The sequence below is a fragment of the Sylvia atricapilla genome, chromosome 20 (genome assembly GCF_009819655.1).
Source record: "Sylvia atricapilla isolate bSylAtr1 chromosome 20, bSylAtr1.pri, whole genome shotgun sequence".
NCBI classification, from domain to species: domain Eukaryota; kingdom Metazoa; phylum Chordata; class Aves; order Passeriformes; family Sylviidae; genus Sylvia; species Sylvia atricapilla.
Window position 1 is genome coordinate 2,988,975 of NC_089159.1, and position 263,911 is coordinate 3,252,885.

A 263,911-nucleotide genomic window follows, 5' to 3' on the forward strand; every position below is an offset into this window, starting at 1 on the left:
TATTCTGAGAGAGACATAATGCTCTTGTCAAATGCCATCAGTTCTGCTTTCTGAGCCAACATGTTGGGGGTCAGAGCTTTCACCTCTGTTACCTTGTGCTGAGTTACCACATTCTCAGCTTTTTGGATTCCATTCTTCACAAAGCTGTTCTCATCCATGAGGAGTTCCCAATTGCATAGAAAATCACACTATGAAAACCCAGTGTTCATAAAGGAGACAGAGGAATCCTGAAACTTTATTCAAATAAAGGGAGAGAGGCCACCAGGGCACATGCTGGCGGGGTTTTCTCTTTTGGGGTGTTAGGGCTGCACCCTCCTTTTATCCTAAATTTCCAGCTGCGTGTTGCCCTCTTCCTTTCTCCATTGGCTAGAAAGGTGCAGCTTTCCCAAACAGCCTACCACACATCCCCCCTTCAACCTGGCATTTTACCCCAAAGTGCAGAAGCTGAAGCTTGTGCAGACCCACTTGTCTGTTTCAGGAGTCAGGCTCTCTGGGCTCTGCAACCAGGCAGCTGCTTGAAGTTAGTAGAGACATTAGGACCTATTTTCAAGACGTTAACACCCACACCTTCACCCATAGAATTGTTTGTATAGACATAAGCACACATCTTCCCTATCAATCCCTCCTCTTCCTACTTCTCAATTTGTCTTTACAAACCCTAGTTATTATTAACTTCATCTTTTTTAACAACCTAGCATGGTAAGTATAAAGATTTACATTTGAAACATCCCCTCCCAACTTTTTGCATCTGGCCCCTGCATGAGGTGTGGCAAGTAAATCCAGAGAAACAGAATACAGAAAATACAGTGAATAAAGTAGACAATAACAGTTCATATTAGCCCACTAATCACTAGAGGTCCTTGCAGGTGATCCATGGCTACTGATAGCCAAGGACTCCCATCCTTTTCCTCCCAGATCTTTGGGGTTTTAGAGACCTTGACTCAAATATGAAGGGCCTACCTGTGTTCAGTTCTCCTGACTGCTGTTCCTGCAGTCCTAGTTGGATGTTATGAACAGCAAAGTCCAAAGGCAGCATCTGTGCTAAATGGGTCCTGTCAAAGAGACTTCAAGAGACATAGTATCTGGCCACATACATCTTCCCTCTCCTCGCCACGTTGAAAATTAATTCAAAGGGGAATTTCCTCTGGGTTTAGCTCTTATTTTTACCACAGCTAATGGCAAAAGCTGTGCCCATGGAATCTTAGTTTCTGTCACCAGCTTCAAAGGTGTTTCTTTATTTGTCCATTCATCCTTTCTACTTGACCTGGATACTGAGGATGCCAGGGGGTATGGAGGGTTCCACTGAATTCTCAAAGCAGTCATAACCCCTTGAAGGATCCACCTGTAAAATTAGTTCCTCCAGCCCAGTCCACTGCCTCCACAAACCCATATCCTGGAATTATTTTTTCCAAAAGTACTTTAATAACTGATGCAGTAGTTGCTGATGAGACCAGAAACACCTCTGGTGAATCTGCCAGCCAGCATAACACTACCAGGAGATATTTAAGCCCTCTTGTCTGGGGCATCTCAGCAAAATACACCTGGCATCCTTGGAAAGGCCTCATAGCTCAAGGTCACTCCCACCTTGCACTCTCCTTTGTAGTCTGGCTATGGCTTTAGCCAGGCAGCCCTCAATAACTCATTTTGCTAAAACAAAAAGATCCAAGGCAGTACATCTTGAGAAAGGTCACTACCAATCTTCAAGAGCCCAAATTACTCCTCCTATGGAGTTGTTTTCATATTTATAGGGTCAAAGCTCCTGGCATCCACTGTTTACTATCCTTTGTAAATCAGTTCTTCCCTCTTTCTTCTGACCCAGATAACTTTCCATTATCTCCAACATCTCTGGTGGAAATGACAGCACCACTTCCCTCTCCTCCATCCCCTCCAGCAATGGCTGTGCCACAGGGAGCAAAGGGAGGATCCCAGACCCCTGGGGCAAAAGTCCTGCTTCTTGAACACCTCCATTGGGCAGCTGATTACCTAAACACCCAGAGAGCCTGACTCCTGAAACAGTCAAGTGGGTAGCACAAGCTTGAGCTTCTGCACTTTGGAGTAAAATGCCAGGTTCAAGGGGGCATACATGGTTCGGGAAGGCTGTACCTTCCTGTGCTCCAGCAGTGGGGAAAGGAAGAGGGGAACGTGCAGCCGGGAGTTTGGGATAAAAGGAGGCTGTGTCCTCCAAGAGCTCAGGAGAGAAAACCCCACAGTGCACCCAAGTGGCCTCTCTCCCTTTATTTGAATAAAGTTGCAGGACTCCTCTGTCTCCTTTGTCAGGAAAATTAATCCACAAGAAGTTTATGTCCAAAAAGGAGACAGAGGAGCCTCTAATTTTATTCAAATAAAGGGAGAGGTCATGGGGCATTCCCCATGGGGTCTCTCAAAATTTTAGAGGATGCAGCCTACTTTCTATCCTAAGTTCCCAGCCACAAGTCCCTCTCTTTCCTCATTGGCTGAGGTACTTGAGAGGTACAGACTCCCCGAGAAGCCTAAGACCCCCCTCTGATGTATAACCTCCCCCTTTGTCTTTTCCTTGTGTCTCTGTTCTTTTTCTCTAAATCCAGAGATGTAGCACAGTCTTGAGTAACAGTCTGTGCCAATTAGTGGAATTCCTATGGAATTTATGGTTCCCCCATTGCTCCTTTCACCCCTCCACATCTGGCCTTATCTACCTTCAGACCCACAGTTTGGAAAGACACCTCCTTCTCATTCCTTTCACTTTCATGGACACTGGCTTTTCATAGCTTGATTTTCCACAGCTAGAAGAAACTCTCCTGTCACCCCCTCTCAGCCCCTCATGGCTCCTCCTGGTCTCTCCAGCCCTTCTTGGCCCCTCTCTCTGGGCAAACCCATTATTCCAGGGCACCTGGCCCTTCACAGAGAAAATGAAGTGTCTCTGGGGCTCCTGCCAGCTTCTCTGGGATCAGAGATCTCTGGGTGCATCACTGCACTGGGTGCCCTGCAGTGCCTGTATCCCTGGGGTGCACCTGCCTTCTCCATGGTGCTGCTTGTACCTGCACTGCTCCTCTGCCCTCACCCACTGCCCCTCCTTTATCCACCCTGTCATGTGGCTGAAAATTTTCACAGCCATGGTCACTTTCTTCTTCCAGTTCCACATGTTCTTTCTTTGTACCCCCCATGCTCCTCCATCTCGATTCAGTCTCCCCTTATACACTAATAAATCAGTGTACTCTGTCCTCCTGTATTTGATATAACATTCACCTCTACTTGCAGGCAAAACAGTATCTTTTGAGTGTTTTTTAGATCCCTTTAACACCATGCATGTATTTCTTCTGCAACTTAGGATTATTCTGCAAATCAAAAAAACAAATCAACGTGCAACCCCATTCCACTCCTTCTACAAAACAGCATTAGTTGCAAAAGGGTCAGTCCCATTAACATGCCACTTTTTGCAATCGTTTAGCTGATACATCAGCCACCAAAGATAATATTCAACAAGTGGTTTTCATGTCAGGGATCACATACACCCCCCACCCCCCACCTTTTCCAGTTCCTTAAAACACAACTCAAGGGGAGATTTTGGGAATCTCTTCTTCTGGGAGCTGTGAAGACACCTTACAAAAAAAACCCAAAACCCTTCTACATTTTTAAAATATTTTTTAAATATCTTACAATTTTTTAATAACCTTTTACAACCCTTTTATAACTTTTTACAACCTTTTCTGAGACTGCAGTTGTGCTGTGGGCATTCCTGTGTTAGCTGGCACAGGATCTTCCATAAGCCAGCACAGTTACAAAAACCTCTGAGCCCTGCATTTCTTCTGTTAACCAGTTAGTTTTCCAATTAGCTGGGGACTTTTACTCCCTTAAAAATACACTTTTCTGATTAGCTGGGGACTTGAAACCTTTTTCAATCACTCAAAAATGATTGTAAAACTGTATAAGTCAGCCCAAGATACTCACTTATACAATTCTACAATATTTTTTAATAGACAATAACGAATTATATCATCACTTTTACAACCAAATTGTATTACAGAGCTCCATTTCTGGAGGGATTCTCTGCTGCAGCTTATGGTTAGATATAATTTTATACCCTCAATAATGCCTTAATAAAGCACAGAGGTTTAGCCTTGAATTCACTGGATTATAGGATCAAAGGATTTCCCTGAAAAAAGCCTTTGATGCACACCAGAGTCCTCCACCCCGTAAATCCATGGAGCATCAAAAGCATTGTCCCATCTGGGGTCGCAAGTAAATTGTTGCCAAAATCATCAGGATAAATAAGACTCTCTAACAGTGTCTTTTTAGTGTTAGGGAGCAAGGCATTACTTTATTCTTGGCCCAGAGGTGTGTGTGTGGCTGACAAAGTTCTGGCCTCCACACAGATGCCAATATGAATACTTTTCACTTGTTTTTAAACTTTTAGCAAACAAAGAAATTAATGTTCATGGGTTCTAAGTTACATTCGTTTTCATTAATTAGCATTTGAACCTCTATTGGTTATCGATTTCTTACTCTGCATGCTAATTTGATCCACATTCTTTAGTCCTCTTATCTTTTTCTCAGATGGGGGTGTCCAACTTTCCAGGCCTAAATCACTTCTGTATCTTCTGGTTACTCCAACATCCTAGAAAGGTTATAAATTTAAGATCCTATGTGTCCAATCTTCAGCTCCCTTTGGCTTTGTATACTGAAGCTTGTCAAGGTTAGTTTTAGCACACTTAACGTTTCAGTGATTTAATGATCAAAGTAACAAAAAGAGCCTGTAAGGAAACTTAATTAGTGCTGGCTAAAAGTGGGCACTGCTCACAATAAATTAAAGCAACTAATTAAAGTTAATAGTTAGGAAAGTTCTATCATTTCCAACAAAGCAAGCATAGGCACCAGGGCAGGAGTTTTCCACCCCAGCCACAGAAAATGGAAAGTGGATGTTGTGGCCCTGAAACTCCTCAAAATCACAGCAGGAGTTACTGCTATTCACTGCTCAAAACGTATCTGTTGCCAGAACCCAGCAGTGTCCAGCCCAGCCCTGCAGGTGCCAGGTGGATGCAGAACTTCCCAGCTAAGCAGATGGAGCAGGGCTCTAAAGCTGCCCTTTAGTGAGGGGGGCTCAGGGGCATTCAGAGCTCCAGACCATGGATTAGGAAACTCAGGGAAGAAAACTTGAGCCCAGAGTTTTGACTCAGCCCATGCTGTAGTGGCACAGCCAGCCTTCCCCTGCCCCATCTTGCTCACCAGGCTCTGAGCTGGGGATGCTGTGGGGGGAAGAGTCTCCTTGCTCAGTTTCCATACCCCCATCATTTACATCCTTTGTGATTACATTCAGCTCTCTGAACTAAGTCATTCGTCCCCAGCACAGTTCCCGTGTCCTCATTTAACTCCACTGCTTGCATTCACCTCTGCCTTTTGGCAGCACCATCAGGGCCTGTGTGGGTGCAGCACTGCAGCCCCTCACCCTGCCACAGCCTCCATCAGCAGCCTCAAACAACCCTATAATTATTAAACCATTACTAAACCATGCTAATGCCCTTTTTTTGTGTGTTAAGGACATGAAAGTTTTTTTTTGTCTTAAGGACTTTTATGTCCTTAACACACACACAAAAAATTAATAATGTGCCCTCTTTATGAGACATCTACTTGGTGGGGAATAACCTGCAAATAAGCCCCTTCCAGACATTTGGGAAGAGAAAATGAGTTTGTTACCTTTGAATCATGTTTCCTAATTGGAGATGCCACAGGTTTGAGTATCAGGCAGAAACAAGAAGGACTCAGATTTTGATGCAAACTGCTCAGATGTTAAACTGTATTCCTAACTGGGGTCACTGATACAGACTTGGCCAGTTTTGTGCCGTATCCTACCTTTACTTGGGATTTTGGTATCTTGTGTGACCATTTACATCTAACTCCAGAGCAAAGTCCAAATCCAGGAAACTGCAGCTGCCTCGAAACACGTCTACTCACCACCAAATAACATTTCTGTGCACTGTCCAAAATCTTCTCATGGCCTGAAGAGACAGACTCAAGCAGAGCGAAAACATGTAAAACAAATAAAGCAGCAGATTCTACTCAGAAAAACCATCAGGAGTGACTTTGATCCTCTGTCTGCCACCATCTACCCACCAGCAGACCACAGCAACTGCTGTTGGGGCAGGTTTGCTGTGACAGGCCTGTGGTGACCCATCCTGCAGTCCTGGAGGGACACAGCAATAGCCATATCACCGTGCTCCCAACTATCCTATTTATAATGACTCCAAAGCTACAAATCCCAGGGCTCTTGTTCACTGTGGCTCCTGCTGGGCTGCATTTCCCTACACACAAGCCAGGATGTTTCTTCTTGGTTTCTCACACTGACCTCAGTTCCCGCCGTGTCTCACCCGCGCACGGCTCTCAGCAGCACAAAGCACGAGTTAAACACGTGCAGAGGAAACTAACAGCAGCCATGGCCATTTGCTTCTGCTGCCAAACTCCAGGAATGGAATAGGAATATAAGGGCAGGAATTTCAAATTATATCCCTCAGTTTATTGGTTTATTACGTGGGGGAAACTCGTCCAGGGTACATGGAGGAGTCTAGGGCCGTCCCTGGATGCATCCAGCACTGCCACTTGCAGTGGCCCAGTGTGACAGAACCTGTGTAGCATCAGAGTGAGCAGCCTGCAGAACAGGAGCTCAGGGAGGACCTTCTTGCTTACAACTACTGAAAGGATGCTGCAGCCAGGCAGGCAGAGGTCTCTTCTTGCAGGTAACAAGTGACAGAACAAGAGAGAATGGCCCCGAGTTTTGCCAGGGGATGTTTAGTCTGGTATCAGGGAAAATGTCTTCAACAAAAGGGAGGTCAGGCATTGAAATAAACCGTCCAGGAAAGGGCAAGCATCACCATCACCCTGCCACCATTCCAGGAACATGTGGATGTGGTCTTTAGGCATGTGGTTTTGTGGTGACCATGGCAGTGCTGGGTTAATGGCTGCACTCAGTCTTACAGATCTTTTCCAAATTAAACATGTCCACGATTCTATTGTGGGAACCTCCTCCCTGAAAAGGCTTCAAAGCCTCCCATAAAATCATAGAATGATAATCATAAAACCATAAATCGTGAAGGAATTCAGTGGCTGAAAATTTTTCCTGGTTCAGATGCCAGTTAAATGCACGCAATCTAATCTTTCTGTGCCTTTCCAAGCCTGGGATGGCAGGAGGCTGGACACGGGAGGGCTTGGGGGGAATCTCACCTCTTGGGGGGCCTGAAACCTCCTTCCCCCTCAATCCAAAGGCACTTTGGCTTTGGAGCCACCAGAACTCATGGGTGAAGGTGACAGATGCTTGGGGCTCATGCTTGCTTCAGTACCACTCCTCTGGCAGCTCTGCACCTAAATTCTTACACCTTTGAGCTAAATTAAATGAAGCATCAAAACATTTCAGACCTCTTGGCTTCAGACACTGGTGACACTAAGGGTTTACTGATCAGCCAAAGCCCAACAAGGTCTGTCCAAGGGGTGCCCTTCTGCCCTTATTCTTACCTATAAATGTTATTTATCAATACTATATGTAATAAAATAAGTACTTTTAAGAGCAAGGCAACACTTTTTATTTTTATTTAAAAAGGCCTTGATGGCAGGAATATAGTGTAAAAATCATTGGAAAAACTAAAAGGCATCGATACATATTGGAATATACACTTTTTACATAAATTACATTTATTTATTTTTTCTTTTCATTTGAGGTTCTTATTTGATATTGAGGTCTAATAGTTAATAGGTCCTGGGATCTGGACGTTTAGACCACCATAGTCTAACATGTACATGTTCATGGGCCATTGCTGAAAGAGAGGAAGAGAAAAAGAAGGCAAAAGTCTCTGTTAGGACACAACACAAAACCATGCATACATCAAATCTCTGACATGTTCCAACAACTGGCTGTTGCTCCCACTTTCCAAGTAAGAGAAAAGAACCAACCCCAAACCAAAACACCACTAGCAAACTTGAGAAAAATCCTTTTAAGTTTATATTTCTCTTGTGCATTTTTGGGGGAGTTTTATTTGGTATCATCCACAACTGAAGCCAAGCCCTGAAGGAGTGCAGTTGTATGCATCCCCCTGACTTTATCTCATATTTTACCCATTTTGTGGCATTCTAGAGCTCTGCACTGCTCCCAGAACTGAGCTAGAGCTACACCCAGCACAGCTTGGACTGTGGGGAACCACCAGGTTCTGCTGAGAGGCACCACGGACCTGAGGTGATGTCAGCAGCACTCGTGTTTTTACCCACTGGGATGGAGGGATTTGCTTGAGCCTGTCTCATAGGCAGCACCCACTAAAGCTGAGCACCCCCGAGGCACACTGCAGGAATGCAGGAGAGCCCCAGGGGGTGTCACTTCACTCTGCTGACCTCCCCCAGACAAACCCTGCAGAAAAAGACAGCCCCACGGGTGTGAACCCTCCTTCACCAAACCTGCTTGTGCCATTTTACATCATATTTTACAGTGTTTGTCAGGTAGAGGGAGGTGGTGACAGCTCGAGGAGAACAGAGAGCAGCATCCTGAAGCAGAAAGATAGGTAGGCAGTAACCCCCCTAATATCTGGAAGGCTTTACCACAAGCGAGATCTGATTTGTTGATGATGTAGACTCCATATTGGAAGAAGAGGAAGAGGAAGAAGAGGAAGAGGAAGATACCGAGTTCCCTTCGGAGATCCTCTTCCGCTTCCGTTTGGGAACACTGATGTCTTTCTCTGCAAGGAGAGAGGGAAGGCATGAGGTGTCTGAGCCCTGAGAGTGCTCCCTAAACGTGGGGACTCATCCTGCCACTCTGACCTGGCCTTCCACAGAGCATCCCCCTGCAGGGTTCTGCTGTGCTGTGACACAGAGCTGTCAGCTTCCCTCACACTGCAGGCATTGCCAGATCTCCCTTCCCTTCTGATCCACCTCTTTACATAAAACTTACAGGACTGTAGTTATCTCTAGGACTGCTGATTCTGACACATTTGATTAAAACTGCCTGAGATTTATCGGGATGATGGGACAGAGAGAGAAACACATTCCTGGTGGTGACAGAAACCTTGTTGCCTTAGAAATTCAACTGCTAAACGATGGCTCAAATTAAGGTCTTTAACCAGGGAATAAATTGGCTCATGGTGAGTAAATTGCTAATGGCAGAGGGATAATCATATCCTCCAGAATATGCTGGAAATTTAAGCCAAACAGCCCAGTCTTCCCACAGCTCACAGAAGTGGAATCCTCCAAGAGGATAATTTACTCTGGAACATAGTAAATTTTTGTTGGTGTTTTTCTAACTTTTTGTAGGTAGGACCATCTCCCCATCCTCCCTGGGGATGTGGGAAGCTCAAAATGCCACCTCACAACTCCCATTCATTTTCTCTCCCACAGTGCCAGGAAAGCCACAGTCATGTCCTACCTAGCCCTTCCCTTACCTGTTTGTTTGGCCTCGGTGCAGATTTCAGCAAATGGCCTGTGGAAGAGACAAGGGATGAGTCAGTTGTTTCAGCCTGTGTGCCTGCCTGTGCTGGGACACTGCCCAGCCCCTGACCCTGAGCTCCAACACCCCTTTGTGTGGAGAGGGACTTGGAGAGAAGCAACCTGAAAGAACTCAACTGGGTCTCTGAGTTACCAGCCTCATGTCACTACCCTACCCAGCATCATCACCCCAAACTGCACAAGAAAGGGGGTACAAATCAGCCCTGCTAACCTCCCACTGTGCCCACCCATGGACAAGTACCTCCCTGCAGGACAGTGGATGCCAGGGATGGAGCAGCTCCTCCACAGATACGTGGTAGCTCTGGTGGGCTCATGGTGAGTTGCTCTACTTATGGCTAAAGAAGTGAGGACAACACTTAACAAACAGAAACCTCCCCCATCACAAAGCTGGGAAAACTCACTGGAGCTGGTTTATAACCACTATTCGGATGCTCTCCCGTGCCTTCAGGATCTTCTCCAGCCGATGGATGTCGTAGGTATTGGGATTTCTGAAAGGGATATCATCTGGCAAGCCAGTAACCTCCACAGAGTCAGGACTGTCCCTGATGAGTTTATAGGGCACCATGACGGGCCGGTTCAAGCCCAGAGCCTCTCCTGTAATGGCAGAGCAGAGGACAGCACAACAGCTTTACCCTACAGAGCTCCAGAACCAACCAGCTGAAGGATCAAGAGCCCTGGGGGGCTTTGGGATGCCACAGCTGCTGTGATGCCCAATTTTTGCTGCAGTCATTTTACATGCACCTGCCCAATTTACTGTCTGCTCTGTTATTCTCCATGTAGAATTCTGCCAGGAGCCTCAGGTGAGTTCAGAGCACACACACAGCCACACTTGCCCAAGCCCATGGCTGGACCAGCAGCAGCAGCAGCATGCAAGACAGCCCAGGACAGAGGGGAAATGGAAGAGATTTGCCCATTTCCTCTTGCCTCTGTACATCAGCAGGTCTGGGGGTCACTGGGGTGGAGATCAAACCCATTCTCATCACATCACATCACATCACATCACATCACATCACATCACTCCTGCCCATTTCTTGAATCAATTTCTCTTTGGCCTCCACAACATCCTATGGCAATGATACACCTCAGTTAAATTCCTTGCTGCACTAAAAGCCCTTCCTTCTGTAAAATTAAACCTGCTGCTCATCTCTCTGGGTACCCCTTCATTTCCTGCTCACTGGGGAGCAGAGAGCATCCCTCACTCCTGCACTGTTTCTGACTGTAAGAGCCTGGTCCCACCTTGCTTTTCTGCAGCCCCAAAACCTGAAGCTGGCCACATTTCTAACTTTGCTCCCAGAGAGTTTGTCCCATCAAAGGCTGACATCAGACTGAACAAATCCTGCTTCTGTACTGCATTTTGCCATACCCCTTCCCCTCTCCAAGCATGAGCTGTGAACAAGAAGGTAATGGTCCCACCTTCCATGAGTGAGACACAGGGACATCCCTGGAGACAAGCTGTAACATGGAGCAGCAGGACAATGTCTGTTCTGCAGTGCTTGGGCTATAAATAGAGGTCTTTGTGGAAATACTTTTAACTGTGCCTGCTCTCAGCAAAACCAACCTCACCCTATGATGTGTGCAAGCAGAGGCTCACCATATTTTTCATTGAAAAGCTCTTTCACTTGCTCTCGGAGAATCACCTTCTCTCCAAGCCTGTTGGCATCGTCCTCATCTGCAAAAGCAAGAAAGAACAGGGGTGAACTTAACTTGTTTCCTTCTGAGCCCCTGCAGAACCAATCTCACTGACATAATGCATATCCCTGTCCCTCTGCCCCAGCATGGCCTGGGACACCTCAGAGGTGCTGCTCTGTGCCTGCACCCTGTGACACCTTTCAGAACTGTCAAAGCAGCTCTAAAGTGCTGCCAGATCTCCATTTACCATGTGCTGCCACAGCTAGAAGCATTTTGTATCTATTTTGTGGGGCTGTAAATGACTAGAAAAAATGCAAAGCAATGAAGACTCAAGCCCTCCGTGCCATGAATGCTCCCATAAGTGACATCAAGGAATGAGAAAGCACTTTTTTAGCTAAGCTCCTAAGTGTTGTTTTATAATATGCCATATAATCAGCTTGGCTTTACTAGCTTTTAAAATGATCCTCATTGTGCTAAACAGTTTCTCTTTCATCCTGTCGTTTCAAACGATGTGCCTAAGTCAGTAGATTTTTACACTCAGCTATTTAGCATCCTCAGGAGGCTTCAGGACAAATGACTGGGGTCATGACCCTAACCCTTGACCTAGGATCAAATGACCCTAACCCTAACCTCTCCCTTTCAATGCCTTTTTTTGTCCCACAGGTATAAAGTACCAAGTGAACACACCTCATCTGCTTCTTGCTGTGGACACCCCTCCAGCTCCCAGCAAGCTGGGATGCACAATGCAGGACCAGCTCAGAGGAGTGGACTCCCCACCTTGTCTCCTCCCAAAGGAGATCCTCACTGCACCCAAGGCAGGCACTGTCACCCAGGCAAGCTACTGCGTAAAAATAATGGAATCACTGATTGCTTTGGGTTGAAAAGGACCTTCTAAGACCATCCAGTTCCAACTTCCTGCCATGGGCAGGGACAGCTTCCACTATCCCAGGTTGCTCCAAGCCCTGTCCAGCCTGGCCTTGGACACTTCCAGGGATGGGACAGCCACAGCTTCTCTGGGCAGCTGGTGGCAGTGCCTCACCACCCTCACACGGTAGAAATTCTTCCCAACATCCCACCTAGCCCTGCCCTTTGTCAGTGTAAAGCCATTCCCCTCTGTCCTTTCACTCCGGGCTCTTGTTCAAAGTCCCTTTTCCAGCTCCCTTAGATCCTCTTTGGGCACTGAAAGGGGCTCTAAGGTCTCCCTAGAGCCTTCTCTTCTTCAGGTGAACACCTCCAGCTGTCCCAGCCAGTCTCCACAGCACAGGGGCTCCAGCTCTTGCGTAAGTTTGAAGTCTCCTTTGAACTCATTCCAACAGGTTCAGATCTTTCTTGTGTTGGAGGCCTCAGCAAGATGCAACGCTTCATGTGGGGTCTCACAAGAGCAGATGGCTATTCATGGTGGGTTTTCACAGCACCAAGATGATCCCTACAAACCCTGGCATGAGGGATCAAGGCATGCTCTACCCCCAGTCTGCAGCTGTTTATTTTCATTTTGAGCAATCACATGATTATGATTTTTTAGTATTTTAAGCAATCATATGATTTTTGTTTTGGTTTCAAGCAAACACGTCTGGAAGTTCTGTTTTAAATGCAAGATGAAAATCCACTGCATGTCCCTGCCCCCTGCATGGGACTGATTACAGTGCTCAGCACTCCAGGCATAAAGACCCTCAGCCACATCTCAGCCACTCTGCTGCTGTGGGTGCTGGAGAGAAGCTGACAACCTCAAACCTCTGCACCCTGCTACTGCAGGGTACAGCCTCAAAAAAGCCTCTTCTCCACCTGGAAAACACTTGCTTTGCCTGGATATTACACACGCACAAAAAAAAAACCAACCAATCAAAAAAACCCCAAGAACTTTCTGCAAAGAGAGCTCAGTGGCAAGTTGTGCTTCAAATCCAGAAATGGCAACAAAGCAGCTTGAATGGCATGGAGCAAAACATAAATACAATAGATGAAGATATCTAAGTGATGCCTTGTGGTGCCACTCTGGAGGTCATGGAGGACCAGAGGGGACAGCTCCCTCTGTGACTTCCTTGTCATCAATGCTCAGTTTCTGGGCTGTATCTACGTCCCCATATGGATGTGTAGATGGTAGCAGACAAAGACACACCAAAATTCAGTGTTCTCACTCTTTTAATTCTCTGGGACTGAAAACCACAGCAGATCTTTCCTTTCCACTCATGCCCCAAGTGACCCAAGACCAAGAACCAAGATCCCAAGAGATCTTGATTTTTCTACCTTGAGGTGGGCACTACTCCTGAATTCCCATTCAAGGACAGAAACAACTGTCATGAAAATCCTGGAACTGAGCATGCACAACAGCGAAGCCAAAGAGGAGCCTCTGGCCACTGGCACTGCTTCCCAGGGACTTACCCTCCGTGCCCAGGCCAGAGGGATCTCCATCTCCCTTTGACTTTAACCATTTGGGTCTGGGAATTTATCAGCTCAAAGAGTAAATGAAGGAAGGAGTAAATCAAGGAAGCCACTAGAGTGCTCCTGAAACGTGTGGAGTCCTTCCCATAAAGCAGGTTTATCCATGCTGTTGGCTTCAGGTCTGTGTTTTTTTGGTGTTTTTTTTGTTTTTTTAAATTAAAATAGTAGCTAGTTGTTTAATTTTTTTCCTCAATTCTGCTTGCCTGAAGTCAACACCTCTGCATTCCACAGACATTTACATAAAAATGGTCATATTTTTAAAGTACCACTTGCTTTTCTTCTATAGGACTTGTCAGAGCTTAACATTTCTTTGAGAGACACCAAGCTACTTTAAGTAATTATTAAAACTGAGGTTTAGGTGCCTGCTGCTGGGCAACAGAATCCAAACTACTGCTTATACTTCTAATGACTCAAAAACCCCACACAAAACCCAATCCAAGGCAACCCATGGATAAATAATGGTTCTGTCTGTGTTCATGATGTCATGTGCAGAACCTTGATCTCAGTGGTGAAGCCACACATAGTTGGGCAGGATACCCAGTGGAGCCTTCTTCCCTCCCTGTACCTTCAAACGCTGCTCAAGGGGATGCCTGTCCTCTGCTCAGCCACTCCCATGGAGTAACAACCTCCTGTTACCCAAAGACTTGCTGCAAAGCCCTTTCCATCAGGAAAACTGCCACTGCCCAACAAATCCCACTGAGAATATGGCTCAGGTCCCTTCTGCAGGCAATCCCAGACTCATCAAAGAGATACTCAGCCAGCAGGCTGAGGGCAGGTTCCTTACAGCAGCCTGGGATCTGGCCCTGAATCCTAAGAGGATCCTTTCCCTTTCCAGCTTCCATGGCTGCAATTCAGTAATACCCCAGTAAATCTGGAATAAACGTGCTGACTTTACTGAGGCTATTCTGCAGTAACTCAGGTTTAAATGCAGTTTGAATTATGTTAACATATATATGTTTTTAAAGCAGAGCTACAAACTTGTGGGAGCAGCAATTAACACCTATACCCACAGCCAAAATCCCAGGGGATGGCACTAAGGCTGGATCTGCTGTAGCTATGCCATGCTCTTCCTTACTCCTGTACATCAGTCTGTATCTTACATCCCTGGAGCCTTCATGGCTACACACCAACCCTGACCCAGAGTATGTGTTAAAGCAAAGCAAAACCCCAACCCAAATCCATGGAAGCTCTCCTTATGAATGACAAGTGGATTTGTAACAAATTAATTGCTGGACACATGGATGAAGGATGAGAAGAACATGGCAGGTTCATTTGGCTGGAGTGATGGCATCGATGCTCAGGGACTACAGCAACGGTGCTTAGAAATGCAGAAAGGATTAACAACAACAATAAAACACTGTATCATTCTCTTCTGGATATCACAGGGAAACAGAGCAGCGGGGAAAAAACAATACCTGAAATTTGGGTGGGGGGAGTTTAGACATTTTCATTCCCATATTAAATCACAAGTGCATTTCTTGTCTGCTACCACCTACGATGCATCAACTGAGCTACGTACCATTCAAAGCAGCATAGGCTTTTTCCAAAGATGTTATCCGTCTAGGGGCTACAGCACAGGTTAATGGAAGACAAAAAAAAAAAAAAAAAAAAAAAAGAGAAAGAAAAAGAGATCCATGAGTGCTGCAGCTTGGTTTCTTGGTCACAAACAAAAGCAAAACCCAGGATTAAAATTCCTCTGGTCCCTTGGCACAAAGACATTTTGGTAGCTAATAACTGCTGGGTAGCTAGTAATTTACTGGTGAGCTGGGCTCTCCACCTCATACCAGGACCTGCTTTGCTGGAATGTGTTTAAGCCTGCAAGCATCCCTTTGGCTATGCCACTCTCCTGAGCAGCTCAAGGTCCACATGTGCATAAGGATGCATGGCCAAATGGCAGCATTTATGGCATGTGCCAGAGCAGCAGCAGCTGTGTTACACAGCTGTTCCAGTGCCAGAGGAGAAAAAAAAATCTCAGGTTAAAGCAGATGAAAAGCAAACAGGGAAATTGTGTCAGTTCTGCATCAACAGGAGAAACAGGAGAAAAAGGAATCCCTAAGGAGAGGCTGGTGCTTGCCACTGACTCCAAAGTGATGAGTGACAGAAAAAAGGAAATTAACTTCCTGTGGGAAAACAAGCAGGGATGGGACTATGGCCAGGATTTGCATGATGGGCAAAAGGAAGAATGAAGTGGCTCATCCTGCTGAAGTCACTGCCACAGGGAGAGCTGGTGGGGAGGTCAGGGCTGCAGGACCAGGGCAAGGAAGGGGCTCAGAGGGGAGGCTCTTGATGCCAAACTGCACTGAGCTGACACCGGCAAACTGAAGAGGATTTGGGAGACAGCAGGAGCATGTGTCCAAATTCCCTAAGCAGAGGCATAAGCAACCTGAAGTAGCTCCAAATACCTAGCTCAAAATACGTGTTCCCCATTTCAAGCAGGCTCAGGAGAGCTGCCACTGCAGCACAGAGCTCTGCTGATGTCCTGCATGTGGGAGGAGACCCCTTCAGTCCAGGGGCACAAAGGAACAGAAAAAACATGTGGTTCTGCCCAGGACAGCTGCAGGCACTGAGATTTGGGTGTAGACTCACATGAGCTGGGGCTCTTCACCCCGAGCTACAGGAAGACAAATTCTGCCATCAGTAGTTCCAGCAGTGCCACTCACTGGCATGCTGCAGGATCCCACCCCAAAATAGGAGATGATCTCTGCAGCTTGGTCCCCTAAATCGCTGGTGACACCCTGTGGGCAACACTGCACTAAATGCTTTATGCAAAGGGGAAGAGATACAGATGGGTCATGATGGTGCTGGGAAAGCCAAGCTAGAGCCCAAGCCAAGAGGGAGCAAGGTCCTGGCATGGCTTCTGTCAAGGAGGAATGCAGGCAGGAGCACAAGCAGACTGCAGGCAGCAAGGGAGAGCAGCATATGGCAGGATCTTTCCAACATGGCTCAGAGCTGGTTTAGGAAAGGCAGCATGGCATTTCCTTTGGTTGGCAGCAACTCAAAGGCTTTTGCAGCATTTCAAGGTGCTGTTATGAAATTACCTTAAGAAAGGTAATTCAAATTTCTTGTCGTGCTAACTCAAAGGTGGCATTCAGCCTTAGGCATAGGAAGCATCCCACCAGGTTCAGGGCAACTGTCCTGCAAGGCATGGCATGCATCCCAACATGCTGCACCACAGCCAGGATGGAATGGCACCCCTCTCACTGTTTGATAAGCACCCTGAAAAATGAGGGGGCTTGGGGTCTCTGAAGGACACAACAGGACATGAGGGTGGTGGAGAGCAGGAGGAAGGAAAGAGCAAAGTGAACACAAGGGATTGGATGAGCTGAGTGATGGTGCTGCCCTCTTGACAGCGAGGATGCCACACACAGAGGCAAATGGGAAAAGGAGACCAAAGCTAGGGAAAGAAAAAGGTGATTGGAATCACAAACATGCTTATAAACAGGCTTTGAAGCTCCACAGCTATTCAGACCTCCTTGAATTTTAACCCTCATAATTATACATATATAAAAAATATATTTTTATACACACACATATATTCAACCTGCCTGAATTTTCACCTTAGACTAGAGACAGTGACCAGTTGAACACTCAAAAATAATCACCCCAGGCCTGACTGGTCGGTTAAAAAGGGTTGGGGAGTGAATGGAGATGAATATGGACTTTGAAAAGCAACCTGCTGATGGAGCAAGATGTGCTCAGCCCTCATCACAGCTTTCCTCTTTTCTATTTTTCTTGCTAGGAGTTTCCAATGCAAGCCACATCTCATCAAAGTCTTGAGGAGGATTGTGCTCTTGTGATTAAAAAAAAAAGTATATATATATATATAAAGGATGCCTGGATGTGTGGGCTTTTTAATTAAATAACACTGCCTGCCCTACTTTATTAATTGGAATATGGAAAATAATCTATCATGGTGGTAGGGAGCTTGGGGAATAGGACAGATGGAGCTGGTCTACATTTTCAATCAAAGCACATAAAAATTAACATACAGAAAGATTTTTTGTGTGTGTGCTAGATTACTTATGCTTGATAGTATTTTCCAAAGGCTCATATTAAGCCAGTTTTGTATCTGTGCCTCAGGAAAGAAAAAACAAAAGGAGAAGCGTACTGTTTATAGCACTAGAGCTTCACCCCTGCTTGCTCACTCCTGTTTAATGCTGAAAGATCATGCTGCTTTCAAAAAGGGGGTTTGAAGATGTCTTTTGCAGGGCAGAGACCAACAGTGTGGAGAAGAGGCACTGGAAATCAAAAGGAAAACTTCTGGATGCCAGGAGGGTTGTGCTCCTGGGTTAAGGGGCCTGGGGAAGGCATCCAGGTGAAGTGCTGGCACTGGTGGCCTCAGGGCCACCCTCCCATCTTTGAGAGGCTGCAAAACTACACTGCAGAAGGGGTATTTTTTCCCAAAAAGAGCCTCATTCCCTGCAAAATCCACCTTCTGCAAACAGCATCCCTGCAGGCACACAGCCCCCAGCTGCTTCTGCACTAGCAACTCCCCCACCTCCCATTCCAGGAAAAATACCATCTCAACATACAAATTACAGATTATCTTGAGAAAAAAGCATGAGACGTTCAGATTATATGGAAATCATTTTACCTGTTTCTGTTACACTTAAAAAATGGGTGTGCCCAAAAGAAAGAGATCTGTGCTCCTGCAGTTATGGGGAATGCTCTTTGCAATGTAGGAGCTGCACAACTTTAAAGCATATGAAACCCCATAAAGGTTTAACCTAAAAGGTTAAAGGTTTAACCTAAAGGCAATTAAAATCACTCCAAAGTGATTTTTTTTTTTTAGAATTACATTAAATTTCTCTTTTTCCTAAACACATGCACTCTTCATGTAATATTTTAGCCAAAATGATCCACAAAACCCATTAGCTTCCCTTACATTTATGATGTTACCTCCTGAGCTTTCCAGCTTTTAGAGACCTCTGCAATGCCATACTTGGGAGTATCTATCACTTTCATTTAATCCTCCTCTATGAAATAAAAGTGATTTTCATTGACTTTATTTTAATAACAAGCATGCTGCTGTTCTTCATTTTACATGACAGGGCTTCACTACACAATAGTAAAAAGGTAGGTAAAAAGAGGTAAAAAGAAGAGGTAAAAAGAAGACTCCTCAATTTAGATTTTTAGTGACCTATGGCTAGTTGGAAATAATTCATTTTGTTAAGGCGGATGAAAAGCAAAGTCAAGGCAGTGACTGCATCACTGTATTGCCATCAACCACTTTGGTGTAGTGGGGTGGAAAAGCAAATAATGGGTTAATTGCTGCCCATGGGGATTAGGGAGGGGCAAAATACAATCAGCTCTTTTCTGGAAGAGACATTTCAGTGGTAATCTGACTACTAGGAAATACTTATGAGTCCTGACACTGTCTCTGAAGACTTGGCAAATATGGGAAATTGTCTATAACAAATTGAGATGTCAAGTAAGAAAAACCCCTCACCTGTATCTGCTCTCATTTATTTAAAACCTCAGTGGGAGGAGGGGGAGTGAAGCACCCAGCCTTGCAGGGACGCTGTGACCTGCTAAGCCCACTCTACTGAAATACACATGAAATATGTCTTGGGGGTTGTGCTAGAAGGCCAGTCTGCAAGGGGAGCATTCAGCTGGAGAAGGAGGGAAAAAATGTAGTGCATTGAAAAGAAAATCAATTTCCTCTACATCTCTATTTCTAAGGCTGTGTCTCCCAGCCAAGGTAGCAGCATGAAGTATTTGCCTTCTGATGTGTCCTTTGTTCATAGTGTGATTTGTGTCAGATCAACGTCTCTTAAAGTAATTACACCATTTAGAGTGGGGAATGGAAAGACAAGATGTGGCTGGAGGAGTGTATACACAGCCATGTCATTCCATGGAAAGCCAGGGTTCTGCAGAACCTGTGCTTCAGTGAGGGCTCATTTTAGGTCCAGCTGATGCCAACTGGCACATTACTGCTTAGGACCAAAAGACAGAAGTCTAAAGCCACAGAGGTCCTGGGGGACCTCCCTGTCATTGGCTGGGCCCTACACAGGGACACAGAAGTGAGCACATGGACCATGTCTACATTCTCCTAGAACTGAATACATGGACCATGCCTAAATTTTACTGACAGCTCACCTTTTGTTAGAGCTCTAACACCTTTCTGCTGTTCCCAATAAGGGCATATAAATGTTTTCCTGTCTGTCATATTTGTCTTTCCTAAATTGTGTCATTGCCATGGAGGCTGGCCAAGGAAATGGGAAGCCATGAATAAAGCTGACAAGGTTCTTTGCACCCATCTGTGCTCTTCCAACAGTTGTAATTACAGACATTTAAAGTTGAGACAGGTTTTTACCCGCGTTTCTGACAGCAGCTCTCTTTTCAGCAGCCAAGAAATGAGAGACAGCTACTGCAGGGACTCATGGTGAAGGACACTGCTCTGGGATGAAGATTTGAGCAGCTGGGTATGGAGCTCACCCTGCATACCCTGTCCTCTCCTCTGCCATGTCTTCCCTGGTATATCTGCCTGTGGAATGTTCACGAGCTGGAGTGGACCTTCACTGCCAGGCTACTGCAGCCCAACACGGACCCTTGTGGTTAATCACTCCTTTCCACAACCTTCTCTTGCCACCCAACCCACCAGCTCATTACAACACAGATTCATTTTAAGAAAACACTTAAGAAAGTGGGTGATTTCTTAAATACAGAAAACAGATCCCTGCCCTAGATTAGCTCATGAAAAATGCCATCATTTCAAGGCAACAGCAGCAGTGCTGATGGGTGACACTGAGGCCAGCTGTCTCAGGCAAGAAATGCACCAAACAACAAAACCAAAGTGGGACGCCCAGGAAAGCCAGAGCAACCTTCCTCCAGCTGATAAAATTATTGCTTGCCATCCACTGTTACAACTCCCTGACCACCACTAAACATCTAGCCAATGCATTGCTTAGGCAAAAAGGTATCATCTCTTACCGGGTTTGGGGATGAGTCCTTGAAAAGGCCTGTGAAAAATAAGGAAAAAAAGAGACTTAAAACAGTACCAGGAAGCAAGCATGCCTGGGCTGAACACCCTCCTGTGGCCCATGGAAGGCTGGGGATCAGCCTGTCCTTCACAAAACTCATGTAGGACCTACAGAACCTCTGTGGGGATGAGGCCCCTGCTCAGGACAGCATGATGTACCTCATGCTGCATTGATACGAAGACAAACAACATGGTCCAGCAAAAGGGTGACAGAGCCACTCTTAAGCCCATTTTTTTCCTGACTCAGCTTATTGTGATACATAGCTGAAGTGCTTTTACCCTCCCTTCCCACTTGTGTCCGTCCCCTCTGGCTGTGAAATGCACAGGACTATGCCATGAACAGAGGATGCTAAAGCACAGCAGGGCTCTGAGCACTGCCATGCATCAGTGATAATCTGTCTCAAGCCTCCTAAAAAAGGAGCTGGGATTTCTCTGCCTGGAGATCAATCACACCAAGCACCTTTTTCTACTGCCACTGCCTTCCCCTTGATCTCCTCAGGCAGTGGATGGGAAGAAAGCAGGAGTGTCTGTTTTATGGTCCCCTCCTTTCTGATGAACCATTACTTGCCACCTTAATTGCTGTCTTGGGGGACTGGAGGCATTTACAGACCTGCCCCAGTGGGGCTGCAGAGCAGGGAGTGCATTGAGGTGGGCTCCCTCCTCTGCCCCTCTCCAGCTGCAGAGGATGGCTGACCCCTCTCACCACATACCGTGTCACAGTGAACTTGATTTTATCAGCGACGGCCAGGATCCTCTCCAGGTTTTGGGAGCCAAAGGTGCAGGGCTTCCTGAAAGGGATCCCAGGAGGCAGTCCCTCTATAATCACCGACCCTGGATTGCTCTTAATGCGCTTGTATGGCACTTGCACAGGGTATTTAATCCCCAAGGCCTCACCTAGGAGAGAAGTGAGTGGTAATTAAGTAGTGAGTGTGCAGGATTCCAGGGATGCCATTTCTGTTGCAGCTCTGGCTTTATCCCCAGCCCTACCAAGGCACAACACAGCGTGGGCAGACTGCCTGTGGCACCAGGTCAGCACGAGATCAAGGACCAACATTTTCAGGCTGCCTCCATGGATATAGGGAGATGTGTGCAGCAGAGCTCATGGGGCAGAGGAGATGGACCATCCTTCATGATGATGTCCATGGACTGTAGTGGAAGAGATGGAAAGCTGCTGCTCTTTGCTTTGGGATGTTATTTGGAGATAACTCCACAGGTTAGGCTCCCTCTCTTAGGCCTTGCTGCAGGATTGAGGGTACATCAAGGGGCAAGTCTTACCCCTGCCTAAAAAATGTCATGTCCTGACTGTGCCCAGGACAGGGTTAATTTTTGCAGTAGCCTGGAGGGGGTATGGCTAGCACCCAGAGGTTATTAGGTACAGAACCACTGGTACCTAATCCTGTATATGCTCCCATATATGAACCATTGTGCTCCTCATGGTGCTCTTTTTTAGAGCAGGGAGGAGGGTCAGGATTGCTTTATTGCTGTACTGAGGGATGTCAGTTTTGTAACATGATAACATCAAGGGCAATGAGGGTTATTTAGGATATGTGCTCAGTGTTGTTCCTCTGCCCTGACCTTGAGTGCTGCCTCTGGGAATTCATTAATAATTGTACCTGTGGAGGGAAACAGTGCAGGGTGATTCTCCCCAGCTTTCTACCTCCTTTTTCTCCTTCAGGCCTGTTACAATTGGATGTTAAGGAAACCATGCACTTGTTGCTGTCTGCCAGGCCTCCTCAGCGTGGTCCACACCATGGTTAGAATCAAGAAAGAGATTTCTAGGAAAGTTATTTAGAGATCTGCCCCAAGGATGGAGAGTCATGAGTCACGGAATGTGGTAGAAAATGGACCAAGTCTGAGGGAAATTCTTGGCTCCAATGGTTTGGAAGTTCACACTTGGACAACTACAGGATCCTGATGAAGTGACAGACTATTTGCAAGAAGAGTGTTGTGGCACCTCTGGAGAGGAGCAACTTCTTGCAGTGTGCTAGGCCCTTTCAGACACTGCTTGTCTTTAGACAGCACCCTCGGGGAAAAGAGGAGGACAGCAGAGCAGCAGGCACTGTGACCACTCAAACTGCAGCTGAACCACACCAACCATGTGGAGGTCTGGAGGAAAGGGACAGTTGGATCTCTTGGACTGTGTGGATCCATGGCACACCAGACCCACGAGCACATAAGGCATTAGCTGACACTGCTGCACAATGTACCCTGATTCCATCAAGACCTGTAGGGGCAGATTCCAGCTCCATTTCTGCAGTGACAGGAGGATCCCAACAGCTGACTGTACTGGAAGCTGAAGTGAGCCTGACTGGACATGAGTGGCAAAACCAGCCCACTGTGACTGGCCCAGAGACCTCATGTATCCTTGGCATAGATGACCTCAGGACAGGGTATTTCAAGGACCCAAAAGGGTATTGTTGGGCTTTTGGGAGAGCTGCTGTGGAGACAGAGGAAGTTAGACAGCTGAATACCTTGCCTGGTCTCTCAGAGGACCCTTGTGCAGTAGGACTGCTGAGGGTGGAGGAACAACAGGTAACAATCTCTGCCACAACAGTGCCCTGACAGCAACACTGCAGAAACCAGCACTGTGGGACCCCATCCATGGCATGAGTCAAGGACTGGGGAGCCAGGGAGTGCTCAGCAGGACTTGCTCACCCTTCAGCAGCCCCACACGGCCTGTGCCTCAGTCCAGCAGAGAGTGGAGACTGGCAGGGGACCAGCATGGCCTGAATGAAGCCACGCCAGCTCTGAGTGCTGCTGTGCTGGACGTGCTGGACCTTCAGCACGAGCTGGAGTCCAGGGCAGCAAAGTGCTGCCACCACTGACATTGCAAATGTGTTTTTCTACATTCCTCTGGCAGCAGAGTGCAGGTTACAGTTTGCTTTCACCTGGAGGGGCATCCAGCACACCTGGAAATGACTGCCCCAGGGGTGGAAGTACAGCCTTAACATTTGCCATGGAGTGATCCAGAGTGCACTGGAAAAGGGTGAGGCTCCAAAACCCTTGCAGTATGGGAATACAGCTGGAGAGCAGGACTCAGAGCACTGCTCAACTTGTCACTGAAGTGGATGTGCTAAGTCTAGTGGGCTGCAAGCCCTGCCAAGACAAGGCAGAACCCTGAGTGAGGAAGCAAAAGGTGTGTTTGGTATGATTTGTTTGAGGGAAATCATGCAGGATTGTATACATGCCCATGCAGGTTTGTGCAAAGCTATGATTTAGCAATGTTACTAAGAAATGTGATTGTTGCTAATTTTAGCTACAGCTGAAAAGGTATATATATTGAGCTCTGTAATCAATAAATTGGCTTCATGCATGCAAACCATGGAGACTCCATCTCTTCAATCACCGACAGTGCAGTACATTGGTGACATCAGTGTGTGGGGCAACACAGCAGAAGAAGGTTTTGAGAAAGGGGAGAAGGTAATCCAAGTCTTCCCGAGGCCAGCTTTGCTATAAAGCAAACTAAGGTCAAGAGACCTGCCTGGGAAATTCAGTTTTCCAACGGATATGGTCAACAAAACATCTCTGTCCTCAGCTAATAGCAAAAAGGAAACAGTCTTTTCCTTGGGTGCTGTTGTGTTTTGGAGGATACATATTCCAGATTACAGTCAGATTGTAAACCTTCCCTATCATGTAACCTGGAAGAAGAACAATTTTAGGTGGGGTCCTGAACAACAGCAAGTTTTTGAATAAATTAAACAGAAGATTTTTCAGGCAGTAGCCCTTGGGCCAGTCAGGATGTGCTCTACAGAATGTGCTCTACACCACAGCTGGGGAGAACAGTCCTTCCTGGAAGGAAGGTTTAAAATTCCTAAACCACAACATGGGGATAATAGCATTTCCCTGCTCAAGGAACAGGAGGAGCAGCATCTTCCTGTCCCCCAGCACTCACTATGGCCTGTTCCTATTCGCTTAACTTCCACCACTCCCTGTGAACCCACAGCTCCTGCAGCAAACAGCGCCAAATCCCAGATCTGCTATTCCCTCCTGGCCCTCCTAAGGACCAGCAGCTCAAGGGAGAGATGAGAGAAAGTACCTGGCAAGAAGGAATTGGGAGCAGGAGGGAGAAATAAAGAGCAAAAATTAGGAGGGAGTAAGGGGGGGGAATAAAACAAGCCTGGTTTCTCACCATATTTCTTATTGAACAGGTCCTGGACTTGTTCCCGCAGCGTGTTAGCAATGTCTATTCTGGAAAGCCTGGCATCATAATTTTCTGTAAAATAAAGAAACAATTATAGATTTCTGCTGGTATATTAAAAGGCACTCTATGACTTTTAAGTAATGCCATTTTCTAATTATAGGAAAGCCCTTATCTTGCAATTAGCTAATCTGTGGAGTGGGTCATTCAAAGTCCTTAAAAATAATCTAAACAGAAATATGTTGGGTTATTTTTCCCTTGCCTGTTTGCTAAGAATAAAAGCCACGTGAAATTGAAGATTCAGTTGTGATAATTACTGGCATTAAAATATAACACACTCCAAAGCCTCTCAGATAAGCCAAAGGCTTTGAAAAAGCTCCCCATCTTTGTGCAAACCCTCACAGGCCCCCAGGGCCCCAGAAGAAATTCCTGAACAGGGTAGCACTTGCCTGTCCAACCCACAGGCTTCTCACCATCACTCTGTCCCCCAAGGGAGCCACCATGCTGCTGCCAGCTAAATTCGAGTGGCATTTACACAAACATCACACAGGTGGAAAAAGCCCCAGAAAAGGCAAACCCCTAGGCTTGGAAACTTAATTATACATCTCACAAGGTCAGAGAGGGAGATAAGCCATGTTGGTTAATTAGGGCACCATGCAGAGCACTTCAAGCCTCTTCTTGGACCTGTGGGACTGCCTGTCCTGGCTGTGCATCTTGTCTTCTAGTTGCCTGGTGCTTTCCATCCTCTCATCCCACCTCCTTCTCTCCTTCCCAGCCTTGTCTTGTTCCTCTGCCAACCCACCAAGCCCCAACACCCAGGTCTGTGGGCCAGGGGCTCTGCCTCAGCGCCCACATTTGCCTCCAGCCCCACACCTTGAAAGCCCTGTCTCTTCACAGCGTCCTCCAGCAGCACTTCGCTCGAGTCCCTCTCGTCGGCGGCTGAGACAGGGGACATAAGAGGAATTAGGATTCACAGTGCTGCCAAGGGGGATGCATGGGAGGGGGTTTCCAGCCAAAAACACAAGGTGGGGAGGGAAGGCTGTAGGAAACCATTCTCACTCCTCTCCTACCTAGACCTTAAGAGCCCAGCTGCCAGGTGTCTTTCAGCCTACCTTTGGCTGCCGAGCTGTCTGACACCGACTCCTTTACGCCCTCTGCCAGCAGCTCCGGTCTGCAAAACAGGGAGAGGCAGAGGGCATGTCAGTGACCTCCCTGCCAGTGACAACCTGCTGCTCCAGCATCCTCAGGACACCACTCCTACAGCCACAAACCATTCACTCTGTCTGCCTAATGCCATTTAAAAGCTCCTGCAACACAGCGGGAGAACTTTGGACATAGTTTTCATGCTGACAAACTCTTTAATGAGCTGATGTGTCACTCCTTGGGATGAGATTAAGCAGGTGATGACTGAGCAGCTCAAGTCAGCAGCCACAGACTTTTAGTGGATATGGTCCTGAGCATTTCTTAGGGATAGGAGAAGCTGTGCATGGCTTCTTTCCACATAAAATCGACCATCAAAATTGCCATTTACATTGCCTAATACTAAAGCTGCATAGTGAGGTGATAGTAGGGCTTGTTAACAAGGTGCACTGAAGCTGTGTCACAAAGGAATGGATCTGAGATCAGGACAGGAGGAAACCCCAAAATATGGTTGGGCTGACCTGAGAGCTGCTATGCTGACACCACGAAATCTCCATGCTTCCAATATTTATTTTCTGTTTCAGTCACCTGCAGCATTGGTTGTGCCAGCATTTGGGTGAAAAACTGCCCCTAAAATACCTAAGACATCTTAAAATCCATCTCTGCTGGATCTTTTCCCTCTTTCAGGGCAATGCTATTGCATTACACTGGTTGTGGCTTTTCACAGCTCTCCCACAGTTCTTATCCCTCGCTCCCCAGCATAGGGTCAGCATCTTTCCTCATGTCTGCAGCATCCCATGTATATATATGCACATCTGGACCTTAGCTGGAGCTACTTTCTGCAGGAAAACCCCCCAGGGCTCCCAGCCCCTGTCCTTGCTCCCACATCAGGGCACCCTGAAGTTTAAAGCCCTCTTCACCCACCCTGCTGAGGCAGCCAAACGTTTGCAGAAGCAGGTTAAAAACCCAAAAGACATGAAGGGACAGATGACAACACCATTGCTGCCTCCCACAGATGCCTCCAGCAAGGCAACAACCCTTGTCTGCTTCTAATCAAGCAAATTTATTGAAGTGATGGGTGCCCCCCAGGACAATGCACAGCAGCAGGAGCTCTGAGCAAAAACACCCTCCCCAAGGGACAGCCACCCCACCTGCCTTACCTTTTAATAACAAACTGGATGTTGTTGCTCGCTTGCAGGATCTTCTTCAGCTTCGCAATGCCGAAGCAGTTGGGGCGGCGCAGCAGGATGCCTTCTGGCAAGCCCACAACAAACAGGTCCTCAGGGTACATCAGGAACTTGGAGTAGGGGACTTTGACTGGCTCTGATATTCCTATGGCTTTCGCTGCATGGGGACCCAATCTCATTAGTTTGCTGGACCTCCACGTCATGTCTAAGCAACAGCAACATGGTATATTGCTGGAGGGACTGAAGAGGATTTTGGGGAGATTGTGGTCGCTCTGTGCTTCATGGGGATGTTCCTGACACTGGCAAACATGAGATGAGGGACAGAGCTATGCAGCCACCTGGAGCTGGCTTTTGCATTTGCTGCATTATTACAGCCTGCCTTCCTAGAAAGGCTGCAAGCATCCCTCCACAACACAATGGAAACACATCCCTCAAACTCCAGACCCCCATGGAAACCCCTCTGCTAAGTGAGGGGACAGGGAATGTGCCTGGGGGTGCCCCATCAGCCTGTGCAGCCCAGCATGGTGAGGACTCCCCTTGCTCTGCTAAATACTGCCAAAAGCAACCAAACAGCCAATGCTAAGCAGTGCTATTTGGATAGATGAAAAAACAGGTTTGTGTTGATTTGGCACAGCCCAGTTTCTGGTAGCAGGGGCAGGCCACAGAAGTGGCTTCTTTAAGAAGCTGCTAGAAGCTTCCACCATGTCAGACAGAGCCAATCTCTGGTGGAAGATGGATATGCTATGGGGTCAATTAGAGCAGTTTTTCTTCTAGTCAGATGAAAGGAGGAAGTGAGGACATGTGAGGGAAAACATGGTGGCACCAAGGTCAGTGGAAAAGAAACAGGGGGATGAGGTGCTCAAAGCATCAGAGCCAAGATTCCTCTGCAAGCCATGGTGAGGACCATGGTAAAACAAACTGTGCCCCTGTGAGGCATGAAGTCCACAGGGGATGCAGAGATCCACTCAGAGCCCATGGGAGAAGTGCTCACACCAGAGCAGGTGGATGCCAGAGAAAGCTGGAATCTAGTGGGAGACCCAAACACGGAGAGAGGGCACTTGCTTCCAAGCTAGAGCAGCCTAACCTTGAAAGACTGCACCCCGTGGATGAGTGCCCCATGCCACAACAGCTTTGGGAAGACTGTTTGCCCATGGGAGACACCCCATGGCATAGCAGAAAAAAGACTCCTCTCCCTGAGTGAACAGAAAAAGAGTCTGAATGACAAACTGACCAAGATCCCCACATCCTGTCTCCCTGCACTGTTGGTGAGAAAGAGGGAGGGGCTGAGGGGGAAAAAAGGTGTTTTAAAGGCTTATTTTACTTCTCATTATCTTCCTCTGACTCTGTTAATAATAAATTTACTTTATACTTTTAAATTTGAATCTGTTTTGCCCTTAGACTGTTTTCTCCCAGTTCTTATCTCAACTCATCAGCCCTTTGTTAATATTTTCCCCTCTCCTCTGCCCAACTGTAACAGAAAAAAGTAAGTGAACAACTTTTGTGGGTATGAGGTGTTTGGCCAGTGTCAAACCACAAGAAGGTTAAAACCCCACCTCATCAGTGTGGATGATGACTCCCAGACTGTCAATACAGTAACATGGGGAGCAGTGAGAGCCACTGATCCAAAGGCTGTTCCAGCTGCATCCCCAGTGCCCAGCCCTGCTCCAGAGCATTCTGGCTCATCTCCTTTCTCTGGTCACAACGGGCTCTACCAGCTCAGCTATGAACCCAGCTTTTGAGGATTGTCAGGCAGAGCCACATCTCCTGGTCCTAAAAGTGGCAAAAAACTGTCTGTCATCTCTCAAAATGCACGTGTGACCTCACTTGTATTTCTTCTCAGGTAAATAACCTCTCTAAGTAGAGGTGAGCAGAGCATGCTGAATGCCAGCCCCCACCACCAAGGTGCCACCAGCCTTCCTGAGCCACGCAATGATCACCACAGGTGGAAAGTACTCTCTGAGACTTCAAACAAGTGATGGGGGAACCACTTTGGGCCTTCCCTCTGCAGGATAAAGGCTGAATGCCATGGCAGCAATTCCTGGGCTGCAGCCAGTGAAACAATGTCAAGGTAATCAAGGGGAAGAGCTGCAATAACAAGGCTGGAGGAGGTTTCAAATGCATTTGTGAGCCCAGTAGACAGCTGATGAATAAATCACATTCACTCTGGGCTGCTGGTTTGGAAATGGCTGGTGACAAGGTCAGCACCTGGCATGATGAACGTGTGTTAATGACCATCTTACCGTATCGAGAGTTGAATAAAATTTCAACTTGTTTCCTCAAATGACTTAAAATGTCCCCTATGCCATCTGCAAAAAAAACCAAAAAAACAAACAACAATACAGAGAAATGCTCTGAGCAACCAGCTGCTTCCAAGGCAAGCACTGCACAGGTGAGCAGCCTCTGCCTGACTTCTGGCAGAGGCAGCCATTCACTCTCCAGGGTCTCAAAAAGTGCTAGTCCTCTGACAGTGGCCTCCAAACTGATCTAACAGGGAAGGGCAAGGATGCACCTGCTACAGAGCTATGCTAGCAGTCAGAGGGAAAAAAAAAAAAAAAAAAAAAAAAAAGAAGGAAAAGTAAATTCAAGCACAAAAGGAGGGGACAGAGCCCAGGAACACAATGGAGCCCTTCTGTGGGCAGAGGTTTTGGAGGCTAAATGCTAAAAGCTAAAGGCTTTGCTGATAACATAGGAAATTCCCAAAACCCAATCTAAAATACATCTGTGTGCATCCATCCTTCCAAAAACCTGCAAGGACAGGCGATGCTCAGAGCTCACCATACACTCACCTGATCCTTCCATCTGCTTTTCTTCATGTCGAGACTCCTCACTGGACCCCTTCTCTGTCTCTGCCGAGGAAGAAGAGGGTTAGCAGCAGCAGGCACCAGCAAAACCAGACAAGACATAAGCAGGAGTTCTCCAGGTGCCTTGCAGCCACTCAACTGCTCCCTCCCCTCACTAAGCTCTGAGCACGTGTCCCAGCAGAGGCTGGGCTGGTACCAGCATGCCAAGAGCTGCATTGGCAGAACAAACCCAGTGCTTCCACAAAAGAGGGCTGCCCACCCTTCAGCATGGGCTCCCTGGGAGAGGAGAGACCCAGCAGGAGCAAGGGCAGCCACAGGGCCAGCATACATCCCACAGGTAAACTCCAGGTGTTCACTGGGCAAAGGGGCTTACATGCTGGAGCTGAAGAGAGGATAGGGAGGAGCAGCAGTGCCAGGAAACCCAGCAGTTAAGTCTATCAGAGCTCCTAACTGGCCTCATTGAGGCCAAGACTCTGGAACTGGGTCTTGAGCTCCACCACTTTGGATCATAAATAGTATTCACTCATTTTTGACATATGCACAAATGTCCTACCGTGCAGTCTCCCAGCTGCTTCACTTCTGGTACCTGCTACAGTCTCCAGGATGTATCTTGATTCATCTGAGGCCACCTGCGTGGGCACTGGGTCATGCATTTCAACTGGACCAGGTGATCGGTCTGTGGACAAAAACCCATGGGCACCTCTTGTTCTGATGTCAGCGGGACACTGTCCCTAAACACAGTGTTCAGAGGGTCCTGGACATCAGCAAGGACTGAGTGAAGGGCCCCCCACTCCCAGAAGTCCCACAAACCACCAGATAATGCTCTAGGGATGCATCTGCCTTCTTCCTCCCAGAACCACCCAGACCTCATCCCTGACACAAGACCTGAACTTTCAGTCTGAGCAAAAGAAGCAAAAATCTCTTCCTAACCTACACAGAAGGTGAAGAGCAAAATTAGTTCAAATTATTTACTTGGTTTAATTCCATCTAGACACTCAATTTTGACTTTAAAAGCTAATGCTGCTTTGATTTAGCTACTGCATGGGGGAAATGGTTCCATTAATGCTGCCTTCCTCAAGAAAATCAACCCTCTTTTCGTTTCCCTTACATTAAACCTGTCTCCCCAAGTGCTGGGCTGTCCAGTGCCCTCAAAGACCCATCCAAATTCAGCTTTAAATTAGGTTTCAGCTAGTTTATATATACTTCTGACCTCACAGGCTAAATAATCCCAATTTCACCAATTTGTCCCTGTAGGTGAGCACCTCTTTTCTATTAATCCTTCTCCTCGCCTTCAGCTGTACTCCCTCTGACTGAACTCGATCTTCAAATAAGGCAAGAAAAGGTGGACTCTGGGCTTGAGGTATGATCTCCCTGGCACTGGACAAGTGGTAATTCTTCCCACTCCTCCCATGGACCTCCAGCTTACCACGTATCAACTTTCTTCTCTTCCATTAGCTGCCAAGTTGAAAAAGAAAATGTTTGATCTACCACTATACCTTGTTCCTTCTCCTTCTCTATAGTAACCATAGATAAGTCTATTCTACAGCAATCCTGGAGTGATTCCTCAGCTGTCACCTTACTAAGGGGACTGCTACAATCTGAGTGCCTCAGAGATTGCACTGGTGTGGTGAGGCCTGGTGGCACTGCTGTCCCCAGAATCACTCAGCCTCATGCATGTTAAAGGTCTGCGGCTGCCCTCATTCTGTGGAGCTTATTAATTAATGGTTGTAAAGCACACTGAAAATGCAAACTGCTAACAATCCATTCGTTAAACCCTAAGGATCAGCCTACCATTTGCTGCACTGTCCAGGACAGGTAAGTGGAAAACTGACTCTCCCAGCTGCCCCTCAAGGATGTCATCTCCATCACAACCCATTGTCACTGACCTCTCTGGGCAGAAATGTGGGCAATTTCCCTCATCAGTGTCAACAAATCCAACACCTTTTTAGCACAGTGCTTAATACTAAACCTGCCTACTATTAGACATGTTTTTATGAACTCTTCAAAACCAGGCTGGTTTTCTAAATGAAGGACCTCTTCAAAAGCATCCTGTACTCAATACCTGAGAGCCTCCACAGGAAGAAAGCAGCAAACCAGGCTCACTTTCTACAGGGGGAAGGCAAGATAGGAAAGCAATGAAGGAGAGAGAAAAACAACAAAGAGCCCTAAAACACCTTCTGATGCCCCCAGGAAACCTCAATACGTTCCTCAATATGTTCCTTCCAGCTAAGGAAGACCATTGCAGGTACGTGGGGGAACCTCACATGCTGGGAAACACCCTGCAAGCACCTCTTCTCCAAGAAACACCATGCGGCAAGCCCTGCCTGCGCAGCCACCCCTGCGCACGGATGGTTCCCCAGCAGCTACCTGGTACGGTGATCTGGATGATGTTCAGCTCGTCTGGTTCGACTTTGATCTGCCTGATCCCACCTAGCTCTCCTGAGGTACCTATGGGGAAAGGCAAGGGAAGGCAGTCCCAACGGGATCCGGCAATGCCACACCTGCCCAGTGCAGCCCCGGTGCAGGGACAGCGTGACCGGCCAGCGCGTCACCACCAGCCGAGCTTGCCACAACAACAAGGCTTCAGTCAAGTGGCCCGGCAGCATCGAGCCCACGGCATGCAGGGACCCAAAGGGACACCTGTGGGCATGGTTTCTGCAAACAGCTCGGCTGGCAGGAGCTGTTGGTGCCCTCAAACTGGTAGCTGGACTTTGTTAAATGCTTGTTTCCTGGCTTTCTTCACTTAAAATGAACTGGGCCACCAATGGGTGTTGGTGGAGACACCAGAGGAGCTGTCTCCAGTGGGCAGCTCCTAGCAATTTTAATGCTCCCAAACTCATGCCTGGAACTTGCCCCTATTCTGAGAGGGCTGACTGAAGCTGCATCACACCAAGATGAGACCAGCTGAACCCTGGCAAAACTCAGTGTGGTTTCAACCCCAGCTGTTCCAGGAGGAGGCCGTCCCAGGAACAGGCTGCCCACAGTCCTCAGCCCAGCTTCCTCTTCTCTCAAGGTAAATTTCCTCACTTAAGGTGGGATAGATCCACTGCAAGGTGCTGAACCCCAACTTGCAGCTTGGAAAGGCAAGACAGCAAGGTGTGCTGTTTCAATGGGTCCAAGCCCCTAAATCTGTGGAAAAGCTTTTCATCGATGGTGCTCAGAATACCAACACTGATGACTTCTCTGTGGTGGCTTTTAAAGGAACTCAGGAAACAGAGAACTTCCCTTAGCTTTGCATTTAAGCACATGCTTAAGTGTCACTTAATTTATGCATTTTTAGGCCCCAGCTGGAGGGTCAGAGGGTAAGAGCTTTCATCTCTGCATCAAATAGGGATGAAGTCCTTAGAGAACTGCACTGTGGTGCAGTCATGCAATGTCACACATTCAAGTTACTTTGCAGGCATGTTTCTCTAATGTGCCCCCAATAACACTGTTTTGCAATAGGAAATGAGTTATTCCTCACCTGGTTCACAGCCTTCAGAAACATTACACTTCTCAGACCTGAAAGGGAAAGGCACACAACAAAGGTGGTCATGGTGTAAGAAAAGAGAGAGCTTAAAATGCAGTGGGGTGTGGCCTGATCCTGGCAAGAGGGAGAAATGCTGCCTGGTATCACAGAGGGCTGCAAGAGCCACAGAGGGGTCCCCAGGGTCACCACACCCATGGTCCCATGCAGTGGCAGAGCATCCATGGCTGCAGGGTCTGTGAGTTTCTCTGCAAATAAGTCCTGATCTCAAACCCACCCTGGTCCTGGAGCCTTGCTGATGGCAGCCCTGCCTCTAGACAGCCATGGATGGAACTGCAGCAGAGAGCTCCTGAAAACAAGAGAGGCTGTTTTTAAGCCCAAAATTTGGTTGGCTCCATCCCTTTCCGACAGAGAGCAGTGCATAAGTATTACTACAATGTGGCTGCTCATGGAGGTAAAAAAATAGGGAGAAAGGAAAAATCAATTGATTCGGTAAATATTTATTCTGTTCAAAGCTTTTCTTCACTGAAAACTGGGCACTATCCCAAATTCCCATCTACAGTTAACTTCACATGCTCAGGAATTTACACAAGTTGTTCTGCATCCAAATGAGATTATTTTGCATGCTCAGGATGCATGTGCTTTCTTGTCTCTCTCTTGAATAAGGACAACCATGGATCTTTGGCAGTAAGGGACCCAAGGAACCACTCAGGAAAACTCACTCCTGCACAGTGTTGGTCCTTCAGGGGAAGGAAAACCCTTCTGAGCCAGCGCCTGTTGGCTCAGGAGGGATGTTCAAAAGCACTTTACATTTGCCTAAATCCACTCAGGAGCATCAACAGAAAAAAACCACAAAACAAGCCAGGAGTGCTCCTGAAATATTCTTCCTAATTGTGGAAAAGCCAAAAGGATCATTGGTCTAAAAGGTACTGTATAGATTACCTGGGAGCCTTGGGAAGGGTTTTAAACTCTCCTGCTTCAGGTCAAAGTAAACCTTTCCCCAAGGAAATTTGGGGGGAAGGCTTCCCTGGGGAGTGCATTACACCTCACAGTGTCTGGCCCTTCTCCTGGGGTATTGAACTATGCACTTTCCCTGGAGTAGGACTCTGACATGGGGAGACCATTCCTATGGAAACACTCCTATCAAAGCATGGAGGTTCCTCATTTGCAGAAAAAAACCCAAAAAAACCCAACCCAAATCTCCCACAAACCCTCCTTTGAAGCTGAAGATACCCAGAAAGCTGGAGCCAAATGCCAACACTGCAGACTGGGCAGCTCAAGAAGTCTCTGCCCACTAAAGTTGTGATATTTCAGTACTGGCCATATTTCCAGGCTCACTCATTGCCTGCTCTAACACTACAGGTTCTGCTGTCCTCGACATGCTTTAGGTGCATGCAGCAGCCACATCCAAGGGGACAAACCTGAAACAGCACTGGGGAGAACCAAAAGAGACTCCAACCTGTCACAGGTTCATGTCACTGAAGAAAGGGAAGGAACCCAAGGGATGTCATGGATGGGACAAAGACAAGTTGCCTTATTTCCCCATCCTAAGCTGCACAGATTAGCAACCACACAGCACTGTCTGAGGCACCACCTGGTGGAGCTGTCAGTGCTGGGCACAGAGGCTTTGTGCCAGAGAAGCTGAGGAGCATTCTTCACTCCATTTGTGTGAAGCAAGGCTGGTAAAAGGTTCCTTGTCTTATAGCAGTTCCTAATGCTATAAAGTGCTGCCCTGCCTCTCTTCCTTAAAGTGATTTTAAAGGCTAAATTACACCTTGCTTCCACTGAATTAAGAATGAAGGAAACTGGGGCTAAAAAGAGAAAACCACCTCCTGGATCTCCCAGTCTGGGTTGGAAAGCTGTATGCTATGTGATATATGCTCCACAGGTGCTGCCAGCATGTTTTGGACCTGTCTAGCTCATGGCACAGTTGTAACAGAAACAAGTACTCTCATAAAAAACCTCCTGCCCTGCTGCAATGTAGAACCCCCCCTCCCTTTATTAAATGCACTGTTAGGCTCCCTGTGAGCTTTCTAAACAAGCAACACTTAATTAGCAGGATGCTGCTACAGTGTGGGCTGAGGGTAAATCCTTTAGGTCATGCATTAACACCAGAGATGGCTCCAGCAGATAATCCCAGGCATGGCCCTCATTTCATCAGTTTTGCTCACAATTAATGATTCCAAACTTTTGGCCTGCAAAAAGAGGGGTCTGCTTGGCCTCCTCCTGTGCTGACTAGCTGTACCATTGCAGTGGCATTTTAGGGAGGCAGGAAAGCAACACCAGTTTAGCCCCTCACCTTCCCATTATGGACTTACAACGCCTTCCTGATGTTCCAGCTTACTCATGGCACCCTCCTGCACCCACTGGACACTGCTGATGAACACATCAGTAACCTGCTGTACAGGTTCATAGCCCCAAAAGAACTCTCTGAGGGATGTTCCTTTTCAGGGAACAGGGAGAGAAGTCCCACTTACCTGCTGTTGGCCTGAGAGGTCCCCACCAGTTCCAGCATGGCCCCACGGTGAGGCTCGGGGGAGATCTCCCGGGGAGGGCTGGAAGGCTCCAGCTTGGTTGGATCTTTGGTAAATTTGCTTCCTGTTGCCAGGCGTGCATGGTGGGTTTTGGGAGAAAAGCAAAACCAGGATTAGCAACTGGAGACGCCAATGTTGCAGCTTGTTCCCCCTCCTAGTCCCAGAGCTGAGGTCAGGGCGGGAGATTAGGTTTTCAAGTGTCACCTGCTTGCAAAGACAAAGATGCTGATTCCATTGGGTTCAAATGTTAAAATATTAGCAAGACATCTGCTTAAACCTTTCCATAACTATGTGTGTGCTGGGAAGGCCTGCCAGGAAAGATCATCTCCAGAAAGGCCTGGCTGACAAGACAAGGGTTCCAAGAGGTAGGGACTAAGGTCAGAAAACCCACGGCCATGGATCACTACTGTAGGAGCAAGCCCTGAAGTGGGAAGAGCCTTGTCCCAAGGGAGGGGATGTGCTGCACTGGATGGAGCTTGGCAAAACACTGAGTAGCAGAGAAACAGGCAGCCCTGTGTCACAGCTCCAAGCCCACCAGGCAGCAGGAGAAATCTGTCACAGCAACACAGAGAGGGACAGATGGATCCTGCCACCATGAAAAACTTCCTCTCTCCCTTCCCTGCTCCTCAGCAGCCTGAAAGGAGCTGAAATGAAGCCTCAACAATGACCTTGGAGATAGAAAGAGTAATCTGAAGGTGGAGTAGGAAATAAAATCAGGCAAGGAAGGTGAGCAAAGAGCTGAAGAATGAGGGCTGGGGGAAGGAGGGAGTGAGACTACATTGTGAGGCTGCAGAAACCACACCGTGTCTTGTTAAATAGATGCTGTCAAAGACCCTTTGCTGGTCTCAAAGAACCATCACAACATCCTCACTCTTCTAAAACACATTCCATCTATGGGAACCTGATGCCACTTTCCTTTTGGTTCCAGCCTGCGAGAAAGGGCAGAGCTCTGGCAATAGGATCAGTAGAAATATAGAACCTTAAAGATACTATTTATCTACTGACAGTCCAAAAGGCTCCTTTTAATTTGTGCTTTCTATGAACCAAATCTTGTTCTTGCACCAGCAGAGCCTGCCTGAAGCTGCTACCCAGGGGAGTAACAAAAATAGGTTTCCGAGCAGTGGTGGGTATTTTAATTAAAGGGTGAGCAAAACTTTCTGGGGAAGCTTTGGGATACTTCGCAAATGGCAACTTAAAATACAGCTCCACTCAGAAAATAATGTCTTTGCAGAAATGGCACCTCCTGACTCAGCAGATGCAGGGTTTTTTTGCACAAGCTGATGTGCTGACGCAAACCACAGCGAGCCAGGTTTAATGGGTTTTGCTTCTGGTAGCCCTGCAGGGACCTGTCAGGAGAGTGGGACCTGTCACCTACCTCAGCTGTGCTGGGCTTGCTTCCTCATCTTTTAATATCCACTTGCACCTCCCTACCATGTAATCCACAAGCTCATAGCACTGTGGTCTCCATCAGCAGGATCTACCTGATGCCTCCCCCAGACTCCATGCAGCCATTATCCAAGGAAAATCCAAGCATCCCAAAACACAGCTCAGTGCTCCACCCCTTAGGGATGAGCTAAAGCTTAAAGAAATCCTTTTCTTGAGAAACAAAAAGCCTTTAACGGCTTTAGACAAAGAAATCCCCCATGCAGGTGGGACCCCCTCCAGGTTCTGCTGGAGGTCCCCTTTGGGTGGCTCCAGCATCATCACACTCAGGAAGGACTCGTAGGGCTGGGGCTGTCGTGGGGCAGAGTGATAATTTGGCTGGCAGAGATATCTGGGAAGAAGGGAGCTCTGGAGAGCTACCAGCATGTGTGGTTGGCAGCTCAGGGGAAAAAACCAAAAAACAAAACACCAGCCCAAAACATGTCTTTACTTGTGAGCCAAGCCCAGGCAATCCAGGAGCTGGGTGTGATAGATTTGGATGCAATGCCATATTCCAGGGGTGTATGGGGGCAGTGGGATGAGGGCATTGCTGGAGTGCAGGTTGAGTCTGACAGCATGGGTACCTGTCTCCTATCTGCCAAGAAGCACTTGAATCATGTAATCACAGAAGGGTTTGGGTTGAAAGAGACCTTAAAGCTCATCTTGTTCCATCCCCTGCCTTGGGCAGGGACACCTTCCACTATCCCAGATCGCTCCAAGCCCCGTCCAACCTGGCCTGGGACACTTCCAGGGATGGGGCAGCCACAGCTTCTCTGGGCAACCTGTGCCAGGGCCTCTCCACTCTCCCAGTAAAGAATTATTCTGGCTTCTCCAGCTCAGAGAAAAAAGGAGTAAAAACACAGAGCAAAGAAAGCCAAAGAACTCCCTCCCCACCATTTTGTCACTGAAAAAATGAACCTTTGGGATTTTTTGGGGGGGGGGGTTATTTGGTTTTTTAAAGTGTTAGCAGCTGGATGATGCCAGCACTTCCCAGTCCAAAAAAAAAAAAAATTCCAGTGAGGAACACAGCAGTGATTTTTCTCCTCTTGAAAGTACAGATATACACCATGTACTGCCTGTACTGTGGCTCAGCCTGATTCAGGAGGCAGCCCAGCCTCACACACCAGGAATTCTCGCTTAAACCTTCAAAACTCAATTTTTAAGGGGAGTACAGAGATTGTACTGATACCAGGCAAAGGCAGTCTCAGCATGTCCTGGTGTGGGGCACAGACAAAGCTTCTCCTTACTATGCATAACTGCATGTGTCCTACACTTCCTCTGCTTACAGGTGACATTATCTCAACTCTGCTTCTCTGGATAACCTTTCAATTTTGTGGGCAATAAATCAAAGGATTTAGAGAACATACCTGTAAAAATTCTTTCGTCAAACATCCTAGGAGAAAAGAAAAAAAAAAAAAAAGAATTAGAAATAGATGCTGCTAATGACTGAAATGGAGGTTTAATAAATGAATAACATTAAACCAAGTCAAACGAGTAGGTTTTTTCATTCTCTAAATTACTTTTTCAGCTAAAAAAGGCCTTTTAGCCTGTTGTGCAGCCCAGCAACCTTATGGCATGAGCTTTTTAACTAAAGCACCTCTAAATCTGCTTATAAGTCATTCTTGTAATTTAACTTATTAAATGAGGCTGCAATAGGCTGGCTTTACAAAAAGAAACAGTGGGACCAAAGTAGCTGTTTCAATTTCCAGGGCAGACCATTGACTATGATGTCACCTGTCTCCTGAATATTGTATTTTGGAGTTACCTGCAACTTTGCTCATAGGAGCAAACCCTGTCCAGGGCAGAGGATGTGCACAAGTGATCAGTGAAAAACAGGGTGGATGGGAATCCCTGTGAGAATATGGATATTCCTCCCTCCACCCAGGGGCATCGCTCTCATCCACCAAATGTCACTGAGGGTGCTGTAACCACCTTCAAATGTTTGGGGTAGCATCAGCAAAGTTTGGTGCCCATGATCACTTAAAACAGGGTGGCAGAACTTGGGGGTGATCATGGTACAGCCAACTCTGCCACATCCTTGCAAAAAGAGAGAGATGAAAACCAGAGATTTGCAGGGGGAAAGAGCTTTCAACTGTCTTTTATGAAAGAGGGTGAAAAGAGTTTTTCGTGTCAAAACAACCCCTGTGAGCATGGAGGGAGCACAGCTCAAATCCCTGACACCCTTGAGCCATATGCTTCCTTTTGCTTTCCTTGCCACCCACCTTTTGATGACAAAATGGATGTTGTGCCTCTCCTCCAGTATCCGTTTGAGTTTGGGGACACCATAGGTGCAAGGCCTTTTGAAAGGAATTTTGTCCGGGATGCCGATGATCTCCACTGCCTCAGGGTCACAGGCAATCTTCCGGTATGGGACAGGGACCATGTGGTCTAACCCCAAGGCTTCAGCTGAAAGGTGAACACGTGGTTTTTCATTTACACGAGTGCTTTGTCTTTTACAGATGCTGAAGCAAAGGTGTTAAATGCTGGAACTGAAGCGGAGCAAATGCCTTCTGCCCTCTTCTCTGCTTGTCCCAGAAAGTGAGCCCCAGGAGCAGCCCTCCCATGGGAAATGGGACAAAAAGGAAAGCAGCAGTAAACACAGCTAAGTGTCTTCCAAAACCCCCAAACATGCCCAGTTATGCTCAAACCAGGAGTGAACTGGCCAAAATATCATTCCCAAACTCCTTGTGACCCACCACAGCAGGTTTCTGAGCTCTGTGATGAACACGTGGAATCATAAAATTGTTAATGTTGGAAAAACCCTCTAAGATTGATTCCAGCTGTTAACTCAGCAGCACCATGTTCAACAAACCACATCCCCAAGTACCACATCCATATGCTTTTTTGAACATTTCAAGGTATAGTGACTCCATCACAACCCTGGACAGCCTGTGCCAGGGCCTGACCATCCTTTCAGGGAAGAAATTTTCCCCAGTGTCCAATCTAAACCTTCCCCGGAGCAGCTTGAAGCAATTTCCTCTAATTCTATCACTTGTCACCTGGGAGAAGAAACTGAGTCTCACCTGGGTACAACCTCCTTCAGCTAACTGTAGGGAGTGGGAATGTGCCCCCTGAGCCTCCTTTTCTCTGGGCTGAGCCCCCACAGCTCCCTCAGCTGCTCCTCATCAGATCGTGCTCCAGATTCTTCCTAAGCTCTGTTACCTTTTGGACACACTCCAGCACCACACATATAAATCACAAGTTAAAGGGCTTGTCTCAAGCCCATATACAACTCACAGGTGACACTGCACACATCTACAGCCCATCTGTAACTCAGAATTATACAGCCTGATTGGGATGGCACAGTTGAAGAGCCCACATGCCCCAAGTGGTTTCCCAAGCTTCCACCTGCCCAGATGCCCAGGAGCTACACCAAAAGCACTGCCCATGGCAAAGGGAGCACCAACAACATATGCAAGCTGTGCAGATGGAGAAAAAAGCAGCTGCAACAACCACCTTCTTTTTACCTGCTACATGTATGTAGAAGGGCCAAATTGCCACCACTCCTGGTGCCCCAGTGCTATGATCCAACATGCCACATTCCCAGACAGGGCTGCTTTACAGCCCAGTTATAAATTCCTTGACAGTGGTGAGGGGTTCCAAACAGAAATATTGACATAACCTTCAGGAGACTGGGATCTGCTGAGCTAAATGTGTTAGGAAGAGCAGGGAGCTCTAGCATATGGCTTCTGCTGCTGTGTTAGGGAACAAAAATGATTGCTATATAATGATATGCAATCCACAAGCACTGCAGATGCATAATGGGATATTAACTCCTACTCACCATATCTGCTGTTAAAAAGAATTTGCACGCACTCCCTAAGGGTGTTGATGTCTTCAGTTTCTTTTATAAAACTGTCCCACTTATCTATCAAAACAAAATACAAGAAATAAGAAACTTCCATATGGTTCATACACAGCAGATGCACTTTTTTCCTGCAAAGTGCTGCGAAGCAGGAACAAGACTTTAAAAATTATTTCCCTGTTCCTGAGCAAATTCTGCCAGGCTGGCAGACAAGGTCTGGGCCTCTCCAACCCTAGACCTAAGCACTCTCCTTGGCACGTGCCAAGCAGATTCCTAAGAAATGACCCCATAAAATCTCTCAGCCCTGGAATGAAAGACCCTCTTGGACAGAGCCAACTCCACCTGGAATGAACCCTTGAAAGGTACAGCCCTTTCACAAGTGTATCTTTTCAATCTTCTCCTCTTTCCCAACCTTCCCACCCGTATTTTTTCTCCTCTTTAAGGCAGGCATGGGTTTTTAGGCTGCATTGCCCTTGGGTGCCATGGAGGTGGGGAAATGGCAGTCTCCTTCCCACTGCTGATCCCCCCTGGCACTGCTGCAGAATCCCACCGAGATTAGTGGGTTTCAACCATTTTGAAATAATGCCAAGTTTTCAGCAGGTATGTGCTGCTTGCAGCTGGGGCAAACAGCCCCTGCCAAAGCCATGCCTTGGTTCCCTGTGCAGGAAGCAGAAATGGGAACTCCCAGCCAGCCAGCAGTGCTCAGGGACCACTAGAAGCATCTTGGAATGGCAGGGATGGACCAGAGCAGAGAAAGGCCTTGGCTCCAATGCGAGATGCATCGCCTCCAGCACTGCCAGGTCCCTGCAGAGCGTGGAGAAGGCTGGGAGACTGCTGGGGAGAGATGTGGTGAGGGGAAACCTTTCCCTAAGGCTGCCAGCTGCCTTTAATGCTGCAGCAGGACACAGACCTGTCTTGTCATGGACGATGGAGAAGAGGATGCGCTTGGATGAGTGCACATTCTGGATGAGGGGACCTCCGGAGACTGATGATTTCTGTCCTGGACAAGAGGGGAGACAAGAAGAAAGGGCTGATGAGAGCCTGACCAGTGCTCCAAGCACCACAACAAGACCCTGGATGCTGTCCCGTATCAACCCTTCTGTCTCTCCTCCATGCACCCTGGCCTGTGACACCTGCTGCGGTGCTGGCCGGACCATCCCCTGCCATCCCCACTCCTGCTGCCTTTCTGGCCAGGTGGTGCAGCACCCGTCATTCTGGGGCAAAGACAGAGGTGTGCCCTGTCAGCACCTTGCAGGCACCCAGGGAAGGGCTGGAGCAGCGCAGTGTGGCAAGGGCTCTACTCATTTCCACAAAGGCCTGGTGGTGCAGCACCCGTCATTTTGGGGCAAAAATATACTTGTGTCCTGTCAGCACCTTACAAGCACCTAGGGAAGGGCTGGAGCAGTGCAGCATGGCACTGCTCTACTCATTTCCATACAGATCTGGTGGTGCAGAACCTGTCATTCTGGGGCAAAGACAGAGGTGTGCCCTGTCAGCACCTTGCAGCATGGCACTGCTCTACTCATCTCCACACAGGCCAAGCTCTACACTACTTTTCACCCAAAAAACCCCCACATCAACCCCCCCAGCCTGCCCGCAGGGGCGGGCTGTGCACTGGTTTGGGAGCGAAGGGCAGGCTATTACCACAGCAGTCGCTGTAGTCCTGTGAGGAAGGCACCTTCAGCTCCCCCGTGGGCCGGGCCAGCAGCGCCTCGGCCGTGGGCCCGGGCAGCCCCGGGGACGCCTCCTGCTTCAGGTCCACGGCGGCGGGGCCGGGCAGCGAGACGCCGTAGAGGAAGTTGGTGATGGCAATGGCCGAGGGCGCGTCCTGGGCGGCGGCTTTGGCCACGGGGCCGTTGGCACCAGAGTCTCGGCTGCCCTTGGAGGCGAGGGAGGAACAAGTTAACTCGATGTTGGGGTTGGGCTCTCGGCTGGGCTCATCTGCTGGCCTGAGGGGAAGGAAGGGAGAAGAGGAGGGAAAAAACAGGTTCCTTCGGGCCCGCGGTGGCACCGCTAAGCTGCAACAAGCGAGGATGTGGACAGGGAAGAGGGGCCGTGCCTGGGAGGGTGGGACATGCTGCACCACCAGCTGCCAGGCTTCCTGATGAGGAGAGCCATGGAGACAGTTCCAGGGTTAGAGCACCTCTCCTATGTGGAAAGGCTTGACAGAGCTGAGATTGTCCAGCCTGGAGAAGAGAAGGCTCTGGGGAGAACATTCTCTGGCCTTCTTTTACCCAAAGGTACTGGAGAGCTGGAAAGGGACTTTTGACAAAGGCAGGGAGTTACAGGACAATAGGGAACAGCATCAAACTGAAAACGGGTTGGTTTGAATTGGATGTTAGGAAGAAATTCTTCCCTGTGTGGGTGGTGAGGCCCTGCCATGTTTCCCAGAGAAGCTGTGCTGCCCCATCCCTGGAAGTGTTCAAGGCAATGTTGGATGGGGCTTGGAGCAACCTGGGATAGTGGAAGGTGTCCTTGCCCATGGCAGGGGCTTGGAATGAGATGGTCTTTAAGGTCCCTTCCAATACAAACCAGTCTGTACTTCTGTTCTATGATTCAGAAGTTACATCCATCACTCAAACTCCTGAGCATCTTCAGGCACATAAATGGTTCTCGTCTTTTTTAAGTGGAGCTGGTTACTCTTACAGTAGCTCAAAGCATTTTTATTACCTAGGACCAAGCTGCCCAGCTCCATGCCTAGAGCATTTAAGGGGTAAAACTTTTAATGACCACAATCACTTGGCTCCATTGCCTATGCCAGCCCCCAGCACCCATGGCACATTCAAGGGGGAGATCAGTCAGCCCACAAATGAGTTTCAGCCTGAAGAAACCAACCTGCTCCACGTGAGACAGGGAGCCACAAGCTCACAGACAGCTCAGATTCTGCGTGCCCTACTTTTAGCTGTCTCAGCCTGATTTTCCAGAAGCATCAAGCCTTTAGAGGAGGTATTTGGTCATGCTCAGCATTTTTCTGAATGGATCTGAGGTGCTGCCAGCCAGGCAAATGCAGGGGAAATGCACCTAAAACTACTGAACCCCTTGTGTAAATGTGGCCAAAAGGGGGAGTTTGCTCTGCTGCAGTCCCCCACTTCCCTCCTTGCCTGGCATTAAAAAACCCATTTCAGCCTGCGAAGACACTTGCAGCATTTACCCTGGAAATCCCTCTGGAGATAGAAAAGCACTTAGCTTACCGCAGTGGAAATTTTGGCAGAGACACATAAAAAGATGCAGTTAATGTGCATGTTTACACACACTTTTTATAGAAACGAGTCTGAAATGGACTCTAGCCCCCCAGCACGAACAAATCTCTGTGCAAGGCTGGATTTGGCATGGCTGGGCCCAGGTTTATGGGTCTCGAGGAGAATCTGGGACATGGGAGGGACCCTCCTGCCTGTGCCACACAAAATCATCATCTGCCAGTGTTGTATGACACACCATCCCAAGGGCTCACTGCTCTCTTGCTCCTTGGAGGTCCCCAGAATTACCTTTTTAGCCTGAAGCGGATGCTGTGGCTGTGCTCCAGGATGGCCATCAGGGATTTCACATCGTACTCCAGGGGTTTCTTAAAGCTGATCCCCTCGGGCAGGCCGGTGACTGCCAGCGAGCTCGGCTCTTTCAGGAACCTCTCGTACGGCAGAGGGACCACGCTGCTCTTCCCCATGGCTTCACCTGGGGAGGGGACAGAGTTACACTCTACTGACAAACACCCTGTGCCCCTGACCATGGCTGGGCTGGGTAAATGCAGGAGCAAGAAATACCAACAGAATCATTCGGAGAAAAAAAAAACCCATTCCTACCTTCGCACTTAGCATGCAAGGCATTCCAATTCCCTTCTAAAAGCACTAATTAATAAAAAGCTCATAAAAAGCCAATAAGCAGATGTCTCATCATTCAGGTTTCACAGCAGAATCCTCGGTTGGGGTCACTTGGCACAAGCCCACCCCTGGGAGTGCCCAGCCATATGCCAGTGAGGTACATGGCCATCAGCAAGGTGGGAGGGAGCCAAGGGCTGACAAAGGAGGCAGAGGAGCTCGCAATGATTTTTATCTCATGCTTACTGAGATATTCTGGGAACCTCATTTCTAGTCAGTTTTCTTATTTTACCTCCTGGAAGAACGGAAAGCAGTTTGATTGCTGTTGCTGTCAAGCAGCTTTGACTCACTTTGACAGACAAGGGAAAAACCCCAAACCAATAATCTCCCTCCATCCCACTATTCACAGACAGCGTGAACATCAACACATTTGACTGCACAATCACCTCCAGCAGCCCAGAACTCTCACCAGCTCCCCTCAACATTGGCAAGTTAGTTCCACCATGTCCCCACCATGGGCCTCTGGCTCCATTTCACACCAAATGACACCAAAATTTCCCTAAGGAGTCAGGTACAAATTGCTTTCTCTTCCCTGGCAAGCAGGGAGCATTGCCATTATATAGGGATTTTCTAAACCAGATAAAGAGCTTGTGTGCCCAAACCAGGGCTGCCTCACTATGCTCTGCAGGCAAAACACCATCAGAAAAACAGCCTGCTCTGAAAGATTTCAACGAATGGCCAAAAAACCCTCAAGCTATTCTCTGGGGAAAAATTACTTTGGAAACCCACTCAAGCCACTGTGGTCAATAAACATGGTGCTGAAAGCATGAAGCACAAGAAACAGCCATCCAGGCATGCAACCTGTCTGGCAAAGCAGTGTGCAGATGGAGAACACCTGGTGGCATGATACAGTGCCTGCACCTTCATCTCCAGGCTGAGGGGCAGACAGAGAAGATTATGAGACCTTTAAGTTGTTGAGGGATTTTATACTGTGGATCTCCTTTTCCATTTCTATTTTTCTTCTCTTCTTAAAAGAAACCAAAAAAAAACCACACCCAGTACCAAAAGATCCTACAGAAACACTACAAATCTTGTGACACTTTGTGAAGAAAGTGATTTCTTCAACATATCCTTTGAAGGAATGTGTTATAACTAACAATGTGCAACTTGCACGAGCCATTAAGGCTTCTTATAGGGAGGGTTGGTAATATTTTAATTGAGCAAATAATGAAACATTTAAAATAAGCCTTTGAACCATGACACCATGAGTTTACTTTCTGCAAGCTGACAGTTTCCCTGCCCCAATGTGCTGCCTCTAGCAGCTCTCCACCTCCCCTCATCACCTCTCTTCATGATTGGGAGAAGCTCTCAATGTCCTCAGTGGCTCCTTATCAACCCAATACTCAAGAAATCCCTGAACATATTTTTATGGAGACCATGTTATTGTCAAGGTGACCTCCAGAAGTCTTGTGCTGCTGTGCAGAGACTCGTGGTTTAGCTAAAGAGACAATAATCATCATTAATGTCTGTTTAATATAAGCCATTGGTAATCAGTCATCCTGTTGGTGCAGAGATTACCCAGCTCTGGAGGGAATCTTTTTGACTGAGCATTTTAAAAGATTTTTTGCTTCCAATCCTTATTGATGAAAGGATAAAAAAAAAAAGCCCTAAGAATCATAATTGTTAAACTCTCAGAGTCCTCTCAGTGTTACAAACAGAATCACCCTGGGGCATCTACTGTCTCCTGTGTATTTGTCCCCACTCAACCAGGAGAGGCTCTTCCCAGTGGGAATGAAGAGAGGGCAGCAAGCATCTTTGTCAGATTTCACCACAGAGCGGTTCAAGGATGGAAACAGCTGATATTACTGAAGCACCAGCAAAGGCAGAATTACACCCAGTAATGGCCAAAGCCAAAACTACTGTCCTAGAGATGCCCAACCTTCTTCTGCTATGGTGATGCTGGCCATGCTGGCTGGAGGACGTGGCCAGTGTGTCCCCATGCACCTCCATACACTTGAAACTGTAAAGAGCTTTACTAATCATCCAATGGATGGGCTGCCTGGCTCATGAACCCCATGCAGATGCACCCTGATCAAGATTTTCTAATGCAATTATATATTTATTGTATGTCAGATTTTAGTAATTCACATATTCCCAAGAGGACAGCAAAGTTTGGCACTGTCCCAGCGGCAGGACAATGAGACCTGCAGCTTGGAGAGGGAATTCACCAGCAAAAAACACCTTCTCCATTCTGTTCCCTTGGTTCTTCTGCATCATCCCTTCCTTCATTCTTGGGCCCAGCCTTTGGAAGGCAGAAATAAGATCTGATTGCTCCCATTAATGGGAATATTGCCTCTAAGTCCTTTAAGTGGCTTCAGAAAATTTCAGTGACTGTCTGTCCCAGGGGAGAAGGGATGCCATCTCCCTTTTCTGTCTGTGAAGCCTGTGGAAGACACTAACAACAGCCAGCAGCAGCAACTCCTGCATGTGAGCCCAGAGTAGCTGGTGGTAGCTCCCGTTACCCCCGTTCTGTTGTGTGGGAATGCCCATTCCCAAATCACATACACAAACAGGGACAAAGCCTGCACTTTGCTCTCAGGGAGAACTGCATAACCCCAGCAGGGCTCTAGCAGGCCCTGAATCTCAGATGGTGATGGGGAGCTGCAGCCAGAAAAGCCAAACACCCAGTTCTGCAGCTGGTCCAGCCACAGGGCCTGAACTCCCCCAAAGCATCATGCAGAACCAACACAACTCACTCAGCAACATGGGGGAATAATTTGGGCTCGTTTTCCCAAGCCAGTATTGCTTTTCCTACCCTGACTAGCTCTAGAGGTGCTGCCAGAGGATGAGCCAGCAGCACAGCCACTGCTGCCAGCCACTCCATGGGGGTTCCAGTGGGTCCTTGTGAGCAAGAAGGTGCTGCTGCTGCTCACTGCAGATTGGGCCTGGAAGGAGCTTTGCAACCCACTGGGTTCCATACCAACAGCCATATGGTCATCTATATTTAATTGCAGAAGCTTTACTGCTGGGGATGATGCATGTGCTGGAATGGCACCACCTCATCTCTTGAAGTTGGGGCTGCAGGGCCACGTGCTAGAAAATCATCTGTTTTCTTTTTAAATAGACTTGCCAGGGAAAAGAGGGAGCAAATCTGCAGAGCTCCAACACAGTGCTATGAAAGAGGTGTTGTGGATGCAGTGGGAGGGACAAAGCTGTGCTTGGAAATCCCATTCAGGGCATCACAGAGGCTTCCCCTGGTCAGGAGAGACAAAGGATGCTTCATCCAGCACAGGGAATTTTTTGTCTCAGTTTGAGGCACTGGAAAACTAAGAAGCAGTGGCCAAATCCCATCTCAATGCAGTGCTAACTCCATACAGGAGCACATTTCACCATGCTGCCCCTGCCAGGCACCTGCTCCCACGCCAAGGAGCCGGGCTGGTGATGAAAGCCACAGCTGGTGGCAGTGCTGGGCAGCTCAGTGAGCCCCAGGGACATTCCATATCCCCAAAGGGAAGCATGAAGGTTCTTACTATAAAGCACATCAAACACTTCCTCTACCATCTTCCTGAGGAGGTACACATCTGATCCCTGGTCCGGGGAGACCCTGAGCACCCTTTGCCCGCACTCCTTTGCCTTCTTCTGCACCTCTGCGTCCTGCTCCTTCCTCTGCTGGATTCCTGCGGGGGGAGAGGAGAAAACAGGAGTCACTGTGGTGAGAAGGGGTGACCCCTCTGGCTGCAGGCAGCTGTCCCAGGTCTCCCACCCACCTCAGGCCCCAGCTTGGATGAGATCACACTGGGTTGATCCCAGCAGCCCACAACGTACAGGGAAAGGCACTGGCAATAGGCAGTGGTGCCAGCAGCAGGGTCAGTCATCTGCTGCCTGCCCTCTTTTCCCTGGCTTTTCCCACTCAGCCAGACTGAAACAGTTATGACTAATTGGGCAGCTCATTTCTAGTCTCTGGTTTCAATCTGCTTAGCCTTCAATCTCTCAGGAAAAGAAAATCCGCCTTTCTTGGAGGCTTTTTTTACCCTTCAGCATCATGTAGCTCAGTAATACCAGCTATTTCCTGCTAATTTCCCCCATTAAACTTCAAATAAAGCATATCTTCAACACTGACTTCTTTGCATCTCTAAATGCACAGAAAATCAAACACTACAAATGCATTATTGCTGTTCTATCCACAGTAATTTGCAAGGGATTTTCGGTGACAAAGGACTAATTCCTTCATCATCCTCAACAGACTCCTACTGGCAAACCTGGATGCTGCTGGGGTGCTCAAGAAGGAGCTCAAAGATCCTTCTGTGGAAAAAGTCCATGGCTGGGACACCACAGAAAATGGGTCAAGAGCAACATGGGATACAGAGAGAACTAGACACAGGAAAGTAAACAGTCACCATGCCACCCCCTGTAAGGCTCCACATGCCTCCCACAGCATGGTGAAACAGGCCCTGAGAAACTTTTCTGGGGTGTTTTACCAAGGTTGTGAAATGCATTTGCATCTGCATCTTCCAAGTGTTGCCTCTCCCTCCTCCCCTGACATGAATTCTGATCACTGTCAATTCCCTCCGAGCAACAAGAAAGGCAGAACCAGAGGTTCAAATAAAGGAGGGTGTTCAAGCAAGGTCTGTGTCCCAAAGAGATAAGAGGCTTCTTACATCTCCAAGTGATGTCTGCTTTAGATTAATTCAGATCTTTCTAAGAGGGCAGCAAGAAATCAGAGGCACTTCCTGGGACACTCTCCACTGTGTGCCAGTTTTAAGGGCTTTATGGAGTGGAGTTGAGCCTGGGCCTGTACCACTCAAGACAGTTACCACATTTCACCCTGTCTGCAGCATCATCCACTTTACTCAAACCCCACGCTCAAGATTTCTGTTTTCAACCAGACATGACTGTTTCTTTTTGACAAAAAATGAAACCAAAGAGAGGGGAATCAGGATCTAGTGCCAGGTGCTTTGCCCCTGGACAGTGGTAGGTCATCAACCAGGATATATCACAGAATCAGAGAACAGTTTGGGTCAAAAGAGACCATAAAGACCATCTGATTCCAATCCCCTGCCATGGGTAGGGACACCTTCCACTAGACCAGGTTGCTCCAAGCCCTGTTCAACCTGGCCTTGAACACTTCCAGAGATGGAACAGCTGCAGCTTTTCTGGGCAACCTATCCCAGTAGCCCATAACACTCAAAAGAAGAATTTCCTACTAACATCTAATTTAAATCTCTCCCCTTTTAGTTGAAAACCATTGTCCCTTGTTCTATCATTACCTGCCTGGGCAAAAAGTCACTCTCCCTCTTTTATATAAGTCCCCTTTAGTTACTGGAAGGGGCTCTCAGGATTCTCCAGACTCTTCTCCAGACTGAACAACCTCTCTCAGCCTGAGGAAACACAAGGGAGTTCCCTCCCTTTGGCCACCCCACTACCATCCATATCTTGTGGGTGGTGGGAAGGCAGAATTCCCCATGAACACAGGAAACATCCCCCCAATGTCTCCTGTCCTGCAGAATACAGTGGAGGATAACTACAGTGTCTGTTGTGAGAGGATGCAATAGTGGAGTTGGGCAGCAGCTGCCCAGGGCAGCAGGAGGAGGGGCTGGGCAGAGCCATGGCAGAGACCTGCTCCTGCAGAGCCATGCAGTGAACAACTCAATCAGACAGTGACCTGGGCGGCTTCATAGCACAGCTACTACCAGAGCAAACCCTTCCTGAACAATCTCTCCAATGGATTAAGCACCTACGTGGTTTCTGTCAACACCATGTATTTCTCTCCACTGACATCCCACTGTAGAACAGATCTGGGTCTGGTGTCCTCAGCACCACCAAAACCAAATCCCATTCCAGCTCCTGCACTGAATGAGGAAAGCAGCAGCTTGCATGATGGGGATGATGCTGTCCAAGAAACAAAGTCTCCATTCACAGAATGGCTCCCACCTCCCTTCAGCTCCCAGAGTGTTTTTTGGAAACTGGCAGAGGTACAGAACTGGGACAGAAGGCTTGCAACACACAGGTATCCCTCAGATACTTGGTGAATCTGATCTGAGACTGGAGGAACACAGCTCCTGCTCAAGGTATCCTGCTACTAATTTTCATCCCTCAAAAATATAAGCAACTCCACAACCAACACTTCTAGCTACCAAATCCATTCCTATTTTTCCAAAAACCAGGAAAAAAGCCTTGGACCAAGAAAGCCCTTCTGCTTCTGGGAAGATCACTAGGAGAAACTATTTCTGCTAAGTCCTCAAAGAATACTCCAGTGCTCTGGCAGCACTGCCGTAGGCTAAGAGCAGCAGGGCAGCAGAGCAGCATTCCAGCCCTGAGCCACCTCAGGGATGGACGAGAGAAGAGTCAGGGCATGCAAAGCCCTCCCTGGCAGTGAAGAGGCTCTGGCTGCAGTTCCCTCCCAACTTCTCCATCCCTTCAAACACCACCCAGCCCCATGCACTGACAGACAGCACCGTGCTGCCCCCAAACCACAACCCCTCCATGCAGGAGCTGGCACGACCGGAGCACCAACCTTGGCACGGACGTGGGTGTTGGTGAGGATACTCACTGCAAAACTTCTGGAAGTCAGCCTGCAGCTCCTTGCGGGCGCTGAGGAAGACCCTTCCCTTCTCAGTGCCCAGCACGAAGGCGCTCTCCTCGTGGACGGCGATGCAGGCCACCTCTGCGTTCAGCTTGGAGAGCGCCGAGCACTGCGGGCGGCACCGGGTCAGCACAGCACGGAACACATCCCTGCTTCCCACCTCTCACCATTTCCCAGTGGGGTTTGGGTTTTATTTCTCCCTTCCCATCACACCAGCGTTCTGGTTTATGTCAGAATTTCACTGTGGGTTTATGACAATCCTCTAAAAATTTCAGTGACTTTACAGCTCTACAAAAATACCCAGCTGGAAAACAAGAACTATTTACCCATCGTTTTATTTCACTTTTTCCTATCCTAAAAATAAACATTTTATTGCATTTCTTTAAAAGAAAACGTTCCTGTAAAAAAAAATCTAACAAAAAACCCACACCACAACCGATAACAATTTGCATTTTTCCACCAGCTCTAATGGAATAAGGAACACAGGAATCTTATTTCAGCTGCAGAACACTAATATGGTCAAAGTCCAGATTAGTTGAACGATTCTTCTTGTACAGTTATGCAAAACAATAAAGAGATGGAAAAAACTTCTTCCATTAATCCATTTTATGTAACATGCCCTTCCTGCTCTACATAATACACATGTATATGCATTTTTATTAGTATTTTTTCTATTATAATAGTTACTCAGTGCCAGCAGCCTGAGTCATATTCCGACAGTTACAGCACTGGTGCTAGGAAGATGCTATCCCCAGGTCATGATTTAAATGGGTAAAAAAGGGGTTTTTTTCTCATCATCAGCCCTGGTCAGACACATCAACAACCCCACAGAGGAGTTGGAGGATGCTGGCAGCCAAGGAGAGAGCAGGATAGCAGAGGGGTTACATGGACCAACCCCCCTGAGCTCCCTGCACACAAATACAATGAGCTTCACTGGTGTGGGCTTAAACCAGCTTCCAATACTAGGTCATTTTACCTCCTGCTCACTTCTTCAAGGAGACATTGAATCAAATCCCACAAAACAGATATTTTAAAGAAACCTCCTTTCAAAACCCAGTCGAAAAGACGAGTACTTTGCTCAAAAAGTACAACACTCAAAAAATAAACACAAAAACTAAGATATGTGAGATTTGGATGCAGAAAAAATCCAAACCCTAAGCCTGCTTGGAGACATGCACATGGCCCTGTGGTTTATTTACTAGGGCACACAGGCAGCTAGGTTTCAGTGAGCACAGAGCCTGCCATTGGTGAAGGGCTGGAATAAAGGCTGAATTTCAGGAGCAGCTTGGCTCCCTGGCCTCAGTGTAAGCACCTAATAAGGACTGCATAATAATGTATATTCGTTAAGAAGCCAAACTATGGTAACATAATTTGCTGTACAGGATGGCATGTATATAAATCATCAAAGCTGCTTGGGGTGCGTAGGCTCCAGGGAACCTGCTCCTTAGTGGGGTGGTGATGTCAAAGAGAAGGCAATTGGTATTAATGAAAAAACCTCTCCCCGCATAGAGAGGAAAACATATCCTAGATAAATACATTACATATGACTTGACTTTAAAAAGAGAGAGCTATTTAGCACATCTCATTGCATTAGACATTTGTTACTACACATCCGCTTTCCCTTCTTGATCACATTCACAGTTAAAAATAAGATTAGCTCTGGTCCACGAGACTTAATCCAGACAGTTATCTTGTTTATGTAAGCACGGCTGACTTAGGCAAGGTTTCCACTGGGAATTCTACGTCAAAAGATATGAAAGTTCTTTTCTTTGTTCTCAGAGATAAAAAGCCATTGTTCTGCTGTTGTGTAAATGCTCACGGTAACATCGGTAAAACAGCAAGAAAAAAAAGCGCCAACCACCCTTCAGCCAGTTGATACCAACATAAATATTAATAGGAAAACAATACACATCTGAGATTAACTTGTGCTGACTTTATGATCCTTATGGCTGTCAGGGCAGGAAAGGGTTCTTATTTCTCAGCAGTTCCCTGGGCTTTCCAGCAGCAGAGGAGAGCGGAATGAGCTCACCAGGCATCCTGTGCCAGCCCTGCACCCAGACAGCCTCGCTAAATGGAGGCCAAAAGGAGGGAGGGGGATGGGGACTGGGGTGCCACTGGCCTCTTACCATGGAGTCTAAGGCAGACACTAAGCTGGTGATGATTTCATCTCTCTGGGGAAAAACCATATTCCATTGGTCAGCTCTGGAGGTGGTGAGTGTCACATCTAAAGGCTTCCCTGCCAAGGCCATATTCACCTGAAAATAGAAAAAAATAAAAGAGCTATGCATCACTGTTACTAACAGAGCTGGAGCTGGGCTTCACCACAGAAGCCCCAGTACCATTGTGTGCTACGGGAGCAACGTGCCACAGGTACACAGGGGAAACTGAGGCATGCAGAGAGGCCAGAGCAGCCTGAGCCCCACAGTCCCCATGAGTCCTCTGCTAAAGGCAGACAGCCTCAGAAGCTGTTGAGCTGTGATCAAACCCTGGAGCCGATGCTGCGTGTACCAGTGGTAGCCAGATCATCTCTGCATTTGGAGCTCACCCTCGAGGAGATGCCACCATCGTGCAGGGGCCACTGGACAGCATGGTGGGACACCCCAGATGTCCAGCCTGTGGCCATGCAAGTCAGAGGATGTGGTGCTGAAGTGGACACAGAGCACTCCTGTGCCCAGGGTCTGTGCAGGGGGTGATGGCTCTGCCCCCACAAAGACACTGTGCTAACCATCCTTGCACCTCCCACTCCAAATCCTGGGCAAGAGGAGAGCCTGCCACCCAAAAAACATCCCTGAAACAGGTCAAAGTCACAAGGTGCTCTGCTTTCACCCCAAGGGAGAGATGCAGCTCATGGCAAGAGGTTCCCTAATCAAATCACCCAACTTTGCAGTCCTTGGTGGCAGGGAACAGGACAAGGTGGCGTGTAGGGACCACATATCTGAAAAGAGGCTCAGCCCCAGAATCTCCATCCCTCACAGCCAAATAGGGAAAAATGCTGTGACCCTGCTACAAGTGCAGCAACAGCATCAGGTTTCTGCACCTCAGTGTTCATGTCTCATCTCGACTCACAGTAAAGCAAATGCTGCAGGAACTAAGGCAAGGTCTCACCCTGCTCAAAACACCCATGCTGGGACACCCACACTCCAGACAGCATCACCCCCAACACCCAACACAGCCCTCCCAGCCATCCCCTCCATCTGGAGGGCAGTGTCACACCACCCAGCTTTAATCCTGCAAATAAAGGGCAGCAAGTTAGCTCATAAGCCACTTGAACCCAGATCATAAATCATGTGCTTGCAAATGGATGAAAGAGCCTGGAGAATCCCTAACAAGGCCGGATGGGCAGAAGGTGGGGAATATGAATGGAGCTGCCTGCACATAACTCAATTTGCCACTCAGTCGATAACCACAGCTGCCCAGCCTCACTGAAAACATGGGTTAAAGGCAACAGCAAATCCCCAAATTCACCTTCCTGCCCTAGTTTGCACCTGTGTCCAAGCAGAAGGAATTTGAATGCAAAGTAGAGCTGTGCTGCCCCATGAAACTGGGGAAATGCTGGATTTTAGCCCAAAATAACAAGCTCCCCCACACTGGCATCTCTGCAGGTGCCTGAGCGCACACATGTTAAGAAAGAATCACAGAACAGTTTGGGTTGCAAAGGACCTTAAAGATCATCTCATTCCAACCCCCTGCCATGGGCAGGGACACCTTCCACTATCCCAGGTGCTGGGACAGCCATAGCTTTTCTGGGCAAACTTTTATAAGGATCTGCAACAAGCTAATGAAAAGGGGAGATAAATCCCATTAAAGAGTAATGACTGAATTTCAGGAATTGCTCTGGATGAGCCCTCCAGGATTTTCCCCACGTTGCCAGCTCTTGAAAGCAGCCAAGCAGTGCTGAGGCTCCACTGGCATCTCCAGACAGCAGAGCTGGAACCTCAGCCACACCAACAGTCGCCCAGGAAAATCCTTTTCCCACCATCTGACACTTTTTAACAAAGCTGACGGACATCTCCTCCATGATGATCTTGGGGGAAAGAACCTGGCTTAACTAGGCATCAGTTTGGAAAATAAAGCAGGAAACTGAACATATGGTCCTGCAGCTGGGCACAGACCCCAGGTGTCCCCATGCTGGGGACAGATCTCTGCCAGGCACCTCCAGCTTTATCATCACAAGAAGCTGCAGCAACACCAGGAAGCAATCTGCCTTGCTCCAGCCCTGCAGTTTGTGCATGCATGGATGGACAGACAGACAGACAAGAGCACATTTCATCTGCAAGCTCCTGAGCAGCTTCCTGAGCACAGCTCTGCAGGAGCAGGGAACTTGAGATTCCATATTCTCATGGATGCTGTGTTGTAGGAGAGGCTTTGTTGCAATTGGCAGGAAACAGCAAGGTGCTGGTGGTGCCAGTGCTGGGCACCAGCCATTGCCTTGCTCCAGGGAGCATCACTCCCTTCTGAACTCCCCCAAGCACTTGCTTAGAAAACAGCTTTACTTTGATGCCCACACATGTTTCTGAGAGCCCTATTCATTATTAAATATGGCTGCTATGGCATGGACATTCTGCTGCCTTCTAGCAGCATTTTGGAGAACCAGTCCCTGCCTTGGTGGGGCTGGTTGCATCCACTCAAGGAGCTCTAGCTGCACCAACCTGCTCAGCCACGGCCTCCCACAGGAATCAGCACTTCCAGGGAAGAGTTGCTCCTCTCTTGGCTGCAAAAAGCAAAGCCACAAGCTGGATCTGGCTGCAGAGAGGGAACCAATAGGAAAGATGGGGTAACATCAAGGGGAAGTGGGGCAGGGTCCCTGCATCCCCTTCCTATACTGCAAGAGATTGGGACAAAAAAAATCCCTTTCCCCTGGCTCACTGTTTTGCAAGCAAAAGCAAGAATCACTCAACAAGAAAAAAGACATAACAAAAAGATGGCCCAAGTAACACAATGAGATTTTAAGGGGTGTGGGGGGGACAATATTCCAGTAAAGCTTTTAATCATTTGTGGTCACAAATAGCATTACAGTGGATTTACAAAAGGGTGGAATAAAAGGGGAGAAAGAAAACTTCGCTAGCAAGTGCTAGGCTTATTTAAATCAAATTAAGACATAGGGCTTGAAGTTGTTTGTCTAATTAAAGGGAAAGTACTCTTCAGGAAAACTAGGGTAAACCATTCTTACAGCAGTTGGGGCTGGCCACAAAGAGCAAGGTGGGTAGGATGGGTGCAGAGCAGTCTGCCCCACTTCCTGGGGCTCCACGTGCCTGTCCTACTGAAATCTCTCCCTGAGACACTACCAAAGGGTCAATGTCACCTTCCACAGGGGTCCTGCTCCAGGTACAGTCCCATCACACCTCTGCAAACTGAGTCTCACCCCCAGGAGCAAAGGCTGGCTCAGGGACCATCACACCACTGTCGTGGGGACAAAGCAAACATTTGCAGACTGTTTTTATGGGGTTTAGGGATTTAAAAAAAAATTTTGACAAATTTTATTATTTTCTTAATTATTTCTCATCCACAAAGTAATCTCAGGAGAGCAGGGTGCTGTGTAACAGCTGGCACAGGATGTCATCTCCTGCTTGGCTCTTACAACATGTCCCTTGATAATCCTGGGAAAGATTAGAAACTTGGCTCCGGGGCAGTTTCACTCATGAATCACCTGTGCTGCAGCAAAGGAAAAACCAGGCACTGGGGAGGCTCATGAATTTCTGTGGAATGGGCCAGGGGCTCCCCAGCCCTGCACCCACAGGAGGCACATCCTCTCACCAGTCCCTCTAACATTTCCATGGGGCAGCATCTCACCAAGATAAACATCCTCCAGCCGGGCATCCCACATCACCGTTTCCAAATCCTATGGAGCTAACAAAACAGTACAAAGAACCCCACCAGTAAGCCAATGACAACCCTCCAAAGGAAATTTCATGTCAGAAAGCTGTTATTATACCCCTCAAATTATGAACATGTCCCATTAGGAGAAGTAGAGGGGGTTTATGTGATCCAGCAGCTTGCACAGTTTTCCTCTGGCCCATGCAAAGACTGAACTGGCAGGGTAACTCCTGGTGTTAAGAATGGAAGAGTTTTCATCCTCCTCCTTCCATATCTTCTGAAGTCTTACAATGATTTTCAACCCCATGTCACACCCAGAAGCAACAGCATCTTATTTATTAAGCTAAGCTGGTGTTTCCACACTGCCACAGTCCTTGAATCACACCCTCCACCACCATCCTCCCCTTGCCCCTCACCTTGCTGTGCATGAAAGCCTTATACAGCATAAATCCCCAAAACCTCATTCCTCAAGGGAAGCTGAATGTTTCCAGGACCTGCAAATCTGGACTGAATTACTGGCTGTCCCAATACTTCCACTTCTCTGGGCCACCCTGGTCAGCAAAAAAGGGCAAAGCAATGACCCCTTTTTTGGGAATTACCCAGGACCAAACCCAGGGCAGAGTGGGAGACGCTGTGAGATGGGAACAACTAAATGCCCAGGAGGGATGGAGCACATCCCACTATTGCTACTTGTTACACTGACTTCTACCAACACTGGGGTTTTGGTACCAATACTGAATCACAGAATCATGGAATGGTTTGGTTTGTAAGGGACCTTAAAAGTCCATCACTTTCCAGTACCCTGCCATGGGCAGAGCCACTTTCTGCAAGACCAGCTGCTTAAAGCCCTGTCCAAACTGGCCTAGAACATACTGGGTTTAAACTAATTAATTTGGTTTTTTTCCTGCTGGTATACTGTGTCTTACAAATATAATTCTGTCCATTCCCACCATGTGAAGCATCTCTTGTACTGAGGACCAGGGAAGGGCATCAGATCTCAAAAACATCTCGGGGAAAAGCATCCTCAGTCTGGGGCCCTGACCCAAACCCATTGGTGCATGTCAAGGTCACATATTTCAGCTCAACCCTTAAACTACCAACTACACCCAAGGGCAACAGGTTGAAGAGCACTGGCTCAGACCCAGCACCCAGCGAGGGAGAAGAAAAAAGGTAGGAAACATCACAGAGAGCCCTAAAAGACCTGCTGCCACTGCTGCCTGCTTGCCCTGTGGAGATCCCAACATCCCCATGAAAATCCCCCATCCCTGCCCACCCAGACTGCACAAAGCCTCCGATGGTGTGGACAAGTTCCCTGTTCAGGGAGCTAAACAGGAATAGGAATTAACGAGAGCTTTGGCTATTCAGCATGCTGGGGGTTAAAAAAAAGAAAAAAAGAAGAAAGAAAAAAAAATCAGCATTGCACTGGGCCTGCCCACAGTTCCACACAATAGTGGCAGGAAATTATCCTTATTCATTTTTCCAGGAAAATTCTACCTGTTGCCTCTGTGATTCTGATGAGATGGTGGGAGGCCCAAATGAACCAAACCCACTTCAAGAAAAAAAATATAGATAGATAGATAGATTTATACATATATATATCTTTTACAAGTCAGTCTTCACATGGATTGCAGGCCCTTGACCCTCCTGGGGCAGCCTGGGGGTACATTAGAACAGAGGAAAGCACAGCTGGGGGTGGGAGACTTTTAGAGGTACTTGGGTTTCTTGGCCACCTGACAGACTACAGGATGTTGGGCACCACATTCAGGCATCTCCATCCTCCCAGGACCAAGGAGCAGGACCAGTACCCTCAAGCTCATCTGCTGGGAGGACACCACCAACCCATGAACATACTGATGAGATGACAATGATTTTATTTTTAATTGCCTATTACTCCAAGAGGGAGTATTTAAAGGAATTTTTAAAGCTTACACTCTGGAAGATACTTAGGCAATTTGCCCTGGCTATCATTAAACATGTTTTAAAATGGATCAGGAGTCATCCTGATTGGAGCCAACGGGAGAAATAATGTCCTTTTAGTACCAGGACAGGTGTCCCTGCTCCAAGTGAGGGGCCCATCCCCGTGTCCCATCCAGGGACATCACTTTGAGGCAGAACCCACAATAAGGGTTATCCCACCAATGAGGAAGGGGCAGTGACTCAGAGGGTATTTCCCTGTCCCACTCCATCTCAGGGACTTTGGAGGTCCCTTTTTTGCAGGTAGTTGTGATCAGTGAGGTGCCTGGTGAGCTGGAGCCATTTGAGCAAAGAGCCCTGGAAACCACATCAGCCACAGCAAGGGCAAAAGCTAGGGTAGGGACCTGCCTTGAATTGCCATTTGTGGGGTTTTTCTAATTGCTAAAGGTAAAACAGGTATCTGTGGAGCAGCTGTGATCAAAGCCATCTTGGATGCAGAAGCACTGTGACACGGTCCCCTGCTTGTCAAAGAGCTGTCCTTGGGGTTTTGCTGCAGCAGTGGAGATACCTGCTCCACATGGGCAATTTGCTTTAACTCACCTGTCCTGCCCAGCTAAACCCTAATCCCTTACCCCTAATTCAGTGCCAGCCTTCAGCCTCTGTGCCACATCATCTCCATCTCAAACCATGCAACTCATGCCCATGCCAGGATGGTTTACGGTGTCCCTAACAGATGGTTGGTGAGCGGCTCCATTAGCACCAATGCAGTGGTACAGCAGATGTTACTGTGCTCCAGGGCACTCACAAAAAGCCCAGAAATACCCTCAGCTGTCTAAACAACCTAAACATCCCTAATCCATGCCCTGTGTGGGTGCCCCTGCACCACAGCCCTCTTGGGACAAGCAAGGAGCTCTGGGTTTTCAGGGACCCCAGGTGCCATGCTGCCACACACCCCCAGTGTGATAAGCATCTGCTGAGGACATATCTGGTTCCCTAAACAAGGGTGTCCATGCAACCCTAGCCCCAAACCTGGTCCAACTGTTGCCCCATAACTGCTGCCATATCTCTCCACACATCCAAGAATTCCTCTTCATCAACTAAAGCATGGCACTGAGTGCCACATCCAGTCCTTTTTTAAACTCATTCAGGGATGGTGACTCCATCCCCTCTCTGGGCAGAGGATTCCAGCACCCAGTCACTCTTTCAGTGAAGGAGCTTTTCCTGATGTCTAACCTAAACTTCCCCTGGCACAGCTTAAGGCTGTGTCCTCTCATTCTGTCAGTGGTTGCCTGGGAAAAGAGACAAACCTGGCCACAGCCACCGTTCAGGGAGTTGTAGGGAGTGATAAGGTCACCTCTGAGTCTCCTTTTCTCCAGGCTGAACAACCCCAGCTCCCTCAGCCATTCCTTACAGGGTTTGTGTTCCCAGCCCCTCAGCAGCCTCGTGGCCTCCTCTGGACGTGCTCAAGGGTCTCAATGTCCTTCCTGAACTGAGATCCCAGAGCTGGACACAGCACTCAGTGTCCATCCTAAACTGAGATCCCAGAGCTGGACACAGCACTCAGTGTCCTCCCTAAACTGAGACACCCAGAGCTGGACACAGCACTCAGTGTCCATCCTAAACTGAGATCCCAGAGCTGGACACAGCACTCAGTGTCCATCCTAAACTGAGATCCCAGAGCTGGACACAGCACTCAGTGTCCTCCCTAAACTGAGACACCCAGAGCTGGACACAGCACTCAGTGTCCATCCTAAACTGAGATCCCAGAGCTGGACACAGCACTCCAGGTGTGGCCTCACCAGTGCAGAGCACAGGGGCAGAATGACCTCCCTGCTCCTGCTGGCCACACCATTCCTGATCCAGGCCAGGAGCCATTGGCCTTCTTGGCCACCTGGGCACACTGCTGCCTCATGTCCAGCTGGTGTTATTAGTGCCCCCAGGTCTCTTTGTGCCTGACACTCTGTCCCCAGCCTGTTTGTTGGGGGTTGTTGTGGCCAAAGTGCAGAACTCAGCACTTGGACTTGTTAAATTTCATATTGTTGGACCCATGATTTCGTCCAGATCCCTTTGCAGGACCCTCCTATCCTCCAACAGATGGACACACACTCCCAGCTTAGTGTCATCTACAAATTTACTGGTGGTGGACTCAATCCAGAGTCAATATCAGTGAAGATATTAAACAGGACTGGCCCCAGCACAGACCCCTGAGGGACACCACTGGTGACTGTCCCCAGCTGGATGCAGCACCATTCACCTCCACTCTGGCCCATGCAGCCAGTTCCTAACCCAGCAAAGAGAGCTCCTGTCCAAGCCCTGGGCTGCCAGCTTTTCCAGGACTGAAAGGTTTCAAGCTGATACCAGCTTTTCAAGGTGATACCTTTCTCCAAAGACTGAAAGCAGCAGAGCTGGGGGGGAAAACACCCTCTGGTGCAGTCTGGACCACAGTGCTACCAGCACAGTGAGGATGCAGGCACTGCTTTGTGTCCCCACTGTGCTACCAGCTCATACCTCACTGCCTCTGTTGGCTCCCCCAAACCCTCTATCTCCCCTGCCTGTTTCCTTCCAAGTGGGTAGCACAGAGCAGAGCAAGTTCTCATGACCAAATACCTCATTCCTTGTTTAATTTTATCTACAAATCCCAAGGCACGTGCTGGAAAACCCCCTCACACAGACACTGGCACCACAACATTCACCAGCATCACTGCCTCAGCTCTGCTCTCCTGGATAGTCTGGCACCTGCTGTGGTTTAGTCCCACTTATAAAAGAAGCAAAGAGCAAAGTGGGGGGCTCCCAAAGGGAAAAGTGTCTACCATAGGAATTTTCACTTTCTGTCTCCAACCAGGGCATTGCATTCTGCTGCCACCTTGATTTCCTTAAGCCTATCCTAGATGCATACCTTAATATAATATAGTAAAATCATAGTAGGCTTCTGTCTAGTGCAAAGAGAGATAGAAGAGGATCAAGTGCCCTTCAGAAGCTGTATCTCATCTCCCCCAGGATAAACACTTCCATGGCATGGCAGCTGCTGGGGGATCACTGTGCCTGTGGAGCTCCAGCAGCACTGCTTTCAGCTCCAGACAAGTTTCCACGCTGCAATCTCACGGCAGGCAGGCACAGAAGCTCTTGCTTCCAGCAACTGCTCCTTCATTTATTAAAGAAATTTTAAAGAAAAACAAGGAGGCGGGGGGGGGGGGGTGGGGGGAAGAGTGTTAATTGGAGCATTCCCACCATAGCAGGGAGGGATGCTGATGGAAAGCTGGATCCTGCCCCAGCAACCCCACTGGCTGGGGTCAGTGAGGCCACAATGAGCTTCATGGTGGCTGCTGGGGGAGCAGAACTAGCCAGCCACAGGGACCTGGGTGCCTGCACGGCTCTCAGAGCTGAGCCTCCCTCCCCAGGGAGATGCTCAGCCCCAGAACTCAGCCTGCAATCAGGGAGCTCAGCACCCCTTCCCATACAAAAGCACGCTGCCTGGCAGTTCCTAGAAGGAGATGCAGATCCGGCACCTCAAACGCCAGGGCTCAGGTTGCACTTCCCAGAAGCAAATGGCATGGGGAAGCCAAAATTAGCAGGCTGATAATTCTACCCCTTGGTACATCCCACTGGTCTAGTGGAAGGTGTCCTTGCCCATGTCAGGGGTGGGGGTGGAACTAGATGACCTTTAAGGTCCCTTTCAAACCACATGATTCCATGAATCTATGATGATCCCTAGCTCCTGCACCATCATGACTGCTGGTTACTGCAAGATGATGCTGGCAATCCCTTGCTCAGTGGAAAAAATGAGGTGAAATGAGCTCAGAAGCCATAGGATAACCTGCAAGGCAAGTCCTGGGATTGCACCAACCTGGGCTCCCAGCCCTGTACCCCCTTGCACCCCTCCACCAGCACTTGGGTCCCAGCTTGCATGGCTGAGTGGGTGCTGGAGCAGGAGGAAGGCAGGCAGACTCTCTTCCCTGGCTCTGGTTTGGCAGTGCATACACTCACACTGGGGTTATTTAAAGCCCAGTTTTAACAGCATTCAGCTACTGGTTGCGTGATCAGGATAAAAAATCGCAATCCTAATTCCTGGCCCCCGGTGCCTATGGCAACTGGTATCCGTCTCCTTGGAAACTAATCTCGTGGTATTTGAACAATGTACCAAGGGCCTTTAATCTCCCAAAGACTGTAAATCTTTATTCTAGCCTGCTCTCCTCCTACCCCAAGAGCCAATATAAAAAGCCTGTTGTTTTCCATGAAATCACCAAGAGCCTAACTTGAATTTTATATTACGCAGACATGTGCTTTTTTGCTTTTGGAAAATATTTTTTCTCCCCACTAAATTAAGGAAAAATCCCATATATATGATGCCCCTGGTGTTGCAGCCCTAGCCCCACACCCTGGTAAGGGGTTTGCTTTCTCTGAACCACCAATGCCCTATCCTGGCTCTTGCCTCAACTGGCATGTTCACCTTGTCCTTCTAACCAGACACTGCTCCAGATTATTATTATTATTATTATTATTATTATTATTAATTAATTTCAATTATTATCTAGCAAAAGGCTACTCAAACTGCAAATATACAAAAACCTAGCAGCAGCAACTCATTGCTGGGGACAATAAGTCCACAAGGGCTGAGCAGAGGATGCTCCATCCCAGTCCCCCAAATGCTGTTGGGCTCCTCATCTTGCTCCTCAGCACTCAACTCCAACGCTTTTTTCTTTTGCAAAGCTGCTGTTGATGGCACCAGCCCCTCCCTAGCTCCCAGACACTGCTCATCACCCACTTTCTGCTCTGCACAGGCAATTAGTTTGCTCTGCATAAGGTGGTCCCTGACAGAGAGATACCACATAATCTCATTATGTTTAATTTTATCTCTAGTATTTCTCTCTGGTTACTGGCATCTCAGTACTGAGTATTCCATGTGTTACAAGACGGGCTGTTTGCTAATCCAGGCTGGCTACATAAATAAACTCATTAAAAAAAAATAAAATGGCTTTTTAAAGGGATGAAAAAAGGCTCAGAGATGGGAGCATCCCATGTCCTGAATTTCCCACTCCTGTCAGCTCCCTGCTCCCTTCTCCCTTATTTTATCTTATGGGATGAGTCACAAAGGTGAGAGCAGGTCCTGGGTCATCCCAGCCCCACAGCTGGGAGCATGTGTGTAGAGAGATAATGCCAGCAGCTGCCTGCCACCCACAGCCTCAATGCCTGCCTAGAACTGGGCATCCTGCACAGGGCAGGTGACTCACACTGGCAGTGGAGGAGTCCTGGGTGAAGCCAAGCATGCACCCGCCCTGGTATGACCTGTCAAGTGAGGCAGGTATTGACAGAGGCACAGCCAGCCAGGATCCCCATTTCCTCCCCAGGCAGCCTCTGGCCATGACACCAGCCCCAAAACCTGCAAACTCTGCCAGTGCTGAGTACTGTCAAGGCCCAATGTCACTGCTGCTGCAGACCCAAAGAGCTGTGGGTGTCACAGCTGCCACCATCCCCAGGTGGGGACACCAGGATGCAGCCCAGCATCCCAACTGTGGCAGAAACACTGAGTCCTGCTTTGCAGCTCAAGGGGCCCCACTGGCTGGTAGAGCCATGCCACCTCCAGCCAAGGTGTCCCCACCAGTGTGACCATCTCCAGAACTCCTGTGGGGAGATTCTCCAATGTCTAATACACCCTGGGCGTACACCACAAGGTTACCCCCACATCCACAAAGGCTTGGCTTTCTTAATACTGAGCCCTGAGCGCCATAAGCTGTGCTGATGGCAGCTCACCAGGGACAGGGACAGATGGATGGGACAGACCCACACACAGGGACAGTTGCTGGTTGCAACCCCCCAGCAACACCTCTGCCCCTGGGGGCTCAGAGGAACAGTGTGAAGACATGGGCACCTTCACCTGGCAGCACAGCGCAGCATCCTGAGGGCTTTGCCATGGTGCCAGGGTCTCACCTGGGGCTCCCAGAGGGACTTGGACTGCCGTGGAGTGGGAGGGGGGTGTGCCAGCCCAGGGCAGATGCCGTGGGAGTGGCTCTGATCACAGCCCTGACTCAAAGGCTGTCTGGGCTGGCCCCAGGGAGCCCTGTGAGGATGGCTGGGGGCTGGCCAGGACCTGGCCCGAAAACAAGGCAGGTCCTCTCCCACGTGTTTCTGCTCGGAGTCACGTCGGGACAAGGTGACGTGGCTGTTGATACCTCCTCCTTCCCAGGACTTGTCATCACTGAGGCTCAAACATGGCAGCTTGGGACAACATTTCCCTTCCCTGACACCTCGACCCACTCCACAGCACATGAGGCCTTTCTTTTTTTCTTCTTTCCCAGGAAGAAACTGGCCCAGATCAGCCCTGGCCCTAAACCCCCTGTATGGCAGTGGGTCAGCTCAGCTCCCTGAACCTGCAGCCACCCAGCCCTGCCCCTGTCCTGCTCACACTGTTTCAGAAAGGATTAGCCAGGGGAATCATTGGCAGAGGTGTCCCCCAACACCATGGGGCCAGCAGAGCCCAAGGTCTTGCAGAAACACATGTTCCCTCCTGCTAAATTCCAGCTTAATTCTCATTTCCATTGTGTTATGAAATACATTATCTATTGAAACTAAGTCAACAGTTGTTTGCATTTACATGTAAACACAGTGAATATTAGGAGCGGGGCCAGCATTATATTTGCATCCAAAATGCTGCCTGCACTGCTCTCTCTCCCTGGCTCTTCTCCATTTTTGCAGCTAAAGACACAAGGATGCAGGAGATGGTGAAACCCAAGACCACAGCAGCCCAGGAAGCAAGAACCCCCCTGTTTTTCTCTCTCTATTTCTATTTTTCTGCAGCAGGAGAAGACCCGTCCCTTTAAGCCCCCACACCACATCGACACGCACGCCCCTTCATCTCAGGGCCAAGTCGAAACTGCTTCAAATTCCCAATGACACACATATCTTATCAGAGCTGCTTTGCATAATGCATAAATATTTATTTGCTTTTAATCCTGCAAAGCAAACCTGCCTTGTGGCACGTTTCCCTTAATCGGCAGCTCTGGCGCCCGACAAAGCGCCAAGAGAAGCAGCGTCCCAAATTCTGAGCCTGCTTGAGATGCAAGGGCAGGGAAATAAGCACCCAAGGTCCAGTACCCACCACTTCCTGGGGTGCCCAGGGCAGGACTGGGGTGCCAAAGCAGCCATAAAGCACCCTGCTTCCTTGCCTCCAGGCAAATGAAGAGCTTGGCTCAGGCACCTCATAAATAACAGAAAATAAATATATCTGCATCGTGAAGCCATGAGGGTGTGTGCCTGTGAGTGGTGCCTTGATCCTGCTTAGCTCCTGGCTGGTGGTGCTTCCAGGAGACATTATACCAGGGTCTGGGCTCTCAGAGAAAGAGATTTGGGGGGCTGACTAAAGGAAGATCATCTTGTGACACGGAAGACAGTGGGGATATGGCTTATTTTTTGGGGTTCACAGCTTAGTTTTTGTACACGGGCTTGTTGCAAATGGGAACCCTCCATGGGATGGGCAAAGAAGGGATGTGCCACAGAGACCAACTCAGCCTCTCCATCACCCCAGTTCAGGACGTTGCTGAGCACAGACCCAAACCCTGTCAAGACCCACGCAGCCTCATATGCTACAAAACTTGTAGGAACCAATAAAAAGAGAGAATTTTCAAACATCAAATCACCCCAACACCAAAACCCCCTAATTATCTCTTGCTCCAGCCAAAAGTACAGCAAGCAGCACACTTACCCTCATACCTCCTCACTCCACAGCGATCACAGCATCTGCATTTGGACCCTTGGGACTGTGAATTCATTTCTCAATCAGTTCCTCTTAAATGGGTGGGAAGCAATTAGGCAAGGGGTGCAGCAAGGGTGTGAATGCTGTGCCAGGGAGCTGCTGAGCACTCAGCACAGCTCTTCACTGCACATACAGCCACAGCAGGTGAACACAGAACTACTTTATAGGGGGCAGGTAAATATTTAAATAGGATTTATTTCAGCCACTCTGCCTCATCCTCTGATAACCTGTTGACCCAGACAGAGCCCCCCAAACCGATTCAAAGCAAAATGCTATTTTTCCTCAAGATGGGAGGAATTACCTTAACCTCTACCCAAGGCCAGTGATTTGAAACTGGGAGAAGAAACAAGCCCAGCCACCCTGAAGAAGCTTTGCCCAGGAGCTGAGTGTGATCTTGCACCCCTCCAGCATCTTCAAGGAGTGCTTCTTACAGCCCCAAAACACCACCCCCCTGGATATCAGCACCTCCAAGGAGGGATACTGCTCCATCCCCATGAACACCTCCCCCAGCCCCCATGTCCATTGCCTTGCTACTGAGGACACAAAGCACCTCAAAGTGGCAGCCTGTCTCTCTACAGCATCCTTTAAGCTACTCCAAATACCAGTGGCACTGCACAGACTAAAGCAGAAAGCAAAATCCATACTGGGAAAGAGGGTTCTGGGCTTAAATGCCTGTCACAGCATCACTGGGAAAAGTGGGTTAGTAAAGGGGGGAGGACAGAAAACTCACTGGCACACCCACAGCACACAGGGCTGGGAGGAATGGTGTTTGCTGGAAGGTTTTCCATAGGTACCACAATGGCTTGCAGGGAGCACATGCTGGGGGTATAGACTCAGCTTGGCACTTCCTGAACCAGATCCAGGCACAAACAGTGTTATGGGGAAGAGGAAGAAGAGACAGACCCTAACAGTGTGTCCTGGCTCCCAGACAAGCAATGTTGTATGCACCTGTGGCTGCCATTTTAGTTTTTGGGAGCGTGGAGCCATGGGGACATGGGGCAGCACATGCAGACAAACAAGCCATCAGCCAGCACTAGGAAGAGTCACCCTCCTGCTGCTCTCCTCACCTGCAGCCCTGACAGGAGACATTTTCCCTTCTGCTCTTTTGGTCTTGCACCTCCAAAGTGCCAGTTCAAGCTGCCAACAGGCACCAGCTCCCATGCCCCATCGGGACAATGCCACAGCAAAGTCCATCCAGTCTGGGCATGGATGAGACCCCCATGACCTGTGAAAGCTGTATTCTGCAGCATCCACAGCAGCAGCTCCCCACAGCAGAGACAATTCCACATTATTTTGAATGATCACGTTTAAAATAATAAAAGACGCCTACGTGCTCAAGTGCATTGATGGCAACCCAGCACCAGCCCAGCAGTTAAAAATAGCTCTTTCCAGGAGTGCCCTGCAAACCTTGACCACAGGCACCCTGAGGGACACACAAACACACTCTGCTCTGTCCATTGGCATCACCACATTAGGTCCATGGTGCACCCAAAGGTCAGCAAGTGCTGAAATACGCAGGGAAAAAAAATTAACCAAATGGAGTAAAAATATATTCAAGGACTCTAAGCTGTTTGGGGAGAGAGAAATAAATCAAGAGGGGGAGAAGATTTATAGGGGTTCAAGGCCCAAGCCAAGCAGCTGGTGTTCAGAGAGCACTGAGGTGAGGTGCAGAGGAGAGTCAAGCATCACCCTTGCCTGATGTGAAAACAGAAGAAACGTTCACATTACAGCAGTAGTGCTGGAGTTGCCTTTGATCACAGAGCCTCGTGCAGGCAGCAATAGGGCTGGATTTCTGCAGGTGTAATTCCCACAGAGATAAAGACCTTGTTTTTCAACGAGCAGTGGTACTGTACACAAATTACAACAGAAAATGTGGGGAAACAAAGAAGTTTTCAATAGAGCACATCACCTTCAGATGGGTGGCATAGGGAAAGAGGGTGGGTGGCTGTGGGAAGACAGCACCAGTGAGAAGTGGACTGATCTCACTCTTCCAACCCTCCAAAGGAATAAACCTTTAGACAGGTGAGGGGGAAAAACAACCCACCCAACCAATAATTATTTGGGGGGCACAGATGAAGGTCAGGGCAATGGATGCAGCAGGATCCAGCAAGGAGCCATGGGAAGGGCACAGGTGGGCTGGGTGTGTCCCAGAGCCAGGTCTTCATTCTGAGAGCTCATATGGGAAGGGATGCATCAGGGAGATCAACTCATGACACCAGTCATGCTTGTCTCTTAAATGTCTTTTTTTCTCTCCTCTCATTTTAAACAAAAAACCCCCAAAAACAAAAACAAAAAAAACACCATTCCCCAAACAGCATGACACTAATTCTGACAGGTTTAATAAATGTTTAATGTCCTGTTAAAGGTCACCACCCACTTGCTTCTGCCTATGGATCTGCAGTAACAGCAGCAGGGCACTCTGCTTGGGCCGTGCTGTTTCATAAGGATCCTGATGCCCAGCATGCTCCTTTCCCAGCCTGGCATCTCCCAAGGAGCTGTGGGGCACATGCAGTGAACCCTTCACCTTTGATGGGACAGGCTGATGGCCAGATCAGCTGTGGCTGTCCCATCCCTGAAGTGTCCAAGGCCAGGCTGGACAGGGCTTGGAGCAACCTGGGACAGTGGGAGATGTCCCTGCCCATGGCAGGGGGCTGAAACAAGGTGAGCTTGTTCCAAGCCATTCTGTGGTTCCATGAATCAAGATCCTGGATGAACTTCATCTGAGGGTATGGAGGTAAATACATTTTAGGGGGCAAAAACACCAAACTCTACCTCAGGGTAAAATGCTGTAATTTCACATAAAGGGTTTCTGGGAATTTTTCCCTAGAAAGACAAGATGAAATTAGAGCCCAGCAATTCCCCTAAAGGGTGCAGAGCAATTTATTTCCAGTGATCCTCTTCTAATGAAGCCAATTTTTAACCTTGTCAGAAGGTGCATGCAGGCTCAGGGCACTGATGCAGCTCCCTTCCCCCCACTCCTGCCTTTCCCAGGATAAAAACCTCCAACCTAAACCCCAACCAGGATGTTTATTTAAGACCCAAACCCCAAAGGCATTTTAAACAAGCAAAGTTCCTCACATATTTTGCTGACCAAGTGCAATCCTTCATGCCAGTGACTGCAAGTTTGCACCCAGGGGGGTGTGGGGGGTCCCTGCTGGCACCAGGATGGTGTTGTCCCACTGCTCCCGTGGGAGCAAGGATGATTCTGTGGGACCCACGGACCTGGTGGCATCTTGTGGTGTCCTCACAGGCCAGAGCATTCCCACACATCTGGGTCCCCACAGCTCAGCAATGTGGTGGCCCAGTTTTTGGGAAACCTGCCAATGACCCTAGCAATCATCCCAACAGCCTCACTACACTCCAGTGGGAATTGGTCCTCCCAGTTGGAAGGGTTCAACAGCTCATAGCCCAGCTGATTAAGAGGAAGGAAGCCATAAGAAAAAGCCCTTCCTCCATCCATACCAGCCACTGGTGTTTCTCCTAGGACACATCTGACACCAGCCAGCAGGAAGTAGCAGGGGAGCAGCAGTACAGCAGGCAGCTCCCACTGCTCCCTGCAGCAGCTCTTCAGCAGATGGTGGCTCCTAACATCATTATGTTTACCTAACAAGATTGCTTTATTGTAGCCCTCCAACAATAAAGCCAGAGCACCTAAAAGCAGTGGCCAACGCCTGGGCCTTGACAATCCTGGTGCCAAATATATATAAAAATATGTATGTAATTTTAAATCTCTATATAAATCATGATTTTAGAGGTCACAGTAATACACTATATTTTTTCCCCCCATACTAAACCAGATGTGACTCACATGCAAGCAAAAAGACATACAATTCAATGCTTTAAATTCTTTTAAGTGCCGGGGTGGGGAGTTGCTGTAGCAATTTGGGTAATGCCACGGGCACACAGAGCTCAACCCCCAATCTACCCAGGCCAGGACGCCAGAGACAGCGTTCCTCCTGGCAAGGACTGTCATTGCCTGTCTGCACAGCAAACAGGGGCCCAGCCTTCTAAATAATAATGCAATACAAATAATAAAAGATAATTCCCACATATTTAATCATTACCAGAGCTCTGGGAAGAAATGATAATCAGGCCCCTACTAATTAGGGAGACATAATCCTGCCTTTCCTACAGGTTTTTCCATCCCTGGCTCCTACGCTGCAGTGAAACCAGCAGAAATCCAGCCCAGTGGGAAGGAGCGTAGCTTTGGTGGAAGCCTCAAACAGATCCCAAAGCACAGCCACAGTGGGCACAGCCCCATCCTGCCAGTGCCAGGGGAGACATGCCAAAATACCCATCCCACTGGACTCAGTATCCACCCTACCATGAATGTAACCCATCCTTTACGGTACCTCTTGTCAAAGTCCAAGCAGCAGCATCCGTCCAGGGAAAACCCTACCCTTGCCACCAGTGTCCCTCTGGGATCTCAGCCCTGCAGCAGGGTATGGACCAGCTTGTCTCAAACCTCATCCAAAACCTTTCAGCATCCTGCAGGATTCACATCACCTGGATTACTGACACTAGCCCTGGTGTCACTGTGCCACTGGTGCCATGCACACTTCCTGGCACTGAGTTCTTACGAGGTGGACAGGGTTAATATCTGCCATAAGGATTGCTGGTAATTAGGAGCAGGGCTGGGTTTGTCCCTTTCATCTGTGCATCCTGTCAGCGTGGGAGTTCTGCCACCTCCAGGGAGCCACCTCCAGCTTGGTGTGATGGCCAGAGCTGTCCCCACTGCCCAGGGCCAGTCCTCTGGTGCTCCCAGGCTGGAGCCCAAGAGCAAATGAGCAACCTGGCAGCCAGTGCCTCAAGGCAAGGTGACCTCTGGCAGGTACTGAGTAATAGGTGGCTTCCCAATCAGGAGACACATCCACACAGACACAGCTGGAGCTAAAGACAGAGTGTGATCTCTGCAAAACCTGGGCACAGAGAGGCACTCATCCCTTTAAAGGTGGGTGAAGGACCTTCCAGCACAGCAACCAGATAAAACCACGGAGATCCTTCTCACCCACTGCACTGTTTTCATTTTCCAGTATCATCTTGCTCTGGAAGACTCCCACTCTGTAAGTTTTCTCTAAGCCAGACCAACAGCCTCTATGTTCTTCCAAATAGTAGTTACCTGTTGAAAAACTTGGAAGGTTTTTTGCCTTTTTTGTTTGGTTTGGGTTTTTTTTAGCAAGGGAAGCCAAGGGCTCCTATATGGCCATGCCACTGGCACAACCCATGGCCAGGATCCCATGAATCCATCCTGCCTCATCCAGGGATTTGAAGTGGGACTGAAAAGTCTGCTGCTGGCCATCAAGACCCAGGCACCATGGTCTTCTCTCACAAGCACCCAAGTCTGTGCAACCTCTTTGTGCATCCATTGCAGGAGGAGGTTTCTCCTCCAGGGTACATCCAAGCCAGGCAGGACATACACCCCTGGCAGCGACCAGCATCCACACACATCACCAAAAAGTTCAAGAAATTATGCAAAAATTAAAAATGGTTAAAAACATCCTGCCCACCAGCTTTCTTCCCAGCCATCTCCAGAGGGATCTACACCTCAAAGCACTCTCTGGGCTCCCAGGTTTAATCAATCTGCCTGAGGGGCTGTGGGAACAGATCAATGACAGATCAACAAGCCTTTGCACCCACTTGGATGGCTCAGGAGCACTGCCAGACCCCAGCACACCCCATAGGGGATGTCACCCATGGGCAGGAGGCATCTGGGCTTGTCTCTTCAAAAGTCTCCTGGGGCAGAAGACTCAGGCACACAGGTGGGCACCAGAGGGCACCTGGACCACCATTTCCAGGGTCCACACCAACCTAGCACTGGCACTTGCTCTGTTTGAGGTTAGAGATTTAAAGAAAGTGAAGATGGACATCTCAGCCCTCGTGTGAGAGGTGGAGATTGGCTTTGAGGAGGGAGATGCTGACAAAGGACCATGACATCCACATGGCCATGCAGCAGCAGAGTGATGCTCCTCGCTGGTCCCCTACTCATTCCACTGAGATTAATTATCTTTTAAAACCAGCTAGACCAGCACAGAGCAGAGACAAGAGAAGCCAGAAAACTCCAACAGAAGCCGTTTGCATGGACAAATGCAAATACTGCTCAGCAGAGTCTGTTCCCGAGGACCCAGGGCTTTTCTCCACAGCATCTCACCCCAAGGGATGCTCTCCCTTGCTCCCACAGCAAGGAGAGCCTTGCTGTGTTCTAGGTAAGTTCCTAAGGTGGTGTTTGGCAGCAGCTCCTGGACCAGATGGGACATGAGATGGTCCTACTTGCCCCAGCTGATTTGGGGAGTCTCTCTAGCAGAAGCACCCCAGCCAGACCACAGCTCCGTCACTCTTGGGATTGAAGCAAATTTAACCAAGGGGGCTGCACCAGGAAAATGAGGCATCAAAATGGCAAGGCAGAAATCCTCATGGCCACAATTCCTAAAGCCCACCTGGGGCCACTGCAGTTTCCTGAAGCTCTTGACTACTTGTTCAAGACAAAATTTCAAGAAATATAAACTGTACATGCCCTGTGAAGGGAGAGGGCTGCCACAGGGCAGAGCAAAGTCCTGGGAAGCTTCAGTCTGCAAAGAGCTGCCACCTCCTCTGCAAACCTCCAGCTGGGGCTGCTCTCTACCCCCAGCCCCACTGCTCTGGCCACAATCCAGATGGACACCAGATGCCCTTCCCCATAGCTTCCAGCTGGGCTCTTCCCAATGAACGAGCCAAAAAAAGACATATTTAGCTCATAGATAGCTATCTCCAGCTTGGGAGGGGCTCCCAGTAGGTCCTTTCCTCTCCTCCTCCCTGTCCTCGAGGAGGTCTCTGGTGGTGGCAAACCTCTGCTCCCCCCTCAAAGCCCTGGAGAAGTTCTGTCACTACCAGTAAGGTGTTAACACAGCCACACATGGGGCTGGAGGAGCAAATAAAGAACAATAACACAGCCCCTCGCCTGCTCATCATCCCCCTTCCCCAAACCATCACATACCACTTGCACCTCAGCCCAGTCATTCTGGAGCAGCAGGATCCATTCACACGTTTTCTTCCACGACAAACCACCACCACCTCCACTCACCACAGGGATCTGCAAATGGGTGCTGGCAGCACACAGAATAACCGTGCCCCAACAAACTGCCCGAGATGGGGATAGCCAGCACCAAGCCCTGCACCCACCCCAGGGGTCAGCCCTGCAGCAAACATCCTGCTGGAGTCTCCATGCATTCCTCCAGCCTGGCTGCTGGGGTGCTGCTGACAAAATTCCTGAAGGAAGTACAGGGCATTGATAATTGCCAAAAAAAATCTGAGCTATTTCCTGTGGGAGAAGCAGACGGGAATCCCCCATTAACTCCAGTAGCCAAAGGTCATGTTTTGGCCTGAGACTTTGGGGGTTTGGTATTTTTCTCCTTCCTTTAGGCAGAGCATCACTCCAGTTACACGCAGTGTACACCATGTGGGACACCCAGACCTGCAGCCCCTGTGCTGGCCCCAAAGCCCACCTTTCCTGTCACCTCCTGCCCCGTGCAATGACGTGCAAGGTTCTTGTGGAAGGGCTGGGCTGCCAGTAAGTGCACTGTGTCTCACCCATGCAGATAGAGCCAGGTTGCTAAACATGTCCTTGAGCAGCTTCCTGCTCACCTGCCCCAGCTTCTCATTAGCAAACCTGAACAAGCAGCGACCAGTGGCAGTGCCAGCAGCTCCTCCAGAGATGGGGAAGCCCTCTCAGGAGGGACAGCAGAAGCAGGCAGCAGTGGCCACCACAGCATATCCATCATTCCCTGGCTGCTGCAAGCACCATGTGAGGGCAGCTGCCCAATCCCTTCTCCTGTCCAGAGAGTGGCAATACATCCCTAGCAGGTGTCACCCCAAAAATGTGGCTTTGAGAGGCCATGCCAGCTTGGAGAGGCAGGATGCATGGGAAAACCAGTGGCACATCCCCAAAGCAGGGCGCCCTGACCCTTAGTGGCTGCTGCTGGTCACAGGGACTCTGGCTCTGCAAGGCTGAAAGCGAAAAAGCAGGGGACCCACGGGTGTTCATAAACCACACTGCCCTGACACACGATCCTGACATGCTGCTGACACTGCTCCAATGGCAGCACGTGCTGCTGTGCCAGGGCTTGCTGCTCCTCCTGCAGGGGCTGCAGCAGCGACACTGGGACATGGCCTTCAGCACCCCAGCACCAGGACACGGCCTTCAGCAGCCCAGCCCCTTGGCTGCCAGCAGGGTCAGGCCTCATCCTGGTGGTCCTCGTACTCCTTTCTCATTTCAGAACGAATGTTGCAGCAGTTCCCACAGAAGGGGATTCTGTGGGCTCACATGGGCAACGACCAGCTTAATGGGTCTGGATGCACTGCTGGGGACTCTGTGGAATTAAATAATCCACAAGATTGTTCCCCAGCTGCAGCACTTCCGACAGCTCCTTCAGTGGGAGCAGCATGCAGAGCAGACACCCTGAAGCCGAGGGCTCCCGTTATGCAAGGCTACATGCTGATGTCCCCAGGCTGTTCCAGTGTCCACAGCCTGCACACTGACAGGTGATGGATGTGGCAGCAGGCTGGGTGACCAGCCCCAAAGTGCCCATAGCACCCAGTCCCGTGGCTCTGCCGTGGTGCTCAGTGGCACCATCACCTCCCAAAATGCCCAGAGCCCACCCAAACCCCCGGGATTACCTGCACAGCCCCACTGGCTCCAAGGCTCACTCCTGTACAAGATGCATTAATAGGATCACTCCAATTCACAGCTTATCCCAGATAAACCCACTGCCAGCCCCACAGGCTGGAACGACAAGGGCACCTGCTCCTCAGGGAGCAACTTTCTCCCCATCACAGTCATCCCTTGGCACTGAAAATCCTCCACTCGCCCCTGTAGAGGATTCCTGTTCCTTCAGGCCACGGGCCACAGTGCCAAGGCCAGTGACCAGTCCAGCCAGAGCCCCGAGCGCTTCATCAGCCCAACACCGTGTTTCTATTTCCAGCAGCACTGCTGCCAATCCCCACACCAGCAAAGGGGAGGCAAGCTCCAGCAGAGCCCTGCTTCCAGCTCCCCTTCCTGCCTGGCACTGTCCAACGCAGCCAGGGCAGGTGGTGGTCCCGGAGCTGCTCCCAGGATGTGGGGCACCACTGAGGGCCAGCCTGACATCCCCTATCCAACACTCCCAGCAAAGCCCCAGCTCTACTGCTCCCTGCAGCCCCCTCTGCAGCACTGTCACCCCCAACTCCTAAAAGCCCTCCCAGACTTACTGCTCCCTGGCTTCCCTTCACAGCCCCATGGATCCCACCAACCCCAAGGCCCATCATCACCCCCAGCATTCCCTCCACCAGCCCTAATGACCCCCTACCCCCAATGAGCTCAACACCCCCATCACCTCTAATATCCCCAGCATCTCCAAGCCCTACAGATCTTCAATATCCTTCCCAACCCTAATATCTCCAGAATTCCTCCCAAGCTCTTTTGCCCTGCAGCATCCCCCAACCCTAATGCCCTCCTCAGCCCTACTGCCCTGCAGCATCCCCCAACACTATCAGCTCCCAGTATTCCTATCACCCCCCTGAACTCTCCCACACTGATGAGCCTGGCATTCCTACCCCAGCATCCCTCCAGCCCTAATAATCTCATCACCCACTCCCAGCAACCCTACTGCTCCCCAGCATCCCCTATGCCACACTGCACCCCCACAGCCCTATCAACCCCCAGCAGCCCTAAAGTCCCCCTGAATCCCCCAGCCCCACCATCCCCCCAGCAGCCCTATTGCATCCCTTAGCCCTAAAGAGCCCAGCATGCCCTCCCGCCCTACTGCCCCCCCAAATCCCGCAGCCCTAGCATCTCCCCAGCAACCCTACTGACATCCCCTCTGCCTTGATGTGCTTTAGCACCCCTGCAGCCGTATCAGCCCTACAGCGGTCCTGCTGCCCCTCTGCATCTCCCAGCGCTCACCCTGAGCCCTAACGTCCTGTGCTGCATCCCTCAGCACCACCCTCCCCCGGGTGGTGCTCCCCTGCACACCTCCAGCCCTAAGACTCCCAATCGTCCCCCGAATCTCGATGTCCCCTCGCATCCCTTAGCCCGGCGCCCCCCACCCCCGGCACCAGCACTCCCCAGCACTCCCCCAGCCTCAATATCCCGCTGCGCCCCATCGCACCCACCACCCCCACACGCCCCCCGCCGCTGCTCCCCCAGGGCCGTGGCCGGGGGTGGAGAGGGGACCCGCGGAGAGGGGAGGGGAGGCCAAAACTTTTCCTTACCGCGGGCGGTTGGGGCGCGGCGCTGCTGCCTCCCCCGGCGAGGCTGCGCGGGAGCGGCGGGAGCGGCGGGGGCGGCGGGAGCGGGCGGGCGGGGGCCGGGATGGAGCCGCCTCCCGCCGCCTCCCGCCGCTTCCCGGGCGGAGCCGGTACAGCCCGACAGGGGCCTAAAGGAATGAAAAGGACCTGAGTGGGGGGGTGTTGTTTTGGTTTGGTTGGGGTTTTTTTCTCCCCCCCCCCCCAACACCCCCCAAATCGGGCAGGGAGAGCAGTTCTTTGTTCTGTAATCCCAGTAAAAGTGCCAGCCATTCGCCCCGCCGCTAATCCCAACCCCGCGCAACGGCCGCATCCATTGGCTGCCCTTTACACACGGGATTAACCAGCCCGAAAACGGAGAGGGGGGGCTTGTGAAGGCGGGGGTGAGCTCTGCGAAGTCCTTTCAGCCGCGCCGGGGACGCGCCGAGACGTTCCGGGGCCACGCGGGCGCGTCCCCGGCGCGGCCGGTTCTGGGGGTGCCGCGGGGACGTGTCGCCACCTGTTGGTGTTGGCACGGCTGGGTTGGACATGGCATCGTGTGGGCTGGCACCTCTTGGCACGGCTTGGCGTGGAATCGTAGCATCACTTCATGGGTTGGGTTGGAAGGGACCTCACGGACCATCCTGCTCCAGCCCCCCCGCCATGGGCAGGGACACCTTCCACTGGACCAGGTTGCTCCAAGCCACCATCCAAGCTGGCCTTGAGCACTTCTAGGGATGGGGCAGCCACAGCTTCCCTGGCCAACCTGTGCCAGGGCCCCACCACTCTCACAGGATGGAAATTCTTCCCTGCCCTCTGGCAGTGTGAAGCCATCCCCCTTTGTCCTTTCTCTCCAGGCCTTAGTTCAAAATCCCTCTCCAGCTCTCATGGAGCCCCTTTAGGCACTGGAAGGGTCTCTAAGGTCTCCCCAGAGCCTTCTCTTCTCCAGGCTGAACAACCCCAGCTCTCGCAGCCTGTCTGCATTGGCAGAGGTGCTTCAGAGGCACAGCACAGCTCAGCACAGTCCATCCCTGCTCAGCTCAGGTCTGCACATCTGGGCTTAGCACAGCCTAGCTTGGCGTGGGGAAAACAACCCACCAGGAGTGAGCCATGCTTTTCTGAGTTCCCTGCTGCATCTTGATGGATGACAAATTGAAATGAATGAAAAACTGCTAAAAATAACTGGACAATATTTTAAGCTCTGAAGTTTTAGAAGTACTGACACTTTTCCCTGGAAGTATGTGTTCAGCAGCTGCTCCATTATCTGCCCTCTCCAGGGCCATGGGGAGAAGAAAACATTTTAAGAGGAAACGTTCTTTTCCCAGTTTCAGAGGAGCATAGAAGGGGTTTTTTCTGTGCTGTTTAGCAACATGCACCTCATGTGTCACTCCCCATGTCATCAAGTCTGGCAAACTCATTGCACTCTGAGCCACAGGCTGAGGGCTTCACAGGGGCCCAACAAATCCCAGTAGGTTTCTAGTAGGAACACTCAGGGCAAGACAGATCCCACTGGGGTGGTCAGAGCAGTCCCTAATTCGTACCTGTGCTGCCTGGGACCATGAATGGTGCATAAGAACACACTAGCTGACAAATTAAACGACAGATCTTACTGTGAAGAAAGAAACCAGGGCATCTTTTGGCTAATTAACTTTAAGCCAGCACCCCTCCAGAAAAACAACCACCCACCAAAATTAATTTAACTAGGTCACCAGAAACAGTATGGGGGAGCTGCCTGTGCAGAACAGGAAGATTTCCATGTCCTGCTTTTTCTGGTGCCCTCTATCACTTCCCCCAGTACACTGCCCAAGCCTGTGGCCCGAGTGGGGAAACCTGCATGATTAATAAAAAGAGGGTGAAAAAAGTGAATTTTAATGCAACATCTCTGTGCTGTGGCTGTGCCCTCGAAGCACTGTGGCTCCACAGTGCTCATTGCAGCAAAGGTTTGGGCAGCATGGAGCTCCTGCCTGCAGCCTTGAGTCAGGTTAATGCCAGCATTTATGTGGAGCTTTATAGATCAGTCCAAGGAACATCATAGTGTCTGTGTTGGGAGAATTAAGTGTCCCCCAGCTTGAGTTCAACTCATCTCCACTGCAGATAGGCTGCAGGCAGCACTTTGGATCTTTTGAAAGGACACTGCCCCCTCAGACCTTGGCAAAGAGAGATTCCAAGGTTCTTTGGCCAAAGTTAAGCAGCTAGCTTGCTCTAACAGCCCAGGGAACTTTTCTGCCCTTTGCCTTGTTGCAGCAGAGCTGCTCCCAAGTCTGGGACCAGAATGCTGAGCATTCTGTAACAGTTGGCTTTGGGGTCTCATTTGTCTCCTCACCATTGGAGACCCTGAAATGAGTTTGGAGACCCATGGGTGCCACCTTTGGTCACCAATAGCTCAGTCCCAATAGCTCCCAGCAGAGCCTACTCCTACCTGAGTAGGGGTATGAGAGCTAGGGACAGGGAGAGGCCAAAATAATCCTGGGATTTAGAGAAGAACTCTGGGAGGATGGTGGCAAGGAGAGCAGGGCCACTTGAGGACATCTCCTGGGGCTGTGGACTTCAGTGAGGAGGTGGACCACCTGGTGGTACTACAGATGTTCCACTGAACCTGAATCCACTCAGGTTAGCTCAGCCCCCCACCCTCTGGGCATGCTCATACCTGGTCCAGCTGGGGGACAGATGCTCTGGCTCAAATGTACCCTTGCATCTCTTTCCCATCGAGGAAGAAACCTGTCACAACAGGGTAAAAATGGGGACAGGATGTTTTATTTGGGGACCAAAAGAATGATCCACACAAAGCCGTCCAGTGTGATAGGGATGGTTTAATCTGCTCTATCTCAGCAATAAAGAACTTCCTTGTCACAATGCCAACAAAAGAAAAGGCAACATCACCAGGAAACAATCCTATCTGCAGAACTCTTTTTTTTATATAATTTGTTAATTAATGACTGCTGGGCATCACAAGGATTGTTGTTTTCTCTGATATGCTGATTTCTTCTGTCTCGGTGGAATTGGAGATCACAAAAATATAATTAAAAAAAAAGAGAAAAGCTGCTTCTTCAGAAGAGGGAACAGGGGAAAAGTTTTAGTAAAGTCAGGAGAAATTTAATTGAAAGAATGAGTATATTTCTTCTTCCTGAAGGGGTATTGTGTTCTTTTGCTATAGCAAATTGCTGGTTAAAGCGACCAAGACAAAACAAAATGGTTTTTAAATTATAGATCAAAGAGCAGGACGTTTCTGGAAGCCTATCCCCCAACTCATATTCCCAGGCAGGTCTCTGGTGAGCAGTGTGGCTGCAGGGGGCTGGCATCACCCAGAGCAGGGCTGGGAGATGCAAAAACCACATGAGGAAAAGCCTAGAGGAGAAAGTACTGGGATCTGCATAACTGAGTGGGAGGCTTTAAGGTTTGTGGAGGGGCAAAGAGCTTCCCCAGCCATCATTTTCACTTGGAAGAGCAAGATTTTGCACTCAGAAATTGACCACCAGGTTTGGGGCTGGTTTTGTAGCAAATCCATCCTGTTCCAAAACAGCTCCTACAAGGAGAGTTGTACTTCAAGGCAGCCCAATGTAGTGTTAATTCTTTTGCAAGGTACTGAGCAAAAATCAGCCAGGATTCCCTGCCAAACCCAAGCTGATATTTGTTGGTCCCAAATATATTTGTGGAAAGACCAAAAAAATGCCCACCCTCTCTCCATCCCCTGGCCACTGGGGCTCAGTGGTGGCTTACAGTGACTATTTGCTCTGCCTCCTGCACCTCACACACCTCATTGCCCACCAAGTGCCCACAGCCCTGCTGTTTTTTCAAGCTGTACTGCTCAAAGGTGACAGAAAAAAGGCTTTTCTGGCTGTCTTGTAGTCCATTGAATTGTTTCCAAGCAGCTGAGAGACAGTGAAGTGCTATTGAACCAGAGGCTCTGAACAGTGTCCTGGAGAGCAGGGCAGGGAGATTTCCACGTTCTGGCTTCCCCTATCGTTCTGACCCTCATGTGATCTGGCAGGAGTAAAGGGCCCTTTCCTAAGCTGATGCCACTGGGGTTGGTTTTGGCTCAGGAGTTCAGGGGATGGAGAATCCTGCACACACCCACCCGAGTACCAGCAAAGTCCCCGGGGGACCCAACAACCCAGCCCTTGGTTCTGGCTTCCCCTCTGCAGATTTCAGGCATTGTAAAGGGACAATTGTAAGGTGAGGCCCCACCCATGGGAATCCCACTCTGTGAGGTGGAAAGGCAGGCATCAGGGTCATGCACACACCAGGTTTTGGCTGAGCATCACCTCCTCCTAAGGGTCTAGGAGGTGTGCCTGCCTGAGCCCTGCCCAAGGTCAGGCTGTTATTCATCCATTTTTAATGGAATCTGCAGCTGAGGTTACAGCCTCAGCCTTTGAAATCACTGCAGAATTTCGCAGTGTGGCTCCAGCTTTGCCTCTTGTCACTTTTCCCGTGGGACTGCAGCCCCAGCAAAGCTCCTTTCTCTCCCCTTCAAGGCTGCTTTCAGCCCTTGATTGCAACCCCCTGGCACTCGACCTGGCTGAGACATCACCACTGAAGGCCCCATGCCCTCTCCATCCACCTGCTCCCATGGGAATAAACTATGGGTGTCAGTTCTCTGCAGGCCTGGGGTCTTGGTGCTGGTACCCCCTTGGTGCTGCTGGGCTGGCACAGCCCCCTCAGGGCAGCTTGGGGCACCCACCTGCTCGTGCCCTTGCAGCAATGATGACAAGGGCAGGAGGCATTGACATTCCCCCGGGGTTCACACAGTGCAAAAATAAATTTAACAATGTTATCCACTGATCTGGTAATTAATACCCTGCATTCTTTTTATTGGAATGAGCAAGGGCCAGAACATGCTGGGGGTTTTAATTAAGAGATGGGCTGGAGAAGCACTTTCTCCCAATTTGCTCTGGGAGGGACTGTGCTGGGTGGGGGATTGAGGTCTGGTCTGCAGGGGGTGTCCAGTGCCTCAGGCTGGATTCCTCTGGAGTGGTCCCAGCCCTGCATCCACCATACCAACCCATACATCTGCTCTACCTACCCATGCTCTACATCTAAGTGCCATGCCAGACCCTGCTGGGTCTTTTTTTAAATGAAATGCTCTCAAGCTCTTTAAATATTAGGCACAAAATATTTTCCCTGTGCTGTGCTCTGCTCTGCAGCACCCATCCAGGGCAGGGAGCAGGCAGGAATGCTCTACCCAGCAGAACCAAGGATGCCAGGGTCGTTTTGCTCCAAAACTGCTGTATCTGTAGTTGATCCCGCTGCTATTTTTAATACAGATGCCTTATTGAGATTCAAATGAATGTTTCAAATCCTTGCTCCTTTGCATAATTCTTTTTAATTAACACTTCAAAGCTTTGAACACAAGATCCATACTATTTCCCTAACGAAGTTGACTGAGCCTCCTTTCCCCCTAAGCTTCCTCGACATATTTCTGAGGGATAAAGTTGGGTTTGGGGCTGTGTCCTGTGTCCCCTCTGCAGGGGCACAGTGGCATTTGGGATCAGCATCTGCAGAAACAGGAGCTAAAGGCGTAGAGGGTGTTGATGGCTGCAGTGGCCATCACTCACCCCTGCAGCCAGCTTGACATACACTGAGAAGCCAAAGACCTGAGCTTGGCACAGAAATCACGGTGTTTGAAGTGAAAATGGTCAAGCTCAGTGCTTCACCATTCCCTGCCCCAGCACCAACTGGTGCTCTAACACATTTTCACCCCACGTCAAATAACACTTCCCCAAAAGGAGCATCCCATCTCCAGGGTCACCTTTTGGTCACATTTTCAACCTTCCTGGCACTCAAAAAGACCCAGAGGCACCTTTCTTCCTTCTTAAACTGTACTTTGAAAATAAACCTGGAATTACAATTGCATTCACTGGGAAGAGCTGTAGCTTTTCCTCAGCTATCCCAAGAGCTGGGAATGATAAAAAGTCCCAAGTATGTAACAGAGACATAGGCACAAAAGAAGCAGACCAGGTCCCCATCCCACCTTTTCACCCTTTGCTGTACCCACGGGGTCTCCCTTTCTTGAGTGGGAGCATCCTCACTTTGCAGGATTGGGACTCCAAAGAACAGCATGGTTCAACACATAGGAAAATAAGCTTCAGCTTTAATTTCTGCAAGTGCAGAAATGATTAGACACAACAAATGGTATAATTAGCAGGATTTAATAAGAGACTGTCCCTGACATGCAAAGGAAGTGGGCCTTTGTTCATCTACAAAAGACATTAATTTGCAAATACTCTCAATAATAATTTTTTGTTATTTAGACTGATATTTTGAAAGTCTCCAATAAAATGAGAAATCTGGACTAAGCATTCCAGTTGCCTTTCCAAGTGCAGGAATCCAGCTTTGATGTTCTTCTTGATAACATCTTTTTAGAGCCTTGACTGCATCAAATTAAATTCTGATTACCCCGATAGTGCAGCACAACTTCCAAATGTATTCAGGTAACTTTGTTCTGGAATGAAATAAGCTATTTTGACAAGGATGCTTGCTAGGCAGGAAAGAGATGGAGAGGAATGAGCCCTGCCAGGTAAACAGCACATCCTCAGCCTCAATTTCAGCCCTGGGGCTGCTCACAGTGCCCCAGCAAGCCAGGAAGGGGGACACAGGCAGACTCTGCAAAAGCCAAATTACCCCTTTGGTGGCTCACCAATCTCCCAGTACCAGAGCCCTGGATCATTTGCCCCCTCCAGAGGGGTCATCCTAAAGGGACATGCCCTTGGGTGGTGGGTCCCCAGAGCATGGAGAATGGCTGGCACAGGATGTGCTGTTAGTGCAGGACAGACACATCCCTGCAAAGATATCACCTCTACATGCAGAAAGGCCACTTCATGTCTCTTCCCTACCTCAGTCCTGGTAAACTCAGCCTTAAATCACTGGTCTAGCTGTGGGCAGAGGCACAGCATCCCAAGCATGTCCAAGTGATGCCCAAGGCACAGGCTGGGATCCCTGTGTGATGCTCACCCAGTCCATTAGCAGTAGTGCTGCTCCCTGGCCCAAGCTTCACTCCATGGCTGGATGTTAGGATGAAAACAAAGTGCAAATATTATTGTTGGCAGAGATTATCAGCTCCCCCACTGTGATTTCAGCATCTTTAAACTTCATGTTTTATTAATCCTCACTATACAATTAACAGCATCAAAATGTGATGTCTGCAAACAAAGGGATGCACTGCAGCATTATCTGTGTAAAATACAGGACTTGGGCACTTGATTGTAAATAGGCATGTTAAGGCATTATATAGTGGGGCTACACAAAAGGTGGAGCTGGATTCACCTGCCCTCAGCAGGGATGTGGTTCTCATGGCCTTTGCTTCCTGCTTGTGCATATTCTCCCCAGGGGAGAGCTGGGCATGATGGAAAACCCTTTTTTCTTCCAGCTCTACTGGATAATGTCTCCTGTCCCCAAAACCTGCCTTGTCCCATTAAGTGCTCCTGGAGGAGTTTTGGCTGCAAAAGGGGACTTGCTTGACCTGGAAGCTGGTGTGGTGACAGCTCAACAGCTGCTGCTGGAGCTGTCCTCTCTCTCAGCAGCCAAGATGGGACAATGGAGCAGAGGGTCACAAACCTCCTCGAAGCCACTGTTCAGGGATGAGTTTTGTTAAGATCTGATAGATGCCAGATGCCTCTGCCCAAATTAAGATGCAAACGAGACCATATGTTACAGTCATTAATATGGATTTTATTAAACAATAATTGTGAGGTAAAGATAAAATTCTCTGGCAACAAGTGAATTGGGGGGGAAACACAGAAGAGTCAGTAGGACATAGCATCTTTGCCAGCAAGGTTCCCAAATGCTGTACCGAGCTTTAAACTCAGCACATCAGGGAGACAGTGCTGGGGCCATCTCTGAACCCCAAGCAACCCTAGCATTTAGGGATCACTGTGGCCCAGGGAACCCTCACAGCCAGTGTCATGTGGAAATGGGATCCAGCATTCAGCTGCATTTGCTGGCAGTACTTTGCTGGCAGTGTAACCAACCATACCTGGAGTAGGTGTGTATTTATATCAATACCATTATTTACATCAATGTATTTATATCAATACCACTATGTGTGACAGTCCCTGCATGTGTCATGCTACCATGGTGGGTCACAGTGTCAATTGCTTTATCTGATTGTGACTGCTTAATGGGAATGTATCTGTGAATGTGTGGCAAGGGAATTATTAGAAGTCATTGTTGTGGGGCTAACTAAAAGCATTTTATTAACGACCAAACAATGATCTAATGGTAATTAATCAATGACTGAATGAAAATCAGAGAGTAATCAAGTAGTGAGTAATCAAGAATTGAATATTTGTTATACAGGGATTTGACCATTATTTAAAGATAACTTAAATTATAGTGTAGACAACTATTTAAATTCTTGTTTACATGAAAATTTCGACAATTATTTAGGGCTCAAACACTCTGCTACTTACTCTACCTGTCATAATTAAGCTATAGCTGGTTATATAGAACTCTTGCTAGCACAAAATAGACTTTTTGGCCTCATGTACAACGTTGCTCACATCTTTATAGATCCTGGGTTCTGAGGAAGGTGTCTCAGCCTCAAGGAGCCACCTTGACTGCTGGGTCTGCTCAAGGGAGACCACTGCCATGCAGCCTGCTGCTGCAAAGGAGCTTGTGGGGGCTTGTGGGGGCTGCAGGGATCTATAGCAGACAGTGAGGGACTGAGGGACTCAGGGTCAGTCCCCCTTTGGGGCTGTGTGCATGTGTGTAGCTATGGCAGATTTAGCTCTGTCTTGTCCCAGCTCACGCTGCTGGTGTTGTCTCCTCATGAGAGATGACCAAGATTCCTTATCTGAGTACAAGGACCTTGATGAGCTACTTGAGTTCTGCAAATACTTGTTAGAAGGTGGCTGCCCCAAGGCGTAAGCAGTGGTGTTGGGGCTGAGGGATGGAATGACACTGCTCCTCATGTCCCCCACTTGACCACCTCCCTCAACAAGCTCCTGCACCTCTTGGAGTACAGGGAAGAGTGTGGCTGCAACAAGGAGGAAGTGGCAGCAGTGGATGCAGACACTGGTAGATGAAGAAAACACCTTCCCTGACACCCCTGATGACTGTGACAGCATCACATTGAGGGTCTGGTTCTTCAGTATGACTCTGTGTGAAGGGAGGTTATTCTCACCTTCACCAGACAGAAATATTGCATATTGTAACAGCTGACAAAAGCGTGAATAAAGGTCATGTGTGGGGAGAGAGAGCCAGAAAATGATGAACACCTGGTACTGACAGAACACTTGTAAATGCTACAGTGAGTTGGTATTCGTGGTTGTTTGAAAACCCTCCTGCAAGGAAAATATGCCTGCCCCAATGTAGTCTTTATTAGAATCGTGGCATTTTGGACATTGACTTTTTTGCTGTATTCTCAGAAAACATTTATTTGGAACTTCATTATGATGTAATATTTATTCCACTGCAATGGGGAACATTAATTTTTCTCCACATGCTTGTTTTTGGCATATGAAAGTCAGAAGCCTCAGAATATCAGAATGGGTAAGGCTGGAAAGGACTATAGAGGGTCATCTGGTCCAACTTCCTGGCTCAACACAGGTCATCCTTGGTACAACCCATTGGTTGGGGGCATGGTGCTCATTTTAAGTTCTTGTCAGGCTGAACAAAGACACCAGACATGTCAGGGATCTTCTGTGTTTTATTGTACAGTGCCCAGCAACCAGCCCACAGTTTAGACTCAAAAGGTGCTGGCTAACAAGCTCTTACATTTTAGAATCACTTCCAGAAGTGAGGGCTAACGATCCCTTAATTCTGTACAGAACGCTTCAATAAATTTTCAATTCCCTCAACAAACTCCTCAAAGGTGCTGCCTAACAAGCCACAACACAGTTCCACAATCTCCCCACTCCCACAACGAAGTTCAGCATGTGGGAGAATATGATAGCTGGGCTCTCCCAGGTGGGGAAATAAAGGCACAGAATAGAGAGAGAGGAATGGAAAAGAATATCACCAGTCTATAGATCTTGCCTTGGTCCTGCCACATGGCTTGTCCAGATCTGGGGTTCAGAGACAAAGAAGAGACAGAGGAACAATGAGACAGGGCAAGGGGAGGCAGGGGGAAGATCCACTTCCTTTTATAATTCACCTGGGTGCATGCCTCTTATAAAAACTAGATTTTTCACTGTTTTTTTCATGCATGCACAGCCATTCTCTGCGTTGTGACTTGAGGGTGGGACTGAGCATGATTCTCAAGGCAGAGCAAGAAGTTGGCTCAGGACAGCGTTGCCCCACCTCTGCAGGATTCTCACTTTCCATCAGAACCTTCCTGTTTTAGCAGTCAGAATATATGAGATAAAACATGTTCAGGCCTGGTCCTCCACAGTCCTGGAGCACATTGCTTAGGATTGCATCCAGATGGTTCTGGAATATTTCCAGTGAGGGAGACTCCACACCCTCTTCTGAGCAACCTGTTCAGTGCTTGGTCACTCACACAGTAAAGAAGTTCTGCCTCACTTACAGGTGTAACATCATGTGCATTGATTCCTGCCCATTGCCTTTCTTCTTATTGCTCAGCACCACTGAGCAGAGGCAGACTCCATCCATCCTCTTTTCTTATCACAAAAAACTTGCTCAAGATTAATTTCCTCCTCACTGCTTTCTTTTTAAGTTGGCTATTTTCCAATGCCATTTACAGACTGAATTGTGTTAAATTCCTGTTGTCAATACACACATTTCAATGGAAGAGTCTATTTCACAGCAGTAAAGTAACTGAATCCAAACGGAAAGGAAGGAAAAAACTCCAAAAGCTACCATTACTGTAGCCAAAATTATGAGAGATGCCCTCATGCATTTTTGTTTCTAATGACAAGTAGCTTTAAAATAAACTAATCACAAAAGCTTTTAAAGTTTCCATAGAGGGGAAAGGGTTTGCTTCTGACACCATTTCTATATGTTCGCAAGTCAGACTAATTAAAGGCTACTCACAGAAGGGAGGATTTCTTAAGGGACAAAAGGATGCAAACAGCAAGGAAAACATGAATAGGACTCCAGTGGGACAGGAATATTTGAGACTGGGAAATACAAACATGTACCTTCCTGACCCATGAAGCTTTGACACAAAACCAAAAAGATTGTGTATAGATTTTGTAGTTACTAGTATATTTTGACAGATACTAGTTTTAACTGTCAGATATTAAACAGTATTAATTTTATGTCGACTGAGTTGAAATCTAAATTGTATTAAATTTCATCAAACTTTAAATTTTAAGTAAAACACAGCTCAAAAGAGGTCTGTAGTTTCTGCTCTAGAAATATTCCATGTCCAAACTCTGCCAGATCTTGCTGGATTGACTGGGGCCCAAGCAGCTCTGAACACAGGTATTCCTCCATCCTTAGCAGGCAAGAACTGAGCCTTCTGGCCAGGCCAGCTGTCATTGCAGACACTGGGACCATCCAGAGGGACAAGTGCATCTGGCACCTCATGGTCACAGCAGCTGCAGGAAACATAACCACAGAAAAACCCCCAAAAAGGAAAAAGGAATTGACTGTTGCCCTGGGGTTAAGGATGTGAAGCCTCTGATTCTCCTTTGTGTTCCAATAATGTTTTTTGTTCCCATTCAATGGTGTACAAACACTCTGGAGAGGAGCAGAGCTGTACCTGCCTTCTCCAGATCCCCTCTCTGGGTCAGGGCTCAGTCCCACAGCAGCCTCTGCCCTGGGGGTACATCTTACACCACAAGGGGCTGGTGGACTTACAGGTACACAGAGCTGTCAGTGTTATGAATGGATGTGGGAGTTTAGATAAGTCCTTGCCTTTTGCCCAGGCCTCTGCCAGCAGGCAGGAGCTTTATTGAGGCAGCCAAAATCCACTCTCATTTGCAGCTCCTTTAATAATGGCTGATCTGGTCTATTATCAAATGAATTATTTATTTAATAGACATAAAATCCACAGACATAAGACTTAAAACAGACTAATACTACACAGGAGTAAAGACAAAAAGAGAAACTATTAGTAGATATATACAGTGAGAGGTCAAAGGTACCTACCTACTAATGTTACAGCCAGTGAAGAAATAATATAACTTAGGATTCAGTATATCTGTCCTAGGGTGACATTATGATACATGTATCCCCAATTATCTGTTCTGTTTGTATTGGATATTAAGTTCTGCACCTTAAACACTGGTTCCGAGAGCAAGGGGGAAAAAAGAAGAGGACAGTTTCTTTTAAGGAACTGCACTCCCTCCTGCACATTCTCTCTCATGGACTGTGTGTTGTCAGCAGCACAGACAGCAGGAGAGAGCTCTTCTGTGCTTTTCAGTTAGTGTTTTTTAGCTGAGACAGAGAAGTTCCCCAGACAGTGGCTTTTCTTTTTCATGGAACCGATTTGCCTGCTCTGGACTAAAAACCCAGAAAAACAGTGGGAACTCACACCAGCAAGGAAAGCCCTTGCTGGCCTTACCTTCCCCTGTGCAGCCTGTAATCTAAGCCATAAAATCTGGTGCTAGGTGATTTCTTCCCCCCAGGAAAAGCACTATCATCCTCTGTCAGAAGCCCACCTCTAACATTTGAATACCAGGTCTGTAATTGTATACATGCAGGGATTACTCCCACACAAAAGGTGCCAGGGCAGAAAGCTTTTGCTGGCCATTACCTCTCCTGGGCACAATTAGCTGGGTGAGGTCCATGCTCAGTTTAGCCACTCATCATTCAAAGCATTTGTTTGCCCCAAGTCCATCTTCTGTAGAAACTATTCAAGGTTTGGAAGTAATTAACTCACAAGTCTCTACTTTGTGAGCAGGCAGAATTGTGCCAGGTTTACCAGTTCACTTGCTTTCTACCCCACAGCTATAATAACACTTTGCCATGGGGAAACATGTGACAGCATTTCAAACCTGTACAGCTGTTCAATGATTCAAGTGTAATTGTTCTTCCTTACCACTTATAAATTGAAATTAGGCTTGATATCAAAACAGTTTAAGCAGAGTGCCACACGAGGAGTAAAAGGTAGCACACTCCTTTACAATCAGTGAAACCATGCAGTCTTATGCACCCACTGACCTAACAGAGTTACATGTGCAAAATTCACTATTATATAATTAGGTCCTTGATGTTTTGTCTTTAAATATGTATATCTCATTAGCTTTAATACTCCAAGCTCAAATCCATTGTACTGGCAATGACAAAAGGCTGTATTACCATCTGCAAACTGGGCAGGTTTGGAATGCAATTTGCCCCGATGTAGAGTGTCATCATTTCTTTGAGTAAAGCTGCTCCTTGAAAAATCTTGGGAAACTTATGCTTAGACCAGAAAAGTACTGACCGTGAACAGGACCATAAGTGATTCTCAGCACTAAATTCACAAGGTATTTGCCATACCTTTATAACCTTTCCAGTACATCCTGCAGTTGCTGTTATTTCATTCATAAATCAATTCATTGATGATTAACTATTGTATGACAAATTATCAGTAGCTTTCTTGTAATGACTGAGTAAAAATTGAATTAAATTCTGTTGTAACTGAAACCTTTGAAGGGTCATTCTCAACTTTGAATCTAGTATGGGAGGAAAAGTAAACTTAAATCTCTCTGGCTGTTACTCTTAACTTCCACTGGCCTTTGTCTGCCAACAGTTAATGCTCTCTCCTTGCTATGCAAGCTACTCACACCTAAGGGTATTGGTGCCTACAGAGAGCCTGTGCTTAGAGTAGCCATGTACACAAATTGAACCAAATATTTGCTTTTACCAGAGCTTAATCAATACATTTGTTGTCCAGATAAAATAATTTAGCATATAGTTGTTAATGTCCCTTTCATATATCATTGATTGCGAGTTGTAATTTGTGTTTGTCTCTATACCAGACCACTGTCTCTTGACAAAATTCAGATATTTTCATACAACATTGGCAGATTTTGTGACACAGATTTTTTTTTGCTCCTTATCTTCAGACCAACTGTTGCAAAAATGTTTATTTGCCTTTAACACTAACCAACTCTTGTGTGTTGTAGCCTTATTCTTGGGGCACACAATGTTTTTAATTGATAGATTAGGACATGAAGAGAAGGCAGTTGTTACTTCTACTTCTTACTAAGGCAAGAAGATAATTAATGGAAATATGCAATAAATCAAACAGGTTGCAAGAAGATCATGATGCAATCACTCAAACAGGTGGATCACTCATCAAGGTGAACTCTGTGGAGTAGCATTAGCTTTAAGGATTTTTACACAAGAAGCTCACAAGTCTCTACTTCAAGAGAAGTAGAATTAATTTGATTAGTGATTCTGAATATGTTGTTTATATCATAACATAAATACACAGAGGTTTTATAAAGGGATTTAGCCATAAGATATTATTTAATGTTACTTATGGGCATTCTTTGGTTGTTCGTAGGTTGTTCACATTAAGAAACTTTCTCAACAGATTTTAATAGAGGTTTGTTTGTAGGCTGTGTTAGGGAAACCCTTCCAGTCAAGGTCTTGGCTCTGGCCAAGCCTTGGGCTTGGCTGGCAGGGTAAGTATGCCATAAGACCCAGGTGCTTCTGCACTAAAAATGTAATCAAGTCACTTTGACTTGCTGGTTTGGTATTATAACAGCTGGACACCCTTTTGAGGTAAACTTGGAAACCTTATCCGGGAAAGGTCCTCACTGTGAAATGGGGCTCCCCAGCAATTGTAGGCTCTGGGTGAGTATTTAGGCAGCTGATTGTTTTATTAGATATATTGTTTTACTGTTCATAGTAAGAGAAGCGCATGTTATCAAAAAAAGGGGGGGAATATGGCTCCTCAAGAACATTTTGTCTTCTCAAAGCTAAGGGTTGGGGCCACTGGCTGGGAGAAGAGCAAAATTTTTTAAAAAACAGGAGGCAATTTGAAGTTAGCTTAGAGAAGACATCTGTAGTGGGATAGGCCTCTTGCAAATAAAGACAGAGGGCTTTTCCTCAGCATCACCAGAGCCTTTGTCCAACAGGACAGTTCCATCCCATGTCTTTGTTCTTGTGAAGTTTGTCATCAGTCTTCCATGTTATTTGGCTTCCTCAAGTCTTGATGTCATCACAGGTCTTTTTGCCTGAAGAGCCTATCTCTCAGCTCTGGCACAGTCACCAGGGTCCCAGTTCTACCTACTCACTGGCATAGCTGCCCTTGTGTGCCTCTGAGTTTATCATGTATGGCTCTTGCATCTTGGCCATTCTTTGGTCGACCACTTTTTGTGATGTCACTTAAAACTTCAGCAGCAAGCAGCAGAGGCTTTCCCTAGGGATCCCCTTGTACTGCCTGGTAGTCATTCTCTGATTCCCTATGCATCTCAAGCTTCTCAGCCATTCTTATTAGCAGTTTTGGCACTAACTCTTTGTAACAAGCAGTTATATTTCATTGTTAAGTGTCCCTACTGCTACACTAGTAACACCTTTTCCTTCACCGTCATGGAACTATGAGTCATCTTGCACAATGAATTCGGTGTCCGCAAGGTGAAACCGCTGGGCAGTTTCAACCTGTGTTTATGCTGTGCTATGTAGTTTCTGCCCATCGACTTCTGTGTTGCAGGGCTCCATCACATCTTGATGTCACTGTGGCTGTTTTTGCCCTGGGAGTACATCACAAGTCTTGGGTGCCATCACCTGGGTCTCAGGTGATGTACTCCTCAGCATAAAGCCCCTCGTGTCTGTTTTCATGCGCAGCACACGTGTGTGTCTCACTTGCCTGAGCTTTCTGCACAGTCTACCTTACCAGCATTGTTCACGGCTGCATTGGCAGCTGCAGTCTCTAACTGTGTACTTTCCTGGGTTGAATTTATTCTAGCCTTTTCATGTTTTTGCTTTTTGAGTGAAAACCAGGATAATTCGGTTAAAACATTCCTTTATGGCAGCGCTGACAGAGCTGGCGACACATCGGGAATTTATTTGCCATGAACATGCCCGATGAAACATGATTTCCAAGGGTTTAAATACACTGTAACACTTAAGGTTCCCCACACCCCTCCTTCACAGTTCCACCTAGTTCAAGCAAAAATGCTGTCTCCCATTTCTTCTTGGTGTTCTTTTGTGCAGCAAGGCTGCCACCTAATGTGCTTTCTTTTGGTATTTTTGAGTAGGGGGGCTTTCATTACTTCATCAGAAAGTTGTCTTTATCACTGTCCTTTGGATGGCCTTTCATGTTGACAATCTCCCACACATGCCTATTCCACTTCTTCTGAGACCCAGTTTTCTTATTTTATTGTTTTAATTACTACTAAGACACTGTATTTATCATCAGTTAAAAGATAACCTCAGCCTCCTCTTTGCTAAACAATACTTCATTGAATTTGTTCCTCTAGCTAAACAATTCTCTATTCATGAAGTTTTCTGGGGTGTTTAGGTCTATGGAGTAATTCCCTGCAGGTGCAGCAAGGCTGCCTCCTTAATTTTCCCAGAGTTTCTATCTTTTTCTATGGATACTAAATGAAACATAGGTGTAAATCAAGAACAGCTAAAATAACAAAGACTAAAACTGTATAAATTCCTTAGCTAACTAAGGGACAGCACCTTGCAAAATTTGGGGGACCAAAAGACTCCTGGCTAAACACAATATAACTTCTTTTCAGAGACCAAATTAAATATAGAAGATGTTTTCATGCATCTAACGTCTTGGTTTTGGTAGTACCTTCTTTGATATGCCATTCTGTTTGATTTCTGTATGGTATGTCTCAGACCCTCCTCATGTGGCTGTGTTGGTTCTGTAGGTTCCTTTGCCTGAAAGTGTATTTGGTTCCAGAATAATTCTTGTGCAGAGTTATCTCATCCCCTATGTCATCTTTGTTTATATTAGGTGCACTGTGTGTCTGTGTGGCAGTTATGCTTGGAACTGCCCTGCCCCAGGATGTGGAGTTACGGTTGGGTAGAATAAGAATAACTCTGGGTCATCCATTTCATATGGGTCTTGGGTAGAAAATGCAAAACAACATGAAACACTCTACAAGCAGCCATCCAGGACCTAGAAGTTAACCCCACACCCAGCTGATTGGAAACAAAGAGGACATTGGATATCACCAGCAGGATGCTGAAATGCCAAGCTGCCCTACTGGAACAGAATGTCAGACTTAAGGGAACCACTACTTTGAACCTAGCCATGTTTCTCCAGGCTTCAAAGGAAGGCCAGAGACCTCTGTACTGTGACTGCCTAGTAACCACTGAACAAGTGTGTTGTGGCAGACTTGATCTCAAGAGTGATCCCATGCAGGACCCAGAACTGGACCTGCACAATGGTTGGAGCAACAAGACATGACAAGATGGGCAGCTGGGTATGCAGTGGCAACCCTAACCCAGGCAAAAGAAGCACAGACTTCTTAACAGCACAAAAAGCAGAATTAATTACTTTACATTGAGTGCTAAAAGTCACTAAAGGAAAAAGGATAAACACAGAGACTGATTTAAAGAACACTTTTGGAATAATACATAGCCATGGAGACATATGGGAGGAAAAGGGACTGTTATTGGCACAGAGGTCTCCTGTTAAGTACAGAGAAGAAATTAGTCACCTACAACAGAGTGTACAAAAGCCAAAAGAAGTGACTGTGATGCACTGTAAAGCCCATCCATTTGGAAACTCTTCAGTTAATACAGAGAATCAATTATCTGACGAAACAGCTAAAGAGGTTGCTGATAAAGGTATCCTTGCATGAAAATCTAGCAGAGTTTAATGTTCTGGAATAAAACCTGAATTATAATAATCAGGACAGGTAGTTAGCCCCACCACTAGAAGCTACAGAAAGAAACATCAGATTATTGGTGACCTCATGTAGGCAGATAATTGTACCTCCAAACATAACATAAAATTATGAAAATGGAACTAAAACATCAGGAAACACATTAGGAAATAGAAAATATGGCAATCAGTTTACAAAGGAATTTAGTAAGCACAAAAATGATAGAAATTAATAAGTAATTTCTTGAAAAATATGTAGTTTGTAAAATAATCACAAGAAAAGGAGAAGGCCACCTCCAGAGCTAGTAAAATGGGAATTCACCAGGGGATTGTTGGCAAACTGATTTTGCAGAACTGCCCAGGCAGAATTGGGACTGGTGTATTTTGGTATTGGTAGATACTTTTTCTGGTTGGCCAGAAGCTTTCCCATGTTGCACCTACAATGCAAGGGAAACCTCAAAAGTTTTGCTGAAATAAATATTTAATAGCACTGGAACTAACTCTTTTAAGTCTTAAAAGGATGTCATTATCAATAGATCATTGGGACTAGACTCACATGTGCATCCTTTTCAACCAGGAGATCCCGGGTGCATCAGAGCCTGAATTTTGGACCTACCTCTACCCTCTGTAGGTGCAGAGGGTGCAATGACAGAAAAAAGAGGAATATGTTTGCTTACCCCACAAAACCCCTCAAGGGTTGATTTTCACAAATGGAAAGTATTTCTTCCTTTGCAGAACAGCAAAAAGTGTTTTTTATTATCTCAATAACTTGAAAGCCACAATTGTTTTCCCAGTTCCAGGAAGACCAAGGACAAATTGCTTCCTGACTTTGTGCAGGTTGTTGGCGTTTAGCTCATGTTGCTTGAGAGTGAGAAGGCTGAAAATCTCACAGCTAAGACTGTCACTCAAGTAGGACTTAAATCACAGCACAACAATTACTAGTGCTTGTAGGAGGGTGGGGATGTCCCTGGAGGTGGGGATACAATTCTTTGGGTACAAGCTGGTGGAATCAGATTGGGCTTCTTGCCAGGAAACATCATTCATCAACACCTATCCGGTCATTTGTGCCATTCAGCTGCAGGATTTGGGGAATCACTGTGGCAGGATGTCCCATCCACCCCTCACCACTCCCCCCAGACAGCTGATGCACATGGATAACCCAGCAGACAGATGCCCAGCAGGAGGTTATCTCTGGTGCCAAGAGGGAGAGACTCTCATCTAAGAATAAATATCTTTGTCTGGAGAGTAAGATGTAGAAAGAGATAAAACTTAAATATCATTGACCAAAATACACTACTTCACACTATAAAAGCTACACAAATTTTCACATAGACAGAAGCCTCCTACGCACTCCCCTGTGGACTTCTCCCACAAAGTTTGGATGCATCCCCATAGAAGCTTTTCCAGAAACTGAAGGAAGGATCCTATGTATGCCCGATCAGAAAATGGATGGTAAGATACATTGAATCCTAATCTATGCTATTTCTTCACTAGCTGTAAAATTGGGTACCTTAATCATGCACTGTATGTTATCTACTAGTAGTGTTTCTTTGTTTATTCTGTGTAGTAAGTAATCTGCTAAAGTCTCAGATCTATTAAATCTGTCTATTAAATAAATAATCCATTTGTAATAGACCTGATCAGTCATTATTAAGAATCTGTGAATGAGAGTGGGTTTGGGGGTGCTGGCTGCTTCAATAAAGCTACTGTCTACTGCCAGAGGCCTGGGCAGAGGCAAAAACTTGTTTAAAACTCCCCTCTCCATTCATAACAATCACACACACTCTTAAAATATATCCCCCATCACTGACAAGTTTTTGCTTTAAGGCACGAGCAGTTTCTTTCCAGTTTCCAGATGTGACACAAGAGGCATTCCTGACTACAGTAAACAACACTGGACACTCACTGTCAGCTACTAAGAGAGCATCCCACACAACATCCTGTTTTTTCTGCAATCCAGTGTCAACCACCCAATTCCTGGAAAGTATCAGTAGCCCCCTGGTAAGAGTTGTTTTCTCAATAAATCCTTTAAGCCAGGATACTCTGAGAACAGACTGGTGCAGATGGTTTCTGGATTTGATTTCATTAGAACCCACTAGGAAAAAAAAAAAAAACCAAAACAAAACCACCAAAAAGAAATCAAAAATCAGAAGAGCAAAACACAGCAAATTATTTACTCAACACACCAATTACTAGGGGAAGATGTTATACCATGAGGTCATTAAAGTGATTCACGTTACTTTGATTTCAATTATGCTCAAAATAATTTATTGTCTCTTTTTCTTCCCTGAGAAGATTTTTGAGCATAAGAGGGGTCAGACAACACTCAAAGCCCTGGAACACCAGATATAATCTCAGGAATTGTGTGCATGAGGGATTATACTTAGCGACAAAGAAAGGAAAAGACATCAAAAGAGCTGAAAAATCAGGGAAATCAACATTCTTGGAATAGCTGTGTCTTTTAAAAATACCCTAACAGTGCTTTGCCTAAAGTCTGGAATTTATACCATGCTATCTTCCTTGAAGTTCTGTCAAATGCAAGCTTAAATGAAGAAAGAAATCCAGAATCAGTATCTTACCTGGGTAGAGACATTCTTGGAGTTCAGCCACACACTGGAGATCAGCTTTGGAATAAACCGACTTGACTAGCGAAGGGCCATTTGCCAAGCTGAGCTGAGTCCTGAAATTGTCAGCCAGATCTGATGGATCTTGGGGGAAGAAAATTATGTTACACCTTCCATATGAACTTGTAACTCAACACTGAAGAGTAACTAAAATTATTAATGTAAACCCTTCATTGCAATCCTTCCCCATGAAAATGCTGCCTACACAGATCAGAATGACAGGACTTCAGTGGTGAAGCCCTGGCTCCCTGACCCCTCGGGGGTCCAGAGTAGCTGTGACTGCTCTCACATCCCTGGAAGTGTCAGAGGTTAGGTTGGATGGGGCTTGGAGCAATCTGGTCTAGTGGAAGTTGTCCCTGCCCATGGCAGGTGGGTGAGACAAGATGATCTTTAATGTCCCTTCCAACCCAAACCGCCCCGGGCCGGTCTCTCTTCCGATACTGGCGCCGGAGGCAGCCCCGCCGAGCCCTGCTGCCGGCTCGGTTTGGGTTCGGGGCACCGGGCAGGCGAGTGTGGGCCACCGGGACTGGTCACTGATCCACGTCCCCGGGGACCCCAGCTCCGGGCAGGTTAGGTGGGCGCGGCCAGTTCCACTATGGAATTGCCAGTACAGTCCGCTCGGGTGCGAACTTTAAAGAACCGACTTCCCGCCCCGTCCGTTCCCGCCCCGCGCACAGCGGTTGTTGAATTTGTATTTCAAATAGTTTATCCAGTGCTAAAATAACTCCCGTGGGGCTCCACAGTGCCCAGCCGCCAAACCTCCGTGCGAGGGGGTGCCATTGTTATAAATACATGTTATAAAGTTGGCTTTTCGCAAATATTAAGGTGAATGCTATATGTATAATGTTAAAATAACTTTGCTTTTATTTCTGCTATTAACAAAACATGAACCTAGTAGAAATAGTAGCTGATATACATAAACTGTGTGTTTAGTCAGGAACACATCCAATAAATATATAATGAAGATCCTGCTAATGATATGCCAACTAGCAACATCTGCCATCTGAAGAAAGTATAAACCATGGCCCAAACTAGAAGTAATAAAGACAACAGACTAAAACCACAGCCAAGAAACATGCATGCTCTAAAAAAAGCAGACCCAAAGAGTAGCCATGCTAAACAATTCCTGGAATATAGAAATTAGTTTGTATAAAAGTATAAATATGCATAGCAGTCTATGAATATGCAACAGGCTAATGTAATAAAAAAAATAAAAAAAAAATTAAAGAATATGTCCAAAAATAGTAAGTGTGCTCTTATCTAAATGCCAAGCACTTAACTATTTAACCCTTTGTTTTATCTCTGTCTCATAATGTCTTCTTATTAAACTTTTAAAATTTTACCAAAAAAGTAAACCTCGTTTTTCACACCCCACATCCCTCTGTGTGAGAGGGTTCCTTCAACAGGGTTTTGACAATCAGAATTTGAAGAGCCAAACTGCGGGTGTCACATTTGACATGATAATAAGAATCAGGCTGTCAGCATACACTGTCTATTGCAACAGCGGGGGGGCTTTGAGCCTTTAAGAGCCCCTGTTAAAATGAGGAAAACTTGTGGGTCCACTGCAGGTTCTGATTGTGTTATCATATTTACTGTGTGACAGCACTTAAAGTCTGGTGTTGGCTCTGGACCCATGGCATATATTGGGAGCATTCTGGTTTTGTGAAGTGGCAGGGCGAATGAGAAGCACAATTTTCCTCAACCAAATAAACATGCATTAGGTAGGTGGGTTTGAGAGGAAAGATGTGTGCTAATGTCTTTATAAATAATTTAATGGGTGAAGGTATGGGTGTTAACGTCTTGAAATGGGTTTAATGTCTCTACTAACTTCAAGCAGCAGGTTTGTTGCAGAGCCAACACAGTTTGGCTCCCAAGATAGACAAGAGCCTGCACAAGACAAGAAGCCTGAACTCCTGCACTTTGGGTAAAATGACAGGTTCAATGGGGAAATATGTGGAAGGCCGTTTGGAAAGGCTGTACCTTCCTGGTACCTCAGCCATGGGGAAAGGAATAGGGCGATATGAAGCCGGGAGTTTAGGATAAAAGGAAAGCTGCACCCTCTGAAACCCAGAGGGAGAAATCTCTGTGGGTGTGTGCCCTGGTGGCCTCTCTCCCTTTATTCAAGTAAGTTTGAAGGACTCCTCTGTCTCCTTTTTGGACATAAACGTCTGGCATTGGTGGGTTTTCCTGACAGGTTCATGTGTATTTTACTGTATAAAAGATGTAATTTTTTACCTCTTGGTGTGCTTGGTTTGTGGAAACCACTCTGCAGAGAAGAAACAATGTATTCTTTCGTAAAAACAGACTGTGTCTCTGTTTAGCAAGCTCCTAAAATTGGCAAGAGCATGAGGGTACTGGTGGTGTCCATGAAGATCCAGGGACAGGCAGACTTAGGAAGGGGGTAAAAAATGCCCCAGAGAGGGGCAGGGTGAGGTGGCTCCTTACACACAGGTGTGTGCCTGGAGCTCCGTCCACAGTTGTTGGAGGACCCTCAGCATCTCTCTGGGGCTGTTGGTACGGGAAGCTTTGTCCCGGGGCCTGCTGTGGAGGGATGTGGCAGACCCCCTCACAGAGAGGCTGTGCAGACCCTCACACGGAGGGATGTAGGACACCCTTCCCTGGAGGCCCTGGGACCCCCTGAGGGGCTGTGGGGACCCTCACACAGAGGGATATGGAGACCTCCCTATGGAGGTCGTGTAGACCCTCACAGAGAGGCTGGGAGAATCTACCCAGGGGCCATGGGAACCCTCACACGGAGCGGTGTGCGGGCCCTCCCTCACACGGAGCGGTGTGTTGGGCCCTCCCTCACACGGAGCGGTGTGCGGGCCCTCCCTCACACGGAGCGGTGTGTTGGATCCTCCCTCACACGGAGCGGTGTGCTGGATCCTCCCTCACACGGAGCGGTGTGTTGGACCCTCCCTCACACGGAGCGGTGTGCGGGCCCTCCCTCACACGGAGCGGTGTGTTGGACCCTCCCTCACACGGAGCGGTGTGCGGGGCCTCCCTCACACGGAGCGGTGTTGGATCCTCCCTCACACGGAGCGGTGTGTTCGATCCTCCCTCACACGGAGCGGTGTGCGGGCCCTTCCTCACACGGAGCGGTGTGCGGGATCCTCCCTCACACGGAGCGGTGTGCGGGCCCTCCCTCACACGGAGCGGTGTGCGGGCCCTCCCTCACACGGAGCGGTGTGCGGGATCCTCCCTCACACGGAGCGGTGTGCGGGCCCTCCCTCACACGGAGCGGTGTGCGGGCCCTCCCTCACACGGAGCGGTGTGCTGGATCCTCCCTCACACGGAGCGGTGTGTTCGATCCTCCCTCACACGGAGCGGTGTGTTGGATCCTCCCTCACACGGAGCGGTGTGCGGGCCCTCCCTCACAGGCCCCGTGGGGACGCTCTCCGGCGGAGCTCGGCGGGCTCGGTGCGCGGAGCGGGCCCGGCCGTGCGGGAGGCTCCGGCCGCGCGGGGGCGCTGCCCGGCCGTGCCCGCCGGTTTCCCCGGAGCGCGGCCATGGCGGGCGCGGCGCGGTGCGGGGGTAGCGCCGTGTGCCGCTCCCGGGACCCCGCCGTGTACCGCTCCCGGGACCCCATCCGCAACCTGCGCCTACGGTGAGCGGCCGCCCGGCCCCGGCCCCGCTGCGCCGGCCCGCACAGCCCTGACGCTCCGCTCCTTCCCCGCAGGGTCGGTATCCGGCGGGTCGCTCCGGCCGGGCCTCTCCTGCCGCGGGCGCCGCCGCCGCCGCTCGCCGAGCGCTCGGGCCGGGCAGACCGCGCCGGCAGCGCGGAGTCGGTGCCGCTGCGGGTCACCGCGGGCTCTCGCGCGGGCGCCCAGAGGCCCCCGGAGGACGAGGAGGAGGTGGTCGAGGTGGGGTGGCAGGAGAAGCTCTTCAGCCAGGTGGGTGCACGGGGGCGGGACGGGAGGGACTTCGCGGGATGGGTGAGATCGGAGGGGATCACTGGGATAATCCAGTCCGGCCCCTCTGCTCAGGGGAGGACCTCAGAGCACGCTGCTCAGGCTTGTGTCCAGCTGGCTTTGAAATACTTCTCGTGAGCTGGACTCCACGCCCTCTCTGGGCAGCCTGTTCAGTGCTTGGTTACCGCATAGGGAAGATGTTCTTCCTCGTGTTCAGGTGGGACTTTCTGGGCATCAGTTCCTGCCCGTTCCGCTTGTCCCACTGCTGGTCCCCACGGAGCAGAGCCTTTGACCCCTCCTTACTGACAGACAGGGATGAGGTACCCTCTCAATGTCCCTTGAGGCTGAACAGCCCCAGCTTCCTCAGCTTTTCATCGTAAGCAAGGTGCTCCTTGATGAATTTTGTCACCCAGTGCTGAACCTGCCCCAGGAGTTCCCTGTGTCTCCTGTCCTGTCCAGAACTGGATAGGCTTGGGAGAGCTTCCTGACACCCCCTTTTCTGCACCTCACCATGGGGTTCCTTGTTTCAGGGTGAGTTACTGTGCCCAAGGCTTTCCAGGTGGGCATCGGTGGATGCTGGCTGCCACATGCCTGAGCAGTGTTGGTGCTGCTTTGGAGCTTGGGTTATTTGCTGGGATTCCCAAAGCATCTTGTCTCTGGGGTGGCTTTGGAAAAAAGCTGAAAAATACTTGTGGCTTTGCCAAAGCTGGTGAAAGGCAGCTGTTGTGCTTTACCTGTGGTGCTGTCAGTTTGAGGTGGATCTGTACCTGAAAGAGTCAGCCTGCCAGACTCCCCTGGACTGGCAGTACCGTGAGGAGATCCAGAAACTAGAGAAAGCTGGAGGTCGGAAGAACTGTCGCATCTTCACCTACACTGACCATGACCGATTCACCAACCTAGAGGAGGTACCAGCTCTTAGTTACTCAGTGTCTGTCAAAACTTCCAGTCCTACTGCAGAGGGAACGTTTCTTGGTTCTCAGCCAGGCAGATACCCCGAGTGCAGGAGAACAAATTGCTGCAAAGCAGTTTCCACTGGTGCCCCAGACGTGGGGTGGGATGTCCCTGGTTCAGAGCAGTTGTTGGGACAGCCAGAGGGACTTGGCTCTGTAGGAGCACTGCTCTTTAGGAAGCTTGCTAGGTGGAGTGAGCTGTATTTTGCCACCAGAGCAGTGAAGGAATTCTGCAGTCATTTAGCAGTTTGTCCTTGCATGTCGTTGTGTGCATACCTGTTCCCTCCTCCAAGAGGAGAGCTGTGTTAGGGAAAGATGCCCAGTTAAGCTAGTTCCTGTCTGTTCTTCCAGCTCTGCCAGAAGGTAACTGACTTGGATCATGAAGTGCCATCATATCTGGTGGAGAGGATGGCCAATGTGAGGAGGAGAAGACAGGACCGTAGGCCTGTGTGAGTTCAAACTCAGGCTTGGAGCTTGTTCATGCAGGTTTTGTGGTGCTGGTGTCCCAGCTGTGGATCAGCCTGGTCTGTGGGAGCTGGTGGCTTCTGCTGTGTCACACATAATCCAGCAATGGGACTCCTCATCATGGTGGATTTGGTGCTACTGAGGTGGCCTGTGACTGCTGCTGTTCTGTTGTTGACAGAGAAGCAAGTTCTCTGAAGTCAAAAATCATCACCTGGGAACCTTCAGAAGAATTTATAAAGAACAATCATGTAATTAACACACCTGTTCAGACCATGTACATCATGGGGGACTTGGGACCTTACGGGAAGTAAGTAAAATCCTGAAGTGATCATAATTTACCAAAAGAAAATCCTTCTTCCTTCCTTACTCAAAACTCTTGTTTCTTTCATTAGTTAAGGGGGGAGAATTCCAAGAGCTCAATAACATGGGCTACAATTTCTTTCTGCCTCTTTCTTCAGTTGGGAGGTAGCTGAGTGTATAGCTCCAAAAGGCTTTGAACCAATGCAGGAAAGTGTGTATGTGTTTCCTTCTGTACCCCCAAGTTCCTTTACTGGCTCTGCTGTTCTAGAGAATGAGAGTGTCCATGTTCTCTGTTTAGACTGTGTTTTCCTGGTGTCCTCCTTCAGGCTTGGTAAGAGGGAGTACGAAAATGTGCTTTGCACAATCAAGGTGGATGGCAACGGGGTGATCACAGTGAAGCCTGACTTCACTGGCACCAAAGGACCCTACCGGTGAGTGGGACAGGGCTCCTGGGACTGGGGGCTGAAATGGCTGTTTCCTTGTGACTCTTTGGGCAGGGGATAAGCACTTAAATTGAGAAATATTTAATTTATTTCAGGGATTTTTAAGAAAATATTGTTGTGCTTACTGTGCTTATGCTCAGTGTCACTGCATGTGTGCTGTGTGGGGCTTTGATGCAACTCTCTAGGGATGCAGGTTATCATGGAATCATGGAATAGTTTGGGTTGGAAGGTACCTTAAAGCCTGTCTTGTTCCACCCCCTGCCATGGGCAGAGACAAATTCCAGTAGACCAGGTTGCTCCAAGCCCTGTCCAACCTGGCCTTCGTTGCTTCCAGGGATGGAGCAGCCACAGCTGCTGTGGGCAACCTCTGCCAGAGCCTCACCACCCTCAGAAGGAAGAATTTCTTCCTAATATCCATCTAACCCTGCCCTCTATCAGTTTGAAGCCATTCCCCCATGTTCTATCACTACATCCCTTGTAAAGTTACATTATGCATATGGTGGACACAAGCAAGTCTTCCATTTTGAGGGAATGATGCTGCAGGCACTTGGGAGCGAGGAGAGGGCTGTGAGGGCTCACAGCCTTGTCTCACTGCCCAGGCTGGGTAGAGGGGACACTGCCTTGTCATTGATGCCTGTGTCTATTCTCTGCATGATGGGGGAGTTTTTCCCATGTGTTTTGGGACTCTGCAGGATCGAGCTGGATGGAGACAAGCGAGAGGTGTGGGAATACACTATTGAGAATGCATCTGTCCAGGTGCAGCCAGAGGAGGAGGAGCGTGAGCAGCGTGTGTTCAGAGATGTGAGTACTGCGCGTGGAGCATGTTCACTAGTTCTGAGTAACAGAGGCAGCTCAGATCATCATGGAGATGTAACTGCTGGTGCTTTGCACACCTGAAGTGACAAAATGTCACTGCCCTGTGCCTCATCATGCTCAGGGATCTGAGAACTACAGCTAATATTCCCTGCTTCATCCCTTATTCCTTAAAGTGGCCTTGTCTGTAGTTGTCCTGCCTCTGGCTACAGTGCTGTAGGGAGTGAGAACTGATGTAAGAAACCACCCAACTCCATGCCTTCCTGGTGTCACCTGGCAGTGTTTTTACCTTCCCTTTTGAGCAGTGGGCAAACCCTTTCCTTAATCTTCCTCCTGCTGCCTGTGTGTTTATTAAATGATGTCTTGTTGTCTGTAATGTCCCAGGATATTGAGATCCCATTTCACATCTCAATTTTTCTGAATTGCCTTTTTGTCTCTTGACAGTTTATGAAAGTACTTTTTGGTTTAGATTTTTATTTGTGCATTTCCTTACTGGTTTTGTGGTCACCAAGGAAATCATGATTCCACTAGGCTGATCTCCGCCTGGCCATTTCCTTGGAATAGTTTGTACCTCTGTTTTTCAGATATCATTTAATATCTGATTCTTCAGAGCTTCTTTTCCCTTAAAACTTGCCTTGGAGAACCAAAGCTGAAGTTCTGTGCAGTGTTAGCAGTTATGCCTCTTTGTTCTGTTGGATACTTATATTCTCCATATTTGCTGTAACAACTCCATGTATGCTAAGCCCAGTAATGATTTGAATTTAAATTATATACAGTTTAAGTTTGGCAGTACATAACAGCAGATACAATCAAAATGTCCCTTTTTTGTTGTTGTTGTGTGTTCCCAGCTCTACGGGCGGCACAAGGATTACCTCAGTGGGCTCGTGGGCACAGACTTTGAAATGGTGAGTTCCAGAGGCACTGGCAGGGACTGGAGCTCTGTTGTCTCTGGGGTCTGGTGACCTGGTTCATACAGATGCCACTTGCAGCAGTCTCCAGAGACTTATTTTGCTCAGGAGGGGGGTTGGCAGCTTTTACCTTGTGGCTTTGAGCAGAACATTGGGTCAGAAGGGATGAGTGGCAGTGGATTTGGGCAGAGATCCATCCTGCCTGTTCAGGGCCTGCTGAACACTGCAGTGTCTGTGAGGCTGCATGCAGTGCCTCAAGGCCTGTGACTGTAGTACTTTGAGAAGGAAGTAGTGTTTATGTCTTCAGGACAGTGATTGCTGTTAACTTCTTCAGTGTCAAACAGCTCTATATGCTATTTTGTGCAAATAAACAGCCCCTCTCACACTCAGACTCCTGCAGTTTCCATTCTCACTGAATTATTTGCACTGCAGTCTTTTTTTTCTCAAATACCATTTGCCAGCACAGTGAATACAAATCTGTGAAATATAGTACAAAACAGTGAAAGTTGTGCTTTCCAGAACTTTGTTAGTGTCTCAGTGCTTTCCCTTGCTCCCTCATCTTGGGCAAATGCAGGAACATGACAGAAGCAGGACTGTGATTTCTGCAAGTGACTTCTCACTGTGTTTTATATCGATCATGACACCTGTAAGATAGATATTTACAGAACAGTAAATTCCTGCAGGCTGGACTTTCAGGGATTTGGTCTCTTTAGAGCCTCTTTCCAGAGGGACTGTTCACTTCTAGAACTGATAGGACAAATCATGCCTCCTCCGTGGCCAGAACAGTAAAACAGTTTTGTCCAAAAACCTATGGAATACCTGTGTGAGATGCCGTTGGGAAGGAATTGTTAACGTTGCACTAGTGGGTGTTGAGCTCTTTATCTTGTACATCTGCTAATTTTTCCAGCCTCTTCCTGGTACTCTGAGACTTTTCGTGAATGGAGAAATAGGTGAGTACTTACTCTAAACAATAGTAGGGGCAAATGTGGGTGTGCTGGGATGGCTGAGGGTATGATCCAACGATTCTTGAATCCCTAGATTCAAGAGGCCCTAGAATCTTTTACTTCCTCCTTCTCCTCCCTGTTTCCAGCAGACTAATCTCTTAAGAGGCATTTACACGTTGGAGGTTACAAATGCTGTAGCTGTTCTAAGAAGGCCTAGATCTGAAAAAAGGAGAGCAGATTGCTATAATCTATTAACTTCCCAAAGAAACCAATTAAATGTGTGAACTCCCTCATCTGGTTAGTGATACAGGGACAGGGAAGTCTGGGGAAGGAATCTTCTCTGTGGGTCATCTCCTGTTACTTTGAAGATGTTTCCCAGCTTCTGGGAAACTGATTTTCCTTGAGGTTATTGGTGGAAGCTCTCCCAAAAATCTACAGTGAATGATGGAAGAATTTGTGTGGAATCAAACATCTGAAGTTCATTCTCTCTTCTCAGTTTCAGCTCAAGGCTATGAGTATGACAACCTTTATGTTCATTTCTTCCTGGAGCTGCCTAACCGTGAGTATTCACATTCCCACCCACATCCCAGCTATTTAAGAGATGAAACAGGCTTTGGCTGATCTGTCACACCAGCTCTGCTGGGAGTCAGCAAAAATAATGTTGGGGCTGGGATCTAGTCAGAGGCCTTCAGAATTACGATGGCAGAACTCAGATCAGGCTGGGATCTAGAGGTGGTGGTGACCAGTCTATCCAAACTTCATTCCTTATCTTGCAGAGAACAGCCTTCCTGTGCTCCCCACCACAGTGAGCTTGTCTGATTTCAGTGCTTGTTATCATGTTTTGTGCTGATATTAACATATTTTAATGGATAAATAAGGCTCCCAGCACTTACATGCATATCCTGCTGTGTGTTTAGTTCTCCTAAAGCTATGGCTCTGACTCCCTTCTCTGATATATGTGTCAAGATACCATTTCTGCCACTCAGTACATTTAGGTAAGGCTCTACTTGTCTCTTGACATGAGCTGGTGCTTTTCATGGACAGTTCAGCGTGTTCTAAAGAGCAGTGCCTGGAATAGGACAGGGAAAATTCATGTGAGGAACAGCTGAGAGAGCTGGAGGGGCTCAACCTGGAGAAGAGGAGGCTCAGGGGGACCTTCTCCCCATCTACAACTCCTTGACAGGAGGAGGCAGCCAGGTGGGGGTCAGGCTCTGCTCCCAGACAAGTAACAGGACAAGAGGAAACAGCCTCAAGTTGCACCAGGGGAGGTTCAGGTTGGACATGAGGATGAATTTCTCCATGGAAAGGGTGATCAGGCACTGGAAGGAGCTGCCCAGGGCAGTGGTGGAGCTCCCATCCCTGGAGGTGTCTGAGGAATGACTGGATGTGGCACTCAATGCTCTGGCCTGGTTGGCAAGGTGGGGATTGGTCACAGGTTGGATTTAACGATACTGGAGGTATTTTCCAACCTTAATGATTCTGTGATTCTGTGAATGTCAGGGTGGGTGACATTATTTTTTACCCCAGTCATCAGGGACTGAAATTCTCCTTTGAGCTGAACTGATCTGTGAGTTTGGCCTCACCCCAAGCCTTCACCTTCTCCTGTCCCCCCCAGAGTGGTCAAGCTCCCCGTTCCAGCAGCTCTCAGGAGTGACGCAGATCTGTGCCACCAAGACAGTGGGCTGGGTAAGACACTTGCAGACCTGCAGAGCAGTTTGAACAGGCAGTCTCTGGAGTGGAACATGTGTAACAAACTACAGATGTATTCAGCAAAGGTCCTGAGTTGAGGGCTCCTTTCAAGACCAGCGAATATTTGGGATTCTCCTTATTCGAATGATACTTGTCATTTTCTCAAGGGGCCACTGTCTCCAAATAATCCCAAACCAAATAAAACTACTCCCAAGCATTTTCTGGAACCTCACTTTTTTATTCATTCTTGCTGACTGATTGCCTTTGGAGCCTTGATTTTTGTGTTCTCCAGTGCTCTGAGTTAACCAAGCATGGTTCCAGCTTGCCTGGGGCAGAAATAGGCAGACACTCTACATTGACTTTGAATTTTATTAGCTTTTTAATGTATTTTATATATTTTCATATTACAAAAATAATTACCATACAACGTTTCAGTAATACCGTTGTTTGAGGTACTGTGCTTGGATTGACTCCTGTAAAGTTTTAAGGCTGTAATTATGCAATTGGCTGAATTTTCATCTGAGGTGTGTCACTCCCCTTTTCCATTATTTTCAACATCCTGTTCCATTGACATGGCACTAGGGAATGTATGCAGGTCCATCCTGCAGTCACATGTTTTTTAGTGGAATGTAATTGATCTTTTTGGGCAGCATCACCTGCTTTCTACCGTTAGTTCCTTTCTCCCAGCTCTCTATGCCCTCTGCAATGCTGATGATAAATTCTCCTCTCCAGGAATCTGATCTCTGCCCTGTTGTTTTTCTAGGATAGTGTGGCATACTTCTGCTACCCCTTCACTTTGGAGATGTTTTACACCCAAGAAGATGAAGGTGTGTTTCCTTGTTCCTCTGAAATCCTTTGGTCCCACTGTAGTCATCATGCTGTCTATCCTGTTGGAGAAGAAAGAACGGAGGGAAATGTTTCTGGTTCAACAAAAGTTCACCCTGTCACCATACAGCCCCTGGACACATCCTTGTGTTTGCCCTGCCCAGGAATCCATTAGCATTTTTATGGATTCATTAATGTTGCCCTGTTTCTAGGCTGTAGGCAGTTTTCTCTGGTTGGAAAACTACCTGGATCTTGGCTTGTCTCCTAAAACCTGGTGTGCAGAGCTATGTTGCTGTGCCTGGTGTGCTGCACAGAGCCCTGACAGCTTTTTTATACACAACTAAAACTCTGTGCTGAGTCTTATATTTGTAGACGTGCTCAGTGACCTGTATAATCCCTAGATAGTTCATGTCACTTTGAAACTTCAGCTCTATTTTAAGCTGGGTTTTCTGCTGCCTGTTCCTGCTGCTTCCTCACCAATCCTATTGCACTGTGGATACAATTGCTAGGGACAGCACTCTGTGGCATGCCTTGCCACTTGAATCTAATGTACACTTTGGATCTGGGTATTCAACCAACACTAATGAATTTTCAGACTAGAAGGAACACAGTGAGTTTGTTTCACTGTGGAAAAAAGAAATGCTTTTAGAGATGTAGGATTAATATTAATCCAAGTTAATATTCCCCCAATAGGAGTGGGAAAGGTCAGAGGTAAACAAGTTCTGCTGTTTGGCTTCAGATCATTCACGAAAGATTGTCTTGTCTGCTCAAAGAAAATTGACAGTCCAGTCTGGACTTGCTCTTAGAGAATTTTCCCTAATTTTTATTATCAATAATTCGGTTTTCAGCCTTAAATCTGAGGGTTCAGCTTTTACAGAAGAAACCAATCCACCATAAATCTTAGTTAGTCATTGTAGAAGAAATACAGAAAGGACAGTGGTGGAAGGATGCTGGAGTGTTTCCAGAGAGGGAGCAGAACTGGGGAAGGATCTGGAGCACAAGGAATAGCTGAGGGAGCTGGACAGACTCAACCTGGAGAAAAGGAGGCTCAGGGAAGACCTTCTCACTCTCTACAATTCTCTGGGAGCCAGCTGGGGGTTGGGCTCTACTCCCAGAGCACAAAGGGCAGGACAAGAGGAAACTTCAAGTTGCTCCAGAAGAGGTTCAGGCTGGACACTAGGAGGGGTTTCTTCACAGAATGGGTGACAGGCACTAACAAGGGGCTGCCCTGAGAGATTATGGAGTCCTCATCTCTTGGAGGTGTCCAAGGAACAACTGGAGGTGGCATTCAGTACTCTGGGCTGGGTGACAAGGTGGGGATTGATCACAGGTTGGACTTGATGATCTTGGAGGTCTTTTCCAAGCTAAATGATTCTCTGATTCTTATGCTTCCTACTAGTTGGGTGTTTAGCATTCTTTTTCTCAGTGATAGTCTGTTTCCCAAAGCTGTGACCTGCTCCCCATCTTGCAGACAGTCTCCCTCAGTGGCCTGTTCTCTACTTTGAGGTCCTGTCCCTGGATTTCTGGCAGCGGTATCGTGTGGAAGGATATGGGTCCTTGGTGCTGCCAGCAAGTCCAGGTAAAGCATCCTTGGGACACTGTGTTAATTGTCTGGGAGAATGAGTTGAGTGGTCCTTTGGGAAGTGATTCAGCCAGTCCCAGGGGCTTGGTGTACTGAAGGGAGCAGTCAGCTCTCTGGGGTGCAGCAAAAAAGGATGTGAGGCACATCTGGACTTGTTGTCCTTCATCCTTTGATACTGCCATCACAACATCTGGTGTGATAAAGCTCTGGGGTGATGCTGTGCTTCCATCTTTACAGTGGCAGTAACCCTCTGCGTCCCACATGGGATCTGGGAGTGACCCCTGTGTGTTATGAGGAGATGCTGCTATTGGGCAGAGGGTACTTTTAGCATTGGCTGTGTGACTAGAATGGGCTGACTCAATGGGAACATGCTTTTAGAACATTTTGTTAGTGTGCAGCATTTCTAGACAGCTCTGGGTTGGGTCAGCACGTATGCACCTGCCTTTGCTGTCCTCTGTGACTGAATAAATCACAGGTCACAGCAGCTAAGCTGTCCTCTTGTCCTGGGCCAGGTGTCCACATGCTCACCATCCCTACCTGGCGTCCCGTGGATCTGGGAACTGTTGCTGAAATGAGGAGGTTCTTCATTGGGGGATCTCCTGAGCTGGAGGACTTAACCTACATCCGGATCCCATCGACCTTCAAGGTGGGCTCAGCTGCAGAGTAGCTTCTTGCCAGGACATGGTGCATTTTGCTCTTGGGTCAGGTGTCCATGGTAAGATGGACCAGATTTGAACAAGGATGAGCTGCTGGTCCTGTCCCTCTCACTAAAGAAATGTCTCCTCTGTGAGTCTTGTGATCCTGAACAGAGGAATGAGCAAACACTGAGGCAGAGCTGTGCCTTCTGAGGGGTGAGCAACTTAGAGAAGTAGGGGAGCATGAACCAAAGCCTTGGCTTATTCCTGCCTATAAAGTGTTTGTCAGGTCAGCATTTGGTACCAGCTGTAGCCTTCTCCTGGGTTTCTGTGAAGAATTTGGGCTGTATTATGCCTGGAACAGCTTCCTGAAGCAAGAAGCTGATGGGTGTGAGGCAGGTAGAAACTTCATGTTCTTCAGAAAGTTGCAGAGGTGGCTGCTGGTGTAATGAGCAGGGTGGTGTTAGTGGCAGCTTTGTTTGGGAACAAGCCCTGCTGCAGTTGTTGAAACCCTGCCCCAGCACCGCACTGTCAGCTTGCAAGTGTTCAGATCCTGCCCTCAATGCAGCCTGGAACTATGTGCCCTTCTTTCCAGCCTTGCAGGGAGGGGAAGACTGTGCCCACAGGAGTTTGTGCTCTGATGGAACATGCTTGTTTTCACAGTGGGGTTACTCTAACCTGTGCCATCCCTGCAGGGAAAGCGCTTGAGCCGCTTTGGTTTCCGGACAGAGACCACAGGGAGCGTCACATTCCGGCTCTACTGCCTGCAGCAGTCCAAGTGAGTGAAACAAAGGGAATATGAGCTCTGAAAACTCCATCTCCTGTGCTAGCTTTGGCAGCCCTGACCTGCTGATGTGCTTCTGTGCAGAGCCTTTCTGGAGAACAGTGCCCTGAGGCAGCGCATGCAGAGTGTACTGGACCGACTGGGAGGCTTCAGCCAGCAGAGCTCTGTCTACAATGTTCTGGGTAGGGCCTTCAGTGTCGTTCTGTCTTGGTGAGCTTTTCCTCCCTTTTTACAGAGTGAGCAGGATATTTCAGGATCATCCATTACTGTGGGAGTAATGTCCCTCCCTGTGAGTTCTCAGAGTCTGTGGCAGAGGTTTAATGTTCTGAACTGAGCTGGAAACTTCAGGAGGCATCAGGTCTGAGCAGGCAGGAGGGATAACCACTGTGTGGGGGCACAGCCTGGACTGGCTGCCCAGTCTTGGCTGGCACTGGACAGAGCTGGTGGCACTAAGGCACGGGCTCTGAGTCCATTGTGTACAGAAATCAGAGAGCAGCAGGTGGAGCAGCACCAGGTGCTTTGGTGGTGTAACCTATTCAAAGGGACTGTGCACCAGGAGAGATGATGTTCACTGAAAAGACACATCCCTCCCCTTCCCTGAGGCTCTCTCATGCGTTGTGGCCTGCTGTCACCTCTGTTGCAGAGGCTTTCCAGCGGGCACGGCGCCGGATGCAGGAAGCGCGGGAGAGTCTTCCCCAGGACCTCATCAGCCCCTCTGCCTCTGCTGTGCCCCAGCCACCGGAGCCCTGAGCGTCACCTCTGCTGCTTGGAGCACTTGGCATCCTCCCTCCAGCACAAGCTTCCACCCCTCAGCAGGAGTCCCTGAAGCTGTCTGGAAGCTTCAGAAGCCCTTCCTTTGTTGTTTTCCTTGGATGGGGAAGGGAGATTGTGACACCTCCAGACCCAGGATTTGCATTACCACAAGTATGTATCAAGTATTTCTACAAGGAGCCCTGTTTTTCGAGGCCCTTTCTTACCAGGCTCTAACAATACAGACAATTTTTTACATTTCTTCTGAAATACTGACATGGAACCTGTGAACTCTGTAACACCTTTTCAGGGATTGAAAAGGAAATAATGAGAAAAATTGACATGACTTGGTACATTTAGTTTTCTTCTTAGAGAAGAGGGTGATGTTGAAGGTCAAGGCATGAATGCTGTTTCAGATTAATGGAATGAGTAGATAACTTTATGGGAAATGCTGATAATTGTTTTTAGCTGTTGTGTACAGAGCAATCAATAGTAAAATTTATCCATCCACCTCTACCTTAAGACTGATTCATTCCTAGAGAGAGAATTCTCTGCCACATGTGATATATGAAATTAAAGCAAAGGAAGACAGATGGAGAACTGAACAAAAGGGTTATATTCTGCGTTTCCTTGTGTGTGCCCATAAGATGTGGCTCTGCAGTGGTGAGCAGGAAGTTTCTTTGTTCAGGAATACAATTGAAAACACACCTTCACCTTAGTTCACCACAGAGCTGTGGCTGTGGAAGGTTTGCAGACAGTGAGAGCAGTTGATAACATTTGCACAGCAGCTGAACTTTGAACTGTTCAAGCTGTTCATTTGAGGTTGATGTTTGTTGGTGGTTCGTTGTCGCATCTCTGATTGCAGAGCACTGTGCTGCTTCCTGGGAAAGCTTGTGTTTACCCAGTTTCTTCTGTTCTTTTCTCAGTTTTTCCCTCTATTTTTATTTCTGTCTCAAGTTCAGAGGAACATAGCTCCCTGCAGACCGACAGTGCTGCACTGGTTTGTGCACGAGTCACATTTCCATGTGTTTTCTGTTCCAAACAAAGGATAGGAAGAAAAATCTCAAGCTCAGACCATGCAGGTTGGAATGTGTCTGTGAATTTAGGATTCAGAGGCAGGATATGAAATATGAATCGGCCATCCTTCTTTTGCTCTGCTTGTTCTTCCTTCACGGGGAACATGAGACTCATGGTTGCAGCCATGTGTGTGGTTGTTGAAACATCCCCTTATTCCCTGGTGCTCCACTGTTTTCCTCACTCCCCTCTTGCCCTTTTTATGTTGTCCCAGTCTTCACTGAGAAAACAAACTCCAGAAAGGAGTCAGCAACTCTCAGAATTTGTTCTGCCTTGACCTTTGCTGTAATTCTTAGATCCGTCTGGCAGCTTGAATCTGGCAATTTCAATTATAAGGGGACTTTTATTCACCTTCCTTGCCTGTTGCCCCTCATTTTGATGGAAGAGGCTACCAGGATGTGTTGGAAGTGTGGTCTGTGCAGCAGAACAGTGTCCTTGGCCTGGAGCTGGGTGATGTGCCTGGTGCTGATGTGACAACTCTGGAGGTACCACAACTGATGCTGGAGCAGCAGAACTGATCTCTGTGCTCTGGCATGGTCTGTAACGACTGAACCAGGATGAAAAGCATTCAGTGAGTTTGTAGCACTTGTTATCTCTTTATTTTAATCATTATTCATGTTGTGGCCTTGTGCATTTATCACACCCTTCTGGGTGTTTTGTGGTGCTTGTCAGCAAGGGCTGCATCTCTTTGAAATGCTTCTCAGGATGGAGTTATAAGGTTATGAGAATAATTTTGTAATCAATAGTGTAACAAAACACCTTTTTAATTGAGATGATGCCAATGGCAGATCCTGTTAGAGTGGATTTTTCTGATGAGGTCAGGTTCCTGACCTATTGCCCAGTTATTATGGCAGGGTTTTGTGTCCTGAGTGTGAGATGCACTAAGATTTACATAATTATATAATTTTGATACTTAAAACTCTGGATAGAGAAACTTGAGAGAAAAATTTTAAAATTTAAAATTACTAAAAGTAAGAGACAGTTTGCAGTTCTTCATTCCTGTGCTTGCAGCCTCCTTGGCCTTGACCGTGCCAGTGGTGCTGGTAAAAGCTGGTTTGAAGAGACCCCACAGCAAATGCTCTTTGAATTTTGCAATTTTATAAATAAAACTAGCAAATTTTTATATACATGTACACAAATGAAAATGTCAATGATCTTTTTAGTCACAACTGGCATTCATGCTCTGAGCCTGCCAAGGAGAGGAGGTGTGCACAGCTGGAACTGGAGATCACCAAATAGATTAGAAGGGTGGAACACCTTTCCTATGAGGAAAGGCCTTGAGAAATGGGATTGTTCAGCCTGGAAAAGAGAAGGCTTTGGGGTGACCTAACTGTGGCCTTACAGTTCCCAAATGGAGATGACAAGGAAGATGGAGAGAAACCATTTACAAGGGCCTGGAGTGACAGGACAAGGAGGAATAGCTTCCCACTGACAGAGAGCAGGGTTAGATGGATATTAGGAAGAAATTCTTCCTTCTGAAGGTGGTGAGGCCCTGGCAGAGGTTGCCCAGAGCAGCTGTGGCTGCCCCATCCCTGGAAGTGACCAAGGCCAGGTTGGACAGGGCTTGGAGCAACCTGGTCTACTGGAATTTGTCCCTGCCCATGACAGGGGATTGGAGTGAAATGAGCTTTAGGATCTCCTCCAACCCAAACTGTTCCATGTGTCCATGATTCTGTGGCTGAAGTGGGGTTGTGCATTTACCAGCTGTACACAGATGGGGAGGTGGAACAGATGGGCCCTGGGGACAGGCAGGAGGGGAGACCAGTGTCCTCCCTGGAGCATGAGGAGGTCACTGCCTGGAAGTGTCCCTGCAGTTCTCACTGAAGGGGTGCCCATACAGGGAAACTCAACAGGAGAAGTGAGAGGAAGGACTGTTGTGGGTGCACAAGAGCTTGGGGTGAGTGGGCTCGAGTTAACGAGACAGGGGAGCCCTGAACTGAAAGGGGAAGGCAGGAGGGGCCTGCAGCAGGCACAGGCCAGGAATTGCTGCAGATTCTTGGGGGCCCCAGAGTGGGTCTAGCAGTGAGACTTGGGAGTATGTACATGGCTGGAAGGCCCCCAGCTCTGGCTACACCAGCTGCAGCAGCATAGCTGGTTTCTCTGCAGCTTTGTCTGCTTCTTTTCCTTTGGGTACTTGAGCTATGATGGGTTTTTGAGAGCCAACTGAACTTCAGCTGAATGGGCATCTGTCAGAGGCTGAATCCAGCAGCCTCACCCGTGCTTTGGGCTTCATAGGGGCAGGACTCAGCCCAAAGGCCCTCAGGGCCTTCCAAGGTCAAATTAAATGAGTGTGCAAATGAAAAGGAATGGCAGGAATGATAGCTTCGTGGAGGAAAAGGCTGTGGGCAGTTGACAGAGCCTGCATGATGCAAATACATCCATTAGAAATTCCAGTGTAAATGTAATAGAAAAAATCCTCAAACCCTAGAGATGAGTCATTCACACGATTGGAACAGCTTCCCACCAAAGTCAGACTGCAAGAATAGGTTCTGGTCTCAATGGAGGAATATTTGGGCTATGATAACTCCAAACTGGTGACTTGCCAGCAAATCTCAAATGGTGCTTCAGCTTGGCCCCATCCCAGGACTGGGGACATGTACTAGGAGTTCCATCCTTCCTTTGTGAAGGATGCTGGGGTGTAGGGATGTACCAGGAGGGTGTTTGAGAAGGACACTGGGATGTGCACGAGGAAGAAGGTTGGAGAGGGCTGTTGGGGTGTGCACCAGGAGGGGATTTTGGGGAAGACACTGGAATGTGCACCAGAAGGGATGCTTGGGAAGGACTGCAGTGTGCATCAACAGGGATGTTTGGGAAGGATGGTGGGAATGTGCACCAGGACAGGTATTTGGGAAGAATATTGGGATGTGCACCAAGACGGGGGGTTTGGGATGTGTGGAGCTGCCAGTTCTGGGCAGGAGGAGTCCTACAGAGATTAGTCCTCCCCCTGGCTGGTGTGTGGGGGGGAGGAGTATTTTATTTGCACCACCAGGGTTTAAGTGGTTGTTATTAAATCACTACTGGAGGCTGATTGTTGGATCAATATATTTTAATTTTAGCCACGGGATTGGAGTAGCAGAGGAAGGCAGCAAAGGGAAGTTCTGGGCTGCTTTGCCTCTCACCCCCTGCTGCTGTTTTATTAACGCTCATTGTTCTCCCAAGGTGCAGCCCACGATCTCTGCAGTTAATGCCAATATTTCAATGCACAGCAGAGTAAAGCTGACCTGAGCATAGTCCCACTTCATTGGATCAGTCAAGAAATATGTGTCCGTGTGCCCTGTTCCTGTACTGAAATGATTGCTTTGGTTTGATTGAATATCTCTCACTGCTTTGGTTTGAGCAGGTTTTTAAGTGAACCCTAGTGCCATGTAAGCTGGAGATGCTTCCCTTTCTCTCTTAACTGTCAAAATAATTTTCTAGAGTAACACAGAATATCAGAAAGGACTGATGTAATCAGACTTCTCTATAATTTATTCACAAGTTCTTGTGCTTAAAATCATCTGACTTTCACAGCAGTTGGCAGGATTTCTACAATGCGTGAAAGTGGAACTTGTCTTGGAGGTGTGTGATTCCAGGTTGTTTCAAGCTTTCCAGATCTGAGAATGAGAGGATCAGCTTTTGGGAAGGTGGGTTTCCCATGATTTAATGTGACCTTAGAAAGCCAGAAAGGTCAGGCTGAAAATTAAGGTCTAATGCACAAATTTCTTCAGGCAGCGTAACAGATGACAGATGCTCATCTGTGAAAAACCTGAGAAATGTTTTTCAACTTGTTCCTTACATAAAGACAGAGAATACAGATCATCCCTATCATGTGTTTTCTTTTTTCTGTAGGAAATTTTCCTGTGCAGGGCATTGGTAGTGCCAGCTTGCGCCTGAGCGTGTTGTCAGGCTGCTGCTGGAGGCATGAGGAGGTGGAGAGAGCCTGTGATTCCTTTTAGGGGGTTATTGTTTCTCTCGGGGGGTTTCTGTCCCACTCTGCCACTCCCTGGGAGATCTTGTTCCCTCTGCTCATGTTTTTGTGAGCACCATGATGCTCATAATGCTCTGGGCATGGCATCGGGAATGAGAGATGAGACAAGCTGTAGACAAGGGAATGTCCACTTTTCCTACTGCTGCTGGAAATACTGAGTCCTTATAATATCTGATTTTTTCCACCACAGATGTGTTCAAAAGGTTGAATTGCCTCTCCTTCTCCTTGGTCATCTCTCTTTTTCCTTTGTTTAACCTTCTCCTCTCCCATTTTGACTATTTTGTCCACAGCACATGGCTCTTCCCAATTTTCCCACCCCCATCCAATGCCTTTCTGAGTGCCCTGCCTCAGCTTCTCCAAGTCATGGCAAAGTTTCCCTTCCTCTCAACATCATCTCCCTGTTTGCTGATATGAACCTTCCCCACAGTGGGGGACAGGAGTCCTGTCTCTGGAAAGGCTATGGGGCAGCATCTTCCCATCCCTGGACACATGGGATTGCAGCCTGTGTTAGGTGTCCAAAACCAACTTTTAGTGGCTGTTGGCATGGAGACAAGCATTTGGATCAATCGCCACTGACGTACCTGCTTTCCTTGAGTGGGGAGAGAGAACCTCCAGCTGGATCCACTTGTGCCTATGGTCATATGGACCCTTCCCTCTACTGCTCCTGCCCTCCCTGGTATCTCCCTGTGGGCACTGAGTGTATGAGGAGTGAGTCTCCCTGCAGGGAGATGGTTTGGAGTGGCCTATCCCTTCCTTGCCCCTGAGGTCCTGTCTCTCCTCTGCCACAGGACTTGGCCTGTGTTCTTGGCACGGAGATTGCCTCCCTGGCTCCCTCAGCACTGAGGTGCTCTGTGACTCTGGTCTGTTCCTCCGTGAACAGATTTCCTGCCTAATCCTCCACAAATAACTTTCAGCACCTGTTCCAGGATCTCTGTCTTGTCCCTCCAAAGTGAATAGTGTCCCTGAAGTAACAGCAGAGACTGAAAATGAATGAATGAGCAGCTTGAGGTGGTTTCTGATCTGCAGCCAAGCTGCCAGCTCAGGGCTGCACTCTGGATTTCCATCATGTTCACACTGTCAGCCTCATTCCGTGCCCAGCACTCGCTTTTCTCTGTGTTTCTATTGAGGATTTATTCTGCACCCCCTTGTGTGTGTCTGAACTCTTCCATTGGCAGTTGCAGTTCTGTCTCTCCTGGCAGAGGCAAGTCCTTGACAATGACAGGATCGATCTTGGATCTGCTGCAGCTGCACCAGCCATCATCTGCAGCCTCTGCTCAAAACACCTCTGTAATTCCTCATGTGTCCTTGGGTTTCTGTGCTGCATTTTGGGCTGCCTAAAACCTGAAAGTCCATCCATACACAGAGTGCTGCAGGCACAGACACAGTTCCAGCAAGCTGTGCCTCTGGCTCCCTGGATTTGCAAGCCTCTGTTGCTTGTATCACAGGTGAGGAGCTGTGTGACCCTCTCCATGAGCCCCTGCAGCCTGGGCTGTGGGAAGAGCTCATGGGGGTGACAGCACAGGGGGTGATGTCTTTTTTGGAAGTCCACAGTACTCCTCTGTCACTTGAGTGAATTCATCAGCCAGTTCCTGGTGCTGGGAACTATCCCACTGTTGAGATGTGCAGTAAAGCCCCTCTGCCCACCTGGAAGGGAGCATAGGGAGACACTGGTGGGAAGGGGAGCACAAACAGTGCCTGGCTGGGTCCCTTCCAGGACCAACCCACCCCACACAAGTCCCATCCACACAAGCCTGGGGGAGCACAGAAACACGAGGGTAGATAAGGACCCAAATGACAGACTCAGAGGAAGGGACACCCTGTCCAGGTAAAGCCTTAGCCTTGGTGTCAAAACACCATTGGAGAGAGGGGCTATAGCTGTCTGGAAGAATGAAATGTGTTTTGGTTGTGGAGGACTGCACAGAGTTTATTATGGGATGTTTTAGAGAGGAAGCAAAGGGATGGTTACGGCTAATTTGGGGAAGAACACACATGGGATACAGGAGTGTTGGAGCGGCCCTGGTGTAATCCGGTGATGCTGTCCCAGGGGGATGAGCTCTCCTGGAGGAGAGGGAAGGGAGCCCGAATCCCGCCCTGCCCCGGAGATACCGGGTGTACCGGGGGTACCGGGGATACTTGATGTACCGACAGTACCGGGGATACTTGGGGGTACCGGGGGGTGGCGGATACCGACTCCGCAGGTTCTGGCCGGAGCCGCCAGGGGGCGGCGCGCCGCAGAGCCGCGCTCGGAGCCCCGGGCGGGTTCCCCTTTGGGGGGACGGAGGGGCAGCGCGGGGGAACGGGGCACTGCGGGATAAACGGGGTAAACGAGGCACTGCGGGGTGAGGGGGCAGTGCGGGGTTAGCCGGGCTGTGTGCGGCAAGCGGGGCTGTGCGGGACAGTGCGGGGTGAGTGGGGTACAGTGGAGCTGTGCGGGGAGAGGGGGGCCGTGCACGGTGTGTGGGACTGTGCAGTGAGCGGGGCTGTGAGAGGTGAGCGGGGCTGTGAGAGGTGAGCGGGGCTGTGAGAGGTGAGCGGGCCGAGCGGAGCCACGCGCGGTGGGTTGGGGTGAGGTGTGGGGTGTGCGGGCCCGTGAGGCATCAGTGGGGCCGTACACAGGGTGAGCTGCCTTGGGTTTGGCCTTAACACCCGCAGCCTTTGTGCCGGGTGTACCCCAGCACTGGGCAGCCCAGGGATGCTGGACACGTGTCGGACTGCGGGCACTGCGACCCGTGGCCCCGCAGCTGGATTCAATGGCCCAGGACCTGCAGGAACCTGCAGACCTCAGCTATGGGAGATCCCGCTCCTTTTTATCCCTGGCAGCGGGGAGGGAGAGGGGTGTCTGTCTGACATTGCCAGTTTCCCCAAAAGCAGCAAACTGGCAGCATCTTTCTGAGCCCTGCTGGCACTTCTCTGCTGGCTGCGACCCTGGTTTTGGGGTCCTCGGGGTGGATCCCTCAACATGCCCTGCTTGTCCCCAGGCTGGGGGTCAGAGCCAGCCCCTCTTGTTGGTGCCCCCAAACCTCGCTGTCCGCTGGACCCTCATCACCACTGCCACCGCCCCAGGGACACCCGGGGGTGACCCTGCTCTTGAGGCTACCCTGCAGACCCTTAAGAGCACCGTGATGTCCCACAGGTATGACCTCCCCAGGTGTGATCCCTCCCGATGTTATTCCCAGATGTGACTCCCTCCTGTGGCCTTCCCTCAGTGTGACTACCCTACGATGTGACGCCCCCACGTGTGAGGTGTGACCAGCACCTGCGACCTTCTCGCGTGGACCCCTCCCAGTGAGCCCCCTTTTCCCGAGACGTGACTCCCCCACGTGTGAGGCCCCCTGGGTGTGACCCGCAGCTGTGACATCTCATTTCCCCCGCCGTGTGACCCCCCCCGCCCCTCCGGTGACATCCCCTTGTAGCCGTGACCTTCCTGGCTGTGTGCCCCCCCTTATCCGGCGCCATCCGGCGATGTGAGACCTCTCGTGCCGCCTCCCCGCCGTTCGGCTCCGAGCTGTGAGTGTCCCCCCGCGTGTCCCCCCATGATGGTCGGTCCCCCGGTGTCCCCCCGCCCCTCTCCGCAGCGCTGCACGCATGCTCCGCGCCCGCCCCTCCCCGCGCTCTGGCCGTTCCCAGCGGCAGCGGCAGCGGGGCGAGGATGAAGGACCGGACCGGGGAGCTGCGCGCTGTGAGTGCGGGGCGCAGCCGGGGATGCGGGGGATGCGGACAGCCCTCTGCCCCCATCGGGGACCGCCCGGAGCCTCTCGGCCCCCCTCCCTGGGCAGGGGCCGCCCTGCCCTGAGCGGCGGCGGCGAGGGGGTTGGGCGGGGGCTGGGAGCAGGGGATGACCCCCCCGGACATCGCCGGGATGTCGGGGTAGGAGCGGGGTGGTCCCCGGGGCTGTACCCTCCGCGCCGCTGCGGACAGCTCCGCTTCTCGCCGGCGCCGGGCGGTGCGAGCGGCGATCTGCGCGGTGCCGGGGGCCGCGGCGGCTGAGCAGCATCGCCGCTGCTCGGCGGGACCGGATACGGACGTGTATTCGTACCGGTGCGGGCGGGGGCTCCCCGCGGGCGGCGGGGTCGTGCCGTGCTCGCTCGGGACCGTGCCGCGCCCGCCGCGCTCCGCTCCCGTTTTGCGTGTTCATCCTCCGGCGCAGCCGCTGCGGCGGGGCCGAGGAGCGCCCGCGGCCGCTGCACCGCGGTGACCCCGCTGCGGTGGCCTGGCTTGTCCGGGGGTTCTCGGGCTTCGTGTGCGGCCCTAGCCGGTCCTGTGTCCCTCGGAGGCCCCGAGCCCCCCGCGGTCCCCGAGCGCGGGCGGCGGCTGCGCGCATGGAGCATCGGTGCCAGGAGCCTCCGGTGCCCCCGCTGCCCATGCCCCGGCCCCTCTTGCACCCTCGGGGCTGCGATGGTGCTGCTGCCCACGCGTGGGGCCGAGCTCTGGGGATAGCCGCAGTGGCCGGAGGGGCAGAGCCCGAAATCCCGGCGTGCTGCTCCGGCCCCCACCACGTACCACCCTCTGGTCCTCCCTCTGGTGCTTTTTCCTCTTAGGTTGTTTTTTTGGTGGATTTTATTTTTTTTTAAATTACTTCACGATTGGCGCTGCAGAACCGCCTCGAATTGCAGGGGGGGTCTGTCCCCTGGGGGGAACACTGCCCTAGAGCGAGGGACAGTGGGGAGCACTGTGGGTGTCCAGTGTGGTCGGGCATCCGAGCTGACACCAGGATCACTTGGCTGCGCGTTTGGTCTGGTCTGAAAACCGCCAGGAGGATGGAAGTGGGGTGATGCCAGCGAGGGGCTGAGGGGGTGGCTGTCGGGGATGATGGGGTGGCTGTTGGGGTGGTTGGGCTGCTCTCAGTGCTCGGGGTTGTCTGTAGATGCTCAGGGGTGGCTGTGGATTCTGCGGGAGGAAGAGGCTCCCCCAAAAGCTGCCTCCCCACTCTGCCTGGAAAGCACCCAAACATGGGGCTCTGTCTCCACCACCAGCACAGGCTGTGAAATGGGATTGGAAAACAGGCTTTTTAATAATAATAGTAAAAAGAAGCCTCATGAATGTCCTTTTGGCAGCCGGCGCTGGCTGAGAAGTGATGCCATGGAGTATTTTAAAATTTCTCTGTTCCTTTAAATACGCCTTAAGAAAAATAAAATGTGTTTTCGCCTCACTCCTGCTGCTGCTTCTTATTCATCAGCCTCATGCTGAGGGTGCAGCATTCTTCCCGGGGACTCCTGGGGATGGAGGAATGCTTTTGAGCATCCAGTTGCCCCGAATATGAGTGGGTGCTCCCTGACAGGACTGCAGTGAGTGAGGCAGTGTGGATTTACACCCTTGGTGGTGGCAGACACCAGGGAGGAGCGAGATGCTGCAGTGGACACAGAGTCAGGAGCGTTTGAACTTGTTTCCTCTCTGCTGCCTTGTTAATAGCCTGGCTTGGTTCTTCCCATGTTAATACTGTATCTCAATTCTACCAGGGATGATAAAAAAGAAGGATTAATAAAAAAACGAGCTGGCATTGTTGGAGCGGAGGAGGGGATGCAGGGCGGTCACTGCTCTACAGAACAGGAGCTCCATGTCTTAATGGGATTTTTAAAATGGTACTTGAAATTCAAAATGCTAATCCCAGCTCTTTTCTGAGCCTCAGCTCTGGTTTGGATCAGATTTGCTGGAGCTTATTCAGTGCCCTTGTGGGAGTAGTGCCCCCAAGTCTGCTCTGAACCAGGGACAGGAAATTTAACTTACTGATGGAACATGTTTTCTTGTTGTGGAGGTGAACAGCTGAGGATGGGCCGTGCAGGATGCCTTGGATAAGGCTGAGCAGAGCTTTGTTTAAAGCTGCTTCTGTGCAGATGTCACAGCTGTGGCTGTGAGTGGTCTTTCCTGCCCATCTGGAATGGGTCTGGAGCTGGTCTATTCCCCAACACCCCCAAAAGCAACCCTGATGAGATGGTGTGTACATGCAGGATTGTGAGAGTCCTGTGATGCTCCGTCCTGCCGTAGAGCTGACAGCTCAGTTTGAGTGAGACATTGGGATTTCCAGGATGGGACACGGGTACAAATGGTAGAATAATTATGGATGGTGTTTTGACGGCGGGAGGAAGTGAGGGAGGTGTGCCAGTATTACAGGATCACAGAGTGCTTTAGGTTGGAAGGAACCATCCAGTTCTAACTCCCCAGCCCTTGGCGGGGCCCATTTTTTGGGGTGCATTTGCCTCCTGTGCCCATCGTTCACCTCCAGCAGCTGTTTTTGTGTGCATTTCTGCAGTGATTCCATGTTTGTGCCGTGCCACTGCCCTCCCCAGCTGGCTGAATCCCCACTCCTGACAGCCGAGTAACTCCCTGCTCCCGGCGCTGCCTCCTGCCAGTTAAAAATAAAGGGAGAGAGGAGGCAAGGTGGGCTCCAGGTCCGGCTCTGTGGATTCACCCTCTCCCTTCCTGCAGCAGTGAAATCTGCAGCATTTCCAGGACTCACAGCCCGACCTCACTCCATCCCTTCCTCTTAATTCCATACTGATCCTGCTGAGGCTTTCACTCCTGGGGGCACAAATGTGAAGTCGACCACAGTTGCTGCTTGCAGAGGTCGGGTCTTGTGTGTGTCTCCATCTTTTCCAGAACCTCCCGGCTGCAGAAGTCCCTACAGACCTTGGAGACGAATATATTCACTTGTTCAGATGCCATCTTCCTTTTTTTTTTTTTTTTTTTTTTTTTTTTTTTTTTTTTTTTTTTTTTTTTTTTTTTTTTTTTTTAACCCTCTTCGTTGCCGTAAGCGCTCTCGGGCTGTTCTGCTGAGCCAGGAGGGTCACGTAAATAATTCATCCGTGTCCTCGGTCCGCGCCGGGTGACAGCCGGTGGCCGTGCCGCAGCCGCCCGCTGCCCTGAGCCCGACGGGGCTGAGCATCGCCGAGACGCCGGGTTTGTTCCTGGGTGGGGAGCAGCAGCGCTGCCGTGGCAGGTCACACATCATGGCTGCGCTCGGAGCGTTCCCGGCCCCGCGGGCGCTGGGGCAGGGAAGATGCTTTGCCTGCTCCCTTGGGGTCGTGGAGCAGGAGGGGTGGGATGCCGCTGGATCCTCGCTGCTGGGGTCTGCTGGGCGAGGAGGAAGGTGGCAGGGGTGATGTAGATGAGCCCCACGTGCTCCTGTGTGAGCTGTTCTTGCACTCCTCAGCACAGCTGAGCGGTCCTGGGTGTCCCTGTGTTCACAGCAGTGGGTGCACGCCAAGGTAGGGCAAGCCAAAAACTGGGAAAACCCTTTTCTGTGCTTTAAGCGTGGTTGCAGGCAAAGCCAAGACTCTAGGTCTGCTCTGGGCAGGGTGTCACGTCCCCAACCTGGCAGGGACCTGGTGGGGTGATGGCTTTGAAGGACAGACAGACCTCAGAGGGGACACTGAGCCCCAGGGTCCCTTGGTATTGTTTGGGGAACTTCGGGTCTGGTGCGTGGGGGTTTGGGGGTCCCACTGAAATCAGCTTAAATATGAGAATACTCTTGACTCACTGAGACCTGGTGTCACTCTGTGGGCACCAGAGAGTGATAAGGGTGAGAATAAGTGCAGCCAGATACATCAGCTGGGCACTGGGTGTCTGAGAGGCTGGAGCCAAAAGGGTTCAGCCTCATCTCTGTTGTTTTAATCCAAGTATCTTTGTGTATGAGCTGCTCGGAAGCTGTACAAATGTTTGTTTTGCCATGTATCTTCCCGTTAACAAGATTTCTCAGGAAATATGCAAAATTATCACTACAGGCAGAACATGTACAGTAAGGCTCATTAAGCTAAGTACTGTGATAAATTGCTTCTTCCAGAAAATTATGTATATTAGGAAAAAGGAGGAGAGGGAGCCCAGGTGGAAGACCAGGAAGAAAAAGTGTGTGATATTGTCCTGGCTCCAGGTGACCTGAGCACACCTGCCTCAGGGGAGGGTCCTTGCACCATGGTGTCCTCAGGATGATCCTGGAGGAGATGCGTGGGGAGGGGAGGGCAAGCAGAGGACAGCATGGGAAGTGGATATGGAGCAGTGCTGTGTCAGGACCAGACCAGGCACAAAGCCAAAGAGGCTGTCTTTGCTTAGGAAAAATATCAAATGAGGCAACTGTGGAAGCACAGGGAGTAGAAAGTTTTGCTGAGCTGAGAGGAGAGGGCAGGGGCAATGTGTTACAGGCTGCTTGCATCTCTGCACCTCTGCCCGTGCCCCTGCCTGCAGTGGCCAGAACCAGGGCTGGTGTTGGAAATGTGGGCACTGCTTTTGTCCCCCAATTCAGGCAGCAGACTTATGGCTGTGAACAGGGGACAGGCTGTGGCATGTGGTGTGTCATGGGCTCACAGAGTGGTTTGGGTTGAAAAGGACCTTCAAAGACCATCTGGTTCCAACACCCCTGCCAGGGCAGGAACACCTTTGACTGGACCAGATTGCTCTGAGCCCTCTCTGGCCTAGCCTTGAACACTCCCAGGGTTGGGCCTGACACACCACTCTGACTTCTGGGTGCTTGGGTCCCACGTGAGAGATGTTCTGAAGCATCTTCTAACCTTTTTCAGTGATACTCTGAATGTCTTCCATAGTGATGCAGCTGCTCTCCCCTGGCAGGAGGATCTCTTCTTCCACCACCTTTTGCAGGAGTGATGGAAGCAGTGAATGGAGCCCAGGACATCTGCTGGCCAAAAGCTCTTCTTGGTGATTTCCAGAGGAGAATAGGAAGTCTTTCTGCTCCAGCAACCCTGGAGAGCTCAGGCTCAAGAAAAGTTTCCCCTCAGTAGCCAAGGAACTTTCAAAGAACCATATCATCCAACCCTGTTGCCATAGGTTGGGACATCTTCCACTAAACCAGCTCCTGACTGGTTGTGGAATTCCGAATCTCCTGCCCATATTGTGTTAATTTGCTCTAGGCCTATTCTTTCTATGGGAGAAGGTTTCTCCTCCCTGCTGCCTCCTCCTCAGGCATGCACAGGCCCCTCAGGATATACCCCAGTGCAGGGGACTGACCATCAAAATCTGCTGCAGGGTGGGACTGAACTTTCTGTTAACAGTGCAGTGTTCCAGATTCTAGTGAATACTTGCAGACCCAGGTTTCTTTTCATGGGGAGTAGCTTAAAATGAAGTTTTCTGCTCACTGTCCTGTGAGTTTTCAGGAGAGTGCTGCCACTGTGGCCACTTCCATCCTGCTGTACTTCTGCAGATGTGTGCTGCAGGTTTTCCAGTGTGAGCTCTGCCTTTTTTTCTGCCATTGCTGATCTTCCATCAGGATCTGTCAGACTTTGGGTTTGTGTATGAAATGACGGTTTTCATTTTCCAGAGGACCTTTGCCTTTTGGGAGGATCAGTGTCCCACCTGGATGGTGCTGAAGTTCTTTGATAAGGTCTAGACAAGAGCACCAAAGAAATGTCATTGAGCTTTCATGACCATGTGAGCACCTGGTTTGGTGGAAGGTGTTCCCTGCCCATGGCAGGAACTGGAGCATCCTTGAAGGTCCATTCCAAATCAGTATATTCCATGAGTGCCTGTTTGTAGGTGGGGTGATGGGATTTGAAGGATAAACGTTTTGCAGACTGTCTTGATGCCACAGTCATAGGAGTTGTGGTGCTGCCTGTGTCACCTTCTCTGCCTCAGGGTTTCCTTATTTTTCCTCTGACAGTTTCTTAGGACAGACTGCAGTGTCCCTGGTGGGCATCACCAGGGCTTGGTGACACTGGCAGACAGCAAAGCATGGTGATGATCCCAGGAGAGACCTCTCTGAGTGCTGACCCTGGTGAATGGAGTGGAGATAAGAGATGAGTGCTGTGCCTGCAGGTCCTTCTGCTGCCCATGGGAAGCTCTGGTCTGCACAGGGGCTGTAACAATGATGATGCCACTTAGAGGATGTTAAGAAAATAATTTCAGATTATTTAAGTCTGTTTTTAACCCAATAATTCTTCAGCTATGACTGTAAATTTATAAAATACTGGCTGTAAAGTATGGGTGCTTTTCCAGTAGGTGATAGTGCTGTCCACATTTCAGAGCTACAGAAGGAGGTCAGTGAGTTCAGCTCATTGCCCTCTCCAGGACTGGGGGTAACTCTCACCTCTGACACTTTTTCTTCCGAGTTAAGGAGAATTTTACCTGTTTACTTTTAAAACTGAGCTTAAGAGTGATCATGCTTCTGATAAAAGGCTTGGACTTTGTCCCAAAGGCTGGAAATTATTTTGCAGGAATGCAAGCCAGCCCTTAAGGACAAAACTCTTGGAAACCATGTTCTCCCTTGCGTTGCTAGTGTTGGAAAGTGGAAATAGTACCTGACTTATGCAGATGTTGCTGAATGCTGAAGTCATCATCTGTACCTTGGATTTTTATTTGTAAAAAAAGTTGTTAATGGGAAGGTATGGGCTGGTTCTGGTGAATATTAGAATTCTAGAATTGCTTAGGTTAGAAAAGCCCTCTAAGATCCAACTGTTTCCCCAGCACTGCCACGGCCAGCACTAACCCCAAGTGCCACAACTACACATCTGTTAAATCCATTCAGGGATGGGGACTCCACCTGCACAGTCTGTGCCTTGGTAACTGGGCTGGACAGCCCTTTCCCTGAAGGAATTTTCCCCAGTATCCAGCTGAACTTGCCCTGGAATAACTTGAGGCTGTTTCCTCTTGTCCTGTCCCTTGTTCTCTGGGAGCAGAGCCTGACCCCACCTGGCTCCACTCTCCTGCCAGGGCATTGTAGAGAGTGAGGTACCCCCTGAGCCTCTGTATCTCCAGGCTGAGCCCCCAGCTGCTTCTGGTGCTCCAGACCCTTCCCCAGCTCCATTCCCTTCCCTAGATAAGCTCCAGCATCTCCATGACCTTGTTGTGAGGGGCTCAGAACTGACCCCAGGATTTGTGGTGCCTCAGCAGTGTCCAGCACAGGGGGACAATCACTGTCCTGGTCCTGCTGGACACGTTATTTCTGGTACAAGCCAAGCCCCATTGGCCTCTTGCCCACCTGGGCTTATGTCCAGCTACTGCCAGCCAGAACCCCAAGGCCTTTCTCAGCTTTTCAGTGACTCTGCCCCCAGCCTGGAGCATTCCATGGGGTTGTTGTTACCCTAGTACAGGACCCAGCACTTGGCCTCGTTGAACATCACAGAACTGGCCTTGGCCCATTGATTCAGCCCATCCAGATCCCTCTGCAGATCCCTCCTGCCCTCCAGCAGGTCAACATCTCACCCAACTTGGTGTCTTCTGCTGAGGGTGCCCTCGATCCCCTTGTCCACATCATTGATGAAGCTGTTAGACAGGAGTGGCCCCAACAGTGATCCCTGGAGAAGGCCACTGGTGACAAGCTGCCAGCTGGATTTAATTCTGGAATAGGACACAGCTGAGTTTGGGGTCTGTGTGCCATGGAATGGCCAATTGGTCGTGGTGCACAGCTGTACTGTATGGTCTGCAGCAAGGGCTGAGGCTGAGACCAGGGGTAGTTTAAACCGTGGTGGTTCAGCTCTCAGGGCTGGGAGCATACCCTGTGGCTGGCTTTATGCTCTGCCTTGGCACCACCTCCCTGGAAGCCTTCAGGAGCAGGACTTCAGCCCTGCTTGAAGGGCTTTTAGGCTGCTGCAGATGCCTGAAGCAAACCCTGAAGCGTGGGAAGGTCAGGGCAGCCCTAGGGAGAGGGGCTCCCTCGGTGGGTGGGTGATCTGTGGGTGCTCTGGACCTTGTCCAGGTGAGGCTGTGCTGAGCTGCCCTTGTGCTGCCGGGCATGGCAGAGCCAGGCTGGGATGTTCCCAGGGATCTGGGTGTCTGTACTCTCTCCTACGTGTCCTGTAGGCTCTGTGAGATGGCTGAGATGTCAGTGCTGAGTTATTCTGACCTTGCCCTTCCTTGCACAGCTCCATGGCAGAATGAGCTGCCCTGGGAGCTCTCGGTGTCAGCAGCAGTGCCCTGGGCTTGGGAGTTTGGGTGTGGGGAGCAAGGTGACTGCTGTTGGACCCCTGTGTGGCACTCCGTGTGGGGACATAGTCGCAGGCATGACCCAGGGCTGCTCAGAGGCATCCCCAGGAGCAGCCCGTGCATCCCCCTGTGTTCTGGGCTCGGTACAGAAAGGGCATCGTTTTACAGAGCGAGGCAAGCCCAGATGGCTGGAATCTCTTCAGCTGGGCAGAGCAGCACGGAGGTGTTCGTAAATATAAACAGACAGATGCAGCCTGGGAGTGAAGCCTTGTGCAGCCTCCTGCATCTCAGGGATGGGGCCTTTCTTTGCTTAACTGAGTACTCCCTAAAAGGGGGATGGCAGCTGGTGTGGCTTTTTCTGTCCCTTGTGCTTTTGTGAGGCTTGCCTTGTCTCTGGTGGGGTGGGAGGCAGCAAGGGTCACTGCCTGTTTGGACACACGTTTCCTAGGAAAATGTACCAGCAGGGCTTGGTGGAGGGGTGTGTTTGGGCTCAGATGAGCCCAGTGGGCAGTGGCTGAGCCCGTTGTTCCTCTGCTCTGCCTCTGCTGCCTGCAGCAGCTCCCTGGATGTGTCTGGACATGGTCAAATCCATCTGCAGCTCTGACAGGAGAGGACAGGAACTTGGGGCTGCGTGTGGCCACTGCTGAAGTGACAGAGACCTGGTTATGCCCTGCACAGCCCACCCTGCCAGCTTTGCTGTTTGGAGGAGAGCAAACATCAAAAGTCTTTTCAGGTGTTCTGTGCTCCTTTGCCTCTTCAGAAAGTGCTTGGAGGGGGACTGGGGTGAGTTGGAACCACGGGGATGTAATTTGCTCAATAATGAATTTATTAGCATGTGCTGGTTACAAAACCTGCGGAGTCAGGGTGCTCCAGGGCTCTGGATGTCTTCCCATCTGCTACTCCTGTTTGTCAGAGATGGTATGACAGTTTGCCTCTGCCTCCATTTGGGATTTTGGTCCTAGTGGAGGGCACTTTGAACTCTGTGAGGCTCTGAAAGCTGCTGGAGCAGCTCTGACTGACCTGCCCTCCCCATCTGGCTCCCACTGCTCAGTGGCACTGAAGAGGCAGCAGCTCCCAGAGCCATCCCAGTGGCCGGGATGGTGCCCACATTGTGCCACTGCTTGGTCTCTGGAGGACTGGAGAAATAAAAACCTTGCAAAAAAAGGGTTATCCTCACCTACCCTGTGTGGGGGAAAAGCCTGGAAGCCCTGGCTCCTTGGTGCTGCCTGACAGTGCCTGAGGGAGAAGGGGAAGGGCACTGGGAGGATGGTGTGCCTGACATTGTGAGTTCCCAGGCTGGGGAATTGTTTGCTGCTTGTGCTGAGCAGCACCTGCAGGTAGTTTTGACTGAGACAGGAGCTTTCCGTGTGACTTTGGAAACCCAGGTCACAGCTGGGATGCATGAAGTGAAAACACTGCTGAATGATGCTTTATGTTTCCTTTGGAAAGTTTTGGTCTTGTTCCTACTTTTGTACTATAATTAATCATGAGGGGACTCAAGGTTGGGGCAGAGCAATGAGGGCCAGAGTGGAGGGAGATGCTGGGGGCAGCTGGTCTATCAGTGCCCTGCATCTTGTGAGCTGTTCTCCCTGTGGCATCTCCTCTGGTTCCACTCCAAGTCACCCATTAGTAGCCACAGCCACTGCTCACTGGCCCAGGGGCTGGGGGTGCTGGGGTGGGATGAGCAGCCTGACACTGGGGGTCAGAGGCAGTATGGCACCGAGGGTGTTCCCAGTGACGTGGGTTGGACAGATGGTGCCCTTCTCCAGCCCGGAGTGACAAGTGACATGTGTCCTCCTGACCAGCAGGCTCCATCTGTGTAATTTCCTCTTCACGGGGCTTCTGGCTGGGCTCTGTGCCACTCCCCCTGTCCAGTGCCTGCCCTAAATAACATCTCTCTGCCTGTCCATCAGCCTCTGAGCTCCCAGGAGTGGTCCACTCTCAACCACGAGTTCCTCCGACAAGGTTGTGTGTGGATTTGACAGAAACCCCTTCCATGGGTGGTGGGTCCCCTTCCTTTGGGATTTCTGGGTATGGCAGGGTCCAGTGGGCAGCACAGATAGGACCAGGCAGGGATCCTTTGGGCAATGAGCCAGGCCTGTTTTGGATGTGGAAAGGACAAGCAAGAGGTGACAAGGAGAGGAGCATCTTGGCAGGTACCCTGCTCTCCTGCTGCTCTTCCTCTGCTGCCAGTCCCTGGCCTTCCTGGTTTCTGTACAAGCCTGCATTTAAAATTAACAGTGGGAATAGTCTGCTCACAGGCTTCAGAAAGGGCCTCAGAATTCTGGCAAACTGAGATCTTGCCAGAATGATGGCAAAAAAGGTTGTATAGGCTTGTGGGGAAGTTGTGCTGAAGGCGTGTTTTTCTGTACAGGGCTGCAGGGGCTGACTGGTGCTTCCCATCCTGTTCCACCCCCTGCCATGGGCCCAGACACCTTCCACTATCCCAGGCTGCTCCAAGCCCAGTCCAGCCTGGCCTGGTACATCCAGGGATGGGGTAGCCACCACTCCTCTGGGCAGCCCACCCTCATGGACCGACAATTCTTCCCCATGTCCAACCTGACCCCACCCTCCTCAGTCCAACAGCACTGTCCTGGGCTGGGATCCCAGAGCTGGAGGCAGCTCCAGGGAGTCTCAGGAGAGCAGAGCAGAGAGGGAACATCCCCACCCTCCCCTGCTGCCCACACTGCTGAGGATGAGCCCAGGAGACATTTGGGTTTCTGTGCTGCCAGTGCCCGTGGCAAAGTCAAGTCCCATTTGTCACCTACCAGAATCCCCATATCCATCCTCACAGGGTGCTCTCAGCCCCCTTTCCTTTGATTCCTTCCTGATGACCATCCTGTTGGGTGCATGGTGAGGTGGCAGGAGCTGCAGGCAGGACATGTTCCCCTCCATCTCTGGGGGTTGGTCTGATGTCCTTGTCCCTGACCTGGAAGAGGCTTAGCAGAGTGGGGGAGGGAAGATCCCCTGTGTTCCAGCAGCCCTCTCATTAGAAGGTAAAAATGAGCTGAGGCACAGACTTCTTGTTAAGCACAGCATGAAAAGGGTCCTGGTTTATTCCTCTTCACAGCTTTGTCATCTTCACTCCAACCATTCACTGACTCTGGCTGCAGCAAGCTCCTGCTGTGGGTTCCCCTTGCAGCCTCTGATTGCTGGTTATTTCCTGCTAAACTCTGACTGCAGGGATTGGTGTGCAGACTGTGACTGCAGCTTTTACCCAGCCAGACTGTGACTGCAGGGATTGATGTGCAGACTGTGACTGCAGCTTTTACCCAGCCAGACTGTGACTGCAGGGATTGGTGTGCAGACTGTGACTGCAGCTTTTACCCAGCCAGACTGTGACTGCAGGGATTGGTGTGCAGACTGTGACTGCAGCTTTTACCCAGCCAGACTGTGACTGCAGGGATTGATGTGCAGACTGTGACTGCAGCTTTTACCCAGCCAGACTGTGACTGCAGGGATTGGTGTGCAGACTGTGACTGCAGCTTTTACCCAGCCAGACTGTGACTGCAGGTTCCAGCAACAGGCTCTAACTGCAGACCCAGACTGACCTTGCAGCAGTCATTCTCTCTCCCCAGGATCCTGATTCATGATTCCTTCATGAATGGTGCTCCTCAAAGTTCCTCTTCCATGATTATCCTCTCCTTGCCAGCTCACCCCCAGTTTATCTCTCTCATCCTTATTGGATATAGCTGTGACTCATCAGGGGCCAGGTTGTATTGGATAATTAACACAGCCATTACTTATCAGGGGTGAAGTCACCTGTATTCCCTTCTTCTACACCCTGACACACATCCAGGGTGGCCTTTACATTGTCAGGTGCATCTTCCATCACTCACAACCTGTGTCCCTAGGATCTGTTGGCATTATCCAAGTTCCAGGGGGTGTAGGCAGGGGTCTGCATTGTAATTGCCCACCCAGTGGGCTCTTGGCACCACCCACCAAAGTGTGTGATGCTTTAGATCAAGCACAGCACAAACCTAGCAGGCATGTGTGATATATAAAGTAGAATGTGAACATGGGTGGTGGTTGTATCTCTGTAGCAAAGGTCATGGTTCTTTGTGACCTCCTTGATGGTGAGCCCTTCTCCCATGTGCTGTGGGTGCTTGGGATGCTCTGGGAGCAATGGAGCATATGTGGACATTGCTCTGGAACCAGTTGTTGGCCCCAGGTGGAGCTGAGCTTACAACCAGGCTTGCTGCTGGTGAAGGAATGGCACAGTTGGCATTGGGGTCGGGATTGGAGGGTGACAGCTGTCACTGTACTCACATGGTTTTGAGCAAGGCTGGAGCAGTGATGACAGGGGACAGGGGGAGGGACTGGGCTGTCTGGTGGCACTGGCATGCAGGAAGGATTTAATAGAGCCTGTGGCCAAATCCTGCCCTTGGCTCCAGGGAGGTTGGGAAGTGTTGGATGTGGTCATGGATCCAGCTCTGTCTGAAGCCTGAGCTGTGCACTGGCCCTCAGTGCTGGTCTGTGACTGCTGAAGGGAATGGGAGAGGTGGTGTGGACCTTGTGTGAGTAAACTGCAGAATTTTGGAAGCAAAAAGCTTCAGGGGAAGAGCTGGCCCTGCCTGATGCAGAAGGGACTGTACAGCCCCAGCCTGTACCAGCACACATGCAGCCAGTGGGACCAGGACAGTGACTGTCCCCTGGGCTGGGCACTCCTGAGACACCTCAAATCATGGGCTCAGTTTTGGGCCCCTTGAAAAGGAAGACGCTGAGGGGCTGGAGCATGTCCAGAGAAGGGAACAGAGCTGGGGAAGGGTCTGGAGGACCAGGAGCAGCCGAGGGAGCTCAGCCTGGAGAAAAGGAGGCTCAGGGGAACCTTCTTAACCCTCTACAATTCCCTGACAGGAGGGTGGAGCCAGGTGAGGGTCACTCCATTTTCCCAGGTTATCAAGTGATAGGACAAGCAGAAATGGCCTCAAGTTGCTCCAGGGAAGGTTTAGGTTTGATATTAGGCAAAATGTCATCAGGATTGTCAAACCCAGGAACGGGCTTGCAGGACAGTGGTGGAGTCACCATCACTGCAGGGATTTAAATGCACCAACCCTTCCCCAGGCTGGCAGCTTGGGCCATGCCCCAGCCTCACGGAACCAGCAGCTCCTGGCCTGAGTGGCTGTGCCACAAATGGGCACAATTTCAGACTTCAGGGCACAGTTTTCTGTGCCCACGGAGTGGTGAGTAAGAGCAGCACCATGCCTGCTTTTCCTTGTCAGGGTGAGATTTTCACCAGATTTATGGGAGCTCTCTGATCACAGAGGCTCTGGATAACCATGAATGGGAAAACTGTCTGTGAGTGAGTTACCCAAGCAAAACGTGCCACAAGTGATGGCAAGGCTGAAAGCTGAGGTCTCTGGATGATACCGCCCAAATCAGTCACTGTAGGGTGGAAAGAGAACTTTAGGGGGCAGGATAGATCATTCATCTGGCTTATTTCAATGTAAGAGGGCTCTCTCTGGAGACTGTAGTGGTTACCTCTCTGCAGGGTGCAGAAGGGCCATGGAGTGATGTGTAACTGTCTGCAAAAACTGCAGTCATCATGAAATGAGCAGAGGCAGTCCTGTCATAAATCTCCATTCCACTGGCTTCTTCTCTCCTGTGAAGATGGAGTAAGAAGAAACTTTTCCAACCTGTTAATTTTCCATTTCCCTCCGTCATGCAACTGCTTTGGATAATAATCTTTTAAATGTCTCCTTATGTGGAGGACTGTAATTTTTCCTTCCCTTGAGAGCTTGCATCCCCCGCCTTGCTGGGACAGGAGGTGTTTTCATCTCTGGTGACAATGACACACATGCTTCTGCAGACAAGGACAACCCCTCATTTGCCTGCTGTGACTTTACTAGTTCTGCTGTATTATCTGTTTGCTCCCACCTTTCCTACACTCTGCAGCACTCCCTTTCTTTTCCCATCACAGCATCCCTTGTGTTTCCCATCACAGCTTCCCTCGTGCTTTCCCATGGCAGTATCCCTTGTACTTTCCCGTGGCAGCATCCCTTGTTTTTACCATCATGGCATCTCTTGTATTTTCCTGACATGGCATTCCTCCTGTTTTCCCATTGCAGCATCTCTGGTTTCCCATTGCAGCTTCCCTCATGCTTTCCCATGGCAGTATTCCTTGTGTTTCCTGTGACAGCATCCCTCATGTTTCCCATTCCAGCATCCCTCGTGTTTTGCCATCACGGCATCGCCCATGCTTTCTCCTGTGGCAGCATTCCTTGTGTTTCCCATGGCAGCATCCCTCGTGTTTTCCCATCACAGCATCCCTCGTGCTTTCCCGTGGCAGCATCCCTTGTTTCCCATCGTGACATCCCTCGTGCTTTCCCATTGCAGCATCCTGGTGTTTCCCATGGTGGAATCTGTGGTGTTTTCCATTCCTGCTCCTTGCAGAGCTGGTGTGCTCCCACAGGGCTGAGGGTGCCCTTGAAGCTCCCACTCCATGGATGTGAGGTATCCTTAGCTGTGTCCCATGCTCACTGCTGAGGTTGTGCCATGGGGCACTGCCTGCTGTGGTGTTTTGGCCATCCCTCACTGCTGGATGTGTTTCTTCTCTGCTCTCTCAGAGTCCTGGGGGCTTGGAGTAGCAGTGCCTGCTGTGTTCCATGCTCGGGCTGGTGTTTGCACCAGCTCCTTGGAGCAAGTGAGCAGAGGAGAAGGGGAAGGTGCCTTAGGACCTCCTGAAACAGAGCTGTGAACCCTGCAGCAAGCACTCGTTGATGCCTCTCTCTCTCTCTCTCTCTCTCTCTCTGTTGTTGCAGGCAAAGGACAGTGATGATGATGATGAAGTCACTGTCAGTGTGGACCGGGATCGTTTCATGGATGAGTTCTTTGAGCAGGTGAGAGGTTTGTTCCTCCAGTGTAGCTTTGAAGCTGGTTCAGACCTTTCTGCTGGCACCAGGGCAGGTTTTGGATGGTCCTGGCTTCCTGCAGCCACTGGGGATGGGGATGAAGGTCCTGTCCTGGCTGGTGGTGCTCAGCTGATGCTCAGGGCTGTGCTGAATGCTGAACATCAGGAACCTGGCCTCCCTGCAGGCCTGAGGCTGTGCTGCCCTGTGGATGTTTTCCTGCACACCCAGCGAGGCCGTTTCCCAGGCAAAGGGAGCAGGGAAGCCTCACACACAGCTCCAGGCCTTTCCCCAGAGCACCTCTGCAGAGCAGCAGTCTCTGCATGGGACTGATTTAATTTTGTGCCTCCCGTTCCCAAACAAGAGGTTGTCTTCTGGCATGTGGGTGGCTGTAAGATCTGCTTGCGGATTTTTAGCACACCCTTAGCATGGCATGTGTGTGGGGGGTGTTAAAATGGATCTGTGCAGGCAATGGAGTGGGAACTGGGATAAATCTGATGTGCAGGTGGAGGAAGATGAGCAAAGGAGTGGTGTGAGCCGAAGGAGAAGGCTGAGTTAGAGGGTAAGCAGCCTGGCAGGCAGAGAACACAGGAGAGGTTTCCCCTCTTGGGCGATGCTGGTGTCTTCCTCTAGCAGAGAGGTGCAGGGAAAATGCCAGAATGCATCTTTTGGAAAATGTGGCCTCCCTGGAATAGGGGGTGAGGATCAAATTGGGAGTTTCTGGAGCTTTTTGTGGAGCAAGGAGCCATGGGGGTCTGAGCTGCTACCAGCCTGGCTTGTGCAGTCTCAGCAGTGTTCTGCCAGAGGCTCAGAGTCTGGGAATCAATCTGATGCTGATTTATATAAATCCCAAAAGTTTCTCAGTGTATCACAGAGAATACAGGACATGCAGTCTGTATTACACTGCCGTGACTCAGAGCTGGCTGGTGGGATGGAGAAAGTCTGATTCCACAGTGGTGCTATTCAAGCTGGAAAATATTTATCCAGGAGGATGTCATGGTTGCTTTGGAACAGGGTATAATAATCTCTTCACTTTCAAGAAGTCCAGGTCTGTTGCAGACCACCTGTCTTGTTGTCTCACTTCACAGGTGGAAGAAATTCGAGGCTTCATTGATAAAATTTCGGAGAATGTGGAAGAAGTGAAAAGGAAGCACAGTGCCATTCTTGCTTCACCCAACCCTGATGAAAGTGAGTGAGCTGTGAGCTCTGTGTGTCCTGTGGGCATGGGGTGGCTGGAGCCAGGCACAGTCCCCTGTGTCTGCAGGTGGCCATGGCTGGATGGTGAGGGAGGGCTTGGACTCACTTGGCAGCCTTAAGACCTGGAGAGGTGGTGAGAGTCCAGTGAGGCTGCCAGAGGGGGATTACTGAAAGGATGGGGCAGTGTGGAGGTTCAGAAGAGCAGGTGGCTGTTTCTGTGGTGGTTGGCTGTTGTCTGGCCTGGGCAAGTCCATGGATAAGGCACAACAGGCCAAGTGTCACCTGCTTGGGCCCAGAAATGTTACAGCTCCTCTTTGAGCCAGAGGTGGGCAGCTGGGACCTTGCATCTCTGTCCTGGGAACAATTTGTTGCTGGCTGGTCAGAAGAATCTTTCCCTTCCAGACCTCTTTCTTCCCCAGCCTTGTCTTCCAGAGAAGAGGTTTGCTGCCAGGAGCTAGAGTTAGGGATTCAAGCCCCCAAGAGGTGCCAACATTTGGATGTCTGAGGGATCTGGCAGAGTGAGAACTGTGAATGCTGTGGCCCCCTGTTCCCAGGTGGGAGCAGTGCTGTCCCAGGGGAGCCAGAGGAGCTGGCTCTGGGGGTGGTGAGGTCAGCAGAGGCTTTCCAGCTTCAGTGTCTGCAAAGCCCCCAAGGGGCAGGTCCGAGGGCTGAGCTGTGTAGGGCTGAGCACTGTGGAGTGGGGCTGGACCCTGCCCAGGCTCCTCTCCTTTCAATTACTTGAAAGGACTGGCCCTTCTTGAATTGTCACAGGCTCTGCTTTCCTGGCAGCTGCTCCTCAGCTAAAATTTCCTTGGCCAAGCCTGGAAGCGAGGGATTTTCTCAAGGGAACTCACATGTCTCAGGCTCAATCATCCTCCAGGCTCTTGTGCTTTCACTGTAAGATGTTGCAGTGTTCCTGTTTGGGAGTGTTCAGAGCAGAGCTGCTGTGCTCCTGGCTGCTGCAGTGGCATGGGGTCCACTTGGGGCTGCAAAGGGCACTCATGGCCTAAAAGCATAATAATCTATTTAAAAGTCTAAGATCTGCAGTGAACAAGATGTGATGACATTCCCATGACTTCCAGAGGCATCCAGGATACTGGAAGTGCTTTTGCTTTTCTTTTACAGTGTTACTTTGCCTTGGTATTGTTGAGAATTCTGTTAGTCATACCAAGAATTGTTTGGACAGGAAGACAGGAGCCCACACGTTAATCTGAAATTAGTGATTTGTAGCACTGTGATGTGTTCAGGAGGTGTGGCAGGGCTCAGCAGTGGACAGACTCAGAATCACAGAGTGCTTTGTGTTGAAAAGGACCTTCAAAGATCATCCAGTTCCACATCCTTACCATGGGCAGGAACACCTTAAATCTAGACCAGGGGACCACTTGCTCCAAGCCTGGTCCAATGTGCCCTTGAACACTGCCAGGGATGGGGCAGCCACAACTTCTGTGGGCAGCCTTTGTCAGTCCCTCACCACCCTCGTAGTCTGACATTTCTTCCCCATGTCCAATCCAACCCCCCTGCCCCTTGTCCCAGCCCTTGGACCATTCTGGTGGCCACCTCTGGACCTGCTCTGCCAGGTCATTGACTGTGCTGGCAGCCTCACCCCACCCTCCTGTGCTCCTGAACGCACAGAGAACCTGCTCATTAATGCAAAGGCTATGTGTAACTCAGGGCTATGAATTCATTGAGATTAATTTGGAAATTCAGAAACAAGTTCCCATGAGGCACAGGAGGGGGATGGAGCCAAAGGACACTAAAATGTAGGCTGTGAGAGGCTAATTTTGGGATGTGCTCGCTGGGGTTTGCAGTTTAACATGGCAAGGACTGGCGCCTGGGATGGCCATCAGGGCAAGATGTTGCTCTCTGCAGGGATTTGGGATGCTGCTTGTCCCCTCTGGAACAGCACCTTGCTTATTTTTTAGTGATCTCCAAGTACTTCAGCGTCATGTGGAACCTTCACTGCAAGATGATGGGGAATGTTCCTCCAGGAAACAGGGGAATGTTCCTCCAGGAAACAAGAGAATGTCACGGACTTCTCGTCCTTGTCTGTGCTGTGCAGCTTGGTTTGGTGTGGGTGTAGCTTCTCCGTCAGAGATACAAACTCCTTAAACACCACCAGCAAGTCGTTCCTGGAGCTGGAGAACTTTGGAATGGGGCTTTAGACTGGGACAGAGCTGGGCTGGTAGTCTGGGGAGTGTATGAGCAGTGATTGGCATTGCTGTGGAAACACTGAGTGGAGGGATGGATGGAGAGATGTGTAGTGGCTGCTGCTGAATAGCTGCTTTCTCAGCTGTTCACTGATAGTAATAGAAGTAATTCATATTACTCAGTAATATCAATTCATATCAACTCAGTAATATTCACTGAGTCAGTAACAGAAGAGAGGGACTCCATGGGCACAGTCCCACTGGAATCTGCTTTTTAAGTGGCTGTGCTTAGGCAGATGCAAGCCATTGGTGTTCTTTCTTGGCAGGCGAAAGTGAGGTCCAGTGTCTGTGTGAGGCCTGGGTTTACCCACCTGCCTGGTGTGTGGAGGTGCAGGATCTGTGGCTCATGGAAGGGCTCATCCCTCCCCTCCAGCTGATCCTTCTTCTGGCTGCACAGACTGTTTTTGGATCTGGCTTGCCACTGCTGCCTGGGCTTGTTTTGGAGCCCGGTGGGTGGGCAGCTGGCTGGCTTTGCCACTGTGACAGTGAGGTGACAGCCCGCGGCTCTGGCAGGTTTGGATCTGGCTGCGGGGGCACCAGGAGGTCACCCAGCTGGGCAGTGACCTGGTGGGACTGGGGTGGGCTTGCAAAAGCTGAGAGGCTGCGTTCCTCTTTGTGTTGGGGCCATCGCTGTTGTACTCCAGATTTGAGTCTCAGCTCCTGGTAAACCCATTCCTAAAATCCTTCCCAGTGAGTGCTGCTGTTGATCCTGGCGCTGGAATCAGCTGCTCCTACTTGGCCCTTGGTCCAGGCCACATCCCAGAGGAGGTGGCTTTGGATGGCATTCCAGCCAGCAAGGAGTGAAATCACATTAGCTGTTTTCCTGAGTGGTCAGGAAGGCCCTGCCATTGCTCTCCTCTGAGCACTGAATCCCTGCAGTGGCCATGCTCCGTGGCTCTCCAGAACTGTGTTATGTAACAAAAGCTGTTTGCTCAATGGATTGCCTCTGGGAACAAAAATCTCCAGATCCCAAGTTGTGTCTCTCAGCCTGTCAGTTCAGCCCATCTCCGCAGCCTTCGGGAGACCCAAGAAATATTTCAGACCTGGAAGGAGGTCCATTACAGCTGCCCCAGGACAGCAGGGGAGCTTCACTTCCATGGATACTTGACTTCCAGCTTCATAATTTTAGCTGTGCAAACTCAGGGTGGTGGTGTTCAACACCAGGGCACAGGTGACTTTCTTCAGTCTTTCTGGCTGCTGGGAGTTCCTTGGAGAGTGGCCTCTGTTACTCCTGTCAGACCATTTTCTGGTGGGGAGATGTGTCAGGCAGGCAAGGAGACAAGCTGTAGCTGCTCACTTCTGTCTGATGCTGTTGAGGTAGCACTGGCCTGTGTAAAAAGAACCATTTGGAGCTCTCTAGGTGCTGAGGTGCTGGCTGGACCCCTCTGAGCTGGCTCTGTGCTCTCATGTAAGTACAGCCTCACCTCCAGCAGGTCCTTTGGGAGTGTCCCAGCAGGAAGCCCAGTGTGCTCCAAGGAGCTGCTCTGGTGGTGCTGGAGGAACAAGGCTGGGGCTGGTCCCTGCTGGAGCTGCCCCCCTCAGACATGGCTTTCTGTGCCCTCTCAGCTCCACTTACCACCGTGCAGTGGTTTTCTGAGGCTCCTTTCCCCTGGTGCCTGGTCCCACTGGGGTAGGGAGAAGGTTTTCTTGGAGGCCAGGAGTTGCAGTAGTGCTGTGTTGGAGGCTGCAGGCTCAGGACTGTGATGCTCCTTTGGGAGGAGCAGTGGAGAGGACAGCTGAGGGTGACTTTGTTCTCCTGTCTTCTCTTTGCTCCTTCCTCCTCTCCCAGCCTCCCTCGGATGAGAAATCAGAGACAGCCCAGACTTCATCAGACTTTGGAGATGAAGCAAGTGTAGCCCTAGCAGAGTAAGGGATCTGGGAAAAGGTGTCTGGGCATGTCCTGGACACAGAAAACAAAAGCAGCATATCCTCCCTATTCGTCTTCTGCTCTCACCCTTCATCTGCAGCCTTAAAATAGCTGGAGCTGCCCCTGCCCAGGTAGTCTGGCTTGAAGCAGAGATACACTCATAGATTGGCTTGGACTGGAAGGGATCTTAAAGCTCTTCTCATTCCAACCCCCTGCCATGGGCAGGGACACCTTCCACTAGACCAGGCTGCTCCAAGCCCTGTCCAACCTGGCCTTAAATACCTCCAGGTTGGATGGGGCAACCACAGCTGCTCTGAGCACCCTGTGCCAGCCCCTCATGGTCTGACATTTTCCCCTGTGTCCAACCTGACTCCACCCTCTGTTCAACAGCACTGTTCTGGGCTGGGACCCCAGAGCTGGAGGCAGCTCCAGGGAGTCTCAGGAGGGCAGAGCAGAGAGGGAACATCTCCTCCCTCCCCTGCTGCCCACACTGCTGAGGATGAGCCCAGGAGACATTTGGCTTCCTGTACTGCCAGTGCCAATGGCTAGGTCAAGTCCTATTTGTCACCCACCAGAATCCCCTAGTTCTTCTCTGCAGAGTGTTCTCCATCCATCATCTCCATCATCTCCATCATCATCATCATCCTCCATCTCTATAGCCTTCCCCCAGTCTGTGCTGGCACTGGGGATCGCCCTGACCCAGGTGCAGCACTTTGCCCTTGGCTTACTTGGATGTCAGGATGTGGAGTGGCTTTGATGGACATGTAATTGTGAGTGGCCCAGGGAGGCTGGATGATCCTGGTTGGTTCCCACAGCTCCTGGAGTGGACTGAGGCTGGAGGTCACCCCAGTGCAGCTGATGGATGTCATGGTCCTCACCAGCAGCTTTAGTGGGCTGGGAGGGCCATGGTATGGCAGCAGAGCAGGCAGTCATGGGGACAGCAGAAGAGGTGTCATCTGCCCCTGTGGCTCTCAGCATACTGCCTCTTTGCTTCCTGCTTCTCCCTCCTCCAGGCAGGTCCCTAAGGGAACGTCTTCTCAGCCTGTCTTCACCCCCCTGTGGCTGCCCCTTATACTGAACCTGGTGTGTGACGTTGAGACTGGAGAGGTGTTTGGTGCAGGGATGGGAGTTCCTCTGCCCACTGGAGGGTCCAGGATATTCTGAACTGTCTCCAGTACCTCACTTGGCCTAGCCATCCTTACCAGCATACTGCTAATGCTACCTGTGGCCCTTATGGCAATGTCACACTGTGCTTGGGTTGCCTCGGGTGGCTTCATCCTGTCCCTGTGTCACACAGATACCTTTGTCACCCTTGCACACAGTGCTCCAGCTCCCTCTTGGAGGAGTTTTGTTTCTCCTGCCAGTAATCCTTGTTGAAGGGCCACTTTAGGATATACCCTCCAGTGGTCTTCTCATTTCCAGCCTGAGTCTGTTTACGATCGATTTACATACCAACGTCAGCCCAGGAACAAATATATTTTGTTTAAAGAGCTGTTTGTCCTTCTGGCTTCATCCTGGCAGGTCACTGCAGCAGCTCAGGTGTTTTGTGTAGGCTTTGCACAACCCCAGCCTTCCCAGCACCTGCCCCAGCTCTGGTTTTAAAGAGGTGGGGGACCCCAGGGAATAAAATCTCCAGGATTTCTGACCTAGCTGCTGGTCAGCGTTTCTTGAGCTTTTCAGACTGAGCTGCCCTTCAGTTTCTCTGTGGAAGTTGGGTTCAGTCTGGGCTGGGGTTTCTTGTGTTTGGATGGTGGGTGCTGCCCTTGGGTAGCCACAGGCAATGTGTTTGAAGGCCACGGGCAGAGTGAGGGCTGCCAGGTCATGGCCACTCCTCTGTGTGTGAGCAAGGGACTCAGCTGTATGTCAGCTTGTGGACACAGCTGTCCAGGGAGTGATCACTCCAGTCCTCCCCATGGTCTCTGGGAGCAAGCTGGCAAAATGCCACCCTTCAGCTCTAAACCAGCCCAGTTCCTCCTGGCACTGTTCCAGTGGGTGCCGTGGGGTGCAGGCAGAACAGGGGTGAGCATGGTTGTGGGTGTGCTCAGCCCACGGTTGCCAGGGGTGCTCAAGTCATGGAAGCAGGAGCACTCATGCTGTTGTCACCTTCCCTTTGCCACCAGCTGTGTGAGGCTCTGGCTGCCACACTGTGCCCAGCATGTGGCACCCACTGCCAGCCCTTGGGTGCTGCCCACAGGAGTAGGACACATGGACCTTCTATGCATCATCCCAACACTGCAGTGAGGGTGCCTGGGACATCCTTGTCCTCCTCTCTTCCTGTGCCCCTGGGGCTTTTTCTTTTGTTTCCCCTTACTGTGTTATCCCAGGTGAGATTCCTTTTTCCTGTGCAGTTCTCCTGCATACCCCAGCTCCGTGATCACCAGCATCCATTGTCTGCTCCATCACCCTGAGCAGCACTGGGTGATCCACTACACTGAGAGCAGAGTTAATATCAGTTAACTGGTCTCTGATTCATGGCAACATGAAAAAAAGAATCAAAATCTGCTGCTCTGTAATTATTTTGGGCTTAATTTAGGGTTAGTGCCAGGGTTAGTGGCACTCCTGGAACCTGTGTTATTGCTGCTGCTGGAAAACTTTATCTCCTTTGGGCTGCACTCCCTGTTGCACCCCAGAACCTGTTGTTTGATGGGCAGTGAGGAGGTGACTGTGGAGCAGGAGCCCAATCCTTATTGCTGGAGGTGCTGCTGCTCCCATCTCAGTGCAGGAGGGACCTGTGGCTCTTTGGCTTTGTGTGACCCTTTTGTCACCCAGGACAGTGTCTCATCCCTGTTGTTCTGGGTGGTTTGGTATAGATTGGGAGGTGAGGGGACACGAGGCCATCACTGCCCTGGGCTGTGCTGCCTGTGGCACCTTGTCTCTCTCTGCGGGTTCATCTTGTGTTAGTGAATCTGGTCCCACTCCCATTGTGGCTTCCAGCCTTGGCTGGTCCTTGAGCTCTGGCTGGGATCCACGTGGATGGATGGGTGAGCTGAGCTGGCTGCACAATGAATCTGTCAGCCCTCTCCTGAAGCCTGAGTCTTTTTTTCCAGGCAGGTTACAAAGAGGGAGGAAGGAGCCAAAATGTGAGGGGATATGGCAGCCGTGCCCTTGCTGTCTGGACTGGCAGAGCTCAGCTCCAGTCCAGGGCTCTCCCAGCCATCACTGGATGCAGTGGGCTGGGGGCTGCCTGTGGCAAGTGTTGTCCTCAGGCTCTCCTTGCCTCTTCCTACTGGATTTGGAGTGGTTCCCAGCTGGGCCCTGTATACCACGGGGAGAAGAGGAGCCAGAGACCCCTCTGTAGCATCCAGGAGCCTGCCCTGGTGGGCAGTGAGCTGGGCTGTGGCATTGTCCCCAGCAGGTGGGATGCTGGGTGCATTGGTGACATCAGTGGCACGGCTTTTGGGTGTCACAGACACTGGTCTGTCATTGAGTTTCTCTCCTCTTCTTCCAGCAGCCAGGATCCCCCCATCTCTCCCCATCCCTTCAGTCCCCCTCACGGCATGAACGTGACTGAGATTCCTCATGCCTTTGGCTCTCAGGTTTGGCATTGTCAGGGCAGGGGGAGGTGGTTCAGGGGGCTGTGAAGACCAGAGGGTGAAGAACAGAAATATGGGGCTGCTCTGGAAAGTGCTGGGAGAAGGAAATGGCAGGATCAGAAGTGGCAGCCCGGCATTGTGAGGAGGCCAGCCCTGCCCTGTGCCACCACAGCTGCACAGCACTGACACCCCTTGAAGCCACATCTCTGCTGGATGGGCCATGTCACCCAGCAGTGTGGCTTCCTGGGGTGCTGCCTGTGCAGGCAGAGAGGGGCAGGGAGCCCAAGGTGTGGAGCACACCCCCTCCAGCCCTAGCAGCGTTTCTTTTGCAGCTGAAGCTCTGCCTTCTCTTGCTGAATCACCATTGTCTTGGTGCTGACACTGGGGATAATCCCTTATCTGCAGAAACAGGTTTAGGAGGGCTGAGCTGAGCAAACCCTAAATCCTTTTACTCTTTCCTGGGATTATTCTGATGTGTGGGAGACTGGTGCTTTCTAGGCATGCTGGGAGGAGGAGCAGCAGGATCTGGTCAGTAGAGCTGGGCAGAAGCACAGGCAGGAGGAGGAGGGTGGCCAGAAGTAGTCCTGGGGTCCCTGGAACCTCAGCATCACCCATGGAGATCCCACTGTGGGTGCACCAGGAGCTGCTGCTATGGGCACATTCCAAGAACTGACTCTACAAAGCTGCAACTAAAGGACTGAGAGGGGAGAAAGTCAGGGATAGTGAGTGGAAAACTGGTGGGAATAGCTTCAGGAGTAATTACTGGTGAAAATCCGTATGGGTCTGGGAAGGCAGTGGCTGTGTGTGTCCCTGGGTGACTGTACTCACATGTTTCAGGGAGGTGTGTGGCTGAAGGACCCTGGGGGCTCTCACAATGGGTATAGAGGAGCCCAGAGGAGCACGGGTGGGTTGAGTCTGGTGGAGGGGTGGGACATTGCTGGGTGGGTGCACGGACACCTTTGGCTGGGCTGGTGAGGTGGGGGGCCACGTGCCAAGGAGGGGAGACCATGGCTGCAGTGTGGGAGTCCTCATGTTGGACAGGGCTGGAGCCTGCCAGAAATGGCTCCTCTTACCCCTAGAGTTGTGTTGTGTTTGGGCTGTGTCTGTCAGAAATGGGGGTTCTCTGGATTGGTGGTGGGGTGCTGTGCTGTGAAAGCTGCAGGTGCTGTGGTCGGTTTGCCAACATCAACTGATAAGACATTGAGGAGAAACTGGAAGAGGAATTGGGGGGTGGACAGTCAGGATACCCAGACTGGACAGACTGCTGGGAGAGCAAGTTGGATGGTGACGGGACCAGCTCCAAGACATTCCTGGAGCCCTGACAGTCCTGGGCAGCAATGAGGTGAGCCCAGCTGGAGAGTGGGGCTGACATCAGGGTGGGAATGGGCTCCTGTCCCATCCCTGACTGATCAGTGCAGAGCAGAGCTGACAAAACCAGCTTAGGGATGAGTGACCAGTATCTGAGGGGGTCAGGCTGAGAATTGGCAGGAACTGGTGAAATGAGCTGTTCTGCCTCAGCCCAGGGCAAACCTGGCACTGTGCACATCTGCCCTGCTGTGCTGTCCACTGGCCACTGAACAGTGACACCACTCTGTGAAGCTGACTGGGTTCCTTCAGGAATGAGCTGCTTTGAGTTCAGGGCAAACCAATACTGCTTCTGGAGTGTTCCTGAGACACATGGCACCTTTTACCTTCTAAATAGTGACAAAACAAAGACCACTGCAGTAGGATGTCAGTCCAGTGATGCTGGCCCATGGCATGGCTGTGGGGCTGTGCAGCATGTTCTTCTGCATCCAGTGTTCTACCCAGTGCTAAAAACAGCACTCAGCCTGGAGAAAAAGAGGCTCAGGAGAGACCTTCTTGCTCTCTACAACTCCCTGAAAGGATGTAGCAAGATTGGAGAAAATTTATTCACAGAAAGTGTGGTCAGACAATGGAACAATGGTGGAGTCACCATCCCTGGAGAGATTGAAGAGACGTGTGGATGTGGCTCTTGGAGGTGTGGTTAGTGGTGGCAGTGCTGGGTTAACAGATGAACTCAATGATCTTGGAGGGCTGCTCCAGCCTCAGTGATTCCATGCTAATCCTGTTCCTTTTCGAGGCAGTTCCCACAGTGCTGCCGTGTGTTTGACAGAATCACTGCAGTAATCAAGCCTTTGGCTGCCGCTCTGAATCTTTTCAGCACTTCTTTTAGGGGAAAACACTCAGACAGCAAACATCTCCATTTCCCCTTGAACTCCCCCCCAAAATCCCTGTATTTTGTAGCCTCACAGCACCACCCACATTCTGCCTGAGGCTCCAGCCCACTCTTCCACCACGCCGTGCCAGCCCCCTCTCTGCAGGGTCTCTGCCCACTGCCCTCCTCCTGCACCCACGGCTGATCCAAGGGTGCAGCACCAGCTGCACAGAGGAGTGGGAAATAACGATTCCCTGCATCCCAGGAAGATGATTAATCACCGTGGGGGCACTGCTGCCCATTTGCTGTTCCTGGAAGCCCTGCAGAGAGCTGCTTGGAAGGGCTCTGCCTCCTGGAAGTGCCTGGGAGTTGCTGATTCAGAGCTGTTGCTGCTCGGGCAGCTGCCAGCCCAACCCCTGCAGGCTGATCCTTGCTGCCTGCCCAGAGCTGCCTGCCTGCCATCCAAGGGCTTGGAATCCCACTGGCAGGGCTGGCACACTGCTGTTCACCAGCCTGGCCACCCACACACAAGCACATGGCCTGGACATCTGTGGGACATTCTTGAGTATCACTTGGACCTCCTGTTTTCTGAGCTGGGCAGTATTTGGTGTCGTGAGCTGCCCAAAAGCTCATTCAGGACTTGGGATTTATTTTTGTTTCTCCTTCTCAGGCTCCTTTGCTGTCTCCTGGGTTGTCCCAATCTCCTGTGCCCAGCTTGAGCTGTTGGCAAAGGGACTGAGGGAGTGGGAGGATTTAGGGATTGGCTTCATGCATGTTCCACAGCCCAGAGCAGTGTCTGTCTCCTGGCTTCTTCCCCACCATGAATATGAACTCTCTGTAGCTTATCTCAGGTCCTGGTGAGGCTGAGGCTGTTTGCTCAGAGGGTTTGGGGTGAATAGCAGCTTGTGTGGGTACTTTGAAGGTCTTGAATGGCAAGGGCTGGGTGCGGCATGAGTGTGCAGTGGTTCTGGGTGTTGGAGCCACAGTTAGAGCTTCAGCCTACAGACAGGAGAGAGGCTGCTCCAGCTCAGACTCTCCATGAAGTCACAGCTTCCTTATGGACACATTCACATGCTCTAGTGTGGCATCCTCCATGCCTGCAGGGGGACATCCTGCCTCACCAGACTGCAGGGAACAGCTCTGCTCTGGTGCCTGGAGCACCTCCAGCCCCTCCTTCTGCACTGGCCTCAGGGTCTGCAGGGCTTTTCCTCTCACATATTCTCATTTCTTCCTTATAGCTTCTGTTGGACATTGTTTTGTAGCTTTTATTTGAGGCACTGTCCCGAATGGTCTCGGCTTTGGCCAGCAGTGTCTGATTTGCAGCTGTTTGGCTCTGGCTGTGCCCTGCAAAGGGGCAGCTCCTGGTGGGGCTCTTCTCACAGAGAACACCTCTGTAGCTCCCGCTCTGCAAGTGCCAGCATCTCCCATAGTAATAGGTTTGGAAGTTCATTAAATCATGGATTGGCAGAATGGTTTGGTTGGAAAGGACCTTAAAAGCTCATCTTATTCCTTCCTGTGCCATGGGCAGGGACACCTTCCATTATCCCAGATCACTCCAAGCCCCGTCCAACCTGGCCTTGGACACTTCCAGGGATGGGGCAGCCACAGCTTCTCTGGGCAGCCTGTGCTAGAGCCTCTCCACCCTCACAGGGAAGAATCTCTTCCTAATATGTAATCTAAATTTCTCCTGTTTTAGAGACCACAGAATGCCCTCCATTCCTCCATCCATCCCTTCTGCATCTTCTCTCATTCTGTCATACCTGCTGCAAATGCTTGTGTTGGTCAGAGTTGAAAAGAATTCTAGAAAATGAGGAAAAGGTTGAGTCAGCATGTGATGTTTTTGTTCTTGTTTTCCTCAGCTTGAATCAATGAGTTGCAATGTGAAACTCTGAGCTCTGTTTCCAAGAATAAATGTCAGCCTTTGGGAACTGAAGGACTGCACAGAGGTCACTGATGTGCCAAATCTCTTTTGGCAATTGGGACTTCAGCTGGAAAGTCCTTCTTCTCACAGAGCTGGTCTAGATCCATCCATCCATCCATCCATCCATCCATCCATCCATCCATCCATCCATCCATCTCTGTACATCCCCATGTACAGAGGGGGCACCAGGGATTGTCCTTATCCAGGTCCATGACCTTGCCAGGCCTGGCTGATCCTCACAAGGACCCACTGCTCCAGCCTGTCCATGTCCTTCTGGATTTCTTCCCCTTTCCCTTCCCTTCCTCCACAGCACCACTCAGCTTGGAACTGTTCACAAACTTTCTGGGGGTTTGTTTGATCTATTGCCTGTGTCCTGATGGATTTAGAGACTAGTTCTGGTCCTAGTACAGACCCTCGGGGGCACCACTTGTTTCTTCCTGCACATTGAACCATGTACTGCAACAATTTAGACACGACATCCCACTGATTCCCTATCCATCCATAGTCCATTCAGCAATCCCCTCTCTTTGCAATTCCAGTTTACTCAAGTCCCTCAGCTTTCCCTCTGGCAAGAGCTCCTCCCCAGTGCCTCCACAGCTCAGAGCAGCTGTGATCCAGCAGCCATGCTGGAAGCTGTCTTGCATCTGCCAGTGTCTGTCTCATTTCTGTGCTGGTTTGAACCTCCAAGGTCATGGCCAAACTTCCAGCAGACAGTGAGGAGCACAGGAGAGGAGCTATTCCTATCAGCAGCAGAGTGGTTCCCAGTTCTGCAGGAGAAGATTTAGCCTGTCAGATAGCCAGTCCCAGGACAAAACTGCTGTCTGCAGCTGGGCTGTGGCTCCTGCTGCACTGGGACCCACTTTGATGGGGGCTGGTTATAGGGAAGTGACCCGCAGTTGTGTGTGGCCACTGTCACTGAGCTGCCTACCACAGGGCCCCCTCCTTGGGTGGTGATTCTGTGGGTACTAGTCGTGGATTTTGATCCTTCAGCTAGAGCAGAGCTGTGGGCAAGGGCCCTGAGGTGAATTCAGCAGTCAGGTGTACATAATAGATAAGGGGAGCAATTGGAAAGTGAAATATCATGGAAAGGTGCTGCTGTTCCAATGGGACATTACTGCTTATGAGCTGGAGATCATTCAGTCGCAGAAAAAACTCCCCCTGATGTGTCACTTGGCTTCCTCCCTGGCAATCTGCTGCTGAATTACCAGTGCTGGGATCCCCTGCCTGTAATCTATGGGTGCTTAGCAGTGTGTTGCAGATGCTCCCACAGCTCCATGTGCACAGGGTGGGATGGAGCTGTGAGCCTGCACCCCAGGGCTGTCCACTCCCTGGACATCCCATTCCTTAGCTGGGGCACTCAGTCTGCTGAGGCTGCCCCGAAAGGGATATCCTGGCCTGGGGCTGGGGGTGGATTCATGGGATGTGGGGATGCTGAATGACTTTTCTCACACCTGAGACCTTCTACCTAATGTGGCTGGCTCATGGATGCAATTCCTGCATCAGTGGAGTGCTGGTGGCCCTTTCAGGGACGTGTCATGTTGTTAGCACGCTCCAGTTCCTCTCCAGTTGGTGATGATGATGTGCTGTGTTTGGACCAGTCTCCTCTGGAGACGGTGACATGAGGACACGTGGGCTGGGGAGGTGTGACCGTAAATCCTGGCTTGTGACTGAGACATGAGAGATGGGGTTTGGGCTGACATTCCAGACAGCCTGAATATGAGATGTTTACAGATGCTGGCTGATAGGGACAAAGAAATTAGTCTGCCACTTCAGGAGCAACGTCTGCACTGTGTTGGTGACCATGACGTGGCTTAGGAGGGACCTTCTCCCTCTCCACAGCTCCCTGACAGGAAGGTGGAGCCAGGTGAGGGTTGGGCCCTGCTCCCAGGGAATGGGGGCAGGACAAGAGGAAACAGCATCAAGTTGCACTAGGGGATATTTCGATTGGCTGTTGAGGAAAATTTCCTCCTGGAGAGGGTTGTCCAGCCTTGGCACAGGCTGTGCAGAGCAGTGGTGGAGTCCCCATTCCTGGGTGGATTTCACAGATGTGTGGATGTGGCACTTGTGGACATAGGTTGGTAGTAGTGGCCTTGTCGCTGCTGGTGGAATGGTTGGACTTCATCATCTTAGAGGGCTTTTCCAGCCTGACTGATTCTGTGATTCTCTGGCTGGGGAAATGGGATGAATTATTGATGTTTCGGGCGTGATGGCTACGAAGGCTCTGGCTGGGCAACACTAAGGCCAAACACTCTCGAAGGAGAGTGTGGCTTATTAATGGCTCTGTCACTTCCCATGTGGTGACATATCTCCTTCTGTGTCCCCAGAGCCCTTTCCCCTGATCCCGCCTCAGTCCCTGGGGTCTGTTGGAGAGAAACATTTTTTGAAAGCAGGCAACAAATCTTGAACTTGCTTTTAATGCCAGCAGAGCCTGCTTAATAGGTTTAAGCATCTTATCTCTCAGCACTGTTAATGAGTTTCCAGGCCCCACAGAGGTGGAGCAGAACTGTATTTTCCTGATCAAGTTATCAGTTTATTAGCAAAAATGCAAATAAAAGAGTTGCTTTGGATGCAACCAAAAAAAAAAAAGTGCTGTCTGGAGAAGCACAGAGCATCATGGCATGGATAACAGGATTGGGGCAAGGCCCAAGAATGGTCAGGTAAAGAAGATAAAATGCACCTGGGACGTGGCCTCTCAGATGTCTGGGGCTCTCTCATGGAAGATTTTTGTTCTTAATCATATGAAGCTCTAAATGGTGGAAGCATTTATTGAGTCACTCCATGAATGTGCCCTGCTGGTAGAAGAGCTCACCAAGAGTTAATAGATGATTAATTAGCTTTGAGGTAAATAATTAATCAGGTGGTATAGAATCCAGCAGGTCAGGATTTGGCTTCTGATCTGTAAATACTGATGTGTGTGCAGCTGAAGACCATCTTGTGCAGATATTCTTTATTACCAGCCTCCTGTGAACCACTTCCCTGTGCACTTTTAATAAGGAGAGTGATCCATCATTGTTCTGCTAACTGCCAGGGGTGGTCAGGGCTGGAAATAGCCCTTAGCACTTCAGATATTGGAGAGAAATTCTCCCCTGTGAGGGTGGGGAGGCCCTGGCACAGGCTGCCCAGAGCAGCTGTGGCTGCCCCATCCCTGGAAGTGTCCAAGGCCAGGCTGGATGGGGCTTGGAGCAGCTTGGGATAGTGGAAGGTGTCCCTGCCCATGGCAGGGGGTGGAACAAGATGAGCTTTTAGGGTTGTTTCCAATCCAAACCACTCTAGGTGCATGATTCCATTAATCTGTGAAATGCCCTTGATGCTGTTTTAGTCTGTTTTGACGGGCACCATCTCCAGTCAGTCACTGGGTGTGTGTGTGCACGTGTGTAAGGACATTTGGACCATTTCCCATAACCCAGAGGCTTCATTTTTGGTTTCCTGGAACTGTCACCTCCTTGGTCCCAGTCTGAACCTTGTGGAAGCCTTTTCCTCTTGGGTCTGGTCAAAAGTGGTGGGCATCATCAAATCATGATACCACAGAGTGCTTTGGGTTGGAAGGGATCTTAAAAGCTCATCTTGTTCCACCTCATGCTATGGGCAGGGACACCTTCCACTGTCCCAGGTTGCTCCAAGGCCCATCTGACCTGGTACCAGATTTGAAACTTTTTCCTCTGCGCTTCAAACCATAGCCATGAAGGGAACAGCTTCTGGGGAAAGTTATGGTGGAAAATAACCAAATCCTGACATGCCTACGTACCAGAGTGAGTCTGTGTCAGTTCCAGCCTTTCTCTAGTGCCATGATATGAAACCATCCTTCATTCCATGCCTGTGGGCAATGGTTTGAATACTGTTTGACCTTTTGTTGCAATGTGAAAAGTTTTCGAGTTGCATCAATATTTCAAAATTTGCAAAATTTTCAAAATCAGTTGGATATTACAGCTGGACAGGCTGTGTGAAAGGGTTTCCAGTTCACTGTTTCAAATACAAACAATTATTGGTCTTGAGTCTCTTAAATTAAGGGTTGCCTTAAAAGATTGATCATACAAAGGCTCAGTAGAAGGAGGACCTTAACCTCAGGTAAAGGGCACCTGGCTTCAAGAAGGAGCTGACCCTGAGGAGTCTCTGGAGCTCTGAGGGCAGGTGAGGCAGCCTAGGTGCATTAGCATTTATCTAGAGCAAAAAGGCAGAGATGAGAGGACAGTGCAGTTTGGATCTGTGGTTGCTTCAGTCAGTCAGTGGACAGAATCCCACAGGTTTCTCCTGAGAAGTTTCTGGGTTGAACACAGAGCAGGGGCAGACTGGCTGGAAGGGTTTTTCTGTGCTCCCTTTGCCTTTGGCTTGTTGAACAAGCTGTGATGCTGCCTGCTCTTCTCAGCTGCAGGGAGCTGTGTTCTCAGACTGACAAGTGCTCTCTTTAAAGCTTTTATGTTGAAGAAACAAGGCTGATGTTCCAAAGTTCTCTGTTGGCCAAAGCCACTGGTGAGAAACCACAGCTGGTGTGACCTCTGCCAGTCCTTTCCTTTCTCGTCCTATTTAGCATAGTGAGAAGGTTTTCGAGGAGAGGTGGCAATGTCAAGACTTGAAAGGCTCCTCTTTCCATGGGAGGAACAGCAGAGCCAGTCAGATGCTACATTTCTGAAGGCAGCAAAGCCTTGTCCTTGTGTGGTGGAGAACATTGTCCCCGTTGTACTTGGAAAGATCCAGAAGTCTCTGTGTCACTCCTTGTCACCCCACTCACTGTTCTGTGATGAAAGGCAATTTGAACCTCATGCTGATACCTTATTTTTAGGACTAGGTCTGTCCTGAGCTCAGAGTCACCTGTAAAATAATCTCCTGTGGTGATGGTGGAAGGTGACTCTGCAGCGCATCGGGCAGTGATGTGGAGTAACATTTTTTTTTTCCACTGAGGGCTTAAATGTTTTGAATCATGATGATAAAGCCAGCGTGTTGTTCATGTCTTTGTCACCACTTCCTGATCAGGTTGGGTGTGTGAGAGAGGAGGTGGGATTTTTCTGTACAGGTGTGGGCTTTCAGGAGGATGCAGCTGAGTGACTCATGTGTGTTCAACCCAAGTCAGAAAGTAGGACACGTTTATGCAAGGCATGTTAACATCTCTTAAAAATGCCTCAGCTATAAGAAGTGCCTTATTCTTGGCATCCATCTGGGTTCTTGCAGAGACAGTGCTTAGAGTGGGTAAAGGCACCATGTGTGGATTATATATCTCACCAAGACCAAAAGGAATCTGGAGCTCCCAATCTGGAAGATAATTCTGTGCTCTTGAGACTACTGCAAGGGCTTTTAATAGCTTCTGGTGCTACAGGAAAGCAGCCTGGTGGGAAAGCAAGTTGGAGAATGTAGGCAGAGCATCACCCACCTTATTTTCTTCTGAATTTTAAGAAGATCCTGCTTAGTTCCTGCTGTTCCAGTTCTGCAGTGGTGGAGCCACATCAAATGGAGCTGCTCTCAAGATTTAGCTGGGGAAGGATGTGTAGAATTTGCTCTTAATTGAAAAGATAATGAAGTGACATTTAGACCCTCAGTCTTGTTCTTTTTTGTTTGCCCTGTTGTTCAGTTTTACTTGAAAAAAATGCTGATAAAAGGACTTGTCAGTGTTTGCCATTGTAACTCCATTTCCAGGGTGTACCAGGTCTGAGCAGGGTGCTGGACACAGCACCAAGGCCCTGGGGAGCTCCTCCTGTCTCACTAGAGAAGCTCTGATCTGCTTTTTCCAGCAGCATGAGGAGAAGAAATTAGTGATTAACTTTGCTGATGAAGGGCTTCCTCTTGGGACCAGCCTCTGAACCCACCACTGGTTTGAGGGTGGTCATTGATACGGATGGAGCAGCTGGGAATGACATCCCATCAGCTGTGAGCAGCAGAGAAATGGAAAAAAAGAATCCGTATTTTTGTGATTGAAGTAATTTTTCATGTGAAAAATCCAAATTCTTGTGATGTAAACAGGCTTTTCTGAGCTCCTGGTGAGATCCTCTTGCAGTCAGCTGCTCTGGCACCTCAGCTGTGGAGAATGCTGCTGCTGCCTTGCTCCATCCCTAGCAGGAGGACCATAATCCCATGATCTCCTGGGGTTGATATTCCTATTTCCAGTTTCGAATACGGTAGGAGACCAACTTGAGTTACCTGAAAGCACCAAGTTCTGAACTGTCCAAGTTTGTCTCCAGCATGACCTGGAGTTTTACACAGCAACTGTGGCTTGATGGGACCTGGGACCTGGAAAACTCTCCTTCATTTTGTGTGCCTGGGGCCCCTAATTAACATTGAAAATACCTTTCTGCTTTGCATACAGGCAAAGTTGTACCCAGCAGGGCTGAAGCAGGACAGCCCCATGTGGGCTGCCCTCTCTGCCCTGAGCTGTTCTTCTGGGGTCAGTTCCTCGTGGTGAGATGTGCTCTCTGACCTGGTCCTGCACAGGGAAATGTGGAGAAATCAAAGGGCTGCAGCCCCTCTGCTCTGGAGACAGGCTGAGAGAGCTGGGGGTGTTCAGCCTAGAGGTCAGAAGGCTCTGGGGAGAACCTAGAGCCCCTTCCAGCCTGAAGGGGGCTTGTAAAAAGAGGGAGAGTGACTTTTCACATGCAAATAGTGACAGAACAAGTTTTAATCTAAAAGAGGAGAGATTAGATTAGATTAGATTAGATCAGATATTAAGAGGAAATTCTTTCCTCTGAGGTTGGTGAGGCCCTGGCACAGATTGCCAAGAGAAGCTGTGGCTGTCCCATCCCTGTCCCAGGCCAGGTTGGATGGGGCTTGGAGCAACCTGGGGCAGTGGAAGGTGTCCCTGCCCATGGCAAGGGGTTGGACTGGATCACCTTTGAAGGTCCTTCCAACCCAAACTGACCCATAATTCTGTGATTCCCTGAAGTGCTGTGCAGGCTCCTGGTGCTGCTCTGGCACAGGCTCAACCTGTGTCTGTCCAGGCTGGGACGTGCAGGTCTTGCTGCATCTAGAGGTGGTGGTGGAAGGGGGTTGGCAGGTCAGGTTTCCCTGTGTGGGGTGGTTCCATGTCCTTCTCCAGGACATCTCTGTGGTGTTTCCCAACTCCCCAGCCTGGGGCAGGCTGGAAGTAAAGCCACCCTGCACTCCAGCAGCCTGTGTGGGGCAGTGGGCTCCACGACATGGGTGGTGATGCTGATCTGTGCATTGTCTGGGAGGCTTCTCCTCCTGCATCCCCTTGGCCTCCCCCTTCCTCTGGCTGCCTGTGTCAGAACTCTGCCCTTGGCAGAGACCAGAATAGCTCCCACAGAGCTACTGAAATGTCAGGATGGAGCAGGCAGAGCTGGGCCACAGTGTTGACAAACTGCCCTGTGCTGTGGCATGGAGATGAGGCCCCTCCTTCAGTGTCACCAGAGCAAGCCCCGGGGAAGCAGTGGATAAAATCTGCTGCAGAGCTGTCACTCTTGCTTGCCACCATCTCCTGCTGACCAGCCTCTCACTTGGGTCAATCTGGGGAAAGCACTGGTGCTGAGAAGGGTCTTGGCCTGTATCTGTGTGTTGTTGGGGTGTTTGGGGGGCTTCATCTGTCACATGGCACCTTCACAACATGAGAGCAGAAGTTCCCACCTTACCTTGGCAGCAAGGAGATACTGAAACAACTAGGAGGAGCTTTGTAATGAGCTATTCAATCCTTGCAGGTTCCTAATATGTAATAATTAATGGTAAGAGGAAATGGACCTGTCCCTAGTGGGATGCTGGTGGTGCCAGAGGGAATCAGCTTTGTGGCTGGTGTGTGTGTGCAATCCTGCTGAAAAGCAGCAGCAGCCTGAACTGTTATTTCTTGATATGGTGTCTTCGGTGTGAAAGGCTGGGATTTATTCACAAAAACTTGATGGAGATTCACCTTCTCAGAGCCATTTGGCCCCAGCAGCAGCTCTGCTCCAGTGTTGGATTTTGTCTCCTTGTTGCTGCTTATTCCTGGTTGTTCTTTGGTCCTTATAGTGTGTCTGGGGGAGGAGATTAAGAGCATCCTGTGTTGCAGGACATGGACAGGCAGGCAATTCAGAGAGAAAGGCAACTGCCTGGTGTCATCAGACAGGGCTGGGGGATGATTGGACTTCCCAGCCAGACACTGCTGGTGGTCCAGGACCCTACTTGGCACTCCTGTGCCTTGAGCTGGGTGTGTGTCCTGGTTGTCCCTATACTGGACTTGGTACATTGAGTTTGACAAAGGAGGGGGTCCAGGAGTTCAAAGTTTTGATGAAAGGACATGATGGACACTGAGCAGCTCTTCAGCTTCCGGCATTTCCTCCCTGTAAGGTGAGAGTAGATTGTAACAACCATGTCTGTGGGATCTCCCTTTGTGAGGCATTTTCTTTTGTTCTTGAACAACTTTTGCTCTTAATGCCATCTCATTGCCTTCCTGAGTCTCCTCCCAGCTGCTTCAGCCAGTGTCCAGGTGAGGAATTTCCCTTTGTGTGTGTCCAGCAAAGGTGCAGGCTGTGCCCCTTGGCCCTCTTACTCCAGCCCTGTTTGGGAGTGCTGCATGTCCCATTTGCTGCATGAGACAGGTGATGTTCTGCAGCCCTGTGACCTCCTGAGACACCCCAAAACACAGCGTGGCAGCATCTTTCATCTGCTCTGATGCATCACAGAGCACTGCAGCTCCTTATTTTGACACAAGCAGATTGGTTGAAGTGGGAAGTGACCTGGGTTAAGCTGGGTCACCTGGAGCAGGTTTCCCAGGGCTGTGTCCAGGTGGTCTGTGAATATCCCCAAGTGTGGGGACTCCACAGAGTCTCTGTGTGACCTGTGGTCAGTTACCATCGTAGTAAAACCCCTTTCCTTACACAACCACGGGTTGGTTGGTGTTGGCACACACCTCTGCTCCACTGCTGGAGGCTGTGGGAGGTCAGAAGCAGGAAAGACTGAAATCCTGCCAGGCCAGAGGACTCAGGTGATGTGTCCTTTGTGAAAGGGGTGAGGCCTCAGTCAGTGGAGATTTCTGACAACCCAAGTGCAGATTTGGTGCCTGTTTTGGTCCAGAGAATGTCCTTTGACGGTTAGTATATGGTTCTCAGATGTTCAGAGACCATTTTTTGTTCCTGAGGTGGAAACCAGAACCTGTCACTCCTGGCAATTGCACACTAGTGTGGTTACCTTGAACAGTTCCTGTCCCAGTTGCAGGCTGGCAGTCCTGTGGCATCCCTGAGCCTGGAATGGGAATCCTGAGCTTCCCTCCACCCAGAAAGAGGAGATTCAATAACCAGAGACTGCAAGAATCTGGCAATGCAAGCATTAGTGATGACCAACTTCTCAAAAATCGGATTAACAGATCTGCTGACATTAGGTCATGTTGAGGCTGCTGTGTGTATGGGCAGCACCCACGTGCAGCAATCGGGCAGAATCTCTAAACCTCCCTTGGGTTAAATCCTGCTTTCCAGCTGCTGTTGCATTTGATCTTCTCATGGTACATCCTTGTCTGGTCAGTGTGGGAGCGCTGTGGGGACTCAGGGTCAGTGTTGTGTTAGGGGCTGTGGTTACAGACCTCATCTGAGCTCGGGGAGACTCAGTCTGCCCAGCTCCTGCTCAGATTTGCACTTTCATAAGGAAAAAAAGTGCCTTGATCCCCACACAAACCATCCTGCCATCGGCTGCAGCCTTCCTTGGAAGGCTCCTTGGAATGGCTCCTCACAGTGTATGAGCAGATACAAGGCTCTGGAATTGTATTTGGCTGTTAGATTATTGTTATCCCTAGGAACCAGCTGAGACTTGTCCTTCTGCAGTATGTCTGTAATTGATTTTAGCCTGGATTTGTAATTAATCAAGTGTGCCATTCGGTCAGGTGTATGTGGGGCCAACACAGCTCTCCTGTGCCACCCCTGCAAGCTGGTGGGTGGGTTTTCCTCCAGTCTGTAAGCTCTTAATGAAAACACTGAATGGAACTTGCCCCAGTATTGACCCCTGCAATGGGACTCATACATCATTTTGTTCCTGTCCCACCCCAAGTCTTTAATCATCTGATCCCTGTGTCCAGCTTGAGATGGGTGAGATTTACCCACATGGGCCTGGCTACTATATCCTGCCATAAAACCAGAGACAGTCTCCTTCATGCTTTTTCTTCCCTGCACATCTTGCTCTGAGGGACCGCAAATGTGGGAAAGGATAACTTGCAAAAAGGCAGTTGTTGGAAAAAGCCTGGAGGACCAGGATACACTATGAGTGTGGTGTTCAGAATCCCCTGGGTACTGCCAAACACGGTTGGAAGATACCCCAGTGCAAGATTTCCCCAAGGATTCCCCCCGGAGAATATAAATTCTGCTCTCTAAAAGGTAGAAATACCGCCCTGCAGAGTGAAGGATGTGCTGACACGCAGAGTGCAAACAGGGGAGGAGGAAGAGGAGGAGGAGCTGTTGTGATTGTGTTGGGGTTGCTGATACCTGGGGGATAGAATCATGGATTCATTATGGTTGGAAAAGACTTCCAAGATCATTAAGTGCTACTGTTTCCCCAGCCCTGCCAAGGCCCAGCACTAACCCATGTCCCCAAGTGCCACAACCACATGTGTGTTAAACCCATCCAGGGATAGTGGCTCCATCACTGTCGTGGGCACCTGTGCCAGGGCTGGACAGGCCTTTTATGAACAAATTTTCCCCAATATCCGACCTAAATCTCCCCTGGCACAACTAAAACAGAACCCAGGATTGGAGGGAACGGGGAAGGTGAATCCTGGCAAAGGAAGGAATCTGGAGAATGAATTGGCAGAGGAGAGTGAATTCCAGAGTGTGAAGATGGAACCATAATTAAAGGAGACAGACAGCAAGAGGATCCAACATAAGAGGGAGAAGGAGGACTTGGGAGGAGGCTGCAGGGATGTGGGGCCAGGAGAGAGTGGGGGAGTAGGTGCCAAGGGGGAAGCATGGGGAGCACCAGCAGACAGTACACAAAATTATTGCCTGTGCAAGAGCTGAGCAGGGCGAGTGAGCCCTTTGCAGTTGTTCTGTGCAATGCCAGACCTGCATCCATCCTGTTTCCATCTTCCCATCCAGCCCAAGCGCATCATTGCGTTGTTTTGCAGGAATTTGTAGCATCTCTGTCATTTTCAGTTCATTCCGGTTGTGTGATTTCATCTTTCTCGTTAAAGACATGTCTGGGTTTTCTCCCACACACCTCCCTCCTTCCCTCTGTCAGATGTCACCTGCCGAGAGAGCACGGAGCAAGGACACTGTGGGAAAACCGGGGCGGTGAAGCGGCAAAGAAAGCAAAGGTTCTGCGGCTCGCTTGCTTTTGGGATTCCCTGTTCCCTCCTCCATTGGACGGGAGATTTCCCCTCCAGTGAATTCCTGAGCGCTGTGGAAGAGGCAGCTGATGACACAGCGGTGACGCTGGCGGTGACGCTGGTGGCAGGGAGGAGTGGGATGCTGCGGGAGCGTGCCGGGGAGCACGTCGGCACTGCCGGGGAGCGCGGCTGGCACACGGCTCCTGTGACACACGGCTCCTGACACACGGGTCCTGACACACGGCTCCTGTGCCACACGGCTCCTGTGCCACACGGCTCCTGTGCCACACGGGTCCTGTGACACACGGATCCCTTGGCACACGGGTCCTGTGCCACACGGGTCCTGTGACACACGGCTCCTGTGCCACACGGGTCCTGTGACACGGCTCCTGACACACGGCTCCTGTGACACACGGGTCCTGTGACACACGGATGCCTTGGCACACGGGTCCTGCCACACGGCTCCTGTGATACACGGCTCCTAACACACGGGTCCTGTGCCACATGGCTCCTGCGCCATGGGTCCTGTGCCACGCGCCTCCTGCCATACGGGCCCTGACACAAGGGTCCTGTGCCACGGCTCCTGTGACACGGGTCCTGTGCCACATGGGTTCTGTGACACATGGGTTTTGTGCCACACAGGTCCTGTGCCACATGGGTTCTGTGCCAAACGGCTCCTGTGACACACGGGTCCTGCCACACGGGTCCTGTGCCATGGGTCCTGTGCCACACGGCTCCTGCTGCATGGCTCCCATGGCACATGAGTCCTGTGACACACAGCTCCTGTGGCACACAGCTGCCATGGCACATAGCTCCCCTGGCACGTGGCTCTGATGGCACACAGCTCCCCTGGCATGTGGGTCCTGTGACACACAGCTCCTGTGGCACACAGCTGCCATGGCACATGGATCCTATGGCACACAGCCCTGATAACAAACAGCTTCCCTGGCACCCAGCTCCAGTGGCACACAGCTGCCATGGCACGCAGCTGCTCTGGCACACAGCTCCCATGGCACGTGGCTGCCACGGCATGCAGTGCCTATGGCACACAGCTCTGATGACACACAGCTCCTGTGGCACACGGCTCCTCTGGGAAAGATCTCCCATGGCACACAGCTCCTCTGGCACGTGGGTCCCATGGCACGCAGCTCTCATGGTACAGACCTCCCACAGCACATTACTGCCACGGCACAGAGTTCCCACGCAGCTCCCCAGGCAGACAGCTCCCACAGCTCCCAGAACATTTGGCTCCCACACCACACAGTGTGCAGCTCCCATGGCACATGGCTCCTGTGGCATAAAGCTCCCACACAGCTCCCAAAACGTGCAGCTCCCGTGGCACACGGCTCATATCCCACACAGCTCCTGCACAGCACATGGGTCTGCAGTTCCCATGGCACACAGCTCCCACAGCACATGGGTCTGCAGTTCCCATGGCACACAACTCCCACAGCACATGGGTCTGCAGTTCCCGTGGCACACAACTCCCACAGCACATGGGTCTGCAGTTCCCGTGGCACACAGCTCCCACAGCACATGGGTCTGCAGTTCCCATGGCACACAGCTCCCACAGCACATGGGTCTGCAGTTCCCATGGCACACAACTCCCACAGCACATGGGTCTGCAGTTCCCATGGCACACAGCTCCCACAGCACATGGGTCTGCAGTTCCCGTGGCACACAGCTCCCACAGCACATGGATCTGCAGTTCCCGTGGCACACAGCTCCCAAGCAACACCTGGAGAGTGCAGGCTCAATGGATGGGGAGGTTCTGGGCAGAGCTGTGTGCTGGGGGGACTGGGCAGAGGCCGCCAATGGTTCAGCTTGCTGGGGGAGGGAGGTCCCCAGCCAGTGTCAGGTGTGTTCCCCTGCTCTAGAGCTGCATCAGGAACAAGTTGATTCTGGTTTTGGTAAATGAACAAGCCAGAGATAGAGGCAGTGAGCGAGCCTTGGGATGGGGATCATGGAAGAGGGCCCAGCACATGTAACTCACATGCAGGCACAGAGCTGGCTCACTCCTGTGTTTGGAGCTGTGTGTGTAGGTGGGGATGGATGGACCAAGCCCTGCCTTGCTGCTGCAGTCATCTGCAAAAGAATTTGGGATGAACATAAGGAAGAAGTGTTGTACCATGAGGGTGGTGAGGCCCTGGCATAGTTTGCCCAGAGCAGCTGTGGCTGCCCCATCCTTGGAAATGCTGAAGGCCGGGTTGCACAGGGCTTAGAAAAACCTGGTCTAGTGGAAAGTGTCTCTGCCCATGGCAGGGGATTGCAATGAGATGAGCTTTAAGGTCCCTTCCAACCCAAACCACCCTGCAAGTCCATGGCTGTATGAAAGGTCCTTGAACAAGTACCCAGCAATGTGAGGTAGATGTTTTTCCCCTTTTTGACCTTTACCTGAGAATCTGCCATTTGGCTCTTTCAAATTTATGGGACAAGCTGTGGGTTATACCTTCTTTCCAGCTTGGAATTTTGGGCTGTCCCATTTCCTTGAGTTAGTGGAGTCTGAAGAAGCTGCCAGACAAGCACTATGCAATGCAGGGATGATGACTGCAGCTGACAGTGACTGCAGGTGACAGTGGCTGCAGGATGTCCTTAAAGCCCTTCTTAGCTACTGTGACCTGCCTGTGTGTTGTCCTCGCTGGGACCTGACAATTTGAATGAAATGACAAAATTCCCTGAAATTCAGTCAGTGTTTAAAAATATAAATCACACCTTTTTTTTTGTTGTTATTGTTGTGGTTTTTGTTGTTGTTGTTTGTTTTGTTTTGTTTTGTTTGTTTTTTGGTGTTTTTTGGTGTTTTTTTTTTTTTAATCTGGATTCCAGGTTCAGGTGTCTGAATTCTTTGTGGGTGCATTTTGAGTCTTTTTTTCACACTTGCTGCTTTGGGTACCAACTGCAGCATCTCAAACACACTCCCAGCTGAAGCTCTGGGAGGTAGGACTACTTCTGGTCAGTTTTTTTTTTTTTTTTTTCTGCCAGTGCTATAAAAAGTTTTCAGCCAGAGGTAATACTTGCTCTTTATCATGGAAATTTGCAACTCTAAAAATAACCTTTCCACAATTCCCCAGCTGGCTTCCTTTCTGCACAAAGCCCTGTGTCTCTCTGTCCAAATGGGCTCACTGTGTGTCACCTTGTGCAGGGGTGAAGGACTCTGCTCCCTCCTGGCTGCAGCCAGTCCCTCCCCCAGGACTTCCTCCCCCGTCCTTTGGGATGCTCAGTCACAGGGCCCCTCATGGGCACAGACTCACTCTCACCCAGAGCAATTTGAATACAGCATTTGTGGCCCGTCTGATTTTGGAATGAGTTGTGGTGTGTCCTAGGGCCTGGGGAGGGATGGGTAAAGTGCCTGAGGGCACTGAAATACAGAAATAAAGTTACCAAAGGCAAGAGAGCCTCATCGAGTTGAACTCGGCCAAAAGCACAGATCTGCATCTGGGCTGGGGCAATCCCCTGTGCTGGCACAGACTGGGGATGGATGGATGGATGGATGGATGGATGGATGGATGGATGGATGATGGATGGATAAATGGACGGATAAATGGATGGATGCATCATGGATGGATGGATGGATGGATGGATGGATGGATGATGGATGGATAAATGGAGGGATGGATGGATGGATGGATGGATGGATGGATGGATGATGGATGGATAAATGGAGGGATAAATGGATGGATGGATGGATGGATGGATGGATGGATGGATGGATGGATGCAGAGAAGAACTGGAGGATTCTGGGGACTGACAAATGAGACTTGACCTGGCCATGGGCACTGGCAGCACAGAAACCCAAATGTCTCCTGGGCTCATCCTCAGCAGTGTGGGCAGCAGGGGAGGGTGGAGATGTTCCCTCTCTGCTCTGCTCTCCTGAGACTCCCTGGAGCTGCCTCCAGCTCTGGGGTCCCAGCCCAGGACAATGGTGTTGAGCAGAGGGTGGAGTCAGGTTGGACATGGGGAAAAAATGTCAGATCATGAGCAGAGCTGTGTTTGCCTCATCCCTGGAAGTGTTCAAGGCTGCATTGGGCGGGGCTTGGAGCAGCCTGGTCTAGTGGAAGGTGTCCCTGCCCAGAGCAGTGGGTTGTTCTGGATGATCTTTGAAGGTCACTTCCCGCCCAAACCACTCTGTGAGTCCATGATCCTGTGATTAAAGCTTGGTACAAAATTGAATTGCTCCAGACGTCTCTGTTTACGAGACCAGTTAAAACCCTACAGAATTGCAACTGCTTGTCTGTGATCCCAAATTCATCCCAGTTTGTGTTCCTCAGACCTGGAAGGAAGATTTGTTTGGATAAAGTATGGAATAACTTTGTCACAGCCTGGGAGAAGGACCCTTTGAGGGCAGGTCTCAGTACCAGGGACACTCAATCATCTGGATGGTCTTGTCTTGCTCCTTGATATCTAGTGCTCACAGAATGAATTTAAAGCACTTTATCCCTCCTGCATACCTAAGGGTTTCTTACCACTTCTCTGTACCTTCTACTCCTGGAGTTTCACTTCCCATGGATTTACATTTGTCTCTGTTCTCCCATGCGTGGTGAGGAGGAGAATATTTTCCCACCCTCTCCCAGTGTCACAGAAACTGGAGCTGGGAGTCACAGGGAGCCAGAAAACCCACCTAGCAGTGGCCTGAAGGACAAACTGAAGTTTTCTTGAGGTGCTTAAAGAAGAGCAGAACCTCTCAACCCATTCTGGTGCATTAGTAAAGGAAAATGGGAGAATAATGCAGAAAGGGCACAAGTATATGGGAAACACTTCTCTTTTTTTGGGAAATACATGATGTATCTTGTGCTGATTAAATTCCAACATTCCAGCAGTAAATCAGTTTGTTGCTAAACAGTTGGTACCAAAAATAGGCACTGCTGGATTCAGGCTGCCGGAAGGTATTGATCGGGAAGTTTTCCAGGAGCTGAGTAAGATGGTGCCTTTGCCATTAGTGTTGATTTCCAATAATTTCTGGCATACCTAGTGGGCACTGGGAGCTTGGGAGGTAGAAGAGCATCGATTCTGAAGAGAGAGGGATTGAGCTGGGTAATTATTGACTGCTTAAACCGACCTTGCTTCTGAGTAAAATAATGGAGTATTCGAAGTGGAGTTCGATTGGGAGAACTAAAGAAAGGAGGTGAGACAATTAGTGCAAGTCAGTGTTGTAAAAATACAGCTGAGGAGCTTTAGTTGGTACCTGTGCCCTCAGGGTCTGTGGGAGGGCTGGGGCACCTTTGGTCCCTGTGAGCTCCAGCACTGCATCTCAAGTGCCCTGTGTCCATCCTGGAGCTGCCAAGGGTTTGTGTGTGGCTCCAGGCAGAATGGGAGCAGGCAGTGGAGGGGCTGGTTTCTCTAGTGCTGCCCTGGAGCTAACAGGATGAATGGAAGGGCTTGGAGGAAAGCCACAGGGAAGACAGAAGACCATGGAAAGGGAAGGGGAGTTTGCTCATCAGCCAGCTAATTGCTCCAGGAGCACAACTTTGGGAATGGTGCTGCAGAGCTGAGAAGTTCTGACAGATGGGCACATTTGCAGCAGGTGGGAGCAGCCATCCACAGCCATTTGCTTGAATGAATTTTGCTGTCTTAATTGGGTGCCCCTCGTGAAGGTGGGATGAGTCCCAGGGGGTGCAGCCACCTGCCCTCGTCCCCACAGCACTCCCTGCATCCTGTGCTTCCATCAGGGCTTCCATCAGATCCTGCTTTTAATTACAAGATCTTCTGAAGTCCCTCTGCTCTGAGCTGTTGGTCCTTGCTGTCTCCTGCCAGCCCAGTGACCTCCTGTGTTCCCAACAGCTGCTGCAGTGGAGCTGGAAGCTGGGAAGGCAGTGTAGGATGTGTTGGGCTGAGGATGCTGGAGGTGAGCTGTGGGTCTGGGTTTGCTGCTGGCTGTGAGGCAGGAGGCTCCATGAGCCCTCTGCAGGCAGGATGGGCAGCCAGTTCTGGGAGCCACGTTGTTACAGGAGTTGGCTTCTAGCTCATGTCAATGTACAGGCATTTGTATTTACACATGACTCTCCTTCATCCCTCACTGTTTACAAACTGGGATTTTAGTGTTAATTGGGAAAAAAAATATATCCAATTTAACAGAGAAACTGGAGCGAGGCACTGCACTGGCTCTGCTCTGCCACCCTTGCATGGGGCTGTCACCAGACCAAGGTCCTTTGGTGTGAGCACTGTGATCCCCTCATTTGTGCTGTTGAGTTATAAACAGCCAGCAGGTGGCTGCAGGAGAGACCATTGTTAGCAGCAGTGTTGGTACCAGGGCAGGGACCATCCATCCATCCTGAGCCTTGGTGAGGCCACACCACAAATCCTGTGTCTGCGCCTCTCACTCCAACAAAGACATCAAGGGGCTGAAGTGTGTCCAAGGAAGGGAATGGAGAACCAGGAGCATCTGAGGGAGCTGGAAAGGGGCTCAGCCTGGAGAAAAGGGGCTCAGGGGGGACCTTGTGACTCTGCAGAACTCCCTGACAGGAGGGGACAGCCAGGGGAGGTCGGGCTGTGCTCCCAGGGAACAGGGACAAGACAAGAGGAAACAGCCTGAAGTTGTGCCAGGGGAGGTTTAGACTGGATATTAGGAAAAAAATCTTCACTGAAAGAGTGGTTAAGTCTTGTCACAAGAGTGTGGTGGAGTCACCATCCCTGGATGTGTATTGCTGTGGTTCAGTGGGCATGGTAGTATTTGGTCAAACTTGATGATCTTGAATGTCCTTCCCACCCTTGATGATTCAGTAACTCTGTGGTTAACACACAGCACATCTCTCCTTTCATCCTGAGACTGGCCTCCTGTGGGGATTTTCCAGCTCTGAGGCTACTTTGGAGCAGCAGGAACAGTGGGAGGAAAATGATCACAGAATGTGAACATCCTGGAGGTGCTCAGGATAGCTGCCTCAGCCACTGTAAGGGCTGAGCTGGGCTTGGTACACGAGGATGCCTGTGGCCAGTCTGGTGTTGCAAGCCCAGTTATTGGTGGAAAGCCCCTCAGACTCTGTCCTTCTCTGTGACTGGACTGGCCTGGCAGCCTGTGGGGGTCATGCTGGGAGGCCAGAGTTTGGGAAACAGGACCCATCACCACTGGTATCAAGTGGTATTGTATAAATGCAATTTTACTGATGTATGTTATAGGAACTCACTTAAACATCCCATCCCTGGAAGTGTCCAAAACCAGGCTGGACAAGTTTGGAGCAACCTGGTCTAGTTGAAGGTGTCCCTGCCCATGGCAGGGCATGGGAATGATCTTCAAGGTGCCTTCCAACCCAAACCACTCTTTGATTCTAGAATTCTCTAATGTCACATCCTTCCTTTTTAATGATGTAAAAAGTCAAAAGCTACAGTTTAATCTGTTCTGGATCACCCCAAAACACAGGCAGGTGGATGAACAAGGGATGTTTCAGGGTGTACCTTTCATCCCAGGAGATCCCACAAGCTTTTCAGACCTTTCTGTGCATCATCTCTGTTCTGCTCCTGTGTAAAAGCCTGGGGATTTTGTACTGACCTTGAATCCTGGCAGTCTCTCCTTGCTGAACCTTGGACAGGATTTGTTCCTGGCGTGCAGGAAGTTAAAAATCCTGGGGCTGCTGGTCCTTCCTGACAGTACTGGTTGTCTCCTGTGCCCTGCTCCTGGCAAAGGCAGGTGGATGGCCTTGCCATGTCCTGTTCCTACAGCTTGGCAGGCAGCTGAGGCTCCTTGTGTTGCTCCTGCATGGATGGGACAGGCCTGGCTCTGCTTGGAGTAGGGGTTGAGCAGTTCTCCCCTGTCCCCCTCTGCCTGCTGCCCATTCTGTCATACCTGCTGCAAATGCTTGTGTTGGTCAGAGTTGAAAAGAATTCTAGAAAATGAGGAAAAGGTTGAGTCAGCATGTGATGTTTTTGTTCTCGTTTTCCTCAGCTTGAATCAATAAGCTGCAATGTGAAACTCTGAGCTCTGTTTCCAAGAATAAATGTCAGCCTTTGGGAACTGAAGGACTGCACAGAGGTCACTGATGTGCCAAATCTCTTTTGGCAAATGGGACTTCAGCTGGAAAGTCCTTCTCACAGAGCTGCTCTCCATCCATCCATCCATCCGTCCATCCATCCATCCATCCATCCGTCCATCCATCCATCCATCCATCCATCCATCCATCCATCCATCCATCCCCCAGTCTGTGCTGGTACTGGGGATTGTCCTGACCCAGGTCCAGGAGCTTTCTATCCAATCTCATCACTAGTGGCTTTTAAAAAAAGACTTCATTTGTATTGCTTTAAGGCCATGGAAACACTATGGAAGATGTTTCTGCCATAGAGTTCCTAAGAAAGATTCCTTACTATTTGCTCCCAGAGACCAGATCTTTTTGGGGCTTTCAGGTCTGTACTTCCTCTTTGCATTCACCTTTAAAAAATACCCAACATTCCAGAAATGAAAGTGCCAAGATAAACAAGAAAGGTTTATTTGTTTAAGATTTCCTTCAAGGAACTGTTCTCTGGATCTTCTTGCATTTTTTTATTGAAAGAGCTAAGTCTTTGCTAAAAGACAGTTTGCCAGGTAACTCAGCTGGGAATTAGCTTGGAATTGCACTTTTCTCAATGATGTTGATTGCTTATTGTCAGTGAAGACTTGCAGGTTGCCAAGGTGAAGTTTCTTAGTCTCAGCAAAGATTGAGCGAGGCAGCTCGAGGGCTGAGCACCTTGTAAGTCACTGTCACCATGATGTCCAGGGGGCTGTAGTGACAGTGCCTGCACTTACCTGCCTGTGAAGGGTGGAAGTCTGTGCCTGCCAGCACCTGCCTGTTCCTGCCTGCTCTTTTGCCTGCTCCTGCCTGTTCCTGCCTGCTCCTGCCTGTTCCTGCCTGCTCCTGCCTGTTCCTGCCTGCTCCTGCCTGCTCCTGCCTGCTCCTGCCTGTTCCTGCCTGCTCTTGCCTACCTGTTCCTCCCTTCTGCTTCTGCCTGCTGCTGCCTGCTTGCTTCTGCCTGCTCCTCTCTACCTGTTCCTGCCTGCCTATTCCTGCTTGTTCCTGCTTATTCCTGCCTATTCCTGCCTGTTCCTGCCTGCTCCTGTCTGCTCCTGCCTGCTCCTATCTGCTTTTGCCCACTGTTCCTGCCTGCCTGCAGTGTTACCAGCCTGGGCTGGGTGTCTGCTCTCTGTCACCTGGGGTCCTCATTAGCTGTTGGCAGAGGGAGGAGAAAGAGTTAGTGCCCCTGCCTGCTCCCTGCACTGCGTGGGCTCCCTCCCAGGCAGGTCACAGCAGGCTCTGGGGCTTCTCAGGGGTGTAAGATTTGACCTTGAACCAAAGACTCCTTCTCCCTCCCAGCAGAGACTGGGGACACGTGGCCATGGGGATGGACATCTCTGCTCTCGTGCCAGTGGGAATGGAGCAGACATCCTGGGTGGGCTGTGGGGAGCTTGACTCATCCTCTGAAACATCCCATCTGTGCCCTCGGTGCCACTCTGGCATGAAGTGTTGCTGGCCAGGGCACAGCATTGTTGTGGCACTTCAGCTTCCCGTGGCTGTATGTCACTCGCTGTGAATGGTTAAATAGATCTCAGTGAGTCACTTAAACAGACACGGTGGATGTGAAAATAATTGTCTGGGCAGCCTGTGCCTGCCAGGCCTCCAAGTAATCCTCACACGGCCTGTGACTCAAATCAAGCCAGAAGGAGTGTTCTTCATGCTGCTCAGTTGGAAATGTTTTGAGGGAAGGCATCCAGACCTGTTCCCTGTGCCCTCCCTCCAGCAGTGTGGTCTTGTCTGCTCCCTGAGAGGCCAGCACAGGACCATGCTCACCACTGCTTCTGTGTGTCCTCAGTGGCAGCTTCACAGCAGTGTGCCTCAGAATCATAATGGACTTCAAAGACCATCTCATATCTCATCTCATCTCATCCCATCTCCCTGCCATGGGCAGGGACACCTTCCACTATCTCTGGTTGCTCCAAGCTCCATCCAGCTTGGCCTTGGACACTTCCAGGGATGGGGCAGCCTGTGCCAGGGCCTCACCACCCTCACAGGGAGAAATCTCTTCTCAATATCCCATCTAAGCCTGCCCTCCTGCAGTGGGAAGCCATACCCCCTTGTCCTGTCACTCCATCCCTTGTCCCAAGTCCCTCTCCAGCTCTCCTGGAGCCCCTTTAGGCACTGGAAGGGACTCTGAGGTCTCCCCAGAGCCTTCTCTTCTCCAGGCTGAGCACCTCCAGCTCTCCCAGCCTGGCTCCAGAGCAGAGGGGCTCCACTGCACTTGCTCCAGTAGCTCCACATCCTTCTTAGGCTGGGGACTCCAGAGGTGGAAGCAGGCCTGTGGGTGAGGTCACACAAGAGCAGAATGGAGGGTGGGATCCCTCAGCCTGCATTGACAGGGAGGAGGGAAAGCACATGGCACTGAGTGATGTGAACTTGTTCCATAGACCTGAAGGTGGATGTGGGTGGGAAGGGACCTTGGAGGCCCCTGCCAGTCCCCTCCAGCAGGTCCAGTGCTCAGCCTCTCACCCAGCCTTGTGCTGAATATCCATGAGGACACATCCCACGGCCTCTCTGCATCTGGGATCTGACCACCATCATGGCTGCTTTTCTTCTTAATACCTAATTTGCATTTTGCTTGTCCCAGCTTGGTCCAGCACTGCTTGTGCTCTTCCTTGCACCTCCAAGCTTCAGTAGGAAGCTGAATGTCACCTCCAAGGACCAGCAGCCCCAGCGTCTCTCCACCCTCCTGCAGGGTCTCAGACAGCAGTAGGAATCCTCTTGGCTCTCCTCTTTCCAGGTGGACAATCCCAGCTCCCAGCTCATTCCCATGTCTGTGGCAGTCTGTTGTCTCCAGCACTCCTGGTGCTTATCCAGCCTGGATGGCTGCAGGGAGTTACTCAGCCCAGGCTGCTTTATTTCTTTATTAAGAAATAATTATTAATTCCTTATAATTACAGTTATGAATTTCTTATTATAACAGTTTCTTACTGTTTATCGCTTTCCTATTATTGCAAATTCTTTCAAGACATTTCTTCATATTACAATTTCTTATTATTTCTTTATTTCTTATTATTACAAGTTTTTAAGAATGGGGAAAAATAATTAGTCACTTAAATGAGAATTTAAACTGAAAATGTCATATTCCTGTCACTGCATTTGTGCCCCTTCTCCAGCAAATATCCTGGGGTGAAGGACTTCACAGATATGTTCCTTCTCTCCTTTTCCCAGTAGTGCTGAAGTTTGTAGCTTGGGGATGGGAATGTGTACAGCCTCCAGAACGATGAGACCTTCCCCCAAAACATTCCCATCATCAGGATTTTCTAATTATGGCTGTGACTGGCAGCTGGCATCAGAGCCACTGACATGAGTCAGTCAACAGCCTCAGCTCTGTTAAACGAAGATTTATTTATTTAGGTCCTGATCTGATCAAAATCAAGAGGGAGTGTTTGGGTGGCAGCAGGGAGAGCTGCACTGGCAGACCCCATGGGGCTGTGCCCCTGCTCCAGCCCTGCTGCTGTGTGCAGGGGTCTGACAGTTCCTGAGGCTCAGGTTACTGAGGGGCACATCTGCAAATCCTGGCTTCTCTCAGGGCACCCTGGATTTTGGGACAGGAGCCTGTATGTGACCACAGATTCACAGGACAGTTCGGGTTTGAAGGGAATTTGAAAAGTTCCACCTCCCTGTCATGTGCAAGGACACCTTCCACTATCCCAGGTTGCTCCAGTCCCCATCCAGCCTGGCCTTGGACACTTCCAGGGATGGGGCAGCCACAGCTGCTCTGGGCAACATGGCAGGGCCTCTCCACCCTCATCATGGTTCGAAATTTCTTCCCCATGTCTAACCTGACCTCCTTCTTGTTCAGTTTAACACTTGTGTTGGGCCCCAGAGCTGGAAGCAGCTGGAGGTCTCAGGAGTGTGAGGAGAGTCCAGCATGGAGCATGAGTGCTCCCAGTGTGGATTGTGGGAGTGCTCCCAGTCTGGATTGTGGGAGTGTTCCCAGTCTGGATTGTGGGAATGTTCCCAGTCTGGACTGTGGGAGTGCTCCCAGTCTGGATTGTGGGAATGCTCCCAGACTGGATTGTGGGAGTGTTCCCAGTCTGGACTGTGGGAATGCTCCCAGTCTGGATTGTGGGAGTGCTCCCAGTCTGGGCTGTGGGAGTGTTCCTAGTCTGGATTGTGGAAATGCTCTCAGTCTGAATTGTGGGAGTGCTCCCAGTCTGGATGTGGGAGTGTTCCCAGTCTGGATATGGGAGTGCTCCCAGTCTGGATGTGGGAGGGCTCCCAGTCTGGGGATGGGAGTGTTTTCAGTCAGGGGTTAGAAATTCTTCCAGTTAGGGGGTTGAGGTGCTCACAGCTCGGGTCTCTGTGCTCTGCAGGGCAGCAGATTTTAGTGGTGTCTGCAGCACATCCATGTTTGCTCTTTCCTCTCTCCCCAGAAACGAAAGAGGAGCTGGAAGAGCTGATGTCTGACATAAAGAAGACGGCGAACAAAGTGCGCTCCAAACTAAAGAGTGAGTGTTGTCCTGTGAAGGAGCTGTGGGGCTGTGCCTGGAGCACTCTTCTCCCAGGCTGGGAATACTCCCAGGGATGAGCATCATCTTCCCTCTCTGCTGTATCCTCCAGTTGCTTTTATTTGCCCTCCAGTTGCTTTTATTTGCCCCCTTGTGCCCATTCCCAGGAGGGAATTGAGGGAATGGGGCCATGGGCAGCTGCTGGGCTCTCAGTAGGTGCTGTGCCACACCACTGGCAGGGGTTGGACACTGGGCAAACCCCCGGCTTGGCCAAAGGTTCTGTTCAGGTCTGGGTGAGTGAAGGGGTGCTGCTGTGGGATGTGACCTTCATTTTCCACTGTTGGAAGAGTCAAGTCAGTCTCTGAGGTGTGAGAACAAGGTGACTGTCAACCCACTGATGGTCAGGGTTGTGCTGGAGCACTCAGACAAGCCCAGAATTCCAAGACTGGACCCCAGGGGACTGAGGGAGTCAGAGAGGATGGCAGCATCTTGAGATGGGAGGCAGGTCACCTCTGGCACCTCAGATTTGCCTGTGGTGGTCTTGGACATCAGTCTGGGGTTTGGTTGACATTGGTGTAGAAGACCTGGCTGTGTCTGAAGGATAGGAGAGGAGCTGGTGCTCCCCCCAGGCCAGCAGTGTCCTCACTAATCCCGGGCTTTTGTGGAAGTCTCACAGTCCTGGAGGACTCAGATGTGTCTGGAGCCCTTTGTTAGGTAGGTCACCTGGTGTGGCCATGTCCCACGTGTGGGCCAGGAGACCTGTGCCTCTGTTGTTCCCATTCTCCCTTTGTCCTCCTAGCACATGATCTCAACTAGAGCAGGAAGAGCCAGGGGCCATCTATCATCTGTTCCATAGTCCAGGGGTCCATTCCTATGGCCCTGGACACACTGGGATCCCTGGTGACAGGGTTTGGCCTTAAGAAAACAAAAATTTTTATCTCTAAGTGTTTTGTAAGGGACTTTGAAAGCCTGAAGGATTGCAGGACAGGCTCCTGTTTCCTGCTTCCAGAAAAGCCTCTCTGGTATCATATTTACCTGGAGCAGCAGATGACTAGTCCTTGTGCTTTGTCCCAAATCCCCTCATGGCCAGCATGATCAATGACAGAAAACAATCAGAACTGATCAAAAACAACATCTGCTGACAACAAACTGACTTCTTCAGGCCAGACATTACTCATGCAGGGGCTAATTCTAATTACTAGCTTCTTGGAAAAATGTGATTTCTACTAATTATCAGAAATGCCCAGTGTTTGCCAATACCATCCCTGGGAGTGGGGAGGGGTTTGTGAGGAGTGTGGAGGAAGCGCAGTCACTGAGGAAAGATGCTGAGCTGTGCTGGAGGGTGAGAGGCAGCTCCAGGGAAAGGGGAGCCCCTGCTGCAGGAGGAACCTGCCCTGTGCTGGGCTTGAGGGACCTGCTCCAGAGTGGAAGGGGCTGGGGTCAGCCAGGCTCTGAGAGCTGTGGGACATCAGTGTTGGGAATGGGTCCTCAGCCAGACTCTGGGGATGCCACCAGCTCACAGCAGGTGCTTTACATGGAGATGTGTCTCTGCACACTGGCCACCTGCTGATGGGAGCTTTCTTCAAAGCTTTCTGAGTTTAGTCTTTGAATTAGTATGTCCTGAGCTGGCCTTGAGGAACAGGTTTTATAGAATCCTGGAATGAGGGAATGGTTTGAGTTGGAAGAGGCCCTAAAGGTAATCTCATTTCACTCCTTGCCATGGGCAGGGACACCTTCCACGACACCAGGTGGCTGCCAGCCTTGTCTAACCTGGCCTTGGACACTTCCAGGGGTGGGGCAGGATTGCACTGTCCTGCTCTGTGCCACCCCCCTGCCCTGCCCAAAGCAGGGTGGGACATGACAGTGCTCCTCCCTGCCATGATTCACAGGCTTTGGGCAGGGGGGGCTCCACACCAATTATCTTCATCATTAAAGGGGCATGGATGCTCAGCACAGTGCAGGGATCATGCCTGGTGGCTATGGTGGGTATTCCCTGTGCCAGTCCAGGCAGCTGGAGGAGCTGCTATTTTTAGGTTCCCTGGAGGAGTCTTGAGGTTTGGTATTTTGCAGAGACACTTCAGCTCTGGATTTCTTCCTCCTGCCTCTCTGGTGGAAACAGCTCTCCAATTTGTTTGAATACTGGCAATCAGACCTAAGCACCACATTGATTTTATGTGGAAATCCTGGCTTGGCAGCCTGGGGGTGACAGTGCTGCCCTTTCAGCCCCAAATCACAGCCATTGGCCAGGCACCAGGTGCTTTGCAGCAATGAAACAGGGTTTTGCTGCCAGGCTGAATGGTGGAGTCAGGATTTGGGAACTGCCCCCTGCCAGCTGCTCCTCAATCCAGTCTTTCACAGTCCCTTTCCAAACAATCCCTTTCTAAGCTAAGCACTGGAACAGGCACTCTGGCAGTGGTGGAGTTGCCATCCCTGGAAGTGTTAGGAAATGAATACATGTGGCATTTGGCAGGGTGGATTAATGGGCTTGAGGTAATCGGTCGAAAATTGGATTTGATGATCTTGGAGGTCTTTTATTAAGATTACAATCTTAATAATTCTGTGGTTGTTCTCCAGACAGCACAAAATAGTGTGTTTTCCCTTCTCCCCTGACCAGGCATTGAGCAGAGTATCGAACAAGAGGAAGGACTGAACAGGTCATCGGCCGACCTGCGGATAAGGAAAACTCAGGTGAGCCTCTGCCCTGGGACACCAGGAGGGGGAGAGTGGGAAGTGGCAGCTGAGGGATCCCAGGAAATGCTGGGGGAGGAGGCCTGGGCTTGGCTGTGGAGCAGATTTCTCTGTGTGCAGCTCTGCCCTCCTGCCCAGCCAGGCAGAGCTGTGTGTAAGTTTTACCTTCTGGTGATGCTCTGGTGAGAGAGCACCCAGTGGGATTCAGCCATTGCTCCAGCCTGGAATCTGTCCTCTCTACTGGGGGATGTGGGTGAAGACAGGGCATCTCAGAGCCTTGCTCTGCAACCAGGAATGTGTTCCTGCAAACCATTGAAGGGATAGAGGCAACAGGAGCAGCCAGTGCTGCTCTTTAGCACTTGGGGTGGGATCCAGATGCAGATCTGTGGCTCTCACAGGGGTTTTCACACACACAGAAAGTCCTGATAGCTCCATGCTCTGCAGTGGTGATGGAGGAGTTTTGTATTTTATCTCCTCCTCAGCCTGGGAAGCCACTCAGGGAGCTGCTCTCCCATCCACAGTTGGTGCCAGATCAATATCTGGCCCGAGTGCAATGGCAGCAGTGGTAATGGATCCAGTGCTGCCAATGGAGTGGCAGTAATGGTAATGGATCAGCTCTGCAGATGCAGCTCCCAGCTGGAGCCCCAGCACCCTCCAGCCCTGCACCAGCAGGGAGATGCTGTCCCAGCTCAGCCCCAGGCTGTGGGGGAACCCTCCTCTGCAAAGGATGGGGAGGGCAAAGGCCCAGCTCTAGGGCAGGCAGCACAAGGAATTGCTGGGCCGTGTGTGTTCCCAAAGCCTGGCCTGCTCTTGCCTCCCTTCCCACATTCTGTATGGGATTTGGGATGAGCCAGACTGGAAAGCTGATTTAGACAGGCCTGGTGCTTGAAGCTTGGTGTTCCTGTGGGTGTTTGTGCCTTCTCCAGTTCGTATGGACTTGCTGTTAGCAAAACACTGAGTAAAAGAAAGAATGAGGAGCCAAGTCCCCCTTGTTCATGTGTTGTAAATTAGGAGTAACTGAGCATTAAGATTAGGGATTTATCTTCTGGCTTTGCTGTGGTCATCTCCAGCCAGAAGGGTCTCATCAGATCTGGGCCTGCCTGCAGCAGATCCAGGTACAGGGAGGGGGCTCAGGGTCTCAGTTCCTAAGGGCATCCCTAGTCCAGAAATGTGGCCAAAATGTAACTTCCCAGAGGTCTCCACAGTATTTTCCACATTTCTGTATGTATATATCTATTTTATATATAAATATAAATCTTTATATAAAATTTTATATATTTATATAAATTTTTATATATTTATATAATTTTTGTATATATAAATATCTATTTTGTATATAAATAAAAATTTTGTGTATTACCCCATGGGATAAACAGTTCAAAAATATCTTCCAGTTAATCACATGAAGGACAAGGATCCCAGTTTCAGTGTGTGCTTTTAGGGGCTTTCAGAACCCACTCTGATTACCCAGAAGCTTTTATGAGCTCTTTGGAAATCCAGTTTGGGCTGTTTTGCCCATGTTTGGGGAGTGAAGTGTTGCTAGACCTGAGTGAAACAAATCCTTTTCCTGACTTGAGTTAATATTTTCTGTTTAATGAGTTCAATCACAAGGTGCATTTTTATATGATTTTTATTTGCTGGGAATATTGAGGTAGGTTTATTTAATGTCTGAAAGCCATTTAAGATGCTTTTTTCCAGCCAATTCTGTAGAAAACTGTGTGTTTTTCAAAAAATCAAATGCATATTGTAGACGTGTGGGATGCCCATGGGAACATAAAATAACAATCTGAGAAAATAAACACTGAGTTAAATAACTTGTTAAGCAAAAGAGGTGTAGCATGGTGTGCTGGTGAGCAGGAAGGGTGTCACTCAGCACCCAGGCTATATTTGGCTCCAGATCAACCTATGTTGGTAGTTTTGAGCTGAATGAGAATGAAGTGGATTTTAGGAAAAACAATTTTGGAACAGCAGAGGAGTTGCTTGGATGGCACATCACGTTGTTGAGCTGAGATGTTTGTGGACTGTTCTGACCTTGCTCTGGGCCAGCACCTCTGGAGCAGAGGATGGAGCTGGAGCTGCCAGGGGCGTTTGTGTGAGGTTTGTGGTGGAGGAGAGAGAAGATGAGCTGAGGCTCTCCATAAATACTCTGCTGTTGCTGCCTTAGAATAGCTGCAGAGCCACTGCAGGCTGAGATGTCTCCAGTGTCATCTCCTGGAGGTGGGGCTGTGCTGCCTGGGGCTGCTCCACGTGTACAAACACAACAGGTCTGAGTGCTGGTGGTTCCAGACACGTCTGACATTCCCCATTCCCTCACTGTGCAGAGATGGGAACAGAGCTGGGGAAGGGTCTGGAGCATCAGGAGCAGCTGAGAGAGCTGGAGGGGCTCAGACTGGAGAAAAGGAGGCTCAGGGGGACCTTCTCACTCTCTACAGCTCCCTGACAGGAGGATGCAGCCAGGTGGGGGTCAGGCTCAGCTCCCAGACAAGTAACAGGACAAGAGGAAACAGCCTCAAGTTGCACCAGGGGAGGTTCAGGTTGGGCATCAGGATGAATTTCTCCACTGAAATTCATTGGAGAAATTGGTCAGGCACTGGAAGGAGCTGCCCAGGGCAGTGGTGGAGCTCCCATCTCTGGAGGTGTTGAAGGAACAATTGGATGTGGTGCTCAGTGTCTGGCCTGGTTCACGAGGTGGGGATTGGTCACGGCTGTGACATGAGAATATTGGAGGTCTCTTCCAACCTTGGTGATTCTGTGATTGTGCCTGTGAGCAGGGCTGGGTACTGTTGCCCCCAGCATTGCAGAGTGATCCCCATGGGTCCCTCCTGTGCCTGTGCAGGGTCTGCCATGTCCTGGCAGCACGGCAGTGGCTCAGCCCAGGGCACTGCTGTGGCCTCACCTCCAGGCTTTCTAGGCACAGGTCGTGCAAGGAGGGTGCTGCCACCTCCCAGGGTGTCTTCTCAGGGCTGGAGGCTGTGCTTAGGTGGGGCTGGATGAGGGGTGCCTCTGGTCCACTCCCCTGGGGATGTGTCACCTGCTGCCACCTGCCCTCCCTTGCTCTCTGTCACACTCCCCGGAGCAGCATTTGGGCCAGAAATGCTTTCGGGGTGGTTGGAGGTGCAGGAGGCGCTCAGGGCTGAGCCTTCCCTGCTGCAGGGGTGGCAGGGCTCTCCCTCCCATGGAACCCTGAGCCCCTCTGTCCTTGTCCCCCCTCAGCACTCCACGCTGTCGCGCAAGTTCGTGGAGGTGATGTCGGAGTACAACGCCACGCAGACCGACTACCGGGAGCGCTGCAAGGGCAGGATCCAGAGGCAGCTGGAGATCAGTGAGTAAACCTGCTGTGGGAACACTGCTGTGCAGTGCCTGCCATGGGGACACATCCTGCACTGCTCCCAGGGGACCAGAGCTGCTCCCACGGCTGGGCAGAGCTTCAAAAGCCGGGATGCACAGGAGCAGATGGGAGTGACTGGAACACGGCTTCTGTGGGACATGGGCTGGTACCTGGAGCTTCAGTGGCAGAGTGCATCCAGCAAAGCACATCCCAAAATGCTGCAGAGAGAGCACAGGGATCACAAGGAGAGGAATTTTGCCTGTGTTTGCAGCTAATTTTTAATTCAAAGAAGCTCGTGGGAATTCCTGATTCCTGTGTGTACTTGTCGTTCCTCAGGGTGCTCTTCGTCATGGATGAGCTGAGCTAAACATGAAAACAGAGAAGGGAATTCTTGAGATGGGAGCACTCGCTGCTCCTGATGGTCTCCCTTGCACAGGAAGAGCAGGAGCCTCAGTGCTGCCCCAGGCACCTCTCAGCAGCCATATTGTCACCAAGGGTGACACCTCTGAGGCTGGTGACACCTCACCCAGGTGACACTACTGTGGCACCAGGATGTCTGAGTCATCCAGAGCCCATCACTTAGAAGTCCAGTCCTGCCTGTCCATAAAAACATTCTCCTTATGATTCTTCTGGGCAGTTAGTGAAACTTGGATAGTTTAGAGCAATGGGGTTATCTCCTTGCAAAAAAGAACCATGTAACTAGGGGAATAATCAAGGGGGAAGTCAGGACATGCAGAGATTAAAGGAGATTTTGCAAATAATCTCACTGTCAGACAGGCTGTGGGGTTTGTTCTCAGAATGGAAGGCTCTGAACTTAGTCCTTTTTATTCCTAACGACCAAGTTGATGTTTTTGCTTTCCTCCAACAACTGACTGAATAATGACAGGAGCTCTGAGAGTCAGTCTGGTGTCTTTGGTGGCCACCTGTGGGGATGTGCTTCATTGGTCTGGGACTCTGGGTGCTGTGGGGTGTGGGGATTTCTGTGGAGGGCTGGAAGGAGCTGTGCAAACCTTAATCTTCGTTCAGATTGGTCTTTGTGATGTGTAATACTGACAGGGCTGGATGGGAGGGCTGACTGACACGAGGCTCAACAAGAGCTTGCCAGTTTGCTGTAAAGCAGGATGTGTCACTGCTCCAGCTGCCTGACTCATCCGTCAGCCAACATCACCCTGCAGGTGACAGCTGAGGAGTGACTTGTCATGTGAGCAGCAATTTAAGGTGTCCCTGAGCCTCCCTCTGAGAGAGGAGATTTGGAAGGGCTCAGCCATGTCCTTGATTGGATGCAGACCTGAAAGAAACCTTCCTCTTGTTTTCCTGCTGGGTTTTGGGAGGGCTCTGCTGCTCTGCTGAAGTTCTGAAGGTACAGTGTTATTCTTGTGTTGCTGTGTCCATCCTGCCGGGTTGTCAGTGCCTGGCAGAGCCTGGTGGGTGCAGGGAAAGGGCTGCCAGGAGCCCCCATGGAGCAGTGTGTGGTGTAGGGGAGGTGTCCCAGTCCCTGATAGCAAGGGACCCTGGTTCCCTTCAGGATGGAGGTGGAGGAGTGTGGGGGATAAGTGCATTTCTCATTGCTACAGAAGAGGTGCAGAGGTGGGATGGGGAGGGACATTGTCCTCTGCACAGCCCTTTGCCAATGCTGGATTCCCCCATCAGGACAGTGGAAAGTATTTCCTGACAAAAAGACTCATCAAAAGGAAGAGCTTAAGGGTGTTTTGGCAGGACAGGGGCTCTGCTTGGCCTGGGGTGTCCCAGGCAGAGCCTTCAGCCCCAGCTGCTCCAGGGACTCCTGCACAAGCTCCTTGGAACAGAACTCAGCTGGGATGTGGTGACTGCACATTTCTCCACAACATCCTCAGCTCTCCTTTCCTGCTGGGGAGTCCAAAGATAGAAAGTGCTGGGAGCTCTGACAGCAAAGCCAGTGAATCACTGGGGTTTTCAGAGTGTCAGAGCAGAAACTTCTCAGCTGCTCTGGGCGGGCTCCCCAGCACCCAGCAAGTTTCTCCATCCTCACCACATCTGGCTCTGCAGGTAGGACAGGGGCAGAGTTGGTGATGTAGAGTCACTGCCCCGGGCTGTAGCCACCCCCTGGGGCTCCCCACAGCCCTCTCAGCATCTGTTCCCTTCTCCCTGTGCAGGCACTGCTGTGTCTGTGTGTGCCAGAGGCTGTGCCTCAGTAACCATCACACTGCCCACCCAGGAGCTGCTCTGAGGGGATGAAGTGTTTTTAGGTTTTGCTCCCAGAGAAATTGGATTTGGAGCTTGGAGGAGCAGCTCACTGTGGTGGGTGTGCAGCTGAAGTTATGGAGGTGCTGCACAGATGCTGCTTGTTTTTAGGGACAGTTCTGTAATGTGCAAAACCAAAGAGACAAAACCAAAGTATCTTCTGTATCTGAGGGCACTAAAGATTTCATCAGGCCCTGCGTGCCAGACCAGGTGAACTGGTGTGCAGGACAATGAGCTGTGGGTGCATCCCACCCTGAGCCTACAGAGTCTGGGGGCTGCTCTGGCCCTGGCAGCTCATCTGCTCCACCCAAGAGCTTATTTAGGATTCCTGTGGCACTTTCATCTCAGGAATGACCGTGGGATTTATCTTGAGTGCAGATGCTGAGGGACAGGGAGGTGAGTGGCACTTTGTGATATGCTAGGCGGGGTTTTTATAGCTGAATCTTTCTCATCCTGATACCAGCATGGGCAGTGCCAGACCTGTCTGAGCTGGGTGACAGCCAAGAGGGCCAGTCACTCATATCTGCTACCTCACAAGCAGGTGGACAGGACAGCGTTATCCATCTCTCCATGAATTGTATGGATTTGTGTCTAAAAGCCAGCTCTAGGCAGAGGATCCCAGCCTTGGAGAAGTGCCTTGTCCTCAGCATGTCCAGTGTGAGCCCCAGCTGTGGCTCTGCAGGTGCTGGTGCAGCCCTGCTGCTGGGAGGAGGGATGCTGCCAGCCCAGGGGGTGCTGGCAGCCTGGAGAGCCCAGCTGAGCCTTGTTTGGCCATGGCACATTGGACTCCTTCAGCCCCCAGCCACCTTCCCTATTTATAGACCGTCTGCATGCAGAATTGGACAAACTGGCATCCGTGTCAGCTGGGCTGTGGACTGAGCTGTGGCACCAGAGACTTCCCCCACACCCTGACAGGGCTGCTCCTGCCCCATCCCCTGGGAGCTGGTCCATGGGGATGGTCACTGTGTCCAGCTGGGCATTACAGGGCCAAGGGCTGTGCCTTGAGGGGGGAAGTCTCCTCAGTGGCTTCATGTTTGCCTATCCCAGAGTGTCCAGTGGCTCTGCAGCAGTGGGACCTGGGCACTGTCTCTCACTCTTCTCTCCCTGCCAGCTTAGGGCTGAAGTTGTTTCTCCAGCTTCCTCCATGCTCTGAGATTCTTGTCTCGTTGGCAGAGCTGCTTCTCCCCAAGAAACTTTATTGCTAGAGATGCCAAGTAAAAGGCAGATGTGCTCTGGAGCTCTCTGGGGAGGCACAGGTCCCATTCACAGGATTTTCCAGTGTTTCACCAAATTTTGAGGCAGGAGTGTTCCCCCAGGCCCTTCTCCCTTGGTACCACCTTGCAGTGGCTCCATCCCTTCAGTCCCACTTTTGGCTGTGCCGTGGCCCTGTGGGAATGTGAGCAGCACATCAGGCAGGTACCCAGGGCACTTTGAGCTGATTTTACTGCTGTGGAGGAGCTAATGACAGAGCAGGAAGCCAAACCATGAAGCCTGGTTAGGAGGCAGTGGCCTTTCTGGGAAGTCCTCTGAGGTCCTGCAGGTTGGTGATGTTGTTTGGCAGGTGCTGTACTGGGCAGCATGGGTGAGATGCAGCCTCCAGGCCCCAAGCTTTGGTTCAGCATTAAAGCAAATTCTTCCTGAGCAGCTGTGGCCCTTGGCCAGGCCAGCAGTGCCTGCCAGGTGTTATTCCATGCAATGCCTTTGCTCTCACCCCTCACCTTGCCACAGCTTTTAGCAGCTCTGTGCTCTGCATTCAGAGAATGAGGCAGCAAGGATAGGATGAGAAAGTGTATCCCACATCCCATCCCACCTCTGCCCAGGAGAGATGTGGCATCTTCTGGAGCTGATCCCCCTCTGCTTGCCCTTCAGGGCTGCCTTGAGGGCTGGCATTTGGCAGAGCAAGTAGCTCTCCATAGACAGCACCTGGAATGCTCCTCCTTATCACTGGGCCAGTGACTGCTCAGAGCACATCAACAGGAGGGTTTGTAAATTTGTGCTGCTTGGTCCTCTGTTCTCCCTTTCTGGCAGCAGAGGAGCCAACAGGCAAGAAAAGCTGGCAGGGGGTGTCATGGGTCATCCTTGGTGGGGGTGATGCTCTGTCACTCTAAAACATGCAAGTGTCTGGAAATGGGCTGTGGACCCTTCTCAGAGGTGGGGACCTTGGGGACCTTGATTTATCCTGAGATTCATGAGTACACAGGTGGAAAAGCTCCATCCTCACATGCATCTGTGAACCTCCTCAGGTAGTTTTTGTGACTCAAACCAGCAGCTTTTCAGGGCTTTGGGGACACTACCAGGTCGTAGTTGTCTAGAGCCACCTCACACAGGACTCCAGCCTCTGCCCACACATCTGAGAGCTGTGCTCCACTCTGCCCATTTCCCCCACTCTGAGGTGTCCTGGACTCATTCTGGAGGATGCTGTTGTCCTTTTCAGTACCACTGGCTGCAGGCAGCATGTTGCAGAGGAACCATCTACAGACCCCAGCCCTGCTCTGCAGGTTTTGGTTTCATCCAGCTTGGTGGGGTCACTTCATTAGCTGACTGCCCTGTTTGCACTGCTGAGGTGTCACCTGCCCTCTCTCAGGTGACCTGCTCACCCTCCCCATCCCACTGGGCAGCCCCAGTGCCCTGCCCAGCATCCCCATCTGTTTGCCTGTGATTCCATGTGTCCCTTGGGCTGCTAGCCCAAGGAATACACTGCAGTTAATGAATGCAGGGATCAGTGCCACTGTGGAGTGGTCAGCATCTCTCTCCGCTGTATGGGGTGGGGAAGGGAAGGAACAACATGGTGTGGGTGAATTGTTTTTAGAGGGGCCATGGGGCTGGAGGACCCCAGAGACATGGAGGGTTTTGCCACAGGGGGAAGGACAGAGCCTGGCTCCTGTCCCACAGCAGCTGGGCCAAAACTTGGGCAGTCCATCTGAGCCCAGTGTCCTCATGGCATTGAGCTGGCTGGGACAGAGTTTGCCAAGAATGTACCTGCTTGTGCCTTCTTCCCCACCCCTCCTCCTTCACACACGCCATGGATGCTGGTGGCTGCTGGCCCCTTAGCTCTGCTCCCTGCCCCACAGGAATGGTTGGTGTGTCCAGGAGGGACAGGTGGGCCTTCCTCTGTGAGCTGAGCCAAGGTGGCAGCTTGATCTCTTAAAATGAGGGGTGTCTGAGCCAGGCTGTGAGGGCAGCCCCTCAAACTGCCCTGGATGCTCTTGGGGCTGAAAGCTTTGCTCTGTTCCACTCGTGGGAAAAATACCGTGGAGCCAGCAGAGCACTGTGGTTGGGCTGTGGGAGCTGTGGGGGGGACAGGGGCTCTTGGCTGACCTCTGTTGTGTGGTTGCAGCTGGCAGGACCACCACCAGCGAGGAGCTGGAGGACATGCTGGAGAGCGGCAACCCGGCCATCTTCTCCTCTGGGGTAAGCAGTGCCACGGGCTGAGCTGAGCCCCCTCAGCCCAGGGGATGGGGATGTGCTGCCACAGTGGCCTCAGTGGAGGGTAATGCACACAGCCAGTGTAGGAGCAGGGCCCAGGGGCTCGGGTCTGGCCTGAGGATGCTGTTGGAGCAAAGTTTGAGTCCCAGCATCCTGCTGCAAACTGCCTGGCTTGGGGTGGGTGGAGGGGCTCTGTAGCTCCTGCTCATCCCTCTCTTGGTGCCCCCAGTCCCAGCATTGGAGCTGGGTCTGAGCATGGTGCTCAGTGGCCGTATTTTCTCTGCAGATCATCATGGATTCAAACATCACCAAGCAGGCGCTGAATGAGATTGAGACACGGCACAGTGAGATCATCAAACTGGAGAACAGCATCCGAGAGCTGCACGACATGTTCATGGACATGGCCATGCTGGTGGAGAGCCAGGTGGGGAGATGGTGCAGCCCAGGGGCTCATCTGAAGGGGCTGGAGGGCAGTGGGGCTCCCTGTGGTGGGTGGGGAGGCTGGAGAACAGTGCTCCCCTGCCCTGGGTGGGTGCTGAGAGGAAAAACCACATCTAGGACCAGCATGGCTCCCCGTAGGGCTGAGCTGGGCTCCCCAGGGCTGGAGCCACCCTCCTGGCACCCCAGAGCTGGGTGCTGTGTGTGGGGTGGGAGGTTCAGTGAGGGGCTCATAAGGAGGGCAGTGGGTGACTGCCATGCAGGAGGAGATTTCTTCCCCTTCCCTGGAGCACCAGGCCCAGGTGGGTGAGCTCAGGGTGTCCCCTGGGCTGAGCTGCCAGCCCCTGGCACCAGTCCCTTCAGGCAGCCACGTGCTCCTGTGTCTTTGCTCACCCCCCTTCTTGCCCGCCACGCTGCCATGGCCCGAGGAGACGTCGCTGGCAGGTAAAGGCCCACTGGCCGAGCCCCGTGGTGCTGCATGCTCTGCTCTGCTCTGCATGGCTGCTCCTGCATGGCTGCTGCTCGCGTGGTGGCACTGGGATGGGCCAGGACGGCAGGGGTCACCAGGGCACGGTGGTGTTGGTGGCCTGTCCTGTCTGCACTGGGGGTTATTTGTGGGGAATTCATGATTCCATGCCCTGCCCTAAGGGCTGGACAGTGCCAGCACCCGTGTCCTGTGGTGAGAAGCTCGGAGCTGCTGGCGCTGGGAATAGAGGGGTGCCAGGCAGGCAGCAGGGCTGGCAGCTCTGCTCTGCCCCAGCCATGGCACAGGTAAGAAAAGAAGCAGCAGTTTTATGCCACAGGGAGCAGTGGGTGGAGCTCAGTGCTCAGCACTCCTGGGCCCCAAGGTTTGTCCTCCTTGTGTTCTCCAGCATTAAGTTGAGAAATGGGCACTGCAGAGTTGCTGGCTATGAGCCCATGGCTCTGTGGCCTCAATTCAGCCCATCCCATGCATGAGGACACCGGGCTTCAAACCTCCCACTCCTGCCAACCCTGTCCAGCTGCTGCAGGACGTGGCTGTCCTACCCAGTCAGGATGGGGCCAAAGGAGGTGAACAAGGCTGGAGGAGCTCACCCACCCCATGTCCCCACACCCACAGGAGCCCCTACTCCCAGCCTACCCCTGCAGCAGGGGTCCCTGCAGGGCTCTGCAGTCCTGGCTGGCCTTGCTGCAGACCCTCCTGCCTTGGGTGCAGTGCTTGTGTGGATTGGAGCAGTGGTTCCTCGTCCCTGCACGTGCATGATTTCCTGAGCATCCCTCATGGTGCTACTGGTGCTGTCCTTGCCCCCTGCCATGCCTCCTGTTTCAGCAGCATGTGGTGTGGTGCTGGTGTAGATCCTGTTGTGGCTTTGATGTCACCTCAGATACTGGACAGGTCAGGACCGAGCTGGGAGCTCCCCTGTCCCTCACCCTTGCTTGTCTCACTGTTGGGATGTGCACAGAGATTCTCTGGGATGGGGCATGCGGTCCAGAGCTCACGTCCCAGCAAACACCCAGTGCCCACAGGCAGCTGATGGTGCTTCTCTCCATGCAGGGCTGCTGGGCAGGGCAGCATTCCCCCGGAGCCAGGGAGCAGCAGAGCAGGAAGGAGCTCAGGTCTGCATGCGCGTGGGCGCGTGGGCTGTGTCCTCCCCCTGCAGGGAGAAATGATTGACCGCATCGAGTACAACGTGGAGCACTCGGTGGACTACGTGGAGCGGGCTGTGTCCGACACCAAAAAAGCCGTGAAGTACCAGAGCAAAGCCAGACGGGTGAGTCACGGCTCTGCCCCTGCCTGCACTGCTGCCACTCCACTGCCTGGCTGGCACCTGGCCTGCCCCAGGCAGCCTGGCACAGCTTTGCACTGCCCGAGGGCCACGTTACCACACCCCTGGGAGAGCCCAGGTCCTGAGGGTTGCACAGATGAGGCAGAGCTCCCAGCACAGGCTGTGTGAAAGCTGACAGCGGGCCATAGGGCAGGGGTGCTGCTTGGGGGAGGAAAAGGGACAAGGTGGACCCCTGGACCAGGCATGCTGTGAGAGCCAAATCCCTTGTAAAAAAATAATAGGGAAAGGTCATGGCTCAGCACAGACCCTGAGCATAGTGCCAGCTGTCTGTCCTGCTCCCAACACCTGGTCCCGTATCAGCTTGGGGACCTGAGGGCCACCAGCTCAGCTCTGCTAACCCAGGGCAGAAGCAGGAGCAGGGGTGTCCCTCCCTGCCCAGGACTGCCTGAACCCCTGGGTCCATCCTGCCCCAACACTCACCATCCCCTCTCCCCTCTCTCCCTACCACTGCTGGCACACCCGAGCAGAAGAAGATCATGATCATAATCTGCTGTGTGATCCTGGGCATCGTCATCGCCTCCACCTTCGGCGGCATTTTCGGCTAGACTCACCCCCCAGGACTGTTTGTGTGCGATGGATGGAGCCGCGCGTGCCATGGGGCTGCAGCCACACCGGAGCAACCCACGCAGCCCCGGAGCCTCCCAGCAGCATTTCAGTTTCTAATGCATGGTTGTTTGTGACGCTGTGTGTGCGGTGCGGTGCGTCTGTGTGGAGGGAGCTCCAGCCCCGGGGCGCAGGCGGGGGGCAGGCGATGGTGATGGGCGCAAGGGGGACCCTGGGGGGGAACCCGAGCTCTCATCACTGCTCCGGGCTGGGTGGCTGGCTGGGACCAGGTGGGGGGGGGTCCCTTGGGCACCGCTGCTCATCCTGTGATGGGCAGTCTGTGTTAGTGACAGCCGAGGAGGAGGGATGGATGATGGGTGTTAGGGGTCCTTGGGAGCACGGTGCCCAGCCAACCTCCCAGCTTGCCCATCACCTCGAACTCTCATGTCTGTCAGCCGCATCTGTGCTTGCAAACACCTTCCCTTGGGCTGCTTCTCTTCGGGGCCCTTCCCCAGGGGTGTGCTCTGCCCAGCCCTGCCTGGCCAGTGACTGTGTCTGGCTCTGGGGCTCCATCCCTGCCACTCTTCCAGTGGCAGGGCTGTCCCCTCCCTACGTGAGCCCTCACCCCAGTAGGGTGCCAAAGGTTGGATGCCACTGCAGGTGGTGGGTGCCTGGGGACAGGAATAGGGCATGTGGGGGCCAGTGCTGCTCCAGGATGCTGGCCTGACAGGACAGGATGGCACAGATAGTCTAAGGCCAGTGAATTTCACTGGCTGCTCATTCTGCAGCACAGCCTCATCACAGTGCTCTCAGCCCTGGCACATGGTGGTCCTGGCTCCTCTTGCCCACAGGCCTGGACTCTGCCTGCCAGGGTTTGGGGCTGTTGCTGATGTCCACAGCCCGGGGCAGCACTCACCTGCAAGCAGGGCTGCTCCAGCCTTGCTTTTCCATACCCATGGCCCGGGGCTAGAAGCAGTTGGGCTTTCTCCTGTTGTGGTCCCAGGAGCAGCCCTTGCTGCCTCCAGCCCCCTGCAAGCAGGAGTAGCAGCCTTCCTCCTGTATCCAGTCTGGTTCTGAACAGGCCAGTGCCTGACTGCCTGTTTGCCACCTGCGGGCACCCTGCCGCTCCTGGCACCATGCCCTTCTGCCCAGCCACCAGTGAGGCACCTGCTCTCAGTGGGGTGCTGTGGGACAACCTGGGTGCTCTGTCCATGACCCAGATGCAGCTGCTGTGGGGTCCAAGCCCACTGGCAGCTCAGAGGGGTCCAGTACTGCCACTGCCTGTTTCCCTCAGGCTAGGGACAGGGCTCTGCCCTCACCTTCCTCTGCAGACCCCAGGGCTCTGGCTGGCCTGTGCACATGCCAAAGCAACACAGAGGAGTCCCAAGGTAGGCTAGGCTCACTGCCACACTGGGACAGGGGCTGGCTGTCAGGTGCTGGTAGCAGAAAAGGGACACAATGGCAGCCAGTATTCCAGCCTCAGGCAGCGTCACCTCTGAGCTCCCACCAGCACCAGGGCAAGGCTGCTCCACAAGCTGGCAGGGTGTTGTGGCTCAGGCACTGGCTGTGTAGTGCCCCTGGGTACAGGAGAAAGGCAGTGGCTGCAGGCACAGAGTGCTGCAGGCACTCAGTGCCTCCCCCAGGGCCAGCCCTGCCCAGGCTCCTTCTCTGCCACTGTCACCCGAGGTCCCCCCACACAGCCTCATGTTGCATGCAGCTGCCCTTGGGAAGTGGCTCCAGCCTGGTTCCCCACACTGCCCAGTCCAAGCCCCTCGGGGTGCAGCCATGGGAACATCCCAGACCAGAGCCCCCTTCTTTCACAGTCCTGCACCAACCGATGTGAGCTCCAGCACTGCAGCCTGCGTGCACTGAAGGGCGTGGGGCACCAGGACCATGCAGGCAAGGGCAGCGTCCCTGCTCCAGGAGGATGTGTCTGGCTGCAGGAAAAGGGAGTGGCCATGCTTCTGTCCCTCAGCAGCTCCCTGCCACTGCCGTCCCTGCTTACTCTGCCAGGCCAGCAAGAGCCCCAGGGCCCCTCCAGGAAGCAATAACACTGGACAGGCAGGAAAACCCTCCTCCCAGGCTCCTGCCCTGCAGCCATGCTCGTGCCCTGCAGCCTTGCCCACTGCTAGCACAAGGTGACTTTTTTTTTCTTCCAGGCAGCGGCTTTAGTGGCACAAGCTCACCTGACATCAGGGCTGTGGCACCCCTGTCAAGGCACAAGGCCAGGAACTGCACCGGGGGGGGGATTCTTGGCCCTTGCTCCTTGTTGGCACCACCACTGCCAGCAGCCCCCACAGCAGCAGGAGTCGGATGGGGGCAGTCAGGGCCACTGGCACTCTGCTGGGATCCTGTGGGCAGCAGCAGTGCTGGGCTCCAAAGCAAGGGAGACGAGGAGCAGGCTGCCACTGCTGCCCCACAGGCAGGCTCACACTGTCCTCGCTGTGAGGGGAGGGTGTTTTGGTGCAATAATTACCCCTGCACTACGGGAAGCCCCATTGAGTTCCTTTTCACCTACCTGTCGTTGCATGTACAGACCAAATCACCAAGTGTGGTTGTGCTTTGGGAAGATGTTTCACCTTTTCTTTCCAGCCCCCGACCTGCACCCGCTTGTCCTTTGGGTTCCACCACCTCTGTTCCAAGTGCCACCCGCCCTCCCCATGCCGGGAGCGTGTCGATGCAGTATTCCATGAGCAGTGTGGGGCACGCACAGCTTGCACTTGAACTGGGGATTGGGTTTTTTTTGTAATTAATGTACTTGAAGGCTTTCCGAGCCCCCTGTGGAGTTCTACTGTTGCTGTACTGTGAGCTAAGTGTCCTTGTTTTCTATGTGGATCTTGACCCTGGCTTGCTCTGTCTCACTGGGCTGGATGACACTGTATGTTGCCTCTCTTCTCCTCTTCCCTCTTTCCCTCCCTGCTAGCATTCCTTTCTTCTCCCAAGGCTTTGGGTGCAAAACAGCTTCCCATTTTGTGGAATTTTTATGTAGAATAAACATTTGTAACTGTAAAGCTCTGGGTGGCACCTCTCCTTGTTTCAAGGGAAGGGATGAGGCTAAGGGGAGTCCAGTCAGCCCCAGCACCCTGGAAACACTAAAGCAAACAGGGTGGGCTTGGTGCCAAGCACTGACAGGAGTAAATGGCTTCTGCAATAACAGCTGTGCCAGGAGCAACTTTGTCCTCATGGGTCTACACCTTGACAGCATGGATCCTCTGCAGGCAGAGGGGAAGCTGGCAGGGAAAGAGATACCATATTCCCACCTCATTACTCCCAGCACCAAGGGCAGGACACAGGAGACCAGCAAACACTTCCAACTCTGACTCTTTAGTGAGGAACTGAGTATCATATCCTGGCTTACCTGGAGCTCAGCTGGCTCACTGCACTTGGGAAGGTAAGTGATGGCACTGCAGACACCCAAGTGGCCAGAGCACTGTCTGCACCTCCACCAGGGAAACGGGGCTGGAAGCTTTGCTGTTTGGCAGCACCTGAGCCAGTCTGTACCTTTAAGACCCACAGTGACCAGTCCCAGCAAGTCCCCAGGCACGGGGTGCCATCTGTGCCATCCACAGGAGGCTCTCTGGAGGCACCCACGTGCCACCTTCCGTGCCAGCAGTGTCCAGAGCAGTTCAGAAGTGAGGACGTCGCTTCCGACCTGTGTATTTGGTGTCTGGTCGCACCTCCCTGTGGGAAAGGCCGGGAACAGCTCAGCACCACCTGCAGGTCACTTCGGGAGGGGAAGGGAGCAGCTCTGTGGCAGCAGTTTGGACAGGCCAGCCCAGCCTCTGAGGCAGGACTCAGCTGAACTCACTTGCCCTGGCGTCGTCTACGCTCCTTCTTCTCCAGGATCCAGTCCCGGCTTTTCTTCACAGACTTGCCCTTGACATTTCTGAACCGTGTCCTGTGGGGAAAGTGGACAGCAGCTGTAGAGGAACTGAGGTTTGGGGGCACATTTCTCTGCCCCAGAGGATTGTCACCCAGAACTGGGTCACAAAGTATTGAGTTTCCCTCCCACCACCCCTGGGCAGCACTGGGGCAGGGGGCCAAACTCCAGACACACTGGAGGAGGAAGAGGAGGAGATTGATTCCAGCCCTGGCTCAGAGTTGAGGGATTCTGACCTATGAACTCCAGCAGTCCAGAACACCCCCTGTGTCACACAGCAGCATGTGAGTGGGATCTCAGGGGATTATGGGCTCATGTACAACCACCTTCCCCTTGTCTGCTCTACTCCAAACAGGGCAGACAAAGGCAGGCTTCATACAAAGTTCCCAGCTCTGCTACTGCCCTCCAAGACCAGATACCCCTTAGACTAAGTGAGCAGAGAACAGCAATGTAAGAGGCAGGAAAACATGGCAGCCACAAGCTCCTGGCAGCCACGACAACTTTCCTCTGGTTTTTGTTTTGTCTCTCCCATTGGCTGCAAAAGGGGCTCCTCCCTGCGCCACTGCTGTGGGAAGAGACTTGGCCAGCAGCAGAAACCCCCAGGCCACAGCTAAGAAGAGCTGAGCAAAGACCTGGAGAGGAGGAGAAAGGGAATGCCAGGACTCAGGCACAACAGCCTGCCTCCATGGCTCCATCATGAACCCTGTAAAACATTCCCTCTCCCACACCACTGGCCTGGAGAGCCCAGTGTTGGACAGAAAGCACACCTGATTGCTCAGCTACAGCTCTAGGGCGAGCACCTACAGCCCCATGCAATGGCCCTGGGAACTAACTTGTTTAGTTCCCTGTGTCCAGACCCTTGGGAAGAGAAAGCAGTTTCTTTCCTGGGCTGCTGAGTCCTCCCTGTCCTTCCCCTCCCATTGCTTCTCACACAGCAGCAGTGTGCTCCCCAGTAAAACTCTGCCCTCAAAGCCCCCTACTCCTTGCTGAGGCTGCAGCCTCACCCCCACACAATACCTCTCGTTGGTGAACTTTGCCTGGTGCAGCTCTTCATTGGCACACTCGGTACCAAGGCCCTGGAAAGCAAAATTGGCAAGTTCCACAAATTGGGAAATCGCGTTCCCCTCTGGACCAGTCACAGCTATCAGTTAGTCAGCTCATCAAAACTAAGGGGAATGCAGGGATCTGCAAGGGAAGGACCAGAGCAGGAACAAACTGGTCTTCCAGAAATCATGGCAAAGAAAAGCAGATGTCAGAAGAACAGCTTTAAAGAGGCAAGGGTTAGATTGGATACTGGAAGAAATTCTCCCCTGTGAGGGTGGAGAGGCCCTGGCACAGGTTGCCAAGAGAAGCTGTGGCTGTCCATCCCTGGAAATGTCCCAGGCCAGGTTGGATGGGGCTTGGAACAGCCTGGGATAGTGGAAGGTGTCCCTGCCCACGGCAGGGCATTGGAACAAGATGAGCTTTAAGGTCCCTTCCAACCCAAACCAGTCTGATTATCTGAGAGCAGGGCTTGGTGACTGGCAGGAAATATATAAATGAAGTCACATCTGCACTCACAGAGCTCTTTGGCTCCCACACCGCCCACAGCTCTTCCACATCACCCAGCAGCCAGGACAGCAGCTCTGCTGCCTCATGGAGGCCCTCACCTTTGGTAATGTGCCAGATGTCCCAACAAAGAGACAGAGGAAGAACCTGAAAGAACAAGAATAAGGAGTATGAACATGGGATTCAGCATGTGAGCCTCAGTCCCCAGGCAAGACTGAGATGGTTTGTAACAGAGTCAGATCTAAGCTTTAACCTCTGTCCAGGACTGTATAATGGGAGAGAGAACAGCTCAGGGAAAAAAGTCACCACTAACCCCAGGCCTCACCCCAAAGACACACAGAGATCCGGGACTCACTTCTTGGCTTTGGCGCTGTTGGGGTAATCAACCACCATTCCCCCTGTAAATCCAGCTCTCATGGCTTGGGATGTGATGAGCTCCAGCTGGGAAAAGCAGCAGGTGCAAAGACAGTTAGCAGTCATCCCCCAGGAAAGCCCAAGAGACCTCTGAGAGGACCACACCTGACTGGGCATTCCCAAGACAGACTGGTCCTCCTCCTGCTAAGCCCTGCACCACCATCCAGACACCAATTCCCTGCCTTTGGTGGTTCTCCCTGCTCCTCAGTCTACCCTGGGTCAGCTGGCACAGCAGACTCTCTAGGACAGAGATACTGGATTTTCCAGACCTGAGTTAAAGTGCAGTGCTGATGACTACAGCCAGTCTTCAAACCCAAATTCATAGCCTGTCCCACCACTTTAATTTTAAGGCTCAGCCCAAGACAATCTATGAAACAACAGAAATTGCACAAGGTACCCTCCTTACAGGTTATTTCTCTGGGCTCTTGAAGAGCTTTAGAAGTGGCAGGCAGGGCAGAGACAGAGTTGATGTGGAAGAAGACAATGCACTCAGAGCCCCAAACAGTGTATGGTTTCTCTGCCTGTACCTGCTCTGAGTTCTCGGGGTACAGCTGCAGCACAGCTCGGGATCCTCGGGCCTGCAGGAAACAAAGCTGATCACACACCTGTCTCAGTGCAGGCAACCCCTCTGGGCCACCCCACCCCAGACACCAGCTCTCTCCTCCCCAAAACCTCCAGGACAAGGCTCCCAGGAGAGCTGCTCAGCCCACAGAGCCAGAGAGGCACAGGGGGAACACCAGCTATCACAGAATCATGGAACTGTTAAGTTTGGAAAAGTCCACCAAGACCATCAAGTCTAACCTTGATGAGAAGCAGCACCGGGCAAGAAGGGAGGCAGTAGGTGATCCTGCCAGTCCTCCTTCAGGAGAGGCATTTACTTAAAGCAACCTGACTTGAAGTATCTTGCTAAAAAGCCCCAGCAAAGATGTAAGAGCAGCAGAGACCTGGCTGGTAGAGGGTGGCACTTACCAGGGCAGTGTAAAGAGTGGAGAAGAATCTGTAGAGGCGTTTTGGGGGGCTGTGTGATTTCTTGTCAGCATTACAGAGCCACTGCACTGCAGAAATACTGAGGAGGAAAATAAGACCCCCAGGACACTGAGTCATTGGTTCCTTCGCAGACCCTGCCACCTCCCTCTGAGCTGAATTCCTGCACTAGACATGTGCTGGGCCTCAGGGAAATTATTTAATTTCCTCTGTGTTGCTTTGCCTTCTGTTTTGCAGTTACATAAACCCCTCTGGAGATTCACTATGCCAAAACTTAACAAGGTGCATAAGCTAAAGGACAAAAGCACCACCAGGCATCCCCTTCAGTCTGAGTGCTCAAATGACAGAAGGGTTTGGGTTTGGAAGGGACTTAAAGCTCAGCCTGTTCCAGCCCCTGCTGTGGGCAGGGACATCTCCCATTAGACCAGGTTGCTCCAAGCCCCATCCAGCCTGGCCTTGGGCACTTCCAGGCACGGTGCAGCCACAGCAGCTCTGGGCACCTGTGCCAGGCCCTCCCCACCCTCACAGGGAAAAATATCTTCTGTGTCTCTCACCTAAATTTTCCCCCTGAACCTGTTACTCCTAATCCAATCATTACAGTTCCTGATGAGCATTGCAGAGCTCAGCTGTGTCCCTTGCCCAGCCAAGCAGGTTTTCCCAATGAAAAATCCAAACCAGAGCTTTTGGCTCAGCAATGGACAGTCCCTGCTTCTTCCCAGCTCTTCTCTTAGCAGATGAGTCCTTCTGTTCCTTTCATCCCAAAACCAACCATTAAATCCTTGATCCAGGGACTGACTTTCCTAAGCAATGCCACATACTTTAATCTTCTCCTCCTTGGTGCAGGTCTCAGCCACCCTGACAACAACCCCAGTTTTACCTTATTTTCTTCAATCAAATTCCTAGCTCACCAGCACAAAAGGACAAGCATCACTTGGGAAACAGCTATCACAAGCTGTTTTTACCATCCAGAATGTTGTAGGTTTGTCCTGGAGTGATGGAGAGTGGGTGACTGACCAGATGTGCACCGTGTGTACTGTGCAGTTCTGTGGGACACAGGAGAGCTCAGCTCCGTGCACAGACTCACCTGATGCAGCCATCAAACATGCCAGGCCTGAAGGGAATGCCATGACCCACATCTGCAAGGAGAAGGTCTCCTTCCACCTCCCTCTCCACGGCCACATCTGCACAGAACAGAGCACAGCTCAGGCAATCAGCTCCCACCTTCGGGGCCCCTGAGGGCCTCAGGGCAGGTTGTGCTCACCCAGCATGGCAGGGCTGATGTCCATGCCAATCCAGTAGTGACCTTCCTCGGAGATGTAATCCCCACTCAGCCCTGAGCCACAGCTAAAGGGAGGAAAAGTGCTGGGATCACAGGGCTGCTTTGAGGCTGCTGCTGGCCAGACACAAACCAACCTTACGGCAGCCTGTCCCTCTTCCTGAGCCCACAAAAGACACCGTGGGTGCTGTGGGACCTGGCTGCCCCCTCCAGCCCCGGATGCCCCGTGTGCCAGGAACCGGGCAGAGCCCCGCTCACCCCACGTCCAGGAGGAGGCACGGACGGTCCTCGGGCAGCCCCAGCAGCTCCACAGCGCGCTCCGACATCTGCGACTGGATCTCCACCACCCGGGAGCTGAGGCAAAGGCAGAGCGTGGGTGACCCCCCGGCGACATCCCCGCCCAGTGCTGGGTTGGAAGGCACACCGCCTCACGGCAGCACCTGAGCGCCGCTGGGCCTCACGTCAGGATGTGACTCTCTCCCCTCCGCTGCCCCACGCCGGAGCCCAGATCCCTCACGGCGGGGCCCCACCACTGCCGGCAGGACCCAGGACCAGCCCCCATCCCCGCCGGGTCCCCCCGATGTCCGCCCCACGAGGAGACCCCTCCCCGCCCCACGGGCCCCGTCCTACTTCTGGGTGTACTTCCGCGCCTCGGCCTCATCGTAGAACTGTAAGGAGAGAGCGGCGGGGGCGGTGAGGCCCGGGGCCCGCGGGGCGGCCGCCCCAGAGGAGCCCGCTCGCCCTCCGCCCCCCGCTCACCAGCTCGGGCGGCCCGCGGTGCTCGGGCCGGCGGCCGCTGCTCGCCATGCTGCGGCCGCGTGACGTCACTGCACGGCGACCACCACGCCTCACGTATCTGTGACGTCACGTTCGGGCAGCAACTCCTCCCCGCTGCGTGACGTCACTTTCCCGCGCCGCCCGTTGATCATGGCGGCGGCCGGGCGCTGAGGCCGCCATGGAGCCGGTGGTGCTGGGGCGGCTGCGGCGGCTCCTCCCCGCGGCCCCGGGGCCCGCCTGCGCCCCGCCGCTGTCCCGCGCCGCGCGCACGGGCGGTGCCGGAGCCCCGCGGCCGCGCTCCGACCTCTACGACTTGTTGGGGGTCCCGTCCACGGCGACGGCGGCGCAGATCAAGACGGCGTACTACGAGCAGTCGTTCCGGTACCACCCCGACCGCAATGCCGGCAGCGCGGCCGCGGCCGCGCGCTTTGCCGCCATCAGCGAGGCTTACCGGGTGCTGGGCAGCGCCGCGCTCCGCCGCAAGTACGACCGCGGGCTCCTGAGCGCCGAGGAGCTGCGCGACGCGCCCCGGCCTTCGGGCCGCCCTCCCGCCGCCGCCCCGCCGCCGCCCCGCGCCCCCGCCGCCCGCCCGGGGCCCGCCCCGCTGCCCTTCGACTTCGACGCCTTCTACCGCGCGCACTACGGGGAGCAGCTGCAGCGGGAGCAGCTGCTGCGGGCGCGGCGGGAGCAGCTGCGCCTCCGGCGGGAGGAGGCCGCGACACACGGACGCCTTAGGGCCCTCTCGGATCTCTCCATCGGGCTCCTCTTCTTCCTGGGTGCTGCCATCCTCTACGGCCTCAAGTGACGCCCCCGGGGCGCCCACCCAGCGGCTCCACAGCGTCACCAGGGGTCTTGGCAGAGGCCGCTGGCCAAACCCTGTATCTGCTGTGAGGCTGTGACATTGCGCTCTGCCACTGTGACCTTCAGGGACGGTGTATGACCAGCAGGATTCACAGGCTGTGATCTGGCCCCTCTGCCAGCCTGACCTTGAGACACACAGTGCTTCTGGATACCCTCTGCTCCACAGACAGGGCTGGGCTGTGCCACACAGCCTGACCTTGCAGAGGTGCTGCAGGAGCTCTGCCCCCTCAGCCATTACCACCTGCAGACACAGTGCCTGACAAGTAAACACGGTTCCTGGACTCTGGACTGGGATCTGTCCCCTGCTTTGGCACAGCTGTGTGACCTCGGTGTGCCCCAGGTGCCTGTTGTGAGGCACTGCAGAGATTAAAGGCTGTCAGAGGTGGTGTGTGCTGTGTGTGGTCAGGGCTGCACTCACTCATGGCTCAGGTGTGGCTCTGGTTTCTGCTGATCCCAGACCTGCCAACTCTGTGCTATCACACCTGCTGGTACTACATCTCTGGGGAGCTTTGGATGTCCAAACTGCATCGCCTTGCTCAGAATGGTGGGTGTAGAAGTCTTAGATTCAGACCTGAAAAATGAAAATCAAGCCCAGAGTGGCTCATGCCCTGGTCAGTGTGTGACATCGCCTGGAGGACCAGGCAAAACACTTTGGTGTCTGAAGTCCTCTGTCCTGTCTAGGGCCTGCCAGGAACTTCACACAAGCCTCTCCCTCTGAGGCTTTTGGCCAGGGTGCACCTGTGAGCACCGAGTGCTGTTCTCTGTGTTTTACAAGTGTCTGAGCATCATTTGCACATGTGTATTTGCCTATTTAAATGCTGAAGTGTTCTAAGAACTAAAGATTGTGTTTCTCAGCTTCTCTCTCCTTGGGTGAGGATTCACCTGTGCTGTGCTGCTGCTGCCTGGAGGGAGAGCAGCTTCATGGCAGTGCCAAAGCATCACTAGGTTTGCTGTCAGGGGGGTGAGCAGGAGCCCAGCCCTTGTTACCTCACAACCCAGCCCCTGGGTCGTGTTTTGTCCCAGCACAGGAATGTTAAAAGTGAATGCCCTGTGTTTTCCACTGTGGATTTCTGTGATCCTGCTGGGAGCCTGAGGCTGTGGCACAGCAGGGACCACCATGTCTGCTGGTTGTGCAGGAATTGCTCTCTGCCTGCTCTCAAAAGCCTTGTGCCAGTTCCAGCTGCACACCAGAGGCTGCTGCATGCTTGGAGTAACCTCAGCCCAGGGGCAGAGGGAGCTTTCTAGGATCCTCACTGGCTGCCAGTCTGTCCCTTTATCTGGGATACAGCACTGGAATGTCATCATGGGAGGCACAAGTGTTCACTGGCTACAGAGGGAAAGTCTCTGCAGTTGTGGCTCTGGCACGTGCTGATGCTTTTTTGTGCTCATCTTCATTCTGTAAACCAAATCACTCAAAAGATCAGAGATAGCTTTTTTTTTTTTTTTTTTTGGGGGGGGGGGGGAGGGGGCAGAATTTGGCAGGAAACATGACTTTCCAGGCTGGAAAAGCTAGTGATGTCCATGGGGAGCAGTGGGCACTAGGGAGCACTTGTCTAGCTCCTACCCAAACAGGTGGTTTGGGCAGTTCCTGCTGCTGGTTCTTCCTCCTCAGATCTCCATGATGTATCTTGAAGATTAAAGCCATCCAGCCATAAATTGGTGACAAAATGACACATCTTCCTTTTGGTGGGCATAGGTGGTAAATATTCCTTGCTGGAAAACAGGGGTGAGGGACAGGCAGGTGCTTCACATCCTGACTTCAGCCAGTGAAGAAGAGGGCAGGGAGGGGAGTTCTGTTTCCCTTGCTGGGAAGGGTGAGCATGCAGTCAGCAGGGCAGGGTGGCCTCTCTGGACCCCCATGGCCCTCCCAGCTGCTGCTGGGGGTCCTGTTCTGTGCTGCCTGACACCCAGGGGTGGCTCTGCACTCACCTGCTGCCTGGAGAGAGGAGGGTGCCCTAAAGCTCTCCAGTGTCACCTTTACCCTGGTCAGGCCTGACTGCTCCTCTGCTCTGGGAAGGATTTCAGGAGCTTGGGCTGGAGCTGGTCCAAATGCACAGACTGCCTACCAGCTCCCAGCATACCACTGTTCTGCCCCTTTTTCTCCTTGTGTCAACAGTGTCACTGTATTCCTGTTGTTCCCCCGTTGTTTCCCTGATGGAGAGGTGCCAGGAGCAGGTGGGCACAGCCTGTGCAGATGCCAGGGCTTGATGGTGACAGGAGTGTGAGGTGACAGGGGCTGTGAGCTGGACAGGACTGGAAGATGAGCAGAGGATAAAGGTCAGTAATTCCCTGTAGCCTTCACTGTGTTACATCTCAGGAACCAGGATGTGTCCTTGGGGATACTGACACACACAAGGTTGTTCCTGTGAGAACAGGAGCCCACCTTCCTGCAGCTGGGCAGAGGCAGCCATGGGCAGGGGGCACAGCAGGGAACAGCTTATCCTCGCTCCCAGGTCTTTTCCTCCTTTGAGGGTGTGCCCAGTCCCTGCAGCACAACTCAGGAACAGACTGCAGCAGCACTCACAGCCCCTCCTGGCCTGCGCCCTCGTGGGGGGAGCTGAGGTGGCAGTTTCAGCTGGGGAAGTCACCATGAGCAGCCTCTGCTGGGAGGAGTGTGATATTCACAGTAGGGATTTCTTCCCCCTCAATCTCCAGCCCACTGGGGCTATTTTTATACATATTCTAGCACATCCTACCCCTCACTTCCTTGCTCTGTGGCTCCACATTTCATTTGCCTGCAAGTGATGGATTGTATCCATGTTGGATGCTTACCCCTCTCCCTGGTTTAGGGCAGATTTGGGAGGAAACCCCTAAATGGATTCCTCTGGGAAGCAAACCCAAACGGCCCCTCCCCACAGCCAGTCTGGGAAAAGAACTTCCTCGGAGGGAAGTGGAAAAAAACTATTTATTTAACAAACAAAGTGCCCACAAGCATAAAGAATGAATACTATGAAGTGATAAACCCTCTCATTCTGGAGTGAGATGGCAAATTGAGAAAGTCCTTGCCGTGGGTGTAGCTTGGCTCTCTCTCAGTCCCTTATTCATCCCTCCGGAGGTCCTGGTCCCAGTGGGCCACAGGTGTGAGCTTCCCTGTGCTCCTCTGGGTTTTTCAGTCCAGAGCAGGTTTAAACAGTCCCAAGGAAAAAAAAAAAAAGTCCAGTTCTTTGCCTCAGCTAGCTAAACTAACTAAAAGCAAAAAAAAAAAATTCTGTCCCTATGCTGTCCCAGCCTCAGATGAACAACACCGTCCCAAGGAAAAAAATGCAGAGGAGTGAACTCTGTTTTTCAAAACAAACTGTGCGCTTCTTCTTTCCCTGCTTCACCCTCAGAACCAGTCTAAAAGGCACAGAACTCAACATACAGCACAAAGAGAACAGAAGACTGGAGATACGAGCATCACAAAGTCACCCTAGGACACCCTCTTGCCCCTGGTGCCAGGTTTTGGCAGCTGTGTGTCACCAAAAGGAACTGTCCCAGGGTGAGTTGCTGGTGGGGCCTCAGCCAGCATCCTGTGCTAACCCATCCAGGCCTGGCCTGCCCTGCCCTGCACCTTCACCCCTCGGGTTATTCTGGGTTCTTCAGTGTTGCTCATCCCCACCCTTAAATCACTGACAACAGACATCACAGGGAAGCACCAAGATCTCAGTAGTTAACAGCCACTGGGTAATTTGATGCTGTGACAAACTGAGGAAATTAAGGCTCCAGGGAAACTTAATCTGGATGAAGCCTGATGGCCACAGTGCTGAGGCTTTCCAAGCTCAGTGCAGACCCCACTCCTACCCCAGCCCCTTTTCGTGGGCTGACATCCCCGTAACTGCAGGTTTGGGGTGCTGAGCTGCTCCCCTCAGCTGGTGGGTGCTGCAGCCTGGGAGTGTGGGGTCTCAGAGCCTCCTCCTGGAGTAGCTGGCCTACTCTTTGGAAAGGAAGGGGTCAAACCTGGCTGCTGGCAGATCTTTGTGCCGGCTGAGCTGGAGACCTGAGGGGCAGGAACAGGGAGCTGCAGGCTGGGGGAGCAGAGTCCTGAGCAGCAGTAAAGGGTAGCCATTAGCCTCTGCCCCCCAAAAGGGGCTGGTCTGGCAGGGATGGGGGTGAAGGGACAGCCCCTGGTACTGCCCCAGCCCTCACCTGTGTGGGCAGAGCTCTGCACCCCAGTGCTGCTGCTGGTGGCTCTGCACTCCCGGGGAAGGGCCGCTACGGTCGGCAGCTCCTGAGGATGGGGGCAGCTCCCCCTCCCTTCAGCAGCATCCCCTGAGGCACTCCTTGGTTAATAGAGTTAATTGTTAATCCACCTCCCTCAACAGCCCCGGTGCCTGCTCCAGGGGCCCCAGCTAGGGCACACTGGCATCCCCTTCTTGGCTGGTCCTAGTCCAGGTTTGTACCCGTTTTGCACCCCACTGCCTGGGAGTAGTGGCTCAGGGGATTTTCCAGGGGAGTGGGGGACACCCCTCTTCTCCCAGCCCTTCTGGCTCTCCTGGGCTGGGGGCAGCTCCTTATCCAGCCTGGCTCTCACAGAGCCAGGGATGGGGGCACCCCCAGCTCCCTGCCCAGGTTTGGCTGCACACCAGCTGGTAGAGGGGCTGGGCTGGGCCCAGGCAGAAATGAATGCAGGTGCACACCCAGTGGCAACCTCTCCCCTTCCTCCCCAGGGTGAACAGGATCACCTTTACCCTCCTTGACTTCATTCTGCAGGGCAGGGACAGGCAGGGAGAGGCACTGTGCAGGCAGGAGGAGCAGAGGAATTCACCCTGACTACTGTCAGCTTTTGCCTGTGAGCCAGTGCCTCTGCCTGCCCTGTGCAGAATCTTGCCCCCAGTCCCAGCCAGCCTATGAAGGGCCTGGAGCTGTCAGTGGGCAGGTAGATACCCCTCAATCCCCAGGGATACAGGGTGCACGGATCACCACAAGTGGGGTGTCCAGCCACCAACCTGGGGTCAGTCAGTGTGTTCTCCAAACTGGGCACAACCAGCTGCAGGGTGGGAGGAACCTCCCCAGGGCAGGGGCTCACCTGGCTTGGCAGCTTCCCAAAGGATCCCAAAGTTCTCCACCCTAAAGGAGGGGTTCTGGCCAGCCCAGCAAGACCATGGGCTGCCAGGGCCTGCCCAGTGTCTCCTGAGCAGGCTGGGTGCCTGGGGTACTGCAGGGCTTCTGTGGACAGACAGACAGACAGACCCTGGCAGCACAGCTTACCTTGGTGCTTAGACTGTCGCTTCTGGTGCTGCAGCTCTCATAGGACACACTGACCTCCCCCAGGCTGCAGCTGCTCACCCTGAGTCCACACTCATGGGGCCACTGGGGTGACTCAGTGCCTGCATGGGGCCAGGGAAGTTTGTCCTTGAGCTGGTTGCAGACCCAGCCCTGGGGAGACACTGGTGAGGCCTGGCTGGTTTTTGGGTGGCTTGGCTCCTCGTGCACCATCTCCTGCCTCAGTGCTGTGCCTGGTCCCCTGTGGCAGGGCAGTGAGAGCCCACCAGCACTGCCTCTGGCCGGGGCTCAGCCCAGGCAGGTGCCTGGCTGTGGGCTCACTCAGGATGAGCCCTGAGCCTGAATGGCAAACAGGCCTTTCACTGACAGGCTGAGCCCAAAGTGGGGCTTAGGAAAGCAGCAGGTGCTTTGTGAAACTCCAAATATTCCAGTGACTACCACTTCTCACGTGCCAATATAGCCACAGTGGCTGGTCCCCTATTTATCCTAGTTTTAAACCTGTTTTAACTGGTAATACTGGAATATTAGCCATAAATGAAGGCTGAAGTTTGGCAGAAGGCCAGGTAGCCTCAGTGAGGGAGGCTGATCAGACACTGCAAGCTAATGACCTGTATTTTGGGGTGTAGCCTGATCCAGGGCCTTCTGCTGCTTGGGATAGTTTCCAAGCAGTCTACATACCAGCAGCAAGATGCAGGTTGAGCAGGCAGTTGGGAAGGAGGAAAAGAATTATATAGCCACAGGGTCTGAGAGCACAAGAAGAGTCTGAAACCAGCCCAAAAGCTAAAAACAGCACAACAGACGTGCCACAGCAGGGAACAAGCACTCCAGGATGTCCAGGAGGCTGCAGCTGGAGGAACCAGGCTGTCCCCTGGGGCATGGGGAACACCACCCCTTGGACTCACCATCCATTGTGTGATACTAAGGAAAGGAACAAAGAGCCTGGGATGAAACAGGGTGAGAGCTCAGGCCTCCTGACACTTTTTCCAGTGAGGGCTGGTGGAAAGGGGGAGGTGGATAAGGAAGGACAAAGGGCACAATGGCCCCTGAGGGCATGGGAAAGGTGGAGACAAGTACAGGCTGATGTGACCCAGCTGTGAGCAAGCCCAGCTGGCCATCGGGTACAACCCTCTGTGGAGTGAGGGCTTTGCTGCTGGCACCAGGCATCTCTGGGCACCTCCCCATGTGCAGAGCCAAACTGGTCCCTGGCACCTCTCTTGAGGGAAACACACTCATGGCAGGTTCTGCAGCCCTTGCAGGAGCTCTCAACTTCCCCAGGGAAGTGATATCCTGAGCCAAGTGCAAACAAAAGTTCTGGGGGGTCCTCAGGCTGGAGGGCCCTCCTTGGCTGCCAGTCACCTCCAAGCCTGGCAAGTTCTCCCTGGTAGCCCTATTCTCCCTGCCTGTCCCATCCTGCTGTTCACAGCCAGAGCCAAAGGGCCGAGCATGGAAAGAGCACACAGAGAGCATGGAAAGAGGCTTTATTCAGGAAGCATGTGTCACACCCAGTGCTTCTATGCTCTTTCCCTGCCATCCCTCCCAGCTCAGCCCACTGATACCCCTACAAGCCACCCACCCCCACTTCCTGTCACATTCCTCTTGCTGTGGATGCAGAGACCTCCCCCCGGCAGCTCCCCAAATGCAGGACCCCCTGCCCGGCCATGGCACCTGCCCCAACCAGGCATCTCCATCCCTCTGTGGGCACCCACCCACGGGCCTGCCCCACGGACCCTGCAGCCCTTTGGAGCTGTGCCTACACCACCCCCCACCCCTCACATTCCCGGCCCACGGTGTTCCTGCACAGCCCCCCTGGAGGCACAGGAGCAGGGACATCCCCATCCCTGCCCTGCTACCGGTGTGGAGGCTCCTGCTTCTGGTGTTGTGGCTGCTGCTGCCCCGCCCCGGGCTGGGGACTGAGCAGGGGGATGTGTCCAACGAGGCGCAGGGGAGAGCCCAGGCTGGGAATTTCAGAGCCGGGAGATGCTGGCTGCTGTCCCAGGGCTGGGAGATGGTGCTTGGGAGGTGCAGTCGGCACGGGAAAGGGCACAACAGCCTCCGAGGGGATGAGGACGGCAGGCACAAAGCCGTAGGAGAGATCAAAGGCTTTGGGGGCTACTCCACTCTGCAACGGGGCAAGGCGAGCTGGTGCCATGCCAGCTGGGGCACCTGGGCACCCCACAGGGCCCACGGGGTCCTTGCCCACCTGGTCCTTCTGCGCCTTGTCCTTCTGCAGCAGCTCCTGCAGCTTCTCCAGCTGCGTCCGGCAGACGTGGGAGCGTGTGCGGCTCTGGCAGAAGGACTCCAGAAAGGACTCGAGGGGCAGGTCCTGGGCCAGGAACTGCTTTATCTGTGCCTGTGGGATGGGCAGTGGGACTAGAAGGAGCACCCCCTGGACCCTGGTAAGGAAGGGACAACAGCACAGGGTGCTCAGCCAACTCACCTCTGACTCTGCTTCGGAGGCATCAAGCTTGGCTTGGAGCTGGCTCAGGGCGCTCTGTGGGCTCCACTTCTCCAGGTAAGCGTCTGTGTGTCACAAGGGGATGGGGCTGCCAACCTTCCCCTGGATACCCCCACTGCTGAGGTTGTTGTCTTTGCCATCCCCAAGCATCAGCTCCCCCCCTCCTTGCACTGAAACACCCCCAAACACATCCCTGGAGCCACATGCGCATCACAGCTTCCATTCCTGTGAAGAAACAGAAGCTGTGGATGCCTCATGGTTGTAATTGTTCAGTGCCAGGTTGGACTGGGCTTGGAGCAACCTGGTCTAGGAGAAGGTGTCCCTGCCCAGAGCAGAGACTGGAATGAGATGATCTTTAAGGTGCCTCCCAACCCAAACGATTCTGTGATTCTATGACTGGTCCCAGCTAAGGATTTGCTGTGTCACAGGGAGCATCATCCCCCACCACTCCTGATTAGGGCTGAACCATTTCCCTGGGGTGTGTTCAAGAATGCTGAGCCCACCTGGACCCTCATACTAACAGTGGCTGCTGTGGATGTGCCAGGCTGTGCCCACAGGCTGCACCCCACTCACCCAGGCGCAGCTGCTTGTCCCAGCAGGCCTCTCGGATCTCCTGCAGCTCCTGGTACTTGATGGCCAGGGAAGCCTTCCCATCCTCCAGCCGTGGCCGCAGGGACAGATTCACCCTGGCCTGGGTGCAATTTGAAGCCAAACACATTTCCCGCTCCAGCTGTAGACTCTGGAACTGTGGGAATGGGATTGGGGCCGTGCGTGTCAGCAATGAGAGAAAGGGGCAGAACCAGTCAGATCCAGCACCTCGCTGGGCGGGGGTCCGTGTCCAACCGGGGGTGAACCCTCTTTTTCTGCACTGTCTCCATCCCTCTGCTTTGCCTGGAAAGGGGCTGCATCCCGAGGGAATGGAAACGGCTGGAGTCGGGCTACGCAGGGTGGCTAAACCTGACCGTGGCAAACCTCAGCGCCGGCTGCCCAGCCCCTCTGCAGGGAACGGGCTCGGCAGAGGACATGGATGTCACGGAAGGGACACGCACCCTCCCCTCGCTGCGCACACACCGCCTGCACTCGGGGCCACCTCGGGAAGATGCTGCAATCGGGCCGAGAGCGAATCCACAATAACCTGCGCCCGTTTCCGCAGCGGAGCCGGGAGAGCGCGGGGCTCATCCCGGCTGCGGAAAAAGACAGCAGGCTGCAGGGCGGGCGGAGGGCCGGGCCCTCACCGCATCTCGGGGATGCGGGGACAGCGGATGTCTTTTTGGTGGCCGTGGGTTTGGTGGCCACGGGTTTGGTGGCCCGAGGTTTCAGCACCGAGAGCCCCGCGCAGCCGCGGTCGGGACGCCCGAGCGGAGGTTCGCCCGCCCCGCCGGTGGATTCTGCGGCTCCTCTGGAGCCCTCGGGATTACGGGCATCAGGATGAGGGCGGCGGGCGACAGAGCGGGCGGGAGACAGCCCGCAGTGCCAGCTCCCTGGCCGACAGAGCGGGCGGCTCCACCCCGCGCACCGGGACAGCCGCCGGGGAGCGAGCGCCGCCCGGCTCGACCCCGCGGGCAGCGGGACACCGGCCCCCGGCCCCCCGGTCCCCGGCCGTACCTTCCTGCTGAGGCGGGCGGCGCGCTGCAGCCGCGACTCGTCCTGCAGCAGAGCCCGCAGCTGCGCCGTGCTGAGCGCCCCGAGCCGGCCCGGGGAGCCGGGCGGCGCCGCGGGCCGGGACATGGGCCGGCTCCGGGGCTGGGATCGGGCTCGGCACCGGGCTGGGCACCGGGACCCCCCGCCCCCGCCGCCGGGAGCCCAGCGCCGCCCCGCGCCCGCCGCCCCCGCCGGCCTTAAAGGAGCCGCGGCGGAGCGCGGAGCGTCCCCGGCCCGCACCGCGCCGCGCCTGGCCGGGGACAGCGGGCTGCTGCTGCTCCGGGCACCCTGAGCACCCTGAGCACCCTGAGCACCCTGAGCACCCTGAGCACCCTGAGCACCCTGCTCCCGCTGTGCGCACCCTGCACCCGCTGTGGGTACCCTGCACCCGCTGTGGGTACCCTGCACCCCCTGTGGGTACCCTGCACCCGCTGTGCCCACCCTGCACCCGCTGTGCCCACCCTGCACCCACTGTGCCCACCCTGCACCCGCTGTGAGCACAACCCGAACCCTCTGTGCGCGCCCTGCTCCCCGCTGTGGGCACCCTGCAGCCCTGTGCCCACCCTGCTCCCTGCTGCACGGATCCTGCACTCGGCTCTGTGCATCCTGCACCCCCAGTGCACACCCTGTGGGCCCCGCTGTGCAGCCCCCTGTGGCGTCCCGCAAGCCACTGTGCGAGTCCCTCCTGCTGCCGCCGCGGTTGCACTGTCACTGCCCGAAGCCGCCCTGTAACAGACTGGTGGTGCCCTGTTACACTGGCTCAGGAGAGGGCACCCTGCCACTGGGGCACCCTGTCTCTCTAACACCCTGTCACTGGGGCACCCTGTCACTTTGACACCCTGTCGCTCTGACACCCTGTCACTGGGGCACCCTGTCCTAGCGGGTTTGTGCAATCCCTTCGTCCCCTGAGGAAGACTGCCCCACTGGGAGCAGGAACTGCTGCCACAGGGTCATTAATGTTTGCAGGGATTCAGAAACCTAGAGGGAAAATCCCGGGACCCCCCTAACAGCCTTGTCTCCTTGCTGTACCAGCTTCTGACCCTGGCACAGGAGAGCTGCTCTTCCAGCCAACACAAGTCCAGGGCCAGGGATGGGTTTTCCCTGAGTCCTTGGTCCTGGAGGTGAAACTCGTGGCTGTTACAGGTCTGCTGCAGGACCAAAGCAGACAGGGTTTATCAATACCAAAGTGTTCTCTGACAGTCTGTCCAAGCAGTACTGGAACAATCATGGGACAACAGACCTGTTAGGGACCCTGTCCTGCATCCTCACAGCATTAACTCTGGTCTTTTCCTGGCAAAGGCTCATCTAAATCTAATCCATCAGAAACTTGGATATGGTGGTCCCATGCCTGAAGTTATGTCTGCCCTCATTAGAATCTCCTAATTCAAGTGGAAAATTCTTCATTTCTAACACGTAGCCTACTTCTCCTTTGCTTCCATTTAAGTTCATTGCTTCATGATCACAGCAGACAGATCCACTGATGGCTTTGAAATCCTGTTTCTGCAGGATCAAAGCATGGCAGTAAAGACATCCAGGCAGCACAGAACACATCCTGACAGGTTCAGCTTCCTAGCAGGAGTGGGACCTTGGCACCAGGACATTGCCCCAACTCCTGACTAATGACTGTCAGTGTGGTGATGATGTAGGATCAGTTCTCCCACGTGCCAGGTCCCTTCTGAACACCCCTGTGCAGATCACAGGGCCTTTATCCCAGTATAACTGCATTTCATTTTCCTACATCCAAGAGAAACACTCCAGGCTTTTTCTTTCCAGGCTAAGTCACCTGGTTTAGTGGAAGGTGTCTCTACCCCATGGCAGGGGGTTTGGAATGAGATGGGTTTAAGGTTTCTTCCAGACCAAACCAGGCTGTGATTCTACGATAAGCCTCAAGACTCCAGTCCTGGAACCTGACATGGGATTTCTTGGGTCTCAGGGGAGAAAATCAGAGGTACAGAACAGATGTCATTACTGAAGAATGAGCTCAAGCAAGCACGTTTATTGGATGCTTTATCACACACTGCAGAGAGGCTCAGAGAATATGGAAGTTTGGGGCATGCAACTATTTTGCTTTCTGTGAGTTCTCTCTGATACAACCCCAGGGCTGTGTGTCTTCCTCTACAGAGAAGGTACATGTGGAATCCACAAATTTCATAAGTGTTTTTTTTTAATTCTTGATTATGAACACAATAACGAGGAATCATTGGCAAGCACAGGGGAACGGAGCTGAGCAGAGGGGAGTCTGCAATTGGAGTGGGGGATTGTAAAGTGAGATTTCATTAAAGCCCTGCTACCCTTGTGCTCCTCACCCTGCTCCAGAGAGGCTCACACTCTTTGGCCACGCAGAGCCTTTGCAGAGTGTCCGCTGTGGACAGGAGGAGGAAGAAGCACTAACAGTATGAAGCTGGTTTAATGAGGATCAGAGAGGATTTGCAGTTCCCCTTGCACAGGTTACCCCACGTCATGCCGCCCTTGTAATTCAGCCGCACCGAGTAACACGACGAGTACCACCACCCTCCCTCGTAGCTGTAGGCACAGTTCTTACTGTAAGTGTCCTGGTCCTTGTCCTTTGTAGAGAATTTCATGTTGTCGTGCATGCTGTTGGGGTTGTCTGAGGTCATGGCATCCCCGGCTGTCCCGTTGTAGGAGCCCAGCCTCAGCCGGTAGCCGTGGGACTCGTCCTCCACGCTGAACAGGTTGTAGTCGGCGAAGTTGAAGTTGTCAGCGGAGTCCTGGATGACAAACCTGACCTGGTAGACCTTCTGCTTGGCAATCTGGTGGATGTACTCGGTGCCCAGCCAGTACTCGGTGCGCACGTTGCCAAAGCCAAACTTGTAGGTGCTCCAGGACTCGGCCCAGGTGACGGGAGTGTCCCTCTGGTTCCTCTGGATGACGGTCCAGCCCCCGTGGGTCACGTTCATCTCGCAGTACACCACGAGGTGGTGGAGCCCCTTGGGCTGGATGATGTAAACACCACTGTGGCTTCCACGGGGAATCTCACTGCAGTCCTTAGGCCACCCTGGAGCTGGAAACAAGTGTCATCGTAGGATATGAAAGAAAGACATGAGAGACTCCAAATATTTCAGAAGGCAAAGAGCATAGAAAAAAGGCTTTATTGTCTAATTCTTACTACCTTTTATAAGGTGTTTCTATACAGACTTAACATGACTGGTGAATAGGAACGACACCTCTCTAATGCATTGGTTAAACCAGAGAAACAGCAAAACACCACCTGGAGAAGGATTGTTTTGAGAAAGGAGAGTTGTTTGCAAAGATGGTTTTGAGAAGAAACTGTCTTGAGAAATTTTTCCTTGAGTCCTTGAGAACTTTTTAATTAGCAGCTGCTAGCAGGCTAAATCCTCTCAGACCCAGAAATATCAGGCCCACAAAAAAGAGCTGGTTATTAAATCCCCCTAAAAGTGGGGCATTTCTTTTGTGTCCACATCCTTTTGCACACACATTCCTAGGCTGTACTCCTGCCATGTGCTCACAGGAGTAAATCAAATTCTTGACGTGATCAGTGTAAGAGTTGGGCTTCACATCTTCCTAAGACTGGGTTCCAACTGGTGGGGACACACTGTGAAAATATCTGGTGTTGAGACGTCGGTGGTGAGCCAAAGCAGACATCACTGTCACCCAAGGGCCCTCACCCAGGGCAGGTTTAGTCTCAGTGATTTCCCTGTGTCATGCAGATGATGTATGACCACACACCAGTGCAAATCTGGGGGACACAGTCACTTGGTGGCACAGCACAGAGGTTTAGTGCTTTGGCCCAGAGGGAGGGTGATCATGACATCCATATCTCTAACAATCAAATCAGCCCTTGGGATCTCAACAGGGCAAAGACACTGTTGTTCTCTAGCCTTACCCAAGCAGCTCTTTAGAGACTCCCTGACTTGTTGGATTTGATTATGGCCTTTCCATGCTCAAGAGTGTCTGCACCTCATACAACAAACAGCTGGATGGACCTACACACTGCTGGGAAGGAATTTGCTCCACTCCCAGTACCTCTGTCACCAGCTGTCCCCACCCAGGTAGGACCTATCTTTGGTCTTATGGGCTAATGTTGACCCAGCCAGTTCAGTAACTCTGTCAGATCCAGTCTTCTCACCGACTGTGTAGTGAAAACAGGAAAATCACTAATCACCACTCCCCAGTAATGAAGCATCACTTTCCAGTTTGGACCTTTATCTGGAAAATTCCCCATGCAAAAGCACCTCATCAAGCACTGAGCCCAGGACACAGCAGAGTCCCCTGAGGTTATTGAGCTGTGGCACCTCTGCAGCCCAGCAGAAAATTTCTGGGAGGAGCCAGTGCAGGTGTAAGACATGGGTAAGTTGTGTGAGAGCTCTTGGTGCTCTCAGAGCACTGTGTTCACCATCACTGAAACCTCCCAGGCAGATGCAGACTCACCGTGGCTCGCCGGCGGGTGGCGGGCGAGGTCTCTGGCCTGTCGGACGTGTCCATCACCATCATCTAAAATAACACAGGAGACAGCAGTGAGTGTGGAGAGCAGACATGTCAAATGCCTGCTAGGAGAGCTCAGTCTTCTCCAGATGATAGTCCAGTTTTTTCTGTTGCTGTTCTTCATTCTGGAGGAGTTTACCAGTTTCAGACATCAGCAAGTTGGTAACTTGGGAGAATTTACATGGTGTTAGAGTGAGGCTGATGTTTTTGGGTGGAAAAGATTTGGGCATACTGTGTAGGGGAAAACCCCTAATGGTGGTGGTAACACTGGGAAGATGGTTATTATAGTGTAGCAGCAGCAGTTAGAGACTTGGGGAGAGGAAGGATTAAAGAGTGGGGGAAGAAATGTGAGACCAGACACAGGAAAACTGGCTCAGGTGTCAGGAGTTGGGAGAGGTGTCTGCTCAAATGGGAATTTGAAGGGTGTTGATGGAAGAGAGGATGGTTTAGAATGAGGTAATGCAATTCCTTTACAAGGACATCTCTGTATCCACCGATGGCTGTAAAACAGGGGGATGGAATAAAAATACCCCATTCCTGTCCCCTCTCTAAAACAGACAATTAACCCTGCAGCTGCTGCTCTGACACCCTCAAATACCTGCTCCCTGCTTTCAGTCTCAGCTGGCACTTACCTCTTCCCTTGTGAAGTGTTCAACTTCAGCCTCTTGCACTCTGTATAAGCCCATTCTTCACACAGTCTGCCTGCCAGACTTCTGGCTTTCTGAATTTTGATATTGACTCTCTTCTTGACTCCCTTTGACTTTTGTTACAACCTGAGCCTATGTGGAGTGGGAAACACTCATGTGGAATGGTCTGGAGGACTTTCCTACCATGGCATTTACTTTTACTTCAGCCATATGAAGCTGTTCCCTCATGTTTGTGTTGTAAGGCAGTCTGCCTCTGCTCCTTTCTGCCTTCATACCCCATGCCTTTGGAAGCACTCCTCTCCAAGTCAAGACTGGAATTCTTGGTCTTTCCTGGTGTGCCTCCCTGCTCACCCAGCATGAATTCATGCTGCTGATGTTTTCAGAGAGTGCTGCAGGTGAGAGATCACAGAATCATAGAGTATCCGAGGTTGGAAGGAAACCACCAGGGTCATCAAGCCCAACTCCTGGCCCTGCACAAGACATCTCCCAAATCACACCATGTTCCTGAGAGCACTGTGGAGCCCAGAGCACACATTCTTTCTCTACTCAGACTTAAAGTTCTTGCTGAACTCTTGTCTCAGGCTCTGGTCTCAGTCATGGTGCTCCCTGTGCTGGCAGTTTCCTGACAGGTGATGTGAAACCAGCACCAAACTCTTGGACCTTGAGCTCTTCTGCTGAGCACACTTCCTCCTCCCTTGGAAGGGGATCAGCTCTCTCTGTTGTGCCACATCTCACCCATAGCCCCTGGGTTTTTTTCCCAGGATCATTTCTTGAAGGTTTCCTCATTCCTCCAGCATATCCTGGTACCTGTAGGTTAATCTGTGCCATCACCTGGCTGATTGCCCTGTGCCACTGCTTAAACTCTTTATATTAACTTCATTTATTTCCTCTTTGTATTAAGGTCTACCTTGAATTCAGTTCTCCACTGACCTTGTGATTTCCAGAGGTGGGAACTGTTCTCTTGTCCTCAAAACACACTGTGAGCATCTTTAGCCCTTCTTCTCCAAGGAAGAGCACATGGCCCACAAGACTCTGGGCTTGGTCTTGCTGCAAATGAGGCGAAATTGTCCTTTCTCCTGTGAGCTCTGAGCTTTGGGCTAATCTTTTGTCCCTTATGGACAGAAGAACTTCATGAGATAAGAGACCCAGCAAGCAGAGGGGGATGCTAAGGCTACCCTTGTTCCAGTAAGACACCCTCAGATCAGTATTTAGTCCTTCCTTGGCATGACAGAGGTGTGGGCAGGCTGGTGAGGATATAGATGAGTAGGATTTAACTGATCAGGACTTTGCCTTTCCCAGTTGCAGGGCCATACTCACCGAGCTGGGAGGACTCTGGGGGAGCATTCATGATGTCATCCATTGTGCCATTGAGGAGGTACAAGTTCCTAATGTCAACATCAGGAAAAGATGCTGCCAGGGCCAGCAGGCAGGTCAACAGCAGGAGACAAAGGCACTGGGTAGCTGAAATGGGAAGAGATTGGAAGAAAGAGTTCATAACTCTTCTATTGAAAAGCCACTAATCCCATTCAGAGTAAAACAGGAAAATAAAGTTCTGTGTAGAGCTCCCTCAGAGCCATAAGCCCCATGCAGATGAGATCCTTTAGATGAGCTGTCACACACACATTATCACGAGTCATTAGTGGTGCCACCTGCTGTAGTGGTCCTTGAGACCAAAGAGGTGCCAAAACCTTGACAAACCCAAAGTGTCCATAACCAGAAATCCCTATAACACTTAAGACTCAGGACTAGACATAAGCAGGGTGAACGTGGAGGGAGGATTCCCCTTCCCTCCCAGCTGCCATCATGCTGCCATGGCACATCCATGTGGCTTGAGCTGGGACTGCCCTGGGGCTGAGGGCAGTAAGGCCCCGGGTGTCCGGGAGGGAACAAGCCCCAGGCAGGGCCCTGTGTGTGCAGGCAGCGTGACAAAGACACAGGCAGCACAGACCTTCAGGAGCTAGAGTGGCTCTGGGGTGAAATATGCCCTTTCTGTGGTTATGTTGGTTATGTGGCTACTTCAAGATTTCCGTGTGTGGACAGCTGGTCTGGTCTGCTTTGATTCAGAGCACTGGATAAAACCAGCACATTTCTTGCAGTATCCAAGCTAAGTAAAATAACAGAAAGTTTGGCATGATTCCTAAAGAGTGGGGCACTGTGGGGATGCCTGCCCATAGGGAATTCTGTTCCTGATAAGACACATACAGCTCACCTGGCAGATTATTGATGTTAACCCCTCACTGTTCAAAACCAAGCAGAGCCAACACCTATTGCATTTCCCAGGGGTACCTGGGTTTGGCACCATTCTCTGGGATGCCTGAGAAGGAAAATGATCATAGATGCCAGCCTGGAACCACTGTGTGGAGTTGCAGCCATCCTAGAGACAAACACCCCTTTCTGGGAATACCCAGAGATGTCCCAGTCATTCGTGCTGGTTACAGTTTTACAGCAAGTTTTTTAAACGCACTTCAGTTCAACTGTTTCACTTCTTAGCTCCTACATAACATTTGGTGTGCTGATACACCAGGGACATATTTAAAGACATTTTTCTTTGAGGCCCCCAGGGAAGAAATGCTCCCCCCACTGCCAGCCCTTCCCCTGGGACTGGTCATGAGAAATCTGCACAGGAAGGAGATGCAGGAGGAGGATCAGCCTCTTGTGGGTGTTCTGCTGGGGACAGCAATGGGCTTTTGAGCATCTGACCTCCAAATCTGGGTACCCCTTCATTATCACACACTCAGCAGGATAATCTAAGAAACCCCTTTTCTAGTCTAGAGTATTTAACACTTTCCTTGGAGAACTGAAAAACGCAAAGAATGGTAAATACAAAACTTTTTAAATGGTCTGTGTGGCACTCCAGGGCTACAACCTGGAAAGAGCAGAGCATGCAGGCTCCTGCCCCAGCTCCCAGCCCAGGGCAGAGCAGGCACAGGCAAGGCAATGGACTCAGCACCAGGATATCCAGGGTGTGGGGAGGACAGACCCCGCAGCAGACAAAGTGCTGGGGTACCCTGTGACCTGCAGTCACACACAGAGGTCCCATCCCACCCATCCCCTCCATCCAACCCCACACTCACCCATGCTGTCTCTGTGGGCACCCTCTGGAGCACAAAGCTGGGTGGTTTTGGCCAGGCTGGAGGGCTGTCCAGCCTGAAAGTTATAGGGCTGAGCAGGTGAGGGGGTGGAGGCAGGAGACCCAAACCTGGGCACTTGTGCTCTGGTTGGCAGCAGGACCAGTGGCTTAGGGCTTATTTGCTCTTCACCATCAAGTGATCAGTCCTTGGACAAGTCTGTGTGTCACACAGGTGAAGAGCTTTCTTCAGAGGCAAAGCAAATAATTTGGTGCCAAAAAGCAAATGGCTTAAAATAACCATAATTCACTGTGCAGTGTTTCCCCAGGGAATGACGTTCCTGGGGCATCTCCACAGAGCTCAACTGGTGAGTAAATACCCAGATGGCTTTCACCTCCTGGATGGAAATCAAACATCAGGCGTAAATCACTCTCTTCAGAGCTGACATGGAGCTCAACAGCCCCTGGGAACCCCAGACACCCTTCAGGGGAGAGGCACTCCAGTGTTCCTGGGAAACTGTGCCCTGAACTTCAGAGAGTTCCACTCCAGTGCCTCCTGACACCCCTGCCACTGCCATGCTGCCCCTTGTGCAACACACACTGTGGTCACCCCAGCACCATGGTGGCCCTTGCAGCAATCACAAGGGAGTTCTGGGCATCATGAAGTGCCTCTGATGTAAAATGGTCTCACGTCAAGCCCTTCTCTGCTCCAGAAGTACTCACACCATGGATGTCTACAGCAAATGCCAGACCTCCCTTTTCCCAGGGATGGATGCCTGCAGTGTTCTGAGTTATGAGAGCTCCTGTAGCCCAGCAGCCACCCTGGGCTGGACAGGCAGGGCTTTCTGTCACAGACTGTGTCCTTGCAGTGTGGTCACCTGCTCATGGACACTCCTGTGGCTGTGCAAGGACAGGCAGTGGCCCTCAGCAGGGCTTCTCCAGCAGCTTTCACAGGAGGCTGTGACCCATGGGAAGACTGGGATGAGCAAAGCAGGCAGGGGAAAGGTCACAGAAAGGATTTCTCCAAACACCCAGCCCTATCCTGGGCCCCAGCCCCTGTTCAGTTTCATTGCACAGAAACACAGAATCCTGGAAAGGTTTGTGTTGGAAGGTTTCTTCAAAGATCACCTTGTTCCATCGCCCTGCCATGAGCAGGGACACCTTCCACTTGCTCCAAGCCCTGTGCAGCCTGGATCAATGCTCCATACTGGAAGAGCCACCGTTCTGTTTATTGCTGCATTCCAGGCTGCATCTGGAAAAATGCAGCCAGGAGGGTGAGGGGAAGGATTCTTCACTTCCACAGGTGAGAGGAGGGCTGTGTGGGGGTCCCCTGTGCAGGACAGCAGCTTCAATTCCAGAAGGACCCAGCTAAGAGCACAAGGACAGCTGAGGCAGGAGTGCATGGCACGTGTGGAGATGCTGAGAAAGTTGGGTTTGCCCAGCCTGGAGAAGGTTGGGATCTTGTGGCTGCCCAGAAATACCTTGTGGAAGGGTGAGGAGCAGGTGGAGTCAGGCTCCTCAGAGCACTGTGTCTTGCCTTGGACCCCTCATCGCAAGAAACAGACTGGAGCAAGTCTGGAGGCCACTGGAGGCCACTGGAGGCCACTGGAGGCCACCAGGCTGGTTGGAGTCCTGGAGCTCAGGACACGGCAGGAGAATTGGAGAGTGTCGGAAAAACCCTTTTTCTCACCCAGAGATGGGGCTCCTGAGAGGCATTTTAGAAGATTTTATTCCATTTTCAGTCTCATGTGAAGGGTGAGACAATACAGATGTTACAATTCATGCCATCACAATCAGAAGCCAAACTATTTCCTAATTACAATACATTACAGCATTTCTTGGCCTATCAGCTTTTGCCACACAATGCTGTTGATGCCTTAAGGCTGATCACCTAAAAATACCTCACATTGCAGTGGGTCCTACTACAATGCACCTTTCATAGTTCTGTTTCTCCAAAGTATCCAGTCTTATCTGCAAGGTCATAATTTGAAACCTCTTTCTAGTTCCACTTCTCTCTCAACAATGTCTGTCCTAGTCCCTGGCCTTTCTAAGTCAGCATACTTTATCTCAGAGATTGTACAGGACTGTGTGAGCCCTCTGCCAGGCTTTGAGAATTCTCCACAGATCCATTCCCCACAGGAGACAACTGGGCTTGCTCCACCTAGAGAAGAGCAGGCACAGGAGGGGTCCCACTGCTGACAGCAGCCATCTCATGGCAGGACACAGGGAACATGGAGCCAGATTTTTCAAGGAGGTCCATGATGGTGGGATGAGAAGCAATGAATCTAAGCTGGAAGTGGAAATTCAAGTTAGAAATAGAGTTTTGCTTTAACATGAGCTTGATCCATCACTGGGACATGTGCCCAGAGAGAGGCTGTGGGATTTCTCTCCTTAGAGGTGTTCAAGACTTGACTGGACAAGGACTTGCTTGAGCAGGGTTTGGACCAGACGGCCTCCAGAAGTCCCTCCCAGCCAAAATTGTTCCATCACCCAGTGATTCTGTGGCTCTCCTTGGAGGTGCACAGGGAACCATGAGAGCCAACAGATACAAGGGGAAGGTAGGGAAATCAGATTTTAAAAAAATCAGCCTAAGTGTGTTCCAAGATGGAAAAATAAAAAAGTTACAGGACCTCCACTCCTTGACCTTCACAACTGACCCAGATGTGACCCTAAAGCCCATCAAGTTTTACTGTTTTGGTGCTGAGGCCAAACCAGAGGCACGCAGAGGTCCTCCTGATCTTGGATAGCCCGTGTCTCCAATTCTCTGCAGACTCCCCAGCCCTCACATCCTGGTCCTGGCCCCACACAGCCAGCCCCGCTGGGGGATCTGCCCTTTCAGGGTTAATGAACGTGGCTCATGGCCTGACCCACCCAGGACCTTCCCCTGGGCCTCTGAGGTCAGTTTAAACTCAGCCCTGGACCTCCAGTCCTCCTCTGAGCCACACTGGGGCCACAGTGCGGGGCTCCAGCTCCCTCTCTGTCCCCTTTTTCTGGATGGATCTCAGAGTTACCCTGTGGATGGTTTATTTCCTGGATGGACTGCTCCCAGCCCTGCTGTAGCACACTTCCAGCCCTGCCCGCTGCCCTGTGTCCCTCCACCAAGGATCCTGGGTCCAGCTGACTCTTTGCCTCACAGGGAGCTCACACTCAGCCTTTCCACCTGGATCTGGCAGGACAGACATCTCCTCCTCAGCTCACCCCTGGCTCCCAACCTGTCACCAGGCTAGCAGAGTGACAGTGAAGGGTTCAGATGGAACCTGATCATAGAATCACTGAATCATTAATGTTGGAAAATACCTCTATGAGTAAGTCCAACTCTCAACCCAGCACCACTGTGTTCACCATCAAACCATGTCCTCAAGTGTCACATCCACGTTTTTTTAATGTTTCCAGGGATGGTGACTCTACCACTGCCCTGGGCAGCCTGTTCCAGTACTGGACAACCTTTTCCATGAAGACATTTTTTTCCTAATATCTAATCTAAAACTCCCCTGGTGCAACTTGAGGCTATTTTCTCTCATCCTGTCAATCCAGGAATCCCTTACCAGGGATCTATTATCTTGGAGAGGTCTGGATGCCACTGTCCATCGAGGCCTGCAAGTGGCACTGCTTGATTTCCACACCATGGAAAGTTTGGTGGGAACCTCAGTTTGACCTTGGATTGCTGTGAACAGCAGGTGTGAAGCTGTGCCGTGGAAAAAAAAGTCTGATCAGAAACCAACACAGAAGAAGAAGGTACAAGGGCCACATCTTTATCTTCTTAAATTTGATTTGAAAAGGTTATGGAGCTTCCTAGACCCTCTGGCAGGAGGAACAGCCCTCCCAAGGCATTTGTCCAGAGAGCATTTTGATCCACAAGACAGGCAAACTCCTGGTCAGCATTTCTGGGACTGAAGGTGGATCTGTAGGGACTCACCAGGCCAAGGACAGGGATGGGGAAGGAGAGGGGCAAAGGGAGCCATAGAGAGCTGTTTGTTAACTGGAGCCCTTGCTCAGAGCACACAGACTGGGGTGCCAGGGAACACTGTAGCTCTGGCTGTGGGACACTGGCTCCAGCCCAATGAGTGATCCTAAAACCTGCCAGTGGAGAGTTAGTGAGCGGGCACTTCTCTTGAGGACTTGTCCTCAACTTTCCAAGGTCACACTTGGGACTGGTCACATAGACCTCTCCTTTGCTTAGTTTCTGTGTATCCTTAAAAAGCTGGGTCTCTCCACTTCACTTCAATCACAGCTCTCCAGATTTTGCTCCAAGTGTGCAATTCACATGTAGTGTTTATGTAGGGACAGTCAATAACCGAAATTCCTCAGCCTGGAGGGGGTTATTCTGTGCCTCTCTGGCTGGAAGGACACGTGTCCCTCCCCTCAGCTGGGCTGTCATGGGATCTGCAAACTGCTCGAGTCACACTGTGCAAGTGCCTCCTTGTGCCTGTCCAAATGATGAGTGTGAGCACACGTGGGTGTGTGCAGGGCCTATAAAGGCAGCGTGGGCAGCTCAGCATGGGAGGGTGCACCACTGGCTTCCTGCTCTCTGCACAGCTGTGCTGTCGTGATGGGTGAGTTTCCTGCTCAGCTGCACCTCACTGCAGAGTGGGGCTGGGCTCAAACCAGACCTCACGGGTGAGTATATGCCAAGGCACAGAGCATGATGAGCAGGAGAGCAGCTGGGAATTTCCCTGGGAGCAGGAGGGTGCCAGAGCAAAGCAGCAGCACCAAACAACACACGTGCTTGGTGCCAGCCTGTGCCTGCCCCAGGCTACCTGTGCCAGACTTTATCTCAAGGTTTGCATACAGATTCACAAGACGATGTGAGCCTTCTGTCAGGCTTTGAGAATTCTCCACAGATCCATTCCCCACAGGAGACAACTGGGCTTGCTCCACCTAGAGAAGAGCAGGCACAGGAGGGGTCCCACTGCTGACAGCAGCCACTTCATGGCAGGACACAGGGAACATGGAGCTGGATTTTTCAAGGAGGTCCATGATGGTGGGATGAGAAGCAATGAATCTAAGCTGGAAGTGGAAATTCAAGTTAGAAATAGAGTTTTGCTTTAACATGAGCTTGATCCATCACTGGGACAGGTGCCCAGAGAGAGGCTGTGGGATTTCTCATCTTAGAGGTGTTCAAGACTTGACTGGACAAAGCCTTCAAACATCCTGTTAAGGGAGGTTAATATGGAGACCTAAGCTTCACCCTGGTCCTTTTCCCTGCTTGACAAATGCATGTGGCATGTGTGGCTGCTCAGGGATCCTGCCCCAGGCATGGTGGCTTCTCCCCCAGGAGCTCAGTGAGCACAGGGTGTAGGGGGGTGCTGTTGGTCAGCACACAGGGTTTGGGCTTGGACCCCTGTGTGGGCCAGGGAATTTCCTCCTGTCTGCTTGGGAGCAGTGCAGTAGGACCCGTGGTGATGGGCACTTTCCTCCCCAGGGCTCCAGGCTGGGACACCCTGGCTCCAGCGGGACCTTGTCCTCCTGCCCACCGTGGTGGCAATGCTTCTCCTCTGTGCCAGTGCTGGCCCTGCACCCACTGCCAGCCCCAGGAGTGGTGAGTACAGGGTGGGGGGCACTGCCTGGGCACCGAGGGGCACAGCAGCACACTCAGGTCTGCTCTGGGCTAGGGAAGGTGAGCAAACACCCCAAGGGATGCACAGCACAGGAAATCCTCACACACACAACCCCACAGCTTTTACAGCCTGACTCCTGCCAAGTCTCCCCTTTCGTGGGCTTGTGCTGAAACCAACAGGTTTTTGCCAAAAAAAGCCCCCAGCTTGGAAGGATTGCTGTGCCATGCTTGTGAGGCTCAGTTTTAGGAGAGATCCCCCTAGCTATCTGGCTTTTTGTTTAGCTCCTGTTGGATTAGGAACACCCCCTTCCTCCCTTTAAGGGAGGATTACAGTCCTGCAAGACCCCAGAGTTTCATGGGTTGAATTGGAATTCTCCGCAGCAAATTCTATCCCATCAGACACAAACCAAGGAAAATAAATTAGATGGCAAATTAGTTTGGCTAGTAAGTCATGAGAGATCAGATAAATTGTAACAAGCTGGGCGAAAAGACCCCATGCTATCTGGAGAAGGTGGGGGAGGAAATAAGTCTTTGTCTTCCCCTTCCTGCTTTCTAAAGGAATGGTTGAGCATATCAGGTTGAGCATAAGACCAAGACAGAATTAAGCCTTCTTATCCAATGCCAGGAGCCCCAGGGAAAACATTAATTTTCACTACATGTCCTCATCCAGTGGAGTATTTGGGATACTTCTGGTCTCTATAAGAGCTGCAGCTCAATATATCAAGGGTATATGGGCCAGACATATTTGGAAGATATAATTTTCAATCCTGGACATTTTTTCACCCTTCTAAGCTTATCATTGTAGGACACAAAAGAAAGATGAGAGACTCCAAATATTTCAGAAGGCAAAGAGCATAGAAAAAAGGCTTTATTGTCTAATTCTTACTACCTTTTATCAGGTATTCCAATACAGCCTTAACATGATTGGTGAATAGGAACAACATCTCTTTAATCCTATTGGTTAAACCAAAGAAACAGCAAAACACCATCTGGAGAAGGACTGTTTTGAGAAAGGAGAGTTATTTGCCAAGATGGTTTTGAGAAGAAGCTTTCTTGAGAAATTTTTCCTTGGGAAAAAGTTAGCAGCTGTTAGCAGGCTAAAATGTCTCAGACCCAGAAATATCAGGCTCACGCTGTGCTTAGCAAGATGCATTAGAAGGCTCCAAATGAAACAGCAAATCAGGAGAAATAGGTTCCCGAGCTCTTTCAGAGGCCACTGGCTCAGACACCTTCAGCTTCCCTAGGGATGAGCCAGTGGAAAAGCCGCAGACAGAACTTGTCCTTTCTGTCCTGAGCCCTCCCTGACCTTCAGAAGCTCCTTGTTGTCCTGATAGGCTCATGGACCTTTTCTCTCCCCCTGCTGCAGCCACAGGGTTCCCCCCCGACTGCAGCCGCCTGCGCAAGAACAGCCCCAGCGGCGTGTACGTGATCCAGCCGGCGCGGTCCCCGCCACGCGTGGTCTGGTGTGACATGGACACCGAGGGCAAGGGCTGGACCGTGGTCCAGAGGAACTCTCACGACACCGAGCTGACGTGGAAGCAATCCTGGACCACCTACAAGTACGGCTTCGGGAACGTGCACAGCGATTACTGGCTGGGCACCGAGTACCTGCACCTGCTGACGCAGCAGGGCACATACAAGGTGCGCTTCGTGGTGCGGGACAAAACCAACGTCACCCACTACGCTGAGTATGACATCTTCAGGGTGGAGAACGAGGCCAGCGGGTACCCGCTGCGGCTGGGCCGGCACTCTGGGGATGGGGATGACTACCTGACCCTCTACCACCCCAAGAAGGGGGGCATTCATGACAACATGAAGTTCAGCACGGTGGACAAGGACCAGGACCAGTACAGCGGGAACTGCGCCAAGAGCTACGGGGGGTGGTGGTACAACAGGTGCCAGAACGTCCTGCTCAATGCCAAAAACTACATTGTTTGGCCTGGGTTCTGTGATAACGGTGACTGCGCGTCCTCCCTCATCCTGGTCAAACCCACAGATGTGTGTTGAGCGTGTCCAGCCCGCCGGGAGTGGGGGGTGCCACCATCCCCAGCTCAGTGCCCCGTTCCCATGCCAGTCCCAGTGCACATCCTGCTCTGCCCTCTGCTCCTGTTCCCTCACCAGCTGAAACACAGCAGCTCTGGGGCTCAGGAGCCATCACCCGGAGCTCTGGGCACACGGGCAGCTTTGTCCAGTGGCAGGATGCTGGCTGGCACTGGGGCACTGGTTTGGGGTGGGTGCACCCGCTCCCATCCTGGGGAGGGGGACATGGTGCCAGTTCCCCTCCCCTGCAGTCGGTGAACCCTGCTTTGCCCAGGCCCTGCTCCCTCCCTGGGCCCCGCACACCCCACAGCTCTGCTACCCACGGTGGGAGGAATCAGCTGCAATAAACCCTGGAGCCAGACTGTGCTGCCTCATGTCTACCTGCACACAGGTGTGGGGGGATCACTCTGTCCAATATTCAGGGTGCCACACTTGGGGGAAAGTAAGTGTGTTAGGCAATATTCCTTTCAATGGCTTGTTCCAGCCACTGCACACTGGACTGTGGCTGTAAGGCTGCAATAAGCCAACAGCACCAGCCAAGACCTGATCATGTAAAACCCTCTCACAGTTTGCCCCTGTTCATGGTGGAGTGATTGCTCTGTGCTGGGAAAGGGAAGAAACCACCACAATCTGGAGTGTGGAGAGGGCAGTGGGCACCCTGAGGGTGTGAGTGGTGTGGATAATTCAGTGCCATCATTCCCTGCTGCAGACAGGGAATGTGTCTGTGAAGTCCCCTTGAGATGCAGGGAAGTTTGAACTTGGGGCTTGAAAGAACCCAGAGCTCTTCTCTTCACTCTGTGGAAGGAAAGCTGAGCTCAGGGAAGGTTTGTGGCTCAGAATGCTGAACATGGGAATCTGGAGCCAAGATTCCAAGGTCCCAGGGCACCTTGCAGAGCTATGACAGTGCATTGTCCTGAGGAGCTATCGAGTTCTCAAGGAGCATTCTTTGGCAGCCTTGGAGGCACCTGCAGCTGGGCAGCACTGCTTCAGGGGAAGATATGAGGGTGCTGCTGGTTGAGAAAGGCTTCCCAGTTGGAGCTGACTTCAGAGTAGCACTTCTGAACTAAGAGATGTCAGCTGGTTTAAAGAGGCATTGGTGCTCCAGCCTGGATGCACAACCTGACACAAAGGGAGAGGCTGGACAAAGGCCTGGGGCTCCTGGTAAACAGCATTCCACCCAGCAGCCAGCCCTGAGTGATGCTGAGCTGCATTCCTGGGTCTCTGCTGGAAAGAGAATAGTTGCACTTGATGGTCCTTGTGCAGCCAGTGGGACACCTCCTGCTCTGGTCAGCACTGCTAGACCAACCTCCTCCCTCTGCTCAGCATCAGGAGACCACATCACAGGTTCCACTGCTGAGCTGTCCAGTGCACAGAGTTATCATCACCCAGGAGCACCTTCATACAGACCCAAGCTGATCCAGAATCCTGAAATTCTGGGATCCCTGCCACGTCAGGCTGTCTCAGCTCTCACACCAGCCCAGACAGACCAACCATATGGTGCTGTGTGGCCTTGCAGTATTGTACTTTTGTACTGTTGTTCCTTTCCACTCTCCCAGTTCCCTCCCAGCATCCACAGGTTAAGGAGGCAGGATGACATTGGCCTGGCTTTCCAGGTCATGGCTGGCAGGGCTGAACTGACCTGAGGCTTCCCTTGCACCCTCTGCTTGCTGTAGGCTCTGTGATGCCACATTCCCTTTTTGGAAGGTCCCCACCTTGGAATACAGCTCTTCTTTAAGTGAAAGTTTTGTCTCTAATTCCTCGCCTGAGCTGTATGAAAAAAATTTCCTTTGAAAGCTTTTTCTTACTGCACCAGAAGGTGTGCTTCTGGCAGGAAACAGGCAGCAGTTGCAAGGAGTTCCCAAATAAATGAAGGACACTATGCAGGTCTGAAAGTGATTTTATTCTGCAGGATGAACATAGACTGCAGCAGGAATATGTTGTGGACATGGCCTACCCTGGGCTCAGTATAGCTTAGGTTAGGTTAGTATTAGGTTAGGTTACCTATTAGGTTAACCTGTTAGATTAGGGCTTAAAATTAGGTATTAGGTTAGGTTAGCTGGTGATGATGGGTATTTGATTGGATTTTCTGCTGAAAACATCTGTACCCACAAAGCAAAAAGAGCATAAGACTATGCTGATCAGGAGGGTTTTAGGTTTCTGAGCAGAGTTCTCTCCAGAAGGAACATGCATGGATACTGCAGCATTTATAAAGATGTATTCTAATAATACTCCCCCCCAAAACCCACCACAGATCAATGACCAGAGACAGAGCCAGGAGCTTTGCTACTTTTCAGGACAGGAGGAAAACAAAGCAGTTCTTGATGCAGAGGAACAACCCTATTCACCTCCAAGGCCTCATCATCAAACCCTAGCAGGGCACTGGCTTGGCCATGTGCCATGTGTGGCCAGAAGAGGGAAGGAGCTCTAGTGGTATGGAATTGGTTTGATGAGGATGGCCGAGGCTCTGCAGTTCCCCTTGCACAGGCTGCCCCACGTCAGCCCCCCCTTGACGTTCAGCTGCACAGAGTAACAGGCCGAGTACCACCACCCACCCCCATAGCGTGAGGCACAGTTCCCTCTGTAAGTGTCCTGGTCCCGGTCCTTTGTGGAGAACTTCATGTTGTTGTGCACTTTCCTGGGATTGTCTGAATCCATGGCATCCTCTGCTGTCCCCGAGTGCGCTCCCAGCCTCAGCCGGTAGCCCTGGGACTCGTCATCCAGGCTGAACAGGTTGTAGTCTGCAAACCTCATGTTGTTTGCAGCGTCCCAGATGACAAACCTGACCTGGTAGATCTTCTGCCTGGTGATCTGGTGGATGTACTCGGTGCCCAGCCAGTACTCGGTGTGCACATTCCCAAAGCCGTGCTTGTAGGTGCTCCAGGACTCGGCCCAGGTGATGTCCGTGTCCCGCCGGTTCCTCTGGATGACGGTCCAGCCCCTGTCTGCCCCACTCATCTCGCAGGACACCATGATGGGGTGCAGCCCCACGGGCTGGATGATGTAGGGGCCACTGGGGCTGCCAGCTGGAACCTCGCTACAGTCCCTGGGCCAAGCTGGGGCAGGACAGAGGGGGATAGAACAGAAGCCTGGGCATCAGGGCAAGACCGTGGGCAGGAGGGGGATTCATCTGGCCAAAGCACACGGGGAATCACCAGCTCTCCCAGCCCAGAGAGGTCTGGAGGCGAGAGTGGGTTGGCCTCAACCCTCTGTTCTTTTTCTGTATGGAAGACCAGCAGGAGTCAGCCCCACTGAAAGGCCCCAGACCGGCTGAGCTATGCTGGTATCAGTCCAAGAGACTGAATATGGGCACCAGTGGGGTCCTTTGGGTCTCCTGAAAGAGGGATTGTGGGGCTACAGCAGGGTCATGCTGGGAAGAAGGTGAAGAGGACCTAGTCCCTGCCTGTGACTAAGGGAATGGGGAAAAATGATCCCTTCAAGCACAGAGCCACCCTTCCCAGCCAGCACAGTGCACACACACACACACAGAGCACTGCAGCCTGCCCTGGGCTGCATCCACCATCCTCCATCCTGGAGCAGAGCCAGGGCTAGGGACAGTGCACGGTCCTGCCCTACCCAGAGCTGGCTGAACACGTGCAGACAACACCCACAGGATGCTACCTACTGGTTCTCTTCAGAACACTTGATGAGATGTTGGAGGGAGATTTCTTGAAGGTGTTTAGGGTTTGTGTGTGCACAGAATGGCCTGGTGCAGCCAAGATGAGCAGGGAAGCAAGGAGCAGAAGGCACTGAGCTGGTAGAAAGGGACAAGAAGAAAATAAGAAATGTGACCATCCCTCCCAGCACCGCAGTTAACACGAGACTGTGAGGTGCAGGAGGGCACCGATCATGTTGAGCAGCATCAAGCTGCTCCCTGCAAGCTGCAAAGCTTTCCAAAGGGGTAGACAACCTGCCCTTTTCCCCTGGATCTGCTGTGGACAAATCAAACATGGGATAGTTTTGGGCAGAGCAAAGTACCCAACAGTTTCACTCCTGGTCCCTGGAGCAGGGGCCTGGCTGGAGTGAGCCAGAAGACAGGGAACGAGCAGCTGGTGCTCAAAGAGGTGGCAAGTGCCCCTAAAGGACACCAATGCCACTGCTCCCCATCAGTGTGCAAGAACCAGTGCATGGAGCCTCTCCCTCTGCTTTCCTCTCCCCATTGCTGGCAAGGAGCACCCACTCCCCAGCCTGTACTCACCCATTGCTGCCTGTGGAGATGCCCTCTGGAGCACAGAGCTCTGCAGTGGCCGGTGGCACACAGGGATTTGTAGTGCCCTCTGCACTGGGCGGGCTGGGTGGGTCCCGCCCTCCTTTTCCCCCTTTTCTGCTGGAAGAGATCAGGTTGGTTTCCTTTGTGCCTGCAGAAAACACCAGCTGAGGTGGAGGTGCCTGGTGGTTCTGGATTGCAAGGAAAATAATTCCCGTGCCAGCAAGAATCCTTGGAATGGTCTCTTCTGTGAGGGCTTAGTGACTTGGATGGAATTTCCCCTGGGAACAGCATATCTGAGAACTTTGAAGAGCATTGCTCAGCAAACACTTGGATGCCACAGTCACCAGCCAGGTGGAGAGCAAACATAGGTCTGTCCCTGCCTCCCACCATTGCAGCTGGTGCTGCCAGCTCAAGGGGCTCTTGTTTAATCTGCTCCAGTCCAGCCTGGCTTTGGGTGGGGCAGCAGAGCAGCCCCAAGGTCCTCAGGGAGGTGAGCTGCTGTGGGGCAGTGTTTGAAGCAGCTGGTGAGTTCTGGGGCACATGACACAGGCAGACGGTCGTCTGGAGGAGTCTGTGTCTGGGGGAAGCAGGAGAAGTCTTGACTCCGCAGTGGGACACAGTCCTAACCTGAAAGGAAGCAGCTGAAGGGCCTGATGAAAGGTTTCTGTGAGGCAGATGAGACAGATGTGGCCTCTGGGCACTGGGTTTGGGAGAGTGGCCATGCAGGATGAGAGGAAAGCAAGTGGAGTGAAAAAAGCCCAGGAGTGGAGTGAAAACAGGTGGATGGAGGGCAGCAATGGGGATCTGAGCTGTACAGAGGGGTCTGTACCAGCATGGAGCAAAAACAGAGGAGTTTGGGTGTGCACAGAGGGGCAGTGAGGGATATCATGGTGGAACCCATAGGAACTGAGCACCCACAGAAGGGACAGTGGGATCTGAGCATTGATGGAGGTCAGCAGAGGGAATCTGAGGGCATTTCTTGTGAAAAAGAGGGATGTGAGCTTGCCCAGGGGAGAAGAGTCAGCACTAAGGAGATGCTGAGAGGACCAAAGGAGATCTGAGTACCCGAGGAGGGGAACAGATGAAATTTGGGTGCACACAGAGGGAAATGGAGAGCACAAGAGTGTACAAGGAGAAAAATGGTGATGATCTGTTTGTGCAAGAAGAACAACAGAGGGGTTCTAAGAGAGCACAACAAGGGGAATGAAGAGGATATGGAATCAACTGGGTAGGAATGGAGCACATCTGAGAGTGCTGGAAGTGGAGAGAATGAGTGAGAGAGGATCCAGAAAAGGACTCAGAGGGAACAGAGGGAATTTGGAAACATGCAAAGGTAGAATAGTTTGGTTGTAAGGCATTCAGAAAGGATGGCAGGGACAGGCAGGGCACAAAAGTAGAAGATCTGATACAATACCTGGCATGATAAATCTGTCTGTGTTCAATGGGAATTTGTGAGATCACAGATTCCCTGTAGTGCAATTTACCAACATGGTCTGGCCCAGCTGAATAAGAACTTGCACAGTCCAGGTTCACAAATTGTGTGGTTTAGGGAAGGAACAAGAAAGCAGATTCAGGACTGTGGGTGATAAATGCACTAACTATGGAGTGTTACCATGTATTATGACAGCAGGGATAGTAACAGGGATCTATATAAATATATACTGGCTCAGCTATATATACATAACTATTCCCAGGTCTGCTCCAATGCAGTTGGAGGTGTGAAGCTCAACCAGAGGCATCCCTTCAGGGCAGAAGGAGAGACACTGTCCATCTGCTGATCTCAAGCAAGCAGAGATGCTTTCCCCTGCTCCTTTTGCCCTGAGATCCCACTTTGATACCATAATTTTTGGCCAGCTTTGCTCCAGACACTGTTCCATTGTCGGCCCCTGCTAGAGCCAGGGGCAGCCAAGGGACCCAGCCCTTGTTTTTATCAACCAGTCCCATTGATTCTTGACCAACTTAAGGCAGCTCAAAAGCAAGTCTGTCGAGTCAATACTCTTCTCCCCCACCCTGCACTGTCACCCTCACTGACAGCTCTGCAGCTCCAGCTGCAGCTGGAATGTGCACCCAGGGAAAGGAAAGGTACTGCCCAGTACTTGGTTTTAATGCCTGTAAGCCCAAGAACCCAATATTTCTATCACAAGCATAATCCAGGTTTTCAGAACTCTGTATTTCTGTCTGAAGCCCAGCACAAGAAAAGCAACTGCAGAAATTTTGGTCCTCTGGGGTGGATCCATGTGCTGAAGTCCCCTACACTGAATCCAGGGATCTAGAATCCTCTTGGGTACCCTGCTGTCCACCTCTGTGGCGTGTCTGACGGACACAGAGGCGTTTCCAGATGGCCCTGGGAGAGAGAAGGAGGAATGGGGAGCAGGGAGGACACCCTATTCCCATTAGGGTGTATGTAGGGGGGACAGGGACACAAATGGGGCATTTGGAGGGCTCAGGGGGCAACTGGGGGGTCCTTTGGAGCAACTGATGGGCCTAAAGGTGACGCTATGATGTCCTGGGGGCAGCTGGGGTAACTGACTGTAACTGGTGCCCCCAAAGGGACAGTGAGGGTTCTAGGGAAAATGGGAAAGTTGCAGGGTTTCAGAGGCAATTAGGGAATCTGGGAAAAGTAAAGGCAGCCTGGAGTGCTACTGGGTGCAAGGGGAAGATCCTGGAATGGGCCAGTGGGCAAAGGGAGTCCCAGGAGATGTGGAGGGTCCTGTGAATTAAGGAACCCTGGCAGTCTTTGGCCCATCCTTGGATACCTGGTGCCCCTTGTGCTTGTAGGGAATCCCAAGGGACTGAGAATCCAGAGGGGATAAGGAGTCCCATGCTGGTCTGTGAGGAGCTCCAGAATCATGGGGATTTTTAGAGTACAGTTGAGCAGGTCAGGAGTACTCACATCAGCAGCAGGATGAATACCATGGAGCCGACAGCCAGAGCCAGCCCCATGGCTGGTATGTGGGGCTGGGGGGTCTTGTCATCCACCCAGTGCAGCACAGTGCCAAACACAGCCTGGAGTCCTTTCTCTTCCTCCACGCTGCCCTCTGACACTGTGGGGACTCAGGCCCTCAGGTCATGGGGCCCTGTAGGAATGTACCCCCACACCCAGGCAGGTGTTTCCATATCGGGGAAGGTTTTAAGACTCACCCCAAAATCTTTTAAGGGAAGGACACTAGAAGTTTCTTTGCTTGCCTGACAGCAACTGGCTCAATGCCAAAAAGACTGCTAGGTCTCTTTACCTGTTCCTCAGATAAGTAGCTACTCTCTATTGGGCTGTTTGCCATGAAAACCCATCTAAATCATCCAATACTTAAGGGAGAGCAGGAGGCTTCTCAGTGCAGTCTCAAGGTGTTGTATCAAGTGCATGGGACCTGTCCCTACACTGTGGTCAGCTTTGTTCTTTGTTTTTTGTATTATTTTCTTCCTTTATTAAAACCTTTTTGCTTTTTCAAGACAAACTCAACCGTGTCAACTTGCTGCTGATTTAAGCCATTTTCTGTGAGGTGCTGGACACCCTCAGAGGTATTGAGGGATTCAATAGGGCCCTGCACCCAGGGACCAGGTACCCCTGCAGCTCTTGCTCCAGCCACAGACGTGGCTGTCCCCAGTGACCCTGGCAGCTGGGAGTCCCTGCTCCACCCCACATGCTCCCAGAGGAGCCAGGCACCAGGGAACACATGGTGCTCTAACCCACCTGTCCACCATGAAGCCAGGCATCCTGGCACCTTGCTCATCCCCTTCCCAGGTGTCCCAGCTCTGCTCCACTTTTTGAGGTTTTGGGGGGTTTGGGGTTTTTTGGGGGGGGGATTTTTTCAGGCTTTTTGGTGATTATTCTCACTTTGGGGGGGATTTGGGGGGGTTGGAGGATTTTTGAGGGGGTTTTTTTGAGGTTTTGGGGGTTTTTTGGGATTTTGGGGGGATTTTTTGAAGTTTCTGGGGGACTTTTTTTGGGAGGTGGTTTGGGAATTTTTTGAGGGGGCTTTGGAGGTTTTTTGTGGGGGGGTTGGGGATTTTGAGGGGGATTTTTGAAGTTTTTGGGGGATTTTTGTTTTGGAGGGTTTGGGGGGATTTTTAAAGGATGTTTTTGAGGTTTTGGGGGGATTTTGGAAGAGTTTGGGGATTTTTGAGGCATTTTGGGGGGAGATTTTTTGAGGGGGATTTTTTTAGGATTTTTTTGAGATTTTTGGTGGATTTTTATTGGGTTGCTACTCCCTGCCCCCAGGGCACTCAGGTGCCCGGGCTCACCGTTGAGGTAGAAGAACTTGCGGACAATGGGCTTGGAAGGTTCCCCCAGGCGACAGGCGACGGTTCCTGGAGCAGGTTCCTCAATGGTCAGGCTGAAGGGCTTCTCTGGATCCCCCTTCACCTCCTTGAACAGGCTCATGTCCTGTGTGCGCAGCTGGGGCACGAGGGGGGACACATCAGCATGGCCCAGAGCACCAGGCACTGTGCACTGCACCTGTGTCCTGCACGTGCTTGACATGACCCCCTCAGGCTCCTTGTACTCCTTGCTGGTGCAGGTGCACACACCTCCCATCCCACAGGCACGTACACCCAGGGCTGCACAGCCAGGGTGTACACAAAAGTCACCTCCTACACGTGCAGGAACAGCTTCTTCCCTGTCAGTGTGGTGAGGGCCTGTGTAGTAGAGCATCTCATCCCCCACAGGAGTTTATCAGTTGTTTGTCCTCAAAGAGGACAATCTGTCTTGTAACCAGTTATTTTTGCACCACTGGGCTGGCACCGGTGTGGCATCTCCTAAGAGCCAATAAACATCTCACTGTCAAAGTGAGACATGGAAGACAGCTGGATTTCTGACTGACAGCAAGTCACTTTACAGGCCACAGCAAAGTTCTGCAAAGTAGAAAGCTTCTACACATTTTCCTGGAAATGTGTGGAGTTTCTCCCATGAATAGGTTCACCTATTTCCCAGTTAATACCCCAAGGGTTGAGTGAAGGAATTTGTGTGCATTATTGTCATTTTGGTGGTAAGTTACATTTGGCTCCTATTCAATAACATTTCTTTTGCTAGCTTTAGTATAGATAACTTGATATAGTGCACTGTTCTGTGTTATGCTGTAATCTGCTAGTAGTTCTTTTAATTTTATACTGTGTCGTGAGTAATTCTGATTAAGATATTTCATCTATTTGGCCTGTTCATTTGTTTATTAAATAATTCATTTTTATAAATATATCTGATTTGCTATCATTAGGACTTGTGGGGCAAAATAATTCCTAAGATTTACGCTGTTTCCAAATTCTGAGTCTAAGGAAGGATTTACCTTCATCTGAACCCATTTCTCTGAAAGAGTTTAAATACACAAAGGAATCCTTTCTGACCCTCAGACTCAGCAGTAGGGCTTCTTCAATAAGCTTTGTCTGAAGCTTCACTCTCCCCACGACACCCTGGCACAGGTTGCACAGGTAAGATGTGGCTGCCCCATCCCTGGAAGTGTACGAAGCCAGGTTGGTTTGGTCTAGTGGAAGGTATCCCTGCACACCTTCCAGGGGATTGGAATGACATGAAGTTTAAGGCATTTTTGAACCCAAACCACCCTGTGATTTTATGATTCCACTCGTGCACACGGATCTGCGAGCACACATCTGTCTGCTACTCCTGCGCCCCCTTCACATGAGCAAGCATCCTGTGCATGCTTACAGCTGCTGTTTCTAGCACAGACAGCTGCTGTGGCAGCAGCCACCAAACCTGCAGCGGGTCACCTCAGAATATCAACTCACACCCTTGCAAGGCCACGTGCAACTCACATTTGGGACAAACATCCAGGTGACGGGCACGCCGGCGGGGATGGGGAAAGGCACGCTGCAGCGCAGCACAATGGTCTCATCCGTGTAGGTCCACATGTCCTGCACTGGGAGCAGGGACAGCCTCATGAGCTCACATCTGCACATGCCCTGACAGAGGGGATGGTGCTCCTGTGCTGGCTGCAGGGATGGGCAGGGGTGCGCCTGGGCAGGAATGCTCAGACTGGGACTATGGGTGGGAAATCCCCAGAGATTTTTGTGGTGGAATCCTGTCTTTTGGATCAACTTTGCTCATTATAATCTCATTATAATACTGAACACACTTCCATCCCAAAAGCTACCTGCCCCCAATGTATGACCACCCTTGCTGAGCACACATTCTGCATTTTCCTAGCCCAGACCTTTAAAAACAAAGTTAGGCCATTTGACCTCAATCAGCACCAGAAGTGTGACTGGAGTCACTCAAGTACCACAAAACATAAAAAACCCAGTACAGAAATAGCCCAAGGATGGGGGGAGTGGAGGAAGATTTCCTTACCCTTTACACAACAGTCCCTCATGGCCCCATACCTGGGCAGTCCAGGCCAAACTGACAGTCCCCAAAGCTGCAGGAAGCACACCGGAATACACGGGCAGCTGGCTGGAATCCTGGAAAGAGAGACTTGGTACTCCCAGGGAAGTGGGAGATGTACTAGGAGACAGGGGAGGGCAAAACACAGGGACAGGCACTCACCACAGGGTGGGATGCAGGCTGGAGCTGGTGGGGAGGAAGCAGCATTAGACTGGGCATCACTGGGGACCCACATCCTTGTAATGAGCTGTCAGGACTCAGCCCTTGTCCAGCCCAGATGGGGTCCCTGGGAGTTTTAGGACGGGTTCCCAGGGTGGCCCCATACCTTTCTCCAGCCGGCTCAGCTTTGCCCAGATTGTGTTGACAGCTTCCTGCAGAGACTCTCTCAGGGACTCTGGTGTGTCCCAAATGTCCAGGTATGACAATGTTCCCTGCCCCTGGTCCCCATAAACCTTTCCCAGACCCCACTGATCCCTTATACAACTAACCTTGACTCCATATATCCCTCCTGAAGTCAGATATATTCCCAAACCTCCCCTCAAACTCCCAAGAAGCTGTATATGTTGAAACCCACATACCCTCAGGATACCCCAAATATCCCTTTACAGCTCCCAGACCTTCATATATCCTGTATTTCACCTCCACCCCATCCCCCTTTAAAGCCTCCACATCCCACCCCCCCCAGCCCATGTCTCATGTCCCATGTCCTTGTCTCATGCCCCCCACTCTGCTCACTCTTTCCACTTTTCTCCTCTAGAGAATACAGAGCATCCATGACGATTTCCCGAAGTTCCTCACGCTGTCCTAACCCTGGAACCAGTACAGGGACACAAGAATCAGTATAGAGTTAGGGCTGGAGTTTCAGAGATGGGGAATTCCAGTAAGATCTGGGAGTTTCTGGGGTTTTCTGGAGTCCTGAACAAGATTTAAGGGATACTGGGAAAGGTCAGGTGTCCCTGAGGATTCTTAAGGTTCTGGGTAGGGCCAAGGTCTCCCCAGTGTGTCCTTGGTCATAGTTGGGTGATTCTCAGGGTTCCAGGCAGATTTGGGATTCCCAAAGGTCCCTGTGGGCCAAATCAGGACTGAGAAGACCTTGGCATGGTTGTGAGTCCTAAGGACGCTTGTCTGGGGTGGCTCCCTAGTGTCCCCAGCTTCCTGGGATCCTGCTCAGTGTCAGTGTGAGAGCCTTGGTTGCAATGGGAAACCCCATAGGGCTCTGGGGTGCTGTGTAGGGTGGGGATCCCCTTTGGGATGGATGTCCCTGGTGGAAAGGAGAGATCAGTCAGGACAGAGCTCCTTGGACAGGATCCCCGTCGGGCTTGGTGTCCCTAGGGACTCATGACATACCTACAGTGATGGAGGCAAGTGGTTTAGCAGCCTCAGCAATGGTGTCAAGGCATTCTTTATGTCTGATTTTATCAGCAAAGGCCCCAGTAATGTCACGGCAAAGCCGTGCCCGCTGAAGGGGGGACCCAAAGCAGAGCAGGCAGGGGTGCACCTCAGGGAGGCAGGACATCAGGACCCACAGCCACAAGCCAGGGTTCCTGGGGTGCCAGAGGGCCAACATCAGCATCAGGGCCACAAGCCACCATGCCATGACCCCAAACCTAGCACACAAGTGCTGAAGTTCCCTGGACAAAGGCAGAGTTCCAAGGCAGAACCCGAGTGCCTGGGTTGCCAGGGAACCAGATAAGGTGGGAGGCCACACTGACCTCACACCAGCCAAAGGTGTGGGCAGAGCCCAGCAAGGAATGTGTAAGCCTCATGTCTGAGCAGGGAGAACTGAGCCAGCCCAAGGCTGCAGCAGCACGGCTGCCAAACGTGTGTGGGACTGTGCAGGACACAGTGTTTGTATGTGTGTCCTGAGGAGATGCTCCTGCCTCTCCTCTCTATTGTACTCCTGAGCAGAGAAATACACACCTGGTGTGATGCAAGCTATTAGATCATTCATCTCTCCAAAACACAGAGAGAGAGAGAGAGAAAGAAACTACAAAATATTATCATAGCTACCAAGCAAAAGACTCAGAAAGCAGCTGCTGCATTTACAGGGACAAGAGTTCCTGATGCAGGAAGCAACACATGAAAGTGTCTGCAGGTGAAAAACAAGAATGAGACTGATTTGTATGAAACCCTAGCTTCACTGAAGGCAGAAGATGCTGTGAGAGCTGACTTGGCATGTGCCAAAACATTTAATAAATGCAAGTTGCCATTTCCATCCAGCTTGCAAATGTTCACTCTCATCCCTTTCCTGTTAATGAGCACTGAGATAGAGGCCCATCACCAGCAGCCATGGTCACTGTGCAGGTGTCTCACAAAGCATATAGTGACAAAAATGACAAGATGGTCCAACAGCCCAGGCTATTCAAACCCAAAGTATGCCAACTCTCTCCTGCAGAGTAGAAACTAAGGTGAACACAGGAAAGGCTGGAGACCTTGACAGGTCATGTAGATGCCACAACACTCCACTAGCACAGAACTTCCTGAGCTTCAGCTGGGCTTGGGAAGGGATTTCCTAAAGCCTCTGCCCTTCCCAGCTGCCCCAGCATGCAGCAGTTCAGCACTGCTGAGCAAACCAGCACATGGAAAAACAGCCCTGGTCGATGGCACTGAGCCATCGGCACCAGAGTCCAAAGGATGAGTGAGGCTGTTAAAGTCCAGACAGAAGCACACTCCTGACTGCTGAGGCAGAGCAGGCAGCACAGTCTGTACTGCCCCACAGTACTCCAGGATGAGATTTTAACTATCAGAGAAAAAAAATATGTCATGGTATGCTTTTATGATGCTGGGAAAACAAAATGGATAACCATCCATTTTAGGCCTATTCTAAAAAGGGAGAAGGTGTGTCCTCTTCTTCTGTTCTTACTAGAGAGGCACCTTCTGTACAGGAAGAATTTCCCTCAAAAATACAGTAGTTCAGAATTGAAACTTGCATGCTTTTATTTGATCTGAATTTGTTGACCTGTCTTTTGTAACAATGTTTTCACAACATTGTGGAAGAATTGTAAACTCCAGACCTCACTCTCTTGTGTGTTTATTTCCCTGTAACATTCTGGCTCCCGGACAATGAGCTAGTCTGCTTAGCAGGGGAAAAAACCAACCAAACCAACAAAAAACTCAAAGGAAAACACCAAACTCCCCCAAATGAGACTCTGAACTGGTCTGAATTCATTGGTTTGTGATGTGGACCAGAAGGAATGCTCTGTACCAGGCATCCTATTCACAGAGGGGGTAGAAACAGCTGCTTTGCACTTCCAGAGCTGCAGCTGGTTCTGTCTCCCAGGTGTTTGCCTGGAGCACTCTTTGAGCTCCTTCTCCATCAAACAGTCCCAGCGCAGCCTCTCTTGGCAGGCGGGTGTGGAATTTTTAGATGGTCTTTTGGGGAAAAGCTCCAGGCATTCTGTGGCTCCAGGGCACCACCCCACGAGGTCACAATGCAGTGGGTGGGTGCCCAGCGCTCGGTGCTCTGTCAGCACACAGCGGTGGCTGGAGTGGGTTTGTCCAGGATGCTCTTGGGCAGAACCTCGAGGCAGAGCTGCCCCAGTCCCCCCAGCCAGGTCAGGCCTGGCAGCCAGTGTGTGCCCAGGGAGCAGAGGCCGAGCTGTGACTGCAGGGCCAAGTCAGGTGTCCACTACAAGTTCTCCTCCAAGCTGAGCTACGATGTGGTCACATTTCACGGCCACAACATCTCCCTGGGTGACCTCAAGCGCCAGATCATGGCCCGCGAGAGGCTGAAAGTGGCCAACTGCGACCTGCAGATCCTCAAAGCTGAGACCAGTGAAGGTGAGTGGGGCTCAGGCCTGGGCCCTGGGGCCACCCAGGGGCAGCCATGCAGTGCCACAGGCTGTGGGAGCCATGCTCTGCCCTGGGGACAAAAGCCAGGGTGAGAAAGCACAGTCGTGCATCTAAAACTGGCTTTTACTGCTCTAAAGGGATTCTATGATGTGCCATGTAATTCCATGTCAATACCCATTCTTCCCGACTGAATTGTACTTTTTCTGCCTTTGTGTTGTTCTCAGAATACCCTGAAGATGCACAGATCCCAAAGAACGTCTCAGTGATTGTGAAGAGAGTCCCAGCTCGAGTTCCGTGAGTATCCATGAAGCACTGGATTCCCTGTGAGGGATGTCAGGGTGTGAACTTCTTTCATGGATATGAAAGGGGAAATATTAAAGGTAAGGAGGCTTTCAGAAAGCTGTGAAAGCAGGCCCAGAAACAGAAAAAATGGAAGAATTTAGGATTAACTGCAACTGCAAAGCTTGAAAGTAAGAAGAGTTACAATAGCACAGCAAGCAAGGACACGAAACAACAGTCTGACTCTTAGGTTTGCCTAGGATAGATTTTAAGACTGCAGAAAAAAATGCTTAGCAAGACAGTAGAAAGTTTTAAGGTTAATAATGGAATATTGTGTATTAATAGCATACAAGCAAGCATTGTTTGAAGCAGGTGTCTGTGTGCTTTCAGTGATTGGCTAGAACAATTGTCTGTAAGCTTTAGCAATATGTTATTGGCTGGAAAACTTATAATGCCCTGTAACAAAGAAATCTTTGGCTGCTGCTGGCAGATGTGAGCTGTTGCCATCTTTCAATTGTGTAAAACCCTGTTAAAAGATTGATGCTGCAATAAAAGCTTGAGGAACATCTAGCAGTAGTCCCATCCTGTTTGTGCACAAACCTGCAACACAGATATGGGTTTACAGAGGCACTTGGACTTGTATCTGGTCAAAGCTGCTGTTAATTTCTTTTTTCATGGGGTAGATTTTAATGTATCTGCTCCAAAGCAGACTTACACTGTTAGGTGTGTGGGGAAGAGAGGTTCAAACTCCAACACTGGTAAATCCTTAGGTGATTCTCTTGGTTTTGCTCTTGGGATGATTGGGCTGAGAGCCAAGTCACAGATCCTGTTTCCTCTGCATGAGGAGACTGCAGGTTGTATGTGTTTGCTTTTATTGGCTTTATAGTAATGACAGGTACACACTGTAACAATTACATATTATTAGAAATAAACTTTTAGTGTGTTCCCATCTGAGAAGAATCTGGTTGTCAGTACTTGACTAGTTCTTGCACTGGGGAAGGTGGGCTTGGAGACTGAGGGGTATCTGGTAGGTATCTTGCACACCAAATTTGAGGCTTTTACACAGTCTGTAGAAGAGAGACCAAGAATTCTGGACACCTCAGTGTTGTGCTTCTAAAACATGGCTTTGGTTTGGGGTTAATGGAAATATGGATGCTTCATGCTGCCCTGTCACAGCATCCTCCTTTTGGGCTGGATGGCACCTCACCTGGTGTTGTGGTGCTGCCCTCAATGAGAGGATGGATGCTGGCAGTATTCAGACCCCACACTTCCTGTGAGTGACAATCACAAGACAATGGCTCTGCAGTTGCAGTAATGGCAATTACCCAGGCAGAGGAGCTTTCTGTCCCTCCAGCTGGAAACACAGCAGAAATATCTGGTAGAGTGGCTGATGTGTGGGAGGGATGAGGATTTGCTGCCATGGGGCTTGTGTGTCTGACTCCTGAGGACCTGAATCAGACAGAGATCACTGAGTATTTGGAATCTCAGCAAGTTTGCAAATGCAATAAATAGCTCCCAAAACACTGCTGCATTTTCAAGATCACCTGAAAAGAAATTCTGCCAATTAAGACTCTTTTTCTTTTTTCCTCACAGAGCTTCTAAATTCCACCAACCCCTAGGAAAGGCTTCCAGGTGATCTTCCTACCACTATTTGTAGTCCCTGTAGCATCTGTAACACACTGGGCACTGTGGCCCTATCGTGGCTTAAGGAGGGCAGAGATCTGAGCACTTGGGCTTGGGCTCCCACAGAGAAACACCGTTCTGCAGATGGAGCTGCTGACACTTCTGGTATTGCTTTGGCAGAGGAGGGATTATTTTTCACGGAAAGAAACCTGCATTCCTGAGTGTCAACACTGTCACTGTTCTGGCTAAGGAACTACACCCCTGTGTAACTGGTGACACTGTAAAAATGAGATTTTGGGGCCTAGTTTTAGTTGCAATGAAGGTACCAAGAGAAACGAGTTTATGAAGACAAATTTCCACATTCACTCAGCTATCAGAACACAATGGTTTGATGCTCAGGTGTTCTTGTTGGTTTTCACTGCTTGATAACTCATTATAAGTTCTATTTTAAACCACTATTAGAAATTAGAGAACTAGTTCTATAAACCTCTATTTCTTCTACCAGGATCCAAAATGAGCCAGTGAGGGAAACATCCAAGGCAGTACGTAAAACCCCAGCCTCACACTTCTTCCTACACACTGCACTTCATTCATTAATACAAGGTGCAGCCTCCTATTAATTTTCTGGACTTGAATATGGTTTAATTCTTTTGTAAACAGATTGCTGACTCTTCTGTCCCTCTTTCTCTGGCCCAGCTCATTAAGGTATAGAGATATTCTTTGTCAAATACTTAAAAAATTTCCTTTGCCTAGTCTTTTTAAATCTTATACTGTGATCTACAGCTGGATAGTTGTGGTAACGTGATCAAAACTGTATTTTTAGTAATTTAAGGTGCTTATTGTAAATTTAAAATGCATGTATGTTGTGATGCTATCCTGGAAAGAGAAGTTCCCAGGTTGGGAAGAGGGAAGGGGAGCACCTTATCAGCCCCAAGGTAAGGTTGCAGCATTACTCCTCTTCAAGACCCAAAGCAGCAGCACTTCAGGACCTGTTTCCCATTTTGTGTCATCAGTTTTGGAAACTAGCAGTTTGTGTTGTACAAATGTGTACAGAAGAACTGAACTGGCTGTAAGTTATGGACATTTCAGGGAGGTTTGCAGCAGCCAAAACAAGCATTCCTGGAACAAGAACACTTGTGTGCCTTGAAGTTTGAATTCCTGGCCATGACAGCTATAGGTCCATTCCTTGGTTGCTGCACTTGCTCACAAATTGGGGTCTGGGGACAGTGGACAACACAATCTCCTTTGTTTGAATGCAGACAGTGTAAAAGTTTTTGGTACCATTATTACCCTGCAAAAAGTGCCAAATCTGAATTTGGGTCTATTCCTAAGCATGTTTTAGTGTGGTTTGGTTGTGTTTTGTAAACCATTTGGGTTCAAACACATTGGCCAAGCGTCTGTAAATTTCTCTGTAAATGTCAATGGAAATGATTCCAGAACAGCGGATCTGGATCATGTTCCCGTACAGAAAAACACTGTGTCAGTGAAACACCCATTTATTAAATCTCCAAACTGGTTGCTTTTGTGAAGGAATATCTGTGAAAGCAAAACCTCCAGAGGCTGATCTCTCCCGGGCTGTGTGGAGGCTCTTGCCTCTGGCCATGGAGGCTCAAACATGTTCTTCATGTGTATGTCCAACCCTGTCACACAGACCCCCAATCTGGCTGAGGCCAATGCTGCAGAAGAGGACAAGATCAAAGCAATGATGATCCAGTCCTGCCGTTACTATGAGCCCCTCAAGTAAGTGTTGGCAAGGTCAAATCTGGTCCTGGAAGAACATGGAAAAACCACAGGATAATCTCTTGTTTTAACAAGGGATGCACATTCCTGCCTTCCTCTTTTTTTACCCCCAAAAACTTGCAGTGACCTGAAGCCACCCTTGGCTCCTGCTCCATCATCAACTACCTGCCCTGTTCCCAGGCTTAAAAGGAGTTCAGGAATTCCCATGAGTTTTATGGTGGAGGTGAAGGACCCCAACACAAAGGGAGCAATGCTTACACCCAGTGGGAAATATGCCATCCCAATTATTAATTTGTAAGTATGGAACTCATTGCACTAACCAAAGTGACCAAAAGAAGCCATGTGAAAACATCTGAGTGGCAAAGTCACCACACTGGCCACCACCTGTCCCTGTGGGGCAGGGAGTGTTGCCACTCTAGCTGCTCCATCTCAGAGGCAGTCTAAAAATCCCAGATTCCATAAGCAAGGAAATAACAACTGCAGGACAAGAACAGGACAAATGCATTTTCCTGAGGCAGCAGTTCAGGGAGTCCAAAATCCATCCATAGCTCTGGAAGAGTGGAGAGAGATGGACCCTCCTGGATGCCTTTGCACTCACACAGTAGCTGCTCTTCTGCCTTGGCAGCAGGAACTTTTCCATGGCACCAAGTTCTTCTGTGGGCAGCAGAGAGATGCTTCGACATGAGCATATGGAGAGGAAAGAAAACACCCAAACCAAATTTTGGAGAGAAAGAAGTGGGGAGAGGGACAGTTTTAAATTAATTGCATCATGTTCTTCTTTCACCCATACAGAAAACAACATCCACAGCCAAAGTCTCCAGCTGGAATGGAGCCTCCAAGGAAAAAAGTGAAGAAGGCAGAGAAGCCAGTTTAACTCATGTTCTTCATTCTTCATTAATGTTCTGGATTAATGTTTCAAATTATCTGTTCTTCTTTCTTGTTCTACCTTCCTATTCTTATTTCATTGTTTGTTATCCATTGTTCTTATTTCATGTTCATAATTAATTGCTCACCTATTGCTCGTAGTTCTTCTTCATTGTTCTTACTTTATCTTCCTACAATCTCTTGCAAGACATATTTGGACAATAAAAAGCACAGCATTGAAAGGAATTTATCTTGCTATACTTTTCCCTAGATGTGCTGCTTATTACAAGCCTTGTCATGTCACTGGAAATTAACTTGATTGGTTACTACTGCAGACAGCTGCCTTTGGTGCTGGTTTTCTTTCTCACACTGTATGCAACAAAAAGCTCAAAAAATTAGAGATAAGAAAAAATCTTGAAAGGTAAAAAATAACACAAAGAGAGACAATAGTGATTAAAGACATTAAAGCTAAGAAGATGTGCCGAGATGAGTTGCAGGAGTCTCCCATATTCACAAGTCTGACAAAGAAACAGCAGAAGGTGGCTGACAAGGTCAGGATGCAGGAAATACATTCCCTTTCCATGTTGTCAGATTTCCTAAACCTTGAAATGAGATTTCAGAGTCCTCTGCGGATTATTTCTTTTGCTGGCTCGTAAAACAGCTCTGTATGCCCTCACCCAAACATTGCTGCCATAGAGCTTTGAAGCAGGAAGGACTAGGGGTGAACAGAGCATGTTTTGGAAAGGGGCAGGTGGGGATGGATGATGGGTGTTGAAGGAAGAACTTGGTCTTCCCTCCACAGTCTTGGGGACAGGCAGGAGAAATCATTCAATTGTCTTCTTTATGAACTCTCAAGCTGACATAAAACCCGACTTGGAGGAAATCGTACAAAGGCTTCACCCACGGAGACTCTCTGCCCTGAACCCCAGAGGAGAAAGGAGTCGGTGCCTCAACAACCCTACAGCTCACTGCTTCCCTGGCAAAGGCTGATCCCAATGGATGCTCCAAGCCAGCCCTGGGGTTGCAGCAGCAGAGGATCTGGCTTAGATGTAATGCACATCTTAAACTGATTAAAAGATAAACTGTATGGCTGTACTTTCCTGGGACACCTTTGAGCATGTTTCAGCAAATTAAAGGATTACACAATGCATCGGAGGTGGACTTTGCACAGGGGCCTGGCATGGGAATGGCTTCACTCTGAGACAGGGGAGAGATGGGTGGGATATGGGGAAGAAATCCTCCCCTGTGAGGGTGGTGATGCCCTGGCAGTTTGCCCAGAGAAGCTGTGTCTGTCCAATCCTAGAAGTGTCCAAGACCAGGTCAGATGGGGCTTAGAGAAAACTGGTCTAGTAGAAAGTGTTCCTTCACCTATTGCTGACAGGGAGTGAAACGAGATGATCTTTTAGGTCCCTTCCAGCCTAAGCCATTTCATGACTCCATTAACCCAAGACTTTGTGGGCCTGGGACCCACAGTTCAGTTCCCAGGAATGGAGTGGGGTGTGTTGCCTGGCAACGGGAGTTGTGATGAAGAGGAGCATGAGCAGCACAGGCTCCAGTCCTGCAAGGGATGAGGAAGGAGGAAGGAGCCTGCTGGCTACTCATCCTTTTGATCATCGCTTTTGCCCATCGCTTCTGTCATTGCTTTTGTTCATCCCTTTTGTCACTCATTTTCCTCATCCCGGACAGACCCAACTGGGCAAGGCGGCTTGTGACCAAGCAGGCACAGAGTGTGTGCAGACATGGCAACAGCCCTGGACACACTCAGCCTCTCCCAGCTCCTGGATGTCTCCATTGGGACACCCCAGAAGGGAGCTCTCCATTTTGCGGCCCTGAGAAAGCTGCTTCAGGCCGTGCTGGAGCACCTGGATGTGCAGTACCTGACCACCGAGGAGCCGTGGCCGGGCCACCTGAGTATCACCTCGCTCGCTGATGTAGCTGCTGAAGTGAAACAAATGAAGAAGGAGATTGAAAACAACAAGAAACATATGTCCGAGGTAGAGGTTCTTCCCAGCCCTGTGGGCACTCCCCCACCAGACACAGCCCCTCCCCGCTCCCTCAGACAGCCGTGCCCTGCACTGCCCTCCCTGCCCAGGCCGAGGCTGAGCCCCTGGCAGCGGCTCTTTGCCATCGGGATGGGCTCCAGAGCTCTGGCTGAGCCGGGCTGGGCAGGCGGCACCGGGACCTGCTGAGCCGGCTGTGCCACGGGCTGCCCCTGCCAGGGTGGGACTCTTTGGGCTGTTCCTGCCCTGCCCATCACCTCTGATTTCCCTGTTTCTTGGACTGTTTCACAGATTCTTAATGAGGAGATTGCTGGGATAAAGGCAGAACTTTCCCACCTCTCAGAGGATATTAGTAAGATCCACAAGGCGCAGGTCTGTGCAGACCACTGCAGCGGTGAAGGTCGTTTTGCCCACAGTCCTCTTCTTTGATACCATCTTCTCTTACAGTCCCGCATGGCAGATGACATGAAGAAGTTCCAGGAGGTGCAGGATGAGGTGAGCTGCTGCTGGGAGCAAGCTGTGTGTCTGAGACAGCAGCCAGTGCCCTCAGCTCTGCCAGCTGCATGGGGAGTGCTGCCTGCAGGGCCCTGCCAGCCTGGCTGAGCCCAGCCCTCTGCTGTGCCCCAGTGCTCTGCAAACCGCAGCAGGGGTCGAAGCCTTGAAGGTCCCCATTGACCCTCCCCAGAGTCTCACTGACACCACTCCTCTCTCCTAGGACACAAATAGCATCCAGGATCTCCGTGAGGAGATTGACAGAATGAAGACAACACAGATCCGCATGGATGCAGACATAAAGAGGACAAAGGAGGCCCTTCCCTTAGTGAGCTGTTGGGTGGTGTTATCTTTGGGCTCTCATGGGGAACTTCAATGTGACTCCAAGAGCAGTCATTTGGGGTCAAGGTCTCAGGACTGGATGGGGGCCCTGGGTCTGCCCATGCACCTGAAGGGCCCCCAAACTGGGACAACATGATGTCTGTGCCCTGACTCTACTGTCACTGGCCTTCCCAGATGAAGAAGATGGGAGAGGAAATGAAAAAGTTGAGAGAGGATACAGACACTTGGAAAGAAGAGACCAGGAAGGAGATCTCTCAGCAAATGGAGTAAGAGGACAGAAGTGGGTTTCACACCCTGGGGAGCTGCAAGGGCACCTGAGGGTCTGGAAACATCCTGGTTTGCAGACACAGGATAGTGTCCTTGCAGCCCTGCAGGGATAACCCTGACTTGCCCCCATCTCACTGGTCAGGGCTGTGCTGCAGGAGATGAAGAGTGAGCTGCAGAAGATGGAAGAGCAGCAGGAGATGAGGAATGCCATGCTGGAGCAGATGATTACTGAGACAGCCAACAAGCTGAATGAGCAGGTGAGCACCCCCACCACCCCCTGGCTTGGTGCAGGAGTCCGGGTGGGGTTCCCAGCCATATTCTCTGACTGGCTGGGGCCACACAGCACTGCTGATTCGCTTCATCCCATCTCTTGAGACAATTCCCTCTGCCCTTCCTGCAGCTTGGCGATGTACCAGAGACATCGGGGAGCCAACAGGAGGAGGAAGAGGAGAGTGGAGACTGCACTAGTTGCACCTTCAACATCAGAGTGTATTTGGCGAATCTCCTTCAGCGCTGTGACAAACTCCAGGAGCAGGTGGACTCCCTGGAGTCACGGCATATGGCCGTGGGCAAGATAAAGAGGATAATTAAGAATTGGGGCCAGGTAGGCAGTTGGCAGCATGGGGGATGGAGAACATGCCCACCAGCTGGATGTGCTGTAGTGTGGGAGAGACCCAAACTGCCCCAAACTGGCCTGGACCAGTCAGTGGCAGAGACAGAAATTAAAGGACCTTGATACAAAGGTCCTGTTGTCACTGAGTAATGTGGGTGTGCCCCTGTGGAGCACTCAGGCCCCCTCTTGCTCAGTGCTACATTTTCCTTCCCTGGAGCAGCACCAGAACCGGTTGCACCATGTGGAGACTACGATTGTACAGATACAAGGTGACTGTGAGAAGCTCAGCTTTGCCTCAGGGAGCCTCCAGAAAGATTCTCAACAAAATCAGAAAGCAATTGAGGTGTGTGGCTGAAACTGCTTTGGTGTCAGAGCACGCCCCAGGCTCTCCTTGTGACTCCAGGCAGGGATCACAAAGAATCTGTCTCCATACAGAGACACAACTGGGCCTGTCCCAAGTGCCTTTCCATGAGGTTTTTTGGGAAGGGGAGGTGGGATGTGCTCTTCTGGCCAGGAGGCAGCTCCAAGCCTGCTCTGGTGTCATGGGTTCCTTTCTGTGCTGAAAGATGCTGTTCCAGTCTCTGAAGAAGCTGCAGAAGGAGAAAGCAGATGAACAGGACATGTTGGCAGTCATAGAGCTGGTACAGTCTTGAGGGGCTTCTGTGCCAGCCCAGGGGCTCCTGGGCAGGGTGACAAATGCCCTTTGTCCCTCGGGGGCTGGGTGGCACAACTGGCCTGGGGGAGGGAGCATTTCCTGAGCACATGGGGTCCCTCACCCTTCAGATGGTGGGAACAACCTCAGCGGGATGATGGGGCAAAAGGGGCCACAGCACCCTGAGAGGGGCACGATGGCCTGGAGGAAGCACCTCTGCCTCTGTCCCTCACACGTGCTGGCCCTGCCTGTCAATCCTCATCCCTCTCCCCAACGCTCTCCTGCTGTTCCCCTCTGCTAGAAGGCAGACAGAGCTGCCTTGGGCAGGAAACTCAATTGCAGCCAGTTTGAAGCCAACATGGAGCGGCTGGATGACAGGATGCAGGAGTTGCAGAACCAGATTTCAGACCAGAACCAGCACTGGAACACGGTGCAGCAGCAGTTCAGTGATGCAATGGAAGAGAAGGTGAGGGGGACCTCATCCTCTACCATGAGAAACTGGCACCCTGGGGATATGACAGCCTGAGGGCAGCATCCCTCTGAGGATCCCCCTCCAGGCTTTTCCCTGGAGTGCTCCATGTCCCATCCTGGGGCAGCTGGCTGAGGCTGGGCACCTGTTCACAGCTGGACCGCCAGGAGCTGAAGGCTTTCAGTGACCAGATAGAGGAGACCTGGAACAAGAACATTGAGGAACTGGAGAAAAAGTTCATGCGTGAGAGTGCTGCCGGGATTAAGAAGTGAGTGTGACAGAGATGCTGATGGCTTTGGGGACAGCAATGGTCCCGTTCCCTCCAGCTGTCCCAGCCACTGCCCGTGTAGCCCCTTGCCATGGGACCAATTTAGCTGCTAAATGAACCGTGGGGATGCTGAGGAAGGAGCTGCACCTTCTCCTTCCACCAGCAGCAGGTTCCACACAGGGAAGGAGGCACGAGGAGGGGGCACCTGCAGGAAGGAGCCCTCCCAAAGCAAAATGGGGACGTGGGTGCAAAGGGTCCCAGAATCCAGGGTGGGAGATGGCAACTGCTCCTGCCAGGCAGGGATGTGACACGCAGTGTCCCAGGGCTGGGTGGTGCCCTGCCCTCCTGGCCAGGCACACGGGGGACTTTGGTGCCCAGACAGGGGCTGAAAGGAGGGGCTGGTTGGGATGGTGCTGTGAGTGCCTGTGCCCTTCACCTGGCATCAGCCAGCAGGCTGGGGACGGGGACAAACAGGCTCAGCAGCCCAGGTACACCCTGCCATCGCCGTGACTCTGTGCAGTGACGTGCCCGGCCCCTGGCTGTGCCAGCGAGCTGCTGCCTGTGTGTGGGCAGGGCCGTGGCCCCAGGAGCTCACCCTGCCCTCTGCTCTCACCCTCATCAGGCAGCTGCCAGTCCCGTTCACCTGCCTGTCCTGTGACCGCATGCTCACCATGCAGGTTCCTGGCCCGTGAGTAGCTGCAGTGCACTGGGGGCAGTGGGGCTGTGATGGGGGGAGATGGGGGCCAGCAGTGACCCTCTGTGCTGGCCACAGGGGTCCGAGGGTCTGCCTGGGGGGCTCTGATGTGGGGAGCCCCCTCTGCAGCCCTGCCCATCGGCAGGGACTGTGGGGACTCATCCCAAGGGCTACAGGCAGCAGGATACCAAGGGGTACAATCCTATGGGTTAGGGGGTGCTGCCTCAAACAGGAGCAGGTTGTTTGTCCCCTGTCACACACCTGTCACTCCTGTCCTCCCCAGGTACCCCGAGACACTCCCCTGTTTGCAGCCGCTGCCCCCCAGCAGGGAGCCACAGCACAGCCAAAGGTAGGGGCTTTGAGGACACATCCCTGGCTCCCGGGGTGCAGGGGAGCCCTGCCAGGGGCAGAGGAGACTCCAGAGCAGAGGGCACATGTGGAGGCCCAGTGCTTGCCCCAGTTGTGGCGGGTTTTGCAGCCCCTGCCTGGCCCTGCCCTGTCTGGCCCATGTCTCTGTCCCAAGGTTGCTGAAAGCACATCTGATGAGCTGTCCCTGATTGCATTCTGAGCTCAGGCTTGCTGGGGAGGTGTGTGCCTCCTGTGAAAGCAGTTCCCAAAACCAAGGCCTGCAGCTGGGACAACCCAGCTCCTGCCAGCTGGAATCCTGTGCACAGGGACCTGCCATGGCCATGGCCAATGCACCTGGCTGTGGGCAAAGAGCCAGCAGATCCAGCCTGGTGGGATGGGCTTGGGTCTCCTGCAGCAGGTGCACAGGAGCTGGGAGGGACATGTCCCTGCAGGCAGCACCACCAGTCCCCTCCCTGGCACAGCAGGGTGAAGCCAGAAATGCCACAGGGCTGGGCACTGAGGATCCTCTTTCCCCTCCCACAGGAGGCCAGTGGTCCATGGCAGTGTCCCCCGTGTGTCGCAGAGCTCCGGGGACCATCACAGCAGCAGCTCCACGCTGCAGCACATCAATGCTTCCCTACAGAGAATCGGGCAGCCACCGGTCTTCTTGACAATACCCAGCAAGGTAGGGATGATAAAGGTAGGGGGGACACAGAAGGGTGACTTGAGGCTTGATGACATTGCTGAGTATACAGGGGGAATCTTGGCATTCAGTCCCTACGTAGAGCTGGGTTGAGAGAATTTCTGGGGAATGCTGAATTGAGGCCTGCATTGTAACTAGCTGCTCTCTCCTCCTCAGCTTAATGTGTCCCAGTTGCTGGACAGTAGTGGACAAATCTCGAAGGATGAATCAGGTATGGCCCTGTTAGGGCATGGGGGTCAGAGAGGAGAAGAGGTTGTTTGTCTGCTTGGTATGGCACTGGGGGCGAGCAGTGTGTGCAGAGATGGGCAGGTTGGGATGGGGATTTGGGCTTTTGACTGGGTTGGAAGGTGCAGAAGCAGAACGACTGGCACATGGGACAGCTGAGCTCGGATCGCTGACGGTCTCTGGCCGGGCACGCTACACTCCTGCTGGCTCCATTCTGGCCCGGCAGACTTGCTCCAGCTCGGGGCCGTCCCTGCCAAGAGGAGACTCACCCTTGCCCCTCGACCCCCCCAGGCGCTGCCGCCTCACGGGATCAGCAGCCCGGCACAGCCCCCAGACACGTCTCCTGGGCACCAGCGCTTGCCCAGCCTCACCAGCCCCGCCGGACATCAACGACCCCCACAGCTCCCTCAGCTAAAACTCCGTGACAATGGTCATCAGAAACACGACTTTATAGTTGTATTAAGTTAATAAAAAAAAACTTAAAATGACAGGCATAGCCTTGCCTTACCAGTCTCTCTCTCCCCCGGGCTCCCTCACGCTCCTCAAGCTCCTTCCCCGCTGCCGTGGCTCTGGCCGCAGGGTGAGCGGAGCCCGGGGCCGGGCCCTGAGGGTCCGGGCCCTGAGGATCCCGGCCCTGAGGATCCGGGCCCTGAGGGCGGCTCTGGGGATCCGGGCCCTGAGGATCCCGGCCCTGAGGATCCGGGCCCTGAGGATCCCGGCCCTGAGGATCCCGGCCCTGAGGATCCGGGCCCTGAGGGCGGCTCTGGGGATCCGGGCCCTGAGGATCCCGGCCCTGAGGATCCGGGCCCTGAGGATCCGGGCCCTGAGGGCGGCTCTGGGGATCCGGGCCCTGGGGATCCGGGCCCTGGGGATCCGGGCCCTGAGGGCGGCTCTGGGGATCCAGGACCCGCCGTGCACCACGGACAGCGCTGCAGAGGCCGCGGCCCCGGCGGCATGGGGAGCCACGGCCACATCCCCGGCGAGCCTGGCTGGCGCTGCCGCTCCCGGCTGAAATCCTGACAGGCCGCCCTGACTCAGGAGCCGCCTGCAGCCGTGCCGAGGGCTGGCCGCGACCCCAGCCCCCGAGCGCACTTCTCCCTCATCTCTGCACTGGGAGATTATCCCAAGCTCGCTGGGCAGCTTCCTCCTCCTCCTCCTCCTTTCCCGAGGGGCAGCATTAGGGGCGGCCCGGCGGGTTTCCTCCCTCAGGGCTGGCAGCGCCTTGCCCGGAGCCCCCGCTCAGCCCCGCTCTGCACAGCGGCTTTCCAGCCCGCACCCCCGCCGTGTCCCGCAGCCTGCCCAGGGCCAGCGACACTCTGCGTGTGGGCCCGGCCAGCCCGGGCAAAAGCGGCTCCCTAGGAGGAGGAACACACGGGGACAGCCGCCGGGCACCGCTTCCCAGTGTCCCCATTCCCACAGAGTGGCAGGGGCTGGGACGGACCCGAGCACAGAGGAATGTCTGTGCTGCGACGGGACAACGGCCACTGCAGGGGTGTGGAAAAATTCACAACGCCAGAGGTGTATGTCCAAAAAGGAGACTCAGGAGTTTTGTGACTTTATTCAAATAAAGTGAGAGGCCATGGGGCAGTTCCCATGGGGACTCTCAAATTGTTGGGGGGCGCAGCCCATTTTTAATCCTCATTTCCCAGGTACATCACCCTCTTCCTTTCCTCGCAGGCTGAGGTCCTTGTACAGAGTTCCCTGATCACCTACTCTGTGTTCCACTCGACTATGCATACATCTCCTCCCCACTGTTCTTTTTCTTTATATTACGAAACACTATTCATATTAAATCTTTGTTTGTTTTCTCTAAATTCAGCAATTTAACACAGCCTTGGCAGAGTTACAGTCCATGTCAATTAGTAACACTTTCCAGAACGGACAATTTCTTCCATTGCTTCCTTATCTCTAAATTGCTGGCTCTATCTACAAGCAGATTCACAGTCTGTTTGTAGACACATTCACCTTATGCCTTTCACAAGGATGTTCCTCACAGTGTTGTTTGGTTATAAAACCTTGCTGAAAGCGTTGCAAATTTTGCAAAAGTGGCAGTTATGTAACAGTCAGCGGAACCTTCAGAGTTCCATAGCCACGAAAGGTGGCCCAAGGCAGGTATGGGGCTCCCTGGCCGCCTAAAGTGGAATACATATATTGGCTGATAAACGCTTATACCATCTTGAGGCACGCAGGATCAGCCCCAGGCTGCGGGACACGGCGGGGGTGCGGGCTGGAAAGCCGCTGTGCAGAGCGGGGCTGAGCGGGGGCTCCGGGCAAGGCGCTGCCAGCCCTGAGGGAGGAAACCCGCCGGGCCGCCCCTAATGCTGCCCCTCGGGAAAGGAGGAGGAGGAGGAAGCTGCCCAGCGAGCTTGGGATAATCTCCCAGTGCAGCGATGAGGGAGAAGTGCGCTCGGGGGCTGGGGTCGCGGCCAGCCCTCGGCACGGCTGCAGGCGGCTCCTGAGTCAGGGCGGCCTGTCAGGATTTCAGCCGGGAGCGGCAGCGCCAGCCAGGCTCGCCGGGGATGTGGCCGTGGCTCCCCATGCCGCCGGGGCCGCGGCCTCTGCAGCGCTGTCCGTGGGTGCACGGCGGGTCCCGGATCCCCAGAGCCGCCCTCAGGGCCCGGATCCCCAGGGCCCGGATCCTCAGGGCCCGGATCCTCAGGGCCCGGATCCTCAGGGCCCGGATCCTCAGGGCCCGCATCCTCAGGGCCCGCATCCTCAGGGCCCGGCCCCGGGCTCCGCTCACCCTGCGGCCAGAGCCACGGCAGCGGGGAAGGAGCTTGAGGAGCGTGAGGGAGCCCGGGGGAGAGAGAGACTGGTAAGGCAAGGCTATGCCTGTCATTTTAAGGTTTTTTTTATTAACTTAATACAACTATAAAGTCGTGTTTCTGATGACGGTTGTCACAGACTTTTCTCACTTCTAACAAGGTGTCCCAGATGGAGCACTGGGTGCTGAGTCCTGGGTTGATGTCCGGCGGGGCTGGTGAGGCTGGGCAAGCGCTGGTGCCCAGGAGACGTGTCTGGGGGCTGTGCCGGGCTGCTGATCCCGTGAGGCGGCAGCGCCTGGGGGGGTCGAGGGGCAAGGGTGAGTCTCCTCTTGGCAGGGACGGCCCCGAGCTGGAGCAAGTCTGCCAGGCCAGAATGGAGCCAGCAGGAGTGTAGCATGCCCGGCCAGAGACTGCCAGGGAGCAAGTGCTGTCCCCACCCACCAGCACTCAAGCTTTTGTCCCACAATGACCATGGCCATTGCCCCACCGTACTCCAGCTCCAAGCTTAGTTGCCCCATGTGCCAGTCGTCTGGTTTCGTTCTGCTTCTGCCCCTTCCTTCCTTCCTTCCTTCCCCAGATGCAAAATACCCATGCCCCATTGCCCAGCTCTGCGCACAGAGCCCTACTCATCCTCTAGCCTGTACCCAGCAGACAGTCAGCCCCCTCTCCTCCTTTACCACCGTGCCCTAACAGAGCCATACCTGACTCATCCTGTGTACTGGTCACCACAGGAGGCTGCTCATCACGGCCCTTCGAGATTTGTCCTCTACTGTCCGCCAGCTGGGACACTTTGGGCTGAGGAGGAGAGAGCAGCTGGTTACAATGCAGGGCCCAATTCAGCATTCCCCAGTAATCCTCCCAACCCAGCTCTACCTAGGGGCCGAATGCCAAGATTCCCCCTGTATATTCAGCAATGTAATCAAGTCTCAAGTCACCCCTCTGTGTCCTCACCTTCATCACCCCTACCTTGTCGGGGTGTATCAGGAGACCCTGCAGGTCTGCACTTGTATGTGGAGAAGCATTGATGTGCTGCAGCGTGGAGCTGCTGCTCGGATGGTCCCCGGAGCTCTGCGACACACGGGGGACACTGCCTTGGACCACTGGCCTCCTGTGGGAGGGGACAGAGGATCCTCAGTGCCCAGCCCTGTGGCATTTCTGGCTTCACCCTGCTGTGCCAGGGAGGGGTCTGGTGGTGCTGCCTGCAGGGACATGTCCCTCCCAGCTCCTGTGCACCTGCTGCAGGAGACCCAAGCCCATCCCACCAGGCTGGATCTGCTGGCTCTTTGCCCACAGCCAGGTGCATTGGCCATGGCCATGGCAGGTCCCTGTGCACAGGATTCCAGCTGGCAGGAGCAGGGCTGTCCCAGCTGCAGGCCTTGGTTTTGGGAACTGCTTTCACAAGAGGCACACAGCTCCCCAGCAAGCCTGAGCTCAGAATGCAATCAGGGACAGCTCATCAGATGTGCTTTCAGCAACCTTGGGACAGAGACATGGGCCAGACAGGGCAGGCCCAGGCAGGGGCTGCAAAACCCCCCACAACTGGGGCAAGCACTGGGCCTCCACATGTGCCCTCTGCTCTCGAGTCTCCTCTGCCCCTGGCAGGGCTCCCCTGCACCCCGGGAGCCAGGGATGTGTCCTCAAAGCCCCTACCTTTGGCTGTGCTGTGGCTCCCTGCTGGGGGGCAGCGGCTGCAAATATGGGAGTGTCTCGGGGTACCTGGGGAGGACAGGAGTGACAGGTGTGTGACAGGGGACAAACAACCTGCTCCTGTTTGAGGCAGCACCCCCTAACCCATAGGATTGTACCCCTTGGTATCCTGCTGCCTGTAGCCCTTGGGGTGAGTCCCCACAGCCCCTGCCGATGGGCAGGGCTGCAGAGGGGGCTCCCCACATCAGAGCCCCCCAGGCAGACCCTCGGACCCCTGTGGCCAGCACAGAGGGTCACTGCTGGCCCCCATCTCCCCCCATCACAGCCCCACTGCCCCCAGTGCACTGCAGCTACTCACGGGCCAGGAACCTGCATGGTGAGCATGCGGTCACAGGACAGGCAGGTGAACGGGACTGGCAGCTGCCTGATGAGGGTGAGAGCAGAGGGCAGGGTGAGCTCCTGGGGCCACGGCCCTGCCCACACACAGGCAGCAGCTCGCTGGCACAGCCAGGGGCCGGGCACGTCACTGCACAGAGTCACGGCGATGGCAGGGTGTACCTGGGCTGCTGAGCCTGTTTGTCCCCGTCCCCAGCCTGCTGGCTGATGCCAGGTGAAGGGCACAGGCACCCACAGCACCATCCCAACCAGCCCTTCCTTTCAGCCCCTGTCTGGGCACCAAAGTCCCCCGTGTGCCTGGCCAGGAGGGCAGGGCACCACCCAGCTCTGGGACACTGCGTGTCACATCCCTGCCTGGCAGGAGCAGTTGCCATCTCCCACCCTGGATTCTGGAAGCCCCTGCACCCATGTCCCCATTTTGCTTTGGGATGGCTCCTTCCTGCAGGTGCCCCCTCCTCGTGCCTCCTTCCCTGCATGGAACCTGCTGCTGGTGGAAGGAGAAGGTGCAGCTCCTTCCTCAGCATCCCCATGGTTCATTTAGCAGCTAAATTGGTCCCATGGCAAGGGGCTACACGCGCAGTGGCTGGGACAGCTGGAGGGAACGGGACCATTGCTGTCCCCAAAGCCATCAGCATCTCTGTCACACTCACTTCTTAATCCCAGCACCAGTGTCACCCAGCAACCTCTTCTCAAGATTCTCAATGTTTCTGAGCCAGGCTTCATCCAGGCGCCTACGGAAAGCCTTCAGCTCCTGGCGGTCCAGCTGTGAACAGGTGCCCAGCCTCAGCCAGCTGCCCCAGGATGGGACATGGAGCTCTCCAGGGAAAAGCCTGGAGGGGGATCCTCAGAGGGATGCTGCCCTCAGGCTGTCATGTCCCCAGGGTGCCAGTTTCTCATGGTGGAGGACGAGGTCCCCCTCACCTTCTCTTCCATTGCATCACTGAACTGCTGCTGCACCGTGTTCCAGTGCTGGTTCTGGTCTGAAATCTGGTTCTGCAACTCCTGCATCCTGTCATCCAGTAGTTCCATGTTCTCTTCAAACTGGCTGCAATCGACTTTGTTATCCAAGGCAGCTCTGTCTGCCTTCTAGCAGAGGGGAACAGCATGAGAGCAGAGAGGAGAGGGATGAGGATCGACAGGCAGGGCCAGCACGTGTGAGGGACAGAGGCAGAGGTGCTTCCTCCAGGCCATCGTGCCCCTCTCAGGGTGCTGTGGCCCCTTTTGCCCCATCACCCCACTTCAGAACAACTTCAGAGGTTGTTCCCACCATCTGAAGGGTGAGGGACCCCATGTGCTCAGGAAATGCTCCCTCCCCCAGGCCAGTTGTGCCACCCAGCCCCCGAGGGACAAAGGGCATTTGTCACCCTGCCCAGGAGCCCCTGGGCTGGCACAGAGGCCCCTCAAGACTGTACCAGGTCCATTGCTGCCAACATGTCCTGCTGATCTGCTTTCTCCTTCTGCAGCTTCTCCACAGACTCGAACAGCATCTTTCAGCAGAGAAAGGAACCCATGACACCAGAGCAGGGTTGGAGCTGCCCCCTGCCTAGGAGAGGATCTGCCACCTCGCCTTCCCAAAAAACCTCATGGACAGGCACTTGGAATCAGCACAGTGCTGTGAGCAGGTCAGCAGGGGGACAGATCCCTTCTGGTCCCCTGCCTGGACTCTTTCTGGGGCATGCTCTGACTCCAAAGGGATTTCAGCCACACACCTCGATTGCTCTCTGCTTTTGTTGAGAGTCCTTCTGGAGGCTCCCTGAGGCAAATTTGAGTTTCTCATAATCCTTTTGAATCTGCAAAAACTTGGCTTCCATCTGCTTGCTCAGCTCCTGATCCTGCTCCGGGGTGGAAGAACATAAGGTGCTGACCAAAGGGGTCTGGCTGCTCCACAGGGGCACACCCACATTACTAAGTCAGTGGCCATGAGCTCTCAATGTCAACAGGACTTTTGCATCAAGACTTTAATTTCTGTCCATGCTGCTGACTGGCTTAGGCCAATCTAGAGCAGTTTGGGTCTCCCCCACATTACAGCAAAGCACAGCACAGAATGGGGATGTGTCGTGGACCTCCAACAGGACCAAGCCAGGGGATGGTGGGGGTGCTCCCCCAGTACCTCACCTGCTCATTCAGCTGGTTGGCTGTCTCATATATCAGCTCCTCCAGCATGGTATTCCTCATTTTCTGCTGCTCTTCCATCTTCTGCAGCTCACGCTTTGTCTCCTGCAGCACAGCCCTGGCCAGCGAGATGGGGACAAGGGTTACCTGCAGGGCTGCAAGGACACTATCCTGTGCCTGCAAACCAGGATGCTCCCAGAGCCCCTGGGCTCCGTTGCAGCTCCCCAGGGTGTGAAACCCACTTCTGTCCTCTTACTCAATTTTCTGAGAGATCTCCTTCCTGGTCTCTTCATTCCACCTGGTGGCATCCTCCCTCAGTTTTTTAATGTCCTCCTCCATCTTCTTCATCTGGGAAGGCCAGTGACAGTAGAGTCAGGGCACAGACATCATGTTGTCCCAGTTTGGGGGCCCTTCAGGTGCATGGGCAGACCCAGGGCCCCCATCCAGTCCTGAGACCTTGACCCCAAATGACTGCTCTTGGAGTCACATTGAAGTTCCCCATGAGAGCCCAAAGATAACACCACCCAACAGCTCACTAAGACAAGAGTGTCCTTTATCTTCTTTATATCTGCTTCTGTTTGGTTCTGTGCTGTCCTTAGCCTGTCAATCTCCTCACGGAGTTCCTGCATGAGATTCATGTCCTATGAGAGAGGAGTGGTGTCAGTGAGACTCTGGGGAGGGTCAATGGGGACCTTCAAGGCTTTGACCCCTGCTGTGGTTTGCAGAGCACAGGGGCACAGCTGAGGGCTGGGCTCAGCCAGGCTGGCAGCGCCCTGCAGGCAGCACTCCCCATGCAGTGGCTGCTGTCTCAGACACACAACTTGCTCCCAGCAGCAGCTCACCTCATCCCGCGACTCCTGGACCTTCTTCATGTTCTCTGCCAAATGACGGTGGCCATTCTTTAACTTTTCAATCTCCTGGAGTTGCTTGGAAAGAGCCGTGGTCTAGGAGAAAATGTTGTCAGACAGAAGTCTCTGGAGAGTGTGTGTGTAGGGAATAGGACCTTCAGAACCACACTGCTCTGCACAGACCTGTTCCTCCTGAAACCTTTTCATGTCATCTGACATGCGGGAAATGTCTAACTTTATTGCACCAATCTCCTTATTAAGAATCTGTGAAACAGTCCAAAAAACAGGGATATCAGAGGTGATGGGCAGGGCAGCAACAGCCCAAAGAGCCCCACCCTGGCAGGGGCAGCCCGTGGCACAGCCGGCTCAGCAGGTCCCGGTGCCGCCTGCCCAGCCCGGCTCAGCCAGAGCTCTGGAGCCCATCCCGATGGCAAAGAGCCGCTGCCAGGGGCTCAGCCTCGGCCTGGGCAGTGAGGGCAGTGCAGGGCACGGCTGTCTGAGGGAGCGGGGAGGGGCTGTGTCTGGTGGGGGAGTGCCCACAGAGCTGTGAAGAACCTCTACCTTCTTATAGAGATCCATCTCCTTCTTCATTTGTTGCATTTCATTGGCCAGGTCAGCGAGTGAGGGCCCACTCAGGTGGCCTGGCCACGGCTCCTCGGTGGTCAGGTACTGCACATCCAGGTGCTCCAGCACGGCCTGAAGCAGCTTTCTCAGGGCCGCAAAATGGACGGCCCCATTGTTGGGCATCCCAATGGAGACATCCAGGAGCTGGGAGAGGCTGAGTGTGTCCAGGGCTGTTGCCATGTCTGCACACACTCTGTGCCTGCTTGGTCACAAGCCGCCTTGCCCAGTTGGGTCTGTCTGGGATGAGGAAAATGGGTGATAAAAGGGATGAACAAAAGCAATGACAGAAGCGATGGGCAAAAGCAATGATCAAAAGGATGAGTAGCCAGCAGGCTCCTTCCTCCTTCCTCATCCCTTGCAGGACTGGAGCCTGTGCTGCTCGTGCTCCTCTTCATCACAACTCCCGTTGCCAGGCAACACACCCCACTCCATTCCTGGGAACTGAACTGTGGGTCCCAGGCCCACAAAGTCTTGGATTAATGGAGTCATGAAATGGCTTAGGCTGGAAGGGACCTAAAAGATCATCTTGTTTCACTCCTCTGACAGGGACAGGTGGAGGAGGATTTTCCACTTTTCTCTAAACCAGTTTTCTCTAAGCCCCATCTGACCTTGTCTTGGACACTTCTAGGATTGGACAGACACAGCTTCTCTGGGCAAACTGCCAGGGCATCACCACCCTCACAGGGGAGAATTTCTTCCCCATATCCCACCCATCTCTCCCCTGTCTCAGAGTGAAGCCATTCCCATGCCAGGCCCCTGTGCAAAGTCCACCTCCGATGCATTGTGTAATCCTTTAATTTGCTGAAACATGCTCAAAGGTGTCCCAGGAAAGTACAGCCATACATTTTATCTTTTAACCAGTTTAAGATGTGCATTACATCTAAGCCAGATCCTCTGCTGCTGCAACCCCAGGGCTGGCTTGGAGCATCCGTTGGGATCAGCCTTTGCCAGGGAAGCAGTGAGCTGTAGGGTTGTTGAGGCACCGACTCCTTTCTCCTCTGGGGGTCAGGGCAGAGAGTCTCTGTGGGTGAAGCCTTTGTACAATTTCCTCCAAGTCGGGTTTTATGTCAGCTTGAGAGTTCATAAAGAAGAGAATTGAATGATTTCTCCTGCCTGTCCCCAAGACTGTGGAGGGAAGACCAAGTTCTTCCTTCAACACCCATCATCCATCCCCACCTGTCCCTTTCCAGAACATGCTCTGTTCACCCCTAGTCCTTCCTGCTTCAAAGCTCTATGCCAGGTTAAGGGAGTGTTGCAATTTTATAGCATTTAAATTTTTTTATTAGTCTTTAGCAATGTAAGTTCAACTTTTAGCCAGCAAGTAGCTAGATTTCTTTTCACATGGTGTTATTATTAGGGTTTGATTGGGAAAATCATGGAAACTTTCTGTTTTGTTAAGTTAACCCTTAAAAGCTTCAGTGAACAAAACCCAGTAGAGCTGGAAAGTGGACAGGTAAAATGCAGAATTTATAGTCCTCCAAGGAGTTGTTGCAGAGACCATCAAACAAAGAATGGATTAATAAGGACAATTCTGTATAGGCTGCAAAACCTCCTACCTTGGAAAAAGATAATAAAAAGAACTAAAACATGGGCTAATTAGAATGAGAAGCAAGAAAGCTGTAGCCAATAGAGGTTAGAATACTAATGAAGAGAATGATGTGATTTTGAATGGATGAACATTGATTTTCATGTTTCTTAAAAACAGATAAATAAGTGAAAAGCTTTGTGAGTGTTTGTGGCTGGAACTATCCACTACACACACCCTGACCAGCATCAAATAACCCCAAACTCACTAATACTGAAATCACACTGATTGAAGGCTTCATTTGTCCAGGTTTTGGCAACAGTTTCTGGTGACCCAGATGGAACTTTCCTCCTTCTTTTGCTCCATGGATTCATGGGATCATGAAGACTCCAGTGCACACCAAAGATTTTTCAGGGAGATCTTCTGATCCTCTATTCCAGTGACTTCAAGGCAAAGACCCCTGGGATTTTATTAAGGTACTTTCAGACACACTGTTAACTCCAGGTGGAGGAACTGTGGTAATGGCAAACGTGGGGGAAGAGGCTGAGAGAGGGCATGCTCAGAATGCTCAGCAGGGAATGGTGGATCAATATTTCCCTCCTGCAGATCCCTGGTGGGATACAAATAACCTGGCTCAAAGACAATTATTATTGATTCGACATCAAAGCTTAGTTATGTTTGGGACAAAACATGCTATTCCAAATGCTGTAGACACGTCATAGTTATACCAAATGGTTCAAGGAAAAGGTGAATCCCCTTCTGATTTTCACCAGTGACTCACTCTGCTGTGGCCAGAAAGTGTCCCTGCACCCTGCAAGGGACAGAGATGCATTACTGTCAGCAGCATTACTTGTGGGATTATTGGCTCCTGATATCAGAAAGAAACTTCAGAGCCTGGAGGGGGATGATTCTAGGAACTGAAACCCATTATTGGAAATAGCTTCGGAAGTAAATAATAATGTAGAGAACATCAAGGAAAGCAGGAGTAGGAAACTCCTAGCAGCTTTAATGAGCCCAAAGGCCCAGGGGAGAGTTGTTGGGTGATTGAAGAGCCAGGACTCATTGCTTGGATGCAAGAAGTCGATTTATTGATTTACAGGGCTCAGCTTATATAGCCTGACATCTTTAAATAGAATATTTTACTACCAAGCAATAACCACATTGTTCCTTTTTCTTATCAATATGCTTAACAACAATCTTTGCAGGTGCAGTTTTACATGGCTACCTAAAAACAAAACACAACATTCCTTTCCTACTTCCCTCAAATCTTAACTTAACTCTTTTAAGAATTTCTTTAATTAATCATAAGCAGTGCAGTTTTCCACTGGAGCATGTAGCAAGGTTTTCCACAAACTGCTGTTAGCGGAACACCATTTTGGAAAATCACTTTAAAGTTTTGCTAAACCAGCCTTGACACACGTCAGTGACCAAAGCTTGGGGTAGAGAAATGGTGCTGAGAACTGGACACCAGGAATGCAGAATTTGTAGACTATGAGGACTAAGTTGTGGGAACCAGAGACAAAGAAGAAACTAAGAAAGAGAATTCAGCTTTTAGTGTACTGAAAACTCTATCTGGGGAAAAAAAAAAAAAAAGACTGAAAAGTGGACTAATTAACATAGTTATCAAAACCAGTAAGAAACAAACACTTTAGTTTTAGTATTAGGGATTAGGCATTCTTTATTGCAATGTCAGATGTACAGGGGATTGCTGCCCATGGTGTACATGCTGAGTACAGGAAAAGGCCCTGTTTAAATACTATATTCTACATCATATTCAGAACTTTTCTCAGAAGAAACATACATATGATAACAATTTCCCCAAAGTTATTAACATACATTCCCTCCCCTTAGCACATGCATCCTTCTGCCCTGGGAGTCTGGCAGTCCTGGATGGTTGGTGAACCCAGAGTCATATCTGGTGCTTCTTTGCAAATGAGGAGAAAAGTTGGTATAGCTGGTCTAATTATTTAATTTGCAAAACCTTAGATCAGTGGACTGTAGTTTTTCTCCCTTCCTTGGTAAATGTTTCTCCTGCTTTTGATGGTGTGGTTCCATAGACCAATGACTTGGCAAAATCAGCATAGGATTAGCTCACTAGGAACAAGCAATTCTTCATCTGGCAACAGCATAAGAATTGAGAAATCAATAACAAATGCAAGATAGAATATTAATTAATGAAGAGAATGATGTAATTTATAGGCAGTGAGCATTAATTTCCTCCTAAAAATACATAGTGAAAAGTTTAGAAAGTGGGTGTGCATGCTGAGTGGAGCTATTCCTATGCACTCCAGTGCTGGAAATAAAGAAATGCCTGATTCCTAATACTAAAAATAGTGTAAGACAGTTTGATTTATCCTGATGTTTTCAGTGCCAGGGGGAAAAGACTCTGCTTGTATTTTTTGAAGGTTTATTTCATAACTTTATAAATGAATAAGTTATTTCTGTGACAGCCATTGTCACAGACTTTTCTCTCTGCTGAGATGACGTCCCTGGTGGGAGCACCGGGTTCCCACTCCTGTGCAGCTACTTGAGGGCTGTCCAAGTCTCATGGGGCTCAAGTGGCTGGACGAACCTCAGTGCCCTGGAGATTGTGCCTGGCTGCTGATCGTGTGAGGCCGCGGCCTGGGGGTGAGAGGCAGGGGTGAGCCCCCCTTCCAAGGGGCTGACCCTGTCTGGGGCATCTCTGCCAGCCCAGGACAGGGCAGCAGGAGGGTCCCTGGCCCAGCAGGTGACCAGATGCAGACCCAGCAGACAACCAGCCTCTCTTCCCCCTGATCCCAGTGCCCTGACAGGGCCACACCTGGCCCATCCTGTGTCCTGATCACTGGAGGAAGGTGGTCATTGCGGCCCCTCGAGATGTGTCCACCACTGCCCAGGAGCTGGGTCCCTCCAGGCTGGGAAGGAGAGAGCAGCTGGCTGCAACATGGGGCCCAATTCACCATCCCCTGCAACCCACCCAAGCCAGCTCTCCACAGGAAAACTGAAGGTACAAAATCACCCAGAATACTCAGCTTCACCCTGCCAGCCCCCATGACACATGCCATGTCCCTACCTTCATCATCCATACCTTTCTGGGAAGGGCCACCAAAGTCCCGGTCTGAGGGGACTCCGGGATGGGTGGCAGGGTGAAACTGCTGCCCTGATGGTCCCCGGAGCTCTGCGACACACGGGGGACACTGCCTTGGACCACTGGCCTCCTGTGGGAGGGGACAGAGGATCCTCAGTGCCCAGCCCTGTGGCATTTCTGGCTTCACCCTGCTGTGCCAGGGAGGGGACTGGTGGTGCTGCCTGCAGGGACATGTCCCTCCCAGCTCCTGTGCACCTGCTGCAGGAGACCCAAGCCCATCCCACACAGGGAAAAGCCCTCCTTACTGTGGCAGGGCTCCCCTGCACCCCGGGAGCCAGGGATGTGTCCTCAAAGCCCCTACCTTTGGCTGTGCTGTGGCTCCCTGCTGGGGGGCAGTGGCTGCAAATATGGGAGTGTCTCGGGGTACCTGGGGAGGACAGGAGTGACAGGTGTGTGACAGGGGACAAACAACCTGCTCCTGTTTGAGGCAGCACCCCCTAACCCATAGGATTGTACCCCTTGGTATCCTGCTGCCTGTAGCCCTTGGGGTGAGTCCCCACAGCCCCTGCCGATGGGCAGGGCTGCAGAGGGGGCTCCCCACATCAGAGCCCCCCAGGCAGACCCTCGGACCCCTGTGGCCAGCACAGAGGGTCACTGCTGGCCCCCATCTCCCCCCATCACAGCCCCACTGCCCCCAGTGCACTGCAGCTACTCACGGGCCAGGAACCTGCATGGTGAGCATGCGGTCACAGGACAGGCAGGTGAACGGGACTGGCAGCTGCCTGATGAGGGTGAGAGCAGAGGGCAGGGTGAGCTCCTGGGGCCACGGCCCTGCCCACACACAGGCAGCAGCTCGCTGGCACAGCCAGGGGCCGGGCACATCACTGCACAGAGTCACGGCGATGGCAGGGTGTACCTGGGCTGCTGAGCCTGTTTGTCCCCGTCCCCAGCCTGCTGGCTGATGCCAGGTGAAGGGCACAGCACCATCCCACAGCACCATCCCAACCAGCCCCTCCTTTCAGCCCCTGTCTGGGCACCAAAGTCCCCCGTGTGCCTGGCCAGGAGGGCAGGGCACCACCCAGCTCTGGGACACTGCGTGTCACATCCCTGCCTGGCAGGAGCAGTTGCCATCTCCCACCCTGGATTCTGGGAGCCCCTGCACCCACGTCCCCATTTTGCTTTGGGAGGGCTCCTTCCTGCAGGTGCCCCCTCCTCGTGCCTCCTTCCCTGTGTGGAACCTGCTGCTGGTGGAAGGAGAAGGTGCAGCTGCTTCCTCAGCATCTCCATGGTTCATTTAGCAGCTAAATTGGTCCCATGGCAAGGGGCTACACGGGCAGTGGCTGGGACAGCTGGAGGGAACGGGACCATTGCTGTCCCCAAAGCCATCAGCATCTCTGTCGCACTCACTTCTTAATCCCAGCACCAGTGTCACCCTGCTTCATCCCATTCTTGATTTCCTCAATGCTTCTCTTCCAGGTCTCCTCTATCTGGTCACTGAAAGCCTTCAGCTCCTGGCGGTCCAGCTGTGAACAGGTGCCCAGCCTCAGCCAGCTGCCCCAGGATGGGACATGGAGCTCTCCAGGGAAAAGCCTGGAGGGGGATCCTCAGAGGGATGCTGCCCTCAGGCTGTCACGTCCCCAGGGTGCCAGTTTCTCATGGTAGAGGATGAGGTACCCCTCACCTTCTCTTCCAGTGCATCACTGAACTGCTGCTGCACCGTGTTCCAGTGCTGGTTCTGGTCTGAAATCTGGTTCTGCAACTCCTGCATCCTGTCATCCAGCCGCTCCATGTTGGCTTCAAACTGGCTGCAATTGAGTTTCCTGCCCAAGGCAGCTCTGTCTGCCTTCTAGCAGAGGGGAACAGCATGAGAGCAGAGAGGAGAGGGATGAGGATCGACAGGCAGGGCCAGCACGTGTGAGGGACAGAGGCAGAGGTGCTTCCTCCAGGCCATCGTGCCCCTCTCAGGGTGCTGTGGCCCCTTTTGCCCCATCATCCCGCTGAGGTTGTTCCCACCATCTGAAGGGTGAGGGACCCCACATGCTCAGGAAATGCTCCCTCCCCCAGGCCAGTTGTGCCACCCAGCCCCCGAGGGACAAAGGGCATTTGTCACCCTGCCCAGGAGCCCCTGGGCTGGCACAGAGGCCCCTCAAGACTGTACCAGCTCTATGACTGCCAACATGTCCTGTTCATCTGCTTTCTCCTTCTGCAGCTTCTTCAGAGACTGGAACAGCATCTTTCAGCACAGAAAGGAACCCATGACACCAGAGCAGGCTTGGAGCTGCCTCCTGGCCAGAAGAGCACATCCCACCTCCCCTTCCCAAAAAACCTCTTGGAAAGGCACTTGGGACAGGCCCAGTTGTGTCTCTGTATGGAGACAGGTTCTTTGTGATCCCTGCCTGGAGTCACAAGGAGAGCCTGGGGCATGCTCTGACACCAAAGCAGTTTCAGCCACACACCTCAATTGCTTTCTCCTTTTGTTGAGAATCTTTCTGGAGGCTCCCTGAGGCAAAGCTGAGCTTCTCACAGTCACCTTGTATCTGTACAATCCTAGTCTCCACATGGTGCAACCGGTTCTGGTGCTGCTCCAGGGAAGGAAAATGTAGCACTGAGCAAGAGGGAGCCTGAGTGCTCCACGGGGGCACACCCGCTGTGCTCAGTGACAACAGGACCTTTGTATCAAGGTCCTTTAATTTCTGTCTCTGCCACTGACTGGTCCAGGCCAGTTCGGGGCAGTTTGGGTCTCCCCCACACTACAGCACATCCAGCTGGTGGGCATGTTCTCCATCCCCCATGCTGCCAACTGCCTACCTGGCCCCAATTCCTCATTATAGTCTTGAGCTTGTCTGCGGCCATCTGCTGTGACTCCAGGGAGTCCACCTGCTCCTGGAGTTTCTCACAGCGCTGGAGCAGCTCCCCCAAATGCTCGTTGATGTTGAAGGTGCATTTGAGGCACTCTGCCTTTGTCTTCTCCTGCTCCTCCTGTTCCTCCTGCACATTCCCCACTATCTCCCCTATCTCAGCCAGCTGCAGGAAGGGCAGAGGGAATTGGCTCAGAGATGGGATGGAGTGAACCAACAGTCCTGTGTGCTGTGGGCCTCACTGGCCCCAGCCA

At 51.4% G+C, this 263,911-nt stretch overlaps 10 protein-coding genes and 1 non-coding gene across 19 annotated transcripts; 4 read left to right on the plus strand and 7 right to left on the minus strand.

Annotated features, from left to right (window-relative positions):
- Positions 1-7,568: 7,568 nt before the first annotated feature.
- Positions 7,569-77,175, minus strand: GTF2IRD1 (GTF2I repeat domain containing 1). 7 transcript variants are annotated; one of them, XM_066333156.1, is made up of 28 exons: positions 77,079-77,175; positions 53,509-53,637; positions 51,350-51,491; positions 48,330-48,476; positions 44,473-44,656; positions 42,632-42,936; positions 41,898-41,987; positions 40,967-41,050; positions 39,405-39,588; positions 38,550-38,575; positions 35,704-35,824; positions 33,224-33,261; positions 32,128-32,208; positions 30,347-30,436; positions 29,746-29,805; positions 29,200-29,265; positions 26,933-27,116; positions 25,745-25,803; positions 25,506-25,571; positions 24,624-24,707; positions 21,205-21,388; positions 20,446-20,474; positions 15,032-15,079; positions 11,039-11,116; positions 9,849-10,041; positions 9,384-9,421; positions 8,548-8,684; positions 7,569-7,775 (listed from the first exon to the last, which is right to left on the minus strand). In XM_066333156.1, exons 2-28 carry the CDS (start codon positions 53,629-53,631, stop codon positions 7,701-7,703), a joined length of 2,916 nt encoding a protein of 971 aa, XP_066189253.1. In that variant the 5' UTR covers positions 53,632-53,637; positions 77,079-77,175; the 3' UTR covers positions 7,569-7,700. The 7 variants fall into 7 exon arrangements, with proteins under 7 accessions (XP_066189253.1, XP_066189248.1, XP_066189247.1 ...); XM_066333151.1 differs by having other exon boundaries at positions 29,746-29,799; positions 30,338-30,436; positions 77,079-77,156; XM_066333150.1 differs by having other exon boundaries at positions 30,314-30,436; positions 77,079-77,156.
- Positions 77,176-100,846: 23,671 nt separating this feature from the next.
- Positions 100,847-114,045, plus strand: MKS1 (MKS transition zone complex subunit 1). The gene is made up of 17 exons (XM_066333157.1): positions 100,847-100,944; positions 101,017-101,230; positions 101,998-102,153; positions 102,550-102,647; positions 102,842-102,970; positions 103,290-103,394; positions 104,099-104,207; positions 105,068-105,124; positions 106,035-106,077; positions 106,568-106,630; positions 107,687-107,757; positions 108,524-108,587; positions 110,057-110,164; positions 110,680-110,813; positions 111,498-111,580; positions 111,671-111,768; positions 112,230-114,045. Exons 1-17 carry the CDS (start codon positions 100,847-100,849, stop codon positions 112,334-112,336), a joined length of 1,737 nt encoding a protein of 578 aa, XP_066189254.1. The 3' UTR covers positions 112,337-114,045.
- Positions 114,046-120,996: 6,951 nt separating this feature from the next.
- STX1A (syntaxin 1A) lies at positions 120,997-187,764 on the plus strand. The gene is made up of 10 exons (XM_066333158.1): positions 120,997-121,056; positions 136,001-136,078; positions 137,176-137,275; positions 172,553-172,627; positions 175,242-175,315; positions 178,529-178,637; positions 184,201-184,274; positions 184,576-184,713; positions 186,368-186,478; positions 187,021-187,764. The coding sequence occupies exons 1-10, from the start codon at positions 121,027-121,029 to the stop codon at positions 187,096-187,098; spliced, it is 867 nt and encodes a 288-aa protein (XP_066189255.1). The 5' UTR covers positions 120,997-121,026; the 3' UTR covers positions 187,099-187,764.
- Positions 187,765-189,822: 2,058 nt separating this feature from the next.
- BUD23 (BUD23 rRNA methyltransferase and ribosome maturation factor) lies at positions 189,823-196,040 on the minus strand. 2 transcript variants are annotated; one of them, XM_066333159.1, is made up of 12 exons: positions 195,958-196,040; positions 195,829-195,866; positions 195,457-195,552; positions 195,184-195,266; positions 195,007-195,103; positions 193,908-194,004; positions 193,466-193,516; positions 192,880-192,965; positions 192,626-192,671; positions 191,994-192,052; positions 190,905-190,994; positions 189,823-190,777 (listed from the first exon to the last, which is right to left on the minus strand). In XM_066333159.1, exons 1-12 carry the CDS (start codon positions 196,003-196,005, stop codon positions 190,723-190,725), a joined length of 846 nt encoding a protein of 281 aa, XP_066189256.1. In that variant the 5' UTR covers positions 196,006-196,040; the 3' UTR covers positions 189,823-190,722. The 2 variants fall into 2 exon arrangements, 1 of the variants encoding a protein (XP_066189256.1); XR_010745106.1 differs by lacking the exons at positions 189,823-190,777; positions 190,905-190,994 and having other exon boundaries at positions 191,993-192,052; positions 193,345-193,516.
- LOC136370348 (small Cajal body-specific RNA 20) lies at positions 191,423-191,555 on the minus strand. The gene has a single exon (XR_010745158.1). It is a non-coding gene; the product is annotated as a small Cajal body-specific RNA 20 (non-coding RNA).
- A 51-nt stretch (positions 196,041-196,091) lies between the features above and the next one.
- Positions 196,092-198,492, plus strand: DNAJC30 (DnaJ heat shock protein family (Hsp40) member C30). The gene has a single exon (XM_066333166.1). The coding sequence runs from the start codon at positions 196,154-196,156 to the stop codon at positions 196,778-196,780; it is 627 nt and encodes a 208-aa protein (XP_066189263.1). The 5' UTR covers positions 196,092-196,153; the 3' UTR covers positions 196,781-198,492.
- Positions 198,493-203,501: 5,009 nt separating this feature from the next.
- Positions 203,502-206,253, minus strand: VPS37D (VPS37D subunit of ESCRT-I). 2 transcript variants are annotated; one of them, XM_066333662.1, is made up of 5 exons: positions 206,099-206,253; positions 205,067-205,238; positions 204,476-204,558; positions 204,239-204,388; positions 203,502-204,157 (listed from the first exon to the last, which is right to left on the minus strand). In XM_066333662.1, the coding sequence occupies exons 1-5, from the start codon at positions 206,219-206,221 to the stop codon at positions 203,885-203,887; spliced, it is 801 nt and encodes a 266-aa protein (XP_066189759.1). In that variant the 5' UTR covers positions 206,222-206,253; the 3' UTR covers positions 203,502-203,884. The 2 variants fall into 2 exon arrangements, with proteins under 2 accessions (XP_066189759.1, XP_066189758.1); XM_066333661.1 differs by having other exon boundaries at positions 203,502-204,388.
- A 1,857-nt stretch (positions 206,254-208,110) lies between these two features.
- LOC136369988 (fibrinogen-like protein 1-like protein) lies at positions 208,111-214,421 on the minus strand. Its single transcript, XM_066333160.1, has 4 exons — positions 214,320-214,421; positions 212,563-212,706; positions 210,545-210,607; positions 208,111-209,156 (listed from the first exon to the last, which is right to left on the minus strand). The coding sequence occupies exons 1-4, from the start codon at positions 214,321-214,323 to the stop codon at positions 208,522-208,524; spliced, it is 846 nt and encodes a 281-aa protein (XP_066189257.1). The 5' UTR covers positions 214,324-214,421; the 3' UTR covers positions 208,111-208,521.
- Positions 214,422-219,717: 5,296 nt separating this feature from the next.
- On the plus strand, positions 219,718-221,959 carry LOC136369990 (fibrinogen-like protein 1-like protein). Its single transcript, XM_066333161.1, has 2 exons — positions 219,718-219,851; positions 221,236-221,959. Exons 1-2 carry the CDS (start codon positions 219,797-219,799, stop codon positions 221,874-221,876), a joined length of 696 nt encoding a protein of 231 aa, XP_066189258.1. The 5' UTR covers positions 219,718-219,796; the 3' UTR covers positions 221,877-221,959.
- A 2,309-nt stretch (positions 221,960-224,268) lies between these two features.
- On the minus strand, positions 224,269-226,304 carry LOC136370289 (fibrinogen-like protein 1-like protein). The gene is made up of 3 exons (XM_066333663.1): positions 226,105-226,304; positions 225,532-225,660; positions 224,269-224,962 (listed from the first exon to the last, which is right to left on the minus strand). The coding sequence occupies exons 1-3, from the start codon at positions 226,106-226,108 to the stop codon at positions 224,334-224,336; spliced, it is 762 nt and encodes a 253-aa protein (XP_066189760.1). The 5' UTR covers positions 226,109-226,304; the 3' UTR covers positions 224,269-224,333.
- Positions 226,305-228,366: 2,062 nt separating this feature from the next.
- SPACA6 (sperm acrosome associated 6) lies at positions 228,367-234,041 on the minus strand. The gene is made up of 9 exons (XM_066333700.1): positions 233,792-234,041; positions 233,180-233,254; positions 232,770-232,838; positions 232,607-232,630; positions 232,444-232,521; positions 231,877-231,980; positions 230,356-230,509; positions 229,010-229,160; positions 228,367-228,460 (listed from the first exon to the last, which is right to left on the minus strand). The coding sequence occupies exons 1-9, from the start codon at positions 234,039-234,041 to the stop codon at positions 228,367-228,369; spliced, it is 999 nt and encodes a 332-aa protein (XP_066189797.1).
- Positions 234,042-263,911: the final 29,870 nt, after the last annotated feature.

Excerpts from the sequence above, each read along its gene's own strand:
- SPACA6 (XM_066333700.1), bottom strand. The coding sequence starts at position 234,041 with ATGGCATGGTGGCTTGTGGCCCTGATGCTGATGTTGGCCCTCTGGCAC. Across the intron at positions 231,981-232,443 it reads GTTTGGCCTGGACTGCCCAG|TGCAGGACATGTGGACCTAC; the intron begins GTATGGGGCCAT and ends CCCTGCTCCCAG. Across the intron at positions 228,461-229,009 it reads GTATTCATCCTGCTGCTGAT|GGCCATCTGGAAACGCCTCT; the intron begins GTGAGTACTCCT and ends TCTCTCTCCCAG.
- BUD23 (XM_066333159.1), bottom strand. The coding sequence starts at position 196,005 with ATGGCGAGCAGCGGCCGCCGGCCCGAGCACCGCGGGCCGCCCGAGCTG. Across the intron at positions 195,553-195,828 it reads GCGCGGAAGTACACCCAGAA|CTCCCGGGTGGTGGAGATCC; the intron begins GTAGGACGGGGC and ends CCTTTGCCTCAG. Across the intron at positions 192,672-192,879 it reads AACAGCGCCAAAGCCAAGAA|GTTCTTCCTCTGTCTCTTTG; the intron begins GTGAGTCCCGGA and ends TTGTTCTTTCAG.
- DNAJC30 (XM_066333166.1), top strand. The coding sequence starts at position 196,154 with ATGGAGCCGGTGGTGCTGGGGCGGCTGCGGCGGCTCCTCCCCGCGGCC.
- LOC136369990 (XM_066333161.1), top strand. The coding sequence starts at position 219,797 with ATGCTTCTCCTCTGTGCCAGTGCTGGCCCTGCACCCACTGCCAGCCCC. Across the intron at positions 219,852-221,235 it reads CACTGCCAGCCCCAGGAGTG|CCACAGGGTTCCCCCCCGAC; the intron begins GTGAGTACAGGG and ends CCCCTGCTGCAG.
- VPS37D (XM_066333661.1), bottom strand. The coding sequence starts at position 206,221 with ATGTCCCGGCCCGCGGCGCCGCCCGGCTCCCCGGGCCGGCTCGGGGCG. Across the intron at positions 205,239-206,098 it reads CCGCCCGCCTCAGCAGGAAG|TTCCAGAGTCTACAGCTGGA; the intron begins GTACGGCCGGGG and ends CCATTCCCACAG. Across the intron at positions 204,389-204,475 it reads CCTCCGAAGCAGAGTCAGAG|GCACAGATAAAGCAGTTCCT; the intron begins GTGAGTTGGCTG and ends CCCATCCCACAG.
- MKS1 (XM_066333157.1), top strand. The coding sequence starts at position 100,847 with ATGGCGGGCGCGGCGCGGTGCGGGGGTAGCGCCGTGTGCCGCTCCCGG. Across the intron at positions 101,231-101,997 it reads AGGAGAAGCTCTTCAGCCAG|TTTGAGGTGGATCTGTACCT; the intron begins GTGGGTGCACGG and ends TGGTGCTGTCAG. Across the intron at positions 106,078-106,567 it reads TTTCGTGAATGGAGAAATAG|TTTCAGCTCAAGGCTATGAG; the intron begins GTGAGTACTTAC and ends CTCTCTTCTCAG.
- LOC136369988 (XM_066333160.1), bottom strand. Across the intron at positions 210,608-212,562 it reads CCCAGAGTCCTCCCAGCTCG|ATGATGGTGATGGACACGTC; the intron begins GTGAGTATGGCC and ends GTGTTATTTTAG. Across the intron at positions 209,157-210,544 it reads CCACCCGCCGGCGAGCCACG|CTCCAGGGTGGCCTAAGGAC; the intron begins GTGAGTCTGCAT and ends ACTTGTTTCCAG.
- STX1A (XM_066333158.1), top strand. The coding sequence starts at position 121,027 with ATGAAGGACCGGACCGGGGAGCTGCGCGCT. Across the intron at positions 121,057-136,000 it reads GGACCGGGGAGCTGCGCGCT|GCAAAGGACAGTGATGATGA; the intron begins GTGAGTGCGGGG and ends CTGTTGTTGCAG. Across the intron at positions 172,628-175,241 it reads AGTGCGCTCCAAACTAAAGA|GCATTGAGCAGAGTATCGAA; the intron begins GTGAGTGTTGTC and ends TCCCCTGACCAG.
- LOC136370289 (XM_066333663.1), bottom strand. Across the intron at positions 224,963-225,531 it reads AAGTGTTCTGAAGAGAACCA|CTTGGCCCAGGGACTGTAGC; the intron begins GTAGGTAGCATC and ends GTCCTGCCCCAG.
- GTF2IRD1 (XM_066333149.1), bottom strand. The coding sequence starts at position 53,631 with ATGGCCTTGGCAGGGAAGCCTTTAGATGTGACACTCACCACCTCCAGA. Across the intron at positions 38,576-39,404 it reads ATCCATTTTGTCATCAAAAG|GATGTTTGACGAAAGAATTT; the intron begins GTGGGTGGCAAG and ends CTTTTCTCCTAG. Across the intron at positions 29,798-30,302 it reads GACTGCACGGTAGGACATTT|AAGGGGTCCAGTGAGGAGTC; the intron begins GTGCATATGTCA and ends GCAGAGACAGAG.